We start from the raw sequence: 243,793 nt of genomic DNA on the forward strand, positions 1-243,793 counted from the left end.
GGGAGTCCTCAAGGGCAGGGAGGCCTCTGGGTAAAGGAAGTGGGAGCGAGGACTCAGATCCTTTTGCTAGCCCACTTCACCGGGGTAGTGCAGAAGCCAGGAAAGGTCCCCACAATAGCGGAACCATTCCCCCACTTACATATAGGAAATGCTATGGCAGGCAGGCAGATTGCTGCTAAACTATATTGACTTAAATCTAAATGCACAATACACTAATATGATAGTCATGTGACAACAATAGGCACTGACCGTTCATTAAAAAAATAATGGGAAAAAACAAAGCAAAACCTCCTCATGTCTGACAGGTGATGGTTAGAGTCTTGTCCGCTGTCCTTCAACATACAGTAAAAAGTTCAGGGCAGCTTCAGACTTCCATCCACTAAGCAGTCGCTTCAGATAAACAAAATACCCAAGCAGAACAATGAGCTGGCCTTTGCTGTGATGGTGAAGAAAGAGAAAACTGCTCAGACGCAAAGATCAGTGTTAAAAAGGAAGCTAGAAGCTGTTTGTGCAAGCTGTGAAATCGCATGCTTTAACCACAAGGAAGAGAAAACAAACCGAAGGAAAGAAAGAAGAAAGCAACCTGTGTCCTGCATTGTCATCAGAACAGAAAACACAACCATTTCCTATAGTCGTCCATTATCTTTACGTGTGCGCACACAATTGGGTGAATAATTATAGAAAAGGTACAAAAGCTCATTTCTCACTTGGATCCCTGCTGTTAATTTATTTTCATTATATTTTCTTTTGGAATTGGTTATCAACAGCAGTTCTATTTATTTCATTTCTAAACTATGACTCATGTCGTTACCATGTCTTTTGCGAAATGCTCATGTATGTTGATTCCAGTCTGAGTCTTGTTTTTCTGCTCATCAAGTTATTACCATTTACTGCTATTACTTTTGCAAAGCTCTGCTCACCCACTGGCTCCCTCTGCAGCTTTTCTATGTCTCCTGTCTCTTCGGCCTAAAGGAACTACGGACTTGTTTGTTTTTGTGAAGAAGTGACCTCTTCCTCCTGCAGAATGGCCTTACCACTAAATAAATTGCTCAGTGTAAACTTACATACTATTATCATACATGTTTTTTTTAAAAGCACTTTCTCCTGCAATTTCAGATCAGCTTCCTGCATTATGCCAAATTTTAACCCCTTCGTTTCTTATTATTTGTATTATAGTAGCACCTAACGGCCCCCATCTAGACTGAGACCACGCTGTACTGTACTAGCTACTTTAAAAACACATAGTAAGAAAATCCCTGCCCTAAAGAATTTACAATCTAACTAGACAAGCATGGGAGGGGACAGAGATACAACAGGGGAGCAGTGACTTCCCAAAGTTCACTTAGCAAGTCAGTGGCAGGAACAGAATGCACCTCAGCTGAGTCCCACTCCAGAGCCCTAACCACTAGACCAGAGGTAGTCAATAGGCAGACTGGGCCAAATCAGGGCCACTAGATGCTTTTGAATGGACCACAACATCTATTTATTTACATATTCTTGTCATTGTTATTATTATTGCATTATTTGCTCTGGAGTCTGGACCTTGACCAAGAAATCTGGACCCTGACAACAAATAATTGACTTTCCTGGCACTAGATCGTGTTTCTCCTTCTAACTAGCATTGGCACAGCAGCCACTGAAGTCAATGGAAAGGGTCTTTCCAATGGGGGTTGGATTAAGCCCTTAGGTATCAAGGTGAAAGGCCCTTGGAAATGCCTACACTTGACCTAACCTTTGTGATTAGGTCAATAATCCATCAGTGCAGTGGCTCTTCAGTGCCCCGTAGCTGCTCGAGACAGAGCAAAACCAGTGGCCTAAGACTAAGGCACCCTCTCTGAAGAGCTGCCTGTTTGCATTGGCCTCCCCATCACAGTGGCAGGCCAGGCCTCATTCTCTAGACCAGGGGTCGGCAACCTTTCAGAAGTGCTGTGCCAAGTCTTCATTTATTCACTCTCATTTAAGTTTCCGCGTGCCAATAACACATTAATGTTTTTAGAAGGTCTCTTTCTATAAGTCTTTAATATATAACTAAACTATTGTTGTATGTAAAGTAAATAAGGTTTTTAAAATGTTTAAGAAGCTTCATTAAAAATTAAATTAAAATGCAGAGCCCTCGGACCAGTGGCCAGGACCTGGGCAGTGTGAGTGCCACTGAAAATCAGCTCGTGTGCCGCCTTCGTCACCCATGCCATAGGTTGCCTACCCTTGCTCTAGGGCATTGGAACCTTTTCAATTCCTTTCAAAAAAATTCTCCCTCAAAATGTATTTTCAACTAGGCACCATTTAAATTTCTAAATTTCTGCAGCTGGGCTATTATCTGGGAGGCTAAACTGTCCCCTTCTCTGCTGAAACTGTGCAACAAGTTTCCTGCCCTGGAGCAAGACAGCAGGGATGCAAGGTGGTGGAAATTAACGAGACAACGCCTCCTTCAAAGTAGTGTTGGCTTCATGCATTCACTTTTCCTGGGATACACAGATGGGGATGCGCTGTCTTTTCTGCAAATGCAACTAGAAAGAGGAAACCTCCACCTGGTACTGAGAGCTCCTCCTTGGGATCTGAGCTGAGTTTTATATACACTTACAAAGGCCTTCTTTGGAATCAGCACATCAAGCGTCAGTACAGCTTGTCATCTATCAAAGAAGCAAATGTAAAAGCTATCACATTTACCAGCTGAATAACAGATTTGGGAGCTTGTACATTGCAGTTGGTTAAGGGGGTAAGCTTGATCTTCCACAGATCACAGGAAAAACAACGAGGAGTCCTTGTGACACCTTAGAGACTAACAAATTTATTTGGGCGTAGGCTTTTGTGGGCTAGAACCCATTTCATCAGATTCATGAAGTGAAAAATACAGGAGCAGGTATAAATACATGAGACAAGCCAGTCCTTGCCTACAGACAGCCCCCCAACCTGAAACAAATACTCACCAGCAACTACACAACAAAAACACCAACCCAGGAACCAAACCCTGCTACAAACCCCAGTGCCAACTCTGTCCACATATCTATTCAAGGGAAACAATCATAGGACCTAACCACATCAGCCACACCATCTGGGGCTTGTTCACCTGCATATCTACCAAGGTTATATATGCCATCATGTGCCAGCAATGCCCCACTGCCATGTACATTGGCCTAACCAGACAGTCTCTATGCAAAAGAATAAATGGACACAAATCAGACATCAGGAATCATAACATTCAAAAACCAGTAGGAGAACACTTCAACCTCTCAGGTCGCTCAATAACAGACCTAAAAGTGGCAAATCTTCAACAACAAAAATTCAAAAAAAGACTCCAATGTGAAGCTGCAGAACTGGAATTAATTTGCAAACGGGATACCATCAGATTAGGCCTGAATAAAGACTGGGAGTGATTGGGTCATTACAAAACCTAAACTTAATTTCCCCAGTGCTAATTTCTCCCTACTATTACTCACATCTTCTTGTCAACTGTCTGTAATGGGCCACTCTCTTACCACTTCAAAAGTTATTTTTCCTCCCTTAGTATCCTGCTGTTAATTGATTTATGTCGTCAGACTGACCTCACACTTGGTAAAGCAACCCCCATCCTTTCATGTATTTATACCTGTTCCTGTATTTTCCACTTCATGCATCTGATGAATTGGATTCTAGCCCACAAAAGCTTATGCCCAAATAAATTTGTTTATCTTTAAGGTGCCACAAGGCTCCTCCTGTTTTTGCTGATACAGACTAACATGGCTACCGCTCTGAAACCAAGTCACAGGAAGTTATACTGCCATCCACCATTCTGCAAGACATCATGGTATCCCAAGTAAAAGTGCTAGTAAAAGCTGGATGTATGCAGCTTCTTGGAGATTTAGCCAAGTAGCACCAACAATATAAAGGATGGGACTTTCATAAGTGCTCAGCACTAACTTAAAACCATTCCCACTGAGAGAAACGGTAAAATTCTCACTGACTTCAGTGGCAACAGAGTTAGGCCAACATTTCTGAAAATCCCACGCTGAAGATCATCAGTCTTGTTTGTCCTATACCACCCAGTGGTGAAATGGAAAGAGATCTCAATGGATAAGGCGGTCCATTAGAGAAGCTTCTAAATCAAAGCATCTTCTCCCACAGCTCTTAAAACCCATTCTCTCTCAGAACAGCAGGCAAAGCAACTCAGTGGAGTTGCACCCAATTAATCCACTAGCTGAAGTTGGCCCTAGATTTAATTTCCATGTTCCCCTAATGTAATGCAGTCAAATATTTAAATATGGCCTGCAATATGAATGATGGATGGGCATTTTATGTAATAAACTCCAGACAAGGTCATTTTATTATTATTGGCGAGCTGAAATCCTATCTGTCTTAGTGTATTTTGCACTGGCACACCTGGAGAGCTCAAATTTTGGATCAGCATGAGCCTATACAACATTAGACACACTTCAGTCAATTTTCAGGGGGCTGCACTTTCATAGATTGCACTGCTAGCAACTTGCCTTGTGAGCAGAGATGAAAGTAAGCCGGTACGGGCAGGTACGGAGGATGGTAAGAAAAGGAGACTGCCTGAGGGAGGGAGAAGCCTGCCTCCTGCATAAGAATAGTTTAAACTCAGCTGTTCCCTGAGTGGTTCAGCCCTCAGGGTTAGGAGTGGTTTCCGGCATCCTTGTTAATTTCACTCACAGTATCTGGGGGGACGGTGTGTGACCATGTCAGGGGCAGTCCTTTTCTGCTCCCAGAATGAGGGGATCTCTCCAATACACAATAAATACAAGCATTTGGCTGCACAGCTTAAATCCAGAGCTAATAAAAGCAGGTGGAAGGGGAAAACTCACTGTCACACTGGTTTCTTGTCTCCTCCTTCCCCCTCCTCTAGCCAGGCTGCAGACAAAGCTCTGTATTCCTCCCCCCGCCCCACAGCAGGGGTTCTCCTCTAGGCTCTAGCTTGCAGTAGGGACATTGGCTGAGATGCCTGCTGCTGCTGCCTGCATAAGAACAGTTTAAACGCCGCTGTTCCCTGCGCAGTTCAATCCCCAGGGTTAGGAGCCATTGCTGGCATACTTGTTAATTTCATTCCCAGTTGTTGTTGCGGGCGGGGGGGAGAGGGTGTGTGTGACCATGGCAGGGGCAGTTCTTTTCTGCCCCTGGGATGAGGGGGATCTCCTGTATACAAAATCCCAATCAAAATCAGGAACCATTTCCAAGTTCAAATCTATCCCATTCTCTCCCCAGCAGAGAATCATGGTTGTGATGTCCAAACTGCTTGCAGATCCTCTTTGAAATGTTACTGAACCACACAGGGAACAGCTGAGTTTAAACTGTTCTTATGCAGGAGGCAGGCTTCTCCCTCCCTCAGCCAGTCTCCCTGCTGCAAGCTAGAGGGAAGCCCCTGCAGCTGCTGAGTGCCAGGGAGAAAGCACAGAGCCTAGCGTCAGCAGCCTGGCTGGAGGAGGAGGGAAGACACGGAGAAAAATGTGACAATGAGTTTTCACTTTTTCAGGCATATTCCAATAGTAAAGTTTGATTACAGACAGTACTGGTAGTAGTAATAGTAGCTTTATTTTCTCTATCTGTGTCATGCAATGGGAGGGATCCATGAAGTACGTAGGAGAGGTGAGTTGCTTGCGATTGGACCATATGTGTAAGAAATGTAAATTACTTTCGCCCCTGCCCAAACCCCAGGGCTCCCAGCCACCTCTGCAGCTGGTAGCTCCGGGAGTGATTTAAAGGGCCCAGCTCCTAGCTTCAGCCGAATCCCCGAGACCTTTAAATCCTGATTTAAAAGCCCCTGGATTTAAAGGCCCCACCTCTTCCGATAGAGGCCACACCTCTTCCGGTTGAGGCCCCTCCCCCTCTGCAGGACTCTGCAGTACCAGTAAGTCCTTTAAGTTACTTTCACCCCTGCTTGTGGGAGAACTATGCTGATGCTTTTGTTTGCAATGACATCCATACACGGCTGTAATGATTACACATTCAGAGTCCAGGCACACTCTATATTACTCTCACTTCAAGATCCAACAAATTCTCTTGCTTGAGAGATAGCGAGGAGGATGAGACCTTGATTTATCAAGAAAATGCTAAAACTTAGCTGGTGTATGGCGCTGCTACCTCGTGGTGGTTATAATGGGGCTCTGAATTCATTCTGACTCAATTTTTTTGGACATACAAAATATACATGGAGGATAAAATAATGCAAAACACAGACCCAGCACTGGGTGATAAATATACTATTTATGAGATTATAGCCATTGCTGTGGGTCTGTATAGACATATATATCTCGCCTTTGATGTACAGCGACTGCTGTTCAAGTCAATAGCAAAATTCCCTTTGATTTCAGTGGGAGTGGGATTGGTCTTATACCTTCAATATATATTGGGGCTGCTTGTACAAGGAAGACAAGCATTTGGCCCATTATTGCTGTGGTGGGTTGGATTTTGTCTGTCAGTAAATCATACCGAAGATAGATTGAAATTATTGAGAAATTGGGAAGTATCATTAAGATTAGGACTACAAAGGACTTGGGCTCTAGCACAGTGGTTCTCAAAGGCGGGCCGCCACTTGTTCAGGGAAAGCCCCTGATGGGACAGGATGGCTTGTTTACCTGCCGTGTCTGCAGGTTCGGCCGATCACGGCTCCCACTGGCAGCGATTTGCTGCTCCTGGCCAGTGGGGGCTGCAGGAAACGGTCCGGGTCGAGGGATGTGCTGGCTGCAACTTCCTGCAGCCCCCATTGGCCTGGAGCAGCTAACCGTGGCCAGTGGGAGTCATGATCGGCTGAACATGTGGACGTGGCAGTAAACAAACCGGCCCGGCCTGCCAGGGGCTTTCCCTGAACAAGTGGCGGACCGGCTTTGAGAACCACTGTTCTAGCTGACACTAAAGGGAAAGATGGCCAACAACCTGCTGCATAAACATACCTTATGCTAATTGCGATGGAGGCAGAGAAAGGCTACGCATTATTAGCTGGATCAGTGCAGCTATTTGAAGTGCTCCACGCTTCATAAGGAAAAATAAAGTCCAATAAAAATGACCTGGAGCCACACAAAAATCACAGCCTGATGGTGTGCTCCCAGCTCAGCCAGGAGTCCGCTGAGATCAACAGCTGTTTGTTTTGAGAGAACTACTATGTGCTCTGCCCAAAGCCTTCATTCACTTGGCAGGGCTCTCCCTCCACAGGGACCATCTTCTGACCCATTCAAGAGCATTTCCCAAAAGATGCCTGCTCACCTTCAGTTGCTATGTTATTTGGTGTATTAGGCTATTTACTTTTCATATAATTTGATTCTCCCTCGGTTTTCCAGTACATTTTGCATTATATAAGGTTCTTTTGGGACAAGGCTGTTTTGGGGCCCATTCACCGTGATCCATTCTTGGAGAAAAAGAAAACAAATGCATCCTCTCTAGGAAAAGTCAGAAGAGAGTACATGTCACCCTGGATTTGGGGGGTTGGTGTACCCCAGAATGTGATCCATCTAATTGCAACCATATAATGTGCATTCAGGCACCATGAATTAATAAAATAGAACACCGCACAGCCAAAGGTTAATTGGAAAGCAGGCTTTTAGATGCAAGGTCAAAACTAGCTACAGTTTCTGCTAATCAGAATGGGAGGAGAGGAAAGAAAGTAAACAAGTGAGACAAAAAACCTTGGTGGATGGAAATCTTGAGTCTAGATGTCTCTGATATTAGATGTTTAATGACAGTTAGAAAAGTGATGATTTATTAGGGGTTATTATGTCCTATATGTTTTGTACAAGTTAGTTATAAAAGATTAGCTAATACAGTGTACTTTGGAGCAGTCCTCTGAAGCCATCTTGAGACACGTTTTTCCTGACACTTTTTCTCCTCGATGGGTGAGCAACTGGCCACTGCAAACTTGCTGTTAATTACTCAATAATGTTCCAGAGTTTAGGTAAATAGCTGGGTTGTTCCAAACCTATTGCTTATCTCTGTGTGTACTTAAATCTAATAAACTGCAGTGTTAGATAGAGCACGCTGACCTGTACTGATCTTTTATCAGACAGAATTGCTTTGTTCTCATTGATTTATTCCTGACACCACCTGGAGTGAAATAGTTAAGATATCACTGCTGTGGGTTCTGAAAACCCTGAGTAACATACAGTGTACCTGACCTAGACCCCCAGGTTCAGTGCCTTCAGCAGGATACTGCCTGCTGCTAGGAGATGCTGCCAAGACTCTGGGTGGGGTTCTGCACACAAGTTCTTCATTTCTTCTCCACCAAATTTGTTTTGAGTTCACATGAGCCCAAAACTCAAAGTCACAACTCAACTTGACGGCTTTGCTTGTGTTCAGATCAACCCCAAACTCTTTCAGTTTTCAACCCCAAATTCTCAACAAGCCCAGGCTCCTTCTATACTTAGCCCACAACCCTTTAGATAAATGGCAGAAATCATGCGTGTGTTAAAGCCTCCAATCAGCCAAATTTGCCTGCATTAGGGTTTCATTAGAAGAGTATCATCCAGCTGTACTCCACCCACAATCAAAACATGTGAGTGTGCATGGAGTCCCAGGCTGCTTCACTCATAGCTTTAATTAATCCATCGCTGATGACTGTTCCTTGTGTTTCATAAAATCTGTGTTAAAGTCTGAGCCAAGCTGGAAAAAAATCTTTTCAGAAATGCCTCCGATTTGGGAAAAACTCCTGCAGATTTTGGAGAGAAAGTCCCCACATTCTATTGCTTTCACTCCAGATTTCTATTTCCTCTGGTTATTTCTGTCTGTAGACAGAGGCAAATTTACTCTATCAATAGCTGTCTTTTAAAAATCATCAAGAGCCTGATCTTGCTCCCACTGGAACAAATAACAAAACTCCCATTGACTTCAGTGGTAACAGGCATGGACCCCCTAATTGTATTCAGCCAATTAGTGCTATATATTCAATTTGCTTCTGAAAGCAGACAGAGAATTCCTGAAGGATTTTTAAAAGATTATTACTAAGTAATTGATATTGATGAATAAGTTGATTGCAAGTGTCATAATTTGTCTCATATCCGCTGGAAGAGGGAAATGTCAACACGGCTATGTTAATAGAAATCGAAAGGGTAAAAATACTTGACTAGAGCAGCAACGACTGTTTGTCATTTTAACCTTTCAAATTAAAATTGATTATCAATACACTGAAGACATGCAAGCTAGATCTTCAGCGGGTATAAATTGGCAAGCTCCATTGAAGTCAATGGAGCTATGCCAATTTACCCCAGCTAGAGATTTAGCCCATGTGACTAGTTCTGTTTAAAGTTACAATGCAAAGCCAGTTCTTCTGTTTGCAGACATTAAAATTGCTCGAGTGTTTGTTCTAGCGGCACCTTGGTAATTACACAAACTAAAAACAAATGATTGCATGTGCGGGTGTGTGCGCGCGCATACTGGATATCAAAGTTTGAACACCACCATGTAGGATACTGGCTGGATCTGGAAGTACTAGGGCTAGGATTTAAGAGAACGAGGGCTGTCTTAGAACAGGATTTGAAAGTCTGGCACCTTTTGTCCTGAAACGAAGCAAAATTGGACAGATTTGCTTTGGTTTTCCTTTTGAGATTCTGGGCTTGTTTGAACTCTTTATTCAAAGTGAAACCAGGAGATGAGATGCTGAAAAAACCTTGCTGCCACAAGGTCTGATTCAAAACCCACAGGAGTCTGTGATTTTACCAGAAGGCTGAGGAAAAGGCTTGCACAAAGTCCTGCCAATAGAAAGCGCTGGCTTTTGCACAGAACTAAGGTGTATTCCCTACACTTAGGGGCACTGTTTGGAAAGTGAGGGGCCTTACAGAGACTCTAATCGCCATTTGCAATAGAGGGTCTGGATTAACCAACCCATCCAATCCTGCATTAACCTGCCAAGGATTGTCCTGAGAGATTTCCTTCCATTTCCATATTAAATGGGACAGCCTTTACTGATGCTAGACCAAGCAGAAGTGAAAACAGACACAAATTGTCACAGGGTCCTCCAAATGCGCCATGGCAATCACAGGTCACTGTTTCGCCTTTCTCATTATTGAGACACAGCGTGATTTAGTGGCTAAGACACAGGACTGGGCCACAGCAAAGCTGAGTTCTAGTTGTGGCACTGCCATGTGACCTTGGTCGAGTCACTTCACCTATCTGTGCCTCTGTTTCTCCTCCTATCCTATGTCTGTCTTGCGTATTTAGACTATATGCTGCTTGGGGCATGGACTGCCACTTATGCGTGTATAGCATCAAGGGCAGTGGGGCCTTTGGGTGCTGCTGTAATAGAAAGCAACAGCCTAATTATTTTAAGGACAGTTTCAAACATTTGAATGATTCACGTAGGAAACAGAGAATGATGGAAGCTCCACAATTCGCACAGATTGACTTAGCTTAGCACAGCTGCTGTTGGCAGAGCCAGAAGCCGCTCTTTTTTGGTTGTGGATGCAGACAGCAGCTATAGCAGATGGCCAAAAGCCAGCCTCCTTCCAGCCATGCCAGCAGGAGCTCTCTCTGCAGGATATCAGAGAGCAATTTCCAGTACCTCCTTTCCCTGACATTTAGACATTGCTGGATGATCAGTTGAACACATTTATATTAAGATTTGGCAGCACTTTCCCATAAGTTACAGACTGATGGTGCTCCGGCCTCTTATGTATTCAGAAGCATTCCACTCCTCAGTGGAGCTGGGGAGATTGTCAGCTACATAGACCAAGACCCCTTTCCCTTCATGCTCCCATTGTATCCATGCACCTACATATCGTTTGTCACTCAATATGAGGAATATTCCTCGGTTTAAAACCAAGCTTGCTGTTATTTCTGTAAAATATTTCCTCAAAAATACTGAGCAACAAAACCCAAGTCCTACAAAATATTATTCATGTTAAAGATTTGATCTCATGAGCTTCCTGCAAAATGATTCTTTCCTGTGTCCCTGTGTCAAAACCTTGCCCTGCATAACCCAAAGGTCACTGCAGCCACCTGATGCTTCCATGGCTATCGAGGGTTAATCCAAAGGGGACCACATGAGGTCACACACAAGGCAGATTTTTGTCCAGACCAGGCACAGCAATACCATGGGTTCCTCCCTAACTCTCCATCATCTCTGGAGGCTTGCGTGGACCATGCAGCCCAAAGAGATCTAGCATAGAGATCCTTAATTCCTCAGCCTTAAGCCAACTGTGGTTTGTATTAGGTCTGGAGAACCAGCCCCTCCTGGTGATCAGGAGGAGTGGAAGAGAACACAGCCATCTGGTTACTCTATTTGCAAAGGTACGTTTTTTAACTGAGTCATCACCCACTGTGGTTTTGGGCAAGATGGAATGAACCCAGTCTGTCTCTTAGGGCCCAGCCTCAGCCTTCAGAGCTGAGAGTTAAAAAGACAGTAGCATTCTATTTCTAATGGCGCACTTCCAATATGTTCCCGTTAGTGAATTCCAGAAACGTGCAGCTCCACTTTCTCACAGCCAGTGTTCAGAGTAGAACTACTCTTAAGCAATCCAAAAAATCCAAGGGTCTCTTTGAAGTAGACGGTCATCAATTTTTCATGCCCAGTCTTTAAATTTTGTGCCTGTAAAAGTTCCCATTACGTGTGTCACTCCATAGCGTGAGGCTCCCTGGAGAAAAGGTCTACAACAATTGCTGTACTGAAGTCTGAGGTTTGTATCCTCCTGATCCTCTTACACAGAACACAAAACTTAACCAAGAACACAAGGCTCAGTTCTCCTGTGCCATCCCTGACAGCTATGAGCACTTACCACTGAAAGCTATTCATAGAGCAGCTGTGACTCAGGGCTAATTGTCACATAAGCTCTATATTCTGTTCTGCCTGTTAGCAACAATGTGGGGGTGCAGATGACTCTTCGCAGCACAATATCTCAAGAAGCTACAATTGTTTGATTAATGACCCATTTATAAGTCCCTTTCATTCATACCCTATTCACCATCAAAGGTGAGCTTTCACAATGAGATGAGTCTGAATTCAGCATCTAGCTGTTAAAAGACAGCTCGGGAAACAGTCTCAGTCTGAGATCTGATAGGGACACTGTTAAGAAAATAATTACAGTATGATGATGATGATGATGATGATTTGTTTTACTGTAGCCCCTAAGAGCCCCAGTCATGGATCAGGACCTCATTGTGCTAGGTGCTGTACAAACACAGAATAAAGAGACAGCCCGAAGCCCAAAATACTCAGAATGTGTAATCACATTTCATACTCGCTTTTTATGCCACCCAAGGATTCCCTTACATCCTCTAGGCAGGGCTTCTGCTACCTTGCACTGCCTCAGCAGCAAGAACAGGGACAGGTGATCTGTCCCTCCTGAACTGTATCTCCTAAGAGGAGATCTACCACCAATGCAGGTAGCACGGTCTCCAGGCCAGAGCCAGGCTGGAACTTAGATTGACAGGATGTCGGGAAGAACTGAAGTATCTAGATACTCAGCGTTATCTCCCAGGGATAATCATAACCAAACATCAAAGATAAGGTACAGGGCAATAATTGGCCAGGTTGTCAATGTCAAGTTATGGTTTCTTGAGCAGAAATGAGGCAATGGGGTCTTCTTTTCTCTGCTGGCCTTTGCCAATAAGCCTGGGTCCAGAGCCCAGACTGCAGCATAAAAAGCTTGCAGAACCTCCAGCCAATTCTCAAACAGGAATATGAAGCATTCAACCCCTCCAGAAACTGCTCTGCCCCCTTCCTCTTGTAAATTAATCCTTACCCACAACACTCCATGAGATACAGTAGCTAAGTAACATTATTACACCCAGAACAAATAGACAAACTGATGTTGGCTGATATGCTAGGAACTCAGCCAGGCAGGGAGCAATCCTGATTCCCAGTCCTCGGCTCTAGCCACTGGTTTTTCTCCCATCCCTGTAAGTGATATGTTCATTTACTCCACTGAAGAGAAGGATCTCAGGATCAACTCAGCCAAGTAGGATGATCTACAGAGGCTCAGCAGCACATCTGTAAGAGAGACAGACTTAGATACTGAAATGTAAATCATTTCACACAGATCCCAGGTCCTGTAATTACCCAGAAAAGTTATAATTGGATCAATTTCAAATGATCTTGGCTGGTAATTTAAAGCTCACTGAACACCGGCTCTATGTGTTCCATTCAGGAGGTAGTATCAATTAGTGCTCACTAAAATAAGGGCACTGTTCTGCAACATCACTCACCTGTTTGATTCGACACGGTCAGGATTCCCCTATGAACTTGCCCTTTGGGATACTGCCTTATTCTGGTTAGAAGGCCTTCTTCTGTTGGGCCCTGAGCACCCTCTGCTCCCACCACACCTGGCAGGTGCTCAGCTCCTTGGAGGATTTGATCCACTGTTCTTTCCTTAACACTGAGGCCATAAAATTATCATGGCAGCAATAACGGACAATTAGAACCCATTTCGCTTTAGTTCCAATATATACATGATTAATGACTATTCAGCCACTACTGAACGTAAATATAGTTTAGTTGAAGCCTCACTGAAAATTATAAATGGACATCTAAATACTGAGAGCCGTTCTAAGGGTAGGAGCATCCTGGATCGGTTTCAAAGTTCAAAAACATGCTGGGCCAGATCCTCAGCTGGTGTAAGTCAGCACAGAGTCTATTGCAATCTACAGAGCTACATTGATTTACACCACCTGAGGACTGGGCCCATAGTTCCTGGGCCAAACATGTAATCCCACCTTTATTACCCTACCAAGCGCCAAAATCCTGCAGGGTGCCATATGCCTCCTGCCACAGACCAAGCACTCACTGGGACTCTCAGTGAGAGTGCAGGAGCACCAGGACACATGTCCCTTCGTCCCTGCAGTTGGATTCATTCGTCTCTATCAGTTGGATTCATTTTCACCCTGTGCAGGGGGGTTCCTGTAGATTTGCCCTTCTCTGTTAGGGTGACCACTTTTTCAAAAGGCAAAAATGGGACATATGTGGGAGCCCCACCGCTCTCAGTGACTCCGCCTCCAGCCCCTCCTCTTCCCCAAGACCACACCCACCAAGTCTCCGCCCCCCTGCCCAGGCCAGAAGCTGGAGCCAGGACATGGTAAGAGCCACCCAGGGAGCTCAGACTACTGTGGGGAGCCTCGAACCCGCTGAGAGTAGCCCCGAGCCTGTGTCCCTGGCTCCTGCTTCTGGCATGGCCAGGGGATGGGCTAGGGTGACCAGATGTCCTAATTTTATAGGGACAGTCCTGATTTTGGTGTCTTTTTCATATATAGGCTCCTATTACCCCCACCCCCTCTCCAGATTTTTCACACTTGCTGTCTGATCAGCTTAGGATGGGACAGGCTAAAGCCCACCTTAACCGCCCCACCCAACCAGGACAAATGCTGTCCTGGAGTCATTCAGCCTGGGACCAGGACGTGAACTCTGCATTTTGGGACAGTCCTGCGCAGGGGCGGCTCTAGGCACCAGCAAAGCAAGCATCTGCTTGGGGCAGCCCATTTGCAGGGGCGGCAGGGAAGCTGAGCACCAACAGGGGCCTCTGGGAGCTGTAGTTCCTTGGTTAGCTCCCTGCCTATAGAGCCAGCCCTGGAGCAGGGAAAGAACTACATTTCCCAGCATTCCCTTGGCCACTACCAACCAGAAAGGAAGAAGGGGGATCTCATGCGGCAGCCTGCTGTGAGTGCTGTGAATGGTAGGGAGACCATACTTTAACATTCAAAAAACAGGACACTCCATGGGGAGGGAGGGTAGCCCCACCCTGCCACCATCCAGTCTCTCCAACTGCCCCCCATAGAATCCCCAACCCATCCAGCCCCCCCTCCCCCACTCCCTGATCACCCCTTCCTGGGACCCCTGCCCTTAACTGCCCCCCAGGACCCTACCCCCTATCTAAACGCCGCTGGTCCTTGTCCCCTGATTGCCCCTCCTGGGACCCCTGCCCCTAACTGCCCCTTGGGACCCCATCCCCTACCTAAGCCTCCCTTCTCCTTGTCCCCAAATGCCCCCTCCTGAGACCCCCCCCCAACTTCCCGCCTAGGACCCCACCCTCTACCTGTCCCCTGACAAACCCCTGGGACTCCCATGCCTATCCAACCGCTGCCTGTCCCCTGACTGCCCCCCGAACCCCTGACCCAACTAACACCCCCTTCTCCCTGCCCCGACTGCCACCTCGAACCTCTGCTCCATCCAAACCCCCTGCTCCCTGTCCTTTGACTGCCCCCTCGGAACTCCCTACCCCTTCTCCAACCCCCAGCCCCTTTACCGTGCTACTCAGACCAGCTTGTCTGGCTCTGCGCAGCGCCAGACACGCTGCTGCATACACGCTGCCGTGCTCCCCCATGGAGCCCACAGCCTCCCCCACACACACACCCAGCACCTGCCTTCCAGGTCTGAACACCTCAAAATTCAGGAGTGCTCAAGCTCAATTTGGGCAGCTGTTATTTCATTTCTCCCAAATCAAATATACTGATCCACTGTAACTTGCTGTAGAAAAAGTAGGATAAAATTGAGCAAGAAATGCTTCCCAGTGGTTATTAGGACTGGAATTGCTATTTTAAACAGCCATTGCCTTTTTTTTGTTTGTTTGTTTAAAAGGAAGACAGTGATATTGCATTGGCAAACTCCCCACAGAAAGAAAGAGTGGAACAAAAGAACAATAAAGGCACCTCAACTTTTCCTCATTTATGTAGGACAGTCTTATAATATGCATCCAGATATCCTCCAATCATACAGGCTGAAAATTGTTCCACTTTAGTGCAGCTCTGTAACCATATAGGACCCAGTCCTGTCTGTGTTCCGTGCCCATCCAAAATTCCTGCTGAATGACCCCCCTGGGAACGAGTTACCAGTGACCCAAGGCTGCGGCGGAAGGAGGGTGCAGGTGGTGGGGGGGGAGAGCCCAGGGCTGGGGCAGCAGGGGGGCGGGCAGAAAAGGGGGAAGCCCAGCGCTGGGGTGGCAGGGGGTGTGGGTAGGGGGGGAGAGCCAAGGGCTGGGGCAGCAGGGGGGTTGCGGGGGGGGGGGAGCCCAGAGCTAGGATGGGGGGCAGCCAAAATTTTTTTGCTTGAGGCGGCAAAAAACCTAGAGCTGGCCCTGCCCCTGCCCATTTTGGTATAGGTGGTCACCCTATTCTCTGGTCCTCTTATTGAGAAGCGGACGGGAGATAACAGTTCCGCAATCCTCTCCCATGCATACATATACAGCACCCTCACTCAAAACAGTGCCTCCTCTCTTTCTTCCATTTGTGCAAGATCACGTGTGCAGGGCTAGCCCACATGGGATACTCTTCCCCTGGAGCGTTTGTTTAGCTCGGTTTTCTCACCTTTATATATGACCAGTAGGTGGCAGTAAAGCTCACTTGTATGCTGCCAAGCTGATTGGCATCTCACGCATGCACCTGGTGAATGCAACTATTCACCTGTTGTGGAATTCAAATCTCTCTTCTGAATGTATCGCTGCAGGTGGATGCAGCATGAACGTTGCATTAGCCACAATTTCCCTTTGTTCTGGCAGCTTGTACAGTTTTAATGAGATAACAGGGCCCCTCTCAGAAGACATTTTGATCATATAAAACGTGTTTGAAAACAAAAAGGACCAGGAAGAAGAAGAAAATGTGTTTTCATGGGGTGGGGTGGGGGGAGGAGTTTTTAGTCAGTTCCATAAGAAGGAAATTTCCCCCACAGAGAAACATTCCTTTAATGCGTAACTCCTGTTGTGACAATTGCAAGTTAACCTTATTACCTACTACAGTTTGGGGCTTACACAAGGGCATAATGAATCTGGGTTTCTTAAAGGGGTTATAAGGATAAAAAATGAAAAGAATGGAATATGGGAAACATGTAGGCCCAGAGCTATCAGAAATATTTAGGCCCCTAACTCCCATTAAATGAGGATCTGGACCCTAGTTACTTCATTTAGCTTCCCCCTACCCCTGTTTAATGAAAATCCCAGGGAGTTTTTAAATAGTCCACACTTGATCCTGAGGTCCAGCATATAACCTTTACTCTGTCCCTGGGTGCAAAGGGGCTGTAAAGATAGAAGACCTCCTCCTCCCCTGAGATGCCCTCATTAGTCCTTTGGCCAAACAGCTGAATGAAATGGCCATTGGCCAACACAAACGAAATGTGCAGTCATTTAACGAAATAATTCACGGGGCAGAATCACTGCAATTTTGGGCATGCAGATATGAACCTCAGGCTTCTCTCTCCAGGAAAACATTATTTCAGTTTAATTTGCCCTTTGGACCAAGATGGGTTTAAATTGTAAAGGCCAGGGGAAGACAACGGCTTCTTGATTTGTAGTTTCACAAAATTACTTCCACCGGGTTTGCTTATCCTTCACTAAAATCCTGGATTAAAAAATCACAGCGCTGAGTTCTTGTTATTCCCTCTTAGCCTAACTTTCATCAGGGAACCTCAGTGACATGATGATAACCTCAGTGACAATTTGCTCAGAATACAGCCGATCATGTGCTTAGTGTGCTGAGCAACTAAGATCAATGTTATGTCCACTGCTGTGCTCTTCATATTGGCTGCTTATAAATAGATATATTGATATCAAGCTGGCACTGTTGATTTTTATAGCACTTCCTACGTAGACCTGGGCTATAATCATGGTTTGATGTTTGGACCAGTAATAGGGATGGTGAAGAGCAGCGTGTAACTCTGTGGAAAGAGGGCAGACTGCAGTGCGCGTGTGAAGTCAAGCTGTTCAGGTGGTGGAACCTGCTGCCTTTCCACTCACTGCACCACTAGTCCTCATACTTCAACCTAATGATCCTGGGGGAAGGCAATTTTAACACAGAGGCGGACAAAGTCCGCTCCATTGACAGTCTAGAGAGCGACTATCAGCTCCAGAATTCGTATGACATTTAATAAATTACAGGGAACCAAAGAGGGTTAGGGAAGAGAATTTTAATTAGAATGGAAACTAGCCAAATCAGAGCCAACTCTTAGGATTTCAAGAGTACTGGTTGCACACTGAATTTATCAGCGTTGCCTGTAATGAAAAGAGGAGCAAGTTAACTTTGATCATTTCCTTTGTGTTTAGATATTTTTCTGTTTTGCTGCAAACCTAATGTGGCGGATAGCAAAGCCCAAGTTCCTGTGTTGCACGCAGGCGGTGGAAATGCACGATGCTATGCAAATACAGCTCAGTGTGTCCGCACATTATTACTACAGAAACACCAAGAGGCTCCACACTGGCCTCCCCATTGGGCCAAGCACTGTGCAGACTTAATAAAAGACAGCCCCTGCCCCCAAAGAACTCTCACGCTATCTAGACAGAGGCAGGCACTGAGAGATGGCACTTGCTCAATGTTCCACAGCAGTGTAGCTGCAGAGTTAGGCACAGAGCCCATATCTCCTGACTCGCCATACAGTGCCCTCTGCCCTACGCCACACAGCCTCTCACACATCACGCTCCTGATTTCAGTGGAGTTCTGCCTACTTACACGAAGGCTGAATTTGGCCCATCCTATTCTGTGATCCTCCAGGCTTTGTGCTTTGATTTAGCTGAATGGCTGCAAACACAACAACACTAAACACTGGAGAATGACATTGGACAAGAGTGTGTATTTGTGACTTTACACCGCAGCCATTGCTCTTTCCTCTTGCTCTGCTTATGGCGTTCTTCAGGCCGCAGGCCTTTCTGTGGGCCTGATGGAAACACCTGGAAGTAGAACTGCTCCCAAGAAAAAGCATGGCAAAAAATATCCGCGAATCTGCTCTAGATGATCGGGTGAAGAACAGGGGAATGTTTGTGTTGTATTTCATACGTACATACGCCCCTCAGTGAAGCGGCCTGATGTTATTACCCTGCCAGAACACAGAGTCAGAACAAAAGGGGCTGTTAAAGAAACCAGGCAAGAAAGGTACAACAAAGGCCTAGATAAGGAGCATACCTTCATACACAATAGCCAGGTTTATAGCCACGGAGAGGAGACTCCTGGGACCCCGCCCTGGCAACAGGGCTGTGTCCCGAGGCTGAGACTCTGGACCTCAAAAGACACTGGACTGTTAAAAGATCTGCCTGACAGAGAAGGGGGCAGTTGTGGGTTGACACACAGAGAGCAGGCTGGCAGAAAACTAAGGACCTGCAGTAATTTAGTGCCTGGAGATAAACAGAGAGGCACCCGGGCGAAGTCATGTCTAGCTAGCAGCCCAGGGGAACGCCAAGCATGAGTAAGACATGATGCACATAGGACTCTGATTTTCAATCCATTTCCCTGAGTCCTGTGAACCTTTTGGCAAAATAAATCAGACTTTGATTTCAGGAAGCTGCTTCTGGATCACTGCAAACGGTTACTGGAGGGAAACTCTTGCAGGTGTCAGGCAAATCGGGCTGCTAGGATCCCAGTTTGCAACCAGGGAAATGTAACCAGGACCCCAAAGAGAAGTGGAGTCCTGGACCTTCCACTTGAAAGGGGTGCACTCAGCAGACTGGAAAAGGCTCTCAAGGGGAAGCCAATATCTACTTTAGGCAGGGTTTTCACAGCAGCCCTGCCTATAGCACTTGATCATACTGCAAGACAAATCCAAGAAAGAAACCAACAGGACTCCACTGGCCATCACATACAGTCCCCAGCTAAAACCCCTCCAACGCATCATCAGGGATCTACAACCCATCCTGGACAATGACCCCACACTTTCACAGGCCTTGGGTGGCAGGCCAGTCCTTGCCCACAGACAACCTGCCAACCTGAAACATATTCTCACCAGTAACTGCACACCGCACCATAGTAACTCTAGCTCAGGAACCAATCCATGCAACAAACCTCGATGCCAACTCTGCCCACATATTTACACCAGCGACACCATCACAGGACCTAACCAGATCAGCCACACCATCACCGGTTCATTCACCTGCACGTCCACCAATGTAATATACGCCATCGTATGCCAGCAATGCCCCTCTGCTATGTACATCGGCCAAACTGGACAGTCTCTACGGAAAAGGATAAATGGACACAAATCAGATATTAGGAATGGCAATATACAAAAACCTGTAGGAGAACACTTCAAGCTCCCTGGCCACACTATAGCAGACCTTAAGGTGGCCATCCTGCAGCAAAAAAACTTCAGGACCAGACTTCAAAGAGAAACTGCTGAGCTTCAGTTCATCTGCAAATTTGACACCATCAGCTCAGGATTAAACAAAGACTATGAATGGCTTGCCAACTGCAAAACCAGTTTCTCCTCCCTTGGTTTTCACACCTTAATTGCTAGAACAGGACCTCATCTGCCCTGATTGAACTAACCTAATTATCTCTAGCTTGCTTGCATATATATACCTGCCCCTGGAAATTTCCACTACATGCATCTGACGAAGTGGGTATTCATCCACGAAAGCTCATGCTCCAAAACTTCTGTTAGTCTATAAGGTGCCACAGGATTCTTTGCTGCTTTTACAGATCCAGACTAACACAGCTACCCCTCTGATACTTGACACTTGATCATAGGAGTGGAAGGTCCGTGCCAAGGAGCATGATCATTTGCATGATGGCATCAGTGATGCTTCCTCTAACATACAGTAGTTGCTAACAAGGAGTATTTAACAGACCTTCCAAGTAGCTCTTCTACTCTGCTTTATACCATATTTACAGTCAAAACCTGGTTTTATTCAGATAGGGCAAAAAGACCTTCAATTGTGTAGATTTCTGCAGTTCTGTCTTCAGGAGAGGCTAGCAGAAGGAGCTGGTAAATACAAATTGGACATTGTGCTTTAGCTTTGTTTTAGCAAAATGCTGTTGGTAAAAATCGTCCCTCTTTACAAGCTGCATGAGAAATCAAGGAGCCACAGGATTGTTAAAAGTGGCAAAATACTGTTACTTAAAAGGCTCATTTGTTTTACTTAGACCAGTTTGCTTCATAGACTCATAGACTCTAGGACTGGAAGGGACCTCGAGAGGTCATCGAGTCCAGTCCCCTGCCCTCATGGCAGGACCAACTACGGTCTAGACCATCCCTAATAGACATTTATCTAACCTACTCTTAAATATCTCCAGAGATGGAGATTCCACAACTTCCCTAGGCAATCTATTCCAGTGCTTAACTACCCTGACAGTTAGGAACTTTTTCCTAATGTCCAACCTAAATCTCCCTTGCTGCAATTTAAGCCCATTGCTTCTTGTTCTATCATTGGAGGCTAAGGTGAACAAGTTTTCTCCCTCCTCCTGATGACACCCTTTTAGATACCTGAAAACTGCTATCATGTCCCCTCTCAGTCTTCTCTTTTCCAAACTAAACAAACCCAATTCCTTCAGCCTTCCTTCATAGGTCATGTTCTCAAGACCTTTAATCATTCTTGTTGCTCTTCTCTGGACCCTCTCCAATTTCTCCACATCTTTCTTGAAATGCAGTGCCCAGAACTGGACACAATACTCCAGTTGAGGCCTAACCAGCGCAGAGTAGAGCGGAAGAATGACTTCTTGTGTCTTGTTTACAACCTTCAGCCCTAAGTTCGTTCCCCACTGCTTACCAAGGAAGGGCACCTACGCGCTGCATTGTGAGGTGGCTGATGATTGACAGCACTGATGCAGATAAATACAGAACATGCCTATATCCCACATACATGTGTCAGGAAACTTATAAGCATATTATAAAGTGGTTTTGAACAATAAACAGCCCCTGCCCAATGGTAACTTCAGGATGATCCATCCAACAGTCCTTATGCAAAGCACTTAAAGGTGTGGCATGGTCATTTACTGCTCCGATTGGCTCAACATTCTTCACTGTATTAAATAATATACCATACAAAAGCCAGAAGGGCTGATCAGGCATGAATTCCAGGCAGTGCTCACAGAATGTACAAGTCTCTGTGAACGGACCGATATTGAGGACAAGGAGAGTATGTAACCGTTGTCAATGGTAGTAGGAGTGAGCTGCCCTGAAAGCTCTCCATATCCAGCAGCCGTCGCAAAGGGAGAAGATCTGCTATGGGAACGGACTCTGAGTCCCATGGGGAAAGGTTAGGGAGGACTGCTCCACAAACCAAGACACTTCTAAAACTAGCCTTTGTATCCTAGTGATATGCCCCAGTGTGCTAGGCGCTGTACAAACACATAGCACTAAAGGGTCCTGGCCCCCAGAAGCCAGCAATCTATGTAGACAAGACAGAGAAAGAGCTGGAAGGAAACGGAGTGGAAGTGACTTGCCCCTCGGTTACCCAGCAGGCCAGTGTTGGAGCTGGGATTAGACACCAGGTCTCCTACATCCCAAGCCATGAAGCTAGCTACTGGGCCATAATGCCTCAGCCAAAATGCTTAGGCCCAGAATGTGGTTACAGCCCCATGGAGTGTGCAGGGGACAGGGATTTAATAAAATCATCTTTTTAAAAAATAATCCTTTTTAACAGCACTGATCTATTGTTAGCAGTCCTAGCCGTGGTTCTCCCCCACACCAGACGGATTAAAAGGAGATAAATGGTGCAGTGGAGGGGGACGTAAGGAAAGGCTGGGGAAGCTGTGGGGAGAGAGAGGGAGGAAAATAGCATGGGAATCAGCCAGAACCTTGCGTGATAGGAACTGGGGATCTTTGGGGTCAGAGGAGACGCCCAAGAGCAGGCAGCAAAGCTCAATGGCAGCCGGCAATGCATCTGCAGTGTGTGTTTGATACACATCGCAGACATCTAACTGACTTACCCCATAGTAATATTAACACCCATAGGCACTTACAGATCCCACAACCGAGCCCCATGGAACTAGGCATGTACAAACATTTCATGAGAGAGAGGCCCTGCCCCAGGGAATGCACAGCCAAAGCAGATAAACAGGGAGTAGCATTAGCCCCTTTTACAGCAGGGGAGCCGAAGCACAGAGGAAAATGACTTGCCTGAGGTTTCTCAAAGCAGAGCCAGAAACGGAACCCAGAGCTCCTGTATCCCAGCCTGGCGTTTCAACCTCCTACTCACACAGAGAGCTAAAGCAAATTACTCGTCATAACATTTCTTCCCAGATCTGTACCTTAGTGTCCAAAATATAGGTGTTAGCATGAAAACCTCCAAGCTTAGTTACCAGCTTGGACCTGGTAATTGCTGCCACCAACCAGGAATTATACAGTGCCTAGCTCACTGTGGTCTCCCCAAAACCTTCCCTGGGGGTCCCCAAGACTCAGATTCCTTGAGTCTCACAACAAAGGGGAATAAACCATTTCCCTTCCCCCTCCTCCCCTCCAGGTGTTCCCTCCCTGGGTTCCCGGAGAGATATACAGAAGCAAGCTCCGTGAATCTAAACAAAGGGATTCCACCCTCCCTGCTTCAAGTCCTTGAAACACAAACACCGAGAGATCTAACCTCTCTCCCCCCTCACCCAGAGGGTATGCAAAGTCAGGCTTAGTAAATCTAACACAGAGATTTTTCCCCCTGGAGTCCCCACTAAGGAAAAACTCCAACAGGTCTTAAAAAGAAAGCTTTATATAAAAAGAATGAAAAAGGACATAAAATGGTCTCTGTATTAAGGTGACAATATACAGGGTCAATTGCTTAAAGGAAAAAAATGAATAAACAGCCTTATCCAAAAAGAATACAATTTAACACATTCCAGCAACTACACACATGTAAATACAAAAAAAAAACAACAATATAAACCTATTGTCTTACTATCCTTGTACTTAGAACTTGGAAACAGAAGATTAGAAAACCTGGAGATAGAAAAATCACTCTCAGAGCCGAGAGGGCACAGACCCAAGATAAAGAACAAAGAACTCACACCCAAAACTTCCCTCCACCCAGATTTGAAAAAGTCTTGTTTCCTGATTGGTCCTCTGGTCAGGTGTTTGGTTCCCCGTGTTAACCCTTTACAGGTAAAAGGACATTAACCCTTAGCTATCTGTTTATGACAACTCTGCAAAACAGGGCTGCCCCTTTCCTCTTTGGAAGGGTCACAACAGCTACACATTCCACCTAGATATGCTTGGAACTTGTGTGTTTTACATACTTGTCTTTCCTCCTCTCCGTTCAGACGGCATCTCCTGATCCACTTAATTCACGGAGCCCCCCCCGAGTGACTTTAATATAAATGAGTAGGAGGAAGGAGGCAGGTTGGATCTTGTCCAACTGATTTCATCTGCGGCAACAAGTGAATTGGTCAAAAGTCTGAGATGAAAAAGCAGAAGAGGAGATTCCTCTTTCAATAAAATGAAATTAATTTTTATTCAAATTCCAGCAAGGAGGTGAGGAGGGGGAGGCATTTTCTACCTCTGGTGGAATTCATTCACTTATCTACATTCCCAGCTCTCTGGAGGTTGAACCATCCCTCTGGGGATGACATTTAGCTCCAGCTCAGAGATTCTCCTTCAGAGCAAATACTTTGCTTTTGGAATGCACCAGCTTATACCACATGGCAAGCATTTTATTACCAGAGAAACAGTTCCAGGACCTCATCTGCTGGGGTTACTGTGAATCAGTTGTGGGACTCCCCTCCATGCTTGCATTAGCAGGGAGTAACTGGCAGCAGTTCCAATCATCCTGTCCCTCGGGAGCTGCAACTTCATTTTCTTGCTTTGGCTTCAGAAGACCCAGAGCAGGCCCTTGGTCTCTCTGTGGAACTGACGGTGTACAATGGAACAAGGTTGGGGCCGCAGCTTTTAGAGTAATGGTGGCGGCCACACAGGCTGCATGACTCTGAGAACTCTGACGCCCGTAGCCAGCCTGCAAAACAGATACCCTCTAAATAACCCCAGTTCCAACCCCCTAGCCCAGGATGAGGGACCAAGAAAATGCTTTGAGCGTGGGTCTCCTGAGCATGAGGAGATATTGCCCCAAACGGAAATCTCATCCTGCCCAGGTTAACACTGCCACAGTGTGAACTCAACACAGAGGTCCCCGATGGGGTGGTAGTGAGGTCTGAACCTCTGGAGATGGGCAAGGTGTCCATCTGATGCCAAGAGTAATGGCAGGGTATGCCAGGCATGGAGAGGTACTGCTGTGCTGGGCAGGCTTCCCTGGTTAAAAGCGAGATAGTCAGAGAGCCTCACCTGCTCCCAGGGGGGGAATGTACAACTCCTCACTTTGGGAGCTTTTGCCCCCTTAGCCAATTCGAGTTGGAATGGGAGGGCGAACGGAAAGTGGGAATTTGAGACAGTAACCCTGCAGGCATTTCGGCTGGAAGTGATATCATACCTGTGCCTAAAGCTATTAACCCGCCGCAGTGGGAAAGCGTGCACCATAGGAACCTCATTTGCCTGGCCCAGGAGAGAAAGAGAGAGGGGCCAGAGAAAGATACTTTGCCCACACTACAGGGCAGGGACACATTCCCGGGGAGCAGGGAATGGCTATCAGCTCTTCTCTCTGATGCTGTGCTCCAGATCAGTCAGAGGCAAGCAGCCCCTTTGTTAAAGATCAGGACACAGGCACGTCCCCAGAAAGTTTTAGGAAGCAGTGAGTAGCAACATCCCTGTAAAGCAGTGGTTCCCACACTTTAACAACCTGTGAACCCCTTTCACTAAAATGTCAAGTCTCATGAACCCCCTCCTAAAAATGAATATTTCCAGGGATTTTCTCCTTTACCTGAGTATTAATTATAAAAGCAGTGAGCTTGGAAATATAAAATTTGTTTTATGACATATTTATTACACACTATTTGTTATTAATTGCTATTTATCATTACAGTATTTTATTACATTATGAAAATGGCAACACTTTCCCAAGATCTCACTTTCGTAGCTTGTTTCACTTTGAATAAGCCTGTTGTAAGACAAGGCTCCTATGTTTCATCAAGGAATATCAGATGTGAAACAGCAGGAAGGTATTTAAGAAGCCAACTCAAAGAGTTCCTCCTACACAAGCATTCAGGTTTTGAGTAGTCCAGGGAAACAATGCACCTTACAACAAAGCTTAAACTTGTTCTTCATAATTTTAAAAACAATACAAACTGCCTATTTAATTTTAAAAGCAGCCAAAAATATCCACCTCCCTTTCCATTTCGTATAAGGAGTCTTGAAGTTGAAATCTTCTCAGTGTGACAGAGATGCTGGCTTTGATCTGCTTAGCTCTTAGAAGTCCAGGGACTCTGGGCTGCTGGCCCCATGCTGCCCAGAGTTCCTAGGAATAGCTCTGTCCACCATTAGGGATTTTTCCCCCGAGAACCCCCTGTAACATTTCACAAACCCCAGTTTGGGAACCACTGCTGTAAAGGATAATGGGGGAGGTTTTTATGGAAGAGGGTAGGGTATTTAAGGAAACCCCAGCAGGACAGAACAAGGGCCCCAGGGAACTCTACAAACACCTATTGCCCCAAAAGCACGGGGCAGAGTTACTATGGTTAGCACATACCTGTCCATTTGCTGGACATCTCGGACGAGAGAAGACATTGGAAAGCTTCATAAGACTTTTTACTGGCCTGGTATAAATGTGGACAGAACGGAATATTGTAAGTCCTGTGACTTGTGCCAAAAGCAGAAAGACTACAGGGCTCTGCAAAGCCCCATCGCAGCCATTGTCTGTAACTGGAGACTCATTCCATAAGGCTGCCACGGACATTATGGGTCCTTCCCCTAAACTATCCAAAAATGCGGGGAGGGGGAATATATATAATGGCAGTAGTTGATGTCGCTACCAGATACCGAGAGGCAGTGGCCCTAGCTCACAGAGAGGTAGACTACACTCCTCACCATATTAGCAGGGTGGGTTTCCCAAAAGAAACATTCTCAGATCATAGGGCAAATTTCATGTCCCAATTATTCTCTGGGGTGTGGAAAAGGTGTGGGGTAAAACAACTAAAGGCTGCCCCATATCAGCCAGAAACAAATGGGTTAGTTGAAAAATTTAATGGGATACTTAAATTCAGCATCTGGTATGAAAGACAGGAAGGCCAGCTACTGAGACAGGCTACTGCCTTACCTATTGTTTGCTCACAGAGAGGTACCCCAAGAACCAACAGGATTTTCCCCATTCGACTTCTTGTACGGAGGGAAGGCCAGAGGCCCCCTAGACCTGGTCAGAGATTCATGGGAAGGTACCATTGACTCAGAAGGGGAATTTTTATCTAAATTCAGGACAGAGCTACAATTCATTATGGAGCTGGTACAGCAGAATCTCAACAAGAGACATGCAGTACAAAAAACATGGAATGACAAAAAGACACGTGAAAGAGCCTATGGTAGAGATGATTGGTTCTGATATTAGCCCCTGTAAAAACAGCATAAAATGAAGAACTCATGGGAGGGTTCCTCTGAGGTGATAGAGACGCTAAGCGAATACCGGTACAGATAGCCTATGGCCAGGGCTTACCCCAAACTGTGCATATTAACTGACTGAAAGCTTACCATAACAGAGAAGCTATGGTTAGCATGATATGCTATGCAGATGAGGATCGCAAAGTATCACTTCGCCTAGACATGATGTTGTGTAAGAGGGTGGGGACCTGTTTGGACAACATTAATTTAAGTGAAGGGTTAATCCCCAATAGAAAAGAGAGAAGTCATGGCTGTGTGACAAAGCCAGAGAAAGGTGTTTTTCAGCTAGGGTGATCAGATGTCCCAACTTTATAGGGACAGTCCCAATATTGGGTTTTTTTCTTATATTACCTATTATCCCACACTCCCTGCCCCAGTTTTTCACACTTGCTGTCTGGTCACCCTATTTCCAACAAACCTGGTCTCACTCACCAGAGGGGGAAACTCTGAGTACCTAGTAATTAAAAACTTGGGAAGTTGGATCTGGGGGAAATTGGGACCAGACGAATTGTTGAGTCCTCCCAGACCAATAAGGGGTTCTGTCTCTACCTGCCATGTAACTAGGATGTCAAGGTGATTCTGCTGTGGTTCAGTGTGCTGACACCAGTAACCAACCCACAAGCATAAGGTCCCACCCTGGCTTCCGCCAGCCTAGTCATTTCTTTGAGGTTGACCTCAGCAATCCCTTCTGATCCTGAGTTGCTCCAGATCTATCCGCCAGAGTTCTTAACTACCTGACGCTCAGATTTTTCCCCTCTGGTTTGCCAACCCCAAAGGCAGACAACCCACCCCCAGTTATATCAGTTCACCTTGGCATGCCACAGGGTGCAGAGACCTCCTTGAGGTAAATAGAAGCATAAAGTGTATTTAATAGAAAAATCCTAGATTCAAAGATCAGATAGTAAGGGAAAGCAGACACAGACACAGAAAATAAAACTAAAGGCCAATCTCAGGCCTTTCTCACTTTTCTAAATACAAGTTATCTGTTGCCTCTGAGTGGTTTCCCACTGTGCCTTCTGTTCTAGAGGGGATCCAGTGCTGCATGGACAATGGCCCACTTAGATACTGGCCCTCAGTTTCTGGATAGCCTGCACTTCAAGTCCCTTCTCTTTTAACAGGGTTTTAATTTTTTTTCCTTTCCCCCAGACTATGGTAATTCATGGTTACACAGAGTGGGTGGGGGTGGGGGTTCTCAGACTGGGGCTCTCTTTTCAGTTTCAAGTTGTTTCAGTATTTACCCATTGCCTTTAATAGTCCTTTAATTGACTCTTCTTGGCCACTAGGTGCTGGAGCCGGTTTTGTGTAAACACCTGGCCTGGGATGTGCCGTCTCTGCCTGGTTGTCTCACTACACCCCTGTGAGGCGATGCCCTATAGTTACAATCTTCTACACACACACACACACAACCTATATCCAGATCTCCTAATAGCCATCAAGTTCAGAACGTTACAAGCTTACTTGACATATTTTTATACACAATAATATCGTCTACATTAAAACCTAGTTGATTCAACTGCTTATCTGGGGGGGTTCTGACCCCCTTGTTCTCCCATTCAGGAGTCTTGGCCCTGATCATCACAAATTGTCACACACACCCCACCACCACCACCCTCCACACACTTTACTCTGCAGCCCTTTCTGCTGTTGCTGCAGGGAACTAAATATTGCTCCCTTTGGAGTCCAGCCTTGCCCTTCCATGTATCAGCCAGAGGGGAGAGTGACATTAAGAATTCCCTCTGAGCGAGCTGTGCCTACAGCACTCACAGCTACCGCCAGCCCTAGTGAGTGTGGAATAAACCTGGATTCTGAACTCAGATCTCTGCATGAAAGGCAGTAAATTGTGCTGCCAGCAGAGTGCTAACCAGCCCTGCTCCAAGGAAAATGAACCCATCTAAGTAGTGTGTGGAATCTCAAATTTTCAGAAGCGACACCGTTGACACCGTTTCCCAAAATCTGCCCGGCTCACATCCTGTCAATCTTTTTAACACACTGGGCTTTACACTCATTTTACCACCAGCACGGACTAAAGCCGTGCATACTAAAGAGCCCTAACCTGACAGAATCATTTGGCTGTGAATCTTCTGGCTGCCCAGTATCTTTATGGTGTAAGCATCGCTGAGTCTGTAGCCCTCCTGCCTGTCAGACACACAGTTCTGGCTAATTTTCAGTCATCTATATTTACACTTGCATAGCACGTATCATTCCAAATGGTCCCCCAATTCTTAAACTAGATCCATACAGAATCATGAAATGCATCCGCATCTGAGACTTTGGGAAGTAAGCAGCTGGCATATTGTATAACTAAGCCCCTTCATTTTCAGTTTCAACCGATTTTCACCGAAAAATTCCGAGATTTTACAAAAAGTATTATTCTTTTTTTTTATTTTCAACCTACTTTTGTATCATTCAGATATATAAAAAAATAACTAGACATTGCATGAGATACATGTATTACAATAATACATTTCTCTGTGCGTATATGCAAAGCTGTCTGTTGAAGTCAGGTTATGTATTAGTCTACAGTGTTTCTCCACTGCGGCACCGTGGCTGCCTGCAGCCACCAGAGGCTTTCTTGCGGCCACAGTCTCCTGGGTGATGGTGGAGGTGGGAGGAAGCAGTGGCCCCTCCTCCAGGGCCTGGTCCCTACCCCCTTTTAGAGTCCCAAACACTGTTGGAGCAGGCAACCGGTATGAGTTCTCCATTTTCCCAGGGGTGGTGGGGCATGGGCTTCAGCCCTGGGGTGATGGGTGGCAGGCTCTAGCAAGCAGGCTGTAGCCTCCGGGCTTTGGGGGATATTAGGGTCCAGCTTCAAGCTAGGGTGACCAGACAGCAAGTGTGAAAAATCGGGATGGGGGTGGGGGGTAATAGGAGCCTATGTAAGAAAAAGACCCCAAAATCGGGACATGCAGTCACCCTACCTCAGCCTCACGCTCTCACCATTGCCTTGACCCCTGCTGCCTCCTCCAGCCCTCCATCCAGCCCCCGACCTCCCTATCCACCTCCCCATCTAGGGCTTCCTGGGGCTAGGGTGACCAGACGGCAAATGTGAAAAATCCGGTGGGGGGGGGGGGTAATAGAAGCCTATATAAGAAAAAGACCCCAAAATTGGGTCTGTCCCTATAAAATCAGGACATCTGGCCGCCCTAGCTGGGCTGAGTAAGTCTACTGTGAAAAGTGATATTAACAAATATACAACTATCAATTTCCACAGTAGCGGGGTTACTAGCTAGCAAGTCTGAAAAAAAATCAGCTAAAAAAGCAAAAAATTCAAAGCAAGTTATTTGTGTTTCTATTCTGTTTAGGTCCAGTAAAGAATAGAGACAACTGTAAACTATTTTTATTGTTGAGTCTGCAAAACCTTTGTCATAAACAGATAAGTAAGAGTTAATAGAACAGAAGTACTTCATGTCTCTTTTGCCTGTCAAGGTTTAACAAGATCAGTGAGCCTGGCTGTCACCTGACCAGAGGACCAATCAGGGGACAGGATACTTTCAAATCTTGAGGGAGGGAAGTTTTTGTATGTGCTGTTAGCGTTTGGTGGTTGTTCTCTCTGGAGGCTCAGAGGGACCAGACGTGTAACCAGGTTTCTCTCCAATCTCTCCCATACAGGCTCTTATAAAGGTCAGAATAGTGAGTACTAGGTGATAAGGAGAGTTAGGCTTATGGTTGTTTTCTTTATTTGCAAATGTGTATTTGGCTGGAAGGAGTTCAAATTTGTATTCTGCTGAAAGGTTTTTAATTTGTACTTGTATACTTAGACTGGGAGGGTGTTCCCAGTGTCTATAGCTGAAAGACCCTGTAACATATTCTATCTTAAATTTACAAAAATAATTTTTACTGTTTTTCTTTCTTTAATTAAAAGCTTTTCTTGTTTAAGAACCTGATTGTTTTTTTTATTCTGGTGAGACCCCAAGGGACTGGGTCTGGATTCACCAGGGAATTGGTGGGGAGAAAGGAGGGGAGGGAGAGAGAGAGAGGCTAATTCTCTCTGTGTTAGGATTACTGTCTCTCTCAGGGAGAGTCTGGGAGGGGAAGAGAGAAGGAGGGGGGGAAGGTGCATTTTCCTCTCTGTTTTAAGATTCAAGGAGTTTGAATCACAGTGATCTTCCAGGGTAACCCAGGGAGGGGAAGCCTGGGAGAGGCAACGGTGAGGGAAAGGGTTTACTTTCCTTGTGTTAAGATCCAGAGGGTCTGGGTCTTGGGGGTCCCCGGGCAAGGTTTTTGGGGGGACCAGAGTGTACCAGGCACTGGAATTCCTAGTTGGTGGCAGCGCTACAGGTTCTAAGCTGGTAATTGAGCTTAGAGGAATTCATGCTGGTACCCCATCTTTTGGACACTAAGGTTCAGAGTGGGGAATCATACCATGACAACCTTACATAAATAAATTACAATGATTTGGACCTGTATATGTGCATATTTATTTGTTTTTCCTAAAGTTATTTAAGTATTTTAGGAGAAACTGTCAGAGCAGACACCAGCAAGAGCTGGTGGCTGCACTCTGAGGCCACTAAAAATTTTGTTGTGAGAACCCCTGGGCTAGAAGATACACACAATAAACAAACAGGCACACACACAAGCTCTGAAGTGCGTGTGCATCTGAACCCTCTGATGACTCTCACACCCACCACGTACACATTTCAAGCTGTTAGCAGATAATGGTTTAACATTGTTGTTTTCTTCCCATTTTAGTGTGTCAATCTGTTTCAGAACACAAGGAAGTATTCGAAAGTTACAAAAAAAACAACAGGAGAAAAGGATGAAATTGAACGTTATGCGCTGCAAATGGTGTGGCCCAATTATTGAATGTAAATATTGATCGGCTAATAGTTTTAAGTCTACAACAGTAAACTGCTTATTCAAACGACAAGTTCTGTTTGGGGATCAGATTTATGTATTGTTTTCTTAAACTCAGAGGTGGCCTGGTGTTTTGAGTTCTGTTTTAGTTCTGCAGCCAACCATGTTGATGAACAAAATTCAAAGCATTAATCTACTGAATACTTTGCCCCCATCCTGCCATCCACCAAAGTAAACCCCAATGTTTACCCAGGAAAATTATTAATCATTTTTTGCAGTGACTGTCACCTGTTTTTGTTGTGGTAGTAATAAACACTGATCAATTCCTGGAAAAATTAAATAAGATAAAAACTGAAAACAAAGGGCCCGATGTATAACGAAGTATGTAAGGAGGGCTATTTTGGCCACACACACACAAACCTCTAATCCTGTGCAAAGCTTTAGGGGATCTAGAGTGATAAGGCAAATAGCAACTTGCTTCTGTGATCTCATCCAGAGCCACCATATACAGTAACCTTCTAGTGGCTGTGGGAGCTAACCCCACTGGAATTTGAGCTCAGGTACTGAGGCTTGAGCCACAGAGGATACGTCTACACTGCACATAAAAACCTGCAGCTGGTCCATGCCAGCTGACTTGGGCTCCCAGGGCTCAGGCTGTGGGCCTGTTTCATTGCAGTGTAGCCTTCTGGGCTCAGGCTGCAACCCGAGCTCTGGGATCCTCCCACCTTACAGGGTCCTAGTGCCCAGGCTCCACTCCAACCCCAGAAGTCTACACTGCAATGAAACGGCCCCTCAACCCATGTCCTGCGAGCCTGAGTCAGCTGCCACAAGCCAGCCGCAGGTGTCTAATTGCAGTGTAGATATATGCTAAACTACGCATGGTGGAAGCCCTGCTCTGGGAATTGAGAACTGGAGTCCATATGACATGCTGTCACCAGTGTCCTACTCACAGGGGGCACTCCACTGGTCAAAACAGTGGCTTTCAAAGGATTCATTAAATTAGGATCCCTTTCACCCAGCCTTTGACTCCAAGGATTAAATGGTCATGAAGAGAGAATTGTCCTCTCACTCATAAAGGAGTCCTCATCAGTCAAAAAAAATATGGGTTGGTTCGGGAGAAACTTCTGCTGTACCTGCTCTGCAGACAGATAGAAGACTCCAGTCCCCAGGACTGGTGTTCCTTCACCTCGTATGAGCACTAAAATCCCCTACTTTTTCAATTAATTCTAATTCTCTGCGGTTAATTGTCCATTTTCTCAGGCTCTTCATAAGCTGCTCAGGCTCAGATAGGATCACAGATGAAAAGCCAGCCTTTCAGAAACGCAGTCAGGATTTCAGACAACACTTTGTACTGAAAATGCTTTGGCCTTTGTGCTAGATGATTCTTTGAGATGGTCAATATAGTTGCTATTTCAATTGTGTTACTCCTGCATGTTTTTGCTGCCTTTGTTTCAGTGGATCAATGCCTCTTTATCAAAGGGACTTTGTTATATTGGATTGTCTCGCGTTATCTGGCTTGAGCGGCATTCATTCACTGACCATTTATTAAAGCTATTTATGGGCAGGCTTCTCCTTACCCCGTTAGCACTTTCTCTGAAATTTTCAGGTTAATTTGGAATTATTCATGTGTTTCAAATGGGGAAAGGGCTCACTGAAGTTCTTTTCCCTTCCCTCCAGCATATCAGTATGATTCATAGCCTACTTGGCCTTTCAGTCTATTGTTATTCTCTCTGCAGTCCCTTCTGGTACATCTCCTTTGGCTTTGCAGTGGGACATTTTGCAGTGAAGCAAAAGTATAACTATTTTTATCCAAATTCTACTTCTAGTTCAGTCCTGCTAGTTTGAACCACCCTTCAGTGTTATTCATTCTCCACTAACATGATTTGATTCCCTTGACTGATCTTACAATTACCCAGCTTAAAATCACATAATTACAAAATTACACTGTACAACATTGTTTGTTATGCAGAAAATCCAGAAGCATGTTTATGCCAGGGGTGATGCTGGAAGAGGGCAAACCAAAATTCCCCCTTGGGATTTAACTGGGGCATGGAAAATGTTAATCAATGAATAATTCCAAGTGAATTAAGAAACCAAGGGAGTCATTTGCTTGTCTGACACTAACAATTAGAACCTGTGACAGTCACATATTGATTCCAAACTGGAAATATATTTCTCCTCTCCCTCTGGCATTCCACCCCAAAGTGTTTCTGCAGTTTGCATTTATCAGGTTTGTTAGGTAGAGATTCAGCTGTGGATCTGGTCAGATAATTTCTCTCTTAACTATTTTAATAGTTTTGGAACTTGCTAATGCTCCAGGAACAGTTTGCCATTGTCTCGGTAACCGTTTAAATCACAGGCATACAGGAATCAAGGCAAATGAAAGACACGCTGCAGCATTGTGTTTCCCAAATATACCTGATACATCATTTGTTACTCAAGCAAATTTTACTAATTTCAAACAAGCAACTTCACTGATCTAGTTATTTTGAAGTAGCTCACATCCTAAACCTAGTAATGGACAGAAAATGGAAGTTTGAAATGTGATATGGCAACAAAAAAGCCAGTACATGCCTGAGCTACATGCACGCACACACACACACAAAGTCCCTCACATATTAAAGAGGAAAATAGTTTTCCCTTTCTCTCTGTAGCTTTCAGGTAGCCACACCTCAGATACTACATCTGGTTCTCATAACTTCATCACCAGAAAGATACTGACAAACTGGAGGGAATTCAGAAAAGAGAAACAAAATGATCACAAGGTTGTAAGGGATGGACAACCTGGCGAAGGACAACCTAGCTTGTTTTCCTTTCCTCGTCTCTAGGAAAGGGCCTGAACCAAAACCAAACACACCCTGAAACGTTGGATCTTCACCAGAATTTCATAGGTGACTCCATTTCTGTAACAAACCAAAAGAAGACTCCAGATCTGAACATGTCCACACTACAGGGGAGTTTGGAAACAGAGCCAGAGGTGAACTTTCTAGCTTAGATCTGGATCTACTCAGTTGATCTTCTCCTGCCAGCTAATACTGTTCTGGAGATTCTCAAGCTCCACTTATATTATGGGGGTTGCTCACAGAGTCACCACAAATAATTTCTGCTAGGCCAAATGCTCCCTTTGGACCATCCCTATGGTCACAAGTCAAATCTCTCCTTTCCAGCAGGAAACACATGTCCAGAGTAGGCTGTAGTCACCTAATAACATTGAAGTATCAACCCTCAGCTGCACTGAGCTTATAGTTTATGCAGCTGGAAGGGATGGAGAAGGAGGAGTTTCTAAGCTACTTTTCCACTCCCCCAATCCTGGGCCAGCTGAAGGCTGAAACAGCCCTCAGAATAGCATAGAGATACCTGAAGGCTGCTCTAAGATAGCCCAGCTGCACCCAGTAACAGTGGTGGCTGAGGATCTGGGGGAGAACCATGCACTCTGTCCTACCCTCTCTCACCCCTGCCAAACCTGATGAGAAAATTGCTCCTGAGATAATGATATTGTGAAAAACATCAACATGTCCCAGATCCAGTCAGGTCTTTAAAACTTTAGAGCTCTGGGCAGGTTAGTTGAAAGTAATGGTCATGTTTCTTGCTTCATATTAAACACAAGTGACGGGAGGGTACTGCAATGATCATACAATAACTCATTAAATAAATGATCATTAGAAGAACTGTATTATTCCAAATGATGGTGCTGGAACTAGGGGTGCTGGGGGGATGCTGTTGTGCCCCCTGGCTTGAAGTATTAACAACAACCCAAATACACCGTCAGAACCCCCACTGTACAAATTGTTCCAGCACCACTGATGCTGGTACATAAATGAAGAGTAAGTGGTGGGAAAGAGATGGGCACTTTTTGTGCTGCAGCACAGGACCTCTGTGCTCGAACAACTGAGTGGCAAGAGCAACATATTATACTGAACTATCTTAAACAATGTAATAGGAGACGGTGATATTACACAGGCTTACATGTGCTGTACAGCAATAATTGCCTTTTGTACAACAATGTCAGACAGAAACTACTGTATTTTCTTAATAAGACAACAGTAATGCCGTGGTTGAGCACAGCAGCCAATATGCTATCTTTGATCACACAAGTTTCCCAATTAGTCCATGTGAAAAGCATCAGAGCTGCACCCAAACAGTCCTCTCTCCATATTCAAATGCCCCCTAATAACCTACTTCTGCTGTTATACCCCCCAAGAAATCACTAACAAATAATGGTAAGGCAGAGGGAAAATTACAATAGTTTTATAGTTCTTATTATATTATAAAAAGTTATATATTTCCATTCCAGTAGCACCTAGAGGCCCCAACCAAGACAGGTCCCATTGTGCTAGGCGTTGTACAAACCCATAGAAAGAGAACAGAAGTGCTATTATCCCCATTTTACAGATGGAGAATTAAGGCACAGAGATTAAGTGACTTACCTAAGGTGACACCAGAAGTCTGTGGCACAGACAGGAATTGACGCTCGATCTCCCAAGTCCCTGTTCAATTGTAAGCTCTTCCAGGCAGGGACTCTGCTTTCCTTTATGTATCTGTACAGTAACTAGTTCATCGTGGATGTTCTTGGTAACAAATACATAGTTAATACATAATGGGAAGAAGAGCAATATCCTTTCACTTTCATTTGCATATGACATTCTTTGAGAGACAAATTAGTCCCCTGAGCTATTGTCCATTTTTGAAATAGAAAAAAGGGGTGAAAATTCAAATGAATGGAAGTTTTCTCATTGCCTTGAATCAGAACAGGATCATGCCCTTAATTAAGTGCCTAGATATACATTTGAAGGCCGAACTTCAGGCACCCAACTTTCACCATTTTTAACTTTGATAAATACCAGATATGGGCCCAAACATAAATACCAGATCCAAACAGTCCTGAAGGTGGGAGAAATTTGGATCTGAAACTTAACACTACAATCCACCTTTTAAAAAAAAATGCAGGTCTTATGGATGAGAGTTTTTAAAAGGAATTGCTCAGACAAGAGGGTTGGGGTGGAGGACTCCGGCATCTCTGAACACCTCAGATATCTTGTCCTTTTCTTCTTCTAATTCAGCTACAAAGAGGCGAAAAGCAGTACAGAATTCTACTTGTTAATTAGTGCCACCCCAGTTAGAGAGATTTTAACAGAGGCAAGCCCTGCATGCATCTGATCTATGTTTGGAACACCTAATTGGCTTTTCTTTCTTCATTAATGTTTGTGATGATGACCTTTGTTCTTCTGATAAAACGTTCTCAGCCTTTACACCATTTGTGTCTTGCTTTAGGGACTCAGCTGAGTTCTCATGGGGAGAAAGGGTCCTGCTCCTTATTCTGAGCACTACCCTAACTAATGAAGTTCTCCAGAGGATCTGTGCTCTCATTTGTCAAGAACTCATCCAAGCAGCTCGCCCGCTGAATAAATGGAAGCTCTTCAAGAGGTTCTCCCTGCCACTCTATGTCAGAGTGCTGGAATTGCAGATAGCTTTCTTTATTGCTGGAAAAAATATTGTGACTACGTTGGCAAAGTTAGAATTTTAGTTTGTTTTAACTGTGCTTGGATCCTGTCAAGCACTCATTGGTGCAAAATGACCATAGCTGGTTGAACTGTTGGTTGGAACAATGAACTGGATTTGGCTTTAGCTTTTTGTTTGCAACAGATTGTGCTTTTCCTGACCCATTTGCTAGTTGTCATTTTTGGTGCATTGCTTTTCTTAACTTGTTTGGACCTGTGGGTTTTATTTACCAGAGGAAAATGGGTACAGACTGAATTTTGCAAGTTTATAGCCTTGTAATTTGAGTGGAAAGCCAGAGCCCATATCTACAAATTTGACCTGTACATAGCATGTCTGTTTATAAGTTCAGTCTGAGTGTATAGACATATCCAGTTGCAGAACAGAGTCTGATGAGGGGAAGATGAAGTTGAAAGGCTGTTTTTGACATTTGGAGTGGCTTACAACTGCCAGAACTGTTAGGGCTTGTCTACACTTGCAGGGAGTTCGATGCGTCAAGATCAATGCATCTGTGGTCGATTTAGCGAGTCTACTGAACACCTACTAAATTGACCGCCAATCGCTCTCCCATCGACTCCTGCACTCCACCTGAACAAGAAGTGCAAGAGGAGTTGACAAGAGAGTGTTTCCAGTCAACATCACGTAAGTAGATCTCAGTAAGTCGACTTATTCACGTAGCTGAAGTTGCATAACTTAAATCGATCTCCCCGCATAGTGTAGACAAGGCCTAAATCTACATATAAAATGAGGACAATAGCTGTCTAAATTATCTCTCTGATACCCATGGTCTTGTGGGTAGTAACTGATCTGTGAATAAATGGACACAGTGGTTCTCTCTCTATAACTTTAGATGACAACCTACATAATTGTTTGTATTGCTTTTACTAAAATATACAATTATACTCTGGTGAGGAGAATTGCTATTGCCTTTCTAACCAGACAGGACGGTTGAGATCTGCTCTCTCCGCAAAATAAAATAGTATGGTGCACGCCATGGCAAACCAATCTACCCTGAGCAAAACGGATATACACAGGTTGATCAAAACATGTCTCATATCATGAGATGAAGGAGATAAATTGAGAACAATATGCCCTTTTATTAATAAGTAGAGTTTGGTCAAACATTAAAAAAGAATAACTTGCAAAGTTATTTTGTTGTACTGTCTGGCTTACATCCCCGTGATATAACAAATTGTTTTTCTGTCCAGGTTGTACCTAATGACATTTGTTTTTCCATCCTGTCAAAGGAAAATTTAATGAGACAGGAAATAAATGCAAAATGAAATTAGCTCTTTTGAGAGATCCTTTGGACAGTATTTGGGAACTGATTTGCACATCAGTACAAGGTAATGAGTTTATTTGCTAGTTCATTGTCAAGAACAAGAGATTTACGCATCTAATTGGCTTTCTCAAGCTTTTTTAAAAAAAAAAATAGGTGACATTTAATTGTGCAAGGCAATTCCAAATCCTTTCATAGGCTTTTTTTCGGATTCTGTCCGAATATTGGTTTTATAAAATTCTCAATGGTTGAGAACACCCTAGCAGGTGGAAAAGGAGTTTATATTTTCTTTCCATTTCTTGCTATATATCTTACAAGAGGGGCAGGGTAAATTAAGTTCTGGGTGAATTAAAATCTGTCTTGAAACACATCTGTCTCTTGATTGTTGTTTTTAAGATAATACTCCTCTGACAGAGGCTCATTACTAAGAAAAGACACTTGAGTTATAGACTCACAGATCTGCCTCTGTTCCAAGAATTATCTTCTGCCCATACTAGAACCTCTGCCTGCCTCACAGATGTTTAGCCATCGGGGCTGGCTCTAGGTTTTCTGCCTCCTCAAGCAAAAAAATGTTTGGCTGCCCCCCCACCCCAGCCCTGGGCTCTCACACCGCCTCCCCACCAGTGCCCTTCCCCACCTGCACCCCCAGCTGTCCCAGCTCTGGGCTCTGTTCCCCTCCCATCCCACCCGCACCCCCTGCCATCCCAGCCCTAGGCTCCCCCCTCACCTCCAGTCGGTCCAGCGCTAGCAGGGTCGGAGTAAGCAGCGGGGCTCCTGGGCCACGCCTCAGCCTATGGTCCCTCCAGCAAGGGCTCCCACCTCCAGTACCAGCCAGGACCCAGGAGGGCAGAGCTGGGCGACTGCCCAGCAGGAGGCTGAGGAGCCAGGGCAGGGTAGCCCCAGAGGGAGCAGAGCCCTGGACAGCGGGATGCAGGCCTCACATGGCAGCACCCCGCCTTCTATGGCCCCGCTGCAGCTGCTGCTTCTGGCCGCCCTGCCGCAGTCCCTCGGGCTGCCTGGCCCAGCTTCGGCTGCGGCGCTGGGGGGTGGCCACCCTGCGGCACCTGCAGGCAGCTCCATGTGCCCCGCGGGGTGGCCCCCAGCCCGAGTGTCCCTCACTCGGAGCCTGCCTGGCCCAGCCATGAGGTGCAGGTGCTGCTCCCCCATGATGCAAACCACAGCAGCCCCAGGGCACCACCATGCACGACCCCCTGCTGTTGTCTGGGCCAGCTCTAGGCTTTTGCCACCAGAAGGAAAAAAAGAAAAGATGACTGGAATGCTGCCCCTGAAAATGTGCCACCCCAGCACGTGCTTGGTTTGCTGGTGCCTAGAGCCGACCCTGCTAGCCATCAACCCATGCTCAACATGGCTAACACAGAGCTCTTGGTCTTCCTTGTAAAGTCCTCTCCACCACCTTCTTCCTCTATCACTGTGGATAACACCACCATCCTTCTGGTTACTCAGGCACAAAGCCTGGGGATCATCTTTGATTCAGACTTCTCTCTAGATCCTCACATTCGGGCTATGTCTAAGTCTTGCAGACACAAATCTTCAAACATCTCTCTAAGATACGGCTTTTCCTTTCCATCCACCCAGCTAAAACTCTTATCCAGACACTCACACAGGAATCATCTCACAGCTCAATTACTGTGACATCCTCCTCTTTGGCTTTGACCACAGCCATCTTGCCCCATTTATTTCTATTCAGAATGCTGCTGCTAAGATGGTGACTGAAGGGTAGGAGAACTGTGCCTCCCCTCTCTTTGCTTCCCTCCTTGGACTCTCTTTTCTCCATCAGATCAAACATAAGCTACTTGCCTTCATTTTCAAGGCCCTTCACTGTCTGTTCCCACCCTACCTGTTCTCTCTCTTTCAGTATCGAGAGGTCGACTCCCACCTCCAATCAACTCACAAGGCCAGTCACCAAAGACAACTTGTTACATTTTCAAACAAGCTCCTTTGTGCTTTCTCCCATGCTGCCCCTCACACTTGGAAGAGTCTCCCCAGAACCATCTGCAAAACCCATTTGATTGTTCCCCCCTTAAAATTCTCCTTTCCCATGACGGCTACAAAAGTCTAGACAATTGTTAGGCTGCTGACACCACTGGCTATCATGCTGACCAATATTGTCTGATTGTTTCCATGTACTCCCCAGTCTATATCCATCTCTTGTCTGATCTTATACTTAGATTGTAAACAATTTGGGGCAGAGACTGTTTTTGTTCTGTATTCGTACAGCTCCTAGCATGATCCAGGAGTGGGCCCCTAATAATAAATAATCATAAAAATAATAAAATGCATGTTTTATTCTAGCAGCTTTGCTGATGGAAACTGCAAGATGCAGAAGAAGGAACACCCCAGGAAATACAAATTCCGGAGCAGGTGCAGAAATATCTGCATCAAACACTGTCACAAACTATAACTGGATTATACCATGTGCAACCTCATTTGGTCTTTTGCTTTGTAACCATGCCGAGATACCATTCACTCTTAAAGCTCCTTCTAAACAGGGATACCAGCAAGTATCTTGGAAACCCCATTCTCCTGGCATCTGAAAACATGGGGAGCAGGTCCTTGGTTCTCAGATTAATTACCTGAAACTGAAGGATGGATTCATAGACTTTAAAGCCAGCAAGGTCTGTTATGATTATTTAGTCTGGCCTCCTGCATACCACAGGCCATAGAACCTCACCCAATAATTTTTGCCCATAAACTTCTTTTTAAGCTACAGCATATTGTTTAAAGAGGCATCCAGTCCCAATGTAAAGACTACAAGGGGTGAAGAATCCTCCACACTCCTAGGTAAATCCCGTTGGTAAATCTTTTTTTTTTTTTTTTTTAATCTCTACCACCAGCATTCTGAGCTGTGAATTACAATACACGGCATTACAGTCAGTGCTCAGAATAATTCTTGTTTTTTAAATCAGATCAGTCCATTTCTTTAGCTGTTTTAAAAAATATTGGGAAATGCTCTTATTCCTTCCAAGATACAACAACAATTCAAACAACCTACAGCCACATCCTGCTCAAGGATGTGCAAGTGCAGCTTCCCCGGAGGTCACAGAAACTATATTGAGTCTCCTGAATCCAAAACTATACGGAAGCTGATTGTAAAAATTATTTTAAAAATGTGGGAAAATCCCATTTTGTAGGCTGTAGGAGGAAAGAGAAGACTATCGACATTGGGCTCATTACTCCAGACCCACTGTCTCCCAACAGGGTGACTATTATAACTGAGTAAGATGTTACAGGTAATATGGAAACCCCAGGAACATATCTGTGAGAGAACTAATTGAACAAATGTGTTATTATTCATATTACTATAGCTTCTAGGAGGACTGTCATAAACCAGGACCTCATTGTGCTAGATGTTGTGCAAACACAGAATAAAAACTCTGTATCAAAGAGATTACCACTGGAGTACAACAGAAGAGACAACAGACTGAGGAGGGAGCAAAAAGAAACAATGAGACAAAATATGTTATTTGTATTAAAACCTCTTGTTTGAGCTCTGTGTAAAGTCTCAAGAAGAACACAGCTACGGTCTGCATACTCAGAGATGGCTTCTCTTTTCTTAATTTAATTACTCTCACCTTAAAAAATACAGATTTCCACACTCTTATGTAGGAATGGTGCTTCAGTGGAGTTTTTCCTGAAGACATGAGAAGCCATAGTGTTTGCTGATGACTGTTAGACTGCATTTTGGGTCACCTGAGGAGAGTTTGCACCAGCTGCTATTTATAACTTTACCCAGTACCCTCTGGTGCTAGGAATGCAGTATTGCAATGAGGACTGCACTATGGCCCTCTTTTGAAGGGAGGAGGGCTGCTAAATATTAGCTGCTTATATCACTTTAATTCTGGTTGTCTGGTGGTCTCTTATTCCACCTGGACAGACACAGAATCATACAAATATAGGAGTGGAAGGGATCTCAGGGCCATCCAGTCTAGCTGCCTTCACTGAGGCAGCAGCAAGTATTCTTAAACCATCATTGCCAGGTGTTTGTCTGAGGTGTTCTTAAAAGCCCCCAAAGATGGGGATTCCACAACCTCCCTTGGAAACCTGTTCCAATGCTTAACAATTGTTAGAGTTAGCAATTTTTTCCTAATGCCTCATCTATATCTCCCTTGCTGCAGATTAAGCCCATTACTTTTTGCCCTGCTTTTGATGGACATAGAAAACAATTGATCACAGTCCTCTTTGTAAGAGCACTTTTGAAGACTGTTATCCGGTCTTCCCTCAGTCTTCTTTTCTCAAGGCTAAACACACCAAGTTGTTGTTGTTGTGGCTCCCAGAATTGGACACAGTACTCCAGCTGAGGCCTCACCAATGCCGAGCAGAACGGGATAGTCACCTTTTGTGTCTTATGTACAACACCGCAGAAGGATGATAACCCTTTTTTGTAACTGAATCACATTGTTGGCTCATGTTGAATTTGTGAGCTACTGTAACCCCCAAATCCTTTTCAGCAGTATTATTGCCTAGATAGTTATTCTCCATTTTGTAGTTGTGCTTTTGATACATCCTTCATGAGTGTAGTACTTTGTATTTTTCTTTATTGAATTTCAAATCAATTCTCTAATTTGTCATGGACATTTTGGATTATAATCCCGTCCTCTGAAGTGCTTGCAACCCCTCCCATCTTGGTGTCATCAGCAAACTTTATAAGCATACTCTTTACTCCATTAACCAAATCATTAATGAAGATATTGAATAGTGCCAGACCCATGACTGACCACTGCAAGACTCCACTAGATACACCCTCCCAGTCTGACAGTAAAATACTGATGACCATGCTTTGAGTATGGTGTTTCAACCAACTTTGCATCCTCCTTATAGTAATTTCATCTAGACCACATTTCCCTCATTTGCTTACGAGAATGTCACGTGGGACTGTGTCAAAAGCCTTCCTAAAATCAAGATATATCACATCTATAACTTTACCCCATCCACTAGGTGTGTAACCCTTTCAAAGAAGGAAATTAGATTGGTTCAGCAGGATTTGTTCATGATAAGTCCATGTTGGCTATTACTTATCACCCTGTTTCCTCTAGGTGCTTGCAAATCAATTGTTTAATAATTTGTTCCAGTATCTTTCCAGGTAGTGAAGTTAGGCTGACTGGTCTATAAGTCCCCATGTCCTATTTTAAAAGATAGGTACTGTGTTTGCTGTTCTCCAGTCTTCTGGGCCCTCATTAATCCACAATGAATTTTCAAAGATAATTGTTAACAGTTCTGAGTTGTTTCAGGCTAGTTCCTTAAGTAGCCTAGGATGAATTTCATCAGACCCTGCTGACTGTAGTACATCTATCTTATCTAAATATTCTTTAGCCTGATCTTTCTCTATTCTGTCTTGTCTTCCTTTCCCCCTTGTTATCAATATTTATTGTGTTGAGTATCTGGTCACTATTAACCTTTTCAGTGAAGAATGAAGCAAAATGGGTATTAAACACCTCTGACTTCTTGATGCCATTTGTTATTAGCTCTCTCTCCAAGCTAAGTAGTGTGCCTACACTTTTGTTTGTCTTCCTCTTGCTCCTAAAGTAGTTATAAAACCTCTTCTTATTGCCTTTCATTTCCCTTGCTTGGTGTAACTCATTTGTCCATGCTTGGGTTAGGCTTTTATTCTTCTCCTTAGCAACTCATCCATGATTCCCCATTTTGTAAGAGTACTTTTTGATTTTCAGTTTATTAAAGGGCATCTTACTACTCTTCCTAGCTTTCCTTTGCATTAGGATAGTTCACTGTTGTGCCTTTGATATTGTTTCTTTGAGAAACTGCCAGCTCTCCTGAACTCCTTTTCCCCTTAGATTTTCTTCCCGTGGGATCTTAGCCACCAGTTCTCTGACTTTGTTAAAGTCTGTTTGGTTTTTTAAATGTATTGTCTTTATTCTGTTCCTTTCACTTCTATCTTTCCTTTTACGATCACTATCGTCCAAATTGCCTTCAATCTTCAGATCTGACACCATTTCCTCCTTACTAGTCAGAATCAAGTCAAGAATCAAGACTGTCCCCCTTGTTGCTGCCTCCACTCTCTGGAACAAAAAGTTGTGCCCAATGCAGTCTAAGAACTTACTGGCCATTTTTTATTTTTCTGTGTTACTTTTCCAACAGATTTCTGGGTAGTTAAAATCCCTCATTACTAGCAAGTTTTGTGTTTTGAATATTTCTCATGATCTAGCAGACCCTTACCATGATGTCATCCCTGTCTTTTCCTGTTTTATCTCTATCCAGAGACTTTCAGCTGGTCTGTCTCTCATCTCTATCGGGACCTCAGAAAAAGTGTGTATATTCTTGATATTTACTGCAACAGCTCCTGCATTTTTTTCCTGCCTGTCCTTCATGAACAAGCCTTCCCCTGTGTACCAATATTCCAATTGGGAGATGTATCCCTCCAAGTCTCAGTGATGCCAATTAAGTCATAATTTGGTTTATGTACTAATACTTCCAGTTCTTCCTGTTTATTCATGATACTCCTTGCATTTGTGTATAGACATCTAAGAGGTTAAGCAGATTCACCCACTCTTTTCCCTTCAGCTACTCCTATGATCCTATTGTAACTTTCCATTCCATACCCCCCAACACCTAGCCTTCTGTTACAGTCACCTTTTTTTATATACCTACCCCAGGCTTTTTGTCACCTGTTGGCTTACGAGCTTGTTTAAAGTAGTAAGGTGGCAAAGTGTGTTAACAGCAAAGAAAAATGTTTTATACGTTTAAAAAAAAATTAGGAGGATAGAGAAAAGTCTGTACTGAAAGTTGAAGCGGGCTGATTGGCCACACTCTTCTTTTTGTTGTAGCCAATAGAAAGTTGGTGTCAAGTCACAGGCGCTCACTCTAGCCTAGAAGCTTGTTCTAACTTCAGCGTAGGGGTCAAGCTGTTGATTTGGATCAATCTAGATTAGTAGCTCAGTGCAGGTAATGATTTAGAGCTACTTAGATCTCCCTATGGAAAAATTCAGCTTTTCAGAGAGAAAGAAGAAAAGGTAGAAAACCAAAATATTTCAGTTTGGAAATGCTGCTGCAGTGGCTTATGGGAGTAGTAGTTTGGGTGCTTCATGCTCCCATTCTCTTCTGTTGGTGAGGCTCCCTAGTTAGTCTACGTCTCCCATGGTGTGCTATGTTTTTTAACCTTTTGGTGAGGGGAGGCAGTGGCTCATGAGCATCCCATGGTCACGATGTGTCATAGGAGATGAAATCCTGCTGCACAGCATGTCCCCTAGAGGAGAAATGGGACATGAGGCAAATAAAGTTCAACTCCACTGATGCACCACAGTCACTTTTTCAGTCAAAATATTTCAGTCTTCTGCTGAAATCTTTTTTTTTTAGTATTTGATTTTTTTTTACAATTGAAAACTTCCACAGAAAACAGACACTTTATGCAAAATATTTCATCTAGTCAAAAGCCCAATTTTCCATCTAAAACAGTTTTAACAGAAAATTTTCAACCAGCCCAAATTTGATGTTCTTTTTATTTGCCTTCTGGTGTTGGAGCCTTTATGGGTCACATTTTTATGCTTTCTCTGCAACAATGGGGGCTAGAAACTTAGCTTTCATTTAATAAAAAAAGTGAGGTTCTCAAATAATAATGCTCAGTTGCTGGAATCAGGTAAAGAAAAACACCAAATATCACTAGAGTTGGCAATACCAAGGTTTTGTAAAAAGGGTGACTATTTTGTATGATGGTTGCAATTTGAACTCTGTAAATTAATTCTATTTTTCATGGGACCTCATGGGATTAAAAATTCCTCCTTTTGAACCTTATAACCTCCTCTTGGTTATTTTCTGCCTTACCTCCTGTTGCTATATTTGTGCCTATCATCCACATTCCCCACAATACAAGCACAGTTTCTGTGGTATGAACTAGAATAATGTGACCTTTTAATCGCTATGTGTAAAGGATGGGCAGAGGGGAGACTTCAGACTAAGATTATTACGAAAAAGAGAAAGTCTCAAAAAATAAATAAAGATGAAAACAAAATTCCTTCACTGGCCTTATATTTTTAAGTCGTTCTGCCACTGCCAGCCTCCTCCTTCACAACTCCAATTGCCATAGCAACACTGACTGACTAATTGTCAACCTACAGAGCTCCCTTTCTGACACCAGAAAAGCACAGATGTGAGTTTATTCTAGGGGAGATATTCATTACCAACATCGACTGCCAGTCACATTGTTTTCAAGCCTCGGAAAAGCACCACTTTGCAGCAGCCAGGAAAAAGATGAGCTTGGAATGTGTTTCGTCTCTTACAGTGGGTGAAACAGTTAAACCATTGACTGAAAGGATATCAAGTTTATGGTGGAGTATATAATAGGAGGCACAAAAGAGTTTTTGCATGTATTTGTTAACCAGAACAGCTTTGTATCTGGCTCCTCTGCCAGATTCTGTTTAAGCCAGAGAAGAAAAGTAGATTTGACAATGTAAAAGTGAGAGGTTTGCTCGACTGCTAAGGGGTTGTTGCTGCTGTTTGGTTGCCCATTGTTGAGGGCAGATCCCACATGAATAATTCACGGTGACCCTTGTGGAGAAGACATGTGCGTCTGGGTACAACAAGGCAGCAAGTCTCTCTTGTTGACAGACAGCAGTTGTTGGACACCACAGGGAGAGATGCCTACTGATTCCTGCTGAGTCTTTGTGACAGGAACAGTTCATTAAATCCATCCTAGATGTAAGAGGCCAAATCTGGGAGAAGTCTAGCTTGAGAGATGGGTTACAGTAGTTTCCAGTGGCAATAAAGCCGAACACTAGGGAAAGGGTGAGTTCAGATTATACACAGAGTGGGGGAGGAGGAGACCTGCTCAGACTATGACACTGTCATTAGTTTTTAAATCTATATTTTATATGCATGTGAATTTTAATATATGGAACAGGATGCTTTCATTTCAGTCCCGCACCTAAACCACGCTCCCTATATGGAACTCACTTAGATGTTACATATAGGTTTGTACCACTCAAGTGGAACAAAGAGAATAATTGCTTGAGTGGCTTGTGGGGAAATGACATGACTGGACATACATACACAATCATATTTCCAGTTGCGGGGAGGTCCAACTTCCCTCTGCACAAGTGCAGTTAGCACCTATAAAATCTGTACTTACAATTTTGCACCACCCTGTGAATAGTAGAGGCAGCTCTAACTACCCAATTAGCACCTGCCATTGCTCAGACTTGTGCCAGCCATTTAACTATGAGGAAAAAAATAAATTTGGGTGTAAATATTGTAGATGCAACTTGTGCTGCATAAAGGAGGCTGATCTTCTGAAAATGCATCCCAAAGCATTAGTTATCAGCGTGATAACAATATCTCATTTTATAGGCAGTCTTCTCATTTTCATTCATTAGTGATTTTGCAAGTAGACGAAGCATCCATCTTCAGCTTTCTGTACTGCTCTTACACTGATTACACTTCTGAGCGATGCAGCATAGAATCAGACCCCCTTGTGTTTCTCCATTCCCTTCTCTGCTCCTTCAGCTCAGCTAGAGCTGGCTTTAGTTTGAGGCCCAGGCTCCATAAAAGCCCTGCTGGCGTGGATTGTTAAGGGGATACACTGAGCCAGCACATCACCCGGCTGTCCAGTCCCTGCGGTGCTCTGTCTCCCTCTTGTGGTGGCGGAGGCAGCCTGCTACAGCTGTGTTTAACAGAAGTTATTCTTTTAGCTCAGCCAATAGAGGCTCCTGCTTTAAGATCCTTAGGTCCCAGGTTCAATCTCGACTGGAGATGACCCTCCAGGGGTGCAGCATTGCACACTCTTCCAAGCTGGCCCTGACGACTGATCTCAAGCCACTTTCTGCTCCTAAAACCTCTCATCTCTACAAGGCTTTCCATCACCGGTGTTCTGTACTAGGCAAGTATAAACCCTAATTTAGTCCTGTGTGTCCTCCATGTTATAATTCTAACTTCTCAACATACAAATAAATAAGAGAGTTCAGCTAAAGGGATGACTCATTTTGCTTTCTTTTCTTCAGACTCATCCAAGAAAACATTCAAATTGGTTCTAAATGTGGATAGGCTTTTTGAACATCCACAATGTTTATGAAAATGGCTATAGCTAATATATTTTTAAAAGGTAAGCCGAGCACGGGCATGACGCAGGTAATGAGTAAAAATTAACAATACACTTTCTGCTCTATAAAGCAATATCCCTTCTCCCCCAGCAATTTCAGCAGCTACAGATAAATGAAGAGTCAGGTTGCTTTATGTAGTAGTAAAATATGGTATTAAACTCTTGTGAATCAGAGGCTCAGCTGGTGTCAGTTGGTGTTTGGTTTCAATGGAGCAATGCTGATTTACATTTGCAGCATGCTGAGGCATAATACAAGCAACCTCTCCACAACCCAGGCAAAGCCTGCTACATATTCTAAATTGCACCGTGTGTTTCTGAGCACAGGCGCATTTATCCTGTTCCGTAGCCTGATAGCATGTCATATGAATGAAGCCTACAGAAAGTACTCTGAACCCAGTGGAAATGAATAGGTGACTATTTATAAACCAGTCTAGGGATGTTAGTAGAGAACTGTGTCACTGCTGTAAAATTCTGTAGGTTAGTTTAAAAAAAATTCTAGAGAAAGTTTACCTTTATTCTTTATAAGAGAACCATCTATAATTGAACAAAGGAATCCATCAGGGAATACCCAGACACTGCCAGACTTACTGGAATCACTAAACTCCTTGAGCAGAAAGCTCCAAATGTGCATCAAAGCCCTCGGCCTGCCTCTTTAAAATCAATGGAATATTTGCAATTGACTTCCATTAGCACAGGATGAAGCCCTAAGGCACTACATGATATACTTTCCATTGACTTTCCCACATGTTTGATGGTCAAGGACTCCATTTTTTTAAGACTCCCCCACTGGTTGTGAGAGGTAGATCACTCTCCATAGACCTGGGTTCCAAATCTTTTAGGGAAATCAAGCTATGTCAGAGAAACACATAGACTGAGAAGAAGTCACAGCCCCCAGAATGTTGGGTCTCATCCACTAGTAAGTCAAGGGGAAAAAATAATGTACACATATACAACTAAGGTGGAGAGTCCAGGGTGATGGAGTCAAGGTTCGTAGACAACTGTGGGACCATTCTTTCAAAAACAGAGACAAGACACAGTCATTTATTTTCAAGCTACCAAGCATGTCTGTCTGAGATTCTCTCCCTCGAGGGAACGACATCTGCTTTCCATTATCATACATTCCATCAACTGCCACATCATAGCTCCAGAAACATCAGATGCAAATCTATTGTACATCTTGTGACAATGCATCCGATATTCTTCACAGTGATATTATGATATGATGATGAACATAATTATGATATCTTTTATGCATGATAAGCCATGTGAGATGTCATTATGAATTGCTGAATATGATTATCTTATTTGTATGCATGTATCATTTTTCTATCGGGAGTTATGAATATTGACTATGTATCTGTATCTCAAATGTAGTTACACCTGGGTAACACCCACTAGACAAGATGTTTTCAGTCTAGAGAGTGGGTAAGGAAGGGCCTATTCAGGGCAATGGGTCATTAGGAAAGAACATTAGGCCTTAGGAGAAGCTTACCTCCCACCTGGTGAGCTGTGAATGCTCCAAAGAGCCTATGAGTGATGGCTGCTATGACTCGACAAGGACATGTGAGGACACTATGTGTCTCTGGACTCCATCTTGGGATGTCAGTGTTTTTCCACAAACTGGTCTTGGAATCAAGCTTTGGAAACATGCAAAAGGTATATAAGGCAGGGAGTGACAGCATCTAGGGTTCTTTGCTCCCCTCACAAGAAGACTCCTGGAAACCGCTGAGGAACAAAGACTGAACTGGGGGAAGTGCTAAAGGGACCCAGGCTAAAGTGGACCCAGGCTAAAGGGATTTTTAGCCTAAAGCAAGGGCAGCTTCCCCTTAAGAATCTGTAGCCTGCTTGTATCATCTTTTATGGTGAGACTCTGCTATTCATATCCAATCTATTTAGTATATTAAAGCTTAGTTTTTGTTTATTTGCTAGGTTAGCTGGTTTGATCTGTTTGCCATCAGTTATAATCACTTAAAATCTACCTTTTCTAGTTAATAAACTTGGTTTTGCTTTATCTAAATCAGTGAGTTGGAGTGAAGTGTATGAAAATCATAACCCAGGGGCAAAAGGCTGTTGCATATTCCTCTTCAAAGTGAGGGAGAGGGTGAATTTTATGAGCTTACGCTGTACCATTCCCTGTGTAGTACAAGATGGTATAATTTTGAGTTTATACTCCAGTGAGGGTATGTGCCTGAATGGCTGGTCATAGCCCCTACTTGTAACTGCAGCAGGGTGTGTCCCTACCTGTGTGAATGTGCAGGCTGGAGGGCTTTGCAGCTTGTCACAGCAGTACAGTGTGAGAGGGAGCCCAGGCTGGTGGGTCAGAGGGCTCAGTAGTACCCTGGGGAGAATCCATCACACACCTAATTTCATAAACAGCTGCAGGAACACTGGAGTTATTATACTATGCACAGTTTCCATGGGCTGCAGAATAACTGAGTACTTTCACAGAATCACAGATTATTAGAGTTGGAAGGGACCTCAGGAGATCATCTAGTCCAACCCCTACTCAAAGCAGGACCAATCCCCACTTCCCAAATGGCCCCCTCAAGGATTGAACTCACAACCTTGGGTTAAAGCAGGCCAATGCTCAAACCACTGAGCTATCCCTTCCCCCACTTTTAAAATGAGCACGTTTCCTAAAAACCCCTCAGTGCGTCTGAGCCTAATGGGATTTCTGAGACTGAAGATACATATGCCATAGGTGCTTTGTCTGACAGAGGCGTTGACTCACTAAAAAAAAGAAAACCAAGCACAATGCTGTTAGTCTTCTTGACTGTCCCAAGAGCTAGTTTTCAGGTGCACAATTCTCCAGATTTTAGATAGGCAACTTAAAAGTGTTCTATTAAAGTAAAGAAATTGAATACATTTTTCAGCAAATTGAAACATAATAGTTAGTAAAAGTACTGTCTTGTACGCTGTTTATCTTAGGGCTTTATACTGCCACCCATCACCTTAATATCTAGCCATCTTCCATGTAAAATCAATTAGCAATAGCACAGTCCCTTGTGAACTTAATGGAGTCTCTGGCTCCTTTTGAAGGCACAACAACTCTACTTAGGACGTGGTCATTCGACAGGTTGGCTGATTTGGTTATTATTTGGCCTGGACGGTGGCAGAGGGGGTGTCAGCGTGGTCAGTGTTCTCCTTGTTTTGGTGGAAAGGCAGGTTTTGCATCATTTCCTAAAGAAGGTCAGATCTTGGATTTACCTAATCTCCCCTGGAAGTTCATTCACTGGCCAGGGCCCTTCCACCCAGAATTCTTTGCTTCTAGCTCTCACATACTTTCTGATCCATATTGTTCCACTGGAGCACAACTGTATCTGCAGGGTTCATAGATCAAATTTCAGTTTTGAATGTAGCTGAGGCTTCATCCACAAATTGCTCTGAAGATATTTAGGACGAAGGCCTTAAACTGGCCCCTGAATCAGACGGGGAGCCCTGGAGGCATGGACGCTCAGGTGTGGTATGCTCACTACCCCAGAAGTGGAGAGCAGACACATTGTGCACCCACTGGATTGTGCCTGGGCACTGTTTAACATTGAGCTTCAGATACAGTGTGTTACAGTAACGCAGTCTGGAGGTGATAAATGCCTGGCTCACAGTGGCCAGGCCTTTGTCCCTGAGGAGGCATTGAAGTTTCCCAGCGAACGCTGACATTTTTGGATGTTAATGCTTCCTCTTCATCCAAGGTTAGTGGCAGCACATTTGTTTATGTGCTTATCTTGGTTTGTGTGCCATCCTCTCTGAGGTAACAGGTTTTTATACCATGTCCACCACCATACAGTTGCCTTAGTGAATGACCAATACTGAAACTAGATATTTTTTACCTTCTCTTCCCCTTTCCAGGGGTGGATAGGTTTGTTTAGAACATTTATTCAGTGAGCTCTTTTGTACCTTCTCTCTATCACAGGCAGGACGGCCTGTGCCCTACACTGTGAGATTTCACTCTTTTCCCAGGCCCAGTTGTCGTACAATAAAGAGTTGCAACACTCGGCTTCAAATTCCAAAGTATTGCAAAAGTAAATCTGCTGGTGGGGCTTCATCGACCAGCTGCTCAAGAGGATGTGCTGACATATCCTGCTCTATGTAAAAGGCACCGCCTCCAACAGCGCCCACCCAGAGCTGGGTATGCTTTGCATTTTGTGTGTGACCGCTCCTGTCGCTTTGTATGTATAGTTTGACAGGGGAAAACTTAAAGAGCTGTTTGAAATAAGGCTATTCTGTCTTCCAGCCAAGTTAAAATAAAACACACTTCCAAGTGAAAAAACCCCACCAACAACAAGCTAACAAACTCGACAGGTGGAATGGTGAGTTGCATTCATTACCTTGAAAGCACTCTGATTGATTGCATATATAAAATACTGCTGCAATAATTGCTACTTTTACAGCAAAAAGTGTTATTTTCTTTGTGTGAAAGGCTATTTTGGTAAATCCAAAGTTTTTTTGTGTTCTTCTCATATACTGCACTTAACTAGCCAACAAGCAGTGTCTTCATAGAACATCGTCATTTTACATGTCTATACGTTTAGCTGTTTCTAAAACATATAATTGTACATGATATTTTAGCATCAGATAGGACAGACTATTTCACAACCCAGAGTGGTACAGTATCTCTTCTCAAAGTACAGGAAGACGGACAAATTCTGAGCCTCATTCTCCATACTATAGGATTACATGCATCTCTGTCAACTAATGAGAATGTTGCATGTAAAACAATATATCCTGATTATTCAAATTGGAAGGTTTACAACAATGCCTTGACAGTTGCACACACAAATCCTGTTATTGGTGTCATCATGCAACTGTTAAAAAGTGTTCCTCCACTCCCAAACCTTCTTTCTGAATGCTCACTTCTCAGAGATGGTCATCCGGAAAATCAGAACATATTGCCATCATGCTACAGAACTTACAGTAAGATGTTACACAATATGCATCACTCACAATAAAGGTATCTGGAACAGCAGAGAAATCTCTGAAGATTTAAGTATGGTGGGTCAGATTACAATCTCATTTACACCAGTAAAGATCCAAGCAGGTCCTCTGATTTACAGTGGGACAAATGGAGCTCTGGCATTGGCTCGATAACCCTAAATACATGGCTTTTCTCGTGTGCCTCTATACATAAAGTGGTATTTAGTTACCTATATACTTACAAATGATTCATTGCTTGTAAAACTGTGGGTGAGGGACAGTTATTTATGTTCTACTTTCAAAAATTACGGTCCAGTACACCTTGAAGCCAGAATGAGTACTTGTATCAGTAAAGTGATAACAATTTGCCCAGACTATAATTGGGAAGGATGGGCTTGTGGCTGAGGCAATGACTGGGAACTCTGCTGCTGATGGATAAAATCCTGGCTCTATTGAAGTCAAGGGGCATTTTGCTATCGATTTCAGTAGGGCCAGGATTTCACCCGAGGGGTCATTTTCTAGGTATGACCCAGACATCCTGTGTGGCCTTGTACCTCCATTCCCCATCTGAGAGTAAATATCATAATACCCTCCTCCCTCACAGAGATACTGAGAAGATCTCTTTGTGACTAACTCAGGCTCTGCAGGGATGGGAGCCACATAAGTACACAGCTAGTAGAAATCTCCACTAATCCTGAATAATGCTATCACCTAGATCTATTTCTTGCCACTCCCAATCTAATCTCCTTTGCCTCATACCCACAACTGCACCTTGAGTGGCAATTCCTTCATCTGACATGGCAGATTCCTTGTATCTGTGGGTCCTCTATTCATATCCTAGTAGTGTAAATAATACACATACGCACACACACACACACACCCCGTCAGAAACAATTCAGAAAACCCCAGGCACCAGCAGACAACTTCTCTTTAAAATTGGACTGAAAGCTTCAGCAGTGTTTCCACATGCTTTGAATTTGCAAGTTTGGGGTCCACAAATGGGTTAACGTCTACATTTTTAAAACACTCGGAATAAGATTGGAACAGCTGGCTAGGATTATCAGAAGAACCTTCTGTCACTAACATGAACGCTGCCACTAGAGCTTTCTAGAAACAGCTTGGGAGGAATTTTCTGACAGCCCTTGTCTGTTTTCCATGAGTGCTTTGTGATATAATTCTAAGAATGGTTGGCCTTGCCTACTCTACAAAATTTGGCACCCTTTTTCCAGAAGTCATGCAGCTGCACTGGCACTAGCAGTCGTGTAAGCATTTCAACACCATCTACACTACCTCTTACACCTTTGGTGTTCATACAGCTGCATTGGCACTGGAAAATAGATTCTACATTGGATAGTGTGGATGCATCCTCTTTAATCTCAATCCAAAAGACAGGAAACAAAATACTTTCTGTAAACAGTCAATGCTAAAGATTTGTTCTTCTAAACACATGGTGCTCACTGGCCTTTTGCCTGGTGTGTAGCCAAGCCTCAGGGTGCCTGGTTTCTACATGCTTACACATAGCAAATGCGGAATTTCCTGACATTTCATTTCCCCCATGAGATTGTGGTTTTGCATGATCTTCACCCAGATTGTGCTGGATTAGATTCCCAAAGTGACACACACACAGAGATAATTGTATGCTGATTTTCACTTTATTTGTTCTAAACAAAATAGAAACAGAGGCCTGCAAGGCAAAACCTGCCTGACTGGCTGTTTGTAAATATAGTGATCAATCTGCAGAACTCAGCAGATTGTCATGCCATGCAGGGCCGGTGCAAGGATATTTTGTGCCCTAGGTGAAACTTGCATGTTGCGCCCCCCTCTCCCCTCACTCCAGAGCATAACTTATTATAAACTTTCAAAAATGAATGCTGCATAAGGTGGCATTGTTCACTTATATTTCCTTCCTTCATATCAAAATCTACTACATTTTATTCTACCTTTAGAATATCCAATTATTGTTAATAAAATTTATAAAATTAGAATAGCAGATACTCCATCATACAACAACTAACAATATCAATATGACAAATTTCAACAACCTACACACTCATATTCACACATGATAAACATATACACTCAAATACTTAACATACACACAACTGACACAGAGTATTAGCGAAATGATGCAGCAGCAACTGCCAGAGTCCTAGATCTGAAACAACTCAACAAAAATAGTGAGGCTCAGTTGACAGCCTCTGAAAACTAGTAAACTTAGCATTATAAATAGCCTGTCGGAATGGGTAATAGCTGCACGCAACGAGAAAAATGATGTCATTGCAACTTTGTACCTTAGTGAAGCAGTACTCTTGTGCCCGCAACGCAGAGCTGGTGTAGGCTTTAGCTGTAATGTATGAGAGAAGAACGACAAGTTAAAATGCAAGTTCAATGACTTTTCTCTTTTCATTCATTTTCCAGGAATAGTCCAAAAAAATATTTGGGGGTGCTCCTTTCTGGTGCTCCCAAATCTTGGCACCTTAAGCAGTCGCCTAGTTCTCCTAGTGGTTACACCAGCCCTGATGCCATGACAACATTACCCACCTATCCATTTTCCATATCTTCTTTTAAAATATATGAGTGTGCACATGTTCATGTACACATGTTGTAGAGAGGGGTCAAGTAAAAATCAGCATGGTCATGCTATATGGAATCAGAATCTTTCAAAACCTTCTACATAGCTTGAGTTCCAGCCTTGACTCCCTGTCTTACCAGGGACTCTATACAACATACAGTGTCATTAGTGGCTGAATAATGTACTGTAAGTAAACTATGACTCAAGTGCTACTGCATTAACCACAGACTGACTCTATTGCAGTGGCATTCCTACAGAAGTATTGCTTCCTGAATAGACGGTGGTTAGGCAATCAGCATTATCAGCTTTGTTATAATCAGACTGCATCAATGTAGCAGTTATTCAAAATTTCAGAGGGTCTTGAGAGAGAGCTACTGTCCTTAGAAGTCGGGATAAGTCAATTGTTGCTAGCTACACTTAGTATTTTTGATTGACAGTGAGATCCTCCTATCAACAGTACCAGTCTTACCAGAATAATGGGACTTCCTTTCTTCTTGACACATAGAGAAAAAGGAGACTTTTGAAAAGGGACTCACCCAAAATGAGTTGCTTTGGGGGCTGTCATGTCTGTGGTATGACTAAAAAACATCTGGCTCCATCCACCATTTACCATGAGGGAAATCTCCATCTTATGCTCAAATTCTGTCACTTGTATTTGGTGCTTCATGATTCTTTCTGAACCACTTCAGCTGATACTTAATCATTGACACAATTGCGAGTGCACTGGTGAACTCTTTGGTCATTCGTGGTATTTAAGAAAACACAATACAATTCTCGGGACAATGAGGGTCATGGTGAATTGCTATGAATAAATCAAATAGAGAAAAGGGCATCCAAAAGTACAACCTGTACCTTTCTTATGACACACACACTTCGGCTACTCATTCATCCTGATTCTTAATAATCCAGGTGGCCATGATGTTCCCTGGTGGTGAGATATAGTACAGTGTTTAACCAGAGTTCATCAGAACAACAAACAAAAGGGAGTTCTAGCACTTTGCATGTGTCATCAGCAACTGCTGGATTGTCTCTGTGTTCTACTCATTTTAATTGCAGCAAAGCAATTTCATAGACAGGGCAGGTGCTGAATATAGCTACTTACCAGAAAACCCAAGTCCAAGCAGGAGGAGAGTGTGTTGGAAGTTGTCTGCTCCAGGTCTGACTCTATCAAAACAAAAAAAACCAAACAGAGAAGGCGCTTTAAGGGTCTCTTCTGAAGGGAGATTCACAGAGACATTCCAGGTTAAGACCAAAGGGCCAAGTCTTAGGGTACGTCTATACTACCCGCCAGATCGGCAGGTAGTGTTCAATGTAATAGGGATTGATTTATTGCGTCTTGTCTGGATGCGATAAATCGATCCCCAAATCGACGCCCGTACTCCACCTTGGCAGGAGTAAGCGTAGTCGACAGGGGAGCTGCAGCAGTTGACTTGCCGCTGTGAGAACGGCCAGGTAAGTCGAACTAAGATACTTTGATTTCAGCTATGCAAATAGCGTAGCTGAAGTTGCATATCTTAGTTCAAACACACACACGCTAGTGTAGCCCAGGCCTAAGTGGTCTGAAATTTATGTTCCTGAAGGAATAATCAAGCTTGGGACCTGTGCCAATGACCACCTGGCTGCACCTCATTACTCCTAATTTTGCAGGATGGTGTGTCACCCTCTGGGAGCTTTTGTTTCTCATCCAAGAATCTGATAAACCAAATTTTACTGAGTGACAAGAAAAAGGAAACAGCCGAGTGCGTTCCAGTGAGGATCTCTTATCATTCAGTTCTGATGGCATCTCTCTCTGATGAGAGTCAATTGTTTAATTGTACGCATGAGTGCATGTTATAACATGAGCTGACTGAGGGCATCTTTTATGCCTGATTAACTAAAGGGTGGATGGTAACTTTACAATCTAACCTGATTAAGGGGGCGTATGCAGCTCCACTACTCCAGGCACAGACCAGAGAAACAAATGTGGCTTAGAGAGTCACAATTCCTCAGCCGCTTCCCCTTTGCTATGGGTAAGCAGTAAGCTAGAGGTCCTCAAAAGTTTGTCATGGGGAGTTAGGCACCTAAATAGCCTTGAGTATCTGGACCTAAGTTAATTCAGCCTTTTTTGTGGAACAGTTTACTCCTGCTGTGCATCCTGCTCTGGAGCCAGGACCCCTCCTAGTTGCCGCCCCCCTCATCCCTTGCCCCTTGCACTTGCTCAGGTAGTTCCTACTGTCCCCAGCACAGGGGGCAGGTCCAATAAGAAGTGTAAGGGGAGATTTTGTTCCTTCTTACTTCCTCGCATGGCTGAGTGAGAGCTATGGTAAATATAGATTGTTTTCCATGAACAGTGTGAAAGGCAGACGTTTCATCAGACTTTTTCATGGAATTGTTCAGGTTTGTAGCAAAAAACCACTCGAAGTCTTTTCAGTTGTCAAAACCAAAAAAACATGAAGTTGTCAAAGAAAAAGTTTTCAGGATTAAGTTTCCAGTTAGTTGAAAAGCCATTTTCATCCCAAAGTTATCAACAATTTTAAAGCAGCTCCTGCTGTGACAGTCGAGTCCTAAGCGCTCGAACTCCCACAGCTGGTGACGAATTGTCTTGCTTTTAATCTGACTCCCCTACCACCTTCCCTCGCTCAGCCTCTTAGTATTGGTGGTTCTTAAAACTAAATTCCTTTTCAATAAAAAGAAAAAGGGCTTGTACATTTCATTTTTCACAGCCTTGAAAGAGTTACTCCTCTGGAGCAGGTTGTCAGATAGCTGAAATCTAATATATATAAACATCTCCCTTGATATATAAACTTCTCCCTTGATAGTCACAGATGGAATTCTCCAGGAGGCCAATTTCACTTTACAGTCACAAGTCTGAATTTGTATCATTTTATTTATATATATTCAGGAGAGGAAATTAATGCAGTAACTTTGGTAAATGTTGACTCTTAGATGGTTGTCGTTATACAGCATTATAGTTTCTGAAGCACTTTTTTGTAGACAGCTCTGTATGAGACTTGGACTCAACTGTCCAGTGTACAGAGAAACTGGAGAACAAGGGTCAGCAGCAGAGAGAAAATCAGACAGAATTGCACTGAGGCAGCAAGGCACAAGTATGGTGTCGGTACCATAAACAATCACATTTGCCTTGTCAGCAAAGGGCCTGAACAGAAGCCCACTTAATAAGCGTGTTTCCACTGACTTCAATGGGATTTAGATCAGGCCCATACAAGGCAAGCCTCCCTCATACTTAGTTGAAATAGACCACATTGCTTCAAAAGATCTGATAAGGCAAGCTCCAGATGGAAGGACTTCCTTTGTTCTACGTTTTCCTCCCCGTGGCATTGAACGTTATCATGTGATTTGTTCTGCCTCTGTAGACAAACACTGAGGGTGAAGTGGAATGGAATTTTGACAGCTTTACTCATGAATATGTAACAACCACTCAAGCGTATCCTTCGTTTTTGCCTCATTTTCAGTCCTTCACAGTGCTCATTTCTAAGGCTGAAGCATCTGGAACCACAAAGTTTGGAAGCTGCACTGCAACTAACAGTCCAATAACTTCCAGCATACAGACTCTTCAAATCACTTGGGAAGATTTTTCCTTGTATTTTTTGCTGATTCTCACTGTGCCCGGGGTTTCTGCTGCTTGTGAGTGCTTCTTTTATTTGCACTAAAACTTAGCCTTGTTCAAAGGCAGGACGGAACAAAAATGGCCTGATGGTGTGTCCCAAGGCAGATTTGTCTTCTTGACAAGATGACTTTCATTGTTATTTTATAGGCAACATTTTAGCCAGAGAGATTCAGTTCCTTACACTTTGCCATGCATTGTAAAAGCATGAACTCTGAAGTCATGGGTGGATGGACTGTAACATGTAATTCTGTCCTGATAGCCATTGTAACTGAGCAATACATTCATTCCTCCCAGCCTACCAAGGTCCAGATCTGGGGCAAAGACCTAAAATGAGGGATGCGAAAAATTGTTCCTGCAGGAAATTTAATACACGGTGGGATTCATCCCTTTAATTCTATAACCTCTGCCTTATTTCGGATACAATGTCAATTGTTTTCAACAATAGAAGTGTGGAGAATGTGGCTTTGTATTGAACACAGGTTAGCTGGTGACTAAAATAAGTGGTGATCCTCAACATGAAGTGCACTTGAGAGGTCTGACTACTTTATAAAGGAGCATTATTTGTATGGCCAAAATGGATCTATGCCATTGTTCATTAGGGGATGTGTAGGTGGAAGAGATGACTCAGCAACGGCATGCCCCTTTGTGGCTGGACATGGCAGCTCTTGTCTCTAACATCTGTTGACTGCTGCTTGGCCTCTGTGGTGGTCGGCATCTTCTCATGACTCAGTTCTCCAGCCGGGTCATGTTTAGCCCATCCCCTGCAGGGATAAAGAAGGAGTCAAATAAACCTAAATCAAACAAACATAACTCTTCACCCCGACTTAGGCTCACTCCTCCAGACGCTGCACCCCTTCCCAGGCACTGCAGGGTTACCTTCCTGCTCTTGTGCAGAGTGACGACTCCCTGGAGGCCTGGCTCTGAACTCTATAGTCCTTCTCCCCTTTGGGTCAGGGTGTTTTCACACCACCCTGCTCGGTCCCTGGTAGGGGAATCCAGGCTCTCCCTTTCCTCTGCATCCCACTCCCAGGATCCCGGGGTAAGCAGCTACGGTCTGCTCCCATAGACACCTTGCTGCCTCCCTGACTTCTTCCTACCTGGGCCTTTCTTCAGGCCTAGCCCTCCCCTGAGCATGCTGTATTTCTACCTCTCTCTCAGCCGTCCCTTCACTCTCTAGCTACCACAGAGGGACTGCAGAGTTCTTCTACCTACAGCCTCCTTCTCACCTGGGCTTTCTGCCTTTATTCTCTGCACCCAGCCAGGCTTCAGCTTCCAGTGGGCCTGGCTCTCTCTCCAGCCAGGTACCATAAGTGGGCTCCATATTTCCCATTAACCCTTTTAGTGTCAATGTGAGGTGTGTACTTCATCCCAGGGAGCAAACATAGAATCGCTAAATCATCATGAACGATATGAACCCATGAAAGGTAGGAGAATATGCTCCTTAGGGCTACTTGCTCCTGTTTCCCATTCCACTTCTTTTGCATAGCTAGCAGTGTATACAGGATAAACATTGTGCAATCTAACTACATTGAAAAGATCGTATGGCAAATATGAACAAACAGATTCCATGCTGCATACTACTTTGGGGGCTGGTGGCATCTCCATTGCTTGAAGTCTTTAAATCAAGGTTGGGTCTCTTTCTAAAGGAAATGCTATAGTGGAGACAGAAATTATGGAGTTGATCCAGGAATTCCTGGCTGAGGTTCTCTGGCCTGTGTTATGCAGGAGGTCAGACTAGATGATCCCTTCTGGCCTTAAAAATCTGTGAAGAGTGAGCAATTATTTTTGTATTCCTAAGTAATTCACCTAGCCTCAGCTTTAATCAAATCCTTAAAAATGGGCAGGAAAGTCGGGGAAAAGGTCTTCGCACCTGAGAAGAGGCTCATCCAACCAGGATCATCTGCCTTGTTCACTTCGTTTAAATAATGGAGTTTGAATTCTAGCCTTTACAGTTGCTGGAATGTTTACTTAGTAGTTCTGAGTGCAGACAGGCAACACATTTCATTGTCAACACTGCTTCCACTAGACTAGTATGCTAACAAATAATTACACAGAGAAAAAAAAATGTGATTGCAGGGATAATTAAGGATTGTGGCTCTGGAAGGAATTATGCAACTAAGTGGCTATCATACTCACCAGAGGCATTTGCCTAAAGATAATTACATTAAGAGCCAAGTTAAACAGCAGCTTCTTTTTACTGACTATACTACTATGCTACATTGTTTTAAAACACTCTATTGAAAAATGAGCAGCTTTGGGGGAAATGATCTGAGGCAGAGCAAGAGCACAAAACAGAGACAAAGAAGAATGAGAAAGGAGACAGAAGGAACAATGGCAGAATACACCGGCAATCAGGCACGTCTCCACCACAAATTAAAGTGTAGTGGTAGCACATGTAGGCATAACAAAGCTAGATTTAACCTAGCTAGTATGGGTAATAGCAAGAGTGATAGGGTGACCAGACAGCAAGTGTGAAAAATCGGGACAGGAGGTGGGGGGTAATAGGAACCTTTATAAGAAAAAAAGACCCAAAGACCGGGACTGTCCCTATAAAATTGGGACATCTGGTCACCCTAAACAGTGAAGATATGGTGGCGTGGACTGGCAACCTGAGTACCTACAGGCTTGCACATGGGTTGCTAGCCCACACTGTCGCCTGTGCTGCCATGTCTTCACTGCTATTGTTACCTGCACTAGCTAAATTAAAGCTAGCATGGAGTGCCTACCCTAGCTACAATGACACCTTCATTTGCCATGTACATACCCATTATCTCGACCCTGCATCAGATCTGCTCTGGCCTCCCCAAGCCACACCTTCCTGATGTGATAGCTCAGGTACTGGCTCTACAAACACTGAAATCTTCTTCACTAAGTACAGTCGGTTGAAACAACCTAAAGCAAGAGGCCTCCACCCTCGAGACCTCTAGCCCTAACCATGGGAATACTTCACTCTAACCCTACCAGAAATATCAACCAGCGAGGAAGTGTTTGAAAGGTGACTTTTGAGGAGTAGTCCAAAGAGTTCTTTAGTTCCAGAGCTGCACACGTGATGTTTTCACACCCGCTTCAGCTACCTTCATAACTCGTGTGCATCTCCACTCTGTTTTCACTATTCGGCACAGGAATACAATGAGGTCTGTCGAGCGAAAGTAAGTTCTCCCAAGCTCTGTTGTGATTGCTGCTGTCTCCTGAACATCTCGGTCGTTCTTCCTAGCTTGCAGAAACTCCAGCTCCACAAAAACGCCTTTTGCAAATTCTAAAGATAGCCACCATCTTCAGAAGAGCTCGTGTTAGAAACAGAACTGATGACTGGCATGGGTGGGGGGGGAAAGAGGGTGTATCAGTAATGGGGATAGAATCCTTTCAGTCTTAGAAGTGGCTTCTCCAAAGCAGCAGGGTGGAGATAAGTGGATGGGATAGTGCTGAGGGATCTTGCCCTGACACAGCTCGTGTTTACCTATCCAATGCATACAATATTTCAGTTCCCATAACTGTCAGTCTGCCATTTTCAATAAGCACCAAGTGTGAGACTTTGAAGAGCAGGAGTACAGCCCTGCTTTGAACAAAAAACGGGGATCTGGAGGTAGCGGAGATTGTCCCTTTTCATGTCAGCAATATAATTAGCTGAGCCAGACCGACCCTATAATAAATACAGACACCTTTCATACCTCAGATGGAGTGTATCTAGAACAGGGGTAGGCAAACTTTTTGGCCACATCGGGGTATGGAAATTGTATGGTGGGCCACGAATGCTCACAAAATTGGGGGTAGAGGTGCAAGAGGGGGTGATGGCTCTGGCTGAGGGTGTGGGCTCTGGGATGGGGCTGGGGATGAGGGGTTTGGGGTGAAGGAGGGGACTCCAGGCTGGGACCAATGGGTTCAGAGGGCAGGAAGGGGATTAGGGATGGGGCAGGGGACTGGGGTGCAAGGAGGGCTCAGGGGTGCAGGCTCCAGGCAGTGCTTATTGCAAGCAGCTCCTGGAAGCATGTCCCCCCTTTAGCCCCAAGACACGGCCACGCGGCTCTGCGCGCTGCCCCGTCCACAGGCACCACCCCTGCAGCTCCCATTGGCTGGGAACCATGAGAGTGGGAGTGGCGCCTGCGGAGAGGGCAACACACAGAGCCACCTGACCATGCCTCCACATACTACATAGGAGCTGGAGGGGGACCATGCCAGCTGCTTCCTGGGAGCCACACAGAGTGGAGCAAGCCCCCAACCACACTCCCTGGCTGGAGCACTGGAGCAGGAAAAAAAGCCAACCTCGCTCCCCGGATGGAGCTGAGGGCCCAATCAAAAGCTCTGATGGGCCGGATGCGACCTGCAGGCTGTAGTTTTCTCACCTCTGATCTAGAACATACAACCCAGTCCTGAAAACCCTTACTACCAAGGCTTGAAGACAATGGAACTGCTCCCAGAGGGACGTGCTACCTGCAATAGGAAGGGTTTGCAGGATCAGAGCCCCTTTTTACAAAGGCCCAGGCCCCCAAAGGTCTTTTGGTGCCTAACTTCCATGGAAGTTGGAGGCTAAATGTCTGAGGGTCTGGACCAAAATCTCTATCATTTTCTGGGGCCTTTGCAGATTTGGGTTCAGGGGACTAAGCTGAGTTTTTCACACCATCTCATTCCTGTTGTGTGAGGAAATATATTGTTAAAGACCAGCACCTGCAATTGGGCTCCAGGGCTTTAACATGTCTGCAAATCCCCAGGGCAACCCCCAATAAATGCCTGCCCTTCATTTTAACTGATTTATGGATAAAGAACCATCTGCTGTGCTGAGACGGGGAGTAGAATACTGGTAGGTACAAGGGCAACATGCTTACATAGATGCAAGAGAATGTTTTGTCTCTCACCAGGCGAGATTGGTCTATTGCAATTGCAAGAAATCGTTTGTTCGTTTCTCCGCAAATCCATCTGAGAACAGCGCTGAAAAGTGCCCAGAAGCCAAGAGACTTATAAATCACCCATCCTCTGTGTCAAAATGCCACAGCTGATACTGAAGAAGATATACAATTAGGAGACTTCTGTTTCAAAGCGGAGGAAAATGGCAAATCAGACAGACAGGACACGGCAAGCAGCACGACATCATAACCATGAGTTATGGACATGTCAAAATGTGCAGCACCAGTGATCAAAAAATACCCTGTTAACCTTCCTTTGCAGTGTAAAAAAAGCCAGGAACATTGCAGGGAAAAATAAAAAGGCAAAGCTTTTCCCTTCCTTCTTGTTCTTCTAGGCTCTGAACTATTGAAACCAGGGGAAAAGAAGGGCATAAAAGTTGGAGCATCTAGTTCTGCAAGATCCCTGCAGAGGGAGAGGGAAAGAAAAGAACAGTAAACAAATCTGTAGTTAAATAGATAAATAATCCAGCAAGGAATCAGTTCTGCTACCAGGAGGCAGCCACATGGCTCTGCCTTTTATTCTGCAGCATTTGAGTTTCGCAACAAATAAAGCAATACTGACACACCCCAGCAAGCTCTTGTAGCAACTTCATTGCATCCTAGGACATAGAATATGGGACTAGAAGGGTTGCTGATCTGATGCAGTGCAGCAAATCCTATCTCCAACCGTGGTTAGCACCTGCTCCTCTTGAGAGAGGTATGAGAAACCTGCACTAGGTAGTTATTGTATAAACCTGCTGTCGGGGAAAGTTCCTTCCTCGCCCCCCATTAGTGAAAGGCTGATTGTTCCCTGAACTTTAGAATTTATATCCCTTCCAAAGCTCTTGAGTTGTGTTTTCAATCCCGATAGCTCTGGATATTCTTTTTCTGTCCAACCCTTTCTGAAATAAGCTAAGCTCTTGGCTTCAGTGATATTGTTACCCCTTTTTGACCCGAATCGTTAGCCAAATTCCGTATGCTGCCAGTTGTTTGCATTAGAAGGAGAAATGGATGGTGGGACCTGTTTTTTCTCTGATGCAATCCCATTTATTTACTAAAAATATACCACGTCCTGTTTCCATGGAAACAGAAGCAACCAAGCAGCAAGAAACCGTTTCTTTGCTCACAGCTCCAAGCCCCTTTCAGCCAGCACTCAGCCCAAAAAATCTCTGTCTCTAGGCTTTTCTCAGTACCAGGCTCCCAGTCCTTGTTCAGGCTCGGTCTAGTGCTTTCTGCCTTCTCTCATCTGTCTGCCTTTCTTCTACAAACACACTTAACGTCAAACAGTAAGTAGCAAAAGTCTCCATCTGCATGTACCTCACATATACCTTTGTTTTGGGCAGAGACATGTGCCTGTGTCTGGGATAAAGGCCACTATTGTTTCAGCTTTCTGGTTCTATAAAGGAGCTTGACTCCTGCTTATCATTATCTTAAATGAAAGGGTGTAGGGCGGAGGGGGTTACACCCAACCCATAACAATATCTACTGGCAATGGAGTAGGAATAGAATCCTGTGTAGAATCCTCATACTCATTCCACATTGCATCACTTTATGAACAACGACAAGCATTATAAATAATCTCCCATTTGTTATAATTATTTGATTTTTTCAAAGTCTTAGTTGTTTCTGGAGTGACATTTCCATTGAGGTTTGCATATTCTGTATCTTAAAAGGACACACAATAAATAAAAGAATAATAAAGGCAGTAATTTGCCCACACACCTTAGCACCCTCAATTATTAAAAGGGCTTCTGGTTACTTGGTTGTGCTAGGGGTTTACAACAACCAAAGAACTGCTTGAGTTACATCACAGAGCACTGCATTTGTCTTGTAATCTTTCATGTTTCCTGGGATGGAAGAAGTAGGAATTTCTCTCTTACTACTCCCAGTCACAAAAACTACAGCTGAGTGTTCTTTTGCCTCATTGAATAGAATTTTGTGTTCTGAAAGTCGTCGCCTTCTGCCTGATCATGAACACATCATGAAAGACTGGACGTGTCGGACACACGAGAGGCCACCAAAGATGAACGCGCTGCATTCAAGAAGTTCATTAACAGAGCTGTGCAAAATTACAATAAGAAAGATGCAGATGTCGTGCTTCATAGTAGGCTGGAGAAGTCAACTTTAATTTGTGATGATTTTAATACATGAGTTCATGAGTACATGAGTTTTAATAAAGTGGTCATGAAATATTTTTTTAATTTTCACTCTGGTGCCATACAGCCCAACTTCAAGGTCTCACCCCTTGTCGGTTGTCACCCCCCTGTAAATTCAAACATGTTCCCCCCTTAATTTCAATTCCTGGGAAAAACACTGCTTACACGGAAGAACATCTCTTTTCCTTGTGACGCAGTATCTGTCTCAGATTATTCCACGATAGAGGTTATTTCAGCTACATATTTCCCACTGTCTACCAGAACCTTCAAGATGTCTTTCCCATTCTTTCTGAACTCATGTTCCATTAGGTAATTACTCTGTATAAAATATAGTAGTCGTCTCCTGACAATCACTCTGTGCTATACTCTGAACTAGTCACCAACTTCCAAGCAGGGGGAATGAATTACTTTGCTGTCTTATTCTAATAGCTCTTCTACACCTCTGCACAAGCCGTCAGTTCCGTCACAGAGTCACTGCTGTGTCAATTGAATGAACTAGTTACAATTGGCAATTTGGTTTTCAGACACCTATCCATTCATAATTGAGGATAGGATAGGCTCTGAGGGGTTGTCTGCATGCAAGCATGAAGATCCTAATTGTGATAGTTTGAACGGTATATTGTAATAGACTAGGGATTTTCAAGCTGTGGGTCATGGCCCCCAGGGAAGTTGCAAATAGGTGTCAGGGGATCTGATCCCATATTACAAATGAGGGAGGAGGGTTCTGGTAAGCTCAGAGGGGGAGATAGGGTTAGCGGTGGGATCCTGGTATGGAAAAGACTGAGAACCACTGTGCTAGACGGCTTGACTGTAGATACTTTGGGCTTGTTATATCAAGCTCAGAATCCCCAAACCATGAAAAAGCTTTGATTTGTTTTATTCTTATTTTGTATTCGTATATTGTGGACCATGGTCTGTAAGAAATTGATAATGTGTTCTCAGAGATTTCAGATAGCGAGTCACAATTTCACTCTTGCTATTTTGGGTAAGACTCAAGGCAAAAGGAGTTTTTTCCCCCTCATCTCATGCTCTACAGCATAAAGCAGAAGAAACACTTTGAAGTCAATGGCCTTACACTGGTGTAAGATCTCATTTCCAAGAAGCTCCAGGGCCACCCAGAGGATTAAGGGGGCCTGGGGCAAAGCAATTTCGGGGGCCCCTTTCGTAAAAAGAAGTTGCAATACTGTAGAATACTATATTCTCATGGGGGCCCCTGCAGTGCCTGAGGCAAATTGCCTCACTTGCCCCCTTCACCCCCCCAGGCGGCCCTGAGAAGGTCTTTAAGAGCCAAGCACCTCCTTCCACATGCACTGCTGAGCACCCTCTGCTCCTAATGACCAGAAAAGCTCTTTGCACTTTTAGGATTGGGTTCTATGTTTTAGCCCACTAATCTCCAAAAACTGGGCTTGTTATTACAGTCTCAGGATATAAATAATAGTCTTTATTGATGGAATTCAGTGAGGTTTTTTGCACCCAAAAAAAAAATAGGTTCCACTAATACAATTTGCCTCTCACATATCATGAAAATGACAGTGCTGCTTGCAGAATGGGTTCTAATGGTGTGATTTTATCCCATTAGTGCAAAAGGAAGTGAGCCAGTGGAATATAGTTTCCCCAGGGAAGTGGTGTGGAATCCTGTAGGGATTGGGTTAGTCAAGACTAGGGAGATAGCTCATTGGTTTGAGCATTGGCCTGCTAAACCCAGGGTTGTGAGCTCAATCCTTGAGAGGGCCATTTAGGGGTCTATGGCAAAAATCTGTCTGGGGATTGGTCCTGCTTTGAACAGGGGGTTGGACTAGATGACCTCCTGAGGTCCCTTCCAACCCTGATATTCTGTGAAGACAAGGGGAGGTATGAAGGATTGTGAAAGGTATGTATAAAACTGGGTTACTGACTAACACTACAGCAGATGAAATTCAAGCATAAGATCCTATACATTGGAAGGAACATTATACAGACACTCCCCAAGTTACGCAAATCTGAGTTTATGGAAAAAGTTCCATAAACTAGAAATGGGGGGTGGGGTTTTTTTTGGCCTAATGGTCGGAATACATTTCCGATTTACGTAAAATTCGAGTTACGCACGGTGTTCCAGAAGGGAATGCTTTTCTACATCGGGGAGCATCTGTAATCTACTAATGTAGTCAACTGGATTCTAAATTAGTTGGCAGCTCTCAAGAAAAACATCTTTGGTCAACTTTATGAAGAGATCAGTGCCTGCCCAGCAGTGATCGAAGAAGAAGAAAAGATTCTTAGGATTTAATAAGAATGTGGGAAACTAATGTTACATTGTCACCTTCAACATTATGTTCAGTTTTACTCATCTCATCGCAAGGAAGACATAATCATAATAGAAAAGCTTCAGTGATGACTCACTCAAAACGATTAGCTCTATGGGAAATTTCTCACTAGAAGACCGGAACCATTTGGTTTGCTGAAGAGAGAAAACAAGAGAGCTGATAATAACGAATGGTTTAGAACAAGCTCTCCGGCAATGCTATTTACCTCCCCCAATAAGACAAGCCAAAGGGATCACATGCAGTGAACACATTTGCAGGAGATACAATGGATCATTGGTTTTACCCAGCATATCATTAACTGGTATCTTGCGGCTGCAGGAGTGAGGTCAACAGCTTAGGAAAATTCAAGCAGGGACTAGACAGTTATATGCATAAGAGTGGCATTTTCAGTGACACTAGCTAAGACAACACTATCAGAGGAATCAAGCCTCACACTTCAGGGCCTTAGGTGAATACTAGCTGGAGTTAAGAAGAATTCCTCCTCCCATGACGTAGCATGGCACACTTTGTGCTTTCTGCTGGAGGGGTTAACTTTCCTCTGATGAAGCTAGTAGAGCCCACTACCAGAGACAGGCTCAAGGTCAATTCCTGCTTTCTTGGAGAAGCCACTACCCCCATACTGGGGCCCCTCAGCTCGTCCATTGGTCAGTTTTCCAGAGCGATCATTTCTGATGACTGTGTTTGCAGTTGCAGTCTCGTCTTTTACAACACACGTCATCCCACCTGAACAAGGAGAGCAGGGTTCAGAGTCCCATACTGAGCACTCAGGCTGGGGAGAAGTTCCCAGATGGTGCTTAGGCTCAGGCCCCTGCCACAGTGAGGAATGGGGAGAGTCTCAAGGCCCAACGGTGCTCAACTCCTATTGACATTTTTTCCATACTCTCAGTTGTCCTTTATATACAGCTAGAGTATTTTATAGATACAAATTCCACAGGACTGTTCAGGAAATACGAAGCCCAGAATGAAATGCAGGTATCAGGTGTCTAAAACTGAAGTTATTTTAGAAACTCATTTCTTTTCTCCGCTTCTCCGCTCCATCCTCAAGCCAGCGTTCCTGGGTCCTCTCCCATTGCATTTGTTTACATCAGTGCATAGTGAGTAGATAGACATGTCCCTCTTGTTGCCAGCAAGACTGACGTTAATAATAGCTAGGCATTTCTTTCCACCACACTGTCACTCAACAAACACCAACAACTAGAAATTCATCCAATCAACATTTGTTTCCCAAGCGTCAGCTTGATGGTTTGATTTGGCTGTCAGATGATTTTACATCAGATTAGTCCATTTAGGGTGCCTCTAAATGTCCGTTGTGTACTAGAGCAGGTCTGGAAGGAGAGTGAGTTGCTCAGCACCTCACAGGCTGGGGACCCTGCTAATTCTCAATGGCTTATGCTTTTCCATATTTGTGCCAGCTCAGGCCCAGTCCTGCAGTCCCTTAGCCAGGTGGAACTCCCATTGATGAGACAGTGTGTTTTAGGGGGTAGGCACTGGACTGGGAGTCAGGAGAAATACATTTTATTACTGACCTGGGGCTCTGTGCCTCAGTTTGTCCTCCCATCATTTGTCTGTCTTGTTGATTGAGATTGTAAGCTTTCCACAGCAGGGATTCTGACTTGCTGTGTGTCTGCCAAGTACCTACGACACTAGGGCCTGAACTCTTGGGGTGTTACTATTATAGAATACTGCTTTTTTCCCCCCTCATTTTATTTAAGTTAAAACTTTGCCTTCCATTTTTTAAAGTTATTTTGAAGCATGACATGAACAAAATCTGTATTTTTAATTTCTCCTGTTAAATGTATTTGCATTACACAAGTCAACCATCTACAGGAAGCCTGTGGAATTATGTTCCATGCTTCCTTATTAATGTCCTCGCTTCCGAGAAACGGCATTTTGGTGACTTAATGGCAACCCAAAGATGGGAAACAAGGTGATCCTTAGACTAAATAATAAAAAGATACCATTTGTCCCATTCTTATGCCTCATTAGCAACAGGCTGTCTTAACCCAGTTTTAAATGTTTTATTAAAATGTTCCAGCAAACCAGCTTTCTAAGGTAGGCAATGGCATGAGCTCTGGTCTCCAAGATAACTTGCTTTTAGATTTATTTCTATAGCTTGGCTGTGAAATTACCTCGATGGGTATCCACAAGGTGGCAGTCAGATTAATTTAGATGCTGTGTGCTTCCTGTCATAGTGGCTGATGTGCATGGTGAAGACGTGTTCGGTTGGGGTCGCCCCTCTCTGGGACGGCTGGAAACCAGGCTGCCTCACTTCTTAGGTCAGGGGAGTTGGGCATTAGCTTGGTGGGGCAGGAGACAGTCAAGGGTTCAGGCCCTCAGGCCAGAGCTGAGGACAAAGTTCAGTAACAAGCCCAGGCCTGGGTCAGGGTGAGGCAGCGAACAAACAGTTCAAGAGCAAAACCCAGGCTCCTGGTCCTGAGCGTCGGAGTGAGGGGGAGACTGCCACCCGTGAGTGGGGTGGCAGGGGGGATGCAGGCCAGCCCACTTCTCTGCATCCCAGCCCAGGGCCCTGACAGCGGCAGGTGACCTGCTGCTGTGTCAGTGGGGATCCTGGCTGCAACACACTGACATTGGCTCTGGGTGTGCTGCAGCCAGACTAGGGTTGGCTGCCCCCAGGCTACTTCCGACCTCCCCCTCTAGCAATACCTGCATCTGGTCGGTGTCTTCCACGACATCGAGCACCATGGGTTCCTCGGGGTACTTGGCGAGCAGTACGCTGGGCAGCTCCTCTGGGTCCCTTCTCACCGGTAGGCTTACTGGCTTTTCCGGTGTCTGGTCGGCGTCCGGCCTCAACGGGTATGGCCAGTACTCAGGTCGGTCACAGGCAGCAGGAGTCTCCCCAGCGGGAGCCAGGGCACCAGCGTCCAGCCTCTCCAGCAGCCAGGCAGCTTCTGAGCCCTGGGGTTGGGCTTTTATACTTCCTGTCCTGTGCTTTGACCTCTGGGGGGCGGACGCAGGCTCCAGTGACTCTGCCCATTTTGGCACCCGGAGGGGCTCATCCCTCTCTGGGGCTGCTGGGAGCCAGGCCGCCTCACTACACATGGATTTTAACAGGACTCCTTCTCGTTTCACTAGAATGCATTTGATTGTGACCTGGCGGTGTCTGAGACTGAAACAAATGCCTGAAGATGATATCAGACTCCTCCAGGATGTGTAGGAGGGTGCTGTTATGGCAGTTAGAAGGCCATGTGGAGAAACTGAACAGTCTCTAATAAGAGACGGAGTATATCAGGGCTCAGCCCTAAGCCCCTTTTTGTGTATGTTGGTGAACCATGCACCTACGGAAAGTCTCCAGAGAGTGGCATGCTGATGCATGATTTTTGCAGCTTGTGGGGAAGAGCAAAGATGAAGTAGAAGAAGATTTAGAGAGATGGAGAAAAATGGCACGAAAATCAGCAGAAATTAAACAGAGCATATGGTCTGCAGATTACATAATACCTTGCTTGCAGGAAGACAACTAGACTAAGCTGGGAGGCAGCCACTACCAAAGGTACAGAAGTTCAAGTACCTGGGTTCTACAGCACAGGATAATGGTGAACTCAACAGCGAACTTATAAACAGAAGAGGAAAGGAAAGGAAAGCAAGGGGAGTGATCTGCAATAGGATAAACTTTTCCATTTGGTAGGCAAAGATCTACAAGACAATAATTAGGCCTGTACATTTGTATGCCTCTGAATGCTGGGCACTGAGGAAGAGGCAAGAGCAGGATCTCAAACACAGTGGAAATGACAATGTTAAGAGACATGGAATCATGGAGCTGGACCACGTTTGGAACAAACAAGTTATGGGAAGTATGAAAACGGTATCGATTAGAGACAAGTGGAGAGAATCCAGGCTTAGATAGATGGGCACATGAAAAGAAGATGGGAACAATGTATAAGAAACTGTGTTAAATTTAGAAGTTGAGATTAAGAGAAGGATTGGAAGACCCAAAATTAGGTGGATGGATATAAAAAGGATTGGATTAGCTATAGCGTTTCCAAGGAATTCCTTCAAGACAGATTGGGATGGAGAAGGACTCGAGGAGCTGGACCCACATAGATGGAACTAAGACTAGAATATGACGACATTTGTTTATGGCCACCGTCTACATGGCTTCTTTAACTTCAAAGTGTAGTGACTCTATTAATATCCTGTCCTTTGAGTGCGATAGAAACCAGGGCTAACACAGCTGTTTTTCTCTGGTTTTGACAGTTACAATAAATTGGGTTAGTCCCCAGCTGTCATCAGAATCAATCAGGGAGAGCAAGATCGACATACACCTACATTTGCCCCCGCCTCCCCTTCAGGTCTGGCATTGAGCACAACCTGGCCAGCCCAGAACCCTGGGGCCAAGGAGTACAAGCACAGCTAGACCCATATATCTTCTCTCTTCAGCAATCTGGCTGCTGTGAACCAGACCTGGACACTTCTCATCCATCTTCCTCATTCTCATGCCCACTCATCAGTTTCTGGAGTTGATTGAAGACATATTATGGGATTTTCAATATCAATCAAATGTGTATGGCTGAGAAATCTGGCTTTGGGGAAGTTTAAAATACTGTACTTGGCATTTCCAATTATACACAGACTTCAGTGAAGACGGGAACGGTGTGTTAGATTATGGTAGATCACTAAATCATGAGAAATCATTTGCAGACTAAATTCTGAGTTTGCAGAAATAGTCATCAACTGAGTCTCAAATTGCTTTGCAGATGGGCGGCTTTATGCAGACTGTAGTTTCTAATATCAGATCATGCTCCTTTTAGATTAAAAGGGAGATCTTCATTTTAGTGATTTTTCTGACCTATCACACATGGAACTGCCTCCAGTCTGATAACTAATTAAGGTAAATCATCAGATGCCAGGGAATAGTCAAAATTACATGGGAGGGTTTAAATGATTCTGCAGCTGCCTGGAAAAAAGAATTATTCACCATATGGCCTGACCAGCAAAGTTTAAGAGACCATTTGTCATCAGAGATAGTGAAGAAAGACTAAACCATGAAGAGTTGTTTCAATAGGGCTGCTTCAGAATAGCTTAATGATTCAAGGTTGTCATTTACTATGGAGCAAGGGGGGACAGTTGCCTCCCCCGAGACCCTGCTTTGCCCAACCCCCAGACTTTCCATAGGTCAGTATGCTCCACTTCCTCCCTCCATCCCCTTCTCCCCCTGATTTTGCAGGATAGAAAATAATCACATAGAATGTTCTATATGCTCACTGAACTTTTCACCCTTCTCCACTCCCAATTTTTTCTGAAATTCCCTCCTGGAGTGATTCTACTCCAAAGTATGAGACCAATCCGCTAAGTTACCCAAAGTGGAATCTGGCTAAGACATTGCAGTTAAGTACATTCTGCACATTCTAAATTCATCTTGTAATGTCAGGTGGAGAGATGAATTTCCTGCCCTGAAGCCATTATGCTGGGTCACTAACCTGTTTGTTAACCATCGTGGATACATTTCACCCCAGAGGAAACTATAATGGACAGAAGATGTACTTCCTGTGCAGCTCAAAGATTAAACTGGGGCTCTTTGGTCACTGCCTATCGTAGGGGTACAACAGCCTGCCAGCAGGAGCTGCATCGGGCACAATGCTTCCAGTAGCACAGGAGGAGAGTGAGCAACACACACTCTGGGATGTGTGGCCCTCGTCCTCCCAGGGCCCAACCCTACCATCTTTGAAGAGGTTAATTCCACTATCTGTGCTAGCCACAAGCTGTCCTTGTGGTCAGGGAGAGCAAGGCCGCTCGCTGTGGCTCACCTCTGGGGAGGGAACCCAAAAGTGGAAGTTTCTCGTACATTTTGCGCCCTTCCACTCACCAGTCACAATCCAGCCCATCGTCTGTAGTGTGTTTTGAGATTCTTCTGCATGAAATGCATCATGGCAGTACCACTTTCATTGCCATATCAAAGGGACATTCCCACTCTCTGGCATTACTCCCCATCCACAACTCGGATTTATTCTGCCTCTTACAGCTGGAGGATGACATAGCTCTGTTCTTTTGTCCTTTATGAGAAAGCCACAGTACAAAATGTCCAGATCAAACTCACTCACATTTAAATGATGGTAACCTACACCGACTTCATTGCATTAAGGAACGACAATGCAATTGCTGCAGCTGCCTTCCTCAATTGGCTGAAATAGCCAGAGTTCTAATCAGTGTGCGGTGTGTGTTCTTTTGAGTCAATTACCTCAAAAATCTCATCAGTAGAGACAGTGGAGATTACAACGTTGTGTCGTTTCAGGCTGCAGTGTTGTCATGGTATAATTCCCCACTCTGAACCTTAGCGTCCAAAAGATGGGGTACCAGCATGAATTCCTCTAAGCTCAATTACCAGCTTAGTACTTGTAGCGCTGCCACCAACCAAGAATTCCAGTGCCTGGTACACTCTGATCCCCCCAAAACCTTGCCCGGGGACCCCCAAACCCAGTCCTTCTGGATCTTAACACAAGGAAAGTAAACCCTTTCCCTCCGTTGCCTCTCCCAGACTTCCCCTCCCTGGGTTACCCTGGAAGATCACTGTGATTCAAACTCCTTGAATCTTAAAACAGAGAGGATAATCCACCTTCCCCCCTCCTTCTCTTTCCCCCTCCCAGACTCTCCCTGAGAGAGAAAGTAATCCTAACACAGAGAGAAGATTAACCTCTCTCTCCCCTTTCCTCCTTTCTTCCCATCAATTCCCTGGTGGATCCAGACCCAGTCCCCTGGGGTCTCGAATAAAAAAACAATCAGGTTCTTAAACAAGAAAAGCTTTTAATTAAAGAAAGAAAAAACAGTAAAAATTATCTTTGTAAATTTAAGATGGAATATGTTACAGGGTCTTTCAGCTATAGACACTGGGAATACCCTCCCAGCCTAAGTATACAAGTACAAATTAAAATCCTTTCAGCAAAATACAAATTTGAACTCCTTCCAGCCAAATACACATTTGCAAATAAAGAAAACAAACATAAGCCTAACTCGCCTTATCTACCTAGTACTCACTATTCTGGACATATAAGAGACTGTATCAAAGAGATTGGAGAGAAACCTGGTTGCACGTCTGGTCCCTCTGAGCCCCCAGAGTGAACAACCACCAAATTCTAACAGCACACACAAAAACTTCCCTCCCTCAAGATTTGAAAGTATCCTGTCCCCTGATTGGTCCTCTGGTCAGGTGACAGCCAGGCTCACTGAACTTGTTAACCCTTTACAGGCAAAAGAGACATGAAGTACTTCTGTTCTATTAACTCTTAACTATCCGTTTATGACAAGTGTTCTGGAACCAGAGGTGCTGGTATAGTGGGGGTGCTGAGAGCCATTGAACCAATCTGTAAACCCTGGATATAATGGAAACCACTTCAAGCCAGGGGGTGTGGCACCACCCCCAGCAGCCCTAGTTCCAGCACCTATGCCTGGAAGCTGTTAAAGTGATACCGAGCTGGCATTTTTCCTATCACTTGTCTGAGCGCTGTTACTTTAAAATACAAGACAGTCTCCTTGCTGAGCCGATTCCTTATTTATTCAAACAATTTTGGTTCTTTGATAGATTCTGTGAATATCAAATATAATATGATGAATTTGGGAAAGTGTTGCTATCTCTCTGTCACAGAAGATGTTCTCTCAAGTGTCCCATATAGCCTTTTACATACAGAGTGATTTTTCCAGCCACTGAGAACTGTGAATGCTAAACCTTATATTAGGTGACCAAAGCAAACACTTTAGCACTGTACTTCATTCAAGAGAACCACTCAGCCCAGGAAGCAAAGCTTGAAATTTTAACATGCAAGTCACTTTGCACGAACACCACTTTGCACTTATATGGCACTTTTCAACAGAAGATCTTAAATGTCAATTAATGTGCACCGTGATATGTGGCACCTGAAAGAGACACCGAGAAGGTGGTGGAGGACAGCTGCTAAGGACACCAACCCACAGCGGCACAAACGATGTCACACGTTAACACTCTGGCCCCAATTTTCATCTCCTGAGTCCTCAAGAGGATAGCCAAACTTTGCATCTTGGTACTCAAATGAATATAGGTGCAGGAAGTAGGGGTTATGCCGCACCCCCTGGCTTGAAGCAGTTTCCACATATCCAGGGGTTACAGTTTAGTTCAGTAGCTCTCAGCATCCCCTCTATACAAATTGTTCCAGCACCCCTGGTAGGTAGGTGCTTAACTGGACATTTAAGGCAGATTTCCTTCCCACCTAGGGGGCCACAATCTCCAAGTTGATTCTTATAGCATGCCTCTCTGATTTGGGGAATAGGGTTTGTTCTTCGTCCTCTGTTGAGTGGAAAAGGGGGCAGATCTTGGGGTGAGCATCAGCCTGATTTTGACACATGCCCACAAGAAACATTGATACCCAAAACTAGAGAGGATTCCATGGAGTTAGGGGGGCACTCTCCACTCCTTCTACACGGCCCAACCAGACCCATCCAAGTGGTGTCTCCCCTCTTGAAAGCAGATGGGATGATCCAGCCTTTATTTATTCATGCTGAAAGTGGGCTCTGCACATGCTGTTTATGTCTTCACTCATGGGCTAACAAAGCCAACAGTACGCTTCATTCAAAGAAAGAGAAAATGTTTCCCCTAAGAGCTGCTCTAATGGCTTCTGGTTTGTCTTCTCTCAACTTCATTGCACTCTCTGGCTGTCAATTATCTAGACTGCATGGCTGGCGAAAACAGCCATAACTTGCAAATGGCAAATACTTGAAAAGAGCAAACTTGGTTACTGAGACCCCCTCTCCTCTTCCATTTCAGCATTAAATAGCCCTCTCTTTTCTCTGTCTCCAGGGCTTAGAATGACTGTTTTACAGCCCCAATTCTCTAATTGTTGCTACCTACCAACCTTTATTAACAAGTCTGAATAATGAGGCTTGATTGCCAAGCCTTTGGAAAGGCACCTGTGCCAATCTCCTCTGTCCGTTCAATGCGTAAAGAGCGTCTCTGCTAACTGTTCCCATTCCCCCTAGAAAAATGGGCTCCTTCTTTTCTCTCTGCTGTCTGAAAACAGTAGGTCTGGTTGAAAATGCTACTGTAAGTGTGTCTCTCTTTATGTTTCCCTAGCCCAGAACTGAGGTGAGAAAAAGACCAAGGGGATGAATTAGATGAAAGGAGATGATTAGGCCTCATCTAGTCAATTTAGCCGCTCAGATAAGAGGTAGGGGGAGGAGGAGGGAATCAAACTGCCATTGTTCCCTCTCTTAAGATCTCACATCACAGCTGCACAAACTGTTTTCCTGAAATTCCTGCTTTGAAGATGCCATTGCTTGAATATAGCAGCAGCCACAGAGAAGCTAGTCATTTCCCGCGGATAATGAGTGATTTGTTAGGGAACAGCCTAAATTTGACGGAAATTCTCAGACTGGTAACTAACTCCTCTGGTAATCAACTGGGAATACAGCATAGCTGATAGTCAATTAGTCATATTATAAATGCAAACAGGCATATTTCTTCACTTTGTAGAGGGCAAATACTCTATTATTTTACTCAAGAAAATCTGCTCTGTAAAATAACTCTTTATAAATACAAATTAAGGCCTGATTCCTGCAAAAACCTTACACGCTCACTTAAATGTATAAAATATAAGGATTCAGCGTTGAAAGTTAAGAATGTGCCCAAGTCCTTGCAGGATTAGGGCACAACGTGTTCTGTGCAAAAATGCTTACCAGCTAAGAATCTCATCCTTTTTATTTGAATTAAATACATAGTAAACATAAATAACAACAACCTCCTAACCTCTGTTTGGTGGTACGTAAGATTGCATCAAGACAGACCTCACCAACCCAAAACCTTAAAAGTGTGGAAACCAGAAATTGAGGGAAACCTCTCCTGCAATCTTACCACTTTCACATGATTTACAATGAGAACTGGTAAAAAAAATTGTTTTTATCCAAACAGTTTTCTACTGGAAAGTGTCATTTGGCCAAAAACTATTTTTTTCACAAAATCCTATCGATTTCAATGATTTTTTTTAAAATTAATTATCAGAAAAAATGTTGAAGTGTCCCATTCTGACATTTTGGAAAGAGAAAGCTTTGATTTTTTTGTGTGTTTGTTTGAAAAGGTACTTCATTTTATATTTAAAAAAAATGAAAATGATCAAATCTAAATGAAATATTTGATTGCCCTGAAACTTTCAGTATTTTGTTCCAAACATTCTTTTAGCAATTTTGGATTTTCATCCCTTTTTTTAAATCTCAAATTTGTTTAGGATGGAAAATCCATTTCCCACTCAGCTCTCGTTACAATGCTGTTGATAACACATTCCAATACTTAAGTGAGGCTTTTGTTTCTGTCTCCACAGATATCAAAAAACAATCCATTACCCAATGACATCTGGCTTGCACTCTAGCATTTTCCCGTGATTGTTTCTTTATGGGGAAAAAAAACAATAAAAAGAAGTACAAAAAGATAAATGACTTACAGCTTATATCATGTTTCCAAATACCACATTTTAAGTCAGAGCAGCAGGGGCGGCTCTAGGGATTTTGACTCCCCAAGCACGGCAGGCAGGCTGCCTCCGGCGGTTTGCCTGCAGAGGGTCTGCTGGTCCCGCAGCTTTGGGGGACCTGCCGAAGGCATGCCTGCGGGAGGTCCTCCGAAGCCGCGGGACCAGTGGACCCTTTGCAGGCAAACCGCCGGAGGCAGCCTGCCTGCTGCTTTCGCGGCGCTGGCAGAGCGCCCCCCATGGCTTGCCACCCCAAGCACGCGCTTGGAGTGCTGAGGCCTGGAGCCACCCCTGCAGAGCAGCCTCCCTAATATATGGAACACATGACAGAGATTCATGGAGGATAGACCCAAGATGGTCAGGGATGCAGTCCCATGCTCTGGGAGTCCCTAACCCTCTGACAGAAGCTGAGAATGGACAACAAACAAGGGATGGACTACTTGAACTTACCCTGCTCTAGTCATTCCCTGTAAAGCACTTGGCACTGGCCACTATCAGAGACAGGATACTAAGCTAGATGGACAGTTGGTCTGACCCAAGATGAATGTTCAGGTGAGAATATGACAGCAACAGTAACAATTTTGGAACTCTTATTATTCTTTCTGTATCAACCCAATTTCCATCAAGCCACCATGAAAATTGACATCTTATGCCATTTCCTTTGCCATTTTATAAGGTATTTACAAAGTGAAGGTTTAAAACTCCTGGTAAACAGAAAATATCTGCCTCCCTCAGTGTGAGAAATTCATATTCATACAAACAGCTTTGCAATGACAGAAACTGGGGAATTCAGAGTTAAAAATCCAAAGTTTCCTTTGTTTAATTCCCCCCTGTGGATTGCAGGTAAAGTCACCTGGCAGAATACGAGAATACTAGCGTTTCTGCAAACCAGAGCAAGTTAAGGGTGGGGTTTTGCCTTAAGTATGAAATTCTTGCCTGTTGTTGATTTAACCCATTTGCTGCTGCCTCACAGAGGGAAATAAGAAAAGCCAACAAACAGCAAAGCAACATCCCAATGGCCAGAAAGATGACCGGAGCCTCTTCTAATATCTCACAATTATTCTCTCGTTAAACTGGCAGAAGACAGTAGCAAAACACTGATGGCATGTGTATTTTTAACTCAGAAGTAAGGAAGAAAATCATCCAACAACTGAAAGTGGTCACAGGAGCCTCTGGAGGAGCTTGGCAGTTCCCAGCGATGGAAAAAGAAGGGAGCACTGAAAGTACGAGCAGGCTGTGTCATTAACATGGCAGGGTGTTCCCCGCGATGAAATGGGGAAAGAGGCAGCCTCTCAAATTCTTTAGCTTTGGGAGTTCCAGTCATTGTCACTCGGGAGGCTTTCTACTAGGGCTAGTCCAAAAAAAAAAAAAAGGGGGGGGGAGGGATTGAAATATGCCTTTTATTTTAATTTCTCACACACACACACAAAGCTGTATTTCATTTCAGCTCACACAAAACATTTCAGCAATTTGATTCACTGAAAATGTTCTTAAAAAATTCATTTTCGGTTCAACATAAAATAATCCCCCCCGTTTGTCAGACTCGCCAAGGAACAGAAAAATGCTTTACATCCCAACTAGAGCGGGATGACTATGTTTCTGTTATCATCACTCCTAGGTTTAGTTAGGGATATAAAGTCCTTACTTTGCTTTACACTCATCGAGATACTTGCAAACATAAAGGAAAAAAAATTATACATGGAGTTCTATTTTTAAACATGATGTTGATGCTGCTGGCGTTGAATTTGTAGCTATTGGCAGTTTGGGTTTATACGACTTCTTCAGCAGTGTTTGTCCCTGATTGTTTTGAAAGAATGATGTCAAGGAACTTTTCATCTTAAAACCTGAAAGTAGTCAGAGATTAGGGCTGGCTGGGATGTATTCAGGAACTGATGATGTCTTGCTTCCTTGAGTAGCTATTGTTACCATAGCAGCAAGGTACTAGATTGGGCACAGGTTGCAGGTGTCAGGCATCTGATACAGGAAGAAAGAATTTTTATCAGCATATGAAAGTGACAATGCATTGACCTCCAGTTCCTTTGATGGGATTACTTGTGTGCTTTCAATATAGAGATGCATGCCTGTGGGTGTTGCTCGCTCTTTGTCTCTCTTCCCTTAGGGATGCAGTATTTTATTGTGACCTATATGCCTCTGTAACAAGCTCCTGTGACCTCGACAAGTGGGCTGATGGAGTGTTTTGACTTGGTGGCTTATTTTCAAGACTTTCTAAGTGAAAAATAACGACTAAAATCTAACAAAAGCTTCCATCATAGTGATTAAAGTCAGGAATTTTCACTCAGAGGAAATCTACCAGCTTTAAAAACCAATAAAAATAAAAAAATAATCTAGTAGTGTTTTCTTTGTAACTTCAGTACCAAATGGTACCAACATTTCTCACATCCACAGAAACATTTTCTCTACTGCTTTACACCTCGTGCCATCGTTATTGCCTGTGACAAGCGAGTGAGAAGTTGGTGTAAAAAGCAATCAAAGCAGAATATGCCACTGGGAGGTTGTGGAATCTGTCACCGGAGGTTTTTAAGAACAGGTTAGACAAACACCTGTCAGGGACAGTCTAATTATTACATCGTCCTGCCCTGAGTGCAGGAGACTGGACTAAATTACCTATTAAGGTCTCTTCCAGTCCTACACTTCCGTGATTCACTGAAATGAGTTCTATAGGGTGACCAGATACCCCAATATTATTGAGACAGTCCAGATATTAGGGCTTTGTCTTATATAGGCTCTTATTACACCACCACCCCCATTACTGCCCTCCTGTTCTTGCTACTGGGGGGAGAGATAGCTCAGTGGTTTGAGCATTGGCCTGCTAAACCCAGGGTTGTGAGTTCAAGCCTTGAGGGGGCCATTTAGGGATCTGGGGCAAAGATCTGTCTGGGGATTGGTCCTGTTTTGAGCAGGGGATTGGACTAAATGACCTTCTGAGGTCCCTTCCAACCCTGGTATTCTATCTGGTCACCCTAAAGTGGTGACACTTGCTTTGCATAGATGTAAATGACAATAAGTGTGTGGAAAATCCAGTCAATAATATACTGTATTAGCATACACTGCAATTATGCCAATAAAATCTAGTGCCTCTATATTTTAGAATATTGCATTTTTCCATGGAAATATATGTGACTGAAGTAATACCAATTTTATGGAAGACCACAGTTGCATATGCTAAAGGAAGAAGACCAATGAGACAATAACACTACTATACAACAGATATTTAATGAATCTAAAAAAATGTCTATTGGTTCCAGAGATTCTGTATTTACATATGACTATATTATTGGTGCAATGATGCCTCTATGGGTGACCTGTGGAGTCTAAATTTTGGAAGCATCTGGATCTAAAAGCATGGGTTTCTAGCCATAAAGCTCTCTTCATAGTCTAGCCACTAGAAGGAGACAAAGTCACTGTGTTAGTGCTGGATAGAGAGCCACTAGTCATGACTCTACATTTAAGGTTCAGTTCTTCCATTTAACCTCTTTGGTTCATATGAAGAATACATTGTATGTTCCCTAAATTTGCAGCACAGCATCATCATCAGTGATTTCTGAAATTCTGACTTATTTTCAAGCAAAAATCTCATACATAATTACAGACAAACCCTTTATAAAATTTGTCCCATTGAGTCTTTTTTGGTGCCCATCTAGCTCAAAAGAGCCCAAGCTCCTGCAAACACCAAACTCCACACAAACACACAGCCTGAAAATGCCTCAGATATGGGGTACTTTGCCAATCAAAGTTATTTCCCCTTATTTTTCAAATCTGTTCCTTTCTTTGGGATTTGTCCACAAATATTTTCAGTGATGCACGGATGTGGCAGAATCTAAGCTGCCATTTTAAACAGTTGTGGTCCTAGCCCTCAAGGGGGTGAATAGGATGTGTGGCGTGGAGGGAGTGGGAAATGAGGGGGAGCAAAGCAGATGAGGCATATGGTGCAGAATCCCATTTTCCCACCTTCTCCCTCGCAGTCATTTGCCTCCCCACATGTTAGCCCAAGCCCCCAACAAGTCTTTGTCAAATATTTTTTTTCAGCAGGATGCATATTGGACACGTTGAATGAAGTCCTCACTGAAGTCAAAAAAGGCAAAATGGCAAAATTCCCACTGACTTCATTGGGGCTGGATTTCAACCTTTTTTACATTTCAAAGCAACAAAATACCCCTAATAAAATTAAAGCTCAGATGGGTACAAAGACTTTAACAAAAATATTGGTTTAGGTGTTTCAGCCCAGGATGTTTTGAAAGGTCTTCCCCTTTGCTGACAACCCCAAGTTTCTCATGCAAATCCACTTCATGGGAGAGATTGCAAGCACTTGGGAAGATTAGAGTTCAAAATGCTTTTGACAAACTAGAAAAATGGTCTGAAATAAATAGGATGAAATTCAATAATGGATAAATGCAAAGTACGCCATTTATGAAGGAATAATCAATTGCACAAATACAAAATGAGAAATGACTGCCTAGGTAAGAGTACTGCACAAGAGAATCCGGGGTATTACAGTGAATCACAAACTAAATACGAGTCAACAATGTAATATGGTTGCAAAAAAGTGAACATCATTCTGGGATATATTAGCAGGAGTGTTGTAAGCAAGACACTAGAAGTAATTATCCTACTCTAGTCAGCAGTTGATAAGGCCTCAGCTGGAGTATTGAGTCCAGTTCTGGGCATGGCACTTCAGGAAAGATGTGGACAAATTGTTGCTTTCCTCTGGACTTTCTCCAAAAATGGTTAAAAGTCTAGAAAACCTACAAGAAAAGACTGGGTTTATTTAGTTTGGAGAAGAGAAGCCAGAGGGGACATGATAAGAGTCTTCAAGTATGTAAAAGGTTGTTATAAAGAGAAGGGTTATAACTTGTTCTCCTTGTCCACTGAGGACAGGACAAGAAGTAATGGGTCAAAAATGCAGCAAAGGAGATTTAGGTTTGACATTAGGAAAAACTTCCTAACTTTAAGGGTAGTTAAGCAGTGTAACAAATGAGCTAGGGAGGTTTGTGGAATCTCCATCATCAGAGATTTTTAAGAGCAGGTTAGACAAATAGCTGTCAGGGATGGTCTAAATAATACTCAATCCTGCCTCAGCGCATGGGAGATGAACTATCAAGGTCCCTTCCAGTCCTGCATGTCTATGATTCATGTTGCAGTGCTGTAGCACATCTTCAGGAGTTTCCAGCACAAGGAGCAGTCAGGTTACTATATAGCTAAGCAGAAGTCATTTCAAAAATCACATGTCATTAACCTACCCTTTAAAGGGTAATGCCTTTCTTAATGCAGCCAATTTAAAATCACTGGTGAAATAATTTCTCTCATGCTAAAAGACCCATTTCTCCCCTTGGAGGTAGATAGTAGAAATGCACCTTTGTCCTTCCATCTGGCCAGGCTAGGAGGCAGATGTTCAAAGATAATGTAAAATGTCCTGGTTAAAAAAATAATAGCAGCAGCAAATCTCAAGGATTTTCACACAATAGCTGCTTAGGAAGCAACAAGGGAAGGGTTAGAAAGAAGCAGAACATTTTCAACAAATCACAAACAACATGAGAGACAAATCCCTAAGCAGGAGGAAGATGGAATCATTTTGCCCCCATGTGGACGGGGAATCACTACTGCTCAGTTGGTTTCCGGGATTAAAACCAAAGGATATGCATTTTACAGCGGGCTTCTCAGAGAGCACCATACATTGTCCCCTCCCCACTATAATTAACATCTTCAGAAAGTTTGATTTAAATGAAAGTTTAGTGCAGTGTAGGCAAGATTAGAAAGCTAGCATGAGTAAAGCCATTCATTACACAGACAACAAAACCAATCAGTCACCTAGTCCATTTTCCTGTGGACAAAACTATCTCCCTTTAAAGGAAGAGGATAGCTGGGTCATGCCAATACTCTGCACTTACTCCATCAAGGATACTATGGATCCTCCCTAACGGAAGGTAACCCAAGGAGCTCAGTGTGGGAGGGTCAGGATGGGGTGGCAGGACATACAGCACGAGTAACCCAAGCAGAATCTGACTTTTGCTTCCAGTTTCCCATTCTCTGGCACTCGGTTAATGTCCCCTGCTTCATACCTGCTCTATTAAATCTGGAGCCAATGCAGCAAGGAACTTCAGTACATACCAAAACTTCAAGCACCTGAGTAGTTCCCACTGAGGTCAACGGGATTGTTCACGTGTTTAAAATCAGGCACGTGCTTAAGTACCTTGCTGTGACCATAACCTATAACTAGCACCTGTCATACTACTTGCCGCTGCTTGTAACCGATGTAGGACACCGCTTTGAGTGTATCAATGACGTGAAGTGGTTTGTGGTGTATTTGAGCAATACTATAGCTATATACAGCACATAGTACCTTAAGAGAACAAAAGGGAATCCCCTGCTACCACAAAGGGGCACAGCCTGGAATTACCTCCAGTTATTAGGTTCACTGATTTTATGAACAGATTTAGTTCCTGGAAGTACAGGTAGGTTCAGAGACATTTCCTGGATACACGGTGACAGATCCTCTGCTGGCATAAATCCGTGTTAACTCCTTTGCCTCTCAATCCATTGCCATGCATGCGGGCCAGGGCTGCCTCCTTATTATATCACTGTATAACAAAGCAGATATGAATACAGATTGGAAGTAGTTCCCAATGGCCCCCTCTCCAGAGAAGCGATACTGATTTACATCAGATGAGGAACTGGCTCAATTTTGCTTCACAGAGTTGCAGTTGGAAGCAGTCTCTTCAGTGAAGGACAAGGAGGAAAAATATAACAAGGGGAAGTTTAAGACAGTACAGTTGGAGTTTCATCTCAACAGCTACAAGACTCAAGGGGAAATGGTTTAATCCAGGAAGAAAAGAGTCTATAAAAAGACCCGGGGATAAGAGCAATTCCTCGAGGACATCTGGCTCCCTCCAACCCCAATTAAAGGGGAAGAAATTATACAATTCCAAACAGCGTAATGGGGTGGCATGAGTCAATCATCAGAGATGTACAAGGAGCCAAGAAATGGCCTCAGTCAGATCAAGTCCAGGGTGGTCTCGAAGGGAATCTGCTAGGTACAATCAGCAACACAGAGCTATTCTCTTCACTGACGTCAATCAGTAAAACAGACAAGAGATTCTCCGATTGTTCACGTATGCTGCAAAACAACCCTGTGTTTTTGATGCCCGTGTGGGATTTTCAAAAATCCCCATGTGACTTTTGAGTCAAGTCCCACGGAAAGTTAGTGCACAATCAGCTGCTGCAGTGATGGCCCTGGCCACTGTGGATTACAGCAGGCTTTGTAGAACGTCTGGGACCTTTAAAGTAGAAAAACAATCATGCGTCTCAGTTATTGCATATTTTGCAGCAGAGGACCTCAGTGTTTTAATAAATTAACCTCCCAACATCCCCATGGAGTCGATCAGAATCATTAGTGCTGTTTTACAGGTGGCGGTACTGAGGCACTCACATTGGCGCCATCGTTTTCAACCATGGGTGGCTGAAGTGAGGCATTTAAAATCCATATTGAAGCATCTAAAAAAGAGGCCTTTTTTCAGAGGCTCTGAGCACCCGCAGCTCCTATTGGAGTCAATGGAATCTATTCAACTTCAGCACCTCCCCAAAAAATATCAGCACTCAAACCCTGTAAGATGTGGAGCCCCTGCATCCCAATCCAGCAAAGCACTAACTCACATACTCACCTCTGAGCGAACGAGTAAAGCAGGACCTCAGTTTTATGAACACCCACCTTGCAAATGGCCTGTCAGACAAACCATCAAGGGAGGGGGCACGAGAAATCACATAATGAGAGTGAGGTGAACGAAGAAGTCGACATCCCTTCTGGGTCCAATGGGGTCAGTGCTTTGGAAATCGCTTTGCGGTGGTTTGAAGGACAAGGCGGCGGAGATGCAATGCGCCATATCTACTGCAATCGTGAAGTGTTCAGCGTTATGAGCATTTGATTTTATGAACTCCTCAGTCCCAATTAGTTCATAAAATAGGGGTTGTCCTGTACTGCCATTGGCACCAATGGGACTTATTCCATGCTTACTGGTAAGCAACTGCTTTGCTGGGTCGAGGCCATAGTGCTGAGCACTTTGCCCAACTAAGCTATTGCTGAGCTGACTAAATATGGACCTGAGCCTCAATTTTTTAAGTGCCCACTAACTTGAGTTTCCAGAGTAAGACAGACATTTGAGCAGCCAAAAACTGAGGCACTCAGAATCAGTGGATACTTTTGGAAATGTAAGCCTGGGCTCATACATTTAGGCAACCCAGCTTAAACGTTTTGGCATAAATGACGTGATCAAGCTCACCCAGTGATCCAAAATCAGAACCAAGACAGAACCGTGGCTAAACAACAAAGTAAAAGAAGCAGTGAGAGACAAAAAGGCACCCTTTAAAAAGTGGAAGTTAAATCCTAGTGAGGAAAATAAAAAGGAGCAGAAACTCTGGCAAATGAAGTGTAAAAATGTAATTATGAAGACCAAAAAAGAATTTGAAAAACAACTAACCAAAGACTCAAAAAGGAATAGCAAAAAAAAAAAAAAGTACATCAGAAGCAGGAAGGCTGCTAAACAACCAGTGTGGTCACTGGATGACCAAGATGCTAACGGAGCACTCAAGGATGATATGTCCATTGCGGAGAAACTAATGAATTCTTTGCATCAATCTTCATGGCTAAGGATGTGAAGGAGATTCCCAAACCTGAGCCATTCTTTTTAGGTGACAAATCTGAGGAACTGTCACAGATTGAGGTGTCATTAAAGAAGGTTTTGGAACAAACTGATAAACTAAAAGTAATAAGTCACCAGGACCAGATGGTATTCACCCAAGAGTTCAGAAGGAACTCAAATGTGAAATTGCAGAACTACTAACTGTGGTATGCAACCTATCATTTAAATCAGCTTCTGTACCAAACGACTGGAGGATAGCTAATGTGACGCCAATTTTTAAAAAGGGCTCCAGAAGTGAACCCAACAATTACGGGCCAGTAAACCTGACTTCAGTACCAGGCAAACTGGTTGAAACTATAGTAAAGAACAAAATTGTCAGACACATAGATGAACATAATTTGTTGGAGAAGTGTCAATATGGGTTTTGTAAAGGGAGATCATGCCTCATCAATCAGAATTCTTTGAGGGGGCCAACAAGCATGTGGACAAGGGGGATCTAGTGTACTTAGATTTTCAGAAAGCCTTTGACAAGGTCCCTCACCAAAGGCTCTTAAGCAAAGTAAACTGTCATGGGATAAGAGGGAAGGTCTTCTTATGGATTGGTAACCAGTTAAAAGATAGGAAACAATGGGTAGAAATAAGTGGTCTGTTTTCAGAATGGAGAGAGGTAAATACTGGTGTCCCCTCAGGGGTCTGTACTGGGACCAGACCTATTCAACATATTCATAAATGATCTGGAAAAAGGGGTAAGTCCCAGGCAGACTGCAAAGAGCTACAAAAGGATCTCTCAAAACTGGGTGACTGGGCAACAAAATGGCAGATTAAATTCAATGTTGATAAACACAAAGTAATGCACACTGGAAAACATAATCCCAACTATACATATGAAATAATGGGGTCTATATTAGAAAGAGATCTTGGAATCGTTGTGGATAGTTCTTTGAACACATCCACTCAATGTGCAGCGGCAGTCGAAAAAAGAGAACAGAATGTTGAGAATCATTAAGAAAGGGATAGATAATAAGACAGAAAATAGCGTATTACCTCTATATAAATCCATGATATGCTCACATCTTGAATAGTGCATACCGATGTGATCGGCCCATCTCAAAAAAGATATGTTGGAATTGGAAAAGGTTCTGAAAAGGACAACAAAAAATTGTTATGGGTATGGAACAGCTTCTGTATGAGGACAGATTAATAAGACTAGGACTTTTTAGCTTGGAAGAGAGACGAATATGAGAGAGAGGTCTATGAAATTATGACTTGTGTGGAGAAAGTAAAAGAAATGTTATTTACTCCTTCTCATAACACAAGAACTAGGGGCCACCAAATGAAATTAATAGGCAGCAGATTTAAAACAAAGAAAGTATTGCTTCACACAATGTACAGTCAACCTGTGGAACTCTTTGCCAGAGGATGTTGTGAAGGCAAAGACTAATGGGGTTAAAAAAAATACTAGATCAGTTCATGGAGGATAGATCCCTCAATGGCGATCAGGCAGGATAGGCAGGGATGGCACCCCCCACCTCTGTTTGCCAGAAGCTGGGAATGGGTGACAGATCATTTGATGATTACCTGTTCTGTTCATTCCTTCTGAGGCACTTGGCAATGGCCACTGTTGGAAGACAGGATACTGGGCTAGATGGACCTTTGGTCTGACCTAGTATTGCCGTTCTTATAGTCCTAAACTCAGATACCTCATTCCAAGTCCCATATATTAGCCAAAGACCACTTTTTTTCACCTAACATCCCCTTGCTGCAAAGGGATCCCTGAGGGCCTAAGTACCTATCTCCTTGGCTCCCTTTGCAAAAATCAGGCCCTGTATAGGCGGATAGCTGTAAACAGTAATGTCGATAGCTAGTGTGAATGAAGTCATGCAAAAAGCCAGGAAACTCAATCTACAATAAGAAGTCAGAGAGAATCAAACCCTGAACATATAGAATAGCACAGAAGGAACTTCAATTACTCAGAAGGTAAGAGAAATGCCGCCACAGGAAGTACTCCAGGGTATCTGCAAAATGGAGGCAATTCTGCCTTGTGAATTTTTTTCATTCTAGTGTTCTCAGACACAGCAGGACGAGGGGACTCAAGAATGAGTTTCAGCCTTAATTTCCTGGCTTTGGTCGTTAGAAAGCAGTCCCGTAATGTCATGATAAATTATTTTGGCACCGGTTTATTATTTGTATTGTATATTAAGCTTTGGCTATGGTCTAACTGATTAAACATGTTAGTGCTTTACCTCTGCACCTACAGTTGATCGCAAATGATTTACAACCACCACCCAGGTCAGACACAACTGAATAGTTGAAATATTCTGTCATTACGCCATTGAATTGATAATAGTGCATAATACTGACATGTAATGAAACTGAAATAATAAAATATCAAAATGAAAAGCCAAAATAAAATTCAGGGGAATTCTAAAATTTTGTTCTAAAAAGTGGATGGGGGAATCATTTAAAAGTCCTTTCCACCTTCCTCAACATTTGCACATTTTTTAAAATGATTCAGTTTCAATGAAAAATGCCATTTTCATTGAAACAACATTTTGACAAAAAAAATTCCAACTAGCTCTACTTACAAGACATCAATTTAACCATATGCATTAGTCTTTATGGAGTCAAAGCCACAACTCATACAAATTCACCCCATCCCCTGCAATATGTGCAGTACACAAATTTCATGCTCACTCTAGGTGGACTTAGATTCACACCCATTTACCAACATGTATCTTTTACACACAAAAAGACACTCAACCTCTTAATCTAGCCTACTGAGAATAAATTATGGCACAAAAGAAACATTAACAGGTTTGCTTTGAAGATGAAAATGAAAACAAAATGCAAGAGTTAGGAAAAATATAGAAAAACAATACATTTTCCATTAACATCTGACCTAATTCTAAAGGCATCTTCTTTCCAGGAATCATCATAAATTGGGGAAGACAGATAGACATCTTGAAAGGGCTACACTTAAATTTAATGTCAACATGATGTGATTTTCTTTCTAAAGGATGTATATTCTCCCTCATACAGCAAGAGCATATGATCATCTATGCATTTCTATTTTCTTAAAAGAGAGAGTGAGCCAATTGATCACAGATGGAATGGCTTTCAAGCATTATCTTTAATAACATATACTGTAAATCATTTTATCGTTCTGCTAACCCCAGGATCTGTCTCTAACATTCATATGTCTGTCTGGTTTTCTCCTGGGCTCACCAACGTGATAAAAAGATGCCTCACAAACGGCACTAATGTAGCTCTACACAAACAGATCTATAGGCATAAAAAGGTCCAAGACAGCCTGGGGAGGGAGACTGAAATACAAAGAAAATACATTTCTTTTCAACTGAACTAGTGAGCTGCAACAGAGATGTTTATTGTTACTGGCTTCAGGATAAGAATCAGTAACATTGCAAATGAATCCAATCAAAGGTCCCCTTAAGAAAAACCAAGGGAAGGTTAGACTATAATTTTACTCACTCCGGGGATAAAGGGTTGAAATTATTAGACGAACAAACAATTTTCTCTCACACATTAGCTATTTGGAGGATAATTGAACCTCTTCTTAAAATGCATCTGGCCAAATGCTTTGTCTTCACAAAGACAAAAGCCATATTTTAGTCCAGATAAGTTTTGCACAAACAAGGACCAGGACCAGGGACTCCATAGGACCAAATTCTAGACTTAGAAACCCATATGCTAGTTCTAATTATTCTAATGGGTCGCACACATTCAGGGACAGCACGGTACTTAGTTGCCCTTATAATTAGAGAGAAGCAAACAATTTTTTTTTCCATTCAGCGACTAAACAAAAAAAAAATCTAGACCAAAAGATGTATTTCAGGATGACCCAACACAGAAATCTTGGGGGCGTGGGGAGTGTTTCATTTTGAAGTATGTGGGGAGGGCGCCTTAAGCTTTTTTTTATATAATAAATCTAGCAAAATTTCGAAGTGTCACATTAATTTCAAATGAAATGTTTTGACTTTTTACAAAGCAAATCTTTTTTTGATGGGGGAAGGGGCCAAATCTATTTGCTAGATTTGACCACAATTTGCAAATATTTTCAGTTGACCCAAAAGTGTGTATTTTCGGTGAATAAACTATTTGTAAAAAAAAAAAAATTGCCCAATTCTATGTATATTAACATATTGCACTAATATTCTCCGACATGATGTCAATGCTCAATACACATACCTGAGGCCAGATTTTCCAAAGAGACCAGCTCCTCTTTAGCACTTGAATGAAGTCGCTGGATATTCTAAAGTGGCTGGGCGGGTTTTGTAAAGCGTTCAGCTCCCTGCAGTTCTGACTGAGAACCAGTTTCAGCAGCTTCCTCTGATAATAAAGGGGGCTGCATTTTTGAAACTCTGGCCACTTACTTAGGCTACGTCTTCACTATCTGCCGTATCGGCGGGTAGCAATCGATTGCTCGGGGATCAATATATCGCATCTCATCTAGACGCAATATATCAATCCCTGAACTCGCTTATATCGATTCCCGAACTCCACCAACCCGAACGGAGTTGCGGAGTCGACATGGGGAGCTGCGGACTTGGATCCCGCGCCGTGAGGACGGTGAGTAATTCGATCTTAGATACTTCGACTTCAGCTACGTTATTCACGTAGCTGAAGTTGCGTATCTGAGACCGATTTTCCCTCGTAGTGTAGACCAGCCTTTACATGCCTAAATAGGAGCAGTTGGAAGCAGAACTCTTGAAAATCTGGCCCCAGAATGGACAGTTAATATTACTGGAGTATTTTGAGCCACTGCTGTTGAATACTGTTGTAAATTGGAGGTGCCTAGAGAAATGTAGGTAATCTAAGACAAAATCCCATGTTACCTTTGAGTCCCATGCATTTTATATTAAAATAGCTCTACATTAATGAAAGGAAAGAAAATACAAGGTTTACTAAAATAAACAGAATCAGAGAGGGAGAAAGTCAGGAAAATGATTGTTTTTGCCAGCAGCAAAAATGATAACACTTTATACACCTGAGTGATATTATAATAAAAATATAATCTCCATGTGAATCAAGTTGGTAGCATAATGCCACGAGTACAGATTTATCAGAATGAAGAAAAGCCAAGTTAATTGTGGCTTGAAATTAAAGAAAAAAAGTGTATCTGCAGAAACATAGCTTTTATATCTTGAAAAATCTGCTTGTATCATGATTCTAATTCCAAATTATATTCTGCACAGCATGGGGTGTTGGGAGTGATTGTTCCATGGATCTGCAAAAGTTTACATCAACAGAAAAATTGGCCTCATATCTTCCCTCCCCACCAGGGGCCAATGGGAGTGCAGAGTTGGTGCTTGGAACAGGGCCAGTGCACGGAGCCTTGTGGTATCCCCCGCGTAGGAGCCGGACCTGCTGCTGGCTGCTTCCGGCGCACAGCACGGAGCCAGGACAGGTAGAGGGACTAGCCTGCCTTAGGCAGGCAGCACCAGCGACACGACTTTTAATGGCGCAGTTGGTGGTGCTGACCAGAGCCCCCGTGACCCAGTGCCTGACATCCCATGACCCAGTACTGGGTTGCGACCCGCAGTTTGAAAACCACTGTTTTAGAACAGGACAAGCTGCTCCCCAGGCGTGCCTGCAGGAGGTCCACCGGAGTCGCGGGACCACCAGACCGCCCCCGCAGGGAAGCCTGCGGGAGGTCCAACGGAGCTGCGGGACCGGCAAGCGGCAGAGCGCCCCCCGTGGCGTGCCGCTGTGCTTGGGGCGGCGAAATTGCTAGAGCTGGCCCTGGTTACTGTATTGTACTTTCCGAGGGTTACCGGTGCAAGGCGTAGATAGTATCCTCAGAGACATGCCCCCAAAGAGTAAAAACACAGGCATGAAGGCTTGAATCATTAGGAAGTATGATCTAGAACACCGGTGGTCAGTGAGCAAAGTATGAGATGTTTACAGTCACTAGACTTGTACAAAAGCTGATCTTCTGAACTCTGCCTGTTGGCACTTTATGAAACAAACCGGCTGTGCTCATAAGGTCTGTGTGGCAGTTCTGGAATGGCATTTTCATTGATGTATCTGTTGGAAATGCAAGTGCTTGGATATATTCAACCTAACAGAGCAGCGGCGTAATGAAGAGAACAGAGATTTGACACATGCACTCAACACTGTAATTCAATTACTAAGACCAAATGGCACATATCTCAAAACATGTATGGGTTGCGCTGGAATACTAGAGGCATACATTCAACTAGACCACCAATGACTCCTGGCAGTCTTCTACTGGTCAATCCTACTCCTCATAGGAAGTCGTGCACTTTTTCGAAGGAGCACTGGAAAAAGTGAGAAAGTCACAATGTTCTATTATGCTCCCATTCGTTTGAGGGGAGAAAAAGGTAGAATCAATTTTGTTCTATTGAGAGGGAGGTGGGGGAGGGGGAGTGGTTGATTGGGGGATTTTTTTTCCTCCAGAAGAGACAATTCAACAGTCTACTAGAGCTGACTGTCAAGGAGTTTTTCCTTAATATTTAACCTCATTTCCCCTCTCCATGTCATCCCATTACTATTCTTGACTGTGTGTCCCCCTTTTCCCATGCTAGAGGGGAAGCTTTGACCTGTGATTAATGGACTAGGACTTAGAATGTATTTTTAATTTTCAAATACCAAAAATGATCTAGAGAGGCATGTGCCTCCAGACTTGTCTTTCATTTTTTGTTAGTTTGCTCTGTAGGTAGCAATCTACATGTCTATGGTCCGTGCTTTAGTCCATGGGTGTGAGCCCAGATCTTCTGTTTGGTCCAAAAAAAAAAAAAAAAAAAAAAAAAAAAAAAAAAAAAAAAAAAAAAAGAGTTGTTTGTTTTGCAAATAGGCATAGTCACCCAGAATTCCATCGTTCTCTGACATATCTTCCAAGACTGAGACATTTTTATTGTATTATGATGAAATACACATTCTTCAGATAAGATTACGGTCATTTAATTATACTCGTTATTACATTGCATAAGGACATTAAGCAACCATAATACTGAACAGCAGACTGCAATGAACTCTATGTGATCTACTATATTAGATGTTTTCACTTCTACATTCAGCAAGATAGGTAAGTACACGACTCTTTGACAGTCTGCTCCTGTACATAAGTGTTCACAGGAGCAGGGCCTAAATTAGGCACTCACATAAGGCCAAACCCATTTTTATCTGTGACCTAAGGCAGGATTTGAACCCTGATCTCTAGAGATGAAAGACTAATCCATGAACCTATAGATCTCTCCCGAGCTTGCCTAAGAAAATCTCTTGCAATATAGTGATTAGTCAAAAGACGCTGGGATATGCCCATTGATATACAATACAGCCAGCGGCTCTCTCCCTCCCCCACTCCCCTGACCCCGATAATGTGACTCCATTACCAAAAAGAAAGAAAGAAAGAAGGAAATTTGGGACCTATCCCATGTAGTTACAAAGAAAGGATGTGCTCACAAGACCCCTGGGCTGAGAACCCATTTACTAAGTGCTTAGGTAGCCCATAGGTAGAGGTATTTGCTAGGTAAGGAATAGGTATAAGTTAAGGCAATATGCAATGAGCCTACAAGCCTCAAGACCTGTAAGACAATAACTTAGCTAAACTAATCAAAGCATAAGGCCCAAAAAGCCTTCGCACAAGCAGCTAGCCAGGAGTAACCCTAGAGCATAAGAGATCACAAGAGAAAATGGTGCAATAAACAACTATGGCTCAACTGCTCTCACACGGAGCCACAAGATGCCACTTCATACCAGCTTGAGATATTTTAAGTTAAGAACATCAGCAATGTCCAACCCCAAGAATGTCATGGTAACTAATGAGCGTGTAGGCTACTGAAGTTGAGGTAGAAGGCCTAGTAACCCATGGGAGAAGGCACCCCAATATTAGTAGGATGAGGAAATACCCAATAAGGAAAAGGAGCTGTGAGACTCTCCTCTACTCACCACTACATGGTACCGCCTGCTGGCAGTTCTGGGATTAGCTTGATCAGGCTGACACCTCTTACACCCCATCAGTTTCTCCTCGGTATCCCTTCTCTGGCTCCCAGGAGCTGCAGCCGTCCTCTCTGAGACTCAGCCGGGTCACTGTGTGGTTCCCCCTTTTTGAAGCGGGGGAGAGAGAAGCAAATTGTATCAAGGTTCCTGCTGTCCAACAGTCTCAGGCAATCTTCTGCTTCGCTGCCTCACTGTGCCACTTCCGCAGTGGCTGGCAGGGGAACCCAGTTCACCCTCTACTCCAGGTTCCAGTTCAGGGACCCTCTACAAAGCAGCCAAGGTCTGTTCCCTGCACCTTGCTGCCTTTCCCTGAGCCAATTCCATGCCTCCTGGCCTTCCCATCTCCTCTCAGTTTGCCAGTCTCTTCACTCCCTGCTCCCAGGAAGTGAGCTCATCTCTGCAGCCCCCAAACACTGCTTCCTCTTCCCAGGGAGGGTCTGTGGCCTTTCCCAGCTACCCATTCTGCTTCCAATTCCCTGTCTTTGGAAGAAGCTCTGCCTGTCCCTCACAGGTGAGCTTCTCTCTAATTAGCTGCCTCCAGCCTAATGCTCCTCTATTTGCAGCCTAATTAACCGATTGGGCCCACCTGGTGTAATTTAGCTCTTGCGTTAGGCACAGTGAGCATTAATATAACACATTATAGAAGCAGTATCCTGTCCTGCGTGCCTGGGGAGATGCTAGGATGATGAACACTGGTGGTAATGGTGATGATGATGACTATGATTTTGGGTTGGTCTGCAAGGGATGGTGTGAGCATATGGATGTTCAGAAGCTTGTTTTATACTAGCTTTCTTTTTTATATATCTGTCTTTTTCATACACATTGGCGTCCTCATCATCATAATAACTCTAACATTTCTGGGTCTGATTATAAGGCGGGACCCTGCCAGCCCACAGAGTCTTAACTGGGATTTCTAATTGACCAATATAATTAATACACAATCAATAGATCAGTCAACACTTGATATATTTTGAATAGCACTGGAATATTCTTTCCAGGGATCAAGGTCCATGACATGCCATTGCCAAGAAAACCCAGCTCCTCGGTCATATTGCAAAGGCTGACGTTAATTGAATAATAAATTACTTTTCACGTGGGTTGTTTAACAGTGCAAAATGGAACTTTGCAATAGGGCACGGTCTGACACATACGAATGTAGAAAGGGAAGGATTTGACCTGGCTGTGTCAAATCGGTACTGGATTTCACATCAGAATCTGGGGACACAAAGGTTTCCAATCTGAATCCATAGTGTCCTGGAGAAGTAAGTGCGGCTAGTTACAACCTACTTCATTTACTGTCAGATACTTGGCTTCATTTTTATTTACTTTCCTGTCCATCCATCTGAAGTTTCCTCCCTTGCTCAGAATATTTAACTTTTATAACTTATCATCAGCCTTCTTGATTCTGCGGGGAAAGTCAAAACTCCCTCTAGAGTTCATGTATTGCTCAGTCCGTCTGGAGTAACCAACCCACACAAGGACACAGCAGAGCCTGCTGACTCCCCTCCTTCGCACCACAAGGAGGTATCAGTCCATGACTCGCTTCGCGTCCTGACCAGCACAGATGGTACCTACCCAACTACCTCTAGCCCAACTTTTTTGCCCCATGTCTAGCCAGGTGCCCACAGCATGTGGAAAAAATAAATTGCCAAGGGACATCTTTTTTTTTTTTTTAACATAGCATGGGCCAGCGCCCACCATTGATATGGGACTGGTAAGGAGGGCCTTTCTAGATCTCTTCTCCTGAGCATGAATTATGGGGATTTTGGGGGCGGGAAGGCAGGGGAGGAGGCGTGTTTTTGTCACTCTAGTGGTCCTGACCAACTCCCAGCTTCCACTCAGCCTGTGCTTATACACCATGCAGGCTAATGATCGTTGGCCACTTGCTCACCTTTCAGGTCTGTTTCTACTCCCACTCACGTCAATGAGAGCCAGATAAGAGCTGGTATTAAAGATGACCTGCAAACTGCCTACGTGCATCTAGAAGGATGGAATCCTCCCCTTCTCATCACAGACAACCCATACAGTAACTCTATTGCCCTAGCTGCATCCCATGGGCAATCACTATAAACCCTACACTGTACGGTTTGGGGCCACTGGATCCAGGTAGTCCTGGACCCATCCTGGCTATGCCTCCACCCCACACCTGGCAAAAATCCCCCTTGCCTGAGCCCCTGAAGGACAATCCCTCTGCCATGCTCAGGGAGTGTTGATGACCCCCCAGCAGCATGGTTCCCTCCCCCCAAAACACACACACGTGGAAGGATTAAATGGTTCAAATTCTACATAGAGGTGAAGGGGTAGATCAGGACTGACCCCAGGACAGGAAGTTTCCCCCTGTGATTCCACATACTGCACCAGGTTTCTGCACAAGTAAGCTTGGTATTTATTGGTGTTACTGTGAGGGAAATGAAATCAAACTTCTCTTTCAGATGAGGCTTTTTGGTCAAATCTGGGAGTGGCTGGGATGCCTAATCAAAGCACAGCACAACCATCAGTGGAGTAGCATCCAGTAGACTGAATTATACTTTACACTGCAATAATGAAAAGCCAGAATAACAAAGTAAATAGGAACTTAGAATGGCTAGTACTGATGAATGAAAGCTTGAAAGATCTTGCTGCAGCTGAAAAGTATGTTTTGACCTATAAACAAAGAGAGGAAGAAAAGCAGTCTAGCCTAGCCTCTTTATTCTGCTACTACGCTAGGTCTGCTCTGGAGATTGGTTTGCATGTAGCTTTGAACTCGCTTCAGAACTCTGATTAAAAGGAGGTAAAAATTAAGTGGGAGAATGCGACATGGTTAGAATGGAAATTTTGATCATTAGTGTGTATTCTGTGCACTCCCTGGGTCACTATTTAATAAGTGAAATTCTTTTCCAGCTTTATGGTATTTTCCTGCAGTCCCCATAGCTACAGCTATGGGAATAACCTATTGTTCAGTTCAGTGGCCCAACCCAAAACATTTTTCAATAATTGCTTTGCACTAATTCAACATGATTTTTTTTCCAATTTTTTCTGTGAACCCAAATAATTTTTAAAAAATTGTTCGGGGTGAACAAAACATTCACAAAATGTGTCGTTTCATTTGTGAGGATTTTTTTTTTTACCTTTTCAAAAAAATTACATAAAATTGAGGTAACATTTGAATGTAAAAGCCAAAAAAAGTCAAAAATGTCAAAACTAAACTAACTCTTTCTGATTTATTTATTTTGAGCAAAACAATTTGGCAAATTCAGTATGAGTTCACAAAATAGTTCAGTCAACTCAAATCATTTTTCAGTGGGGAAAAAAAAATTTCTTCCACAAAATTTTATCTAGCTCCATTCACAGATCAGGCCTTCATTGCAGTAGGCGCTGTACCAACACCAGAGATGTGCTGCCTGTAGCAGAGTGGATCTCTGCTCCTGCCCTGAAGGGGTTAAAACAGCCCTGGCAAGGGGCCGTAGCTGGAGCCAGAAGCCTGGGCTGATGGCGGGAGTGGCTGCAGCTGGGGGCCATGCCCCAAACTGAGCCACAGGGCCTAATAAGGTCAGGGAGCCAGAAGCAGGAAAGAGTCTCTCTCTCTCTGACAGGGAGAGAGAGGCAGGCCTGGCTGCTTAGGAACTCACCCGGGGGATCTAGAGGAAGGCAGGGCTGGGGAAAAGCCTTAGGAGCTGGGAAGCCCTAGGCCAGCAACTCCCCAGGCTGCAGGGTCTAACTCTAGGCCTGCAAAGTATTGGGCTTGCAGAGGGGCAGCCGGAGGGTGGGTAAAGGCAGCCAGGCCAAAACCCCTTTGCCTATGATGAGTCGCTGATACTGCAGTCGGCCCCAGGGCGTGGGGCTAGACAATGACTGGGCAGTAGCCAATACTGAGGCAAAGTGGGGATAGTGGGGTAGGGTTCCCCTGGGGGAGGGGAGACCCTGAGAAAGGGGCACTGAGGTCCAGGGAGGGGCCCAGGGCCAGCAGAGGACAAGTGGATCACCGGCCTGCAGAGGGTGCTCTGTAGCTGGAGTTGAGCTAATTCCCTGAAGCAACCAGCAGGTCCAGTTCTCTCAGTTAAGCCACATTGCAAGCACAGTATCTTCCCAAAACTTATTTTGCTAGATGCCACATTCCTTCTAACTTTTCAGCATATTATTTTCAAGGCCTTATTACATTTTTTCCTCTGTATCTTTAAAACCTCTTCATGGCTACTAAAACCTCTTTATTTCACTTCAGCTACAAAATATGTGTATTTTCCTTCCTTTCTCCTGGTCTTTCAAAGATGAATTGGTGAGGGCAAAGGTTGGAGGAAGGAGAAACTTTTCCTTGCTGCAGGGAACACAGAAATGTTGAAATATCTTGGATTCGAGATTAAATGGATTCAGCTATTACTGATTCAGTGCAAATGAGGAGTAATTGTTAAAGCAAAATACCCAGAATAATACTAGCGTATTTAGATATTTAGACAGTATTCTGCCAGCTGCCCACAGAACTGCAAGAAAAGTGCTAATCATAATAACCCAGAACAGTAAAACGTAGATTGGTGGCCTATAATTTAAAATGGAAGAAATTAGGATTAGACATTAGGAAAATGTCTTAACTGCAAAGGTGACCTGACAATTAAGAACTGTACCGGGGGCAGTAGAGTTGTATTATCCTTGGATAACAAACCAGGAAACATCTCTCTCCTTGTTTCAGGTTTTGCTACAAAAATGAAACTTGGACCAATTCATGGGAGACAGTTCCCAGCCAGCCTAGGTACTTTTTCTGCAGGAAACCAGACAAAGCTCAGCAATCTAGTTTGCTTTGCTTGTAAGATTTAGGATTTATTCCAACTTGAATCATGGAGTGAAATCAGGGGATACAAACCTATGGGAGCCTAAGTGAATCAGCAAGTTCAAATGGGGATCATGAGGTTACAAAACCTATGTGAACTGAAACAGAAAAGTCACACACAACCCCTCCAAACCAAATCCATCGTGTCTCATTGAACTCTTGGGGCAATAAATGAATCTCATTATTAACTGTTTTCAAAAGCAGGTTGGAGAGTCTTTTAATACGGCAACACTCTTGTGAGATTATAGCCATAGAAACTTGAGGTGAAAAAGATCAGAGGTCATGCTGGATGTCAACTCCATGGTGCAAGGAACTTTAGCCAAATTCTGATATCTGTTGCATAGGTGTAAATCCATACTCAATACATTCATGCTCAATAAATAATAACAATCATACTTCCTCCTTCCTTGCCAGTGAAATTCCCAACACTATATCTTGCTCAATACTTTCAGATTTAAAAACTCCCTTCAGATCCATTAGAAAAACAATTTGCAATAATAAAATCACATCTCCATTTTGGGGTACTAGTGACATTAAACTTTGGCAGAATTATTGCCATGGGTCTTGGGAGGAGGGATAGCTCAGTGGTTTGAGCAATAGCCTGCTAAACCCCAGGGTTGCAAGTTCAATCCTTAAGGGGGCCACTTAGGGATCTGGGGCAAAAATCAGTACTTGGTCCTGCTAGTGAAGGCAGGGGGCTGAACTTGATGACCTTTCAAGGTCCCTTCCAGTTCTAGGAGATAGGTATATCTCCAGTTATACCCATTATTTCCCGTAATATAAAATAATTGTGACACTCTGGGGCACATTAAATCATGGTGTAAACAAGGAGCCTAATGGGAAAAGCCAGGAGCAGAACCACTCTCCCTGAGTACCCAGTCCAACATCCTGGCTGCTGGATCACACTGCATCTCCTCCCTTTGAGGAGAGAGTTAGAGCTGCTCAGGAATTTTTCAGCAAAATGTTTTTTCGTCAGAAAATGCCATTTCATCAAAACCAAAACTTTTCACAGGGAAGAGTTGGGTTTGACAAGTTCCTTGGCTCAAAACAATGTTGAAAAAGTTTCCCAAATTAGCTAAATATTTTCTTTTGACATTTTTGAAACTATAAATTCTGTTTCCGGTTCAAAATGACTGTTTCCAAATTTATGCTAATTATAGTAAAAAAAAAAAAGGGGAAGGGGTTCTGAAATGATCAATATAAATGAAATGTTGACCCAAACAGACCATTTAACAAAAAATGTTTGTTCACAGGAACTGGAGATATCAACTTTTCATCCTAATTCTATGGGAAGATATTTGAAATCTCAAAACTTTTCATAGGACAGGAAAATTATTTCCCACCCAGCTCTAGCTAGTGCTTGAAATGGCGGTTAAAGCTTGACCACTCAATCAGCAATGCTGAATGTGTTACAAGCAACAACCTTCTCTGGTTTAATGGAGAACCACCTCATCCCCTACACTGTCTGTGTCATCAGCTGTAGTCTCTGACTATTTGTAAGGAGGGCTCAAACCTCGCCACAAATCAAGGGTCTATTTTCCTTTTCCCTATAGGAGATCAGTAAGTGATTAGAACAGCAAACACACCTCTTAAAAAGCTTCTGATTTAGACCTTTGCAATCACTGGTAGGAATATAAATGTAATTTGCTTAGTGAAACAGTCTAATAGAGTCTATTCTAGGTAACGAATGATAAACAACACTTGGTTTGACTCATCAAAAACAACTTGCAAGAGATTATTCCAGAGAAGCTTCCAGAGATACATGGTGTTTTGTGAGACATAAGTATTTACAAAAAAAAAAAAAGTTACAGTAGCTTATGCATGCTGCTTTTGATTCATTCCCTGAGCTTCCCATTTTAGTCAGAACACACACAAACACAAAATCATGTGGATGGTATATACCTGCAATATACATCGGTATTACATTGGTAGACATGCCACTTGGCCCCACATGTCAACGAACACTGGGAGGGGAAATAGGCATTGAGAGAGAAAGTGACTTACAGAATAACACCCAGCAAGGACATGGCCAAACAAAGATGGAATCCAGGTCTGCTAAGTCCTAGCCCAGGGCTCTACCCTAGCCCCTGCTCCCTCTCTATGTGACTGGGCCCTGCTCAGGTCAATAGTGCAGATTCACCACCTAATGTTGTCTTGCCATGTGCCTTCTCATGGTAATCTTTATTAAATAGTTGTACTCTTGCTTGCCTGTATCTGGGTCAGAGATGAAACCTGAGAGCCTTCTGATATTCTAGCGGAAATTACCTTGGAGTGATGCCGTTCCATTGTTAATAGCCCAAATGCTGACTCACCAGCCATGCCAAGCCCCCAAGTTATATACAGCGTGCCTTCCACCTAATTCAATCAGTCTGACTCCAGCATGATCAGAACCTCAGTAATTAAATCCTTTGGATTAAGAACACAAATCCCAACCTTCATTCTGCGTTGGATAATTCAGTCAACTGGCTGGAGAGAGTCTGAGTTTCAATAACACAGGATGACATCACTGTGGAGGAGGATAGAACAAAGACCCTTGTGACAACAGGCTGGCCACAACTAACAGTGGTGTTATTCAGACGTCATTACTGACATATGCCTGTCAAATTCTCCCTTCAGTGATTCCTGCACAATGCCAATGCCTTTAGTGACTTAGTATTGAGCAGAATTTCAGCTACATGCTGTAATATGTCCCCTACTGGTCATATGGATAAAGATCAGCTACTTATTCAGCCAAAAGGAAGGGACTGGATTACACTGAAATGAAGGCTCTGTATGATACAAGTACTATTGGAGGAAATTTCCTGTTTCGTCTATGCAGGTTGAACTAGATCAGGGGTAGGCAACCTATGGCACATGTGCAGGCGAGCTGATTTTCACTGGCACTCAAACTGCCCGGTTCCTGGCCACCGGTGCAGGGGGGCTCTGCATTTTAATTTAATTTTAAATGAAGCTTCTTAAACAGACTCAGACTCATTTTTGAAATGAAGGAAGGGCAGAAGTGAGAAGGAAGCAATGGGAGTAGGGGACAGATGTGAGACAAGGGGGGGTTCATTAACTCTGAGAGGGCATTTCAAAGTACAGGCAAGCAGCAGTGAGTTTAGCAAACGGAACCAAGTGAGGAATACAAGAGAAAAAGGAAAGAAGGTGGATGGCGAAAGGACAAAAAGGAAAACTTGACCTGCATGTACAAATGTTAGAGAAAAGAAGGTTACAGCATTAGCTCTCAGAGGAAAGTGGGGGTCTGTGCTTAGAACAGGTAGGCTGGGAGCTAGGACTTCTAGGTCTGATCCTGCCCGCAAGGAGGAGAGTGGGCGCTGATGTCCCTTCCAAGCCTGATATTCTATGGTTCTATACCACCCTGTTTCTACAAAATAATGTATTTGTTCTCCAATTGCCTGTTGCTTATGTCTGCATTCTAAATGGATTACAGGAGTGCCCCTCCATACTGTAGTTAATGTTTCTGGGCCACTCCATCCACATTTAAGATTTTTTGCCAGCCTAATTTTTCTCCCTTTTGTTGACTGTGTCTCATCTGATAATCTTCTAGTCTTCCCCTAATTTCTTGTAAGCAAGAGTTGCTTATATCGTCCATTTGCTGTTTTATTTTCTTTATGTTGATCTTGTTCTAGTTTTAAGTTCTGCTGGGTTTTTGTTTAATGCTAAACGAGTTAGGCAATGCATCTCACGGACTGTTTGGCTCCTTATCTTTCCCTTTTTTAATTTTTTCCCTCCATTTCCAGCTTAATCAAGTTACATATGTGACCCCAAAGGTCAAAATTATTTAAAAGATCAAGCCTGAGTGACAGACCACTGTGATGGTCTACAGATTGTACACCACAGGTTTTTAAGGTCTCCTGTTTCTCTGTTTCATTTGTCATGGTTTTATATCCCCTGTTCTGCATTTGCCGAGAAAGAGTCCTCTTTTCCTCTCTTGTTATTCTGTGTCTGATGTTTAGCCGTTACAAGCACTTTATATCTAAAATGTGGCTTTTCACCCATAAATTCCTGAAGTATTGGCATTTTGCCTATAGTGCTTCCCCACACACTTTGTATTGAAGTGGTTATTTAAAAGTGTTTCACTGCACTTAAAGGCCTGCCACCTGAGAATACATGGGATTAATGAGCACCAGCATCCCACCTCTTTCTGAACATTATCCCCTCCAAGCAGTTAGGTCATGCTCCCACACTGCTTAGCTTCTGATCTGGCTAGATGCCTCCTGGCTAGCCCAACCAGTTTGTTGACAAATAGTATAGTCAGTTGCTTGACCATACTTTGGTTTATGAAGAAATATATTCAAGAGACCAAAGAACCAATAGGAGTTAGATGTATTGTTAGAAGCCAATGATCATATAGTACAGGGGAAAGGTTCAATATGATACCAGTCTCTGGGAACCATTGCATGCAGTGTTAACATTCACCTTATGTAGAAGGTGTGTTATAGTATCATAGATTATTAGGGTGGAAAGGAACCTCAAGAGATCATCTAGTCCAACCCCCTGCTCAAAGCAGGCCCAATCCTCAAATGTCCCCCTCAAGGATTGAGCTCACAACCCTGGGTTTAGCAGGCCAATGCTCAAACCACTGAGCTATCCCTCCCCCTAAAGTTACACTCCTAAAACTATCCTTCTACCTATCCTGTTTACAAGTAAAAAAGGTACAGTGTGTGTCATCTGAAACTAGATTTAACCAATCAGCTTTCGACTTTGTTTCTCTGCTACCATGGAGTTCCCTTTATCTCTTTCTTCTGAATACCTGCATTCCTGGTATCATGGTGTGTGAAGGTACCTCCTAATGGTCGTACGATGGTAGCACAATCACATATTTTGTCCTTTTCCTTTGGAATGTTCCAGTACTGGCCTGAGAGTGTAAATCCCTGCCTGTTGCTATGGTAAATCACCCATGTGACCTGATCCTGACAGTTTTCCCCTCTGCATAAGGCAAAGCTGACTTCAGCTAATGCCAGGTGACTTGACATGGATGAACAGAATTATGGGAAGAGTTTAATACACTGTTAGCATAATTTCACAATATTTATTAGTACTAGGCTTAATATATATGTACTGGCTGACCAACTTTAGTGAAAAGTTGGAAGTTAGAAGATAGCGTATACAACAACTATCAATATTTTTTAAATTGTGGGCCATCTTGCACCTACGTGCATTCCTGAGCCCAGGCAGGCGGGAAGCAGCCCGAGCTGGGCACGTGCGCTCCCAGCCATGCAGGTGGGTGAGGGTAGCACTGCCACTACCATGAACAGCTTCAGCAGCACCAGATTCACACCTGGAGTAACTCCTGACTCCCCCAAACACGGACATTTGGAAAGGATTTAAATCACAACCCTTCTCCTCCCCTCTCTTCCACCAGAAAATCACGGAATGAAGATGTTTCCCTCCATCACGTTGTTCACGCGGCCTGCGTGTTACACCCTTTTCCCCACCCTGTCTCAGTCTGGGCTATTTACATTGTAAACACTTTGTACAGCCCCTAGCACACTGGGGAACTATTCTTGCTTGCCCCCAGACACTGTAGTAAAAAAAAAAAAAACTTGAGTGGATGGAGCCTTGTGACTGTTTCTCAGGTGTGTCAGCCTATGCACCAGAGCAGGCAGATAAAGGAGAGTAACCTGGGCCAGCAAAGAGACTAGCACATAAGAAGGGACACTCCAAGCCCCAGGCTGGTTCCAGGCCAAAGAGCTTGTAAAAGTGAGCAGCTGACCACAGTGGCTACAGGCAGGCCTTATGCAAGTGGTCAATCACACCGCTGCTGATATGCAGGCATTAGGCTACCTGGGGAGGCTTCTCCCTCAGCCAGTCCCGCTGCTCCCTGCTACGAGCTAGAGGGGAGCCCCTGCAGCCCCTGCTGAGTATGGGGGTCGGGGGAATGTGGAGACTAGCCATGTTGGGCAGCCTGGCTGGAGAAGGAGGAGGAAGGACAAGGAGAAAAATGTGACAGTGAGTTTTCAGTTTTTCAGGCTTATTCCAATAGTAAAGTTTTATTACAGACAGTACTGTGGCACTCACACTGGCCGGGTCCTGGCCACCGATCTGGGGGGCTCTGCATTTTAATATAATTTTAAATGAAGCTTCTTAAACATTTTAAAAACCTTATTTACTTTTCACACAACAATAGTTTAGTTATCTATTATAGACTTAGAGAAAGAGACCTTCTAAAAATGTTAAAATGTATTATTGGCACGCGAAACCTTAAATTAGAGTGAATAAATGAAGACTCAGCACACCACTTCTGAAAGGTTGCCGACCCCTGATCTAAGTCATGCAATGGGAGGGATCCATGAAGTATGTAGGAGAGGTGGGTTGCTTGTGTTTGGACTGTACCAGTAAGAAATGTAACTTACTTCCACCCCTGGCCCTGCCCCTTCCATATGAAGCCCTGCCCCTTGCGGGGGAGGCAGAGTGTATAAGAGCTGTATTTTACTTTCACCCCTGGCTGTAGTGTGGTACAAATCCTCTGTAATACCTGGCGAAGCCCAAGAAGGATTGGACTGCTTCTTTGATTTAGGAACAGGCCAATTTTGGATAGCATTTACTTTAGCCTGTAGGGGGTTGATAGTTCCTTGACCCACCTGGCGTCCAAGGTACGTTACCCTGTTTAGGCCTATTTGACACTTCTTGGCCTTAACTGTTAATCCTGCCTCCCTTATGCTCTGGAAGACAGTTTGGAGGTGCTCCAGTTATTCTGCCCATGAATCTGAGAATATAGCCACATCATCAAGGTAGGCTACTGCAGATTCCCCAGATCCAGCTAGAAGGTTATCTACCAGTCTCTGGAAGGTGGCGGGTGCATTTTGCAGTCAAAAAGGGAGCACGTTAAATTCATACACTCCTACATCGGTGATGAAGGTTGACCTCTTTTTGGCTGGGTCATCTAGCAACACTTGCCAGTACCACTAGGTTAAGTCTAGGGCGGAGATGAACTGGGCACGTCCCAGTTTATCCAATAGCTCATCTGTGCATGGCACTGGATAGTTCTCTGGGCGAGTTACAGCATTTAGCTTACAGTAGTCCACACAGAAGCAGATTTCCCAATCTGGTTTGGGAACCAGAACCACTGGAGAGGCCCATGCACTCTCAGAGGGGTGGATTACATCCATTTGTAACATCTTCTTGATCTCCCTTTCTACTGCAGTTTTGGCTTAAAGAGCCATCCGGTAGGGTTGGGCTCTAATTGGGCAAACATTACCTGTGTCAATGGACTGGTATGCCCATTCTGTCCATCCTGGGGTGGCTGAAAACATTGCTGTGAAGCTGGTGTACAGCTCATGGATTTGCTGTCGCTACTTAGGCCCAAGGGTGATGGAAAGGCTCACCTCTTCTATGCCACCGTTGCTTTTTCCTTCATAGTAGATTTCTTCAAGCCACTCAGTGTAGTCTTTCTCCTGGGCTGTAAACTGGAGAACCTTGATTAGTCTGGAATAAAAGGGCTTTAGAGAATTAACAAGGCATGTTTTAGGTTTTAGGGTAGTGTCTGGGAACACTATGTGGTAATTAACAGCTTCCAGGAGCTCTTGGACCATAAATGGCCCCTCCCACAACACTTCCATCTTATTAGCCTGAAGCACCTTCAGGACCATGACTTGGTCACCTACCTTGAAGGAAGGCTTTCTGGTATATTTCTCTTACCAGGTCTTTTGCTGTTGTTGAGCATCCTGTAGGGTTTTTTTTGAGCAAGGGCTAGAGAGTCCTTGAGGGTGTTTTGCAGGTTGGTTACAAAGTCCAAAATGTTAGTTCCTGGAGAAGATGTAACCCCCTCCCATTCCTGATTCTAAAAATTAAGACTGGCCACTCCAGGCTTGTATTAAACTCTCAAGATTACAGCTTCTCTCTGACCTTAGATGGGTAGATGGTGCCACCACCCAAGTGCAAAACACCTTGGAACCGAGGAAGGCACACTTGGGAATTCCTTCCTGTGGGGTACCCTCAAGCCCTTCTCCACCCCCGGGAAGAGTTGAGAAAGGAAAACAAAGAAATCAGCTGTTGCCACCAGCTAACTAAAAAACATGTGCACAAACCTCTTAAGACACAAAAACCCAAACCCTGTTCTTAAAAATGGTAAAATTTATTAAAAACAAAAAGAAAATACATTTGAAAACTCAGACTATTACTAGATTTTTAAAAGAGCAATTCCAAAAATTAAGCACCCAAAATAGTTTTCTGAGGGTTCTGCTTAAAGATTACAAGCAACAAAAGCATCTGGAGTTAGCCCAGAGGAACCCACAAGCCATAAGAAACAAACAAAATAAACCTAATCACGTCTTCCTACACATTTTCTGATCTACTTATATATCTGGGTTCCAAATAAGCAATTCTAGGTATGATTCTGATTTTCATACCTGGCCTTCAGCTTCTCAGAGTATAACTGCTACCCTGTTCCCCTCTTCTCCGGACAACCACAACACACAGACAAAGGGAAGTTTTTTCCCCAATTTAAAAAAGTTCCATCCTCCCATTGGCTCTTCTGGTCAGGTACCCACTCACTTCCTTTTACCTGCGCATGCAATGAGACTTTTAAACCCTTTACCGGTAAAGCAAGCAGAGAACAGCTACCAAGAGGGATTCTATAGCTAACTGGGTGTTCACAAAAGGGTGCTACCCCCCATCCCCATTTATCACAAATGCAAAGGGCTTTTCTTCTGATCTGCAATATATTTAGCTTCTCATTTCTTTTGGAATTTCATACATCAAGCTGTGGGCTAGGGCCCAGCTTATCCCAACTATTTTGTCAGGCATTTCATGGCAAAGCTGGTCTAAAGATCTGGTAGATTTGATCCTGGGGTAAAGGCTACAATCTAAAAGGACACTAACGTGACTTTGGCAAACGTTTTTATCACATAGATCGTGTGCTACAGCCTGAATGGTTTGGTGGCTACTTTCTTTTTCACTAATATAGTAGAATCCTCTTAATTTTAGGGCATTGTCCCAAATAAACAGTTGTCCTGATTATTGACAAGGCAGTTTGCTTGATCTTTTGCTTCTAATCTTGACTACTTGTATTAAATCAACAGGAGTCCTCAATGTCCTGCCTACTCCACAGCACCACCACTGGTCAATTAGCCACATGCATACAAATGTATGCAATTGCGGTTCTGATTATGCAGTTGTGATGGGTTGGATCACAGAAACCCCCTGGGAGCTGCCACCTGATGTGCCAAGACTACTTCTGCCCCTGCTTTCCCTGCCAGCTCAGGATCCCAGCACCCTGTCTCGCTGAGCTAGACACTCTCGTCTGCTCCAGGGTCTGAATTACTTGCCCCAAAAGCTGCAGGTTTACCTGAAACTAGCTAACAGCTAGTTACCAGCTAACAGAAGTATTCTTGTCTTTAACACTCAGATGCCCAACTCCCAATGGGGTCTAAACCCAAATAAATCCGCTTTACCCTGTATAAAGCTTATGCAGGATAAACTCAAATTGTTTGCCCTCTATAACACTAATAGAGAGATATGCACAGCTGTTTGCTCCCCCAGGTATTAACACATACTCTGAGTTAATTAATAAGTAAAAGGTGATTTTATTAAATACAGAAAGTAGGATCTAAGTGGTTCCAAGTAGTAACAGACAGAACAAAGTAAGTCACCAAGCAAAAATGAAATCAAATGTGCAAATTTATGTCTAATGAAACTAGATACAGATAATCTCACCCTCAGAGATGCTTCTGTAAGTTTTTTCCTCAGACTGGACAGCTTCCAGGCCTGGGCACAATTCTTTCCCCTAGTACAGCTTTTGGTCCAGCCCAGGTGGTAGGTAGGGGATTCTTCATGATGGCTCCTCTCTCCTCTTCCCTTAGTTCTGTTCCACCCGTTTATATATCTTTTGCATAAGGCAGGAATCCTTTCTTTGTCCCTCTCTGGGTTCCCACCCCCTCTTTCTCAATGGAAAGACACCAGGTTAAAGATCGATTCCAGTTCAGGTGACGTGATCACGTCACTGCAAGACTTCATTGCCCACTTGCCAGCACACGCAGTATACAGGAAGACTTACAGGTAAAACACACCCATCTGCAGTCAATGGTCCTGGTTACTGGGAGTCATCAAGATTCCAAACCACCATTAATGGCCCACACTTTGCATAATTACAATAGGCCCTCAGAGTTCTATTTCATATTTCTAGTTTCAGATACTAGAGTGTTACATTTATACAAATAGGATGATCACACTCCGTGGATTATAAGCTTTGTAATGATACCTTACAAGAGACCTTTTGCATGTAGCATATTTCAGTTGCATTATATTCACTCATCAATTTTTTATAAAATCATATAGACTGCAGTCTCACAGCAGCAGTTTTTTTGATATGATTGCGCTAAACCAGTGCCCTTGAAGAAGAGACAGTAAAATTGCAGGGCTGATCACAAGGTACAGCACTGCTTCCTTCTTGGGTCAGCATATTGCACTCCATCATCAAGAACAAAAAACCAAATAGATGTCCCAATCCTTGGACTACTTCGCTGTTTAAAGTCAAGTGTGTGTTGTAATATTTTCCAGGATCAGGGCCAGAGTTAAAAAAAAAAAAGGCAATTTAGGGAACTGTGTAAAGGGAGAAATTTTACTGTTTTACTTCAAAAAAAACAACAACCCAAAACTAGGAACTAAATTTCAGCCATATTAGTCATTCTTGGCCTAAGGAAGAAGGAAATGGGGATTATTATATACTAGATTAAACAGAAGTCACTAATCTTTAATCCTTCTGGTTTCTTACTAATCTAATTAACAGAATTTAAGGAAATTCCTACTACGAATTTAAAGGTTTATTCCTTTAGTGAACTGATGTCCTACCCTGTGTGCTAATGAATACAGGATTATAGCCCCATCTCCTGGAATAAAAACTAATATTTTCTTCTTTCACATAGTATTTTAAATTGGAACAAAGTACATCAGAGATCGTAGAAGGAAATGGGAGGGAGCAGGAAAATTGAATAGAAGGATATTTGCAGAACGCCTGTAAAGACGCCCAGATCTATGGTTTCATTTAGAGCCACTAGCTACACTGCATACAAACATACCGTTCATGCCTGTCTTATGTGAAATGAAATCCTCTGCAGAGCTGCTGAATGTGCACAAAGAATAACAACTTCTCCATGCTGAGGTCACTGCTGCCCTGTGTTCTTCACCAACTTGCATGCAAAGCGGACTGTGAATGAAATATCTCTGTAGTTGCCACGAAAGCTTAGCTACTAGCTCTTATTGTCTGCAACACCTACCTTCTGCCTCTGGAACAAAGTGAAAAAATATCAGAGTCTTCCATACAGGCAGAATAGTAGTAACGTCACTTTACCAACACCAGCTTTGATTTACCATATGGCTGTAATTTTCTGCCCTATAGAAGTACAAACAAACTGTGGTAGATTTGCATTCTCTCAAATTAAAAACATGAAGGGAGAAGTGAGGTATCAGCTCCTCAGTAGAAAAAAGTCAGACTCCCAGTCAACATGAATGTTAGGCCATGGCTACACTTACAGTTCTGCAGCGCTGGTAGTTACAGCTGTGTTCGTACAGCTGTGTAGGGCCAGCGCTGCAGTGTGGCCACACTGACAGCTACCAGCGCTGCAGTGTGGCCACATTTGCAGCGCTGTTGGGAGTGGTGCATTGTGGGCAGCTATCCCAGCATTCAAGTGGCTGCAATGTGCTTTTCAAAAGAGGGGGGTGGGGTGGAATGTGACAGGGAGCGTGGAGGAGACAGACAGAATGGATTTTTGGAGTTGACACTGTTCTCAGCTCCCTGCCTTGCAAGTTCTAAGGACTGGAAGACACACAGTGCCTACCTTCAATCATTTTAAAAGTTCTGACCCCCTTCCCCCACCCCTCTCTCATTCACTAAATGCAAATTATGCACTCCTAAATAGCCTGCAGACAAGATAAGCATCTGCTCAACACGGACTTCCCCCTCCCCCGCTGCCGTGTGAGCGTGCTGTTTCTCTCTTCAAGCAAACAGCTGTGAACATTCCAAAGTAATTCCCCTGCCTGCCTCCGCTCGTTCAGCAAACAGGAGCTGTGTTTGTTTTTTAAATAAGCAGTTTGGCTGAATTCCGAGCTCTCCCTTTCTTCCGGTTTGTTGTGGACAGGAATTCTGGGATACCTCCTTATACCTCGGAGGTCAATAAAAGCGCTGGTGGGGTCCACACTTGCTGACCAGCGCTGGATCACCAGCGCTGGAATCGCTACACCCGAGGCTCGACCGGGTGTACAGCCAGCGCTGCAACCAGGGAGTTGCAGCGCTGGCCATGCTTTGCAAGTGTGGCCATATCCTAAATTGCAGCGCTGTAACCCCCTCACCAGCGCTGCAACTCTCTAGTGTAGCCATGGCCTTAGATACCAAACAAAAAGTGGGCACACCCTTATTTACGGCCTTGCAAATTGTCAATGGGCTTGGCCTGGTCCCTCTGGTGCTATGTGGACAGGTGATCTGCTAGGTCACTCCTATCCTTGACTCTGGGAGCCAGTCTTACTCTGCTCTGCTGTGAGAATCCCCCCATGCACCGCCTCTGACATGTAAACTGCTCCTTGGATTGTGCAACCAAATGAGACTAGCCAATATCTCCGGTCCCAGACACAAGCTCAGGAATCTCAGTCTTGCAGTGTCCAGTTATGATTATATGAGTTCATCAATTTAACAAAGAAATTGATAGGCTTGTTATCCCCAGGAGAGTCTCTGACATGCTTCCTATCTGGTTCTGCAGAGGCTAACCTCATAGAACCAATACAATAGGTTTCAATTGCTTGCGGGGGTTTCTGTGGAGAGGACAGCAGAACTAACATGAGCTGTTTGCCTGCTTCCTCCTTGCACAGAGCATTTATTCCTTAGGTGATCAGTGAAATTACACTGGTAGCACCTTTTGAGCTCTTCTACTTTTACGGGAGATTTGGGATGAGGATTAGAGGAATGTTTTTGGGTGAGAGAATCTGTAGGTTCCCAATCCCCTTCTCTCGTCCCAGGGGCAAAATGGGATCCTCCCTTCCCACCTGTTTTAAACCCCTCTTTCTGTGGCCTGCCCTCAATAGACACCTAATTCTGTTCAAAGGCATCAGCTAAAACGGCCATCTCATCCACAGCCTTTACATCTCTGTCCCATAGACACTGCTTTACATCAGCCTTACGTATGCTTAGGAAATGCTCTTGAGCCACAAGATCCAACATTCCCTCAAAACTTGCCACCTCTTTACCCCTCACCCATTTTCCCAACAACTCGTTCATTTTGTTTACATACGGCCTCATTACTCTCACCAATATCCCTCTTCACACTCCGAAATTTAACTCTGTTTCAGGGGTAATCTGAAAACTTCGTAAAACAGTAATCTAAAGCATCTTCAACAGGCATTCCACTGAATACATTTTGAGCTTTCCCAGTTAATTTTGCAATCAGGGATTTCATGTATTACAAACAGCCTTTCAAAGGTAGTCAGATATTCAGCAATATCATCGTCCTCACTGTATGCAGAACATAAGTGCTCCCACTTGTGGATTTTTGGAGTGGTGGGAGTCATTGGGATCAGGGGGTTCTGGTTCTGCTTCTTTAGCAAGTCCAATTGGTGTTTTTGCTCTCTTTTTTTTTCCTCTCCAGTTCTTTCAGTTGCAATAATCTCTGGTGCTCCTTCTCCTTTTCTGCAACTTGCAGCCTAAAAAGCTCCAACTGCGCAATCACTTCACTGCTTTCACTCATTTTCCTGCTTTTCTGTTCCTACTTCCCTTTCCCGAAATAAGCAAACAGAAAATAACAAAACTGTGACCTTCTGACTGTTCTTAGCCACTGCACTTAAGACTCACTTAAAATCACAAATAGCAGTGCTTAAAGTGTGAACTTCACTTGGAGTAACAAGCCGTACACACACCCTGCTCGCTGCGGCACTGACACGTTCAATCTGGATCAGTGATCTGCTAGGTCACTCCAATCCTTGACTCTGGGAGCCAGCCTTACCTTGCTCTGCTATGAGACTCCCTACTTCTGGGCTGCTCATGCACAGCCTCTGGCATGTAAGCTGCTCCTTGGATTGTGCAACCAAATGGCACTAGCCAACACCTCCAGTCCCAGACACAATCCTAGGAACCTCTGTCTTGCAGTGTCCAGTTATGCCTGCTAGATGCTGCAAGCTTATATGAGTGTGTCAATTTAACAAAGAAACTGATATGTACCAGGCTTGTTATCCCAAGGGAATTCTCTATCACTCGCTTCAAACCAAACACACTGCTTCAAGTAGAACAAACATTTATTAACTATGAAAGATAGATTTTAAGTGATTACAAGTCAAATAGAGTGACCAGACAGCAAGTGTGAAAAATCAGGATGGAGGTGGGGGGCGTAATAGGATCCTATACAAGACAACACAAAAATTGGGCCTGTCCCTATAAAATCAAAACATCTCGTCACCCTAAAGCATTACAAGTAGGATTTGGGCCAATGAAATAGAAGCAACACACATTCTAAGCTGATCTTAACACTTTCAATGCCCTTACAAACTTAAATGCTTCTCACCCCACCCCACCCCAGCTTTCCCCAGCCCAGTGTAGCCACAGTCCCCCTAAACTCATGCTCTGGGAGTCTGCCAAAAGTATCCCACGTGCCATCTTCCTTTGTCCTCTGCACAATCAAGTCTGGTGGACAGTCAAATTTTCCCACACTGCACTATGACCAAAAGGGCTGGAGTGGCCACATTTGGGGAGGAGGGCGCTAGCAAGTCTGGGATATGCATGGTTGGACTCAGTCACTTGGTGCAGTGTAGACATCACAGCCCCAGGTTCAACAATTCCTAACCTGGGCTAATGACTGTAGATGCTCAAGCCACAGGTTAAACCCACAGACTGCTAACTCGAGTTCTACTAATCCTGGGCTTACATTGCACCGTAGACATATCCTTAAACTCTACTGTTTTTTCAGACCACAACTGGGGATGGAGGTTGTGGTGTTGTACACACATTTGCCCTTTGCTTCTTCAGCTCCCAGGTCTGACAGGAGAGGTTAGTGGCTCCACTTTTCACTAGGGAGCATCAAGCAATCTTTGCCTCCAGCATTCCTGGTGATGTCAGAACAGGCTGAGGTCCTGGCTCTTTGGTGGTTATCATAGAAACATAGGGCTGGAAAGGATCCCTCAGGGTCATCTAGCCCAGCCCACTGTGCTGAGGCAGGGTTATGAAAATTTACATGGTCCTTCCTGGGGAGAACAGGAAATGTTTCCCCAGAGCCCCCGACCAAAGCGTTCATGTACCTAAGCTCCCCCCGTGATCTTCAATTCTGCTTTTCTACTACAAACTAGTTCACTATCCAGTTTTGCTACTGTGGCATGACTGCTGTGCTGCCACTCTCAGAGGCTGAGGTAGAAGTGAATTGCGTACAATCTGTGAAGCACTTTGAGATATTTCTGGATAAAAGGGAACCATTAAATGCCCACTATTAAGCTTTTCTATTTCAGCAGCCGGTTATTCTCTGCGGTTATAATGTGCAGGGCTAATAAGTATCTAAATGCCCTAAGTAACCAGCTGAGAATAGAGCCCTCCAAAAGGTAAATGTAACCACTCCACAGTGTATAATCTCACCAGGGTGCCTGGTAGAGGAACACATTAGAGTCCTTACACGAAAAGGTAACACAAGCTTTTGGAAGAAGGAGGATCCCCTTAGTAAAGCACAAAAATAAAAGGGTTTTGATGGACTTTGGAACAGAATTTTAATAGAAAAATACAAAAAAAACCGGAACAAAACTGTTCAAGTCACTTAAAACTTCCAGCCATTCTGTCAATTAACTCTAGTCCTTCGTTCTTATGGAGGTCAGACAGACTTCTAAGCAAATTGAACCTTCTCCCCTAAAACAGACACGTTCAGATGCAACAACTTTTCAAAACAAATGAAAGCAAAGCGCGTGAGAAAACGTCAATGAAAAAATACTTCACATACGTCCATAAAAGGAAAAAATGAACCAGAACCACTGGACACTTGCTGGCCAGAGTAGCACCGATTCTTTCCAACTGCAGTGCCAGTATCTCAGGCATCTTTAAACTGTTGGGGCAAAGCTCTTAGTTACATCGTTTATCTGGGACCAAGGAGAGGGAAGCAAGTCTCTAGTCAGTGTTACTGGCTTTGGAAGAGATTAAAGGGATCCCTACAGTTAGTCCTCTAAGGTCAGATTATTGAAAAGCAAATCTCTTCACCCGGTTAAATAGATGAAGGTTGTTCAGACACACGGCATTCCTAATAGGTAGCTGTACTGAGGGTTTCCCCTCAAGAGCCCAATCTGAAATGAAGAGGGTGTTAAGGAGCTAGGACCTGGATGGTCTGTATCCTGCACATGGACCAGATTTCAGCCCCCCTGTTGGAAGAGAGGCCGTCACAAACAAAGTGCTGCATGAAGTGACGAGTCATCAATTAGGAGATGTGATGTGGAAAAAATTGGTCCTCAAACAGGAGGCTGGAAGTGTGTGTTATTTCCTCTTAGAAATCACCTAGGGCATCAGGCCTGAGGTCCTATATCAAGGAGCTCTGGAAAATACCAACCACATCAGTCAGAGCAGTCCCGAGGCCTCAAATCCAGGTAAGGGATTATTCCATGCATTTGCTCACCAAGTCTTTGAAGATGACAGCTCCCTCCATAGGAGTAATGATCTTAAAGCAGGATGGGAAACGGATGCATCACCCTGCACAGCACATGCACTAAAAGCAAAACTTCTACGTGGGAGGGTAAGATACGTGCATTCACTTCAAAGTAGGAGAGATCTCTTGACTCCATCAGGCTACGGTGTTTAAAGGACCCCCTTCTATGCTATGTAAAAATGCAAATATGGAGACAATAGCTCTAGTGAGTGTGCTCTGGTGACCTAAATCTAAGCATGTTTCAATCATTCCCACCCACACGTTTTAATAAGGTGAGCTGCTATTTTATTTTCGATACAGAGACTGAGTTGCTATTCAAGGACTATTATTCACTGGTTCCTTCCTACATCATTTACCCTTTTCCTATCCCACCTGCAATACTACAGCTACCACAGGCTCCCTTGTGGTGGTGAGACCCTCTCAATCCACCAAGTCCATCTCCTGGCAAGGGCAAGACAAGTCTCCAGAGAGGATTCACAGTACTTAGACTGAAACAGTCTTGCATAATACTAGCCACGATACCAAGAGATGACTTCTGCCAACTCAGAGTGTCACGACAGCATACAATGCTCACTCTCCTGAGGTGGATTCTGCCTACTGACAGCATCACCTGTCCAAAATCAGGGAAGTCTAGTTCGTTCTTAAACCTAGTGTCCAATATGATAGCACATTAAGGGCCAGCTTATCAAGCCCATTCATTCCCATGGGAGTGCTTGAGTGAGTGCTCACATGTGAAAGGGCCACATTCAACCTTGCTCTAATTTAGATGTTAAACTACTGTGCTCACTCAAAATTAAAACTCATTGAGCAAGCAGCCTGCTGTCATTATTTTCCTCCCTTTTCACCAAGAGGGACCATGAAAACTTGTTACTTCTTAAGGTATGTCAACACTGCAACTGGGAGGTGTGATTACAGCACGTGTAGACAGACCCCAGCTAGTTTTGATCTAGCATTGGATCAAATCGAGTTCAAGAGCAGGGAAGCCTGGATAACGTGTGGCAGTCACTCAAGTAGGTACCTGGGGTCCTGGGCAAGCCCCCATGTTGCCTTTACACCTCCCAACTGCAGTGCAGACATACCGAGATTAGGGACTAACCCAGTTATTGGCTGGGAGGAGTGAGGAAAAAGATTTTCAGCCATCTTGCCTAAATTATGCCAGTGCCTCTGTAGTTGTGCAAGGTTTATTGGCTATAATTTGATGAGATTCTTGTCAAATGCATGTAAAGAATGTACGGAGTAGTAAGGATATTTTAATTACTTTATTTGGACTGCTATCTACGTACAGTTCAGTTTTCCAAGTAGTCAAGGCAGTTACTTTTAAATAGTTTAACATGTCAGAATCATATAAAACACAGCTGAAACCAAGGTACAATAGAACTATATACATATTATGGTACATTGAGTGCTTTTGCATGTGGCTCATCTCATCTCTGGTAACTAAGGGTCTCATTCTGCTATGCTTTTAGACACGCTGAGGAGCATCTTACTATGCACGCAGCTCCTTTGGTCTCATATAGGGCTACTTCTATAGCAAGGTGCCACTCCGTGTGAATAAGGGTGGCAGAATCCAGCCCCAAGCAAATAAAAGAAGTTGTGCTATACAGATACTGTAACACAAAAATGACTTGTCACTTCTTGAATTAGACAAGATTAACACATTGGCATGAACTCCTAGGTTTATACAACAGTTACTGCAGCATCTGAGAAAGTGCTGCTTCATGATTGCAGTTGTGGTTGATTATTTACTCTATGTACATACACCCGTGTTACAAAAATTAAGAGAAAACATTGCACTAACCAGAGCCATAATACTGCAAGTTATAGTCCCCTGTATTAATACTTCAGGGATCCTGATCTAGCTCTGCTATAGTCACACATCAGCACCTCACCAGCCGCATTTTAGCCCTGACAGGAGTTTTCAGATGTGAAACACTGTCTTTTGTGCACAAAAATACTGCTTGTTGCTTTCTTTTGGAGGGACTTGGTTTTGTAGCAGGTGAAATGCTAGGATAGTTCTTATCCTAATGGAGAACACCTGTAAGGAGCTGCCAATTCCATGACTGTCACTGACCCTTCCTGTTGCACAACATACAGCTATGTGCTGCAGCGCCTTTCCGTAGGTGGTGCCTCTTGAACTTCGCCCCAGTTGAATAAGATCAAGTACTTCAAATCTGCAAAACCTTCAAGATCACAGTGAATATTGGTGCCCCTTTACTTTCCAAAGGCCAGCACTGTTTGTTATCAGCCTCAGTCAGATCAGGACATGTAATTCACTGCCTGAGTGCTACCACCAATGTCACAGGAGAGACTCTGAGCTGATAGCAATTGGCATAACTCCATTGACCTCAGAAGAACTATGCCAGTCTGTACCTGCAGAGGATCTGGCCCTGAATTCAAGGGACATTTTCAGGTTTCAAGTAGTACCACTGCAAATCAACTGGCCAAAGTACACACTCAAAAAGGCAGTTCTACATCTGTCTCTTTTCATGCAGTGCTGAAGGTCTGAGTCTGTAGATCCCAATGATGGGAAGTACTGACTCTTACATCAGAACCATGGCTAGCAGAGTTACTAATAACCATCAGCTAAAGTAACAGCATAGGGAAAAAACCATACATCACTCTACAGAGTAACTATTCTTTGTATTAAAAAGAGGATGTTGTGGAGTGTAATGACTACAGCAGACAGCAGAAACCTGAATGTTACCCATGTTCAGATTTGGTCCGTTACTCCTACCACACAACCGAGAAAATCCACTTGACAGTGTGTCAATTGAGCTGTCAGTGTGGGTTAGAGAAGAGTGTATAAATTAGCTTTTCTGGGTAAGCTGGAGAAGAGCAAAATAAAAGGTGAAAACTTGTGCAAACTTGTAATATAGACCTGGGGCAGCTTTACAAGTCAGTGTTATGGGCTCTCTCTTTTGGGGAAGATGTATAGTGATGCTTCCTCCCAGAGCTAGAAAAACCTACACACAATAGGGATGAAAACATGGTTGAGTTGCATTCTTAGTTAAAAGCAGTAATTCCATGACAACGGGTAAGTCATTTGATCTTGTACAAAGCCAATTTAATGGTCAAACTGGGCAAAAAGCACAACCCCAGGGAAAGCCAGATATATCCGGATAAGCATGATTCTGATGTAAGTTAGAACATTAGAGGTAAGAAATTGCATAAATAACGCAACAGCTGCACCTCAGGCATCAGTGCTCGACTCGCTGGATTTATGGGATTCTGCTGTAGGGAGACATGCAGTAGTGCCACCATCAGCCATCCTTGGAGTGCACTGCAACTGCAAACTAGTTCTGATGACTAGCGGAGCCAGAAACATGATCACGCTGTACAAAGGGAACGGGACTTCTCCAGCTTAAACCCGTTAGACTCCTCTCCTTCCTCTTTCTACAGTAGAGTCAACTAAATGTAAGAATCAAATGGAGTTTTTTGCTTGACAGGACATGAACGCTACAGCAGCATAACTTCACAGCAGCTCAGCACCAAGCTGCATTTTTATACAAACAACCTGGATCAGGTCACCACTGCTGAGATTTTTTTTTAAATTGCCCTATCCACCCTCTCTAACCCCCTTGCTTGAGTATATGAATTACCATTACTCTAGAAGGAGAAATGTTGGGTAGAGGGAAATGCATAGTTAAGACTCAGTTACTGCAGTGAAGCTAGTATTAGTGACAGCCCATCATAGCAGATAACGGCCCTGAATACTTGTGCCGTCTCAGACACCACGTTTAATTTTAGCTGTTGCCTATGGCCTACAAGGTTAGTTCCAAGGACAAGGAACTTGCCTCTAACATACATACAATACTCTCATTTTTACTGGCCTTTATTGTATTGAAGCTAAAAATAAGTAAACTCTTGGCACGTCTACAAAAAAAACAAGTAAAATGAATAAAAATGAAAAGAAGTGCTTATTGTCAAGTTGTGGCAATCCACAGATCCCCGCACATCATACCAAAAAGACATACTAATTCCGTTTCCACACAGAGCACCAACAAAACTGAACACTCATTTCAATGTTGCAGAAGCAAATATTGGTTTAGAAGGGTTTTCAATCTGGTTTATATGTATGAAATGTCACTGAGGTCTGGATGTGGACTCTTAAAAATATTGCGCTGGCAAGACTCTTTACTTTGAAGGAATGTGGTAGTCAAAGTTTTGTGGGAATGAAATGATTGGAATTTATCTTCAAAGGACGTTAGTATCATTAAAAAAGAAGCTGCCATTAAGGCAGCATGATTCATAATGCAAGACAAGACACTGCTTCTTGCACATAAGTCCTTCTTGAAAGGGTAGGAGGGATCTGCAGTTTAATTAGTTTGCTTCTGGGGCTTTGGGAATGTCTGGTTTACATTCCTATTGTTTTTAGTTTTTGCAGTGTTCGACTGCTCTATTTCTGTGTGAGGCTGCTGAAAACTAAGTTATGACAGACTTAGCTGCATAAAAGTTCAGTACAAATAAAAGGACAGTGTAATGGTTGTAGCTAGCTAAAACACACACAAATATTGTTTACAGAAACTTGTAAGAACGGAACTTGTACAGTGCATAATAGGACAAGTTATTCACTCTGATTCTTACAAGGTCTACTTCAGACCACTGCAGCAATCATGAACATTGTAGATATGAATTAACTTAGATTTTCCATGACCAGGGTGCTTATTTCAAAGCTTTCTACGTCCTCTGCACTATCACACTAGATGCTGATACAAATCACACACACCCGCTCTATGGATTCACACTCACATTAGCCACTGTACACGTTGTGTAATACTTGCAGAGCTCACCTATTTCTCTGCAAAGTGATCCATCATAAACTGGCCAGCACCACGTTTCAGTACTCTGATATGTGGGACAGTGTACAAAAATCTGTATTGGATGCTGTCCTCTTTCCTGTGGCTGAGCTAATAAATCACCCCATTCTCAATCTTCTTGAGTAATATGTTCCAACTCTGATCCCTACAATAGCTTGCATCTGCCAGCCTTAGCTGTAATCCTCTCGTGTCAGAAACTGAAGTGCAGGTAAGAGGCAGATTTTACACTTCAGATGCACGTGGCCTGTGCAGATGCAGCTGTGCAATCCTTTTGCATACTGCAGGAAGCTGGAATGGCAACGTAAAGTCCGGGGTGTTTGTGTCCTCTTCTATCAGGAAATGTTTTCTTTCACTGTGCTTCCCCGACTACCACAACGTGCGCTTTAGCTCAGCAATTCAGACCCAGCCCTGTCCAATGATCTGGCACCATCAGGAAATACTTGTCCATTGCTTCACAAAACCTGGTCCGGTACAGTTCTGGAGAAACCACAGTTGGCATTTTACCTAGTGTTTAAAAGAGACAATAATGCCACAGTTTGAGATGGACTAGAGTTCACACAGGAAAAATCAGGTTTGTATTACAGTAGTGCCTTGATGGCACGGACTGCTGCGTCTGCGCACACACACACACACACACACCACTGTAATGGTCTCTCAGCAAACAAGACAAAGGAAGTAGTAGCCCCATTTTACAGATGGGCTCAGAGACAGAAGTGAAGTGACTTGTCCAACACCACGCAGGGCAGAGCTAAGAACTGAACACAGACTCCAGGGTCCCAGTCAAGTGCCTCAGCCACAAGACAATTCTTCCTCTTGACTGCTGACAGCTCATTTGTCAGCATTACCCCTTGGAGCCCCACACAACCGGCACAGCTTGTGCTGTGGGGAACTCTGACATCACAGTGAGTAGCGTGAGCCACTTCAGCATGGTTTGGGAAGGCAGTGTGGCTGAGATATCCTGGAGGAAGGGTCACAGGCGGGAGAGGAATCACGGGGTGAGCACACGGGGTGCGGGGAGTTTTTACAGAAGAGATTTCATTCCCCAAAACCAAGAAACGGGCATTTCTGAATCGGCTTTTAAAAGATTAGTTACCCCTGCAAATAATCCAACAATACGGAGACAGCATTACTCTAAGACAGAAGAGCAATGAGATATGTGGGTGACCCTGCCCTACAAAAAAAGTAATAGGCCAATTAACAGTACTACCCATGCAGATACATTATGAGACCACAAGACTCTTACACTGTGCACAGCCTTGGAAATGAGGGAGAAGAGGAAAGAGTTGCAACAATACATTTGAATGAGAGAAAAGAGTGGTGGGGGGGGGGGAAGGGGAAAGAAAATAGTATTGCCTGAAATCTGTCAATAGCAGTGCCAAGATAGCAGGTTATCAGAAATAATACTGGGTGTGTCTTGGACTCACCTTGTCCTCCCAGGATGCCTGTTGACTTCACCACCATTTCAAGCTTTTTGTCCCAGGTAAAGGTGCGAATGTAATCTGTTACAAATACAGAAAGACATGTTATGAAGTTCATATTCCAAACAGATATTTCTGGGTAATTAGAAATACATTCCTGGCATATGGCAAAGAAAGTTGCAAGCATTTGCTGCCAACGTAACAATTACACATTCTTAGCCTGTGGTCTTGCACTGGCAGGGGAGATTTCTCATTGCTGCTGAGCTAACACCAGCTATTCACTATTTGCAGGAAGACATTGCTCAGATACGCTTTGCCTTCACTCACATTAGTGAGAGCTCCAAGCACCTAGTTATGAACTTTCCTTCATCCAGCTGACCCCAACCCTACATATGCAAGGAGCCACCGCACACTGGCCCTACAGTTCATAAGTTGGTTGATGATCAAGGGTGCCCAGTGATGGCTTAAGATCTAGCAACTCATTCATTTTAAGCTAGTATTATTACCCTTTATTAAAGTCTCTTTTGCCCACAAACAGCATCTGGTGTGGCTTTCAGAGCACCTCCCAACTTTCCTTTATGAAAAGAAGGTCTGGGAATGCCAGGGGTGATCCTGAACAAAAGGAATGGAGGACAGCATGGCTTGGGCAGGAAAGTCCCAGGGTTGCTTCTAAACCTCTCTCCTTGGCACGTGAACTCAAGTCAATACAGCTTCTCAGGTTTATGAGAAAAACATCATACAACATGTGGGAGAGCAATGAGAGAAGCAGAATCACCTAATGAAGATTTAAAAAAAAAAAAAAAAAAAAACAGAGTCCCTGTAAGCAACATCAATTAGTCTTCATCCTAGCACTTACTCTTTGCAGTTGCCCGGCCTTATATTCAAGGCTTATTATTATTTACGGAAAGAGTTATTTTTAAGTGAATGCTGTTGCTTTCACGGAGACCTACTGATTACAGATTTTCCATCACTGCACATCAAATATTTTCCAATATTTACTGAAACCCCTTCAATAGCCCACGCTTTGTGGTGAGTTATGCACAAGCAGTGTGGCAGAAGAGAATTTACTGAACAAAATGCAAACAATGACAGTCCCAGCGTCAGCCCTTTGTGCCATCTGAATTGCTACAATGACCTCAGGTATGAATTCGCCTCCTTTTATTTAACGCATCAAAACAGAACAAAGTAGGAACACTGATGCAGCCTGTTTTTGGGTAAAAGTGGCATCTTTGTAGGCACAAAGAGTAGAACGCAAGAGGAATAAAAAACTATTCCCATTGGTTCTTCAGGGAATACTGAATTATTTTTCTCTTCTCAACTCAATCCAGCAATACTCCAGGCATGCTTCCCTGAGGGCTTCAGGTTAAAAACAGAAGTGATTTCCAGAAAATAAATAAGTTTTAGAGAGCGTATGTGTATGTGTAAATTATACATGAACTACAACCAATTTTAACTTGAAAAGTTAAGAGCCATGTGTACAAATGGACACTGGTAAGCAAAAGAATAAATGATGCAAAGCTTTAGATTGTATTAGGACCAGAGTTAGTTCTGTAGATCTTGAATTTGAATGTATTCAAAGTCACCTTAGTGTGACAGGAACCAGCAGAAGTGATGGACAAACAGTGTGATGTGTAGTCAGAGATCCATATGCTTACTGCTTTGATATGTTTATTCATCATCCAGCGGATGCAAATAAGCTTTCCATAATGCCTACAATTTTGTACTAATCGCCATCTGTTTCAGAGTAGATGCAGGAACACCTAATCTGATGTAAAATGCTACCCGAACAACAAATGCAGGTAGTGGTTATTCTAGGAAAACAACAGATCCTGCCGTTCGCAGACAAGAGAAATAGATGAAGTGTCCATTTCCACTAAGTTTGCTTACAGTGCTCTTGGTACAGAGCTAGCTCATATGAAGAGATTCATCACTTAGAAAGTTGGTTGACACTGCTTAAGAGACTGTGGGAATGCAGGCCTCGGGAGGCCAATATAATGCAGGCCTCGGGAGCCAAAAAAATTCTTACTGCGTTATAGGTGAAACCGTGTCATATGGGGGTAGCGGCGGGGTAATGGTGGTAGGGCTCCGATGGTGATTTAAAGGGCCCAGGGCTCCCCGCAGTGGTCAGAGCTCCGAGCCCTTTACAGCACTGCCCGAGCTCCACTGCCAGAGCCCCAGGGTAGCAGCAGCAGGGCTCCAGTGGTGATTTAAAGAGTCCCGGGCTCCGGCTGCTGCGGAGATCCCCGGGCCCTTTAAAGCGCCCCCCCAAGCCCTGCTGCTACCCCAGGGCTCCGGCAGCAGCAGGGCTCCGACTGTGATTTAAAGGGCCCAGGGCTCCCCACAGCGGGGGGGAGCTACCCCAGGGTTGCGGCGCCAAGCTCCAGTGGTGATTTAAAGAGCCCCGGGCTTTGGCCACTGCAGGGAGCCCTGAGTCCCACTGCTGGATTTAACACAGTAAAGCAGCCCCGCCCCCCAGAGCGCTGCTTTACCGCGTTATATCCGGTTGTGTTATATTGGGGTAGAGGTGTAGTGAAATATTCATCAGTGCCTTTAGTTTAGAGAGAGCTACAATTTCAAGCTATTTTCATTACATAAATTAGGAAACATCTGTTTGGTAGGGTTTTTTCCCCCTCCCCTTTGCTCTCCCAAAAGATTTATAGGTTGGTGCAATTTCCAACTTTAGTCAAAAACAAAAAAACTTTTTGAAAGTAAGAAATTCCTGGAAATCAGTTATGGAGACCAACTAAGGCCCTCTAAATCCTTCCCAGGCCAACGCAAGAGATTGCTCCCTCCATGATATTTAGTTTTGGCCAGTCTAGTTAACTGTGCAGAATCAAAACAAACACCACTTAACGGAAGTACTGATTTACATTTACTGTACATGGAACATTTGAGGCTGCTGCTTTTAACAGAGTGAAATTTTGGCTTCAGTTCTTTCAACTATTAAACACTGAAAGCCGTTCTGAGAGCTCAATAAGAAGCAGAGGTTTGCCTAGCTCCCATCTTAAGAGACCCTAGTTTGGAAACATCCTTTGGGCTGAGTTAGTATCTTTATTTTGAAAACTGATTTTCCCCTCAGGGGTTTTAAATATGGAATGTGGTGGATTCACCAGCCAAGCTTTTTATTCAAGACTGGCTGTCTAAGGAGCGTTCTAGTTCAACTGGAAGTTAGTAGGTGTGATACAGGAACGAACAGGTGAAATTTTACAGCCTGTACAATGCAGGAAATCAGCCCAGGTGACCATAAGGTCCCTTCTAGTCTTAACAAAAAATTAAAATCAAATCTATAGATTTTTTCTAGGCCCCTCTCTGTAAGTTTATTGCAAGTTGACTTAAATTGTCATTCAGCTTGGTCAGGAAAGGCAGTGAGTCGATTTATGTAAGGTGGCACAAATAATCCACTCTCTATTTTAACATGGACTTTGACTCCAAGGCATGCACACTATACACCAACTTGACTTTCCGTTAAATGACTATAAAAAGTACTCAGCATGCATGTTAGCATTTGGACAGCTAGGGTTACGAGCCAACAGGCAGGCCAGAAAGAAAGGAGTGAGAGAAATCCTTAAGCTTTCACAATCAGTGTGATCTTACTTCAGCAAGGTGAAACGCAAGTGCTCATGACATGTGCCTCTGTTGAGTTGAGTGGATCCGGTGAATGTTTGAATAGGGTCATTCACCCACATAATTCTTCAAATATATTAGCCACAGATATGGCTCTTACTCCAAGGGAGGCTTCAGAAACGTTGACTGTGAACCACCCCGCCCCCACCACACAGCTTAATTCAAAGGAAGATGCAGAAGTCATGAGTAACCACAGATATGGTACTGTGGTGATAAGAGACACAAAGTCCATGAAGTTAAAGTTAAGTACTTGAAAGAGCAAGAGCAAAGATTACATACCAATGATCCCAACCACCAGCTCATTGCTGGTATCATCGCGACCCACCAGCAGAGAATAGTCAATGATGAGGTGGCTGGAAAGAAAGTGGGAATCACTGTGGATGGAAGCCCTCAGCACAGCCTTGCAGTGGGAGCGGATATACAGAGGGTTGTCCCGTACCATCTTCAACAGATTTTCATCGAGCAGGACAACATCGCAGCTTTCCTTCCCAGTGTCTGTTTTCACATTTCTGTTCCGCAGGGAGCCCTTCAGGTCAAACACCTGGCAAGGGAGGACAAGAGCACTTTGTTTCATTGGAAGAAAATCTGTTTTATCCACTTTCCACTCTGTTAGAGAGACCAGTGTATCAAAGACTACAAATTGTTTCACTAGGAGAGCATGAAATGCCAAATATTTCACCCTTAAATCAATTACTCCCAAGTTGTATATATGGGATTGAGTGGTAACTAATCAATGGACCTTAAAGAAGATGTCAGTACACTGCTTACAGTTTTTATTGTTTTATGATTTGGATTTTAAAGGTGACAATGTGATTTTTTTTCTAAAACTGCTGAATATAAAAAAGCGGATGCTGCCACTTTTTGGTGTTTACATTCTGCTTACTGGGAACCCCACAGGTCAGTCGTAAGGAGAAGACATTCAGGAGAGAGAGACTCTTACATGAAACAGGCCATGGTGTGGCTGGGAAGGTAACAGTATTAATTGTAGAACTGTAGCCAGTTGTGGTTGCTGCAAACCCAGTACAAGATAGGCCATATAAACCTGTTGATCTGGCCTAGAAACCTGGTCCCTTCAGCTGTGCTCCAGTCTAGCAAGAAGTTAAGTTCAAATATATCATGTCTCTGAGGCAGCAAGCCACCATAGGACAAGCAGATCACATATACATTAAAACCTTTAGAATTAGATATAGCAGGCAATATAATATGCTTAAACCACCACCACATTTCTTCAAATAGTAGTTTAGGCATAGGGTCAAGATTTAACCACCTGGAAATGATAGACAGTCAGCAATAAGCCTTTTTTGATCCAAAAAGACAAAGTCAAATTTTAAGTTCTGAGTCTTCAGTGTAAAGCTTGCAGTTCAGGGCAAGCCACCGTAGATAGCCAGAGATGCAAGGACAAATATGGGATATCTAATGGAAAAAAGGTTGCAATCTTAACTATAGCAGTAGAAGCCATTCGAAGAGGATACTTTTATGCCATGTCTACATTACAGCAGGAGATCGATCTAAGTTACACAACTTCAGTTATGTGAATAACGTAGCTGAAGTCGACGTACTGAGATCTACTTACCATGGGGGACACACTACACGATGTTGACTGGAGACGCTCTCCCGTCGACTCCCCTTGTGCTCCTTGGTTAGGTGAAGTAGGGGAGTTGACGGGAGAGAGAGATCTGTGGTCGATTTAGTGGGTCTTCATTAGACCCGCTAAATCGACCGCTGATGCATCTATCACCATGCATCAACCCCCCCAATAAGTGTAGACAAGGCCTGAGTCAACATCTTTAGGGTGAAGATGCTCAATTAGTATCAGTGGCAGCCCTGCTGCAGCTCTCTGTATCGGAAGCAGCACTGTGGAAGAGAAAGATGCATTGCATAGTTATTCCTCACCTGAGCCATTTTTCTGCCATAGAAAAGGTTTTCCATGACAAGCAGATCCAGCTTTTTCTCAGTGTTGTTCTGAGAGTTCTTGTATCCAATCCGATACACTCCAAGTATTTTGGCCAGTGCCGTTGGTTTCTAATCAAGAGAACAGTGATAACATTCCAATAGGTTATGGTAGTAACCATTACTTTTCTGTGCACCAGAACTTTCATTTTTCATCCCGATACATTCAATTTTTTAAGTCCTGGTAAAATGTCTGCATTTTATTTAAAAACACATCCTTTCTATCAGACTGCCAATATATACCCAACTCCTCATTATACCTTTCATATCTGTTAGCCTCCCTCATTTTAATACCACTGGCCTGAAAACAACTAACTATTTAAATAAAAAGCCAAGTTCCAAAAACCAGGCTATACAAGCTCCTACCTTCTGCTGAACAGCATTAGTGATGTAAGTGAAGTAGTGTGGGGCAAAGTCAAGGAAGGACTGGACCTCCAGACGGGGCATCTGCTTCAAAATGAATCTGTCATCTGTTTCAACATTAGAGAAAGTCTATGTAATTCCAGATGTAGGAAAACAACATTTACTGTAAATATAGAGACACTCCCACCAAACCCTTCAAGAATCTAACTTCAACTGTGTACCTTATAAACTGTAATTTTCTCTTTAAACCTTAGCAGCAGAAAGTTGTGCCCATAGGCTTTACAGTTCTAGGTGTTGGCTCATTTGAAGGAATTAAAAAAAAAAAAAGTCTGATTGGCCTTAACCGTGAAAGCCAGAAAGATTGAAAGAAAACTGTAATCATTCAATTATATTAAAAAATGGCATCCCCTGAAGCCGTGAGAAAGTAGGAGTTTTAAACTTAACCTCTTTGGCCAGCTATTTTCAGCACTGCTGAATAGTGGGTACTGTTGGCATTTTCAGTGCATCCTTTATGAAAGCCTGTCCTCCAGTTGTGTTTTGGGGTTTTCAGTTTAGTTCTCCAACCCCTCAAGTGCTGCACTGAAGGTACAGAAAACACCCCTCCCACAAGAAGATTTTCGCTATGAAAGGGGAAGAAATAAATAAGGCAGTTTTACCTTCTGTCACATAGAACGCAGCTCCTGACTTGCCTCCACGGGCCTGCCAGGGCAGAGAGTGAGACAGGGAGCGGATGAAGTCCTCCTCACGGCTCCCGAGTATCACATCACGCATCTTATGGAACTCCCCGGCATAATAAATCCGGCAATAGAATTTGGCATTAGCATCTGAAAACTCTTCAGAGAGACATGGAGGGAGAAGGCCCTTCATTAATTAGAAAATGCAAGGCTTGCTTTCCCAAGAGAGATGGCCAGTCAGTAATATTTTTCAGGAGCTTTTAAGATCCCTTGCCCTCACTACAAAAGTTATTTTTAAGTTACAGTTACTCTCTTATCCACCCCTATGCTTTAAGAGCGTAGAAAGCTGGCTAAGCAGTAATTAAAAGGGCAGGTTTTGTTTTTATTTTAATACCACCACAAAGTTAGCCCATGTTACACATCAATGGATAGTGCTTCAAAACAAGACGTGATGGTAATTTAGACCTTGTAGGGCTGTTTTTGTAATTAACACTTGGACTTGTCAGGAAGAATGCCATTACACTGCAACCTGACATTTTCCTGCCAAAGATGAATGGTCAACTCCTCAACTATAAGTTTTATTAGGGAGGTAGTGTTGTATTTTGAGAAGAGGGCAGTATGCCACCATGTGATTCTCAATTAAGAGCCCCAAATTATTTCCTACTCACGAAGTTCCACATGGGGATTTGCTAGCTGCTTCTTTTGTGCATCCCCTCCATCTGCTTCATCTGAAAAAGGCAAGGGGAACATGAAGTCAGGCACGTATGTTTAGCACCAGAAGCCAAGTTTTATAACAAGGTATGCTTAGTACTGAAGAGAATTCACATCCAAGGAAGATCTTTGGGGTTTGCCAAAATATTTATTTTTATTAGCAGCAGTAGTTCTAAAGCACTTGAGAAGATGATTAGATGCTGCATGAACAGCTAAAGAGTCACAATCACATACAAACCATTTATTTCACTAACTGAATTAGCCTCATTTCCATCATTCAAGCTTCAAATTACAAAGTTAGAAATAAGATTCAAACTCAGTGTTATAAAAACTGATGGTCACTGGAAGAGTCCTCAAAACATACTTTAGGTAGATACTAAAGAAAACGCATTGTTCATTAAATTTGCTGACAGATAACCGTGAAGTGAAAGATTCATATAACTAATTTCTTTAAAACAGCCTAGGGAACAATTGTCTTACTCTAATCCAGGGGTCCCCAACGCAGTGCCCGCCAGAGCATCTAAGTGAGCCGGCAGACGAGCATCTGCCGGAATGCCGCTGACAAGTAGCCCACAAGACAAAAAAGGTTGGGGACCTCTGCTCTAATCCTCCAGGACAGGCTTCCCAATATAACAGCTCTGTGTGAGAGCTTCGACTGCCGCTACCACTCATACTAGAGAAGCATGATGACAGCACTAAGCTTTCTAGCCTATGTGAAAGTAGCTCCCCCAACCCCTTCCTTCTGTTTTCTACTACTCCATGAACTGAAGTGATACAGCAGACCAGGAAGTGAAGTGGAGAGATGGACTGAAGCCCACTGGTTCACACTACACCCGCCCGACTTGAAGGAATTTGGAAGACCTTGAAACCAAAGATGTATTGTTCTTGACACTATAGGCCTGGAGCCTTTAAAAAAAAAGGTCCTTTGTCTAGTAAAGAGGGAAGCTGGGATTTTCAAGAGGAGCACATTGAATTTCAATGAGCTTTGGGCACCTAACACTTACATTTCTTTGAAAATTCCAGTTGGAGTGGGTTTGGGGGATTTTGTTTGTTTAAATAGACTAGATCTTGGGAGATGCAACAGTTCTAGTTGAAAGATGCACCTGATGAGAGAGTATACCTTGAGTCTCTGCTCCTTGGCTCTCTGGACCCTCCTTGCCCATCTGTCCAACCTGGTAGTAGGCACTATCTGCACCACGTAAGGTCTCTTTCTTCTGGGCAGACAGATCGGGGCTCTTCCCTCCTGTGCCACGGAAGAAGGATAGAACTCCGGAAACCTTTTTTGCTAAAGTGAGTGAGCAGAGGAAAGAGTGGACACCATTGTTTCTATAGTCACTACAACCCAGAAGTGGTCACAGAAATATTCTCAAGTGACTTTTCCAGCAAGAGGGGAAAAGCCCATCCAACAGTAACCTATTTCCCATCCTCCAACCACTTTAAAAGCAATAGGTTAGTTGATCTAGTGTTACAGAATGCTACACCTTAATACTTCAGAAGTCATTGGAGAAACTGCACACAAACTGAGTTGACGGCTTAATTGTTACACTGGAGTGCTAAAGTGCCAATACTCTAAAAATAAAAGGGGAGAGGGGGGAGAGAGAGAGAGAGACAAGCTGAAGAAAGCCTAACACATAGGCCATGTTCCCATGCTCACAATTTGATACACCTCTTAAAACAAAACCAAACCAAACCAAACCAGGAATTTTCTTGATTGTAAGAATCACTGGCATCTTGGAAACTTTTCTACTGAGAAGTACTCATGGCATTTACAACTTACAACTTTTTAACCAGTATCCTTAAAAAAATAACCAAAACCATAAGACAATACTGGGAACACAACTGGAGCTCTACATGGGGCACAAAAGCCCACAGAAGAATACTCAAGCCTGCTACATTAAAAAAGAACTGAGGTCATCTGTTACTAAAGAGAGAACCAGGAGAAAAACACACCAGTGAGAGAGCAGGTAACAGACTGATTTTCAAGCCAATATCAGTAAATTCAGTTTTTGAGCTGCTATGCCCAACTAGAACAAATTAGATTTGGTTTCCAAGTTGTGTTTTCCCTTTAACTTAGTTTCCATCCAAACCTACACTTAAGTTTATTTGATTTCAGTAATTAAATCAAAGCTGGCCTGTAATGTGGATATGACTTCTTTAAAACAACCTTACGCTGTTCTGCTTCGGCTGTGCGGTTTGCCTGTCCCACGTTAGTCTCAGGCAATCGGACTGGGCTGCTGCTCTTTGGTTTGTTGTCCAACATACTGAAAGGGAAAGACATTCTGAATTATTTATAGCCATACTAAGTTTTCCATGTGAGCCAAATAAACTAATTGTTCACCTGGGCACTAGATTATCCCCCATTTTAAATGAATGAAAGTTAAAGTTACATCCTCTTCCCCACACAGATTTAAAGAGTTATGTTGTGGGGAGACATTCAACCTCTCGTGGACTTCCAGGCTTCCTTCCAAAAGGACGCCTCTGCCTCCACTATCCAGGAAAGAGATCACCCACCCTTATCTCAGTGGGAAAGACCCACTTGCCAGAGTGCAGAAACTGCTTCTCTAAATCACCAAGCTGAGTAAACAGGACTATGGGCCTCTTCAATAACGGACTGTGGCAAACAGCACAGCTGCAGGACTGGGAGCAGTCCACTCACGGCACCCTAGTGTGTATGTAACTCAGTGGAGAAGCTGGTTAGGAGGCTACAGCACAAGGGCTCACAGTCAGATGGGACCCCAATTACTGTTACGCGACAGCTGTTATTGAAACTGGAGATGACACCATCTGGACACTGGGTGCTGTCAGAAAACTGAAGTACTTGGCAGTTCCATAAGAGCACAGAGGGCCCCCAGCTATGATTTTGGCTCCCCATCCCCCCAAACCAGGACCACACTCAGCTCTCTCTAAAGCAAGGGTGGGCAAACTTTTTGGCCGGAGGGCCACATCTGGGTATGGAAATTGTATAACGGGCCACTAATGATCACGGAATTGGGGTTGTGGTATGGGGGCGATGAGGGCTCTGGCTGAGGGTGCAGGCTCCGGGGTGGGGCTGGGGATGAGGGGTTTGGGGTGTAGGAGGGTGCTCTGGGCTGGGACCGAGGGGTTCGGAGGGCAGGAGGGGGATCAAGGCTGAGGGTTGGGATGCAGAGGGTGGCTCAGGGGTGCAGGCTCTGGGCAATGCTTACCTCAAGCAGCTCCCGGAAGCAGCAAAAATGTGTCTCTCCCCACAACCCCACCCCCGCCCCTCAGCTCCTAAGTCAAGGCACTGCCAAACGGCTCTGCGGTGCAATGCCCTGTCCACAGGCGCCGTCTCTACAGCTCACATTGGTCGTGCAGAGCAGAGCCCCCAGGATGCCCCTATGCATAGGAGCCATAGGGGGGACAGGCCACAGCTTCCAGGAGCTGCGTGGAGTGGCCACCGACCCTGCTCCTCGGCTAGAGCGCTGGAGCAGAGCAAGCCCCACACCCTGCTCCCCAGCAGGAGCGTGAGGGCTGCATTAAAACGGCTGGCAGGCCAGATGCGGCCTGCGGTTTGCCCACCCCTGCTCTAGAACATTGCCAAGCCTGTTATGAGCCCGCCTGTCACCTGTTTGGTGGAAGCCCTTCTTCAGAACTGCTCTTCAGAGATGCTTTGGATAACTCATCTAAGCCATTCCTGTATTCCTTGCAACTGAAAGGGGAAGATTAACAGTTTGTTACAATTCCTACAATACCGACCCATTTGCTTTAATTCAGAGGCTGCAGCAAGGAGGAGAACAACCCCCTAGAGATATGATGCCCACCTTGAAGCTAAAAAACAAACCCCACACAAGGTCCTTGAGAGACTATTTTACTCTGTTCTGTAACAACTAGCTCTGAACTCTAGTCATTTTATCTAAAAGGATTTTTCAGAAAGCTGCAGACAGTCTAATTTCCCCATGTACAAGGGCTGTCACTTCAATTTCGCAAGGAGCTCTCATATGGGGCTAGAAGAAAGTCTCACATGTATAGAAGTAGCGGCCGCAAGGGGTTTTCACATGTTCCTTGAACAGAAAGGCCACTGAAGATTTTTTAGACATTTGGGATAAACCCAAAGAAGAGTGAATCAATTTAAATACCTGAGCGCAAAAGCTATGATGGAGCTTGGTTCCTTTTCACAGACTGCAATGGGTACCCTTTCATGTTCATACATTAGGTAGTGCTTATCTGGGTCACTGTATAAAAATCAGAAAAGATTATCCTTAAAACGATAGCAGCTCCAGGCAAGTGATGGAGCAACAGGTGGAGTTTTTGGTGAAGTTCAGATTTCACCAAATACACCCCAGACAAGTGATTCTGTGACTTGGACGCCTCATATGGACTTGTAAAGGTATTGGCTTCTCCCATCACAAAATATATTTGTAGATGGCACATTAGCCACAGACATGAGTAATTTAAAATCCCATTATGTACCACAGGTGGTGGTGAAGAGTAGAAAGGTTAACATGCTAGAGAAAACAGGGTTCGCTTCAAGCAAGTTATATACTATTGGATGTTATGAACACACTATTAATCCAGTGATGTTTATGTGCAGGGAAAGCCAAGTTATGACTATTAGTTTCTCTGTTCAGCAAGAGCAGTTGCACGGATTTCAGTTTCTGTAGCTAAGCCAGGACATCAGTTTGGTATTTGACACACAACACAATTTTCATGCCCATTGGTAGCACCACATATTACTTACAAGGGGAATGGAATGGGATTATAGCTGTTCCCAGGCAACAAATTTGCCAAAATAGCTTTCATAGTAGATTTCTCCTTCACTTGGCTGTCTGTAGATCCCAAAGAGTGTCCATCAAATATATCTAGAATGACAGTATGATTATTAACTGTGGGTCATGAAGCATACACCAGAACAATCAAACTTTACTTTAACTTCCACATGGCAGTAATCTTGGGAAATAAAAAATTCCTTGTTCTATCATACATTTCACTGGAGGATCTCAAAGAAATTCACATGTGAAAGTGTATCATTGCCATTTTACAAACTGAGGCTGTGAGGTTAAGGGTCAAATTCTTAAAAGGCAGACTGCCATTAAGTGTCCAAATGTAAAAATCTGGCCCAACAGTGACTTGCCTCAAGTTATAGTGAGTCTGTGGCAGAGTGATTAAGAGAACCCAGATTGCCTAATTTCCAATCCAAAGGTGCTATCCCCTGAGCCATGCTGCTGAATATATGAACAGTCTCATGAAGCTGATTATAGTACAGCTTCTGAAAATTTGCACTGTAACTCTGCCTTTTTTGTAGCCAACCTATTAAAAGTCTCTCTGGATCAAGATTCGTTCAGAGAAGCTGTTTGGTGGATGGCAGTGCACAATGCAGCAATATTGGTTCAGTTACATCATCAGCTGGATGGCCTTGTAGCACTGCGCCCTTGTGACAGATGTGTGCCTGAAATAAGTCAAAGATCAGATCTTGACATTGGATAAGAGTTCTCCAGGATATTCAGTCCCAGGAGAAAGGAGTGTGCCTCTCTTACAATGATTCCTTTCTGGCCAAAACTAAGTGTTGAAGAACATGAATTTATTCTTCATTCAAAGAGGGAAGGGTCAGCGATATGGAGAAGAAAGCATAGGGAGAAAGGAGGATACCAATGGCCTTCCTTACGGAGGAGAGTGGTTCACGGCCATTCATTAGAATGCAGTAACAAACCAACAGCTCTTTTGCAGCTGCAGCAGAACCTTTAGCAACAAGCATATCTTGAGAGGAGCACATGTATTTTTGAGACAGTTAGGTACCATTCAGCCATTTGAAGAAGGTTGATGAGATGTCCTGTATCATGTAACCTGTGAGCCAGGGCACCATTACTATAAGTTTACACTATTTTGGTTCCCACCATTGAAGCATGCTGAAATACTCAAGCACACTTCAGAATATTTAGTCCACTTTGGTGACCTTTAGGCACTCAGTTGGCTGGGTGAACTGTTTGGTTCTCAGCACCATCCATCATTTAGCGAGGCAGTCACATTAATCTAGTAACCAGTAGTTTCATATGCTAGGCACTACGTGGCGTGTCTCACAACCAAAGGGAGAGGGAGATAAGAGCGTCATTGAATTGTACCTTCTGAGCTACTGGTGGTGTCTGGTTCAGAGAGTGAACTGGCAAAGGAAGGCCCCCCTGTCAGCTGCTCTGACACAATTTCAGGTGGGGTAGGAAGCTGGAGGTGGGTGGAGCTGGTGGAGCTCTGACTTGACAGGGTTGTCAAGAAACGGTCGTCTGTTGAACATACAAAAAAGAACAAGGACACATGAAAGCATTTGAGATTACCAACCAAAAATAATATCTGCTTCCATCTCGGACCCTTCACTAAAAGCTGACAGTCACTTGAGTAACCATTTTTCCCTCACATACATGGTATGTGATATAACAGACCCTTCACATGGAAAGTGGAGGAGCAGTGCATAATGAGAGCGAGCACAAATGCTAGGTGGGGTAGCAGGAAAGTTTCCAAAAGCACTTAAGTCCCAGTTCTGAAAGTGACTTGGGGCTCGTCTACACTTACATGCTGCTGCAGCACATCAGTGCAGATGCTACCTAGGCTGACCACAGGGACTCCAGGGGAGGTGGATTAGCTACACCAACAGGAGACAGTAGCTAGGTCAACAGAAGATTTCTGCTGCCAATTTAGTGCTGTCTACAGAGGGACTTACGTTGGCTTAATTATACCACTCGGGGGTGCGGGAGAGCAATGTAGTTGTGCCAACCTAATTTTCTGGTTTAGACGACGCCTCAGAAACTCCAGCTGCTTAGTCTCCTAATGGGATTTACTGAAAGTAAATAGGGTGCCTAAGCATCCAAGTTGCTTTCAAAAACTTTTGAAAGTTTTATTCAGAGTGGTTCTAGAGAGAGCTTTTGGAAACTTTAACTTGATCATCACTTTAAACTTCTATAATATTGTTACTAATACATCCTTATATTACAATTGAGAACATAAGAAATCCAGTTTTCTTTTCACCATTTATGCAGCAGATTCATTTACCACATTCCATTCACCTCTGACAATAGATTAGCCCATGTCACTGTGCAGTTCTCACCCACGAAGCTTGGGTTGCAGATACCGTAGAGGAATACTCACCCACGAATTTTTAAGAAATTTCAATTAGATTTTATAAACAACAAAATCTAGAGCTCTCAACCTTCTCCTCTTGATGGAGTTCTTGTAACTTTTGAAAGAAACTGAAAACATTGGCGTTACCATATTACTGAGATAATATGCAATTTGCCTTGAACCACCATTCAAAAGACTCCATGGGAAAATAGTTACAGTATCTCACTTTCAGTAATCCTTACCCTTATCCTTCTCTACTTTGCAAGAACATTTCTGCATTGGAAGTATTATATTCCTATTTGCAATGTATAAGACCCATAATGAGTGTGTTTTGAAATGAAAACGTAATATGCAATTTAGTATAAAAATCTGAACCAGGAGATGACTACGGTTTTTAGCAATGGGAATGAGTTGCAGCTTCTTCCCCTCAGATGCGACGATATTTAGGAGAGGCAGATTAAAACCAAGCTTTGACAGGGACTAGCTGTTTTCCAGCAGTCCATGCTACATTCTAACCTAATGTACTGTTAATAGTTAGGGATAAATAAAGTAATCAGCAAAATAATTAAGATTATATTTAAAATAGCCTCATTAACGTTTAGAGTTAATAACACATTGAAAAGAATAGGGCAATTCTTTTAGAGCTATGGGTTTCCAAGACTTAATGATCACCGCATGAGTTTACGTTGATTTCACAGTTTGATGGTTCTTTGCAACCTTGAGGCTAATGGCTTAAATCTCTTAAAATTAGAGTGCAACAATTACATGCAAACGCAATGAGGACAGTTACAAAGGCAATTTTTACACTAATAAGCTTTATAGTTTTAAATCCAATTTATGCTTTAATTCTTCCTGTATGGCAGAATTCAATTAAGACAATAGTTCCATCATGCATGAATACTGTTCAGTCTTGCAGTACACACTAACCAACTGCACAACTGAGTCATAGCTTTGAACTTCAGCAAGGCAGGGTTAACCCAGACTGGTACCAGATATACGACCAAAATCTCTTAACCATTTTAAGAAACTGCCTTGTGGTAATAGTCATGCTGGGGGAGTGGTTTGTGCCAATCAGCATCCTCATCTATTGATCACCCCAATGTGAAATAGAAGTAGGTCACTGCACTCTAGAGAACTTTTAGTGCAGCACCACGGTCCACATGACAGACTAGTGCGGGGTAGATTTACACCCCAGTGTTCATTTAGACAAGCCCATTGTTTCAAACTAGTCTCCAGAGCTCAGTGACATGTTGCACCCTTGGGAGTTTTAAGATAAAAACCTTTAAGGCCATTAATTCTTCCAGGAGAACTTGTACAATAACATGTGGATGTGAAAAGAATTCTGATTCTATACCAGATATATGCAGTCTTTCCATTCTCTCCTCCTTTGTTAGGGATATTTACATGGTACTGGCATCCATTATGTCGTAGTTGAAAATAGGAAAAAAAAAAAGATATGCATCTATATCATAGTAGTGTAATGGTCTCAAAATGGAAAGTCTGAGAACAGACCTACACTAATTATTTCAGATGAGACAGGGATGAGGTGAGCAATTCTATCATGTCCTTACTAGAACACATTATCTAAACAGACCTTTTTCTCCATTCTGCAGGGCTGGAGAAGTGTTGCGGGGAGAGGCATCCATTGCACTGATCTGTGAAAAGATGAACCAAACACAGATTACTGAGGAAGCAGCCAGTAGTCCCATTCTCTTTTCAGCTACATCCCCTATGATGGGGCAAATACAAAATGAAGCAGCATCACATTTGCAAAAGCAGAGCCTTCCCTCCCCGCATCCACCCCTAGCATTTTCAGCTTCTGCAGCGCCATCATATATGCTTGATGTGTAGTAGCACATGAAAATCTTAAGATACGATTCTGTAAGTCTGCTCGTGTCTGTAAAAAGTAAGAGCTGCACTCTAAAATAGACAGTAAGATTTAGGTTACTGCCATCATAGCCAACCATTCTCTTCATTATCTCTCAGGTTAGAGCCCTGTGCCATGAGTTCTGAGTGTTTATTAATTACTATTTCCCATAAGTGACATTCTCAGATTTATACCAAAGGAAATATGCTCATTACCTGTGTTATTAAGTTTTACAGTGTAGTTTAAAAAAATCAAATGCATTTTCAAACTAAAAAAAGGAGTTCATTCAAAGGTTAGCTAGCTTTGGCCACAGAAAGGACAAATATCATGTAGAATGCTATAAAGTTATGAGACTGCAATTTTAACGCAATATCTATCAAAGTTACACTTACAATGTTTTACAGTGCTAGTATTTAACATTTTAAACACACAAATTTCAGCTCTACAATACTCCCATTTCCCACCTCTTTATAATTACACTATCTTCATCCTGCATTCTTTCCTCTTTTCCATCTGAAACCTGGATTATGCTGCAACTCCTTTTAGCTCTAGTTCCTTCTTGTACGTGGACACTGAGTTCATTTTATGCTAGTGAGTTTATCACCAGATACAACTTATAACCTTTGGGATAAAATAATTCCTTTCAATACCTTCTCTATCTCCACTGGGTCCCTTTACATCAGAATTTTACCCAATACTTCCTACATTCTTACAACGTTTGCTTTACTTTCATGTGTTTTTTTTCCTTCTCAAGTAAGATGAGAGCGAACCATAAAACTTAATAGGAAGGTAAACCGTTAAACAACCTCCTCTGAACTAAAATCAACAATTATATTTTGATACAAAAGCCAGTGCATAAAAAGGTCTTCCAAAATGGAAACACCCTCAACATCAGTCTTCATTTTTAGATAGCTATCAATATGATGTCATACAAGCACTGAACTGTAAGCTTTTATATTTTTAAAAGTTAACATTTTCTTCACTGTAACTGTACAGAATGACAGATAACATGTAATGTTTTAGAATTCTTCAGAGGTTCCGAAGTTTCATGGTACAACATCGTCTGAGTAGGAAAGTTATTTTAAACTTTTTGAAAGATGGGAGAAGCTATTTTAGATCAGTTTGGTTCTAACCAGAATGGCGGTTTCAAGGTAACAGAATGAGATTACCTTGTTTTCTTCACCTTGTCTCAGTCTTCCAGGGCTCGGTGGTACTGAGGGGCGTTTTCTACCTTTCTCCTGCTGGAAGAGATCCTGTAATCTAAAAGAGAAGCAGAATTATCCTTGGTCCACAACTAGACGTCTGGGCACTATGGTAATAGTCATAAATAATAGTATATTCAATTAGAACAATTGCATCTGAGCTAGTCTACACTACCACGCTCCATCAGTGCAGCTGCACAGATGCAGCTGTGGTGCTGTAGCGCGTCTGGTGAAGATGTGCTGTGCCGACGGGAGAGCACTCTCCTGTCAGCATAATTTCTCTGTCTCCATGAGAGATGGAAGCTATATTGGCGGGAGTGCATCTGCTGCCGACTTAGTGCTAGTGTGAATAGCACTTAAGTTGATGTAATTTGCATCGCTTAGGGAGTGGTTTAAGCGGTAGTGCAGACAAGCCCTCAGACAATCTCTAAAGATTGTCCATGCTGAGGTTTAGTCAAATGTGTGTCTTCATAATATTTTCCGGTCACATCTGGTACCTAATAAATGTTCTGTGTGACTAAAAAAGATTGCAATTAGAACGAACAGATAATTATTTTCCTCGCACTTCACAGTAGGAGCCATAGTGTTAAAATCAGAAGTTTTAAGTCACACTTGGGCCACGTGGGATTGTTTAAACAATTACAAGTGAAATAGAGAAATGATGATAAGTTGCCTGTGTTTAAAATGTTTCTCTTCAGATTTGTTCAGCTGTGAGATTACTTCAAAGTGTTGTGCAGAGGATCAATTGCCTTATATGGGCTACCTCCTCATTTCTATCTTTATTTCGGTTGTGCCCTGTTTCCCATACAAATTATGATTCTTCAGTAAGTCTGTGCAATTTCTACAACAGGGCTTGAAATAGATAATCTATAATGCCACTCATTGAAGTCTAGCCATTTACAAGTGGGTCTGTATAAACATAACTACTTATTAAATTTTCACCTTCAAACACTCACGTGTAAATATGACTAATCATTAGCAAAATATTGCAGTATCTTGCTATGCTGTGATAGCAACAAACTTGATAGGGAGAAAGTGCAGTAGGATCTCCTACCTAGGTTGCTAGCACTTTTCTTACCTGTTATTCCAGGCCTGCAGCATCTCACAGAGGCTCTGTTTTTTAGCTATCAGAGACTCAAAGACTGACTGCAACTGCTGAGAGGTGTCTAAAGAAGGTGAAAGCATCCTTGCTTGGATCTTCTCAATCCAGTTCCGGAATTCTACCTCTTCCATCTGTCAAAGAAAAATTTAGATTTTTCAGTACTCTGCCACCAGCAATTTACACTGGTACAGCAATGTTCTATTTTCACCCTGCATTTTACTGGTGCCGAAGCAGCATGTTACCTCTTTTTGTGCAAAAAGGTCCTCCATCTTCTCTTCCCTTGTTTTGCTGAAAGTATCAGTTTTCAAAGAAGTGAGACGATCATCGACAGCAAGGTATACCTGTGATACCCTGTGGTAAGAGGATAAAACATTTCAGACACCATTCAGAGTCTAGGAGCCAAAATATGGTCCAAAGTGGTCTTTAGTAGAACACAAACTCAAATTTGATGCTAGAGTTTTGCAACCTATCCCCACCCTGTAACAGCTTGTCCCATTAAACTTCAGTGGGACAACTTGAATGAGTAAGTCTACTCTCATGAACAAAATGCAAGACTGGTCCCTTAAATGGAGCATTCTGTAGACTCCAAAAGATCATGAAGATATTCTGCCCAGATTATTAAAACTATGGCATGCCCTTTTGAGGTGCACACAGAGTCATTCAGTGTATGTCTACACTACCCTCCAGATTGGCAGGCAGCAATCAATCCAGCGGAGTCAATTTATTGCATCTAGACTAGATGCAATAAATCGCTCTCCGAGTGCTCTCCCGTTGGCTCCTGTACTCCAGCGCTGCGAGAGGCGCAGGCAGAGTCGACAGGGGAGCGGCAGCAGTCGACTCACCGCGGTGAAGAAACAACGGTAAGTCAATCTAAGTACATCGACTTCAGCTACGTTATTCACATAGCTGAAGTTGATCAATCCCTTCCCACCCCCCAGCTTAGAACAGGGCTCATTCATGACAGAGTATTCCATTGTGAAGAAATCAGAGTTAAGGTAACAAACAGCTAGAATACATTTACCATCTTTGTCTACTAAGAATGACAATGCAAACTGAGCATTGTTGTACCTTCTTGGTTTAAAGATAACTTATGGCTCTGAACTACAATGTAGAAAACCAGAGCTAGGTAGGAAAGAGCATCTCTTCTCACCATTTCTCAAATATTTCAGTACTGAACAGAATAACCTGCTGGAATTATGGCAAGTAGCAAATAGATACTAAAAAGAGATCAGCAGTCTGGGACCCCTGCAGTAGGAGCAGTAGTCAGAAGACTGTGTTAAGTTGCCAGTTCTCTCACCCTTCTTTTCCACCTCTCCAAACAATCCAAAAGTAGTTTCTTCTGCATTCTGAGGCAACAAATCAAATTACATTCAATCCCCTGCTGCCCAATAAGAGTCAGCTAAAAATAAACACTAGGTAGCAATGAAAAGTGTCTGACATCAAACCAAATTCAGTAAAACTGCTGCGGCTCAGGAAACAAATTTAGTATTTTTCTTTTAATATTTTATAAATTGAAATCACAATTTGAGAGCATCAGAAGGCCAGACAGTTCAAAACAATGCACCAAAGAACCTGGATACTTTTTTTTGGTCACTTGTGTCTTTTCAAATTAAGCTTCCAAGTACAGCGTCTCCTACCCATTTTTTGAGTATTAGAGAGCAACAGCAATCTCACTTATAGGTTGAGGATTTTCATTGTTACAGTATGCATCCCGGATCAGCTTTCTGACAACGTAATCCTTTCCAATGATTATTTTAAAAAGTTCTGTAAGAACACATTTGGCCACTTAAGATTGTTCTGATTTCTATGTAGCTATTTTTTCTTTTAATTAAAAAAAAAAAAAAAAGACATAGGACCAAAACTCTTTAGTTCAGCTGCATTAGAAAGTATAATTACACTGGGCATACAGGGAGGAAGAAAGAGTCTTCAGGGTATACCTACACAGCAGCTGGAAGGTACAATTCACAGTTTGGGTAGATGCACAAGCTCTGCTTGAGCTAGCGCAGTAAAAATAGCTATGTGGGAGCAGCGGCATGGACAGTGGCTTGGACTAGCTGCCCAAGTATGTACACAGGGGTCGAATAAGACTGTACTATGGCTGCTAGCCTGAGTCATGACCCAGGCCACTGGGGCCACCCTGCTATTTTTACGGTGCTAGCTCGAGCATAGCTAGCACACGTATGTCTACTCAAGCTGGGAACCGCACTTCCCAGCTGCTGTGTAGATATACTCTTAGACAATAGGTGGAGAGGGTCACAGTTTAGGTTGGTATAGGAACCTTATTTCCCTTACTCTTAAGCATTTAAATTAATTGCTTTGCTACAAGCTCTTATATTTTAAGCTTCTGCAAATGTATTTAACAGACGTTTTCTCTAGTTTCTTCAGCAAGAATGGCTTCAGTTCCTCTAGTAATTAAGGTTTAAGTCATAAATAAGAAGAGGCAGCCAAAATAGGTGAAGAAAAACAAAACAAGGACATACTTTTGAGAGAAATCCTTCAGATCCTGCAGAATAGTAACCTTTAATGGAGCTTGACGTTTGATGTAGATTTTGGGGTGTGGGACACATACCTCCAGCAGCCGGATTGGAGAATAGCTAAGAGCAATAAAAAACAACCTTGTGTGAAAATGAAAACAAACACCACCCTGCTCCATTGGATCTCTCCCACCCTTTTGCTGTTGGTGATTCTCCTTCAATTGGAGCACAGAGTATCAGAAAGAGCCCTGGAGGTACTTGGCGGTGCCTGAAATACCTCAGCCTTCCAGGACACTATCAAGTACGTGCTGTTTAGCTACTATGTAAAATGAGTACACAAACCATGCTATAAACTAGCAGGATAAAGTTTGGTAACACAAGATTGATCATTTTCCCCCCAGTGCAGCCGGCCTATGGACTGCTGGTTCCATCATGTTGAGTCCCTTATTCCTAGAACTACTGTCAACCCCCCATCTCCCAGCACTGCATAGAACACCGTGATTAGATAGTGCCAGTTTCTAGACATGCTGTTCTTCTAGAACAGAGGCACAAACTACAGTATAGAACACTGTCCCTTTTCCTTTTTGACATGCTCAAGATTAATTAATTAGGAGGAGGACAGGAGTATTAGGGTTGCCCATTCAGCTTGACCCAAGCACTTTAGGTGGCCATGCAGTCAGAGTCGGGGTGGAATCTGGAAGCGAAACCTTACCTGAAAGATGCCACCATCTGATTATATGAGAAATACTGGTGATAGTCATGGTGTATGGAGTGACCGCAAGGCTCTGCATTGGCTCTTCGCGTGTACTGGTGCCCGTAGAATCTCAATTCAAGGTATTTTGCAAATGACATGGACCAAGAATCATTGGAAAGTGGGACAACTGGTGTGACCTGAAATTTGAAAACAGATTTTAATTGAAATGGACCAATGACTCAGGAAGAAGCAATGAGTACACTTTAAGTAAAACTAGCCTAGTCCAAGCAGTGATGTGGTATTCAAGCAATTCAAAAAATGTTTCTAGGAATGTTATGTGTGTGGGCACACGCGCAGTCAGTTTTTATGGCAAGAAGTGCTGATCAGGAGAGATTTTGGTTATTAAAGCAATATAAGAACACTTGCCCCAGAAAGCAGATGTTTCCCCACCATAACATGTCTGCTTATATTTGTAAAAAGTGATTTCCTTGTCTAGTAGCATCACTTGTATCAAGGCTTAGTCAGCAACACCGATTTCACTGCACTGCCGTGCCTTAAAACATTTATCGAGTGCCTGAGCTGTGAAGATTCTATTGAGTACTCCAATACTTTAGCTTCTATATTTGTAATACTGCTTGCAATTTTAGGTGTGTTATTTTTATGGGCAATATTTTTACTGTTGTTGAACATATTTCCATTTAGAAACAGAGCATCAGGAGTGTTAACAAGCAAGTAAGTTTTATATATGGGATATTTTCTGCATGCTTGATTTTCATCTGCCTTCAGCTATCACACTGATTTCCTCCAATTCTTTTAAATCCATCATCAGAGTATAAACCAGTATAGACAGCATGAAGTCAGACAAATATTCAACTTACAGTAGCAATTCTATATAGTTTCTAGATAGCAAAATGGCTATTTTAGGTATTTTGTTTAAAGTACATGAAATTAATTTAGGGGGTCTTGAATAAAATTCACTCAAGAGACTGGTGATTATAAGTAGATTTCTAAAATTAAACAGAAGTTTGTTTTAACTCCAGGGGACATCTAGCTAATTTTCTTAAATAAGTATATGAAGATTACTGAAGTTACAAGAAAAGGCACATGCCTTATATGTTATTTTACTAATTATTTCAGGTTTTTAAAAAGGATATTAAATTCATCTAATATTGCAGTTCTCTCATCTAGTATTTAAATGCTGAACAAAGAAAATCTGTAGATAGTTTTGAAACAGAGTACAGCAGGTGCAGTTGGACTTGATACAGACACACACTAAGTATAGTGGATAATAGCAAGAGTATATTGTGGAGCAGATGGTTTTAGGTCAATTAAAGGACCAGTACATCAGGAGAGCGGAGTTTTGTCTTTCCCCACCTCAACATTCAACAAGCTGTGTTGTGGCTCGGGGGCCACAACCTCTATTGGCACATGTGGGAACGACTCCATTTAAAATCAATGGAGCGCTCACCTGCTGGTGTCTGAAACTAATTTGGTCCAGTTGTCAGCACCATTATCCAAAGCTATTTATCCTTTCAAAAAATATGTGATAGTCTTTTTCAAGCAGAAGCAGCCACTTCCCCTGTAGTACAATATCCTGGGAGCACCACACCCAACAGCATCAGTGGGTTATGTAGGGTTAGTCTTAGTTACATCTGGAAGCACCTATACAGATCAGAGGCTGCTAGTATTACTTCAGCTGCGGCTTCTGAGAAAATACAGTTCTTTCTGAAAGGCATTGCCCCCTGCGTGAAGATCTATCACACCCGGGATTCTGTTACCATAGCATCAGAATATTCCTCTTAATCTTTACCTGTTTGCACAATCTACACCAGGAGTAGGTAAGGATGGTGTGCTGGTATCCAGGGACTGGGGAGTCGAGCTCCTTCAGTATGATCTGCACACAGCCTTGCCCGTGGACAAAGCGACGAACGTGGTGCACCATCGGTGTTTCACAAAACATGCTGGGACATTGGTAGGAAGGCCTTAAAGAAAAGAAGTGGGGACATTGAGTTGTGAGGACGTGTGTGTTACATGTGAAGATCTTGAAAGCGACTATCAGTGGCCCTAGCATATCTCATCACACTGCAGAAAATTCACCTTCCAAGATGTACAGAACGACCAAGTTTCCAACCCATTTCTAAGGTTCTTAATATTTTAAGTTTATTTACAGTGAGATCTGTTGCTGCAGACCAAGATTAAAAAAAACCCAACAAAAAACTAGTGCTTCAAGTTAAGCTCGCAAGTCTATATTTAGGCACTCAAATGAGGAACAATATTTCAGAAGTGCTGAGCTCCCATGTGGGGAAAAGAAACTAGTGTAGGTGTTTGAATATAGGTTTAGGAACCTGTGTCTATGCACCTAGTTTCTGAAAACGTTGGCCATACTGGTTATCAGAGAGCCTTCCAACGGTTAAACTTGCACTCAGTATTTTCACACTGATGTTTATCCATTGCTAGCATCAGCTTTCCCCTCTGACAGGGGAACACCTGTTACCCTGCACCAATCACTGTTCAAGAGTAGTGAGTGTAGCACTTACAATTTAAAAAAAGTGAGCACACATAGGTCAAAATTTGATCTAGATTTAAAAACAAAAAAGATTTAATTTTGGCATTTGACACACATACAAGGCTAACAGTACTAGAGACTGATTACTTAGTTACCCACAGAGTAGGTACACCCTAGGCAGTGGCTGTGCAGCTCCTCAACTTCAAGGCTATGTCTACTCTGAAGAGCTGTCACTGCATTGAGGGACTATGGGCCCTGTTGTCTAGAAATGGGAATGGGCCTATCACCCAGCTTCACATATGGTACAAAATGTTTATCAGATAGCAAACACTTGTTCTCAGATCAGGAGAGCATCAGGCCAGTAACCTAGAGAGGAAAGGTTTTAGGACTAAAGTTTCCAAACACACCTAAGTGACTTAGTAGCCCAAGTTTAATTATAAAAAGCAACTTATGAAGTTCAGAGAAATTGACTGCATACTCCTTTATTAAATCCCAGCATCATCTACTACAATCCTTCCTTCTGCTTAACATTGTCTTCTGTTCATTTTATTTAATAGAATGATAAGCTTCTATCTTAGTTACTGATATGCATCTTTCTAATGCAGCTAGTGCCAACAGTAAAGTAAACCACATTCTTTAGGGTGCCTATATAAATAAAGACAGATTCATACAGGGGACAAAATGAAGTAGAAAATTACTTAAAACATTGCATAAGAGAATCTGTTAAGAAGCTAACAAAACCGAACAAGTCCTGCCTATAATGATAAACATTGTATATCATGTATTATGACCTACTAAAACTACATATAGACTTCATGTAGTATCAGATATTCCTAATTACACATAGATGAAAATAATTTGTTGAGGAATAATCAACAAGGTTTTTCTAATGGGGGAAACCATACCTCACCAATCTACTAGAATTCTTTGTGGGGGTCAACAAATGTGGACTGGAGGATCCAGTGGATAGAGTATATTTTGATTTTCTGAAAGCCTTTGACAAGGTCTCTCACCAAAGGCTCTTAAGCAAAGTAAGCACTTATGGGATAAGAGGGAAGGTTCTCTCATGGATTGGTAACTGGTTAAAAGATAGGATACAAAGAGTAGGAATAAATGATCATTTTTCAGAATGGAAATAGTGGTGTACCCCAAGAGTCTGGGACCAGTCCTATTCAACATATTCATAAACGATCTGGAAAAAAGGGGTAAACAGTGAGGTGGCAAAATTTGCAGATGATACAAAACTACTCAAGATAGTTAAGTCCCAGGCAGACTGTGAAGAGCTACAAAAGGATCTCTGAAAACTGGGTGACTGGGCAACAAAATGGCTGATGAAATTCAATCTTGATAAATGCAAAGTAATGCACATTGGAAAACATAATCCCACTATACATATAAAACTACGAGTCTAAATTAGCTGTTACCACTCAAGAAAGATCTTGGAGTCATTGTGGATAGTTCTCCGAAAACATCCATTCAATGTGCGGCAGTCAAAAAACCAAAAATAGAATGTTGGGAATCATTAAGAAAAGGGATAGATAATCAGACCGAAAATATTGCCTCTATATAAATCCATGGAACGCCCACATCTCTGCATGCAGATGTGGTCGCCTCACCTCAAAAAAGAGATTTTGGATTTGGAAAAGGTTCAGAAAAGGACAACAAAAAATGATTATGGGTACGGAATGGCTTCTGTATGAGGAGATATTAGTAAGACTGGGAATTTTCACCTTGGAAAAAGAGATGACTAAAGGCGGGATATGATGGAGGTCTATAAAAACATGACTGGTGTGGAGAAAGTCAGTCAATAAGGAAGTGTTATTTACTCTTAACACAAGAACTAGGCACCACCAAATTAAATAGCTGGTAGGTTCAAAAACAAACAAAAGAAAGTATTTTTTCCACACAACACAGAGTCAATCTGTGGAACTCCTTGCCAGAGGATGTTGTGAAGGCCAAGACTATAACAGGGTTCAAAAAAAGAACTAGAAAAAACTCATGGAGGATAAGTTCATCAATGGCTATTAGGCAGGGATTGTGTCCCCAGCCTCTGTTTGCCAGAAGCTGGGAATGGGCGACAGGGGATGGATCACTTGATAATTACCTGTTCTGTTCATTCCCTCTGGGGTACCTGGCATTGGCCACTATTGGAAGATTAAACAAATGGGTAGGAGAGAGGTAACAATATGAGCACGTTTTCACTTGTAAGAATGCAGCAGGAGTAAACGGAAGGAACATATTTTAAGAAATACTTCCTTTTTTTCCTGCAAGCATCCTAATAAAACAAACGGAAAAGAATTATAGAAGACCTATTCAGCAGATATGTCTCTAAAGCAGTAGTCCCCAACCTTTTCAAGCGGCGTCATCCCGAGGTGTTGCTGCTGAAATGCTGCCGAATTTCGGTGGCATTTCGGTGGATGCTCGACCACCAGCCAGGACACGGGCACTGCACTGGGGACCCCTGCTCTAAATAATGTTTTGCCAAAGATTTTCACAGGATATGAATACCTTTTTAAGCACATTATGAGAACAATTCTCTATAAACTATACAATACTTCATGTATATGTGTAAGAAGAGCACATCTCAGTCTGATGAGGCTACTGAAGACTTTCTTAAAAGCACGGGTGATATTCTAGTGTAAAAAGTTCTTACCTGAAACAATACCGCTCTAAAAACACGCCTAGAGTGAGGTCGTTCTTCCCATAGAACTCCATCGTCACAATCCTGATGTAGAGGAAGAACAAAGAATTTCAGAGGGAAGTATCTTGTATTGGTTTGAGAGGTGTACATTACAGGAATGACTACAACATGGGAACGCTCATGAGTAAGTACATTTATCTCGGCAATCGCCACACAAGTGTGCCTTTAAAGTTCATGGCAAAGAACTTCCAAACTTGGGTATCTGAAGTTACTAATTTTAATCAATATTTGAGCACCTAATGAGGCATGATTTTCAGAGGTACTGAACACACATCCCAGCTGATCCCCTCTAAATGATTTTAATGGGCACTTTAGCTGCTTTGCAACTTTGGAAAAAAGAAGAGCCACTTTTGGTGCCTAAATACTGATTTGGATAACTCATTTTAGGCACCAAAATTTGGAAGTTTTGTCTAGAATCAGTGTTGCTGCCTTATTTGCTGCTTTAACACAAGTAGGGCCCTACCAAATTCACAGCCATGAAAAACATGTCATGGTCCGTGACATCTGGTCTCCCTCTCTCCCCCACCCAGTGAAATCTGGTCTTGTATGTGCTTTTACCCTATACCAGGGGTTGGCAACATTTGGCACCCGGCCCATCAGGGTAAAGCCGCTGGCAGGCCAGTTTGTTTAACTGGAGTGTCCTCAGGCATGGAGCCCCGCAGCTCCCACTGGCTGCGGTATGCCGTTCCCAGCCAATGGGAGCTGTGGGAAGCAGTGGCTAGCACGTCCCTTGGCCCATGCCGCTTCCCGCAACTCCCATTGGTCAGGAACGGGGTGAACCACGGCCAGTGGGAGCTGCGGGGCTCCATGCCTGCAGACGCCCCAGATAAACAAACCGGCCCAGCCTGCCAGCAACTTTACCCCAACGGGCAGGATGCCAAAGGTTGCTGACCCCTGTCCTATAAGAATTTCACAGGGGAAACCAGCATTTCTCAAGTTGGGGATTCTAACCAAAAAGGGAGTTGCAGGGGAGTCGTGGTATTGCCACACTTATTTCTGCACTGCCTTCAGAACTGAGTGGCTAGAGAGCAGCAGCTTTTGGCTGGGCGCCCAGCTCTGAAGGTGGCACCCCGCTAGCAGCAGTGCAGAAGTAAGGATGGTAATACCATACCGTGCCATCCTTACTTCCATTATCTCCCTCCAGCTGCACTGGCTGTTTGGGGACAAGCCCTACCCAGAACAAACAGCTAAGGATTAGTACTAGAAGTCTGCCAGTAACCTGCAGCCTCTCAGCTAGCTCTGCAGACATTAAAACATGAAATGCTACTTGCTACAAAGAAATTCCTGCTCTCAGTAGGTGAGTAAAGCTATATTAATATTTAGATTGTAGTAGATTGTCTACACCCCATTCTGGAGCCCTACTACTAGAAAAGAAAAAAATCTTCTGAATTTACAAGTTCCAGCCTGCCCAACAGAGATTCCACAGATTTCACTTCCCAAACAATCACTACATTAAAACCTACTATACAGAACCACAGAAATGTAGGGCTGGAAGGGACCTTCAGAGGTCATTAAGCCCAACTCCCTCTGCTGAGGCAGGACAAAGTAAACCCAGACCATTCCTGATAGGTGTTTGTCAAACCTGTTCTTAATAACTCCAATGATGAGGATTCCACAACCTCCCTTGGAAGTCTATTCCAGAGCTTAACTACCCTGATAGTTAGGAAGTTTTTCCTAATCTCTAACCTAAAACTCCCTTGCTGCAGATTAAACCCATTACTTCTTGTCCTACCTTCAGGAGAACATGGAGAACAACTGATCACTGTCTCCTTTCTAAAAATAGCCTTTAAACATATTTGAAGACTTATCAGGTCCTCCCTTGGTCTTCTTTTCTCAAGACTACAAATGCCCGGGTTTTTTTTAACCTTTCCTCATAGGTCAGGTTTTCTAAACCTTTTCACATTTTCATTGCTCTCCTTTGGACTCTTTCCAATTTGTCTATATCTTTCCCAAAGTGTGGCACTCTGAACTGGACACGGTACTCCAGCAGAGGCCTCACTGGTGTATGACACGCCTGTTAATACACACCAGAATATTAACTTTGTTTGCAACAGTACCACATGCTCACTAACATTCAGTTTGTGATCCACTATAACCCCTCAGATACTTTTCAGTAGTACTACCACCTAGCCAATTGCTTCCCATTCCATAGTTGGGCTTTGGATATTTCCTTCCTAAGTGTAGTATTTTGTACTTGCATTTATTGAATTTTATATTGCTAATTTCAGACTAATTCTCCAATTTGTCAAGTTCATTTTAAAATTCTAATCTTGTCCTCCAAAGCACCTGCAACTCCTTCCAGCTTGGTGTCATCTGCAAATTTTATAAACATACTCCCCACATGATTGTCCACATCAGTAATAAAAATATTACTATCAGATACAGGGCTGACGCCTATGGGACCCCACTAAAAACATACTCCCAGTTTGACAGTGAACCACTCACAACTACTTTGAGTTCAGTCTTTCAGCCAGTTGTGCACCCACTTTATAGCAATTTCATCTGGACCATGTTTCCCCAGTTTGCTTATGAGAATGTCATGTATGGCTGTGACAAAAGCCTTATTAAAAATAAAGATAAATAATGCCTTCTGCTTCCCCCTAATCCATTAGTCAGTAACACTATCAAAGAAGGACTTTAGGTTGCTTTGGAAGGATTTGGTTTTGACTAATCCATGCTAGCTATTCCTTATAAACACTATTCCCTCAGTGCTTACAAACTAATTGTTTATTAATTTGTTCCACTATCTCTCCCGGTATTAAAGTTAGACTGACTTGTCTATAATTCCCTGGGTCTGTTCCCCCTTTAAAAGATAGATACTACGTTTACTCTTCTCTAGTCTTCTGGGACCGCCATCCATCCTCTACAAGCTCTCAAAGATAACTGCTAACACTTTCAAGACCGCTTCAGCTAGTTCCTTAAGTACTCTAGGATGAATTTCATCAGGCTCACTTACAAAAGCAGTGATTAGTTAGAGCACTGAATTACAGGTTGGGCTCTTTCTCCCCACCCCCCTCACTCCTGCCTTAAGCATTACAAAAGGTAAGTGACATTACTCAAATCCATCTAGTCATACACAACTTAATGTGATAACCCTAAAAAGGGCTAAGCTGCCTTCCCAAGCATCCTTAGTGGTACAGAGGAATTAGCACTGACCTTGCCTTCATATAAAGAGAGATATTAGTACTTAAACTTTGTATTTTAAGAGAGCCATAGAGAAGAAGAAGAAATTCATTTCATACCATGGGCTAACGCAGGCACTTGGAGCATTGCTGGATTGGGCAGAGGAGCTACTGAAAAGAACACACAGCCTCTGATGGTTTACTGGACTCAGACAGTCCACCTGAGAAGACAACCCATTAGCCAGTTACAACCACATATTTCCACCAATACAAAATAGTTTACACTTTAAAAGCTGCATAGAATGGAATTTTATTCAGCGAGAGATTCTGTGTTTGTCCCACTTGTTGGATTTACTTTTATCATCAAGAGATTAAGTTTCCACCTAGAGCTCTAGGTAGACTTATGCAAGGAGGACTTTTTTGGATTACAGCACAATCAATTAGGTACAAAAGTTTAAGGAATAGGAAGCCCTTGAACAGTGTGTGACAGTTTGAGGGGTCTTTAATCCACAAGTGTTATGCATTTTAATCCTTTGGATCAAGAAATCTTGAGCCTGAATCTTGACATTTGCTGCTTACCTTCTTGCAAGAACAGTTTTTCTAGTACACAAGATTTCAATTATTCAGAATACACAAGGTAGATTTCCCCTCACCCACCCTCCACATGGGTTTACTACTTTGCTGCTAAAACTTCAATATAAATATAACCCTCCACCTCCCCCCCAAAAAAAGTCAACCAGTGAAGATATTTTTGTGCTGGGGAGCTGGACTGGCAAGTATTCACTTGTTTGCTCTAAATGAAGTTCAGCCATTTCTGCCAGTAACCACAGCCTCTAGTGCAAAAAAGCATCACATCCCAAGAGGAGCTGCGAGATTCCCCCCAGGCAGAAGTTAGCAATTTTCATAGCAAACCAAAAAGATTTATCCACTTGTGAAAACAGATACCTGTTTATGAAAAAAATTACTTCTTCACAAGTGTTTTTGCACACAAATAATTGTAATATTTCAAAGGCAGCATAATTAAGGGAAAGACTATAAGCACATTTTCATTAAAAGATTCTCTTGACATTTTTCCAACTAATCTGGATCAGATATTTAGAATATTAAGAGATTTTTAAAAAATATTTTGCAGTTACATCCTCCCAACACTATCCTTTATTCTAACTGGACACCATTCATGACCTTTAGCTACCAAACCCACTAGGACACAATATCAACATTAGCATTACTCTGTACAAAGAGAGAAAAAAACAAACAGCTTTTAAACAGATGGGAGATTGTTCTCTTCCCCATCCCACAATTCACCTCCCGATTGTGGATGCAAGCACATTCACTCCCAGCATGTAAAACTGAGCTCGTAATGAGATGTACCAAGTTTCTTGCTCTTCCTGGTGGTTCAGAGAGCAAGTGCCTTGTAAGCCCCCTCCACCCACAATCCCTCAGGTCAGCATCTCTCACAATTAGAGACCACAATGTGGTGATTAAACAAGCTGACGTCCAAAATGACAGAGCACTGCAGTCCAATATGAACTTTTGTTATGCCTGGCCTGTTCCTAAATATGATATTCAGAAGTATGTTCTCTCTCCTACCACTAAACAAAAACAGGAAGTAAAAACCTAGATTCTTACCTTATGAGACCAAACAGATTCACCCCGAACCAATCCTCTCTCATCCTCTTCATTTCTGCCTCCAGCTTTTCCTCCAGGAACACCAGATGCATCTTTACACTGGGCAAAGGGATCTGCATTTTTCTGTTGTATCCTTCCTCCTCTGGCCCGGTAATCTGCCAGCATTCTGGCCAAGCTTTGGCTATCACCCAGATGCTCTGCAATTCTAGTGTTAACTAGCTCATGGGTGGGCAAAACCTGGATGGCTTTTGCCTGGATACTTCCATTTATCCCTTGCAGTCCAGAGAGATCCCTTAACAGCTGTTTCTTCCTTCTGCTCTCCAGCTCCTTATACTCTTTGTTGAGGAAAGGAGACAAATAGACCTGCTCTGGGAAGTAATCCCGGGCAGGGCACCTCATGCCCATCTCTGTTAGAAGAAAAGGTTCATGGAATATGATCACAGGTGAGATACAGAGAATAATATCTTTCAGCTCCTGTTTAAACGCTGAGGAGTAGGCCTTGAGGCGATCCTCGGAGGAAGTCACTTCCTCCATGACATACAAACCAGTGTCATCCTGCAGAGGGTCTCTGAAGACTCTCATCTGGCTTTTGGAATCCTGCAGGTCACCTGGCTGCTGCAGTGTCTCCAGATGCTGACTGTATAGAGTGCCTGGGTGTTGGTCCATATTATGGAAGGGTAGCCGCGATTCTGGTACTGGTGTTGTAATATTGCTTGACACTGGCAGTGAATATTCCATTCTGAGAAGCTCCTGGTGCCTTAAAGAGGAACCCTCTCGCAGGACAACATCATCTTGATCCTCTTCTTCAAACAAAGTTCTCTGTTCTAGTGTGCTGGCTTCATCGGAAGAGACAGACTCAGAGACCATGGGCACTTTTTCAGAAGAGAGTTCAACATCTCTGACCACTGTGCTAAACTCCTCACCATTAAAGAGGTCTTGGTGCCCATTTTCATCTCCTTGGCTTTCAATCAGTTTGTGGAAGTTTTTAGTCAGAGACGGGGGCATGGCAAACTCGTCCATAAGGAAAGAAATTTCCAGCTGGGAATGATAAGCCACACAGACCATAAAGATAAGGATCTCCTTCACTCGGGTCAGTTCATAGTCCGCAGCTCCACGCAGCTTGATGGTGCAGCCCAAGTGTGGGGGGCACCCTTCAAAAAACATTAAGGTTTTGGTTTGATCTAGAAAAGTTAGGAGGAAAACAGTGAGGGTCAAGCGGTTCTCATATTTCACAAGTAAGCAGCAGAATGGAAATGTTTTCCTGTGAAAAAAGGAACGTTAATTATGATCTAAGAGTTGGAACTAGAGACACAACCAGTTATTGCAACACCGCTGCAGGAACCTGTGCCCAGTCCAAAGCAAGGGTGTGGCTCCAGTTGTATATTTTTAGGTTTCTTTATGGAAAGTTAGCCTCCGCTGTCCCTTCCTTTGCCACTCAAGTTCCTCTAGGTTTTGAATCCAGTCAGAACAGAACAAAACAAGCAGCATAATCTCCCAATATACCAAGATTAAGCTAAGCCACAGAAGTGTAGGGCTGGAATAGATCTCAAAGGTCATCTAGTCCATCCCACCCATGCTGAGGCAAGATTAAATACATTTGTCAGGGATGGTCTATGTATTTGTCTAGCCTGTTCTTAAAAATCTCCAATGATGGGGATTCCACTACCTATTCCACTGTTTAACTCATGATGTTCTAAAGCCTACAGACTGAGAGCAAATGCCTTGATTTGGTTTCTTTCTAGCTAAAAGAATTTGAGGAGTGTGTGTGGGTGGGGGGGGGTGTTAGGGGGAAATGCAGGTTATTATTAGGGAGGGAGAGGAATTATTTAAGTTTAGTACTAATGTAGGCACGAGGACGAATGGGTATAAACTGGATATTAGGAAGTTTAGACTTGAAATTAGACGAAGGTTTCTAACCATTAGGGGAGTGAAGTTCTGGAACAGCCTTCCGAGGGAAGTAGTAGGGGCAAAAGACTTTTCTGGCTTTAAGACAAAGCTTGATAAGTATATGGAGGGGATGTTATGATAGGATCGTTAATTTGGGCAATTGATCTTGGATTACCACCAGATAGGTCTGCTCAATGGTCTGCGGGGAGATGTTGGATGGGATGGGAACTGAGTTACTGCAGAGAATTCCTTCTTGGGTGCTGGCTGGTGAGTCTTGCCCACATGCTCAGGGTTTAGCTGATCGCCATATTTGGGGTCGGGAAGGAATTTTCCTCCAGGGCGGATTGGCAGGGGCCCTGGAGGTTTTTCGCCTTCCCCTTCAGCGTGGGGCACGGGGCGCTTGCTGGTGGATTCTCTGCAGCTTGAGGTCTTCAAACCAATTTTGAGGATTTCAATAACTCAGTCCTGGGTTAGGGGTTGTTATAAAATTGGATGGGTGGGGTTCTGTGGCCTGCCTTGTGCAGGAGGTCAGACTAGATGATCATATTGGTCCCTTCTGACCTATGAGTCTATGAGTCTATTAAAGCCAGGAAGCAGCCCACTGTTACGTAACCCATTGGGCTAAGCTTTAAATCTATCATGAGGTATTCATTTATGCTGGCCTTCCTTGCTGCACTGGCCTTTTGTTTCTGTAATTAAAACGTTAAAAATATTATACCTGAAGTTTCTTCCCCTAGGCTCCCGACCAAATGAGGAGTTTTTGTCCCCTTGTTAGATGCTCGTTTCATGTGTTGTATATGGAGATCAGCATAATATAGATCATTTCTTCATATTTTTTGCAAAACATTAGATAAGGGGCAGGCAAACTTTTTGGCCTGAGGGCCACATCAGGTTTCCGAAATTGTATGAAGGGCCAGTTAGGGGAGGCTGTGCCCACGCCACCCCATCCAATCCCCCCCTCTACTTTCTGACTCCCTTGGACCCCATTCAACCTTCAGATCCCACTCTGATCGCCCCGACCCCTATCCACACCCCCAAACTTCCGTGCCCTCTATCCAACCGCTCCCTGCCCTCTTACTGCGCTGCCTGGAGCACCAGCGGCTGGTGGTGCTACAAACACACCGCCCAGAGCACCAGGACAGAAAGCCATACTGCCCAGCTGGAGCCAGCCATCATGCAGTACAGAGCACGGGGTCAGGCTGCGGCTCTGCAGCTGCGCTACCCAGCAAGAACTCGCAGCCCCGCCGCCTAGAGCACTGTACTGGCGGCATACTGAGCTGAGGCTGCGGGGGAGGGAGAACAGCAGGGGAGGGGCCGGGGCTAGCCTCCTGGACCAGGAGCTCAGGGGCCAGGCAGGACAGTCCCGTGGGCCGGATGTGGCCTGCAGGCTGTAGTTTGCCGACCTCTGCATTAGATATAGAATTATTTGCATTCTTTTTTGGGGGTATAAAACATCAAGACTATTATAGCAAAACGATGCTTAACAGCCCTGTCAACCTTTCTTCATTCATTCCAGTTACTTGGCAGTCAAGACATGCTGCTTAACATAGCAGTATTAGTAAATTAATAATCCACTCGCCAACTCTGTTTTGGGCAAATGAGCTAGGACACCCAGGTTCTACTCACCATTAGATAACTGGAACACTTGCATGTAAAATTTATGACAGGTTCCCAAGTGTGGTTTGGTCAACAATTGATCCATTGACATCACCAAGTCTCCCTGAGTCATCCGACTTATTCGGTCTAATACTTGCTGTAAACATGCATAGAACAATAGAATAGGGCACAATACTGTCATAAGTTAAAAATATATGTTCCAAGCTGTATCTGCTACTTCATCCTAAGCTAATGCCTTAGGCTTATCTAATTATAGTGTTTTCCTAGAGCGAATTAAGGAAAAAATATCAGCCTTAACTTTGAAGTCTCTTGGTTTGCATCATTGGGGTAACACTAATTTCATTGCTTAAAAATTCATATTTGAGAAATTATTCTAAAGAATATAAAATAATAATTAACTACACTCCAGCTATCATTGCATTTTAGTTTGTTTAACATGATCATACCAGACATGACTTATTACAGCAACATGATCCTGTGCAAGTATCATATGCTGTTACTGTGTTTGGGACTAAGCACTCACCGGTTTGACATTGATGACCAGAGTGATGCCATGTTCCAGCAGCATGTCCTGGGCAATTCGGGACACAGTCTTCTCAACCAGAACCAGGGTAGGCCTGACATCCACTATCCGCTGCACATAGTTCTTCAAGAACTCCCTTTCCTAGATACCAAGAGAAAGTACGACAGCTACTGTGGATCTAATTTCTTTTAAAAAGTGAAGCAGTCATACATCTAGTTACTTTCAAAATGTTGTGTCATTTCAGGCACTAAACCAGCCCTTGAGTCATCATGCCTATACAAGTGATTTTACAGTTCTCTTTATATATATAATTAGTTTCTCTCTCCTGTTACTGTGAAAGGCCAATGCACACAGGAGAAACTGACTAACCAGAAAGTGTAGTCAAATGCATAAACATATACATTTCCCATTCTCCCTCTCAACGTTGTGTGAATTTTACTGTGTCCCTTTAAATAGAGGCTTAATTTAATTAGCTTGATATCATTAACGCAGGAAGACAACCCCTTATCAACAAGAACTGCATATCAAGATGATTTTATATGTTGTGTTGAGGTGCATTCGGTAGATTAAAAACAATGGAACTTTGAGATTTTAGCAAGTTACTCAATTTAGTTTTTTGCATTACTATGCTAAAACATAATGGATACTTCTACGTAGCTTTATTGTATGGATTTGTTTGCCTAAGACACTCTGGAAAATCATTCTGAGTTCATGAAAGGTGCAAATTTCATGTGGATTCATCTTTCATTAACTCAGATTAACCTTCCTGAGCGTCCCCATGTAGACAAATCCTATAAACTAACACACACACACACACACACACACACACACACACACACACTTAAAATAAAACATTAAGGAAGCAAAAAGTAAGGTTGCATAGGCAACGTAATTCAGCTCCCTTGTGCATATGCGTTAGGATTCAATCTTTAATTGCATGTGTCATAAACAGATGAGAAAAGTTAATAGCACAGAAGTACTTTATATCTGACTGTAAAGGGTTAACAAGTTCAGTAAGCCTGGTTGTCACCTGACCAGAGGACCAATCAGAGGACAGGATACTTTCAAATCTTGAGGGAGGGAAGTTTTTGTGCTGTGCTGTTAGTTTTGGTTGTTGTTCACTCTGGGGGCTCAGAGGGACCAGACGTGCAACCAGGTTTCTCTCCAATCTCCCTGATACAGGTTCTTATAAATCCAGAATAGTGAGTACTAGGTAGATAAAGCAAGTTAAGTTTATGCTTGTTTTCTTTATTTGCAAATGTGTATTTGCCTGAAAGGAGTTCAAATTGGTATTTTGCTAAAAAGATTTTAATTTGTACTTGTATACTTAGGCTGGGAGGGTGTTCCCAGTGTCTATAGCTGAAAGACCCTGTACCTATTCCACTTTTTTAAATTTACAAAAATAATTTCTTTAATTAAAAGCTTTTTTGTTTAAGAACATGATTGTTTTTTTATTCTGGTGAGACCCCAGGGGACTGGGTCTTGATTCACCAGAGAATTGATGGGGAGAGAGGGAAGAGGGAGAGAGAGGCTGATTTCTCTCTGTGCCAGGATTACTTTCTCTCAGGAAGAGTCTGGGAGGGGGAAAGAGAAGGAGGGAGGAAGGTGAATTGTCCTCTCTGTTTTGTGATTCAAGGAGTTTGAATCACACAGTGATCTTCCAGGGTAACCCAGGGAGGGGAAGCCTGGGAGAGGCAACGGTGAGGGAAAGGGTTTGCTTTCCTTGTGTTAAGATCCAGAGGGTCTGGGTCTTGCGGGGTCCCCGGGCAAGGTTTTGGGGGGGACCAGAGTGTACCAGGCACTGGAATTCCTGGTTGGTGGCAGCGCTACAGGTTCTAAGCTGGTAATTGAGCTTAGAGGAATTCATGCTGGTACCCCATCTTTTGGACGCTAAGGTTCAGAGTGGGGAATTGTACCATGACAGCATGATCACATACTACTGTTTCTTCAGAACCCTTATCTCATTTAGTATACCGTATAAAGAATACTTTTGTCTGTAGGATACTGGTCCAATTTGTTGCAGAAATTGGAAGGTAGGTAATAAATGAAGCAGGGGAATTGCAGTTAGAAAAAAGGACAGTCATGGGTAAGACAATTGAATGCTGCTCTGGAGAACTAGATTCTATCCTTGTGGCTTTGTGAAACAGCAGTCCAGCCCACATTTTTCACAACTGGTCATTAGCTGTGTTCTCTTCATTTTCTGGGCACTTAAGCTGAGACCCTGGGGTCTGATTTGCGTAAGTACTAAGCACCCACAGCCAGGGTCATACCTAGCCATTTTGGTGTCCTACGCAGCCTCCCTGCAGAGATGTGTGTGGTGCCCGGACCTGGCATCGTCCAAGGCAGCTTGCAGGTGAAGAGAAAGTCCAGCTCAGACTTTGGCTGAAGCTTGTTTGGCTCAAACAGAATCTTCAAGGATTTTACCAGCTAAAGTCTAAAGTCTCAGAGCATGTGCTAACTGCAATTTTTCCAAAGGCTTCCAATCAGCTCTAGTTGGATTTTGTTGGAAAAATTCACCTGTTGGAAAATGCCAGTTTGTCCACAACAAAAACATTAGATGAAAACACACAACCTTAGACAAAAGTTGAAAGAAAGCATTTAGATAAGGCTGAAACATTCAATTTTGAGCTTTTTGGAACATAACATTCTGATTTTCCATTTCAATTTTTTAATTTTATATTTAAAGTTGAAACTGGAACAAAAAAAAGATTCAATTATTTGGAGTTTTGGGTCATGTGACATTTTGAAGCTGTTTCTGGTCCATTCTTCAACAAAAGGAATTTTAATTTTGCAAAACTCTACCCCAAATGAAAAATCCAGCTCCTGCACAGATCTACTTACAACTGTCAGATTTTCACAGAGTTAGCAAAGTCAAATCTGCAACACTCTGCAAAATTTCAAGCCCCTGCTCCAAAGCCTGGGGTGAAAACTACTACCCCCAAGAAAAGATCACCACAACTTGCACTTCCTCAGTCTTTGTTGTTAACTCTATTTAACCTGTTGAGCATAGGAATTTCTGAATGATGAGGGCCCAACCTTGCACTCCGAGTGTGGGTACATGGCTGAGATATCGAGGCCCACCTGGGCAATTAGCATCCTCCCAAAACACCCAGGGTTTTGACAACATAATAGTAGGTCAGTAACCCTGGTTAGTGTGCACTTGGTTCTAAACTGGATTTACTAAAAATATTCCCATCCTTCAAAACGGCACTTATTGTCTCAATTTATAATAAGCCTACATAACAATAAAAAGGTGGCCTGTTAGTATTCAGAAATTTCAAATGCATATCATCTCTAATCAGAGTCAAATGGAAGGTGGATTTAGTTGAGGATAATTTTAGCTGGTTAGCACCAACATCAGAGGATTTTGTTTAAAGAAAATTTAAACCTCCAGCTTCCATATACCTTGAGAAATAAGCAGGATTATGCATGTGTATAAAGATTTCATATCTCAATACTTTCACTGAGATTTTTTGGAAGAAGTCTGTCAACAGACAAATAAGAGGATTTGGTAAGTGATAAAGATTTATCTCCAAATTATCAGCTTACGCACTTCATTTAAAAAAGTTACCATCTGTGATCAAAAGGCAGTACAAGACACCACCAGCATCTCATGTTTCAAAGCAATATTAAGCTATGGATCCTATTCCAATTAGGCCTTTGAGTTACTATAGGTTACACAAAATTCCAGTACTAAGAAATTGTTCTGGATGCTCTGTCCAGCTGGCCAGGAAGTTACTGGATGGATATTTACAAGTATGAAGAATCTCAAACACTGCCTCAAATACATATCCTGCTGAGCTTCAGTGTGGATTTTTCTATTAATAGAAAAGGTTGAGATAATTTTAAGCATAGGAGATCAAGATTAAAGCCACACCAGACGTATGGATTTATCTTTAATTAGCAGAGTGAAGTTTCAAAACCACCACTTCCCAGCACCCATCAGCATTTTTTTTGGCATCTTCAACAATTTCAGACTTTGGGGTTCAGCAAGATAGATAGAGTGTTACTGCCTCACACAGAGTATGTGAACAACTTTGTGGCAAATTGCATGTTTCATAAGATTTAACTTCAGTATTGAAGTTAAATTATCGTCTGACTGTGAAATATGCAGTTTTTGGAAGAATCCTCCACTGCAGGACAGTTTGTGCTATTTGTTGCAACTTTCGCCTGCCAGAAGCAGTGCTTTACCCTCTGGCTTGAGTTTACTCAGATCCAGCTAGATGTTCTGCAAACTCCTCTCACCACCACCGTTCCCACTACTGCAGCAAGGATTAGAAAGTTATTTACTAGCAGAAATCATTGACCCAGCCTCCATGAAACATTGGTTCAGTTCTCCCATAGCAGTTCCCCTTCCTTCCCCTCCAGAGGTAAAGGAGATAAAGGGATATAGTCAGTTTTATTTCAAGGACAGCTTTGAAAAAAAGTGTCAGTGAACAATATTCAGAAGGAGAAGTTACAAGCTCTACCTCTTCTGTTGACACAAGCATTGACTCCTATCCTTTTTTGCGGAAAAAGCTATTTCATCGAACAATGTTGAATTGTACTGCTAATGTTTTCATTTCTATGCTCCTGGGTTAAGCACCAGCCCTTTCAGGGTCTCAACTGTGCCAACAGACTGTCAATCAATGAAGCACTCAATGTAAGGGCTTTCAAAGGGTCACTGTACATAAACACTCTTAATAAGACTGCTCCCTTCAGAGAGATACTTATACTTTGTGTCTGGACAAAAAGCAGCTCTACCAATTTAGGCATTAAACCCCCTGAAACCTCCCATCAGTGGTGAGAACGGCACACAGCTCTAAAGCAATATTTGTAATTTTCTCCATTATTAGATCAAGCATTATCAGTTCCCAACAGATTAACACAAATACAGAAGTATATCTCAACCCAATGTTCATCCGTTCCTGAGGGCTGGTCTACACTAGGAGGGGTAATCGATCTAAGATCGCGTAGCTGAAGTCGAAGTATCTTAGATCGATTTACCTTGGGTCCTCACTGCGCAGGATCGACGCCCGCGGCTCCCTGTGTCAACTTCGCAACCGGCGCTCGCTGCGGTGGAGTTTCGGAGTCAACGGGAGCGTGGTCGGGGATCGATATATTGCATCTAGATGAGACGCAATATATCGATCCCCCAAAAAATCGATTGCTACCCGCCGATACAGCGGATAGTCTGGACGTACCATTTGTCTCAGTCAGCAGTTCTGCCATTTTGAACAGCAAGATCCCTGATTCTTAGGCACACGCTACACAAACCCGCTTCTTAAAAACTCATGTTATTGAAAAAGGCCATGAATTCCTCTGGATCCATGCTACTTCCCCAACGTCAACAGGACTCACAGGTTTCTGTTGAAGCCAGTATATAACTTTTTCCTGAAGTCTCAAGCCCAAAGCAGCTATGAGTTATCCCTCATCACAAATTCTCTTGCTTCCACTCCATCCAAGCCCCCCGGTGGCTGGAACTGAAGTTATACATATATGGCTAAGTCATTAGATCATAAAAAGACAATATAGAAAATTTAAACTAAAAAACAGAAGGAAGATGTTCTAACCTGAAGAACAATGGGGTCTATGCAGGTGAATTTTGTTTCTTCTCGGTAGAGGTACTCGATGGAACACTTCAGCAGAAGAATTTTGGGATTTTTTATATAGGTGTTCATCTAGAGAAGGGCATGGTAGTTAAAACAAAAAGGGAACAGACATCAAGGTGAGATTAGACCCAAGACTTTTTTCCATGAGGAACTTTTTTGAAGCTCCCTCAGTTACCCAAAGGTGACATAGTTGCATCGATGAAATTCTGCAGCATATCAGTCAGAGGATCTCTGCAAAGATTTACCACTAAACCATGCCAATTGGGTAGTGGCTCCAATCAAGTAAACTTTATGCTGGCCAATCTCATACTAGAGAAAGCAAGATACAGTTTCATCTGTCCTGCAGGACAATTACTGCTCTGTAAAGAGAATGTCAGCAAACAAGTTCCTGGTACAAACCCATTTCCTGCACAACAGATAGAATTTTAATGATCCAAGACTTCCTAAGCCACCAGAGCATACTAGGTCAATCAATCAGATTCTCTCCATCCTGATCACTGGCGTTATTTTACACTCATTTACCAAATGCCATTTAATAAAAAAAAAAAAGTGCAACCATAGAAGATCCTTCCCCAGTAAATCTTAAACATTTCTAGAAAGTGTTCTATTCTACAGTTTTGAGGAAAGTTTAGTCCCTGCTCTCAAAACTCAGACTCCCTGGACTACAAAGGAACCCCTTTGAATGAAAACGCAATATACGTGCATACTCAAACACAAATAATCAACTGTTCAACAGCCTTGAGTAAAGCCCACTCCACACCCCTTAGGAAAAAGATTTCGTAGATCAAAGATGATGTTGCAGTACGTTTACTCTCAGTGTGCACTACCAAGAAGGAGACGTTTCTCTTTTTAAATGCAATGCCCAATGCCATACTAAAAGAATGCAGGCTATTTTATTTACGACATCTTCATTACCTTTTTGTGAGCAACGTTCTTGGTGCAAACAAAGCCATTCACCACCACAGAGTCAAATTTCTTTCCACCTGGGATCTAACAAGATAGCAAGATTTAAAGGCTTTCTGGTGTAACAGTCACTTTCTCTCTCTTTAAATTCATTGAAGAGCATACTATGTAAGGTACTTAATGAAAAAATTGTATTTTACAGCATGCATAGGTTTCTCTAAAACTTCAGTTTGCTCATTTTTATTTTCTGTGCCATTATAAATACAGTAGAACCTCGGAGTTAAGAACATGACAGTTACAAACTGAGCAGTCAACCACACACCATATTTGGACCCAGAAATACACAATCAGGCAGCAGCAGAGACCAAAATCCCCAAACACAAATGCAAATACAGAACAGTACTGTGTTAAACGTAAACTACTAACAAAAATATAAAAGGAGAGCAGGGTTTTTCTTCTGCACAGTCAAGTTTCAAAGCTCTATTAAGTCAATGTTCAGCTGTAAACTTTTAAAATCACCAAAACACTTTGTTCAGAGATATGAACAACCTCCATTCCCGAGGTGTTCATAACTCTGAGGTTCTGCTGTACTACGACTCCCACTATTCCATGTCAAGACCTCTTAAAAGCATACTCTCAGTGGAGATTACAAAAGAAGAGCCTGGAAATGGCAGCTCTACGTATCTTAGAGCATTTAGAAGAAGTCTGCCAAGGGGTCAGAGTCCCAATAACACAGTGAAATGTAGGCAAAAAAAACAACAGACACCAAGCAGGCTCTCTGAATCAAATTTAGGTTGCCTAGAGGCATATTTCAGAGATCACATTATTGCAGAAATCCCTTTCTAGGTCACCTACGGCACAGCATTAGGTTCTAAGGAGCTGCTCATCTACTAAAACTCAACCTGAGTGCTAGGAGAGGAGGGAGCAACTAATATGGTCAGGAAGAAATTTCATGGGGCTGTCTGCAAAAAGTGTACAAGACACCTCTAATCTTACATGGCTGCCTGAAACAGAGGATGGCCTATTGAGAGTGATTTCGGTAAAGAGGAACAGGCTTGTGCTTGGAATCTTTATTCACAGCAGCTTCATGTCAGGTCCCAGTCTCCTGATGGCCTTTCTGATCTGTGATCATGGCCCTACATTTGTTACAACTGCTGTAGCAATCGGTGCATCTTGCGTAACTCCAAGAGCATTAAGCTACCTCATGAAGGCCAGTTGCTGGGCTTGGGGTGGAGAGGTTAACTCTTGCATAATAAGCAGTTACAGGGAAGAGTTTGCCTCCAGTACACTACACAGGAGGCTGACAACTACCAAACATCTTTAGTTAGACATGCAAGGTTTAAAAAAAGGCAGGAAGAGAGTGAGTTGTTACTGTGACTTCATCCCACGCCATTCTCTGCAGCCTGAAAGGAAGAGATTGACTCAAATGCCTCTAAGCGCTTTGCAGCACAGGAGGTAAGAGTCATGTACATATCCTTCCCCAAAATAGCAACGGTCTTCTCTGCAACATAGGACACACTGGTTACTCATGTTAATGAATTTGTAGTTTTTAATCCAGACACCTGCCCCATCAAGAGCCACATCATCTTTATTTCACACAAATTTCCTGTCGTCGTTCTCCCACTCCCAGTCACCAGAACTCACCTTTTTAATGTGGACAAACTGGCGGATATCCATATCATCGTCTCTGTTCTTGACATCAGGTCGGACAGTCTGAACTACCTGGCAGACCACAGGCACAATGATATCCCTCCAGGATAATGACAACGACTCATTGTTGAGTAGCTGCTGAAGCAGTGCCATCATGTGGTTATGATTAGCTGAGCTGCAGAGGAATCAGAGTGATTAAGAGAGAGGAGGGGAATACATGTTGCTTCATCTGAAGCAGTGTGACCTAGAGGTTTTTTACTTCACAGTGTTTAAAATGCAATAAGCAATTTGAGGAAACATCAGTCAGGAGCGTTCTGGGTCATCATCTTGTTTATTTTTTCTGCTCTATAGTAAGAGGCAACAGGTAGCGTAGAGAAACAAAAAATATCTAGATTTTTCCCTACTGGGACCTAATTTCTTAAATAAAAATAAATCAAATAAGTGCACTAAGTATCTAGATCAAGTCTCCCTTGAAGAGACAAAGTTCAGCTTTTGTTTGACAGTAAGTTATTAATTTTATTGCTCTAGTAGCAAAGTGCATTTTGCTGCAATTCAGTTTCAGAGCACACTCTTCACAGGTGGGCAATAAGCAACATCTCTTGGATGCTATGTGGCAATATTGCATACTATCAATAGAGTTCAGACAGGCAGCTCCATTTCAAGATTATTTGCATATACTTATATCATGCTATTTAAGGCATGCCAAATACTTTAGGTGGAGTAGTCCCAGAGTATCATGCCAAGCAGCATATATTAACAGCGCCATGTGTATGTCATATTGGGAAGAATTTTGCTTTATATTCAAGGACATGAGTTCAAATATGGATGGTTTAAGTATTTAATTTTAACAGCAACTGTGCTACTTTTTCCCTTTGACTTTTACAATGGACACAAAATTATTAGCAGACATGAAAATGATTGGCATGTTTGTAACATTTAATTACATTAACTCAGACACTAGCATAAAAAATTGTTTCAGAACTGTAGGATCATCAATCCACGGCTACAGCCAATTGCCAAATGCTCAGAAGAAGGCATCCCTTATCCCAGGCCACAAAACTGTGACAAAAGCAGACATGGAGGCTGCATGTATGAAAATGAAATCTCAAAATATGTCTGCACTACCAGCTAATTCAGCACTGCTGCGATCAATGCAGCGGTGTCAATTTAGCACGTCTGGTGAAGATACACTAAGTCGATGTCTGTACTCCACCTCCCCAAGAGGCGGAAGCTATGTTGACAGGAGAGCATCTCCCATCAACATACAGCAGTGTCTATACCATGCTAAGTTGACTTAAGTTACATTGACTTCAGTTACATAACTGAAGTAGCGTAACTTAGATCGACTTGCAGCGTTAGTGTAGACCAGCCCTCACTAAGCTGTTAAAGGACACTTCTATAGCTCCACATATTTATGTGGCATTTCACACAATAACACACTTACTCTGTCTCAGGCTATGATTTAAGAGAGCAAAGACAGGGGACAACAGAACAAAGAAGGGTAAGGTGAGAAGACATTGGGGAAATTGCAAAAAAGAAAGTCCCAGAACAACTTTTTTTTTTTGGAAAGGGAGAATTTTTTTTTACCAATCATGAATTCCTTTCTTGCTTCTCTAGCATATTGATCTTATTACAGAAAAGATTTGAATTAGAGGCAACATTTTCAAATGCTTAAGGAGTCTAAGTCCCACCGAACGTGAAAGGGACAAAGCTTTTGAAAATGTATCCTAGACATACACATCAATTCCCTTTTATGCTCTACTTACAGAAGCCTCTCCATAGCTTGTTTCTCCCCATTCTCTTCCCTCAGCAGATCCAGATTGCTGTGGTGCCAGCCTAAAGGTGTGAAAAACAGCTCTTTGGATTTCTCCTCCACCCTCCGATTGAACAGTGACTCTAAAGAAGAACAGCGAGAAAAGCTTGTTTATACAAAGTCAAAGCTCAATGCTTACGCTTTCTCTTTTTAAAAAGCTGAAAGAAGAGACTCCACCAAGACTAGTTCAGGCCTGCGCTGTGAGAGGCTCTTGAAATGTTAAAAGTTGTGCTGGAAACAACAGTGTTAGTCACTGACGGAAATTTAGGTATTTGCAGTGTCATCAACTACAGCAGAGTAAGCATGCTATTACACACACTTCAGGCTACACAGCCTCATGCCAGATAATTTGCTTTTCTTCTCTCTAACCTGCTCATGAGCAGTTCAGTCTTAAAGCAGCGAATTAACTACACCTCTACCTCAATATAACGCAACCCAATATAACACAGTAAAGCAGCGCTCGGGGGCGGGGGGGAGAGGGCTGCGCACTCCGATGGATCAAAGCAAGTTTGATACAACACGGTTTCACCTACAACATGGTAAGATTTTTTGGCTCCTGAGGACAGTGTTATATCGAGGTAGACGTGTATGTATGGTCAACTATATCCTCATGTTACCTCAAATAGGTAGTAATCTGAATCTCCAGATACATAACCTTATACTTAAGACCTTTTAAAATTAGAACAGTCTAATCTTGTATAGTTTCATTGGCAAAAAGCTATTGTTTTGGAAGCCTTATATCCAAAAGTAGCACTAAAACAGCATCTAGTTATTCCACTCAGGTAGTGGAGTTAGCAAAAACGTCATGCACATATGAACACATTCAACTTATTTTAATGTTTGTTTTAATATAAATATAAATATAAATGTATCCACTCAAGGCCAATGGAAATGCATCTCTTGGCTAACCCAGACTCTTAGAAATTGAGTAGGCAATTGCACAATAAGAGTACAAGATCTTAAGACAGTGGAGATTTAATCCACTAAAGCTAAGGCCATTCACTTGAGATAAAATCCTACTGAATAGGATTGTTGGTCATAATATTATACCTTGCTTTCCCAACATAACTGAGTGAGTACTCTTAGAGCAGTCCAATCTTTGTCAACGGAAGTCACAATAAGTTTTGTTGAGTAGTGTTAGTTCAGAGACTAAAGTATCACAGTTTAGCTAGTAGTCTAATCAGAGACCACAGTTATTCCAGTTTTATAAGAGTAAATCTCCACTGAACTGGAGTAACAGAGGTCAGTCAGGCCCAGAGTCATAGAACTGTATGTAATAAAAATATTGGCCATATGAGGCACATTCTACTAGGTTGGTTACCTTTTATAAGACCACAAACAACAACAAGCTCTTTTGGTACGTATGATAAGAGCCATGGTTTTTAAAGATCTCTTTAAAATACATGAAGGGAACAGCTGACAATTCAGCTTGAGCTTGCTAACTTTTCAGTCCATTTTGCTTTTGCCTTTGTGTGGATTCTTATTTTCCCCTTTGAACAATACAATTCCAAAGTTGTGGTAATTCTTAGGAGTTGTAGTTTTGTTTTTTAAATCTGTCCTTCTATTTCTTCAGATTGTAACTAATAGCTTGCCTTTAACTTTTAATATTTTATGAGTTTCCCCCAAAATGAAATGCCAAAAATCTTAATTTGTCCTTCAGTTTTTTTATTTGATAAAATATAAGTAAAATGTGTCATTCCACTGAGGCCTGGTCTCACTGGAAAAAAACAGTGTAACTCAAGTGTACAACTCCGGTGTCACTCAGCTGGGGGTGCAATTCTTTTTAACAGTATAGTTATACTAGTATAAGCTTTAATGTGAACATAGTTAGATCGATAGCATGTTTTGGGAAGCAAAATAAACTATAACTGCATCCACATGGGGGGAGAAAGAAGGGGTGCTGCTTTAAATATACTGGTATAGTTAACAGTGTAGTTTTAGCACAGGCAAGCCCTGTGTGTTGCATTAATTGTCCTAATCTTCCAAAGCCGCTATGATTTTCTTTATGCAGCTTTCCCCCTGCCCAAAGTAAATTTTGTTGTCATTTCAGTGATTAAATTTGATTGCCCCCTGACACTACTGTATCAAAGAGCAATATTAGAAGCTTCACTGTCGTCATTATGCCGACTATAAAATTCATATTTAATTAAATCTCCACAGTCTAGGCTGTAAGGGGAATGATCATCTTTTCGACAACAACTCAATATAGTTACAGGCCATGATTAGCATATTTTAAGTAGTCTGCATAGGATCAACAACAAATGCTATATGAGTAAGTGACTAAGAACAATGCCTGTGGAAAAAATAAAAAGGTATTTTCCTCTTTCAGATGCTTTCCACGTAACACTGAATATTTGTCAATAAATTGCATGCCTTAATACCCAGAAATATATAGCCTGCTTCCTAAGCATAGAGCCCAGGCAAAAGCACCTCACCTAAAAGGGTCTCAAACTTACAACTGTGTCCAACAGGACTTGCCTTTCAACAGAAGCGACAAGAGAAGTTGTGCTACAATGACCTCAGATTAGTTTTGAGATATCAGTGGCACAGACGTGTTAGGCGCACACACAAATGTACAGGAAATAAGGAGGTAGGAGAGTTAAACACCTGATGGAGCCCCAAAAAAAAAAAAAAACACAACTAATCTCATATGCAGGAACATTTTACAGATGTGGAAGTGCTAATAAAATGCTAAACACAGCCAGTTAATGTGTAATGAACGAAGCTTTTTTTCCCAAGGGCGTTTAAATACAAAGAACTTGACAAGCCTGAGTTAAATCTGAAAGTGAACCAAGTAAGAGGAGAAAGTTACACAAGGGTTTCTCGCTAAGTGCCCTTAGAATTACTTTAACAAGTCAATGTTTAGCCCAGCTCAAACATCAATAGAAGCTTTCATAACTACATTACCCACTTACTAGAAAAAAGCATTTCCATTCATCTTACCCTTGATGAAAGCGTCACTTATTGAGATCATCTGTTGCCCTCCGTTGTCAGGATTCAAGTACTCTGAAAAGGAGAGAGCAGATGGAGATGGGAGGAGACACAGAAAAATGACTGGTTATGTTGGCATGCCAGTATAATTATATTATGTACACACCCACACCATAAGAGAAAAATATTACTCATTTAAACATCTAGTCATTGCTGTAGCAACAACCTGATGAGCAGTCAAGACAAGAATATCCTCTCATGCTTGTTCTGTCAAGGCTCCAAAATGACGGCACAATACTGCTTAAAATTGTTCAGCAACCAACCTAACATGGAGATTATACAAGAAAAAAGTGTTGGGGAAAAAAAAAAAAACACAAAAACCTCCCCTCCCAAGTTACATGTGGCAAGTTTCCCCTCTACATCTACATCTGGAATGTATTAAGTCTTTACCTGAGAGAGACTGGGGAGGTACCCAAACACAATGAGGAAGTAGGGCTCTTAATTTTTTTAAGGCACACTAAAACTGAACGCGTTCCCCTGCCCATGCATAACCTTAACTTTGTTCTCAGATGCAGCTAACAGGCCCTTTATGAACAACTAGCTTTCCCATAGGAGGGAAGGAGAGCCACCTGGTTCCGTGACTCTTCTCCATCAAAGAAAGAGACATGCAACATGCTTTTCTTAAGAGCTAGAGGGGGGACACTTATGCCATACTTAAAATGGGTTATGGTGAAAATGGAAAGAAAAGAGGATAGTCAAAAATGCGTGCGCAGCACAAAGTATGTATAAAGGCATTTATCAGTTCACATACAGGTACACGCAGACTATGAAGTTGCGGGTGTATGTATATATAAATATAATAGGGGTGACCAAACTGTGGCTCGTGAGCAGCAGACATCTTTTTTACAGTTAAAGTGCGGCTTGCGGAACCCCCGCCCCTATTCTCCGCCTCCCAAACTAGGGGGTAAGGAGCTTGGGGCTTCTGCCCTGTTGCGGGATGGTAGGGCTAGAGGCTTCTGCCACAGATGACTGGTGCCTGCTGAGAGTGGGGGAGCACAATTTAAAGGTTCAGCTCCCCCCCCCCAACAGCTTGAATTATTACCCCCCAGCACACTCCCCTCTTACCCTCTGTGGCCCCTCCTTGCAGGTCCCAGGTGTTAGCTCTGCATGAGCAGACAACAGCAAACAGCTTGGAGCTGCAGGGAGGGTGGCTGCTTTAGCAGGGTGTGGAGAGGCAGCAGCAAAAGCAGCAGCTCTCCCTGCTGTTTGCTGCTGCCTCTGCCCACAGCTGCAGCTCCCAGTTTGCTGGCTCCAGCAGCTGCCGTGCAGGGAGGGGGCCAGGCAGCACATGACTTGAGTGAGGCCAGCAAACCCTGCAAAAATCGAGGGGGCAGGAGGGGAGGGCATGTGACCCCATGTGCCTCCACTCATACATCACCTCTGGCAGCAGGGTGAGGGTGTCCTCAGGGCTGCAAGTGCGCACCAGCTCTCAAACATCTGAAGATTGTCATATGCGGCTCTGTGGGTCAGCAAGTTTGGTCACCCCTGGTGTATAATACATGCATGCGTGTTGTGTAATACAAGATAGATACTATATTTGTAACTACTTCTCAACTTGTTTGCCAAAAAAAAAAAAAAAAAAAAAAGTTTTCCAGGAAATATCTATCGATCAATTGTAACCATCACATGTCAAGTTAGTAACTATATCCAGCTTTCACAAAACCAAAAAACCAACAATGCTGTTTAGAGGGGAAAGTAGCACCCAATGACCCTAAGTCCCACATAAGCACCCCCAACATGATCACCACACTTCCCTCCCCCACAAAAAAAATCTTAACACTTCAAGACAAGAAGTGTTTTGATCTGGGAGGACTGTGATGAGTGCACACTTCCAAGACAGAGAAAAATACAGAACTAAATAAGACAACTGATAAGCAGACGAAATCTCAGAACTATGCTCTCATTCGTGAGTAAAACATTAAAGAGGGACATCGTCAACACAAGTCGCATTTTTGCCTGGTAGTTTCCTAGCTGCTAGTGTTGTAAATACCATCCCTTCCCACTTATGATTATTACTCTAGACCAGTGGTTTTCAACCTAAGAAACTATTCAACAACTTCAGTAATTTACACTTGAAAAGGGACGGAAAGAGTTAAAACCAATCACAACAGCCATGACCATTAGGAAGGATGAAGTGAGATCAGGAGGAGAGAGAGAGAGTGCGCTTTTCTTCATTGCTACTGTAATCACTATAGATCACTAATAGCGATTTAAAAATGTCTTAAAATCATCCTGCATTAGCAAAATGAATATATGCCATTTTCCTTTGGTGGTGACAGGCCTCCAGACAGGCAAGCCTGGGCTTGCCCTCACTCACCATACCCTGACCAAGACACCGGGGGACATTAGACTCTGAATAGTTCTACAAAAGCTTTGGTTGAAAACAGCCACAAGACATCTTTTTATTATGGACTGACAACCCTCCTTTCCCCTGTTCCACTGCAATTCAATTGTATCCCTTTTACGTCTAACTACACAAAAGGTGAAAACTGCTCTGTACTGAAGAGAATCCGAAGATAGAATTGTCAAAAACTGACAGCATCTACAAGGTGATGTCTCAAAACACCCCCATTTTAAACAACGTAAAAAAAATTGCCTGTTGTAACACTAGTTCACTTTTAACCATTGAGCGGGTATTTCATTCAGTGAAAACAATAAGCAAACATGATGATCAAGTTCATTTTTGTTCCTCATCTGTTTCACTTTCCGGCTTATAAATTAACAACCTGCTGCAGCATTTGGGCTGCACGCCCTAGAAGTGAATGAAATTTGACTCCAAGGTTATTGTATTGGAATTTAGTTTCATGGAAGTGTCTGATATTACTGAGTCTTTAATATCCTCACAAAGACAAGTCCCTATACTGGGCACTGCAACAATTAGACTACCAGAAGGTTTCTAGTACATTGTAGACTGTTGCTCTACAGCTGTTCCCTTCAGTATACACCCTGCAATTTCCAGTCATAAGTAACTTTATATTTCAGAATTGATTACATACTACTTAGAACTGATGTTTTGTCCCTACTTTACCTCCCCTTTCCCCATGATTGTGACTTACAGATTGTGTGAACAAACCATCAAATTACTTCCTGTTGTAGGAGGATGTGTCACCACCAGTTCTGCAAGTTCTCACAGTAAGGAACAAACTCACTACCATGTAAGATAACAGAAGATCCTGACTAAAACAAAGCCAGAGACTAAGGCCTAGTCTACACTACGCGTTTAAACCGAATTTAGCAGCGTTAAACCAAATTAACCCTGCACCCATCCACACAACAAAGCCCTTTATATCGATATAAAGGGCTCTTAATATTGATTTCTGTACTCCTCCCCGACGAGGGGAGTAGCACTGAAATCGGTATTGCCATGTCGGATGAGGGTTAGCGTGGCTGCAATTCAATGGTATTGTCCTCCGGGCGGTATCCCACAGTGCACCATTGTGACCATTCTGGAAAGCGATCTGAACTCGGATGCACTGGCCAAGTAGACAGGAAAAGCCCCGCGAACTTTTGAATTTCATTTCCTGTTTGCTCAGCGCAGAGCTCTGATCAGCATGGATGGCGATGCAGTCCCAAATCCAAAAAGAGCTCCAGCATGGACTGTATGGGAGATACTGGATCTGATCGCTGTATGGGGAGACAAATCTGTTCTATCAGAGCTCCGTTACAGAAGACAAAACGACAAAGCATTTGAAAAAATCTCCAGGCTATGACAGACAGAGGCCACAACAGGAACTCAGCATAGTGCTGCGTGACAAGCGTAACAGAAAGTCAAATAATCAAATGGACACTCATGGAGGGAAGGAGGGGGTAGTGAGGACTCCAGCTATCCCACTGTCCCCGCAGTCTCCGAAAAGCATTTGCATTCTTGGCTGAGCTCCCAATGCCTGAAGGGTCAAAAACATTTTCCCGGATGTTTCAGGGTATGTCATCAATTTACACCCTCCCCCCACCCCCAAACGAAAAGGAAAGAAAATCGTTTCTCACCTTTTTTCAATGTCACCCTATGTCTACTGCATGCTGCTGGTAGATGGGGTGCTGCAGTGCTGAACACCAGCATCCCCTTCCCGGTGGCAGACGGTTCAAAATGACTGGTATCCATAGTCATCATCAGCCTGTGAGTGCTCCTGGCTGGCCTTGGTGAGGCCGGCCGGGGGCGCCTGGGTAAAAATGGGAATGACTCCCAGTCATCATAGCAGCTGGAGGCTGAGCTCTATCAGCCCCCCCCCGCCCCTTTCATGTCTAAAGAAGAGATTCTGTAACCCCCCTGGACTATCATAGCAGCGGGAGACTGCCTCCCCCTCATTTTATCTCACTAAAAAGTCAGTGTTTCTTATTCCTGCATTCTTTATTACCTCATCATACAAATGGGGGGGGACACTGCCATGGTAGTCCAGGAGGGTTGGGGGACGAGGGAAGCAACGGGTAGGGTTGTTGCAGGGGCACCCCCTAGAATGGCATGCAGCTCATCATTTCTGCAGGATCTCTGGGGCTCTGACCCGAAGCAGCTGTGCTCTCTGGTTCTCTAGTACACTTGCCCCATATTCTAGGCAGGACAGACTATTTTTAGACAAAATATAAAGGGAATGACCTGGAAAGTCATTCCCATTTTTGTCTATGTGCCCCTGGCCGACCTCAGCGAGGCCAGCCAGGAGCACCCATGAAAGCAGCAGACGGTACAAAAGGATTGATAACCATTGCCAATTTACAATGGCAGACAGTGCAATAGGGAGGGTCACCGTCTCTGCTACCTTGCAAAGGCAAATGAATGCTGCTGTGTAGCACTGCAGTACCGCCTCTGTCAGCAGCATCCAGTACACATACGGTGACAGTGACAAAAGGCTAAATGGGCTACATGGTTGGCGTCTGCCGGGGCAATCCAGGGAAAAAGGGCGCGAAATGATTGTTTGCCATTGCTTTCACGGAGGAAGGATTGAGTGACAACATTTACCCAGAATCACCCGCAACACTGTTTTTACATTGGGCTCTCAACCCAGAATTCCAATGGGTGGGGGAGACCGCGGGAACTATGGGATAGCTACCCACAGTGCAACGCTCCGGAAATTGACGCTAGCCTCGGTACATGGATGCACACCATCAAATTAAGGTGCTTACTGTGGCCGTGTACACTCGAGTTTATACAATCTGTTTTTAAAAACCAGTTTCTGTAAAATTGGAATAATCCCATAGTGTAGACATGACTTATGAAAATGATGGGAATTAGAGTAACATCACAGTAGATTGCATCCAGCAAGATTTGTCTGTGTGGTGATACTTGAGCTAATTTGGAAATTTTCTGAAGTATCAGAGGGGTAGCCATGTTAGTCTGGACCTGTAAAAGCAGCAAAGAATCCTGTGGCACCTTATAGACTAACAGAGGTAGTCTATAAGGTGCCACAGGATTCTTTGCTGCTTTTACAGATTAGCTCATTAACTCCTTAGGAAGATTATTTTGGCAGAATAGCCACCAAGCAAGATTTTACTTACAAGTGAACTATAAACATGAGGTGGCAGTACACACATTTGATCTCTTCTATTTTAGCACTTTCCTTTTGTCATCATTCATGTTTTAGAAATCATCCATTTAATTCCCCTGAAAATATAGTACCGTTTCTCATGTCTTGACCAGCCTAGTTTTAGAAGCCTGGAATAATAGGACCAACACTCCATTCTCCAGTCCCCTTTGAGACTTTCACAGTCTCACGTGAGTGTCAGGAAGGGTTTTTTGTCTAAAACATTTAAGTGTTTCCCTTTCCACTTTATCCCACAGCCTCCCCTAGAGGTTCTCACACTACAGGACAGAACTATAAGTGTGTAGATAGAGTCACACAATTACTGGCTTCAAACGTTGTAGGCTATCTACCCCTAGTTAAACAATGCTGTCCACATGGAGCCTGATTCTGATCAACCTCATGACAATTCCACCATCTTAGTGAAATTACTCGCTCACTTTTATATTGGTATAAAATTGCCTGGATATAAAATTTACTTACACCAGAAATTAATGGAAAATTCCAGATTTGGTTACATGAGTTCCAGACACAGAGGAGCGCCATTAAATTCCTCTTCATCATGTAATGCTTGCCTAAAACTACACTGATTTCTTTTGTACTGCCTATAACCAGGCTTACCATCCTTTAAGCCCAAACTACAGCCCGCTTCCTTGCACTTAGGAGGGAACTCACAGGTATAAATGAGATTCAACCAGAGCCATACAGACTTGCACAGCCATAGAGACTTACAGTAGTGAATTTCGTTCAGATTTACTGAATTCTAGGTTTCTCCCTCTTAATAAAAGGATCTTTTGAATTATTCCTCCCGCACCAGTATATTAACTTCCACTTTGAGTCTCATTTTGTTGTTTCCAGCCACCTTTTCTAATTCCACAAGTGTCCCAGCTCCTCCCAGTTTAGATTCCCTCTACAGATTTCATTCCAGCGGTAATGCTAACTCTGCCCACAACCCATTGCAGATTTCTATCAACCCACTAATTCCTGTCCTTGGAAAGCAGATAAACAGCTGATTTGGCCAGTGATGTCTTTAATAATTCTGTAATCCTGGATGTTGTTCTTGGGCTCCCTCCCACCTCCCCAACCTAGCGTGCCTGGCTTATCTTCTTTGGTCAAACTTCACAATGCTATTGAAGAGTAACATGCTGAGGCTACAACACAGCAGAATATACTTCCACAGTAAAGTTCTCTCAGACTGGAAGAGACCCTGACATTTTCTTTGCCTTCCTCTGCAGCATGGGGCATGGGTCCCTTGCAGGTTTACATTAGCGTAAGTGTGGATTCTCTGTAACAAAGTCTTTAAACCATGATTTGAGGACTCCAGTAACTCAGCCAGAGATTATGGGCCTATTATATTTGGGGAGTGGAGGGAAAGGGGAGGAAAAGCTCAGTGGTTTGAGCATTGGCCTGCTAAACCCAGGATTGTGAGTTCAATCCTTGAGGGGGCCCACTCAGGGAGCTGGGGCAAAAATCAGTACTTGGTCCTGCTAGTGAAGGCAGGGGGCTGGACTTGATGACCTTTCGAGGTCCCTTCCAGTTCTAGGAGATCTATATAATATAATAGGTATATCTCCAATTATTATATGAGTGAGTGGGTGACGTTCTCTGACCTACAATATGCAATAGGTCAGACTAAATGACATGAAAGGCCCTTCTGACCTTAAAGTCTATGAGTCTAACACACACAAAATTTAGGACTATGCAAAAAAATAAAGATACAAATACATATAAAAATCCCACAGACCACCTCGGATCACATTTTCCTATCAGTTTATAATGGGTAGATAATGACAAAAATGTATTATTCATCAATGTGACAGGAACATAAACATACAGCTTCCAAAGAATTGAAAATAATCTAGCCCACACTGTTGTGTGCACACTTTTTTTTTTCAAAAGTGGAAAGCAAGGAAAGAAGAGATGAGAAACATCTGCATCAGCAATTTCCAAGATCTCAGAGCTCTGCGGTGGGAAAACACTTTCCTTTTAGGTTTATTCCCGACTGCTCCAGGTACTGTACACTGTGAATTAGATGGCTTATCTTTGATTCCAGTTGTGTGTGCTTGCTCTCAAATATCTAGCTTTAATACACTGAAGAAGGTACAGTGGACAACATTTTCAAGCTTAAATGCCTTAAATTAGGAACCTAATAGTAAGCTGTGCCCATAAGGGTCAGTGAAGTCAACAGATGTGGCTGATAATCTTTTGAGGGGAAGAAGGTGGGGTCATAACATCAGGAAAAACTAAGCTATTATAGAATTTAAGGTACTCAGTTTTTGAAAGCATCTTCAGCACTTTCATTTTTACAATACACATTTTCCTTTCCTTCTGGACAGGCTTTAGCAGGTACTGGCAGTGCCGGCTGTAGATACTGGAATTTAAGATTAACACACACACTATTTTTCACTCTTCTCACTGCTAAAGGTGCTTTTTCATTTTTTGGTTGCTAACAGTTGCCCTCTCAAACTCATTTTAGCCTGAAGCTTCCAGTACTCTGTCCAACACAAGTTCTTCTGTCCTAATTCACCCCAACAGAAACTTTTCTGTTGTATTTACCTTGACAACTGAGGGATGCACTCATTAGGAACATCCCAATTAAAGATGCTCTACTCTGCTAGTGAACCTTACAAAAACTGTGGACAGACTCTATAATCAGAGACTTTTAAATGCCTATTCAAAAGAAACTAAGGATAGGAATCTGCAAAGTGGTTGAAACTGTAGGCAAGGGAAGGGAAAAACAGAAATAAAAAGAGTCACCCCAGCATTTAAAGGAGCACCACAATTATTTTCAAACAAAAACAGTGGGCCAGTCTTTGTTTCAGTCTGCCATAGTCTGGTTCACAATATACTATAACAGAATGGGAGAATAGGGGATATTTTCAAATAGATTTCATTTGCCTTTTCACATTCCAATTTAGCATTCATTTATAGAAGAGATTTAAAAGTTACTTAGCAATTTGACTATTAGATTTGTTAATCAATGCATTTTATAAAAGGATAATTGGTCCAACAGTGGTAAACTGATGAAAAAGAGGTGGAGAATTTAAATTCATCACTAGTGGATAATTGTCACTGTTTTTTGTTGTTGTTGTTTAAAATAATCAGATCTTAAATTGGATAGATGGGAATCTTCTTGGAACACACACTTAGGATGTTCAGCTAACTGGGATAACAAGACAATATGCCTGGAAAGGAGAGAAGAGGAAGCATTGTATCCTCTGACTGCAAAGAGAAAAGCCACACAAGAAGCTGCACACTTTTCGGAGAAGGTGGCATAGTTGGTTTATTCTGAGCACCCTGACAAAGGTAATAGTGTCAAGAGGAAGTATGCAGCGGGCTAACTAAAAAGATCTCATATATACACACCCATCAACAAGACAGCTACAGGTAGTAGAGTCTAAACACATCAGTGTCAGGGCACCATTCTCCATCATGTGGAACTCCAGCTGGTGACTACCTCATACCTTTTTGGTCGGCAGGGTGAGGGGGCACATGAGGGTACTTGGAGTGCTTCTTGATATGGAAGTTCACGTTGTCCAGCTCCACGTTCAGGTTGATGGAAGCGGCTGAGTCACTGTCCATTGTGGACTGGAAGCTGCTGACTGATGTGCGCTTGCTAGGGCTGGCGGAGTCTTTTAATGTTGGGTAAGGGGGAAGATACAGGGAGGAAAGGGGTTCAAATGGGTATCATGAGGGTATTGGAGAGGAGAAAAATTGTCTTTAAAACATAAAGTCCAGTGTGCAACACTAAAGGGATACAGTATTTTCAGTCTTAAATATGTACACTTCAAGATAAGATTAAGTGTTGGATAGAAGTTCTATTGATATAATTTTAAAATCCAAGTGATCATTAGGACAGTGTCTGTCTTGATACCCCAATCTAGCCTGTCTGTGCTACTGTAATCCAGAGAGTTTATACTAATTTAGAAACATCGAGTCTTGCAAACTGATCAGAAAATACTGTATCTACCACAAGAAACAGCAGGACTAGTGAGCTTTTAGTTTACTTGGAACCTTACAGCTACTACCAGCAAAAGCAGGACTTTCACTTCCATTACACACACACAAAAAGAGTTATGCTAATTTGTCATGTGAAGATAGAAGAGAGTCAGTTGAAACTCACTGGCCAAGTTATCCTCCCCTTCGTCAGCAATCTGTTCCGTGTCACTGTCATCAAACTTGATGTCTTTGAACCAGGATGGCTCGGAGTGCCCCTCCACGGAGTTCACCGAATCACTGTCTGGAGAGGGGGTTTCTGAGAACTCTGTGCTCTGGAAGATCAGGAAAAGAGAAAGCAAATTTATTCTTCAGCCCTACTGGGATGTTAAGCTGCTTTAGAAAGGCACTATTATGCACTGATCAAAACAGCAACAGCTTACATTTCTATTGTGTCTTGCAGCCTGAAGCACTTCACAAAAGTAAATGCATGCACACAGTGGGATAAACTTATCCCTCAACCACCCACCACTTGAGAGGAGGCAGCAACTGCTTAGGACAGGAAGCAAGTACCTCTTTACTCTGCCCACATCAGTCTTTGCTTCTTCCCCCATGCACCTCACCCCACTCTCACAAGTCAATAATGTTTGAGAAAGGCAAATGAAAGACTCGCAGGTTTTCTATTTGCCCCACACAACACGTTAGGGCCTGCACAGATTTGAGTGCTAGGACTAGAGCACAGGGGTTTGCCAAAGTCTATCCTTTGCCCCCATAAGCTGACCATGCTGATCTGCGAGACGGGCACACACTTTTAGCCCCTTGAGCAATTCTGTGACTGACCAAATCAAGTGGAGGGGAGCTAACAGATTCAGTCACAAACAGATTCAGCCAAAAGCCAGGTTTGGCCCTCTAAATCAAGAGAGAAAAACGATTGTGAAGCAAGGCCATGCGATCTGATAGCAGGGAATCCCAGAGAGCCCACAGCAACTCCAATCTACTCCCACCAGATGGCAATTTTTTCACCAAAGGAATTGCAGTTCTAGATAGAATTCCCTCCTTTGAAACTAATGCAATTGCTGCAATACAAATTCACTGACACTAGTTTAAATCCACTGAATTCAGTGGAGTTACTCCCAGTTTATACAGAAATAGACAAGATACGAGTCAGATGCAACTTCCTACTGACTTTACACACTACAGGATCAGAGATTGTACAAGAGCATGACCAGTAAATCATGAGTTAATCATGAATTGCACACTATATACAACCAACTATAACTAAAACTTTGATTCTTGAATTTTAGAAGTCATTGCATGAATTAAGACAAAAAACTAATGGTATTAGCAGATCTTACCACTCAGTATCTCTCAAGCAGGACCATGCCAGAGCCCAGACAGCATCTTCAGTCACTGACAAACCACTCCTTTACTGGGGCCCTGACTTTCTCTACACTGCAATTTAGGCTCAGAATGAGAGAGACCGTTTATATAATCAGGGTGGAGAAACCCTTTATGCAAAGTCTCAAGATACTTTACTGGCAACAATAAGTGAATTAGGGAATTCAATCTCTTCCTAAACCCATCAACTTCTTTTGACCAGGAATTAAATAATTAATTTCCCAAAACATTGTCTAAGAGTTGGAATGATACTGTATTTTTAAGTCTTTATGAAGACCTTGTCAAAAATGCCATTGTTCAAAGAGACAATGGCCCATTCCGAGGCAAGCTACACACTGTATCACAAGTGACATCTACTCCTAGAGTGTGACAGTTGTTTGGAATACTGGCTATGCTATTCAGAAGACACCTTGGAATGTGCTTACCATTGTGACTTTATGCTTTTGTTGATGCAATCAGAGATTTTAGAACCCCTCCTCCTTTTTAACTTAACATAGGTGTGGCCACCCTTTCTCCTCACAGAGGAAGCATCACAGCTTCCTTGCCTGACCTAGTTTCCTCTATGACCTTAACTCAATTAGTTTACATTAGTGGTTTAATGAGATTAAGAATATTTCCACACACTCACAAAACAGGACAGACCCACCCGGCATAGGGATAGCACCAAGAGTACAGAGAACGTGAGGCAAGACTCAAGCTAGGCCTAGATCTCTTGAAACCTAGGAGCTAGCAGAGCATACAGAGGAAGGAGAGATTGACAACAGCTCCCCAGCCACAACTGAGTTGGCATTTCAGTGGCAGCTAGAAAAGAGGTTTCTGTACCTGTAGTGGTCTGTACAGAGCATATTCATCTCTAAAAATTTGATCATGGTGACTGACACAATCCAGCCAGCGTCCATCTACCAGCGCTTGTCCTATTGCGATGGCTTGAGCTCTAAGGGCAGAATACAAGACAGACGAGTATTAAGAGTCTGGTTATAAGTGTGTAAGGTTTACAGTACAGACTTTTACCCAAAAAAGTTTGACTAGACACCATGTAATTTAGCTCTCCTTTATTTTCCACTGTTCGAAAAAAGGTACTTTGAGACAATTTGGTGCGGCAGTGGATTGAATACATGACTAGAGCCAGGAATGCAAGCGTTCCCCACCTATACGCTTGGTTGTTGATATTTGGAGCTGCCGAACACTCCCAACTCCTTGCTGTAGGTATTCAGCACCGCTGAAGACTCAGGCCCATGCTGTGCAGGCTTGAATCATCTCGACTCCTGCCCCTCTTAACTCATCAAGACAGAGATAATCCTTTACAAGCCCTCAGCACTGCAAGGCAAATGTGCAGTGCTATAGGGGATGGTACGTTGTCACACGGCAGACCCAGTTATCCCTAGATCCTGGTAACATGCAAAGACTACAAATATAGTTAGGGGGGGATCCTGAACCCCACCCCCAGGCCAGCCAGCTATAGCAGCAAGGCTGTATTCATGCGTCTAAGAAACACACCTACAATATCCACACAGCACAGCTGATCTGATCTTTTGGGTAGATGCTCTAGTGATAGTCTCCACTTTAAAATAATGTAACCTCCGTAAACAAAAGGCATGGCTTAATTCAATCAACATTAGGAATCCTTTAAGAACGAGCTGATCAGCAATTATGAAACAAAGCACAGTGTTCCAAAAACAGTGACATTCTTAACTATAGTGTAGTGCCAGTTTTAGTGATTACCATTCTTTCACTGTCTCCTCTGCCCATTTCAGTCTGCTATTCCCATTCTGCCCTCTCCCCACACGCCAACTACTTTTCCCTCTCACTGGGAAACTCCATTCCGTTGGGCTAGTCGTCTGCCCTAGCTTCCGGTTCTACTTACCCCTTCATTAGGTTATGTGCCGTCAGAATTGGCAAATGAGTTAAAGACATTCTTTACCTTGTTCAGAGGAAAGGAGGAGGAGATCAGTCTCATTTCCTCTTTCTCCTCTCCATCCACCGATGCACACACCAACCAACACCTACAGTTGAGTGCAATGGAAGATGGGTTTAATTTAAGCATTTTTAAATATCAGGAATACCTTGTGGTAATCTGTCCATTTCTGATGAGCCAGTTGACTAGTTCCTTTCCCACAATGCAGTTGGGATGTGTCCGTAGCCAATAGCGGTGGTCCTGAAACTCCATCCCACTATTGTGATGGCAAATTTTCTTCCACAAATCCTTCAACTGGACAGAGTCCTGTGTGAGAGAAAGAGTCAGTTACAAAGTGTTTTAAAAAGACTAGCTCAAGCCTTTAAATTGGCTCCTAGATCAACAGTCTTCCACTAATGAGAGTAAAATCGAAAGTGTTATACACTGCTTATCTAGAAACAAATGCGTAACAGCTTCTATTTAAGTCCTTTCTTTTACAGCAAGCGATCCTATAAACTGAGAATGAGACAGCAGCCACAGACTAATACCAAAGATCAATTCAGAAAGAAGCAAGGGAAGAATTTTTGCAGTAATGTTTTATACATACACAGTGAGCTTTTGCATTGTTTGACTAAGTCATGCAAGTGCTTTCCTAGCACTAAATCTACCATGCTGAACTCCCTCTTCCAGCCCCCTGGAACTGGGGGCTATGTAGAACACCAAGGAACACTAATTCTTTTTTCAGGTAAAGCAATAAATGCTCTTCTGAGCATTCTATGCTGTTGACCTGAATGCTGCACTCAAGCCTGTTTCAGAGCTCTCTTTGGTCAGCTAGTTAAGGAGATCCCTTTGAGAATGAGGCTTTCTATGCTGCCATTTTGTTCAAGTAACTTCTACCATCCCATTTCTATGAACGAATGCATCTCCACTTATTGTCTGTTGGACAATTGAGAGGCCAATCACACCACCTCATCCCTACCTCCTATCTTCTCGACCCCTTTCTGAATCCTTAAGGTTCAAGCCTCCATCCATTTTGATGCAAACGTTCCTTTCCCAGTACTTCCAGCTCCATAAGAGTAAGCACAGCTGGGAAATCAAAGCTAGTTTTCTGCATGATAAGACACCCCTAGGGCCTCACTTTACAGTTAACATAACCAAGGGCCCAGAACATCCAGGAACAGAATTTCTACACACCCCACGATTCAGGTTCTCGCCACAGTTTTCTGGTGCTAGACAACTCTGAATCACAGGGTCTAATGTACTGGCTAGTTACACTACAACTTTGAATCATGTGGTCATAAAACCTCCTGACACTAGTATGGCTGTAGCCTAGCTAACATTTACATTGGTCCTGGCTATGTCTCTGCAGCCAGAACAGCTCTCTGGCACCAACACACCCAGATAGCGCGCTTATCCTTGTGGATGATGTTCCAGTCATTTGAAGTGACGTACACCACAAGAAAAGATCTGCAGATGTTGAACCAACCCAAAGAGGAAGAGAGGGGAGAACTGGGATTGTTTCTTTTGTTGCTACTACATGATGCATAAAGTTAGCCTAAAGAAGTGTAAGGTTCTTTTTATCCCCCAGAAGACTATGTAAAAATACAGAACCAATAGAGTTGACATTAATCATCATGAAAACAGAGAGGAAGTGATTTTCATTTAGACTTCAAGTGTTTTTATTTTTAACCTCTGTTTAGGACTGTTTTTAGGGTTTTGTGCTAAAAAACCCTTCAAACAAAGGGTTAAAAAATGCTCACAACACATACTGATATTTTCAAGAACACACACACACACACACACACAAAAAAAAGCCAGGACTCCACCACATGCCTCTTCATACACAACAAACAAATCCAGTTCCTCACCCCTTTGAAAATTCAAGTAACTGAATGATTTATCAAATCTGATCAGCATTCCTCTCCTCTCACCCTTTTGCTGAGATGACAAGTTTGCCAGGAAAGTTCAGTTTCTTTAGGATCTCCCCTCCTCCAAAAAAAACCCCAAAGTCTATGATTTTAACCCAGTCTTGTGTGCAAGTTTACTATATCTACCCCCAGCAATTTCTACCCCCCGCCCCTCCTTGGCTTCATCTTACAGGAACCTGGTCCCACTGATTGGTTGACTCCAGTTCTATGCACCCCATGCTAGCCTCTCCAGTGCACTGCACGTTCTTGGGTCATCAGCTACAAAGCACTTCACTCCTGCCAAGGCGGGAGTATATAAAATTTGATCCAGTAGCAATTCAGTCATCTTAATATTGCCTTGTGTTTTAGGCTGAAATCAAGTGGCAGAACACAGTTTAACACTTTAAACTCTAGGATTTTAGCTTGCAGATTATGGAAGCATGCACGGATTTCATTCAGAATTCTAGTGCTCCTGCACCTTGTCACAAACTCCTCCTTCTCAAGCAAAGGCCATAACCTTTTTATCATAGTACAGTCAACTCAATGCACCACATGAAAGAGTATTATGACCTGACAAGGACTCATGACAGTTCCTGTATAGCAATACGCAATTATGACATCCTAAATTATTGCATAAAAAGCAACAATTCTAAAAATCAGATCTAAAGTGAAGCGAAGACAGACTGTTTTGTCCCAAGCTGTATTTGTAATGTTTAAGCTGTCAGTTTAGGATCTTATTCAGTCTGGAGGACTGAGACACTGTCCCTCTACTCTCCCCAATACTCCTCTGCAGAGCATGTCTGCTACAGCAGTCTCCTTCCTCAAAAGGAAGAAATTGTCCCATTACCAAGCTTGCTTCAATGTGGAAGCTCTACAATAAAAAGGTGAGCCACCACCAAACATCAAATTCTGCCCTTACATATGCAATCCACAGGGAGACAGGGCTAGTACAAGATTTGACCTTGTTGGTTTTGAATGGGAATAAAAGTCCAGAAAGATTCAGCACTAGTTATGCAGTTTGGACAGTTTTAAACGAAACATCTCCCCCCTTCCTCCATTTTGACTGACTTTATTTTATTAACATTAGGTATGTCAACCAGGGCTGGAGTGTTTCTTTTGGTTTTATGTAGTATTTCTCACAAAGCACACATAACAGAATGTTTTATAACAGGATTTCTCCAGAGTGCTGTGCTACTGGTGTTGATTACACTGGTCTACAATTTTTGAGAAGTCATCTGCTTCAGAGATAAAATGTGCTATTTATTATGTATTTTGATGTGCTGAATTCAAATATGACAATTAAAACAACTGATTGGATACTGTTTCTAAGATATTTAAGTTTTTACATTTTATGTCTATATATATTGTGTAGATGATAGAGTTTTAATCATAAATTGTAAACCTAGGTCTTTTCATGTGTTTATGGTTGCTTTACATGATAATATTTCACCTGTCCTGTTTATGTAACACTTTAAAAATCAGCAAAAGGGTTACATAAATAAAATTTATTATGAAACAAAAGGCAAAAAACAATTATGTACATAGTTGAGTCCTATTCAGTGTCTACTCGGCGCTTCTTGGCTTGTCTCTTGTATTCACTAAATGGAGCATCTCTTGTCACTGTCTAGCAATATTCTGCAAGCATCGATGGGCTCCATTTGCCCTGATAGCCTGCCAGGAGATTCCACTGCTGTAGTCTGGAGCCCAACAGCTCTGCCTTACTCTTGAGTAGTTCCAAATCCCTGACAAGGTCATTCAGTTCACCTTGTGTTATGAGGTGTGGTTCAGAGGAGGAGGATGGGAGAAAATGTGGGTCCTGTGACATTGATGGGTCAGGACCAGAAGTTTCATCCTCTTCCTCGTCTGACTCAAGTGAGAATGATTCCGGTGCATCAGGAACCAGCAGTCCTTCTCCGTGGGGTACTGGGTGTATAGCTGATGGAATGTTTGGATAATGCACAGTCCACTTTTTCTTCTTTGACATACCTTTCCCAACTGGAGGCACCATGCAGAAGTAACAATTGCTGGTAGGATCTGTTGGCTTTCTCCAAATCATTGGCACTGCAAAAGGCATAGATTTCCTTTTTCTGTTCAATCACTGGCCAAGATTTGTTGCACAAGTGTTGCAGCATATGTGTGGGGCCCACCTCTTGTCCTGATCTCCAATTTTGGAGCCAAAATAAAGGTGATAGGCTTTCTTAACCATAGTGGTTATACTGCGCTTTTGTGAGGCAAAAGTCACTTCACCACAAACATAGCAGAAGTTATCTGCACTGTTCACACAAGTACGAGGCATCTCTGCTCACTTTGGCTAAACAGAAATGTGTCCCTTTGCAAAATCAAACACTGACAAATAAGAGAGCACGACACTGTATGATTTCTAGAGCTGATATAGGGCAATTTGTTCAGCAGAGTGATGTAAGCTTCGTTATGATTGCATCATCCATGTCTAGGAATAACATGATGCAATTCATGTCATGTATGACGCAATACCAGTTTCAGATTGCATCATTCATTGTTTTGCCTAAAGAGCAAGTACTGTCCAAACCCAGTCATAGATTTATTCATAGATCCAGTCAAAGATGTATTTTAGTTATTTCTGGTTTAAATTGAGATCCCTTCCCTTTATAACTCACTTATCCTCCGCCATTCCCAAGTCAAGGGTCGTCTATACTGACCCAATAGCATATCTTGAAAACTAGAGCCAATCAACAATTTCCAGCATTATTTTCGTTCTCAGTGACCCAGAATTAGTAAAGTTGGACTACATTTATTTCAGAAGCATTTTGGCTGTAGAGCAGTGTTACCTTTCTGGAATAAATACATTAGCACTACTTCCTATGAGAAAAGTTACATTAACGCTGCAAGCAAAGCAGATGGGGAGAAGGACAAATTTCAAACCTTCTAACATTAGCTGTGGTCTCTATAATTTATTCAAATGACTAGAGAACTATTTTACAGTGAAACAGCTATTTACAATTAGAACTTGCTAACCCATAAGGAAAAAAAAAACTAAAGGATCATAAAAGAAAAAGAAAGATCCACAAGATGTACCGCAAGGAAAGCATTAGAAAGACAGACAACGTAACACATCGCTATCACAATGGAAGACGACAAAAATCTAGTTTGTACCAGAAGAATTTTGCGCTCATCCTCATTGGTCTCTGCTTTCAGATACGTGCGATTAGGCTGGGGACTAACGGATGTCTCGTATGCAGGCACCATGGGTGAAGCAGACCGATCCAGTGACAGGTTAGTAATGCTGGCCGATCTGGAGACAGAAAGAGAAACAATGCTTATAGTCTGCAAACCCCTCATAAACAAAAACTTTGTCAGAACAGGCTGTGACCTTACAACATGCTTCAAGAATCTTTAAGCAATGTGCTAGCACACACTAGCTTTCCAAACCAGCACTTAAAGGGTCACTCCCCACCTCTCCCAAATTAAGATGGCTGCAATACAACGAACATTACAATGATGTTATGCGGAAAGAGATTCCATGGAATCTCTATATTATAAAATAAGTTACCAGAAAAATAGTTCATATCGAACAGCTTCACATCAGAAGGAATCTTTGAGCCAAGTGTTTTTTTCCTCCCCATAACAATACGGGGGGGGGGGGGGGGGGGGGGGGTAGTGGGGAGGAAGAGAAATCAACCTTGGACCCAACTGTTTCCAAACACTGGGTCAAGTCCCACGCTCCTGTGAATAGCATTGGCCAAACCGGACAGTCTCTATGCAAAGGAATAAATGGACACAAATCAGATGTTTAGAATTCTAACATTCAAAAACCAGTTGGAGAACACGTCAAGTTCCCTGGACACTCAATTACAGATTTAAAAGTCGCAATTCTTCAACAAAAAACTTCAAAAACAGACTCCAACAAGAAAATGCAGAACTGGAATTAAATTGCAAACTAGACACCATTAAATTAGGCTTGAATGAAGACTGGGAGTGGATGAGTCATTACACAAAGTAAAAACTATTTCCCCATGCTAATTTTTCCCCTACTGTTACTCACACTTTAACTGCTTGAAATGGGCCATCCTGATTATCACTACAAAAGTTCTCTCTCTCTCTCTCGCTGACAATAGCCCAACTTAATTGATTAGTCTCATTAGAGTTGGCATGGCAACACATTTTTTCACATTCACACCCCTTCCTACTGTACTTTCCACTGTATGCATCTGATGAAGTGAGTTTTAGCCCACGAAAGCTTATGCTCAAATAAATTTGTTAGTCTCTAAGGTGCCACAAGGACTCCTCATTCTTTTTACAAAATGGCGATACATTTGCTTTTTGTAACTACATAACAGATCCTCTTCTCCAGCATCCCACAGCTTTGGGAAGCCTCTTAGAGTAACCCAGAGTATATTATCTTCTTTTCCCTATCCACCTCACAGTAATGCATTTTGAAATGAAAGTTCTCTATGGGGACAATACACAACATAGACTAGTTTTAAAGAAGTGATTTGAAACAGGTTCCTGGCAGGGTTTTGGTTTGTTTTTTTGGGAGGGGTAAGAACTGAGAAACTTGTGCAGTTGTCCTCTTTTAGGCATTGCCATCTTTTAGTGCATTAAGTTTTTTCCAGGAATAAACTATGGATTATAGGACAGATAGTGAACAAATTCAGGCTGGAAACAAGCTTAATTTTAAGAAAGCTGGACCACTTTATAAGTGGGACTTGTAGGGATGCTTCTGACAGTGTGGGGCAGGGCTTCACAGCTCTGAGGAGTCCCATTTGGTTCACGTTAGATATCCTCAAACTCTCATGCTTCAGGTCACCTGCAGAGGTCAGGAAGGAATTAGCTCCCTTCCCCCTCCCCAGTGTATTCTAGGGTTTCTTGGTCTCCATCTGAAACATCAGATACCACAGCTGGAAATAGTAAACTGGATAAGGTGGGCCAGTGCTCTGAGCCAAGCTTCCTCTCAGGTGCTTGGCTGGCTGGTTCTTGCTCACATGCTCAGGCTCCAACTAATTGTCATATATGGGGCCGGGGAGGAATTTTTGCTCAAGTCAGATTGGCAGAAACTTCTCTGCAGCATGGGGTGCAAGTCATTTACCAGGATGATCTCATTTAAATCAATTCCCTGCCATTTCAGGGGCCTCTAGTATTGGTGTATCGCAGTGCCTCCTATTCTCTGCCTGTGGCACACAATAGTCTAGTCTCCTGAAGGCTGTAATACCTTGGTCTAATTTTAGTTGTTGGGTTTGGTGTGCAGTGCAGTTGGTGACCTGTGAGACAGAGGTCAGAACAGATGATCTCACAGTCCCTTCTGGCCTTACTCTATAACTATTAGATAGCTAGGGAATGCAGACTACAGAAGTTAATGGAACGTGAAACTGTAAGAAAGTGGACACTGAAGTCATATTTAAAAAAAAGCAATAGAATGAAAAAGCAGCAGTCTTTCAATCAGTAGTACTGGCCTGTTGAAGTGTTTTAAACATAAAGGGGAAAAAAGTCTACATTAATAGGCTCAATTTAAGTAATGAGCGAGTCAGGATCAAGAGAAGCCATGCTGGTATTTCAACAATTGACATTTAAGGACAATTAATGGCATTTTCCTGGCTAATATAAGCAATGTGTCACAGCATACCTCTGACATGCAACTATGGCTGTCATTGCTAATAGCCTTCAACTACTGCAGATGTTATGTTCCTAGTAACACAAGTTAACAGCATTTCAAGATTGATAATTTAGTTCAGTCCAGAAAGTTATGTAATTTTAAAAAACTTCACATATATCAGAAATGTTTTCCAGTACTAGTCAATTGTTTTACAAGAGCTAGTTTTACAAGAACTAGTTTAACTATGCCATCTAGCTGTAGAAGGCATAATTGTTTTATTTATTTAGGTATATATAAAACCACACAAACATGACCAGTTAGCTAAATGGACATTAGTATCAAAACTTTGTCACCATTGATTACATTCAAAGCCTGACTGTATTTACCTGAATTGGTCTAGAAAGGACAGATCAAACAAAATAGGTTTGATCTAGTTAAAGCTTCGTTCTTCCAGGAGGAGGAACAGGAATGTGTAAGAAGCTCAAACCCTGGTGGTTTAGACTGTAATTTTGTGTTTGTTTTATGAGGATTCAAGTCACTTAGGGTACATCTGCATGGGGATAAAAGCCCCATGGCATAGCCACAACTGGCTTGCATTGGCTGACTCAGGCTTGGGGGGCTGTAAAACTGCTGTGCAGATGTTTGGGCTTTGGTGGGGCCTAAGCCCTAGGACCCTTCGCCCTACCTGGCAATTTTTCAGCCCTGCAGTCACAGCCTGAGTCAGCTGCAGGTTTTTTATCCTGTGCAGGTATATCCAGAGATTCTTCTGTCCACACAAGAATTTTAGATGGCAGTTCTCTCTACCTTCTGGGATCTATTTCTTGCATTAAAATTCAATTACAGGCTAAAACCTATAGCGTCACTTAAATTTTATCATTTAAAGTCTACATATCTAACCTGTGTTTTGTTACTAGTGCTTTGGTTTTTGTTGTTTTGGTTTTTTTTAAAGTCACATTCACAAAGCAGTTTTACCTTGTATATATAGTTTTCTTGAAGATCAGCATTTTCAATAATTCTGATATTAAACATACAGGATAAAAGTCTTTCAAAGACAGGCACTCGGTACATACATTACCTCCTTATAAGCATAGTATTTAAGTACCTCCCAGGTATTTCAAACAACAAAACAAAACCTCTTTCTTCTCAGTCTGCTGGAGTAAATAGTGCCCTATTCATCCTCTCCCAACAGATAACTACTCAATTTGCCACAGCTCACTGAACCATCTGCTCTCTGAAGTATTAGCTGAAGGATCTGTAAGTACATGTAGCAAGATGAATGGAGAGATTTCTGGCTGCTCTTTCTGAATACATGATAGATGCAGTAGAGCCTTGCAAATAGCATACTGGACTGGGACTCGAGAGATCTGGGTTCTGTTCCCAGCTCTGCCACTGGGCTGTTGGGTAACCTTGAGCAAGTCATTTAACCTCTATGCCTCAGTATCCCTATTTACTTCACTACATAGAGTAATACAACTGATTTTTAATAGGACCATTTGTGGGCATCCTAACTGTGGCAGACTTGGGTCCTCTAAGAACATCCTTTATAGTCTCTTGTATGACCCTCTTATTTTCAGTACTTTAATCTTACCTTGACTGGCAAAGAAATCTATATCAAATAGCTAGTTAGAATGGTCATCCATATGCCAAAGGAGTTAGAAATGGAATTCAGTCAAGTTAGCAGTCAAATAGCAGGTATGGCAATTAGCTACATTTGCCTGTTCAATGCAATAGAGAATTAGGAGGTAAGTGCAAAAGGCAGCCTTAATATCCCCCAAAACAGAGCATGGCACTACTTTGCCTCGCACACTGATTATTAACTTGCTGTCATTGCTACTAAAAATGCCACAGTGCATTGCAGAGAGAATATGTATTTGATTAACATGTCAGGCATTTTGAGGACCTACTGCCATGTATTCTGAAAGATGATTTAATTTTTTTTTAGGGAAATGACTGAGTGACTAATGAACTCTGGAAAGTTTACAGATATTCTAAGCAAAGTCATAAAAATACCCAGGGGTTAGAGGGTGCATATCTACACAAGGATTTTATACCAGACTCTGATCAGTTCTGACTGTTAGAAAATAGTTTGGATCTACAGAACACAAAAAAAATGAGATCTCCTCTGAGGGTCTGAAGTGGCAATCTCAAAGCCTGTACATTGCTTTGGGGTCTCAGTTCATCCCCGACTGAGGTGGATGAGATATGGTAAGAATGACAGAGAGCAGAATATGGGTATTTTTTCTTTAGAGCCACTTCACATCAAAAACTGCCAAGGTGGGAGGCGGCCCCATGAACAGACCCCTCCTCCCTCCAGTACAAAATAGACTACCATCAGAACAGAGTGAGAAACAGCAAAACATTAAACAAGGCAAATAAGCAAGCAAGAGCCACAGGGAGGAAGTACTGGCTCTTCGCAACTATTCCGCTAAGACAAAGCATTTAGGATACAACTTCCACCCAGGAACACTTCCTCACTCTGAACAGAATACAGCTGCATACCTACTCAATGGAAGCTGCTCGGTGCTTCTTACAGCTGAAATACAAAAATAATCAGGCCTCTAAGTGCCCGCCATTTAGTGCTTATTTTTGAAAGCCTTGGCAAGAGTATCATGACAGTCAACCCTCATGCACTAGGATACCTTTGGAAAGGTAAGAGTGTAGAAATGGCTTTTCTAGATCTTTGAATAGTATCTCTAACAAGTTGATTTGGCAAAGACTATAGAACCACACAGAATTCCCCAGGTACACCAATTTTTTGTTAAGTCACTTTAAAAATATTTTACTTGTCGCTTACACATTGATTCCTCCCATTAAAGGACTAGGTCTTGTGTAAGACTGAGATCAAGTTGGTATGATCAGAAAAAAATATATATTGGGGGAGGGGACGACGAGCAGTTTGTTGGGGTAGGGGGTTTGCTATCAAACCCACTGAATGAACCATTGTCCTCAAAGATTTAAATGTCCATTATAAGAAGTGGCCTGTAACATTTATTCAGAGATGTTAGGTTCAGTACTGACATGTAACTTCACAGGGCTTTTAGTGCACATAAAACAGTTAACCAGCCATCCAAGATCAGTCCCAAAAGCTTCCCACAACATGCCCTCCCCAACACTTAAAAAATTAATTCCATACCTATTTCACTTAGTTTGCTGTACGCTGGAGTTCTAATGATATCCAGTAAGAGCAAGTCCCCTCCAATACCCATCCCAATACTAGTTTTGCTGCACTTTATCTCCCGGATAGTTACTGCCAATTTTGTCATCTGGGATTTTTAGTCCCTTTACTTCCTGCAGCAGTGACAGAATAGCCTTCTTAAAGGAATGACGAAGTTTGTTTGTTTAGCTGGAGATGCCCACACAGTGCTTTTAACACGTTAAAAGCTAAGCACTATAAGAATTCATAGTGTGCCAAAAGAAAGCATTCAGCTTCTGTTGCATGACCCAAAGCTACAGATACTCCAAGCTACAGATGCCAAGAGAGTCTCATTGGCTGGGACACTGACTTTGCCAAAATTCTCAAGATTCAGAGACAGGGTGGCTTTGCATCATCACTCTGTAAATGTTCCCTAAGTGAACATTTAAGGACAGATACTAAGGTCGGAGAGCCATTCCAAAAAAGTTACTAATAACTGTTAGACTGAACAGCTGCAAAGTGGGACAGCCAGGCATTGCTCAGGACACTCCTACTCCACATAAGTAGCCAGCCAGTCCGAGCCTTCTGGGAATAGTGACACCTTCTCCAGCAGGAAGCTGGGAGTAGAGGAGAGTAGCTCTATGGCCCTAGCTTCTCCATGTTCTTACAGTCATTCAGCATTGAGTTTGAACTCTGGACTTCCTGCTCCGTTTGCCGATCATTCATAGATTGTTGGTACTAACAAAACTTAAAGGTGATAAAGATGGAAGGAGGGTGAGAAACCTATAGTGAGCTCCTCAACCCCACTTCCCTCCACTGTTCCTTTGTTTTGAAGGCTCAGTGGAGCTCAAAAGAGGAAGAACTGAACTACCGAGACGAGCTACTAAAGCAGAAACATAATCTCCTTATAAACCAGGCAGGCCCTCCATTTCCCCCTGCCCACCTCTGTTATTTTAACTTGTTCTGCCCGTGTCTCCTTAGATATCCTTGAAGAGCTAATAGAGACTACGCTCTGCATGTGTAATACTGAGTACATTGGTGACACCTAGTGATCTTTCTAGAGGACAATACCAACTCTCCGAAACTTCTTTAACAATATTAAGACTCGCCTTATCTTTTCCTAGCTATCAAGTTCTCTCCTTGCGTTTGTGTCCTAGATCTGGCAGTTACAGCTGGAAGCTCTTCGGGTAGGAACCAGTTATTATGTAGCACCAAACTTACAGTATCAAAAAACTACTAAATTCTAGCAAGGGATTCCCCATCAGAAAGCTCATCTAGACAAAAACTTCAGGGGAAAAAAATGCAGCTGATTATTAAGTTTTTACATTTATTAAAATCTACGTTGGCACCTGGAAGTTTAACTATTCTTATACAAGATTAGGTGTGGGAATAGTGAAGTGAGAAAAGGAACCAGTTCAGCCAGCAGCAGATGTAAGAAAAAAATTCCTACAGATTTGCTGCATGTGCCAACACCTCAAACAAGCAAACTGAAATCCAGGGAATAGTCTATGCTCAGTTCACTCAAAAACAACCTGAACAGAATTTGCTTACAGAGTTCCAAAAGCACACACAGAATGAACACAGCTGTTGAGGTCAGGAGAGATTTCTCCAATTGAATCTGCCAGGGGAACTCAATGCAGAAGTTAGTGACCCAAATGGAATTCAGCCAGGACAACAGGGCTAACATGGTTTCTCTTACAAGATGTGCTAATGAATAAAGGGGACATGCATCTAGATGCTACTAACCGAACTGAACTGACAGCCTTGGTTTTAGCAGCCTAGTGACACAGGCGAAGTGAACCAATCAATTCAGTACAGCATCTCTTGCCCTTGTTACCATAATTCTTCCTCCTGTTCCCTCTCAACCTCCCCACATAAGTGCTAATTTTTCCACCTTTCTACTTATACCATTTCTCTTGCTCTCAAAAGCTTTCAATTTCCTCTCACCTCTTCCCAATCATGGCCTTTAGGACATAACCACAGTCTCCTCCCCAGCCCCTCTTCTTGTCTCTCACTAACCTGCTTCCATGCTCTCTTTTCATTCTGTTCCAATGGAGCAGCCAATCCAGTTTTCATGGTACCATCAAAACAGCCACACTACTGAACTAGAGTAACAGTCCAATCTTACTGTATTCCTGGTCCTTTTTCTCCCCAACCCTATTATTAGTCTTGCTCGTTTAGTCACATGTAGCCTGCAAGCTCCTCAGGGCTGGAAGCATGTTTAGCTGTGCATTAGAATACTTAAATACATTTGGCATTGTATAATTACTGAAAGCAAAGACATCTGGGTTCTTCAATGACCATAAGAGAACAGGATTTTAACCTCACATCTCAACCAACAGACTATACCTTTAATAGCACAGTGGTCCTCTCATTACCTCAGGACACAAGTTCGGAACTGATCAAGAGAAGATTTTACCAAATCATATTTATTTCATAGTCATGATGCATGGTATTGTGGTTAGGAAGAGAGATCTTTTCTCACACACACACACACACACACACACACACACACACACACACACACACACCACCCCGTAATTTACCTATTTCGAGCAGGAGACTTCCCTGGATCCTCCTGTACAGACACAAGGCGTGTTGACAGCGTGGTAGTTGAAGAATCTGGGTGAATCAGACTGCAAAGAATAGAGCTCTGTTAAGACAACCACCATCACAAAGAAGCACTAAAAACAGTCCCAGTAAAACCAACACTATTTGGGATAACATGATTTGCACACTTGACAAGTTAAAAAGCAGCCAGAGCACAGGGGAAAGATCCTTCATAACATCAGCCCAAAGACAGCTGTACAAAAGACTGGTATGGTGCTCTCATTTTAGACTCCACTGCCAGTGTCTTTCAAAATGCTCAAATCCTCACTTACTCTTCATCCTCATCCTCGCCCCCACTACCCTGCCTCTCTTTAATTCGCCTCCCTCCCACTTGGTAGTACTAGTGCCTGATACTCCTTGCCCTTCCTCCTTCACAACATTCCCCCACTCCCCAAAGAAATGAATTACCTTAAAAGCAGCAAAGAATCCTGTGGCACCTTATAGACAAACAGATGTTTTGGAGCATGAGCTTTCGTGGGTGAGGTGCCACAGGATTCTTTGCTGCTTTTACAGATCCAGACTAACACGGCTACCCCTCTGATACTTAATTACCTTAAATATCTAAAGCCCGTCCACGGAGCTACTGACAGAGAACACAGCTACCACCATAACACATGCACAAGCCTCAGTTTCCCTCTCTTATTCATAGAACCTTTATCCTTCTTTCCTTGCCTTTATCCGTCTTGCTCTACTACTTCAATTAGCAGCTGTTCAGCACAAGGGCAGCATCTTTTTCCATTCAGCACCTTAGCATGCTCTTGGGTGCTCTGAATAAATATTGCAGCCCTGCCCCATAAAGGTTTTTCTGGCTGCTCGAAAGAGTTTATATAGTTTGGAGAGAAGACACATTTCTCCTCAAATTCAGTAGACTTGAGTTCTTGTTACCCTGGGAAGACTGAGCTGCAGCTTCTTCTCAATATTCTTTTTAAACAGCCTACACCTAGCATGAAGTATCTCATGACTTACAAACATGAATTAAGTTCTGCTTTAATTGAAAAGCTGAGTTTAGTTTGCCAAGTCTCTATTGCAATACTGTTCAGCTCACTTAAGACTTTCAGCATGTACTTCCCTACTAATGAATTTTAAGCCTAATCTGGTGGGAGGAGGAGAAACAAAAACAAGCCAGCTTCTTCCAAAAACCATTACATCATGCTCATTTAGCCAGTTTCCCTACAACACTGATAATTATGACATCTCCAGAGATACCAGTCTTTCAAGACTCAGAAGAACTTTTCCTCCAAGGCTGTATTAAGACTGCCAAGAATAAAGATGCAAATGCTTTCCACACACCATTATCCTACTTGAGAATTGTTGCACTCCCATGCTAAAGACAGCATGGGAGTGGAAAAAAGCTATAAAGGCAGATCAGAAGGTCTCATGATTTACAATATTTTGCAGCATTCTCATATACCTGAAAAGCAACAGATGCCTTCGTGAGCATGCCACAGAACTCGCTGTTCTACAGTTCAGATTCCTTGGACAGCACTTCTATCAGACACTTTAAAAATACTAGTTTGTTTTTAATAAAATGCTGAGACCTACACTGTATGTACTTAGTAAAGGAATTTAGTTAGTGTTCCCAGATTCAAGGTTAGAGATGGTTAGCAAACTGCCTGCATCGAGTATTAGTTTATAAACTGTCTTACCATTTAAGAAATGATCCAAGACACAGAATCATTCACCTTGAATCTCTCTGCCACTAGATCTTTATTTAGACCTTAAGACAGCTTATACACAGTACCTTCATTCTAGCTGTTAGCACGCACTGAAGGGAAGTTGAAGTGGAAATCAGGATTCTCTGAAGACAGTTATTTTCTGAGCTCTCTTTTATTGCCAGTAGAGCATTAACCACTAGCATACATAGTAAAAAATCCAACTCTTGCCCCTAGAGAAGTTACACACTGCCACTTATAGTCCTCTTCTTTTAATATAATCATGCTTGCTTTGTAACCAGAACACTCCAGTTTTATCCTGACCCTGCAGTCCTGGAACATATTTGGGTTCTTCTCACACTAATCGAGATCAGTGAGAGTAAACATCATGTTGTGGCTTAAATGCTGTCCAAGACAAGACTGTTTCTCTTTCCTTTCCTCTTAGTAATTTTCTATCTAAGACCACTAGGGAGAGCTTTGGCTCTTATGACAGAGATAAAAGAACCCCTCAAGTTGTCCCTGCAGCCTCATACCAGGCATTTGACTCTTTCTGCAGATAGTTACTGTCTGCTAATTTCATCAGTATCAGCCCAGAGAGCATTTTTGGAGTCTACCATTCCTAATTCTGACAGTCAGCAAGCTAATACTTTATTGAACTGAAGCCTGACTCACCAGGGGCAGAACAAAAACAGATACCTTCCATCTCTATGAAGCCACAAGCCTACACACTGTTACAGTGAATGCTCCTATTCACACTACCAGCTTCCAGCTCCAGTCTGGTTTTAAAGGGTTTATTATTCCAAATGGCAACAGCCTCACTAAGAATGTGGCCAGTAATTCCTCTGGGAATTGCCCATCTCTTCTCTCCATTGAAGGAGAAAGTTAGAACCAAGTGCAGGGTTCAGGTCTTTTATACAAGATAAGCCTAAATTATCAGAGGCAAACTAACAACCTGAGCCTACATAGGTGAGGTAATATCTTGTAGTGGTCCAACTTCTTCGCCTAAAAACAGATGACAATCTGGTAGCCGTGGCTGAGATTCTGACCCCCTAACCAAAGTAATATGAAACCATTTCATACCTTTGCCAAGTAAGATCCTCCTCCAAAAAGATATTTCGGCTAGCTTTTCTACTCCCAACAGGTGTGCGTGGCTCCCCAGGTTCCAGTACAGATACACAACAGGTAGAATCAGAGAGCGCATTTAAGTCTTCCCCAATGGAGTTACTGTCTGTGGAGTGTGCGTAGCTTAAAGCTATTTTGCGGCAGTAAGTGCAAGCTCGGAGATCCCCTGCAGAAAAAGGAAGCAAGAGGAGTGTAAGCCAGTGTACAGGAGAAGTGCCCTACTTGGGAGAGTCTCATGAAATCTGTCAAAGCAGGGGTTCCCTGTTTCAGGACTCGTGCACTAACTTGAGTTTGAGGCTCATTTGAAGAAAAGCAAAAATAAAATAAATAATAATAATAATAATAATCCTAACCACACAAGGAAATTCTCCAAGTTCAAAAGTTAAGCATGTAGGTCTGTTTCATGTAGATCTGGCTACCAACCCAAAAAAGCTTACATGCTACCAAAATTATGGCGTGGTAGTAGCAAGTGACGGATTACAAACTAGTTGGGAACAAGCTGTTTCTCAAATGTTTCTAAACTTCAGAGTTTAATATTGACAATTTTGTAAGTAAACTGAATTTGTGGAATTGAGTGAAAGCATATTCAGCCATTTTAAGAAATCAAGTTTTATTTGTGAACATACTTTGTCATGTTTGACATGTCTGTTAGATACTGGCCATCTTTCTTTCTTCATCCTTTTAAGATGATTCACCTTTTTCTTATCTAATAAAGTTTTCCAAAGCACCTCAGTGATTTATAAGCCCTAGGCTCATTGGAAATCAGAACGATTTGGGCTCCCAAGTCACTGACGTACTCTGGAAAATTTTAACCACTGCTTTATATTTTGTTATACATGAGTGTGTGCACATAAACGTATTATTGCATTCTGGGTTTTTAATTTGCCTTTACCTTGTTAGAGTGGCTTTTTAGATTAATTGTTAAAATTGGACCTCTTTATTCTTTAGCGATCAGTATTCTGAGTGCATTAGATATCTGAAAAACAATCAATTTTTAATACATAAATGCACCAGGAACAAATAAAAGAGCATACCTGTGTAACCCATAAATTTTCCAGGGATTTCCTGGTTGCAGCATCGGCTACAGAAGATCTGCCCACACAGCCGACAGTGGTGTCTGCGCCGGAAGGTGGTGAATTTCTCACTACAGTCATAACATTCTTTACACTGGCTGTCTGGCATCCAGTACTGCTTTAAATCACTATCCTACAAAGTAAGTCATATTAGAGAAATGAGACAGTATTCTATGCTCCTGGCTGCTACACAAGCAGTGAGTGAAAAAAAGTGAAGCTGGGCATATTTATAAAATTAGGACAGTTCATAGATTTGATGCAGCACTGTAAAGAGTCACAAGGTCATAAATAAAACGATTGATCGGGTTCTTAGCCACAGAACTAAACTGAATTATCCTGATCAAATTCTCAATCTGGCTGGTCTATTAAGAAAATGGTTTCAACAATCAAAAGCTTGCAATCTGTAGGTAAGACTTCAACGAGCACATGAAAAATTGATTTTCCTTCCCCTGCTCAACATGTTAGACAGACAATATAGGGGGACATTAAACAGTAATTTGGTTTGTCTATTACAATGACCCCCACTGAGTATAATGATCACTGCAAGAGTTCAGTTCTGGCTGAGGGCGATTTGGCAAAACTGAATTTTTTGTGAAATGACAGTGGCAAGTTGTTCCAAGGACAAACCAGAATGAGTTAATACAGAAATATGACACCTAATATACAGCATGCTTTTGTCACTGACTCATCTGAAACAATATGTTCTGAAGTGGCTGCTCAATACATGCAATCTTCAATGTTTGTCTGCTAAATAGTGCATCATTTCTGATCAGCAACTGATATTACCCCAAAAGACCTTGGGGGGAAGAGTTTAAACATCAAGATTTGATTTAAAAATTAAAACAACAAACAAACAGCTCTAGAAATGTTAACACAAATGCCCTTTGGCCTGCAGGATCTCTATCACACCACTAGAGACACTTATGTCCTGTACAGAACGTTTGTTTCAAAATGTACAGGACCTGAAGCGGTTACCAAACTGAAGTGTCTTTGTCAAACGAGACTGCTTTGCAAAATATTTGCAACACAGCAGAGGGTGCCCAAAAAGCAGCTGACTGAGTCAGTGTCTCTGGTGCTGCATGCTCCAGTGCAAGGTCTTTTAGCATCTGATGTGTGTTTCAGACAAAGACAATGTGCTCTATAGTAGAGTTGTACCAGGACCCACAATAAGAGAATGCTTGTTTGAGTCATTTCACACAGCAGCTCAAGATCTCCACATTCAGAGAGAATATTATTGCAGTTTGTTCAGATGTTGCCATGGTGATTACATGTAATTGCAGCCTGCACACAAGGATCTGCAAGGATCACATAAAACATCTCGTGGCTTCATTGGATCATAGCAGCAAGAGATTGACTGTGATGATCTCATCTTCCAAGAGTTTGGGAAATGCCTGAAAAGCTGTATCAGGTCCTTCTGAAGCTGCTGGCTTTGAACTTTGCGGAGTTATTAACAGTGGATTCTTGACTTTATGTACTACTCTGTAACAACATGTTAGCGAAGGGGAGCCCAAACCCTTTTCTTCACTGAAGCAGAGACTCTTGTGCCAATGCAACAGTTCATCTCTTCTGATTAAGAACAGCATAGGTCTCCCCAAATGATAATCAACTTCTCCTTGCTGATGTCTCCAGTAATTCATCCTGGGTGGCATGCTTCCGTCTACCAAATAGATATATTTGGATCACTTAAAAAAGAGCTCAATTTTCCTGTCCATGTGCATTCCACCCTGGCCAGAGCTTTCATAACAGGGTAAAAGCATTCTTCAGCAGTTTGAAAACTGGTCTACCCAAGAGGAAATTACTCTGATCCTTTTATTTTTGTTTCAGACTTCAAAGGAACTAAGGAGCTGATCAGGAACTCCTAAGTCAGCATCAGGAACTTCAGACCCAGCTGCAGGCCTTCTTTCCTGATAACAGAGGGATAAAATGTAGATCCAACAACTTCTCCATTCAAGGTGCTGACAGAGCCACTGCAAAGTCTCTGTGACAAGACCCTGCCACAGAACCTCTAGCCAGCCAAAATCTGCTGAGCTCCTGTCTCTGCAAAGACCTTGAAAATTCCCATTCCAGTTTTATCCCCTGTACATTTGCTGAATCAGGTAACTACTGCATGATGGTGAGGAAACAAAAACAAAGTATCGCAATTGTCGGTTGAAGCGAAGGACTTCAGCCTGCACTTCCCCAGTTAATCGTCACATGGAATATCTTTTGTCAGCAAAAGGATTGCATCCGATCTGCTCTAACACAGCTTACATACTAAAAACCACCTAGTTTCAACCCCTTCCCAGTTTTATTGTTAATGAAGATACACAACTGCCTGCTCATACCTTGTCCCCAGGCTTGGCTATTCATGTTAGGTCTGCTCTGTTCACAACAGATTTTCTCCAGATCGCTAACCCCACTGGGATATGAAGGGAGGTGGAGCTAAGTCAGCAGAACCCACTTAACTTTTTCCCAGCAGGATCAACACCTGCTAATATGCTGGAGTGTTTCAGGCAAATATTCCCAGCCTGTTACACTCAGTTTGCTGTGATTGTATTTAAAATGCTGTACTTCGTTTAAAACTAAAGTTAAATTTCCAGACCTTCAGAATTAGCTGCTATTGCTACAATTACAAGATTTCATGTGCTCATGGTTAGATCTTGACGAGCAACATCATGAAATATTGTAGTAAGGGAGGAATGAGGTCATCCTGCTCTGAAAGTTCTGGAAACTCTAATCTAGTAAGTAATTCAATAGGAAATACAAACAATGGCAAGCAATTTATATCAAAAGTTGACTTCACCAGTTTGAAATTCTCCCCATTCCCCACTCAAATATAGCAAGTTTACTCATACTCTGTTCTACTGAATGCTAGTAAAAAACACCAAAAGAACTTCATAAGGTTATGCTCTTTTCCATTTGCAATACATGGAACACAGCAACACAGAACCCTTTAACATTTTAATTTCTATATGCTTTGACTGACCTAACTCACTTAAAACCCTTGATGTAGTACCTGGCTTTTCCCTTCCATGATTTCTTTGAGACGTTTTAAGACTGTGCTGAGACTTCTAAGCTGAACAGCTGTCCGAGGATCATGGCCACTGAGAGAAGGTTCCACTTTCCTTCGTGTGTCTGAAAGGGAGAGAAATTTATCGTCACCATCAAAGGCACTATAGAAATGTGTGTGTCATATAACGCAACATGCCATTGAAAAAAAGAAGAGTTCAACGGGTATGTAGTTTAGGAAGTTAGAATTTGCATTATTACTTTTTTTTGTTTTTTTTAAGAAGAGCTGCCTTGTGTCAGATAGTCGGTAGCAATCTGCATTCAAAGTAGCTTGAATTTTTCTGTAGCCACCTATCTGGTCCCTCTAGTATAATACCATAGACGCTAAGAACTTAAATAGGCATCACTGCTCAAAACAAGCAGTAGTTCTCATTCAGTATTTTCTAAAAAGAGAAATGCAAATTCTTACACAATGGAAGTCTCATTAAAAGCACTAATAATCACCAGATTGCAGTAGAGAACTTGAATTCAGTCCTGTACTGTACATAAAGACTTAATTCAAGACTATTTCAAACAGCAGTAACTATTCATGCAAATCCCAGGACACAGCTGAGAGTCTCCATTGAAACCATCAGATTCATTAAGGATACAAAAAAGTGCATCCACTGGTTTCACTTCACCAGCTTATAATAGTCATGTTTATAGTTAAGTTTAAGCCACTTTTCCACAACATTATTCTGTTTGCTGAAATTAGTTTCACCTACTAATTGGTTACAAACATGAAATTAAATCATCGACGTGTAATAAAGAGTCAGTCTCTTCAAAACCTTTACAACATGATCCACCTTGGTATTACATAATGCATTTTTTTCCTGCCTAATATTCCACAGAAAAGTTTTGAAAGAGAGGAGTTACTTCTCTACATTGTCTGTTTGCTTTTCAAAACAGCGTAAAGGTTTCTTACCAGCTTCCTCGCTCTCCATCTGACAAGCATTTTATTTTGTTCCCTCTGGTACAGAGAAAATAGACATGGCTGCTTTTTGTTTACTGCTTTATATATCACTGATGTCAGCAGGAACGCTGAAAGCACTGGCAAGAGCGTGTTAGTTAACTGTTGCTGTGCAGTAACAATTAGGTTTGACTTTTGGGGTGTGATAGAAGAAATTTTGTCTTTAAAGCACCATAGTTAAACTAAAAATATCTACTAGGAGTCTACTGAATGGCCTCATTCCTAGAAAATGTGTTTATCAGCCCAGATGCAAGAAAACATTTAGATATTTGTCCACAAAGCCACTACAGACCTGCCACAAGAACAAAATGTTTTTAGAAAAAGATTCCAAGTGTTTAGATCTTATTATACCTTTAACCACCTGGAATTTAAAGGCCAAACTGAGTGTCATTTTGGAGTATGTCAATAGTGTTGGAGTCTGATATTTTAAGAAGATTTAAGTGAATGTAGGATTTCAAATGAGCATAAATATCTTTACTACTTTAAATCTTAAGATCTCTTTCCTGTCTCCAGCAGAGTATTCCCAGTATTCAGCGGGACAGCCTGGAAAGTAAATGCTTCAACTTCCAGATGGGCATGTGTTCTTGTGACATAAGTGTTACTTAAATTATCTCTGCTATCAGAAGTATCAAAACTTCCACGTGAACTAACCTATTATACCATTTGGTCTGCAAGTACCAGTCAAAGCTCTTTTTAAACAAATGGCTTCAGGAAATAAGAATGTTTAAAATTAGGTAAGCGTGCTGCAAGACAGGACAAGAAGGTTAGTGAAAATTTCTATCTACATAGCTAACCATGTACTAGTTAGAATAAAAGTTAGATTTAAAAACTAACGGATCAAAAGGATAAATGGGGACACATACCAGGCTCATTCATGTGTGTGTACCACCAATAGTGGAAACACAGTGTTAAGTAATTTGAGACATTGACCCAATTTTAATATCAGTCAATGCTCACTTCCCCTGCATGAGTCTCTCCTGCGACTGGCTTTACAGAACTGAGTGCATCGTGCACAACATGAACAGAATGTAGTTGGATGCAGTCTTTTCTAGTCTCTCTATGGTTTTCAGTTAGTTCCTCCATGTTCATGCCCTTGCCACTCCCCATTACCTGCTTGCTCTGTTACAGCATCTAACACGAATAGCATTACTGAGCATGTTGGAGTAACGAGCTAGAAATGCTATTAATATCAAATGCTGCTACATCAACTGGACAGCTTATGAAGATCTACACAAAGTAGATAGTAGACTCATGACATTAGTCGAGTCGTGCTGCCTTGGTGCAATTTGGACCATGGGACTTGGCACACAGATGTACATTCTAACTCCAACAAAAGCAGTTTGAGTCCATTGCTTCTATATGAGCGATACTAATGCCCCTTTCCCTCATCTTGTGCAATCATTTACATTTGTGCAATGGTTACATGAAGGGCAAGACAATAGAATCAGGCCCAGAATCTCACAGGTGATCCTTTTGTGCTATGCCCAGCAAACGTATCTTCAGAAAGCCTGGCATCCAACTGTCTCTTCTCAATTCCATTTATGTAATAGGAATTAAGTAAAAATGTAATTAATATTTTGGGGCAAATTTACCTTTATTACTATATAACTAGAAGTAGAAAACAGTCCAGATTCCAAGTGTGAGCTTTGCTTTCAATTTACCATTTTGTTGCTAAAAAGATTTTAAAGACAGTCATTTCTGCTCCTTCTCTGGATTTAAAACAGTAGTTAGCTAAGCAATCCTATCCCCAGAGTTATGTGACTATCAATTGCACAGACAGAGGGTTCAACTGGGGACTTACAGGTTCTATTTCTACCTCTTTCATCAGCTCAGTAAGGGCTTCGGAAGTCATTTAGCCTCCTTGCACCTCAGTTTACCTGCTTATTTACGTCAGGCTTTAATTGTCTGTGAAGAGATTAAATCGGCTACTTCATCCTAATACCTGTTGTAATGTAAAGATAATTTAACACTTAAAGGTGAAGGGCCAGATTCACAGAAGCATTTAGGGGACTAAAAATGCTAAAAGGTGTCTTGTTGGATTTGAAGAGCATATAAACAAGTTAGGCATCTAATTCCCATTGACATTAATGACAATTTGGCAATTTACATGATTTTGTAAATCCCACCAGGCACCTGTCAGCATCTTTCATCCCTCTACATATCTTTGTACATCTGCCCAAGAACTTTATTTACATTTGTAAACAAAAGAAGGGGGAGTCTACTCAGTGTTTCAGGAGCCCTGCCATAAGTTCCAGAGACAGGCGTAAACCTGACTACAAGACACCCTAAACATGTTACTGTAGGCACCTTAAGAAAGGCATAAAGAACACGTGGTAAGGAAGACATTGATTCCGAGGAGGGGGAAGAGACTTGAAGGGTTGGTTTTTTTAGAACAATATGGGAAAGCAGGAGAGACTTGACAACATCCTTTCAAAGAGAAACTCCTCATCATTTACACCCTTATTGCATAATGTTTTGTCACTGTAGCTATGTTTTACCAGACTTGTGAGATATGCAACAAGATATCAGGCCATTTATAGGAATATATGATGGCATTATAAACAAAATTTGAATATGTACTTCTTTCCAGAGGCAACCAGCAAGTCACTGGAAAGAAGTGTGAAGTTCAGCCTGTCTATGCAGACATACTAGCTTGTCATGCGGTAAGTGTAAGACTACAGCATGCCACACACTAACTGTGTGGACCCTGCAGATAAGAGCGACATAAGTGCACCTCAGGGAACTTTTAGGGCACATCAGCAGTGTCCAAACACACACATACACGCAGTTAGTGCGCCACAGGCTAGTGCAAGGCAAAATTTACATCTCAGCTTGCCATGCAGAAAGTGCTTGTGCAGATTCGCACTTAGATATAGTGGGCCTGATTCACATCTCTGTTACTCTAGTCTTGTTCCAGTGTAAATCCATTGAAATGCATTGAGTTACCCAGAATTAAACTGGAGTAATGCAGTACTGTCATAAGTCAACCTCAATGAGACTAAGAATCTCTTTTGTGGCAGCTTACTTCCAGCAGAAGCCAAAACCCAAGGCTTCCTCCTCCTCCTTACACACACACACACACACACACACACACACACAGTTTAGCCTATTGGATAGGTTGGATGCCTGAGAGTATCTAAAGTTGTCTAAAAAATAGCAATTACTCCATCTACCCCAAAACGTAAGAGCAGTTAAATGGCACAGGCAATACTACAACAAAGCAAAGAGAATGACAATGAATATATCCAACTGGAACATCATGAAGGACTAAGCTATTTAAAACAGTGGCTACCAACATTGGAATTGTGTCAGAATTAGACACCTCTACTCTTCTGGAGAGTGCCAGGGAATCTTAATAGCCACAAGCTGTCAAGACCTGGTTCGATGTCCCATGTGAGACAGCATTCCTGACAGTACAGTACTCTAGCTCTATGCTGAGGCGTTACTTTAGTAGGAACCAGAAGGCTTGACAATCATGACAAAAGACAGATCTGGCTTTAAGACTAAGCTTAATAAGTTTATGGAGGGGATGGTATGATGAGATAGCCTAATTTTGGCAACTGATCTTTGATTATCAGCAGGTAAGTATGCCCAGTGGTCTGTGATGGAATGTTAGATGGGGTGGGATCTGAGTTACTACAGAGAACTCTTTCCTAGGTGCTGGCTGGTGAGTCTTGCCCACATGCTCAGGGTTTAGCTGATCGCCATATTTGGAGTCGGGAAGGAATTTTCCTCCAGGGCAGATTGGCAGAGGCCCTGGAGGTTTTTTGCCTTCCTCTACAGCATGGTGCACGGGTCACTTGCTGGAGGATTCTCTGCAGCTTGAGGTCTTCAAATCACAATTTGAGGACTTCAATAACTCAGACATAGGTTAGGGGTTTGTTACAGGGGTGAGTGGGTAAGATTCTGTGGAGTGCATTGGGCAGGAGGTCAGACTAGATGATCATAATGGTCCCTTCTGACCTTAAAGTCTATGAATCACCAACACCGCTTGCTGCAGCACCTCTGTTCTTTGGAGGGCTGCCATCAAGGTATTGGCTTAGCAGTTACACAGTGGCAGATTCCAGCAGCATTAAACTCATTCCAGATAGCTGGCTAGAAGCGATTTAGTATAGTGTATGAGTAGCATCACTAAATCAGGTACTTAAAGCATTTTCTGCAAGTGCTCTTTGCATCTCCTCCTCAAAGGAGCAACGAGTGAATGTTACAGGTAGTCTTAAACCAGAGGGACCGTGTTTTGTCTTGTTAGGACTGAGCCCTACAATTCATTTTGAGGTGTCAGTTCTGTATTCTTAGATTTCAGCAGAATAATTAGGCACTTAAACTTTTATCCAAAAATGCAATCCAGGCCACATAGAGACAACATTTTTGACCTAGGAGTTTCTGCTAGCCTTACTTGAGCAAGATAAAGATAACATTTTGTCAAGAGTGATTATAAAAAGCTGTGCTGGTCAAGTTACTACAGTGTCTTGATAGAAGAGCAGACATGCTCATGAGGAGAAGTTGCAGCTTAAACAGAAGGTTATGTAAAGTCTAACTGGCAAACAGAGCCAGGAATTTCCCAAGTTTTAATCCCTGTTCTTGCCTTGGGAAAGTCATTGAAACACTTTACCTTAGTTTCCCCATCTGAAAGGTGAGAGTAGTACCTCCCTCCCAGGATTAGCCAGCACCCATGTAAAATACAGCAAACAATATTAAAATAAGGCACACGTTACCTAAAGTTGCAGAAGCTCTGCGTTGTAACTCCCCAGTAAGCTGCTTTTTGTACGGAACCGGGGACCTCAGAGACTGTGCCCTGGAGGTATGCTGAGGACTGGACCAAGTCCCACTCAGTGCCTGCTGCTCGCCCTGGCCACTCTCTGCAGGAGATGCAAGTCTACCGTCATCTAAGTTTAAGAACAGCGAGAAACCAACACTTCAAAAGGGATGTAGAAACCTAGCACCACAAGCAAGTTTAAAGCTAAAGAAGCTTTATAGAGATTTCATTTGGATTATTATTTGTAATATGCTTGTGCCTAAGGGACGTGACAGGAACCAAGGCTCCCACTGTACTAGGCATTGTACAAACACAGAACTAGGAAGCTCTTCAGGGCAGGAACCAAGCCGGATTCTACACTCTCTCTCATTTCCCAAGTATTCTCTTCATGAAGAAAGAATTGCAAAGACAAATTATAACAAGTGTAATTCTTCCACATAATAATCACAGCCTGTCTTTTGGAAGATAGATCTTTTGGACTGATTTGAACACCAGTTTTTCAAGTACAGTGGCAACATATTTATCAATACGAACAGAGCTTCTTAGTAATAAGTCACCTTCTTCAAACAGAAGCTTGAGTATGGCTAAGCTGATCTTGCTGCTTTGAGTAACACACTCATATTGTGTCTTAGGCCATGGCTACACTGGCGCTTTACAGCACTGCAACTTTCGCGCTCAGGGGTGTGAAAAAAAACACCCCCCTGAGCGCTGCAAGATACAGCGCTGTAAAGCCTCAGTGTAAACAGTGCCGCAGCACTGGGAGCACGGCTCCCAGCGCTGCAAGCTACACCCGTAGAGGATGTGGAGTACGTACAGCGCTGGGAGAGCCCTCTCCCAGCGCTGGTGCTGCGACCACACTCGAAACTTCAAAGCGCTGCCGCGGCGGCGCTTTGAAGTGCAAGCGTAGCCATACCCTTATTTATTTCAGCAGAATTTCCACCCTTTAAACATTCTGTGATCCTGGCCATAATTATCTTATACAACTCAAATTAACCTGCTCAATTTAGTGTTAAAGTTCACACTGGCATGTCAAGTTTGGCCCAAAGTTTGTACAAGCTTGTTTTTACCCCCCAAAAAACCACTTAGCTTCAACATCCAACCATTGGATCAAGTTAGACCTCTTTCTACTAGACTGAAGAGTCTATTATTACATATTTGCTCCCCACTTAAGTATTTACAGACCGTAATCAAGGCACCCCTTACTCTTCTCTTTGGTAAGCTAAATAGATTGAGCTCCTTAAATCTATCACGCTAAGACGTGTTTTTCTAATCCTTTACTCGTCCTTGTGGCTCTCCTCTGAACGCTCTGCAATTTATCAACATCCTTCTTGAACGGTAAATACCAGAACTTGACAATATTCCAGCAGCGGCCACACCAGTGCCAAATAGAGAGGTAAAATAACCTCCCTACTCCTCCTATCTGAGATTCCGTTTCTGCATCACAGGATCGCATTCGCCTTTGGAAATGCACTTCAAGAAGCAGTTCCCCTATGTGCGTTATTGAAACTTCACCATTTAGAAACCACAGATGTGCCAGATTCACTGGGGATGGGCAATAGAGAAATGCAGGGCCAGAGGTAGAATTTGCACCAGAAATGCTCATCTCACTGATGAGGGTAGGCAGTGGTAGGCTGCTTCCATCCCTGGGAATTTCTTATGGGGGGGGGGGTGATCTTTACATTCTGACTAGGGCTCCAAGGAAGCCCTATTGAAGGAGGCTTATGAATGCATCTCCCCACCGGCTAGGCCCCACCCATCGCTGGCTGCTGCCAGTTCTCAATCTAGTTCTACATTTTCCACTCCTGACAGACTTAATCCTATGACCAAGGTTCTATACCACCTAGCCAGAGAGTGAATCCAGTTCGTATATTCTACTAAAGAAAGTAAAACTCTCATAGGAGCCTTCCTAATCATTCATTTAGCTGGCTGGCTGGCTGAAACCCATGCCCCCATCTCATGAAGTGTTATAGTTTGAAATACTAGTTATGCATTAACATGCAGGTAGGATATTTAGACACAATTAATAGCTATTTCTTCATAATGCATGTTTACCTTTGCCAAAACGAAAGAGATTTACAAAGGAGCTGTAGGCAGATTTAAAAGGAGGCTCATCTTGATCAGGAGTCAATGGTTTGAAATGAGTGAGATGAGAGGGACTGCTAGGAGAGCGGGGCAGATCACTGACAGAGTCCAGTGTTGGAGATTGTCTGTCATCTGTGGCCATCTCATGTGCCCTGGAAAAGAATTTCAGTGTATTATATACACACGCTTTACAAACCTGAATGTGATAAAGCAAAAGCAACATCCAGTCAGCTGGAAGACCTGTGAAACTGGATAACAAAAGCGGGCTCTGCACTGTTCTGATTACACATCTTGGTTCTTGGTCCACAGAGAATGGCTTTTTTACCTGTCAAGAGGAAGTTATGAATCTCTGCAGAGAGACTGTGTTTTGACTTCATATTCTTAGGAGGGAAAACTAGAAGTAACAGTTGAATTCAAGAACTACACAGGTCAGGCACCAGTAAGGAAACAGAAATTGTTTTATGGGCAGCTTAGGACTCTAAGGAGATAGAATTTCTAATGCTAAATAAAAGCGGAACTGGAAAATCCAGTTACTATTCAATGAGTAAGATATCTTGCTGTGCAGGGAAAAAGGCAGTATAAAGACTGATGTTCACGGAGTGTAACTAGTTAGAGCAGTGGCCAAAGCTGTGGTTCATGAGATCATACGCAACTCTTTCAGAACTTCCTTATTTTCCAGACAGAGCTGACAAATAAAAAAAGACCATACATATACAAAGATATCTGGAAAGAAATCAAGCAAGTTCTTGGTTTGCTTTTTCTTGCTGGTTTGTGTGGTAAGATTAGCCCTTATTGCAAGAAGTGGGGGGATCCCCAAGCTTGGTTTCCCCCTTAGATTTCTTTTGCTATTCTAGGATTGTCTTCTCTCCTCTCTTTTGAGGAAAACGGGCAATCATTTCCTAGTTTTACAAGAGAATTGCCAATGTCCTTAGGTATCTCAGTCCTAGCCTGTAACACCCCATCTACTGTTCTAGTAGTTTTGCATCACAGAAGCCTCATGGAACTCTGCCACAATACAGGCACAGAGGCCCATGTCCTCAAAAGTATCTAGGCTCCTTTAGACTTCCATTAAAGTCAACTGGAGTTAGGTGCCTAAATACCTGTGAGGGACCTGGGCCAGTCTCTCCAGGTTTAAACAGCATTTTCAAAAGGATTACTTTTAGTGGCTATTTCAACCCTTTTCTCTCTGGTTCTGCATGCCACAGCAAATTAGATAATGGGCAGGTAATAATTCCTCCATTAATAATCACTTATTTAAGCTCTTCATGTGATGGTTTCTATCAAAAGTGTATCTGGAGGGTTAGCCAACTCAGCAACTGCTACCTCTATAGTGGAATAACCCTTCCCTCATCTCAAACATGCAGACTTTTCTCTCCTTCTTTATACTTCAATACAAGACAAACACATAGCCTTAATTGTATAATGCCAACAAAACTATCAGAACAAGGCGATCAGAGGCCTTAAGAAAAAAAAAAAAAGTCAGCCCGTCTCATCACCTGCATGTTTTAATTAGGCAAGGTAAGTGGACCCACATAATTTATCTTCATAACTAGGCAATACAAAATCTGTCAGGAGAAATATTTTACTCCATGAGAACAATGGTTGGATTCTGTGAATAATCAAAAGACTAGGGGAAGAAAAAGGATATTTGCTGTTAAGTGATGATAAAAGCTCTTCTATTTCATTTCAGAAGTGACTGGTAAGAAAATGTATTGACCTTTCCTGTACAATACTCCACTTCTCCTAGGTCATCAGACATTCTTCTCTGCTCTCCCCACACCCTCAAGAAACAGATGGAAATAGTTGCTCACTTGTACTTAGTGCAGAAATTAAACAGCCAAGAGGCACATGATACCAATCAACCGACTAGAAAGAAAAACAGATCATGCCTTTCCCTGTGGAACCAGGAAGATAATCTAAAGTGACTTTAGCTATGGTCAAATTTTGTCCATATGCCTCCTCTATAATAAATGCAGTGTTAAGGCAGTGCAGTAGCTGACTTACCTATATCTTCCTGCATTTTTAAAATGCATGAACATGTAAATATTGTGACTGTCTATAATACAGATCAGACACAATACTAAATGATTGGTTATAACAGCTCAGAGACATTATGGTGTAACAGATCAATACATGCACTTAACCAATTGCTTTCTTGCTATTCTGGTATTACTTGTAATCCATTAAATGTATTCCAGGTTTAAAGGCAAAGTAATCTCAATTTTAATAGTATTAAAACTGCATCAAACACTTCAAGATTAGTTACAGAATATCACTTTTGAATATCCCCTGGAAGTCACTATCAGTTGCCATCACAACCTTGTCACGGAAAGGTAAACATTTTCCCCTTCCCCTGTTTTATATGGCACATAATTCAGCTCCTGCTGCCAGGAGTCACTGCTTATTTGTATCACTTGGTTTTAGTGAGCATTGTGAGATGCAGTTTGTATAAAAGGCATGTTTTTTGAGAGACAAGGTGGGAGTGAGATAATATCTTTTATTAGCCCAATTTATGAGGAGAGGCTGAGGGAACTGGGATTATTTAGTTTGGAGAAGAGAAGAATGAGGGGAGATTTGATAGCTGCTTTCCACTACCTGAAAGGGGGTTCCAAAGAGGATGGATCTAGACAGTTCTCAGTGATGGTAGATAACAGAACAAGGAGTAACTAGCTCAAGTTGCAGTGGGGGAGGTCTAGGTTGTATATTAGCAAAAAAAATGTCACTAGGAGATGAAGCACTGGAATGGGTTAGGTAGGGAGGTGATGGAATCTCCTTCCTTAGAGGTTTTTAAGGCCCAGTTAGACAAAACCTTGGCTAGGATGATTTAGTTGGGACTTGGTCCTGCTTTGAGCAGGGGGTCAGACTAGATGACCTCCTGAGGTCCCTTCCAACCCTGATATTCTATGACTCTAACTTTTACTGGTGAAAGAGACAAACTTAGGAGCTATACAGACCTCCTCTCGGTCTCAGTTTTCTTGTAAGCAGAGGAGTTCCCTTCAGCCTCAAGCTTAATACAGGAACACAAAATAGTCCAAAAATTCTCATGTGCATCGTTATGGGGAGCGGGGAAAGAGAATCCGGGGAGATAGTCGGACTCCAGAGGTAACAGAACCCGCCTCTCAGCCCATCTTCCCTCACAATGCCAGCAGGGCCCCTGCACGTTGTGCCCTTGCACAGGATTTGAGCAGTGCGCGCATGTGTGTGTTGGGGGAGGGGTCCCCCCTAGCTTTAAAAGCATCCCGGCTTCCCCCAGCTCCGGGGGGATTTACGGGCCACTAAGGCTCCATCAAGCCTTTGATCACAGGGGAGACGCTTTCAGTGCGGACAGGACGTAAGACACGACAGCACCAGCCAGACCCGGGGCCAACACTCCCTACTCCGGGGGGGGCGCCCCCGCCCAGACCCTGGGGACAGCCCTCCCCTCCCCCCCCGGACCAGCACTCCGGGGGGGGGGCAGCCCAGACCCGGGGGGCAGCCCTCCCTGCCCCTGCCCAGCACTCCGGGGGGGGGGGGCAGCCCAGACCCTGGGGCCAGCCCTCCCCTCCCCTCCCCTCCCGGACCAGCACTCCGGGGGGGGGGGCAGCCCAGACCCGGGGTGCAGCCCTCCCTGCCCCTGCCCAGCACTCCGGGGGGGGCGCCCCCGCCCAGACCCTGGGGCCAGCCCTCCCCCGGACCAGCACTCCGGGGGGGGGCAGCCCAGACCCTGGGGGCAGCCCTCCCTGCCCCTGCCCCTGCCCAGCACTCCGGGGGGGGGGGCAGCCCAGACCCGGGGGGCAGCCCTCCCTGCCCCTGCCCAGCACTCCGGGGGGGGGGGGGGCAGCCCAGACCCGGGGGGCAGCCCTCCCTGCCCCTGCCCCTGCCCAGCACTCCGGGGGGGGGGGGCAGCCCAGACCCGGGGGGCAGCCCTCCCTGCCCCTGCCCAGCACTCCGGGGGGGGGGCAGCCCAGACCCGGGGGGCAGCCCTCCCTGCCCCTGCCCCTGCCCAGCACTCCGGGGGGGCGCCCCCGCCCAGACCCTGGGGCCAGCCCTGTCGGAGCCGGGCGCCCCCCACCGGCTACCCCGTACCTTCTCCCTGTTGCCGCAGCCCGGCTACCTCAGGCCGCCGCCACCCCGGGGGGAGCACCTCTCATGCCGGCCGGGCCGCCTCTTGAGTCTTCCCCACGAACCCTCCGTCCGCTTCCTGCCTCCCGGGCCGCCCCTCCTAGCAACCGGCCTCCCCAGGCCAAACCAATCGACAGCCGAGGGCGACGAGCAGGGAGACCGCAGCAATCGAGCTGCAGAGCAATCCACCCGGGTTCAGCCCAGCTTGCAACCTGAGAGCTGGAGGCTGATAAAAGTCCTTCGCTGGGGTTGGCTGCAGCAGGGCAGCGCAGAAGATTCAGGGGGCCTGGGGCAAAACAATTTTGGGGGCCCCTTCCATAAAAAAAAGTTGCAATACTATAGAATACTTTATCTTGTGGGGGCACTGCAGGGCCTGGGGCAAATTGCCTCACTTGCCCTCCCTCTGGGCGGCCCTGGGCCTTAGCTATACCTGCCTTGTCCTTGCATGGACATTCATAGGTCGCCCGCGCACCTGGGTTGCTGCAGATCGTTGGCACCAGCCGGAAGCATAATGGAGCAGAGGTGGACAGACGGCTGATCACATAGAGCAATGAACCCCACTGCATTTTAGTTTTCCTGCACTCGTATACTTTGGGGGTGTCTCCTTTTGGGTCTTTGTGACATCCTGCATTTGGGCTGTGGCAGGTTAAGAGTGATTGAGCTGTGCCCTCCAGCCTGCAGTGTTTCCTCTTACACCAGCACTAGCATGATTGACGCAGCTTTTATACAGGATTCAAAACATAAGCGTCTATGCATGGTTCCATGGCTATAGCTCTCTAAATGTATTGTGAACTTCACCAGGCAGATTTTATTAAGCAAACACCCACACACCTTTACAAACTCTTTTAGCAAAGTGTAGTAACCTAGCATGGGGGCAGGGAGGATTGAGTGGAGGGGTTTCAAATCCTTGCAATTTAGATTCCATCTGTGCTCCGAAAACCCATTCACTTTTACACTTGGTTTGAAAACAGAGGGGAAGGAGAACCATTAAATTATTGCAAATAATTCATCCTTTTCTAGTCAAAATGTCAATGAAATGTTTGATTAATATTTCAAGCATAGTCAGAGGATGGGATTTTCAAAGGTGCTTAGCCTTGGCATGACTTCGCTCTCATTAAATTCAACATTGACACTCCGAGGGTTTCCAATGAGAGCACAGTTTGACATTGTTTCAAAATCCCACTACTACCATATGCAGGACCTGACAGTCTTCTGTCTTGCATAGTTATTAATACCTATACATAGTGGGTGCCAAAATGCAACCAAATCTCAATTCTCCCCTCATCTACTTTGGACAGGTGTAAATGACTATACACGGTGCAAGACCCACAACCCCTAAATTAAACAAGAGAAATTAGTTCTCTTCAGACATATAAGCTCCAATGACAAAGCCAACAGAATGTGTAAACAGCATAAACTGAACAGCACTGGAATGCTTTCTTTTTTCTTTTTGGGGACATGGGGGGCAATGGTGTTTGTTTAAATTCTTGCAAATTAAGATCCTTTTCCTGCAAGTTGCTTTTTCTCTTCTATTCTATAGAGGTTCTTATACTGTAGGTACCATTGCAGCATTTGAGCACCTTCCAGTTGTAGCGCTTTTCCTTTAAATGATGTGACTAACATCTGTCACATATTTATTCTTTCCTCCATGCCCCAGGGGGAGAATTTTGTACAGGTAGTTGTCTCAGTAAGGTATTGTTGTTAGTGGTAGTAGTTGTGGTTTTTGTTTGGTTGGGGTTTTTTTAGTATACATTTATGTTAGAGAAGGTCAAAGAAATGTACTTTGCACTGGGGAGTGGTGCGGTTTGTGAGGTTCCTGAGGGAGTTCATTCCACAGCCTCAGGCCACCCTGCAGAGAAAACTGCACAGACAAGCGTTGCTGTTTTTGTAGAGCAGGGGTAGGCAACCTATGGCACACGTGCCGAAGGCGGCACACCAGCTGATTTTCAGTGGCACTCACACTGCCCGGATCCTGGCCCCCGCTCTGAGGGGCTCTGCATTTTAATTTAATTTTGAATGAAGCTTCTTAAGCATTTTAAAAACCTTATTTACTTTACATACAACAATAGTTTAGTTATATATTATAGACTTAGAGAAAGAGACCTTCTAAAAATGTTAAAATGTATTACTGGCACGCAAAACCTTAAATCAGAGTGAATAAATGAAGACTCGGCACACCACTTCTGAAAGGTTGCCGACCTCTGTTGTAGAGCATTCCCCTGTGCCAGAGGAGTGAAGTCCTCGATCACGGTCTTTGTCCTGGAGCTTTAGGCAGTCTTTTAGATATTCTGGGCCCAGGCCAGGAGTACCTTGAAAATAAACACCAAAGCCTTGAACTGGATTCTCAATATTCTATGGGAAGCCAGCAAAGAGAGTGGAGGACAGGGCCTATGTGTTCAGTGTAGCTTGTATAGCTGAGGAGACTTGCTGCAAACATTCTGTACCAGCTGGAGTTTCCTATGAGCTGAGGCTTCATGCTCAGGTAAGCTGCATTGCTGTAATCCAACTGAGAAATGATGAATGTATGAAAGAGTGAGGCCAGATCATCATTCTCCAGCATGGGATGGAGCCTCCTAGCCAACCAGAGATGATAGAAAGAGACACTCATGTGAGAAGTCAGCATGAAGGAGGAATCCACAAATACTCTTAAACTGAGAACTGAATTGACCAATTGTGTGTGTATTCCTTCAACCAAAGGAGACTGCTACTGCACTTAACTTTAAGCACCAGAAGTCTCTTTGAACTCAATAGATCATGTGTGCAGGTGCAAGGCTTTACTTTTTGGGAGGAAAAGTATAATTTTTTATCAAATATTATTTTCTTAATATCTTGCACTATAGCATCTTTTATCTGACATTCTCAAAGAAGTTTACCAACACTAATTCTCTGTTTGGTGCACAAGTGAAAGACTGTTTCAATTGTAGAGGACAGCCCAAAGCTGCAAGTAGAATAAGGTTGGGAAATGCCCATTCAACAGTGCCCTGTGGCCACATTACACCAGTGCCTTTCTGTGGAACGCCCCTGGCACAGAGACCTCCCTGGCAGATTCACACTGACTCTGCCTCTCTTCTTGAAAGAGCTATTGCCATAGGATCTGTGTTGGGGCAAACCAGGGTGGGAGTTGGCACAGCCAAGGCATTCCTACAGCCCAGTAATTCCCCAGCCAATGCAAAGCCCAAGAGGGTGGTGGTATGAGTTAGGGCAGCCTTCGGGGCTATCCTAACCTGCACCAGGCACTGGCCCAACCCCTAGAAGTCCCAAGACATGGGGGAGACAATTCACCTCCTCTCAACCTCTGTGCCAAGATCTGTACAGAGATGATTCTGGCCCAAAGGGAGCAGGTTGACAGGACGGCCCAGCAGAGAAAAGTGAGTGAGAGGAGGGATAGGAAGGAATGAAAGCTGAGTTGTGGGCAGAGCCGTGAAAGGCAGGGCTAGAAGCTGAAAACGGATGTTGGTGTCTGATATCTCCTACAGCAGGGATAGTCAGTAGGCAGATCATGGGCCAAATCCAGACCGCCAGATGCTTTTCAATGAACCCCAACTTCTTTTTATTTACTTATCATTACGATTTGTTTTCTTTTCTCTGGAGTCTGGACCTTGACTATACCTTGACCAAGAAATTTGGACCTTGTCAAAAAAGAATTGCCTCCCCCTGTCCTACAGCCTGACACAGGTCCACAGGGCTATGGTCTGATATGGGGGGATTGAGGGGCTTGGCTGGTAACCCATGGGGATGCAAAACCCTGGCTGAGCCTCAGCCTCACCTGAGTAAATGTATAACCTATGTGGGAGCATCTGCCTGCCTTCGCCTCTCCCTTCCTCTTGCTCTCACCTCTCCTCTACCCTGCTTCCCTTCTCCTTTCTCCTCCTCCCTGCTGCCTCCCCAGGGCTGGTCTTAGGGGGGGGGCCACCAGGGCAACCGTCCGGGGCATCATAGTCAAAGGGGTGCCCTGTGGCAGTGCAGAGGTGCACACTACCCATGTGGAGTCAGAAACTGACCCCGGCTGGCAGGGGAGTGCTGTATTGTGGGCGGGGAGCATCCAGATTTCTCCCTGCTTCCTCCCAACGGGGGGCGGTGGGAGGGGGAAATGGTGATGCAACACAGATACTGCTCGCCCCCCTCAAGGGGGCAGTAAGGGAGGAAGCGAGGAGCAACACCAAGTGCTCCATGCATCCAGGTCACTTTCCCCATCTGGGCTGTGCTGTGAGTCCAGCATCAGGAGTTGCTGCTCTCTGCCTTCACCTCACCCACTGCAGGTGGGGAAAATAGAGAAGAGAGCAAGTGTGAAAAATCGGGACAGTGGGTGGGAGGTAACAGGACTCTACATAAGAAAAAGACCCCAAAATCAGGACTGTCCCTATAAAATCGGAACATCGGCTCACCCCAGGAAAGTGACCTGGCTGCAGGGAGCCCTGCGGTTACTGTCGGGCCCCCCAGAGGAGCAGCGTTCCTGGGGGGAGTGAGCAGCAATACCAGCTCCCCCGGCAGCCAGCTCAGTTTCGCGGCCAGGGCACAGGAGGGAAGTGCAGGGGTTGGGGTGCAGGAGGGTGAGGCCGCCATAGGGGCAAGGGGGGGGCTCCGTGCCCACGGGGGTCAGGGCCATCAAAAGCCAAGTTCGCCCCGGGCACCAATCTCCCTGTGCCTCCCCCTCAGCCCCCCCGACTGGCTGCGGCCCCCCCTCTACCCGCCCGCCGCCCCGCCCGCGTGGGCCGCCCCCATTGGCTGCCCGTCGGCGAGGCCATTGGCGGGTCGGTGGCGGAGGCGGAGCCGGGCCGCTGGGACCTGGGCGAGCCGGGGGCCGGCAGGGGGAGCCCGGCCGGCTGCGAGCAGGAGCAGGAGCAGGAACAGGAACAGGAACAGGAGCAGGCCGGGTGCGGAGGCAGCGCTGCCCAAGCCAGTGACAGCCCGAGGTAAGCGGGGCGCCGCCCGGGCTCGGGGCTGGCAGTGACAGCGGCCCCGTCTGCCCGGGGGGCGCCGAGGCTCCGCTGGCCGAGCCGCTCCGGGGCTGGGGTCCCCGGGCTGGGCCGATGTGGAGAGGAAGGGGTCAGTCTTCTCTCTAGAAACGGGGCCTGATCGCTGGGCGGGGGGGTACAGGCAGCCCCCGCCCCCCCGCCGCAGCCTTAAACATAGAGACCTTTTCCCTTTGATCTGTTTGCACAGTCCCCTTTGGCCTCGGAGCACACGGTGTTATTATCTGACCTCTGTACTTTACACCCCAGCAAGCGCCGCCGTTGTGAATCTAACCGGCCCCCACCCAGGCTGAAAGTCACGATCCGCTTTGCCTTAAAGCGGGCATGGCACCTCCAGAATGGCATACCTACAGCAGCGCTAGCTGGCTTCTACAGACGGCCTGGATCTAGATTTGTTTTGCAGCTTTATACCCTTTTCAGAGGTCTGACAGTCTCTCCTGGGTGGGTGAGGGTGCAGGGGCGTGTCAAGGCTGTCCCTGCTCAGAAACAGTCTGAGTGCATGACTTCATTCTCCCCCTGGAAAGTTTACAGTGTTTCTGGTGTTTTCAAAAGATGTGCCTTTAAAACACTTCATTATGAGTTGCTGTGAAGAGTAGGATTTGTAAATCTTTGGAAAATACGAAGTGACAGTTCATAGATTGCAAATTAATATCAAATGACTGCTGCTTCATGACAAGCAGAGCTTCACAGTGAGACTCTATTGTTTAGCTTAGATCACTTTTACATTAGTACAGACCTAGTCTGAGTGGAAATGATTTTGTTTCTTTGTATAACCTAAACTGTGAATTTCAGCCAGTATAGTTATTCCCGAATAACCTCTCCTGTGGACATTTCTTGTAGGAGTGGCTTTTTTGCAGGGGAGGTTAGTTATTTCACTCTAGAAGGGGGTTAAGCTAAACCAGCAAAAAGCCAGTCTTCTTCCACAATAAGATTGGCTGTGCAGAGGGTTATAATGGCATAGTTATACTGCTATAACGTAAAACTTTCCCAGGCACACAAGGCCCAAAACCAAATTCTGATCTCAGTCCTTGCCAGCACTGCAATTCTAGCCCCTGTCATAGCTGCACTCTTGCACATCTCTAATGTGGATGTGATTTGAACTGTGTAACTTGCAATAATGTAAATAGCAACTACACTATGCAATGAGCCTCTCCTAATGAAAGAGTGTTGGGAAAGTCCAATCTAGGTCTTTTTGGCTAGGTGTGTGGGCTGAGGATATGAAAGGGGAGAAGATGTTTTAAAGTCCATGCTCTGAGGCAAGAATCTGGGAAACCTGAAAGGGATAGATCACTGAAGTAACTATCAGAGCTCCTTAATAGGGTGGCCAAATACCCCATGTAGCTGTTCAAATCAGTGTTTAGACATCTGTGTGTCTAAATGTTTTATCATCTGTTTTATAGGTGGGGAAACTGAGGCTCATAGGCCATAGCCATACTAGGGAAAGTGTTGTTAGTTAACATGTTTAAATGCATCTTTTAATTTTTTTCTACTGATGGCAAAGGCCACAGTGAGTAGCAGCCAAAAATTCAAAAATGGTCAGTTTTGGTTGCCTTATTCTGGGCTCTCAAACTTTTAAAACACCCCAAAATCAATGGCTTCTTTCTTGAAAGTGTTGGCTAAATGAATTGCTAAAGTCACCCAGAGCCAGAAACAGAACACAGAATCTTTTAACCAGTAATCCTGTGCCCTAACCACAAGACCCTTCTCCTCACTGAAAAAAACATGTTTGAGAATTAGGCCTGGAGTATTTATATGTGTGGGCTGAGCCTATTATGAGTTCAGCCAAAGTTTTGTGAATGGTCATTTATATAGTGGCTTGTAATAAGCAGTAGGTAACCACATCTAATATTGGCAAGGACACTATCTTTGGATATAATAAAAAAAAATTACCTTTAAAATGTTTCAGATTGGTTGTTATTCAAATTGATATGTCCAGATGGAATTATGAGCAGCATAAGGCTGCAAATTATTGCCACTTTGGAAGATGGGTTTTTAGAGGAAGTAAAACAGTGAAGCATGGTCTAGCAGTTGGAGCACAAGACTGAATCAAAAGTTCTCTGTTCTGTTCCCAGCTCTTCCCGGGACTCTGTATGACCTTGGGCAAGTCACTTACCCTCTCTGCCTCGCTTTCCCCATCTGTAAAACAGGCATGTGACCCCTTTCCTACCTCAAAGCTTCTTGTGAAGCTTAAGAAATGTTTGTAAATGGCTCCGGCATCCTCAAATGAAAGCTGTTGTATAAATTATGAAATATTTATATTAATTATTCCATTACTTTCACTTAAAGTCTAAGAATAGACTGGATACATGAATGCTGAATAAGTATTACTAATGCGAAGAATTTTTACTGTCAGTAAGGCTCAGTATTTACACATTAAGGCCCCAAATCTGCAAACACTTATGCCTGTGCATAACTTTACTCATGTGAGTCCTCCCATTGAATCCAGTGAAACTACTCATGTACATGAAGTTGTGCATGGGTATAAGTGTTTATAGGATCGGGGCCATAAGCAGGAGTTTCCTGTCTCTAAGTTGAGAACTTAAAATAACTAATGAGAACTGCCTATGAGAACTAGGTTGCGTTTGCGTTTGAGAAAAAATTGCCAAGTCATAGTTCTTGTGTAAGCAGAAGTAGTCACCAAGCGATTGTAGCCATTTGAAAGTAGAGCATAAAGTGTTTGAATAGTACTTTCTGTTGACAAGGATCAAAATGCAAATAAGAGCCATCTAGAGTCTTGATGGAAAATATTTTTAATGACCCTTGACTCCAGTACTTCAGTTTTTCAGAAAGCTGAAAGCTGTTTTCAGAAAGCTGATGCATTCCAGTATTTAACCCCAAAAACAAGATGTCCAAGTAAAGAGTTGTATTTGTATATCCTCAGCATTTCTGTACCAATGTGACATTTTACTCCTAAAGGGGGAAAAAAAAGCAGTGATGAGCCGATCTCTACTAAGATGAATATGTATCACCACCCTTAAGCATTCAAAATTCGTGAGTCTGGTCCCTGAAAAATCACGAGATTGGCTTAGAAACCATGAGGATTTTTTAACTAATAAATTTGGGACACTCTTTATTTCCCTTCTGGATTTTGAGCCTTTGGGAGGCACTCGGGGCACATTTTCACCTTCTCTCCACAATCACCAGGGATAGAAATGTACATGAATGTTAAGATTCTCACCTAATCAGAAGCATCCAGAAGCCGGGGCTTTAAGAAAAGCACCACATTTCAGGAGATTCACAATAAAATGAGAGTTGGCGACACTGCTAAAGGATTAGTGTTTGTAGGATTGGGACTTTTTTTTTTCCTGTTTATGTTAACAAAAATGTGCATTGCTTAATACAGAGACAGTTTAGTTTGTTTTTACATCTTATTTAGTTCAAGATGTCCAAAAAAATCCATGGAGGGTCTGTTGTGGAGATGCAAGGAGATGAAATGACTCGGGTGATTTGGGAACTGATTAAAGAAAAGCTGATATTTCCATATGTGGATCTGGACCTGCACAGGTAACCATATATTATACATGGCTGATTTACTGTTGGGCTTTGGTTTATATTTTTGCATATGTGGGGGTTTATACCATGTCAGAGAACTGGCCTCCCACAGACATCTCCCCTCCAGCACTCAGTGCTCCTCTGCTTGGTTTGCAAAATGATTTGTTCTGAAGAGCACCAGGAAGGGCTCAGTCATCTACTTAAAGCCACTACTTTGTGGTGAAAAACCTGTTTGCCAAAATGTCTTTCCTATGACCTTATTCCTGCAAAGCCTTTCACGGACAGTCTCCCTGCACTCACAAAGGTAAGAGGTGTATGCTCAGTAGTAAGTGGATTAAACTGTGCTGTGCCTCTTAGAAGGGACTGCGCAGGAATCAGAGCCCAGGTGTTCAGTTACCACCTTTGGACCTCTTTAATTCTGGGCTGCTCTAGGTCTGGTGATGCCTCCAGTGTTAGAGCAGCATGTATAGTTGCCTGTATGTTTTATGCAAGCTAAACTAGCTGGAATTCAGCCATTATTTCTTAACCCCCTGCCCCCAGCACATCCCTACACTGACAGCTTTACTGAATGATGATGTTGGGCTCCAACTGGCCTTATGCCAACATGGGGGGAATTCCCCACAGGGCTTTTTTACCCATTTAGGCTGCCGGAGTGGTACGAAGTGACTGTTGCAGGGGAGATGGAACAGGATTAAACCTGTTTGGATTAGTCTGTGACTGTTCACGCTTCTCACAGTTTCATAAACTGCATCCATCCACCTTTGCTCACCTCCAGAATAATAAATTAGGAGCAAGTTTTTAAGAAAACGGGGAGGGGGTATCACGCCTGTTGGAATGTGGTGACACTGCCTACAAGACTTATTTTAGGAAAATAAAGAGCTATTCCTTCCCTTCCTATCCTCAAAGTAGTAGGTCAGAATTACAGTGGCAGCAGCCATGTTCATGGTTTTTTATTTTCCCAGTTGTATGATGAAATCTTCAGTGGTGTCAATCATTAGTCAAACTCACCCAGTCTGACCTTTTCCCTACTTCCAAAGCAGTTTGCTTTTGTTCTGGAGCCTCCACCTCCTACTCGCCCAAGATTTACTGCTTGCTAGTGCCAAGAGGATCTTACAGGAACCTAGCAGCCTATTGAACACACAGTGTCTGGAGGAGTCCATTCTTAAAAAGTGGGGAAGGAGACCGACACTGTCTTCCCAAGTACAATGGATACACTCGTGCCCTGTTTTACACGTAACTGATTATACTTCAAGGACAAATATGCAGAGCACAATTGTTCATAAAAACAGTAATAAGTATAGTAAATGTTTTCCCCTCCGCTGTTTTAAAGAAATAAGTTCAGATGTCATTTTAAAGCGTAACAGTGTGCCGACTCCATCATCACTGGTATTGTTCGTGGGTCCTGTTGGTGTGCTTAGTGTTATGTGTTACACAAAGAAAGCCACAGTCCCAGCCCCAAGAAGCTTGCAGTAGAAGGGTCTGATTCACTCAGAGTTTATGCTGATTTGCACGCAGGCAGAGAGTCCCATAGTGGAAAATCCAGCGGGGAAGGCTGAAATAATGCAAAACAGCCACAACTTCACTTGAGCTGCCAGGGTGACAGGTTGATTAGATACTCACAAAGCAGTTGGGTACTAGTTGAGAATGTGACATGGCCAAGGCTGGGGATGCACACATCTGTGTACCCTTGCAGCAGATGCTCTTGGCAGGGCTCCTACACTACTCTCAATCATAAACTAAAGTCAGCCCTGCACCCTCACTTGCAGAAATCTTGAGGGAAGATACTGGTGTTAAGACCATCTACTTTCCCTTGTTTTGACTCCTGGTGGAGTGCAGGTTGGCTCGATGTAGATACCAGTAATGACAGAATTCTAGGACTGTGTGTGTGTTGTGCATTTATATCATGTAGGACCATAAGCATCTTAGACTGATCCATCAGGTGACTTTGACTTGATTATTTGTAGCTATGACTTGGGCATGGAAAATCGTGATGCGACCGATGACAAGGTGACAGTAGAAGCAGCAGAGGCGATAAGGAAGTACAATGTCGGCATCAAGTGCGCTACTATCACTCCGGATGAGAAGAGAGTGGAGGAGTTCAAGCTGAAGCAAATGTGGAAGTCTCCGAATGGGACAATTCGAAACATTCTGGGTGGCACAGTCTTCAGGGAGGCCATTATCTGCAAAAACATCCCCCGGCTGGTATCTGGATGGGTGAAACCCATCATCATTGGCCGTCACGCTTATGGGGACCAAGTGAGTTACTACTTTAGGGTCATTCTCTGTTACAGCATGCACCCAACACACGTGTGATATCTCTTAAAGGCCATATTTTAGCTGCTTTTTCACAGATCCACGAGAGGGGTGGAGATGCACTCATCATGCTCCAAGCTTATTAGCATTCTGTGTTTGTACCATGGTGCTGGTCGATGACTGGAGCTATCACAGTTCTACTAATAATATACAGAGGCCTATGCTGGAGGTAGAGTGCACTGTTTCTTATTAAAGAGTGTAGAAATTTCCAACTGCCCCGAAAGCAAGCTCACTGCCTTCGCAGTCTAGAAACAGAATGCCTCCAGCAACTGCTCCCAAGGCCCTCCTCCCACCCCATTGCTGCGGTGACTGTATAGGACAGACTCTACCCCTAAATTTTTTCCTTCCTCTTGTCCCAGTGTTGTTGAGTTGTCTGAGGTACTTCCAGGTAGCCCAACATCCAAATTACTTCTCGATTCTCCTTGTTTCCACCATGGGCAGCTTTTGAGGAGCCAGATACTCATTTCATTCACAAAACAACCCACAACCAACAAAACCTACTTGCTTGGTTACCTTATAGTTGTGCCTGGGGAGACTGACCAGTGGTACTTGGAAACCTCAGGCCACATCTTAATGAGGAACATTCCTATTCTTTAATGATAGCTAATACTGAGAGAGCTGGTGTAATATGAAGCTGAGAGTGTCCTCTAGTGTTCTGAAAGATGTCAGTCTATTTAACTGGAAGACCCACTCTGGCAGCAGAACACCCCTCCACCCCCAAGGAAAGCTCACTTTAATGAGACCTTTAGAGGGAGGAAGAAAAACATTTTGTTGGGGCAGAGGAGTCTCATTGCCTGCCCTACTCCTGTTCACGATGCACAATTGGGCCAAACGGTTTATGCAGGTGAGCTAATGAGGAGCTGGTGGGTGTTTTTGTTTTTTGGCAACATACTGGGTTCTTGCCACATCATTTACTTGTCCTGGGTTTGTTTGGTCTTGCAAATAAATCGTGTCATTTGAGCACCTGATTTAAATACAAGTTTGAAAGCTTAGTGAAAAAGCATTTGTCCTTCAAGTGATTGTCCACACAGATTCCACTTGGTGCAGAAATGGTTGAGGGAGGAATGAGTTTTGGTCTGAACCTGTTCAAGTGAAACGAAATGGCGTGGAAAGCAGTGTGCTCCCATGGGAAGGGTCCTGGACTGGAAGTCAGACCTAGGCTCTGTTCCCAGCCCTGCCACTCACCTGCTGTGTGATGTTGAGCAAGTCATAGCAGCTTGGTGCCTCAGTTTCCCCATTCGTAAAAAGGGAATAATGATACAGACCTTTGTAAAGTGCTTTGAAATCTATGGATGAGCAGTGTTATAGAAGAGTTAGGTAAGTCATATGCTCACCTAAAATGGTAGGCCACAGCTGAGTATCTAATTCCTAGGAGCAAGAAGAAATTGCCGAGCCCATACCTCACAAAAAAGAATAATTAGTCTTATGTCTTTAAGAAATAAATCAAGAGCACTGAATAATTAAGTAGGCAGTGGAAATTGCAGTAGGCTAGACAGTGTGTTGATAAAGCAAAAGAAGTGGAAACTTGCCAGAGCAAGAGATTAAAGTGAAAGGAATAATAGATGGGAAGAGAGAAAGGAAAAACAGTGAACTGTAGAGCTTGGGAAGAACATTTCTGATGTCGGCAAGGGAATGGTGAGAAGGCTCGAAGGCTGTAATGGAGAGTAGCCTAAAAAGAACCTAATGACATTTACCCAGGACAATTTGGAAGATGATACACATTTTTTGTAACTAAGTTTTACAGTTATGTGGGTTTTTTAGAGTATGTGTGTTGCCTGCGTGGGCAGTTTTCACCCATTCACAAATGCTTAAGAATGATTGTTACTGTAGTTAGGCCTGTTTGGAATTCAGGGCTCAGAAGTGAAAGGTTAGACACTAGTAGCATAATTCACAGCCATTGTCAAGAGAGTGTAGTTTGGAGCATAGTTGCGTTAACCCAATTATGAAATGGAATCAATAGAATTTCCCAGAATATCCCTTTCCCTTCCCCCACTGAATATTAAACAATATTTTTAGAGACCTGCCACTTTAAAATCATCTACATCTGGAAAATGTACATTTCTGCATTTTTCAGCTCTTTTACTGCATCTATTTCCACATTTTTCCTATGAATGACAATTGCTATTTGACCAAACATGACTATTGCTCTTGCAGTTTAACCTGTGTATTGGCTGAAACTACTAAACGTAACTCTTCTCTCTTTTATACAGTACAGAGCAACAGATTTTGTTGTTCCTGGGCCTGGAAAAGTAGAGATGACTTATACACCGAAAGATGGCGGCAAACCAGTGACCTATCTGATCCATAACTTTGAAGGTATGTATGGTGTCACAAAAGCTGTAATTGTCACTGGTATTTGGCATGATTCAAGTTGATGGGTGTGTTAGATTCACTGCAGGGTACAGCATCTGTACTTTTAGAGGCCTATTTCATTTGTGTGGGAGGGGAGGAGAACGTTCCAGCGCTGAAAGTTAATTCAATTGTGTTGGAAATCATAAAGCAAAGAAACTAAATACAAAACACACACACACACCAAACATACCACTTCTCATGCATCTTGTGTGACGCTTGCGCCATTGGTAGCTATGCTATGCACTGCTCTTCGCTGACAGAGAGAGAAATTCTCACATTGCGAACTCCCCACCATGCTTTGGGCTAATTGGCAGATTCTGTCAAAAAGCCAAAAACTGCTTGGAGAATGAACTACTTCTATAACTACTAGGGGAAATCCCCTCCCCCCAGATCAGGGCTGAGCCAAGCTGACATGGTAGTGTGTGGGCTCCCGGCCCTGCTGCTGCACTCTAGATAAACAAAGCATTTGGTTCACCAAGGCAGTGAATCAAATGCCTTTCACCAGCACTACGCCATGCACTTGTGTTGAAACTGACATTTACAGTAATATGTGAATTATGTACAAATGTGCAAATTATCTTCTTTAAATTATTTTCAGGAAAATGTTACACTTGAGGCTATACAAAACTTGGTAGCTATGAGACCCCTAACCCTAAAAGTTCTTTGGAGGACCTTGTAGTCAATCCCATTCTGCCCTGTACATCACTAAGCATGGCAGGCCAGGTGCCAATTTGCATGCTGTGACTAATGGAGACTTGGATCCTATTCCAACATACTTAGGTTCAGCTTTTATGAAACTTGGTTTAATACCCAATGTCATCTTAAAACAACTTTGCTTTTGTGACAAACAATCAAACCTTCTTCAGTCATGAAAAGGTCTGGCTATTTCCCCAGCCACCACCAGGTACCTCTGTAATAAGCTCAACTATTTCTCTCATTACCAGGAATACACATAGGCAGTGGTTAAGTTATCTTACGAGGCACTCCTTCTAAAAGTACATTTGGGGTTTTCAAATGAGGGATGTCGTCATAAGAAAACTTACTGAAAAATACTTTGGCCAGTGAGACATTTCAAATTAGGCCAGATCCTACAGACCTAGGCAAACCTCCCATTTAAGCCAGTGGTAACTTTGCTTTGAAAATAATAGTGAAGGTCTAACGCAGGGGTTGGCAACGTTTCAGAAGTGCTGTGCCGAGTCTTCATTTATTCACTCCAGTTTAAGGTTTCGCGTGCCAGTAATACATTTTAACATTTTTAGAAGATCTCTTTCTATAAGTCTATAATATATAACTAAACTATTGTTGTATGTAAAGTGAATAAGGTTTTTAAAATGTTTAAGAAGCTTCATTTAAAATTAGATTAAAATGCAGAGCCCCCCGGACCGGTGGCCAGGACCCGGGCAGTGTGAGTGCCACTGAAAATCAGCTCGCACGCCGCCTTCGGCACGTGTGCCATAGGTTGCGTACCCTTGGTCTAAGGCATTTGGATAAGAATGAGCCCATTTCAGGTTTCTCACTAACGGCCCCAACCAACTCTTTCTGAAGTCAACGAGAAGACTCTCATAGAGATCGGCCAATGGGAACTGCCTTATTGAAGTCTGTGGGATTTTGCCATTGATTTAAGTGGAAGCACAGTCAAGCCTAGGAACCTCAATCTTTTCGTTTTAGTAATTGTCAACAGCAGGAAGACCATTCCAGCGGGTCTAGTTTTGATCAAACTCATGGCAGATACAGCAGCCTCTAGTAAATCTCACAACTCAAAGAAGGGGGTGTGCATGCTGCTGTGAATCCTACCCTGCTGTAATTCAGACCAGAAGAGATGACAGGAGGGTTCAGGGGAACTGTATTTCCTTGGCTGACTGGCTCTGTACTTATTTTTAAATCCATAGCTCCTGTTGTTCCCAATAAAATCACCAGAGTTCTCTGTGATAGTTGTTTCTGCTGCAAAGGGTGATTCCACTTCTATATGCCACACACCGTTTTAATGTATGTACTTTGGACTAAATAGGAAGTTAAGGAATGTTAATGTCTAACTTGTCCCACCCTGCTGGTCCACAAGCAGGTCTCTCCTTCCTCCTCCCAGGGTCTCTACTGAGGAAGGGATTACAGACTGTGGAATGGAAGACATGCACAGTTTTCCTGCCTTTCCCCTCAGACGTACACAGGCCGTGCACAACCTAGTCAAAACACTGTCCAAGGCTGTGTTGTCTCTTCTCTATAGCCCTTATGGGGTATCTAGGAACAGGAGAGCATTCCTTGCAGCCTGCTGACAATGAACCTGTTCTCTCAGGGAGCCAGAAGAGGCTGCAGTGAGGTCTGAGCCAGTGAAGAGATGCAGGGCCTCCACAGATGACCGTGGATTCCCGGGACCCATGTAGTATGGAGCTGGTCCCCACAGCTTTTGTCCACACTGTCAGTGGTTAAACCACCACTTCAAAGAAGTAGGATCTCACACAGCAATTTCCTCCCCAGAACCCTTTTCCATGTGTTTTTTTTTTTTCTTTCTATGAGTAGTGGTGATCTGGACTGTAGTTAGGAGTCGCTGAAGGAAACTACATCTGGCCTACAGCCATGTAAAAAGTTACTTAAGCTTAAAGATCCACCAGGGACCATGCCTAGCTCCATACCTCACAGCACTGAGAGAATTAGACAAACGATGCACATATGGGAGGAGGAGTCCTATTGTTTGTAACTGAATTCCATCCTGTTATACTTCACAGTCTCTAGGACTGCATCAGGAAATACAGACTGCCGAGGAGGATTCCAGCCTGCTGGCTGGGAATTCTGTAGCGTGCTGTTAGAAATGGGGTGGGGGTTTTAGCCAGTGTTGTAGCTCATTCTCATTTACTGTTCTCTTTTCTCCCTTTCCTGATAGGCTGTGGTGGTGTAGCTATGGGAATGTATAACCTTGACCAGTCCATCAGGGATTTTGCACACAGTTCTTTCCAGATGGCATTATCTAAAGGCTGGCCCCTGTACATGAGCACCAAGAACACCATTCTGAAGAGATACGATGGACGCTTTAAGGACATCTTTCAGGAGATCTATGAAAAGTAACTAGTACAGATTACTTCCAGTTTTTCTCTTCTAGAGCATTTTTCTGTAGTAGAAAGATGGTTCTTTTATTCTTTGTGAACCCCCACCATCATTCAGAGCCCAGACCTGTGAAGTGCTCAGCACCCCCTGCTCTCATTGAAGCCAGGATGGGGCACTCAAGCATGTACTTAAGGGCTCTCCTGAATCAAGGCTTTGGTGTCCATCTCCACTGGCATCTACTGAGGATAAAAAGAAAGCTCTGGAGATTTGGATGGAGTCATGGAAAATCCCTAGCTAGTTGCTTTAGAACTTGACCCTCACTATTTTTTAGTAGAGCATTGCAAGTCTTCTCTCTGTACATATGTGTACTCTTAAAATGGCTTACATTATAAAGAGAGAATCTGTCTAGATTTCAGTAAATTGTTGCTTGGCCTTTTTTGAAGCAAGTATCTTGTCCTACAGCTCTCACAATTAATTAGGGAGTTCCTTGAGTATTAGACTCCAATTGATCCCAGAAATAAGATCACACAAAATTCCCTGTAAATTGGTGTCAGAAGCATGAATCCATATTCTCCTCCCGTTCACCAGTTTAATCCCTTTAAATGCAGCTGAGTTGCTGTTGATTTGCCTCAGTGTAAGAGAGAACACCATTGGGGCTACTGATTCTCAAGGCTGAATTCATGAATTTTATGTTTGCTCTTTGTCACATATTTGAGGAGCTCAGCCATTGGTTGTCTTCCCTCCTCCCCCCACCTCTGACTGGTCACGTGCCATCTTTATATGCATGCTTCATAAAAACCTATAAAACCAGGAGCAAAATGTACATACATCCTGTCCTTTCAGGTGCGGTTCGAGGCCCATAAACATCTTCATCTGAACCCACAGACCCTTTCCTCTCCCATTTCCTCATGCAAGTTAAGCATTTCAGCCTTTCACCTGCATGTTTCACTGACTAGAATTGTAATTGCCAGAAGCTACCTGGTGGTTTTCTTGTCTTTCAGAGAATACAGGCCCCAGTTTGAAGCCCAGAAGATCTGGTATGAGCATAGACTCATCGATGACATGGTGGCTCAAGCCCTAAAATCTGAAGGTGGCTTTATCTGGGCCTGTAAGAACTATGACGGTGATGTGCAGTCTGACTCTGTGGCACAAGGTATGTCCTGTTCCTGTTCCAGCACGTCGCTGGGCTAAGCCTCGATAACAGTCAGGCCACCAGCCTCACACCTGTGCATATGCTTATCCTAGAGCCACTGCTTTATCTCCAAACTGTTTGCAGTTCACAGACTCAAGAAAACGAAGTATGAGATACAAACTTAGCTTTAAAAAGAGAGCATCCATCTTCTATTTAGACTTCTTTGTATGATGGCTATTCCAGTGCCACAAGTACTAATGGCTCTAAACCCAAAGTGCTTGCACCAGTAGCTGGAATTTGGTCACCAAAATGCCTGCATGACTTAACCCAGGGCGCAGCAGCGAAAACTGAGCATGGAAAGGTCGCCTCAGCAAATTGGCTCAATGCCCCATGAGCAAAAAAGAAATTGTAATGACACAAAAATGTAACCCAAATGCCAAGAGCCAGATAGATATTGATATGAATAAAATTCGTAGCTCTTGGTAAGAATCCTACCCAAAGATGTGGCCTGTTGGCATGTGTGTGGCACTCGCAGGAAGAACATGAGTTGAGTAGTGTTCTTTCTTTAGCACCATCAGCAAATTTTGCCTCACACAGAACTTAGAGGGATTCTTGTTCCTTGCCCCAAGAAGCTTCCAGTGACCCAGATCTCAGAGACCTGGAAGGTGAGAAGGTGACATGAGCTCCCAGTTTTACATCCCCACAAGCTCCTCCTGCCGGAGGGGATGGCACCAGGAAAACAGGTTTTGTGGTTTTGTTTGTATTTGTTTGTTTTTTCCGTTCCCTCAGGCTCTCCCTGTGGCTCTTTCTGTGGGATGGAGCACTCAAACCCAGTGATCTCATAAGTTGTAAGGTTCTTGGAACACCTGTTCAAGTATGGGAGTTCCAAGCACTGGGACCTGCAGGTTGGGACCCTAAGTGCTGAAGAATGTAGGGGAAGGAAGAATGGCCATGTGGTCAGGGCTGGATTAACCCATCACTGGATCCTAAGTAAACATACATTTCTCCTTGCCTAGTGCAGAGGGGAGGCTCTGGTAGGGTGACCAGGTGTCCTAATTTTATAGGGACAGTCCCGATATTTGGGGTTTTGTCTTATATAGGAGCCTATTACCCTCGCCCCGTCCCAGTTTTTCACATTCGCTATCTGGTCACCCTTGGTTCTGGAGAGGGGGAGGGGATTGGAGAGTGCCCACCACACTCACCCCACGGTGGCAGTTCATGTCCCATGGGGCTGGGTCCTGCTCCGGGCATTGTGACCTGGTGCATGAGGTTACAGCACCACTCAGGTTCGGCCCGGTCGCCCCTCTGTCATAACGGGTGGAGGGGGAAGTATCTGGGCCAAACATGACATGCTGCAACCCCAGGCACCAGGTCACAACGTGCAGTGTCTGGAGTCGGGAGCCAGGCCTAGACCTAGGGGACAGGAACCACTGCTGCAAGATGAGCGCAGGATGGGCTCACATTCTCCTCCGCCCCTGGGATCTCCCCTCCATGCCAGGCCAGAATTAGGGTTGTGGTGCCTGGATGAAGGATGGTTGGTGCCTTGGTGGCGCAAGGCATTGGAGAAGGATGACACTGGCCTACGATTTTAACCCCTTGATCCCACAAATTTGGGTCCTAGGCATGTGCCTGATTTGCCTGTGCATTAATCTGGCCATGCATGTGGCCAAGGCAGAGGACAGGAAGTCATGACACTAGTTCTGTCAATGCCGTTGGGTCCATGTGAGATTAGGCAAGCCCTTCAGTCTATCTGTGCCTATTCCTCTCTGAATTGGGGAGGAGAACAATACTCGCCTACCACGCAGAGGTTGCAAGGCAGAACTCGTCCGTGCTTCTGAAATGGTTTGAGATCCTCCCAAGGAGATGGCATGTTAATCAAAGTCATACTATGTTAGACAGAGTGAGCCAGGTCATTAGCTGGCGTGCACAAGTGTAGCGCATTGATGTTCCTGGAGCATGTCACTTCATACCAGTGGAGGACCTGGCCCAGACTACCCCGGATGACCAGGTGTGGCGTAGAACAAAAATTTAAATCTCTGTACAGGAGCAAGTTTCTCCTCCCACTCCCAAAGCCCTTTATCTGATGGAACTTTTCTGTAGGAATGGAGATGAATGTGACAAGGTAAATGTGGGGAATGAGTAAGGTGACCATATTTCCCAAAGGGAAAACGGGACACCACGTGGGGCTGCCCCAAGCCACTTACCTGAGCCCTCCCCCAACCCCGCACATGGGGCTAGCCCGTGCCTGCGCCTCTTCTACACCACACATTGGGCTGACCCAAGCTGCTGGCCTGAGCCCTGCCTCTCCCACGTGCAGGGCTCTTGTCCAAGCCCAGCCTGCTCCCCATGTGGGGCTGGCGTAATTCCTCACCTGAGCCCTGTTCCCTCCCCTCCACGTGGCTGGTGTTGCTGCTCGCTCAAATCCTGCCTGCCCTCACACAGCTGGCATTGCTGCTTGCGCAAACCCCGTTTCCCCTCCACCCCTAGGGGTGGCACTGCCGCTCACCTCCCCTTCCCGCCTGTTCCTCTGCGCCCCAGTAGGGATGCACGCCCCACTTTTTTGGCAAAAATGGGCAATTGTCCTGTTTGCTCTTGCCAGCTGATGATCAATTGGCAAGAGCAAATGGGACAAATGCCCATTTTTGCCAAAAAAAAAAAAAAAAAAAAGTCATCACAGCTGGGACATGGCTTCAAAAAGGGACTGTCTCGGGCAAAACGGGCCGTATGGTCACCTTAGGAATGAGGATTGACAGCAAAATACATGAACAGTTAAGAAGCAGGGCAGTGGAACTGGGAAGGGGGCAGGAGAAGTGCCGCCACAATGGAAATATTGTGGGGGCTCTGCCCCCAGATAAACTCTCACACACTGGGGCGGGGGAAGACGAGCAGGATCCACCGGAGCTGGAGCAGCCGCAGCAGAGCCCAGGATTGGGCCAGGGAGCAGGACTCAGAGGGACTGGAACGGGCCTGGGAGCAGGTAGGAACCCACCTGGACCTGGCTCCTGACACCTCCCCGAGCCAAGTCTCAGGGCCTCCCTCCTGTCTCTGCACGCACACCCCCTAAGGAAATCTTGCATTCCTCCCACTGCAGCTAGCTTTTCCCATTGCTTTTTTTCCCCTAGGAGAAATATGAATCTCTCTCTTGTTGGGACCACCGAGTGTGAAATCAACTGCAAAATCCGATTCCTAAACAGCCTTGCCGCTCCCATCCCCTTCCCATGCTGCCTTGCAGTTTTGAGTGACTCTTATTTCAGAGCTTTGGGAGTCAATGGGAGACGAGAGGTGCTCACAGACTGAGCTCATTGACAGAAAAAAAAAAGTGGCTGGTTATGGTGAATATGAATTTGCTTGAAGTGGGGAAAAATGTCTGCAGTTTTCTAGTGTCCTTGGTGAATAACTTCTATGATTCAGACACGAGAGCAACTTCCTAAGTCAGAACTGAACGAGTGGGTGTTTTAGTATTTAATGTATGGCTGTTACTCAGGAATTCTACGTTTGTTTGGCTTCCCTTGTGGCTTGGCAGAGTGGTGTAGCTTTAGCAGAGTCGGGGTTTTCAGAGGAAGACTTGACCCATGTGATTATAACCTGCAGGGTATGGTTCTCTGGGGATGATGACCAGCGTACTGATCTGCCCAGATGGCAAGACAGTGGAAGCAGAAGCTGCTCATGGCACAGTTACACGTCACTATCGCATGCATCAGAAGGGTCAAGAAACTTCCACCAATCCCATCGGTAAGGTGCCTCGTGCTTCTCTGACTGATTGCGACATGTAAGAAGGAGTTAAGACTGAACACCCGCATTGTTGTTTCTGCAAATGTCTGCATCGCAGAATGCCACACATGCTAATTGCATGATAATTTGTGCATCATCTTTGGTACTTCTGCCATGTACAGTACAAGCAGCTTGGAACTGACTGGATGGGAGCAATGAATTGTATACACAATTAACCTTTGAGATGTTCTGACATCCGTGCGTTAATGGTGTAGTAATGGCACCACTGGGTTGTTTTGCTTTCCCATAAAATAGGTTTACAGCTGATAAGCACAAGTGAGCAGAGTATAGGTTTGTCTATGTGAACACTTAGTTCACCACAAGCCGGGGTGTAAATTACCCTGCACATGTGGACCCTGGTGCGATGCACTAAAGAGTTCCCTCGTGTGCTTTATTCTACTCCTGTGTAGATTAAAGCATGCTAGGAACTTTTAGTGTGGGGCAGCAGGGTCCCCATGGGCACTTAGCGCATGGCAGGCTCGTGCAGGATAGATTCACTCCCCAGCAGCCCATGCACTACGTGGGTGTATCAACAAGCCCTATAAAATCATGATAAAACATCATCTGCACTTATACTAGTTCTCCGTGCATCGTGTTACAGGGAAGTAATCAGATTCCAGCTTGTATGGTATTTCATAACTTTGGATGTTTTAATTGCATGTAGCTCTTCGTATTGGCCTCTGTTCCTCTCCATCATGTACCACAGAGATACTGGAGCTTAAAAAAAGATAAGGAATAGCACATGAGCTGCTTTAAAACCCAAAGAAAAGACAGTGACGTGAAGTCACTCCCGTTCGCACTCCAGATTTTCACTGAAAGTTCAGCTTTTTTCATTGGCCTTCATCAGTTGTTCCATTTCTTACTCGGGGGATTTCTTTCTTGTTTGTTTGTTTGTGACAGTGCAGCCTCATCTTATTGTTTCAGCAGTGCAGTTACACTCTCTTTCTCTTTAGCCTCCATTTTTGCCTGGACTAGGGGACTGGCTCACAGAGCTAAACTGGATAACAATGCCGACCTCAAGAACTTTGCCACCGCCTTGGAAGAGGTCTGTGTGGAGACTATAGAGGCTGGCTTCATGACAAAGGACTTAGCTGCTTGCATTAAAGGTTTACCTAAGTAAGTATGCGGTGTCTGCATTGCCCTTAAACAGGGCCGTGGCATTGCTGTTAAAGGCTGTAGTGACCAGTAGTGCATGGCAGGCTGGTGGGGGGTAGGTTTAAAACCACTGTTTATTATTATTTATATTACTGTAACAGCTAGATGCCCTCATCATGGACCAGCAACCTTTATGCCAGGCGCTGCACAAGCACAGAATAATCAGAGTAGCCGGCTCTTACATAGATCTCAAAGCACAGTACAAAGGAGGTCAACATCGTTAGTCCTGTTTTACAGACCGAGAAACTGACGATCAGAGTGGTGAAGTGATTTGCATATGGTGAAGAGACAGTCCTTGCCCCCAAGAGCTTCCAATCGAAGTAGCTCAGTCCATCCTGTCTGGCCAAATGGTGTAAGACCCCATGTTGACCAGAACAGACTGGGAGAGGGTTGCCATGGGACGACTGTCTTACAGTGACACTTGCTTTTATTAAATGCAAGTGTGAACGGCACTAGTATGAAGGCTTGATTTCAACACTTCCTAAAACCTACAGAAAATAGAATTTTGACAATTCTCTCCTTCACATGCCCGTCCATGGTGACTAGATCTTCTGTTAAGGGTGCCGGGATAGTCTTGCATACCATCTGAGCTGCAAACACAGTTACAAAGTGAGGCAAGTAAAGAAGGGCCAATCAGATCCCACATCATGTCCTTCTACTGTCTTAACATTCTAGTACAGAACTAAGCCATTCAGCTCAATGTGAGTTGATCCTGTTAACAAGGGATTGAAGAGAATTGTGCATTGTATAGTTCAAGACTGACTCTACAATCTCTTGGGCAGGCCACCGTATTTACACTTTCCCTATCAACTGTAATATCTGGCCCAAGCCTCCACATGCCTGATGCAAATCAGTCAGTCTTGCAACTTTTCCAAGGATGAGTGAGAAGTGCCTGTAGGCGGGAGGGGCATGTTGTTTTACTGACAGAGCAACGAATATACATGTTCCCGTCATAAATCAGTGAGTGGGGAGTGCCAGAAAGCCTAAGACCAGTAGCAGCAACAAAACAGGCAAAAGGGAAAGCAGTGCTGCTGTTAATCCTAGGCAGAGGTTGTCTTACTAGTCTATGCACTAGGTAGGACCTATGTAAACAAGAGCTGCAGGTTCAAATCTGGAAGAGGGCACCTCAGTCCTTTCTGAGGTAGATACAATATGAAAGTCTGAAAGTCTTCTACATGAGACCTTGAGTGATGTCTTGTCTGCTCTGGGGATCTAGAAGATCCCTGGCACTTTTCATAGGAGGAGGGGTTTGCCCTGCTCTCTTTTGTCCAAACATTTCCCCCTTCCCTTACTGTGCATTCAGCATAGTACACTGTTATCGACACGTCTGCTCCGCTCCTGCACTGGCTTCATTTCAGGGCTGGAGCCTGCGTAGCTGACCCTTTTGGCTGAATGGTGCTGATGTGGGTTTTACACTCTCCTAATGAGACATTAAGCTGTTTTAGAGACTGTTGAAGCATAGGTATTTCGGGAGGTTGTTTTACATGAATCCTGAATGAGCTGCAGCCACAATCTGTCTAGGAGGGTGCTCCCCACCCACCCGGCCCTCTGGACCTTATTATCAGGCCCCAGCCCCGCAGACCTCAAGTCCTCTCCCTTCTGTAACATGAGCCAGCTGTGCGACTTACAATTTGTTTCCGAACCATGCCTAGAGAATAGCTGTACATGCTCATGCTCCACACATTCCATTGCCTCACCCTCATGTCCCGCCCTGACACCAAGTGGCAAGACCTTTTACCATCCATGGAGGGTGAGGAACCCTGGTGGGCCAGCCTGTATTCCACTTTGGTCCTACAGCAGACTGGGGAGATCAGCTGGTGGCTCCTTCATGGAGCCATGAGCACGGCTGTGTGCCTGGCGCATTTCACCTCCCTCCCCGACACCTGTCCCTTTTGCAGCATCGGGGAGAACCTGGTGTACATCTACATGTAGCATGCCAGGTTGCAGCCCCTTTTCCTGCTCCTCCAGATCCTTCTCCTTAGGTTCTGGCTGCCCTTTTCCCCTCATCTCCTGATTTATGCAAGCCCTATCCCAGCCCCATGAAGTCAAGAGACCACCTCCTAGCACTGACCAAGGTGACCATCTAGAAAACCAGGAGGAGGATGCAGGATGGGAAGGTGCTCTGCAGTTGTGGGGCCTGTTTCCATTCCTTGCTTCGATCACGCATCCGGGCAGAGTTCCTCTGGGCTCTGTCCACTGGCTCCCTAGACACCTTCAAGGAGCAGTGGGTGCTGTCTGGGGTTCTCTGCTCGGTGTCCCCTTCTGGATCCCAGATTTTGGCCATATAACCTCACTCCTGTCCCTGTTTTTCATCTGTGGTCCCCCGAACTTGCTTGAGCCCTGGGCTCAGTAGCTCCTCCCCTTCGGCTGAGGGAGGGGCCTGTACCTCCAAAATGCAGTAGGTGGTGTTGCCTAGCACTCTGTGACACTCCCCTGCAGTCCTGTTACAAGGGTCCCTGCACAGAAGTAACCGTCACTCTATAAACTGATCAGTGTTTTATACTCTTCTTCGGTAGCATTATAACTCAAAGCCTGAAGAGCGTTTTTTCCCTTTACACTTGGCAGCGTCAGTGCCGTAAGATTGTTGTTTGGTGTGTTTTTCCCTCTGCAGCGTGAAGCGGTCTGATTACGTGAACACCTTTGAGTTCATGGAGAAGCTTGCAGAAAACTTGAGCCTGAAACTAACCTCTCAGCCCAGACTGTAAGGTCAGACAGCAGGAAGCACTCTGCAGAGAAGCCCGCCTGTCTGGTGACTGGCTTATGCTGCGGTGTGTAACATTTCCTAGTCCTGGGAGAATTGACACGGGCACCTGTTTTAAAATGAAACCTGTTTAGAAACCTGTTTTAACTCATTAACTGGTGGGATGTGGGGTCTATTTTGCCAGCCATCTGAATGTGGTAGGACACCTGACAACAGTGAAAGCAGGCCAGGGCTTCTCTCCTCCTTGATTTATCCCTCACTACTGCCTCTTTCCCCCACTTCTTCTGCCTCGCTTCACAACCAGAGGATGGTACATGAGTGGCTAAACCAGTGGTAACCTACCGTACAACAGACATAGAAACTGGAACAGTCCTCTCCTCTCGTGCCAGCAGCACAGTAACCTCCAGCTTTTCAATAGTCCGTCCTATGAATGCATTAAACCAACTTCCCTGATAATGGCAACCAGAGCGCAGTAGCCTGGTGATGGGGGGTTCCTTGAACACTTAATGAATGCTGGAAGCTTGTTTCAGTTTCCCAGAGTAAATGGCTACTAACCCATGATGTAGTGGGGTGGGGGGGGGGAAGGGAAGTCTCTGTATTTCATTCTACACCCTTCTTACTGTATGGGAATTGTTACCTCCTACCAGTGCCCATGGATTTCATAAAGGTGCAATTACTCGAGCTGCTTTCTTCAGGCAGCTGAATGCTTCTTATTCAGTCTCTTATATTGTGACACTTCAGTGTTCAGCATTACAGTCTATTGTGAAACACTATTCCAGCCATGGTTTGTTTTCCTTGAAGGATATTTTAGTCTGGACTAAAATAAAACCAGAACTAACATCCTCTTGTGTGTGTGTGAGGGGGGAAAAACAGAACCATCCACAATAAATCCATTTAACTGCATCTCTCCACAACCTATCAACCCAGTTAATGCTGCGACAGATTTCATTAAGCAAAGGCTAACATTGTAAAGATATCCTACTTCAGATGTAAAATAACTTAATTCTTCTTTAAAACTCCTGTTTGCTAGTCAGGTATTTCACGTTTTTGCCTATGACAAGTTGAACTTGTCGGCAGTAGATGTAAAAATTGCGTATTTCCTTATTGTAAGGAAAAACGACAGCAGTGACATCGATTAACTGTCACTTCTAGTAATGGGTGAATATCATGTAGCTCCAGCTAGTGCATACCAGAGTTCACAAGGCTTTGCATGGCTCTGCACAATGTAATATGGCTGAAGCCCTCCCCAGCTCCTTCTCTGCCTATGACCTAGTTACAGACAAGCACAGTTTCATCACGCCTGCAGGGCCCCCAGCCTGACTGCTGCTTGCTACCGCCCACCTCTTTAAGGCTCTGTGGCCTTGACTGGTAATCTCCCAGTTACAGTGGGAAGCCCCAAGAGGTTAGTGAAGCAAGGAAATATAGTTAAGAAATTGCCTGCCAATGAGATCTATTCGTCTGTGGAATCATGTGCCCTGGAATGTGCTGGAAATCCCACCCATTCCACATTTAACCCCTACTGGACGCTACACTTGAAGATATGGAAAAATCCTGCACTGGCTGGGGAATGGGGTAGATTACACCTTGTATTCCCCCTCCCCCCACCTACTACCACCCAAAACCTCTGGATTCTCTGGCCACGGCTGTGGAAGTTGAGAGGTAAGGTGAGGGGTTCG

The 243,793-nt window shown here is 43.4% G+C and overlaps 2 protein-coding genes across 10 annotated transcripts; one reads left to right on the forward strand and one right to left on the reverse strand.

Moving 5' to 3' along the window:
* Window positions 1–118,801: 118,801 nt before the first annotated feature.
* PIKFYVE (phosphoinositide kinase, FYVE-type zinc finger containing) lies at window positions 118,802–217,276 on the reverse strand. Of its 8 annotated transcripts, none has more exons than XM_050916075.1 (42): window positions 217,185–217,276; window positions 213,062–213,243; window positions 210,969–211,139; window positions 205,252–205,370; window positions 202,218–202,389; window positions 201,142–201,349; window positions 198,346–198,435; window positions 190,230–190,368; window positions 185,360–185,517; window positions 184,119–184,230; window positions 182,086–182,233; window positions 181,427–181,594; window positions 172,408–172,470; window positions 169,418–169,547; window positions 167,646–167,826; window positions 166,014–166,088; window positions 165,060–165,167; window positions 159,508–159,648; window positions 158,994–159,120; window positions 155,481–156,661; window positions 153,972–154,072; window positions 150,682–150,753; window positions 147,333–147,504; window positions 145,541–145,719; window positions 144,835–144,948; window positions 142,597–142,705; window positions 142,331–142,485; window positions 141,220–141,310; window positions 139,778–139,838; window positions 137,196–137,351; window positions 135,818–135,938; window positions 135,216–135,311; window positions 134,705–134,788; window positions 133,288–133,379; window positions 132,239–132,403; window positions 131,076–131,135; window positions 130,390–130,566; window positions 129,737–129,840; window positions 129,314–129,442; window positions 127,700–127,961; window positions 123,803–123,877; window positions 118,802–122,882 (listed from the first exon to the last, which is right to left on the reverse strand). In XM_050916075.1, exons 2-42 carry the CDS (start codon window positions 213,231–213,233, stop codon window positions 122,767–122,769), a joined length of 6,354 nt encoding a protein of 2,117 aa, XP_050772032.1. In that variant the 5' UTR covers window positions 213,234–213,243; window positions 217,185–217,276; the 3' UTR covers window positions 118,802–122,766. The 8 variants fall into 8 exon arrangements, with proteins under 8 accessions (XP_050772032.1, XP_050772033.1, XP_050772031.1 ...); XM_050916076.1 differs by having other exon boundaries at window positions 210,969–211,112; window positions 217,157–217,276; XM_050916074.1 differs by having other exon boundaries at window positions 217,157–217,276.
* A 4,715-nt stretch (window positions 217,277–221,991) lies between these two features.
* IDH1 (isocitrate dehydrogenase (NADP(+)) 1) lies at window positions 221,992–242,959 on the forward strand. 2 transcript variants are annotated; one of them, XM_050916184.1, is made up of 10 exons: window positions 222,029–222,105; window positions 222,415–222,587; window positions 225,542–225,669; window positions 227,622–227,913; window positions 230,181–230,286; window positions 233,198–233,375; window positions 234,360–234,511; window positions 238,082–238,222; window positions 239,215–239,377; window positions 242,028–242,959. In XM_050916184.1, the coding sequence occupies exons 3-10, from the start codon at window positions 225,548–225,550 to the stop codon at window positions 242,119–242,121; spliced, it is 1,248 nt and encodes a 415-aa protein (XP_050772141.1). In that variant the 5' UTR covers window positions 222,029–222,105; window positions 222,415–222,587; window positions 225,542–225,547; the 3' UTR covers window positions 242,122–242,959. The 2 variants fall into 2 exon arrangements, with proteins under 2 accessions (XP_050772140.1, XP_050772141.1); XM_050916183.1 differs by lacking the exon at window positions 222,415–222,587 and having other exon boundaries at window positions 221,992–222,105.
* The last annotated feature ends 834 nt before the right edge of the window (window positions 242,960–243,793 follow it).

Source organism: Gopherus flavomarginatus, chromosome 10 (genome assembly GCF_025201925.1).
Source record: "Gopherus flavomarginatus isolate rGopFla2 chromosome 10, rGopFla2.mat.asm, whole genome shotgun sequence".
In the NCBI taxonomy this organism is placed as follows: Eukaryota; Metazoa; Chordata; order Testudines; family Testudinidae; genus Gopherus; species Gopherus flavomarginatus.

What these genes read in the sequence shown, in the direction of transcription:
- PIKFYVE (XM_050916075.1), bottom strand. Translation starts at nt 213,233, where the DNA reads ATGGCCACAGATGACAGACAATCTCCAACACTGGACTCTGTCAGTGAT. An exon ending in AAAATTTATGGGTTACACAG is followed by an intron (nt 201,350 to 202,217) that starts GTATGCTCTTTT and finishes CTTTTTCTGCAG; the next exon opens with GGGATCTCCGAGCTTGCACT. An exon ending in GAGGATCTTACTTGGCAAAG is followed by an intron (nt 198,436 to 201,141) that starts GTATGAAATGGT and finishes TATTCTTTGCAG; the next exon opens with TCTGATTCACCCAGATTCTT.
- IDH1 (XM_050916183.1), top strand. Translation starts at nt 225,548, where the DNA reads ATGTCCAAAAAAATCCATGGAGGGTCTGTTGTGGAGATGCAAGGAGAT. An exon ending in TCTGATCCATAACTTTGAAG is followed by an intron (nt 230,287 to 233,197) that starts GTATGTATGGTG and finishes CTTTCCTGATAG; the next exon opens with GCTGTGGTGGTGTAGCTATG. An exon ending in TGCATTAAAGGTTTACCTAA is followed by an intron (nt 239,378 to 242,027) that starts GTAAGTATGCGG and finishes TTCCCTCTGCAG; the next exon opens with CGTGAAGCGGTCTGATTACG.